Source organism: Delphinapterus leucas, chromosome 7, assembly GCF_059928025.1.
Source record: "Delphinapterus leucas isolate spDelLeu-1000000601 "Yukka" chromosome 7, BTC_Dleu_Yukka2, whole genome shotgun sequence".
Lineage (NCBI taxonomy): Eukaryota > Metazoa > Chordata > Mammalia > Artiodactyla > Monodontidae > Delphinapterus > Delphinapterus leucas.
In genome coordinates this window covers 33660776-33949133 of record NC_143135.1, presented here as the reverse complement: position 1 = coordinate 33949133, position 288358 = coordinate 33660776, and the positions used below count along the sequence as shown (strand labels likewise).

The 288358-nt window shown below is 36.4% G+C and overlaps 3 protein-coding genes across 4 annotated transcripts; 1 reads left to right on the top strand and 2 right to left on the bottom strand.

The window, feature by feature from the left end:
- Positions 1–88230: 88230 nt before the first annotated feature.
- FANCF (FA complementation group F) lies at positions 88231–89954 on the bottom strand. Its single transcript, XM_022583747.3, has one exon. It carries the CDS (start codon positions 89897–89899, stop codon positions 88820–88822), a length of 1080 nt encoding a protein of 359 aa, XP_022439455.1. The 5' UTR covers positions 89900–89954; the 3' UTR covers positions 88231–88819.
- Positions 89955–128318: 38364 nt separating this feature from the next.
- On the top strand, positions 128319–253287 carry GAS2 (growth arrest specific 2). 2 transcript variants are annotated; one of them, XM_022583748.2, is made up of 8 exons: positions 128319–137434; positions 147827–147948; positions 170351–170492; positions 181281–181344; positions 189427–189568; positions 196156–196263; positions 210827–210880; positions 247752–253287. In XM_022583748.2, the coding sequence occupies exons 1-8, from the start codon at positions 137290–137292 to the stop codon at positions 247968–247970; spliced, it is 996 nt and encodes a 331-aa protein (XP_022439456.1). In that variant the 5' UTR covers positions 128319–137289; the 3' UTR covers positions 247971–253287. The 2 variants fall into 2 exon arrangements, with proteins under 2 accessions (XP_022439456.1, XP_089771162.1); XM_089915036.1 differs by lacking the exon at positions 210827–210880 and having other exon boundaries at positions 247752–253286.
- A 7329-nt stretch (positions 253288–260616) lies between these two features.
- On the bottom strand, positions 260617–267419 carry SVIP (small VCP interacting protein). The gene is made up of 4 exons (XM_022583746.3): positions 267225–267419; positions 264480–264530; positions 263829–263942; positions 260617–260852 (listed from the first exon to the last, which is right to left on the bottom strand). Exons 1-4 carry the CDS (start codon positions 267276–267278, stop codon positions 260838–260840), a joined length of 234 nt encoding a protein of 77 aa, XP_022439454.1. The 5' UTR covers positions 267279–267419; the 3' UTR covers positions 260617–260837.
- Between the last annotated feature and the right edge of the window lie 20939 nt (positions 267420–288358).

Genomic DNA, 288358 nt, shown 5'->3' with positions numbered 1-288358 from the left:
GGGAGGGTGGGAGGGAGATGCAAGAGGAAGGGGATATGGGGATATATGTATACGTATAGCTGATTCACTTTCTGATACAGCAGAAACTAACACACCATTGTAAAGCAATTGTACTCCAATAAAGATGTTAAAAAAAATTTTTTTAAACCCAATAATTGGAGTACCTGGTATCTGGCATTGATACTTCGCAAAAAGCCTACAAGTAGAGATTATACCCCAGGAGTATTCTGCAAGGTTTGCTAACCTGTACACAGTATATATACATGGTAGAAATTAAATTCTAACACATGCCTAAACACTTGTGATGGCATTTCAGGTACCTGGAATAGAATTAAGAGTAATAATTCAGGACAGAAGAGACTTCCTGGAATCTGTGGACAGGCACTTTTTAAAAGGCTGAACTTGTACATATGAAATAACCAGGTTTGAGGTGTGAAGAACAAAAACAAAAATAAACAACAAAAACTGAGGAAAGCCTTTGTTTAAGAATGTCTTCTTTCTGGAAGGTGATTTTTTTTTTTATTTCTAAAGTACATTTATTCTTTGTATCTTTAAGGGTTATACTGTCTTCCACCTAAAAAACATCTCAGACTGACAGCATAGTATCAATACAAAATCAGAGGACTGGCTGGGGTCTGGTGAGGAAGCAGGACTGTTCAAACCAGTTTGATGATCCCACAGTTTTCTGATACTCTGTAGCCCCAACAAATGAGTTGCCTGCATGTATTCATTTCTATCTGGTTGCTATGGTAATACAGCTCAGCTCTTTTCTGAATTTCTACCCCTTAGTAAATGTGTTACTTTAAAAAAGGTTGCTTTTGCCAACTTTGTGGGATGTGGTGGCAACTATTTGAGCTGTTAGTACCTAAGCAGGTGTGACAAAGCCACAGCTAGGGAAGACGCGGTAGTCAGATATCCATGAGAGGCGAGAGGGATGCCAAATCCTAGCTACCTGAAGTTGCATCCAACTGAGGTGTCAGAACTGAGGAGACTGAACAGGAGGCAAGACCAAGAAACCAGAGTCTGTGAGAAGAAAGTCCAAACATATTTTAGAGTTCAGTATCCTGTTGAGGAATCCTTTGAATGATTGCAGGTCTATAAATGCACCCTGACTTTTCTTAGAGGCACACTTTTTAAAAAAAAACTTTTTGTTTTGGAATGACTTTAGAATTATAGAGCAGTTGCAAATTCTACAGATGTTGTAATAAAATACCACAAACTCGGTGGCTTAAAACAAAATAAGTTTACAATTCTGAAGGTCAGTAGTCCAAAATGGAGTTACCTGGGTAAAATTAAGATGCTGAAGAGTCTGTGTTCCTTCTGAGAGCTCTAGAGAAGAATCCATTTCCTTGCCTTTTCCAGCTTTTAGAGGCTTCCCATGCATCCGGATGTGTAGGCCTTTTGCATCTTCAAAGCCAGCAATGGCCAATTAAGTCTTTCTCCTATTGCATAACTAACATTGATTCTTCTGCCTGCCTTTTCCTTATTTAAGGACCCTTGTGATTACACCAAGTCCACCTGGATAATCCAGGGTTATCTCCCTGTTATAAGATCAGCTGATTAGCAAACTTAATTCCATTTATTATATAATTTAACATAAACACAGGTTTCAGAGTTTGGAACAGGAACTTTTTGGAAAGTCATTATTTTGCCTACCACATCCGTTACCCATTTCCTCCATTGTTAACTCCTTAACATTACCCTGTCTGGTATATGTGTCAAAACTAAGAAACTTACACTGGTACATTTTTATTAATTAAACTTAGAACTGATTTTGATGTAACTATTTTTTTCATTAATGTCCTTTTCATCTTTCAAGATCCAATCTAGTATACCACATTGTATCTTGTCATATCTCCCCAGTTTCCTCTAGTCTGTGACAATTTCTCAGTCTTTCCTTGCTTTTCTTGACCTTTGCATTTTGAGGAGTACTGAAGAACACAGGTTTCTGACAGTTTGCTTCTACTCTGAGTACATAACATTTCTTTTTTCAGCCCATAAACAAAGACAGAGAGGCAAAATCTTTGCTTAATTTGCCAGAGCATTAGATTCCAGTTTGCAAAGGTTCCAGAGAAAACTGCTATCATTATGATTGGACTCCTTCAAAGCAGTGTCCAATTGTTGGCTCTGGAAGAGAATAGAGGCCTAGTGGCCAAAGCCAAGACTTCATGAATTCTCCTCCATTCATTATAGAAATACACAGGTTTACCGTTAATGACGTAGCATAGTATAATGCAAAGAGAACAGCCATTGAGATGAGAAAGTATAAGATCTTTTTCTTGTTATTGTTGCTGATATTCTCATGATTATTCTTAAAAAGTTTATTGACAAAAAATTGGGAAATGTAAAAAGAAGAAAGATTTAAAACCAAATGCAAACTAGAAATAACCATGTAAATAACTTGCAGTATATTGTTTCTGAAAAAATACTATGATTATATAATAATTAAAATTATGATTACATAATAATTAAGGTTTGAACTTTTTAACTTATTTTCATCTTGAATTTCTAGGTGTACTTAGACATGCTATGAGTTTTTGGAAAGTTTAAATTAGCCTTTAGTTTGTCTTCAACTTCACTGTCATGAAGATAAAGTTAGCTAAAGTTTTGTGAACATATATAGGGATTTCATTAGGGTAAATTCACAGTGGAAAAATTTCTGATAGATTATATTGGATTAACAGCAACTCAAAATCTCAGAGGCTTAAGAGAGTGGTTCATGACAGTGGATCATCAGTGGTTGCTTGGGCTCTTCTCCATGTCATCTTCACTCCAGGCCCAGGCCATCAGAGCAGTCATTATCTTAGGCCCTGCTGGTTACTAAGGCAGTAAGGAGAGAGTAGCAAAGCACGTGGTGGTTTTTCAAGTTTCTTTTTAGCTCGCTAAAATCCATTGGCCAAATCAACTCACATGGCCAAGTCTGACTTCAAGGAGGCAGAAAAATATAATCATCCCATAGAGAGAAATACGTTACCAAATTATCCTTCAGAATAGTTTTACTGGTATACATTTCCACCATACCATATGCAAGTGGTGATTTCCAGATAGCTTTGTTGTTAAAGGAGGAATCCATTTCATAACCATCTATAGAATATCAAGGCAGACTCTGGGAGGGCTCATGCCAAGGAGTACTTCCCAGAACTTCTGCTGCCGGTGTCCTTTTCCTCAGGGTGAGGCACAGCCATCCCCCGCCTCTGCAGGAGACCCTCCAACACTAGCAGAAACCAGAAGCTTTCTCAAGCTTATACTGACTTGACCTTCTGTCTCTCCATGCCTTGGGAAGGGTAGCCCTCCTTAGTGGCTGGCAACATTGAATTTTGGACATTATTTCCAGAAGAGTCATAGTTTGAAGTACCTCAAAATCTTTGAACTCAGAAAGTGAGTGCTGGAACTACTGCTTAAGAATAAAAGAGAATAGAGGGCAGACAGCAGAAGCAAGAAGAACTACAATCCTGCAGCCTGTGGAACAAAAACCACATTCACAGAAAAATAGACAAGATGAAAAGGCAGAGGGCGATGTACCAGATGAAGGAACAAGATGAAACCCCAGAAAAACAACTAAATGAAGTGGAGATAGTTAACCTTCCAGAAAAAGAATGCAGAATAATGCTATGATGATCCAGGACCTCACAAAAAGAATGGAGGCAAAGATCGAGAAGATGCAAGAAATGTTTTAAAAAGACCTAGAAGAATTAAAGAACAAACAAACGGAGATGAACAATACAATAATTGAAATGAAAAATACACGAGAAGGAATCAATAACAGAATAACTGAAGCAGAAAAACGGATAAGTGACCTGGAAGACAGAATGGTGGAATTCACTGCTGCAGAACAGAATAAAGAAAAAAGAATGAAAAGAAATGAAGGCAGCCTAAGAGACCTCTGGGACAACATTAAACACAATATCATTCGCATTATAGGGGTTCCAGAAGGAGAAGAGAGAGAGAAAGCACCAGAGATATTATTTGAAGAGATTATAGACGAAAACTTCCCTCACATGGGAAAGAAAATAGCCACCCAAGTCCAGGAAGGGCAGAGAGTCCCATACAGGATAAACCCAAGGAGAAACACACCAAGACACAGAGTAATCAAATTGGCAAAAATTAAAGAGAAAAATTATTGAAAGCAGAAAGGGAAAAATGAAAAATAACATACAAAGGAACTCCCATAAGTTTAACAGCTGATTTCTCAGCAGAAACTCTAAAAGTCAGAAGGGAGTGGCATGATATAATTGAAGTGATGAAAGGGAAGGACCTACAACCAAGATTACTCTACCCGGCAAGGAACTCATTCAGATTTGATGGAGAAATCAAAAGCTTTACAGACAAGCAAAAGCTAAGAGAATTCAGCACCACCAAACCAGCTCTACAACAAATGCTTAAGGAACTACTCTAAGTGGGAAACACAAGAGAAGAAAAGGACCTACAAAAACAAACCCAAAACAATTAAGAAAATGGTAATAGGAACATACATATCAATGATTACCTTAAACGTGAATGGATTAAATGCTGCAACCAAAACACACAGGCTTGCTGAATGGATACAAAAACAAGACCCATATATATGCTGTCTACAAGAAACCCACTTCAGACCCAGGGACACATACAGACTGAAAGTGAGGGGATGGACAAAGATATTCCAAGCAAATGGAAGTCAAAAGAAAGCTGGAGTAACAATACTCATCAGATAAACTAGGCTTTAAAATAAAGAATGTTACAAGAGACAAGGAAGGACATTACATAATGATCAAGGGATCAATCCAAGAAGAAGATATAACAATTATAAATATATATGTACCCAACATAGGAGCACCTCAATACACAAGGCAACTGCTAACAGCTATAAAAGAGGAAATAGACAGTGACACAATAATAGTGGGGGACTTTAACACCTCACTTACACCAATGGACAGATCATTCAAACAGAAAATTAATAAGGAAACACAAGCTTTAAATGACACAATAGACCAAATAGATTTAATTGTTATTTATAGGACATTCCATCCAAAAAGAGCAGATTACACGTTCTTCTCAAGTGCACACAGAACTTTCTCCAGGATAGATCACATCTTGGGTCACAAATCAAGACTCAGTAAATTTAATAAAATTGAAATCATATCAAGCATCTTTTCTGACCACAATGCTATGAGATTAGAAATGAACTACAGGGAAAAACACATAAAAAACACAAACACATAGCGGCTAAACAATACGTTACTAAATAACCAAGAGATCACTGAAGAAATCAAAGAGGAAATCAGAAAATACCTAGACACAATGACAATGAAAACACAATGATCCAAACCTATGGGATGCAGCAAAATCAGTTCTAAGAGAGACATTTATAGCAATACAATCCTACCTCAAGAAACAGAAAAATCTCAAATAAACAACCTAACCTTACACCTAAAGGAACTAGAGAAAGAAGAACAAACAAAATACAAAGTTAGCAGAAGGAGAGAAATCATAAAGATCAGAGCAGAAATAAATGAAATAGAAACAAAGAAAACAATAGTAAAGATCAATAAAACTAAACTCTGGTTCTTTGAGATGATAAACAAAATTGATAAACCATTAGCCAGACTCATCAAGGAAAAAGAGGGAGAGGACTCAAATCATTAAAATTAGATGAAAAAGGAGAAGTTACAACAGACTCCGCAGAAATAGAAAGAATCCTAAGAGACTACTAAAAGCAACTCAATGCCAATAAAATGGACAACCTGGAAGAAATGGACAAATTCTTAGAAAGGTATAACCGTCCAAGACTGAACCAGGAAGAAATAGAAAATATCAACATAGAAAATATGAACAGACCAATCACAAGTAATGAAATTGAAACTGTGATTAAAAATCTTCCAATAAACCAAAGTCCAGGAACAGATGGCTTCACAGGTGAATTCTATCAAACATTTAGAGAAGAGCTAACACCCATCCTTCTCAAACTCTTCCAAAAAATTGCAGAGGAAGGAACACTCCCAAACTCATTCTATGAGGCCATCACTCTGATACCAAAACCAGACAAAGATACTAAAAAAAAAAAAGAAAATTACAGACCAATACCACTGATGAATATTCAAAAATCCTCAACAAAATACTAGCAAACAGAATCCAACAACACATTCAATGGATCATGCATCATGATCAAGTGGGATTTATCCCAGGGAGGCAAAGATTCTTCAATATATGCAAATCAATCAATGTGATACACCATATTAACAAACTGAAGAAGAAAAACCATATGATCATCTCAATAGATGCAGAAAAGCTTTTGACAGAATTCAACACCGATTTATGATAAAAACTCTCCAGAAAGGGGGCATAGAGGGAACCTAACTCAACATAATAAAGGCCATATACGACAAACCCACAGCAAACATCATTCTCAATGGTGAAAAAATGAAAGCATTTCCTCTAAGATCAGGAACAAGACAAGCATGTCCACTCTCACCACTATTATTCAACATAGTTTTGGAAGTCCTAGCCACAGCAATCAGGGAAGAAAAAGGAATACAAGTTGGAAAAGAAGAAGTAAAACTGTCACTGTTTGCAGATGACATGATACCATACATAGAGAATCCTAAAAATGCCACCAGAAAACTACTAGAGCTAATCAATGAATTTGGTAATGTTGCAGGATACAAAATTAATGCACAGAAATCTCTTGCATTCCTATACACTAATGATGAAAAAACTGAAAGAGAAATTAAGGAAACACTACCATTTACCATTGCAACCAAAAGAATAAAATACCTAGGGATAAACCTACCTATAGAGACAAAAGACCTGTATGCAGAAAACTATAAGACACTGATGAGAGAAATTAAAGATGATACCAACAGATGGAGAGATATACCATGTTCTTGAATTGGAAGAATCAATATTGTGAAAATGACTATACTACCCAAAGCAATCTACAGATTCAATGCAATTCCTATTAAATTACCAATGGCATTTTTTACAGAACTAGAACAAAAAATCTTAAAATTTGTATGGAGACACAAAAGACCCCGAATAGCCAAAGCAGTCTTGAGGGAAAAAAACGGAGCTGGAGGAGTCAGACTCCCTGACTTCAGACTATACTACAAAGCTACAGTAATCAAGACAATATGGTACTGGCACAAAAACAGAAACATAGATCAATGGAACAAGATAGAAAGCCCAGAGATAAACCCACGCATCTATGGTCAACTAATATGACAAAGGAGGCAAGGATATACAATGGAGAAAAAACAATCTCTTCAATAGTAGTGCTAGGAAAACTGGACAGCTACATGTAAAAAATGAAATTAGAACACTCCCTAACACCATACACAAAAACAAACTCAAAATGGATTAGAAATCTAAATGTAAGACTAGACACTATAAAACTCTTAGAGGAAAACATAGGAAGAACACTCTTTGACATAAATCACAGCAAGGTGTTTTTTGATCCACATCCTAGAGGAATGGAAATAACAACAAAAATAAACAAATGGGATCTAATGAAACTTAAAAGCTATTGCACAGCAAAGGAAACCATAAACAGGACGAAAAGACAACCCTCAAAATGGAGAAAATATTCGCAAACGAATCAACGGACAAAGGATTAATCTCCAAAATATATAAACAGCTCATGCAGCTCAATATTAAAGAAACAAACAACCCCATCCAAAAATAGACATTTCTCCAAAGAAGACATACAGATGGCCAAGAAGCACATGAAAAGCCGCTCAACATCACTAATAATTAGAGAAATGCAAATCAAAACTACAATGAGGTATCACCTTACACCAGTTACAATGGGCATCATCAGAAAATCTACAAACAACAAATGCTGGAGAGGGTGTGGAGAAAAGGGAACCCTCTTGCACTGTTGGTGGGAATGTAAATTGATACAGCCACTATGGAGAACAGTATGGAGTTCTTTATAAAACTAAAAATAGAATTACCATATGATTCAACAATCCCACTACTGGGCATATACCCAGAGAAAACCATAATTCAAAAAGACACATGCCCGCCAATGTTCATTGCAGCACTACTTACAATAGCCCGGTCATGGAAGCAACCTAAATGCCCATCGACAGACGAATGGGTAAAGCAGATGTGGTACATAAAAACAATGAAATATTACTCAACCATAAAAAGGAATGAAACTGGGTCATTTGCAGAGACGTGGATGGATCTAGAGACTGTCATACAGAGAGAAGTAAGTCAGAAAGAGAAAAACAAATATCGTATATTAACGCATATATGTGGAACCTAGAAAAATGGTACAGATGAACCGGTTTGCAGGGCAGAAATTGAGACACAGATGTAGGGAACAAACGTATGGACACCAAGGGGGGAAAGCGTTGGGTGGTGGGAATGGTGGTGTGATGAATTGGGAGATTGGGATTGACATGTATACACTGATGTGTATAAAATGGATGACTAATAAGAACCTGCTGTATAAAAAAATAAATAAAATAAAATTCAAAATAAAAATCAAATGTCTAATCCAGTATAATAAAAAAAAATAGGTTCTACAACAACATATACACTAAAGACTAAAGTATAGAAGAATAATCATAACATTGCAGTCAAGAAAATTCTGTTCCCTGAGAGGTTATAATGCTAACTGGAATAAGTCAGACAGAGAACGACAAATACTGTATGATTTCACTTATATGTGGAATCCAAAAAAAGAAAACACATGAACAAACATAACAAAACTGAAACAGACTCAGTCAGAGAGAAGTAGGGTAAGGGGATGTGGGGAAAGGAATTAGGGGGTACAAACTTCCAGTTATAAAATAATAAGTCACAGGAATATAATGTACAGCATAGGGAATATAGTCAATAATACTGTAATAACTTTGTGTGGTGACAGATGACAACTAGACTTACCATGGTGATTATTTTGTAATGTGTAAAAATATTGAATCACAATGTTGTACGCCTGAAACTAATATAGTTCTAAGTCAATTATATTTCACTTTTTAAAAAGGAAAAGAAAATCCTGGTCTATGTATCTGTCGTAATTTATCCAACTGTTAAAGGATTATAATGCCCATTTTGAAGGACTATTATGAGGATTTAATGAAATAAATTATGTAGGATACTTTAAAGATATTGAAAAACATTTATCATTAATGGTAATCAGTAAATATTGAGTGAATTCTATCATCATTGCCATTTGAAAACAATCATTAAATTTGTAAAATCAATGTTCCAAGTTCCAAGTTTTTAAAATTTATCTTTGTCATTTGTGGACCTTGCTTTGACTTGGGGACTATTAAACATGTCTTTATAGCTTGTTTAAAGTAGTATTATTAAGCACTATAGCCAACATTTTTTGAAGAACACAAAAATGATATTAAATGACCATTTATTCAATAAATGTGTCACTTAGTGAAAAGAGAACTATTGAATTCTTCATGCATAATTTGTCCTTAGTGACTTTCCACAGTAGTGCACAGGACACATTATTCATTATAACTTTTATGATTTTTCCTTTCTTTTGCTATTTTAATAAGGGTTGGTGCAGATCACAGATGTCAAAGAGAAGAAAATGGAATCTGTTTGACTTTTCTTAATCACTCATTAATTTACTCATTTATTCAGCTCACATATACCAAGCACTTATTATCTGTGAGGCTCTGCACTAAATTTTCGACATGCATTATCTTATGGAATCCTCCTAATAAATTCATGAAATAGGTATTGTGGCTATTTTAATTTTTACAAAATATAAAAGTGAAATTTAGTGAGTTTAAGTAACTTGCCTAAGACCACAGTAGGGAATTGGCAGACCCAAATCTAAAACTAAGAGCATATGCCTTCAGAAAGCATACTTTGCCATCCCAAGACAAAGACATTTTAGGAAAAAAGAATAAATAGAATTTGTAGAAGCTACGTAAGTAAGGTGTGAGAGAGTTAAATACTACGCAAAGTTTTGACCCTGGATAACCTGGAAAATATGGGTTACTGAACTGAATTCACATTACTCAAGATAAGTGTTTAATTTTGTACATTTCTCAAGATATGATCAAAGCAACCACTGCATTTACACTTAACCTATATTTATGCTAAATACCTGAGTAAAACTTTTTTTAAATCGTTGCTTTTATTAGGTATTTTATACTGTTTTATCTGTTCATATTAATACAGACAAAAGCCCATGGAGACTTTGTACATGGAATTAGTTGTATAAACTCACTGTTAACCCTAATTTACAGATGTACCCTAATACCACAGAGTCAAAGTTCTTGGATGAAAATTTTAAGCAATATAAAAACCGGGGTTGTGTTTTCTTCCCTATTCTCCTTTTGAACTTGTATATTAAGGGCTTGATATTTCTGGATTAAATAGATGCATACCATTCTGCCATGGAGAATAGAAAGATAACTATTTTTCTCTATGAAAATAACATGAAGCTTCATACTAAGGGTTGCCTTAGAAAGCAATGGGTCACACACTCTATATTCAGAAAGAAAGATTCAAGTTTCTAAAACTAAAATTTTTTATGGCAGAAGTCTCCCAATATTTAATTGGCTTACCTTTAACAATTTGATGCACCAGTTCAAATCTCTCAGTTACCAAGAAAGTACATTTCACAATTAATTTACCTCAGAGAGATTGCCAGGAAGAAATGCAATCACTATGGTGATTAGTAACACCTGTTTCAAAAAATTTCCAGTCATATTTAATAAATGGGTAACAACATTAAACCTTGGCTACCCATTTATTTATGTGGAGCCAAATCTGTTTCCTAAGGAAAATTTGGGCCTCACTCCTAGGCATTTTTGAGCAACCTCTGTTTAGAAGCATGTTGGCAAAATAGCCAAATGTGCTAGGTAGGATCCTCAAGTTTCCTCCTTATAGATAAACCTTACCCTGTTCTAGGGTGATTAGAAACATATGAAATTGCTCTTAATCAGAATCCTAGGTTATCTGCACTCCAGGCCCTTACTAGAGAGTATTACCTCAAAGTAACTGCTACCCATCTCTTAGCATGTGTGTGTACATATATATGCATGTGTGTGTATACACACACATATATACATATGTTTGTATGCATATATATATCTATATATGAAGGCTATTTAAAAGTAATTTTTGGAAAGAATGAAGAAGAGAGCGGATATACATGCAAATATACATAACATTGTGAAGTGTGAGTGAACTTCTAATTCAAATATTTGAACTGTTTGAAGCATAAAAGTAAAATGATCAGAAATAAGTTTTTCAGCCCAAAGAGAATGAGTTGTAATGGAAAACCAGAAATGAATTAGGTGGCAACTGTAATGATCCAAATGGAAAGTGAGGCGAACCTCCGCTAGGGGGTGTAAGAGGGAAAGATTGAATGGAAATATTTGCAGAGACAGAATCTCTGAGACGGGTGATTGGCTATGAAAGCAGGAGGGAGGAGACAGTCATGATGACTTGAGCACCTGGGTGGATGTTAGTCAGTTCCTAGGTGGAATACTGGAAGACAACTCAATTTATTGATGAGGGGCCAAAGATACTGAAATCGTGAGTTGATCTTTGAATATCTTGAGTACATTTCCTAAAAAAAAGAGAATGCCTCTGGGTGTGAAAGGATGAGTAGAAACTACACCAGAGGAGGGATGAACAGTAAGTGTTTTATCTCATCTTCTGAGCCGGAGAGGCTGCCTGTGTATATGTGTCTGTGCATGTTTGTGATGCAGGAGAAGACCTGATAATCAACATACTGAACTGAGTTGCAGGTTATATATGGAGGTAAATTGTAAAATTATTTATATTTATATTGTGCTAGAAGTTCCAAAAGTAAAGTTCCAAAAGTAAAAGTAAGTTCCCTAAGTAAATTCTCTCCTCTCTACCCCATACTTCCCTTTCTCACTGCCACCATTCCTGCTTAGGACCTCAGAATCATAAAACTATATTCTTCAGAAGGATCCTTTGAGGTTATTCCTTCCAATCTCTTCTATTTTATGATGAGAAATTGAGACTAAAAGAGTCTAAGTGGCATTTCCAAACCACAGAATTAGACAGATAGGGAGCAAGGATGAGCACCCTAGTCTCATTTCCCCATGCCACCCTCTCAGATATCTGTACAGACCGTTCCTGACTTGATGGTTCCACTTATGATTTTTCCCATGATGATGCAAAAGTGAAATGCTTTCAATAGAAACCATGCTTTGAATTTTATCTTTTTCCAGGCTAGCAATATGCAGTAATACACTCTCGTGATGCTGAGCAGTGGCAGCGAGCCACAGCTCCCGGTCAGCCACAGGGTCACCAGGGCAAACAACTGATACACTTACCACCATTCTGTACCCATTCAACCATTCTGTTTTTCACTTTCAGTACAGTATTTCATCAATTCCATGAGATATTCAACACTTTATTGTAAGATAGGTTTTGTGTTAGATGATTTTTCCTGACTGTAGGCTAATGTAAATGTTCTGAGCACTTTTAAGCTAGGCTAGGCTAAGCTGTGATGTTCAGTATGTAAGGTGTATTAAATGCATTTTGACTTAAAAACATTTTCAGCTTATAATGGGTTTATGGGGACATTACGCCATCATAAGTCGAGGAAGATCTGTATGGTCTTCTCAACTGGTCTGCCATGCCCGAGCTCTCCTTTTTTCAGTCTGTGTTGCCTAAGGCCACTGAAGTTCTGAAGATGTCAATCTCTGTTCAAAAGGCTTCCATCCTTTCTCAGTGCCTGAAAAATAAAAGACCAAGCTCTTTGGTTAGTACCCAAGACCCAAATAGTCTCATCGCTCATTCCTATAATTCAATCAAAAAGAGTAATTTGCCTTTCCCCAAATACACCCAGGGATTGATATTGCCAGTCCCTCATCTTCATCTGGCAAAATCTCACTCAGCTTCCAAAGACTGTTCTAAATACCAACTAGCCCATGAAGAATTTCCTTATCCCCCTAAATTATGTTCCTCTCTGAGCATGTTTCCTCATCAGAGAAAGGGGATATTAATACCAAACACACAGACTTGTGCTAAGGATTAAGTTACATATTCAAAACTCCTGGCTGAGAGGTTGTCATGTAGTTGGCTCTCAACACCTCTTCTTTGAAGTATTCTTTGAACCCTCATAGTTGTACATCTGTTCCTTTATTGCATCCTTGTATTTTCTAAAGTTTTATGTGTGCTTCACTTAATCTTCTGGATACATATTAAATAGTTCAGGGATCATAAAGTACTTAGAGTTGGGACCATGCCTCATTGTTCTTTGTACCCCAGTCCCTATCTCTTTCCCTGGCACTAACTAGGTACTTAATAAATACTTGAAGTATTAACTGAAATTGACTAAATTCCCAGGACAGGCTGCTTTCTCAGCATCTAGTCCTAAACCTCTGAGGAGTTTGGGAGCTGCAAACAAACAATCCCTCACACAGCCCTGGTCACTTTCTATCTGCCCCTAGGCAGCACTGCACCCCTTTCATCACAGCAGCTGTTTAAACCTTCTCAGCTCTCCTTAAACTTCCTGCTTCTCTATCCTCCCCCTCACTTTATACATCACCTATGACACATCGCATGCCCTGTTATTTCACAACGAAAATAGAAACTCTCAGTTTCCTGCAACCTCATCCACCAATTTATTCATATTTCCCTGACAACACTCCCCCACCTCCCATTCATACTTCCATTTTTGCTCTGCCAATGGACTAGTTGTTGCTCCTTCTCTGGAAGGCGAATTTCTTCAACCATGTTCTTGGTTTCGAAACTTACCCACTTCTTCAAGTATATTTCCCTACTGGTTATCTTCCTTCTCTTCTTCTTCTCTGCTGACTGCTTTCAAACACCATTTAAATGTACTTAGCTGTCTCCAACCTTAAAAAAAAAAATCATCCCTTGATGCTAAAAATTTCTTAGATGCCAAAACTTCATCCTGTTTCCCTTCATGAGTCACTTGCATGTATCGCTCCTTTTCTCTCGTGTACCCCACAACCTATCTTTGGAGTCTACTTTTGCCACTATCACTCAAATGAAAATGTTCTGGCTTCTGCCAGAGTTTTCTTGATTGCCAGATCTGATGGTTTCTCTCTCTTTCCATGGCCCACTCATAATTCTCCCATCACTCTGCTACCACGTTCGGGGCTTCCTCTCCCTCAGTCTGTTCCATAGGTGTCATTGTTCCTCAGATCCTTAATTCTCCTTTCCTTTCTCTCCAAGTGATCCTGTTATCTCCCATGATTCCAAGGACTTTCTATAGAATAATGACCTTAATGGCTGTAATTCTAGACCTGATCTCTCTTTCCACCTCCAGACCTGCAACTCCATCCAGACACAGCACCTCAGACTCACAGCAGGCTTACCAGTGGGGTCTGTATCTTCCTCTTTCCTCCTTATGTATTTTCCTCCTCCCTCTCTCAGGGAAAAACACCACTAGCAACCCAGTGGTCAAAATCAGAATCTGTGGGTTCATCAGGGATAATTCCTTTCCTTCACTCTCCTTCTTAGCACACTGAATGACTCACCACATTCTGTCAGTTCGATCTTGTTACTAAATCTCAAACCTGTGCACTTTTCTCCATCTCCATAGCCACAGTTTTATTCCAAGGCTTCGTTCCTTTTTATTATCTCTATCACTTTGTATACCAGCTTGCTAAAGAGGCCATAACAAATACCACAGACTGGATAGCTTAAGCAATGAAAATTTATTTGCTCACAGTTAGAAGTCTGAAATCAAGGTGTTGGCTGGGCCTTGATCTCTCTAAAAGCTCTAGGGGATGACTTTTCCTTACCTCTTCCTAACTTCTGGTGGTTGCCAGCAATCTTGGCATTCCTTGACTTGTAAACAATCACTCCACTCTCTGCCTGTGTAGTCACATGGTGTTTTTCCTTTGCATGGCTTTGTATAAATTTTCTTCATTTTATAAGGACACCAGTCATTGGATTAGAGTGCAAACTACTCCAGTGTGACCTCATTCTATCTTGATTTTATCTGCAAAGACCTTATTACCAAATAAGGTCACAATCACAAGTACCAGGGGTTAGGACTTCAACATATCTTTTGGGGGGACAAAATTCAACCCACAAAAGCTTCTGAACTGACTTAACTGTGTCCCCAGACCAGCTTTACTACCTTCCTCCTGAATTTCCACTTTCTGCCTGAATTTCCAAATAAACATCTCATTTTGTCTTTCTCCAACTTAAAATCTTTCAGTGGATCTACATAATAATTTACTCTCTGGATGAATTACCATGACATGCAAACCTTCTGAAACCATTATTCTGCCTACATTTCTATGTTCATCTTTTGCTATTACCCGTTTTTACCCCTGCTACCCATTATTCTATGTGCATATATATATATATATATATATATATATGCAGATTTTTGTGAACATAACTGTTCAATTCCTTTGGGTAAATAACAAAGGGTATCATATGGTAAGTATCATATGATCATATGGATCATATGGTAAGAGTATGTTTAGTTTTTTTTTTAAAAAAACACCAAACTATCTTAAAAAATGGCTGTACCATTTTACATTCCCACTGGCAATGAGTGAGTGTTCCTGTTGCTTCACATCTTCGCAAGCATTTGATGTGGTTAGTGTTCCGGATTTTGGCCATTTTAATAGATACGTATTGGTATCTCATTGTTGTTTAATTTGTATTTCTCTGATGACGTATGGTGTGAAACATCTTTTCATGTATTTATTGGTCATCTGTATACCATATTTCATAAAGTGTCTGTTAAGGTCTTTGGCCCATTTTTTAATCAGGTGGTTTGTTTCCTTATTGTTGAAATTTAAGAGTTCTTGGTACATTTACGATAACAATCTTTTATCACATGTGTTTTTTGCTAGCATTTTCTCCCAGTCTGTAGCTCATCTTCTCATTCTCTTGACAATGTCTTTCATTGAGCAAAAGTCTTTAATTTTAATGAAGTCCAGCTTATCAACTATTTCTTCCTTGGATTGTGCCTTTGGTGTTGTATCTAAAAAAGCATGAATGATTATATTTTCAAAGTCATCTAAAAATGTTCCCCCAGAATAATTTCAGGTTGAAAAGCTGAGAAAAAGATTTGTGTTGGGAAATTTTAAAACAAAATTTTGCCTGTGCATTTCAGAGACTTAGTCTGTGCATTTCCTGTACTTAGTCTTCTTGTCTTGATACGTTCTTATGCAAGTTTTATAATCATGGAAATTATTAATATTTCAAATCTTGGTTATTTGTAAAGTAAGGAGAAGCAGGGAAATTAAATAATGGCACTAGGCTCTCATTTTCTTTCTGCAGAATACATTCATCTTTAGGAAATATAATTATTCTCCTTTGTATTAGTTCTTTTCTTTACAAAAATTAACGACTATAATACAAAACCTTTTCCTTTGACTTAGATGAGAACAGCATGAGGACTCAAACAGCATTTTGGTTTTCAGTCAGTTGTGTAAAAAGGGAAAAAGATGGCATTTTAATAGGTCAAATCACATTAAAACAAGCTCTAAGGAACTGTCCACATTCTTTGTATAGAAATGCAATTGAACTTAATATATTAATCTTAGACAGACAGCTTCCTAAACTCTTATGAGTATTAATTGTTCAATGCAGGATCTTCTGACTTACTTATGAAGTAAACATTCATATTATTTGTGACGATTGACAAGATTTTTCTTTCCAAATTTTAATATTTCTATTTAAAAAAAATTATTACCACACTGTCTAGAGCAGTGATAGTGGACAAATTTGTTTTGTATGTGAATTTGAAAAGAAAGCTTCTAACTTTTTATTATTAAAAATAATGTTTGCTGAAAATGTATTGAAGATGCCTTTAGTCAGATTAAAAAATTGCCTTATATTACTAGTTTGCTAGGGCAGTCTTTATCATAAAGGAGCACTCAATTTTTATCAAAGGCTTTTCCTTCATTTATTAAGTATGATCATGTTTTATCCTTTAATCAGGTCGTATCCTTTAAATCAAGTCTGTGTATGTGTGTGTTTTCTGTTGTTAACAGTTACTTTAACTCTTTCGTTTTGTCTTTGCTTAGTATATCTTGTACTAAACTTTGAATTTTAGCCTTTTCATGTCCTTAATCTTTAGATGTGTTCCTTGTAGATAGAATATTCAGCAGTAATTTATTAATTGGTTAGGTACTGGTGATTTAATGGAGAATAAGAGAAATAAGTTCCCTGACCTCATGAAATGTACATTGACATGGGAGAAATAAAATAAATATGTACACAAATAGTAACAAAATGGTTATAGACTGTGATTAGTACTATGAGGTACAGAAACAGAGTGCTAGGATAGAGGATAATGGATGCAGACTACTTTAGATCGTTTGGGTAAGGAAGATACCTAAAAGAAGGCAATGCTTAACCTAAGACCTGAAGAATAAGTAAGAGCCAACCCATGCAAGGAGCTAGGAAATCAAACACACCAGAGTGGGAAATGCACACAGGGCTTCCCTGGTGGTGCAGTGGTTGAGAGTCCGCCTGCCGATGCAGGGGACGCGGGTTCGTGCCCCGGTGCAGGAAGATCCCACATGCCGTAGAGCGGCTGGGCCCGTGAGCCATGGCCGCTGAGCCTGCGCGTCCGGAGCCTGTGCTCCGCAACGGGAGAGGCCACAACAGTGAGAGGCCCGCGTATCGCAAAAAAAAAAAAAAAAAAAAAATCAGAAAAGAAATGCACACAGACGTCCTGTGTCAGTATGAACTTAGCATGCTCTGGGATCTGCAGAAGACTCTAACTTGAACACTGTGAGCAAGGGATTGGAGAGTCCAAAGAGAATACTAGAAAGAGAGAAAGCAGAACATTTTTGTCATGATAAAGAATATGTATGTAAATCCAACGGTAAAACATTGAAAGTTTTTACAAAGGGGCACAACATTTTGAACTTAGGTTTATAAGAGTTCATAATGATTTCCATGTAGAAATGGTGGAGAGATGGGGTGAGGAAGCACAGACACCAGATAGGATGCTACTGCAGTGAGTGATGCTGGTGACTTGGATTAAGATGGGGAGAGTGGACAAACCTGGAATACATTTTGGATGTAAAACTAATAGAATCTGCAGGTATTTTGGATATAGGGAGTGAGATACCCGAAAGAGTTGGGCATGCTTCTAATGGTCATGCCTCATAGTGGTAACTTTAACTGAACTGAGAGAGTTACAGAGTTGTAAAGAAGATGGAATATTTGTTTTGGGGTGTATCCATGTGTGACTTCTGGGGAATGGTTGTATAAATAAAGGGATCAATTTTAGACACATTATCATTGAGATGTCTTTGAGACATCCAAATGGAAATGTCAAGTTAGGTATCTATACATGTCTGCAACTTAGAGGAAGTATATGGACTAGAGATACAAATTTGGTGATTGCTATCACATAAAATAGCAGTTAAAAACATGGTTTTGAATCCAGACTGCCTGAGTTCATCTGGCTTTTCAATTTCCTAGCTATGCAGCCTAGGGCAAGTTATTTAACCTATCTGATTTCAGAATTGTCACCTATAAAGCTATGATAACGATGCTAGCAACTATCTTATATAAATTAGTTAATACATGTAAAGAATTTAGAAAAATTTCTACTTATATTAATCCTAAATAAATCTTAGCTGCTATAGCATCATCATCATCGTCATCATCATCAGTAGCTCAATGGGTTAAATTTTGGGGGTAAATTTTCCTTCTTAATTAAAGTATCGTGAAAATAATACTTTACTCAAAGATAACGACTTTCTAATAATGAATTTTAAGGCGAAGACAAACATTAGCAGGAAAATTATTACAGGAGAAATACTTTTGGAAGCACAGTATTTTGTAGCCTTCAATCAGAATGCGAAATCAGTAACCTCTGCCATTTTCTATACGAGATCCACCTTAAAATCTAGCCCATCCAGTGTCAGTATGTACTACGTACTAAGATAATGTTTGTAGGTGGAATACTACCAAAATATAATGATAATAGTTTGGATTTTAAAAATTGTATATTCCCTAAAATGTTCTAGGAATTCGCTGAACACCACTCACAAGTTAAAAAGATCTTTTGGGCTTCCCTGGTGCCGCAGTGGTTGAGAGTCCGCCTGCCGATGCAGGGGACGCGGGTTCGTGCCCCGGTCCGGGAACATCCCACATGCCGCGGAGCGGCTGGGCCCGTGAGCCATGGCCGCTGAGCCTGCGCGTCCGGAGCCTGTGCTCCGCAACGGGAGAGGCCACAGCAGTGAGAGGCCCGCGTACCGAAAAAAAAAAAAAGATCTTTTGCCAAATCTCATGCCACGATTGTGTGTATTTCAAGCTGTTCTATTACATTTGCCAAACAGACTCCCTTTTCCAGTTCCAGTACAAACTTATAATTCAAAATACACACACCAAAAAGAGCGATTCTTTACAATTGTTGGCCACTGAATGAAGTCATAATCCTCGTCCGATTCAAACAACTGGATTTTTTTTCTATCGGCCAGTGGTCCTAGACTGCATGATCTCTCAGAGACATGTAAATGTTTATGTGATAGAATTGTCAGATAGAAAGAAAACATGAGAATCTATAGTTGAACCACAGTCCCTAGGCTCTCCATGCTGGTAATAAATATTGTGGTGCACTCTAGTGGTCGAAGGAGATAGGCTAGAAGATCTGGAGGTGCACTAGGATTAGCAGTCGTCATTGTTATTTTTAAAAATGTACCACCAATCATGGGTTCAAAACATGCCTAAGGGAATGTTTCATGTAAAAGGTGGAACTCACGTAAGAAACTTGCCCCTCTCCACCCGCAAAATACCTGGAAGAAAATAACTGCGTTTCTCTAGTAGTAGAACACCTCAGTTTAAATAGAAATATAATGTGTGTTGCTGAAGGTTTATGATCACTTTATTTTATTTATATTTTATTGGAGTGTAAAAGGGAACCCTCTTGCACTGTTGGTGGGAATGTAAATTGATACAGCCACTATGGAGAACAGTATGGAGGTTCCTTAAAAAAGTAAAAATAGAACTACCATATGACCCAGCAATCCCACTACTGGGCATCTACCCTGAGAAAACCATAGTGCAAAAAGACACATGTACCCCAATGATCATTTTACTTTTAACAGGAGTGGAGTTCATTGTTATCTTCTCATAACACAATAAGAAGTGTTTCTTTTAAAAAAGTATTTTTCAGTTGAAGCTGTCAGAGATAAGAGTATGTACATGTGAATAAAACAAAAATGGACATAAATATAAATTATGTATTTGCACATACATTGATAAATGTTCATTCTAGATGTTTTTGTAGTTATGTCCTACCTTCTCATAATACCCCTGGCTTTTACCCCCTGTAAGAAGTCCTAATTCTCAGGTCTCTGATTATTCATTTCTTGGCTCTCAAAAGCTTCCTTGGGAACCTCTTGTACTTCCTTCCCACTGTTAATCCTTTTCTGATAATTTGTATCTCCATCAATTGTAAATTTCTGGAAGATTCAGCTGTGCCTGATCATCCCTGCCACTGCCAGATCACCCATCACAGTGCCTAGTGTATAATGGGCATCTGGAAATACCTGATGAGTGAGCAAGTTCGTGAACATTCTGATCTGCTGTTTTAGAGACTTACCATAATGATCGATACTATTTATAGGTCTGCACATTCTGAAGTCCCTGGCTCAGTCCCAAAAACTAGATAGGAGGGAGTTTGGACCTATTCAGAACTGTTGTCTCCTTGAAAACCAGGTGCCATGCCAAGAAGAGCTGATTTCACACTTAGTTCCTTCCTTCCTTCCTAGGAAATAGCATGATATTCTCACTTGGGATACCCTAAGAGGGAAGGGAAAATTCACTCAGAAAACTCAGTGTCCATATCATTTTACTACATTAAAAGTGTGTGTGAGTGTGTGTGTGTGATCAAAGCTGAAATGGAGGCAAAACCCATCTATATGTGGTCCAGCGGAAAGACCCCAGGTTTAGGAATCTGGAGAACTGAGATGGATACTCTGTAACCAACTTACCACATGGCCTGAAGCAAGTAATCGATCATCTGTAGGTCCCATGTGTCTTATTTATCAAATAGAACCATCATACACAGACTCAAATGAAACAACAGATAGGAAGTGTTTGGCAGAGATAATAAGGCTCTAAGGGCTGAAGGATTTTTGTTTATTTGTTTTTGTTTTTATTTAAAGGCATCGGGCTTTTCGAAGTATCATGATGCAGCTTTGGGAGAAATATTTGAATTTATCCAGTTACTTACTTAACAAATATTTTATTGAGCATCTATTATGTCCCTGGCATTCTTCTAGAAACAGAAAATAAAGAAAACCATGAGCAAAGCAAACACACATCTACCTTCATGGAACTTGTATTTTAGTGAGAGAGAGCAACAATGAATAGACTAATAATACGTAATGTATGAACATAAATTCAGTGTTGTGAAGAAAAATAAAGCAGGATAGAGAATGATGGAGACTGCAATTTTATTTAAGGTGACCACATATAGAAGGAGCTGTAAGATAGCTGTTACTCTAATGTGGGTGAGAGGTGATGGTGCCTTGAGAAAAAAGGTGCAACAGTACAGATAGAAGGGATAACATTTGGGATAAAATTTTTAGGTTGAGTTACAGTATTTCCTGATGGATTGGATGGGGAGCATGAAAGAAAGGAGTGTCAAGGGTGATTCTAAGGTTTTTGTTCTGAGCCGTTGGATAACAGGTGATATTATTTATTTCTATGGTGAACGCTGGAAAGGGGGCAGTTTGAGGACTGTAAATAATGCATGAAACATACAGCACAGTCGCACTGAATAAAACTGTACTTAAAAGAGCAGTTGCCTTGAAAGCCTTGTTTTGACTGATTTTTACGAGGGAAATCAGCAGCATGATTCAAACACAGGCTCCTGGGCCAAGAGAGGCAGATGGTAGCTGTTCTTCAGGCTCAGATTTTAAAGGAAGAGTTTCCATTTATTTTTTTCTGAATACAGTTTCCAGTATCTTAGTTTATAAATATTTCTCTCAGATTGTGAATCTGGGCTTGTTTTGTCTGTGTATATTCAACTCTCATAGCCCTGGGTAAAGTTACCCATTTGGGAATCAGAGAGCTCACCCTGAGAAACAAATCGAGGCAGCCTTAAAAAAAGATAAAATTGCTCCTCCAAGAAGTAGGAATATTGAAAATGAGATGATTTTGAGAGCCTTGGGTTTTGGATTTATAATAGAATATAAATCTTCTGAAAGAGTTTATTAGTCAATCTTTTAGCCAACAGTTATTTGCTATGGTCATTTGCTATATGACCCTGTTTGTGGTATAAGGAAAAGAGTTGAGGATCTCTAATCATCCAGGGGATTACAGATACTGTGCAAAAGGAATCTAGCTTCGGGCCTGACCCATTGGATATCCAATGAATGGGATGCATTATTATACTATTTATCATGTACCTTTACCTCTTTGGACCATTGTATATACTGCTTTCTCCATCTGGACTATGCTTCCATCCCTTTGTTGCCTTTGTTGCCTTATAAATTCCACCTTGTTCAAGGTGCTACTCTAATGTTACCCCCTCCATGGAACCTTCCTTTTTCCCCCTACTCCTCATTCCCAAGCACTTGGGAATGCACTAACCAGCAATGTTTTCCAAACTTCATTCACTTATCTCTCTCTTGAGTTTTTTTCCTATAGACCCATACACTTATGCCATTATAACTATATAATTTGCATATGTTGACCCACTACTTTTACTTAATTTAACTTCATCTTATTCAATACTTGTAAAATCAAATCAAAAGCCCGAGGTGCTTATTGTTTTATTCAGCACATGAAAAATAAATATATACTATTAATATAAAAACAATGGTTTTTGTTTCAAACACAATCAAAAATCATTTCTCATATCACCGATGGAATGTATATCATGGTTTGAAAACCACTGGATTATGTATTTATTGTGGTGAAATAATGGATTGTTTAAATAGTCCCAATTCTCCACCCTCCCTCTATCCATACCCTTTACTTTGTCAACTTCATAGGGTTCTCCCAGTGTGGAAAGAGTGTAAATCCCTCAGGCTTGGCCATATGACTAGCTTTGGCTAATGGGATGTACAAGTAAAGGATGACAGGCCAGGATTGAGGTGTTTGAGTGAAGTACCTAGGGTGCAAAATTTAAGGCAGTATTCACTCTTAGGGGTGTGTCTCAGGCCCTGGAGGCTTGAAAAAGCTACTGGGCTTCCCTCTTGAATTTCTTCCAAGGCAATGAAAAGAACATACTGCCTGGTCCCAGAAGAAATATGAGAGATATGAGAAGCAGAGCTCCCCAACTATAGGTGCCCAAGTCAAGCTCAGTCTAACGTAGGGCCCCCAGCCAACTAACAAGAGCATGAGCAAGCCAGCCAAGATCAGCCAACCTTAATCCAGCTCCCAACATAACCACTGACCCATTAACTATAATAGTAAATAATTGTGGGTTTTAGTCACTGAGATTTGGGGTGTTTATAATACATAAATTAAAATTTATATGTTTTCAATTCTTCATTTTGAATCCATCAAGGGGGAGGACTATTTTATATCTGTGCACACCTAGTTCCTAGTACTCAGGAGATGCTAGCCAAACGATTATTAAATAATGATTGATACTATTATCATGTATGGGATTTTCAACAAAAGCCATACACATTCCCATGCCAGGGTATTTACATTTGCTGTTCCCTTTCCCTGGAAAACTTTTCTCTCAATATCTATACAGCTCCCTCTCTCACCTCCTTCAGTTTTCACTAAAATACTATTTCATCAGAGACCTTCCTTGTGATAGGCACTTTATCTAACTTGTCACTGCCCAGCACTTGCCATCCCTCTGCCTGTGGTTCTTATCATGGGATATAGGGACCCCTCAAAGGGGTTCTGGACAGGGGATTGTCAACCCTTTGCAAATGTGTACAAAATTGTAAACGTGGTACAAATGTTTATTTTTCTTCAAGAAATTCCATAGCTTTCAAACATTTTTAACAGCATCAGTGAATGAAAATAGGTTAAGAACCACTGTGAGTGAGTTTTGTTTTTGGTCAAAGTACTGTCACCTCCTCACATATTGTTTATTTGTTTATCATCTGTCTTCCTGCAGACTGGAAGATCCATGATCACAGGTTATTATTTTTTTTAATGCCTTTATTGGAGTATAATTGCTTTACAATGGTGTGTTAGTTTCTGCTTTATAACAAAGTGAATCAGTTATACATATACATATATCCCCATACCTCTTCCCTCTTGCGTCTCCCTCCCTCCCACCCTCCCTATCCCACCCCTCCAGGTGGTCACAAAGCACAGAGCTGATCTCCCTGTGCTATGTGGCTGCTTCCCACTAGCTATCTAGTTTACATTTGGTAGTGTATATATGTCCATGCCACTCTCTCACTTTGTCCCAGCTTACCCTTCTCCCTCCCCATATCCTCAAGTCCATTCTCTAGTAGGTCTGCATCTTTATTCCCATCTTGACCCTAGGTTCTTCATGACCTTTTTTTTTTTTAGATTCCATATGTATGTGTTAGCATACGGTATTTGTTTTCCTCTTTCTGACCTACTTCACTCTGTATGACAGACTCTAGGTCCATCCACCTCACTAAAAATAACTCAATTTCGTTTCTTTTTATGGCTGAGTAATATTCCATTGTATATATGTGCCACATCTTCTTTATCCATTCATCTGTTGATGGACACTTAGGTTGCTTCCATGTCCTGGCTATTGTAAATAGAGCTGCAATGAACATTGTGGTACATGACTCTTTTTTTTTTTTTTTTTTTTACATGACTCTTTTTGAATTATGATTTTCTCAGGGTATATGCCCAGTCGTGGGATTGCTGGGTCGTATGGTAGTTCTATTTTTAGTTTTTTAAGGAACCTCCATATTGTTCTCCATAGTGGCTGTATCAATTTACATTCCCACCAACAGTGCAAGAGGGTTCCCTTTTCTCCACACCCTCTCCAGCATTTATCGTTTGTAGATTTTTTGATGGTGGCCATTCTGACCGGTGGATCACAGGTTATTATACCAGTTGGCTTGTTCTTACTTTTTTTTCTTGCGGTACGCGGGCCTCTCACTGTTGTGGCCTCTCGCGTTGCGGAGCACAGGCTCCGGACGCGCAGGCTCAGCGGCCATGGCTCACGGGCCTAGCCGCTCCGCAGCATGTGGGATCTTCCCGGACCAGGGCACGAACCTGTGTTCCCTGCATTGGCAGGCGGACTCTCAACCACTGCGCCACCAGGGAAGCCCTGTTCTTACTTTTAATTTTGGTTATTCAATTCCATAGTTAATCTTTACAAAATTGGATAATCTTTATGATAAACCTGCAGCCCAGTGGAAGTCATTTTACCTGGGAGATGCTTGTAACTTTCCTCTGTCAAAGTAATGAAGCATCTTTCTACAGATTCCACATCCCAAGCAGAAAGAAATCTTACAAAACAAACATCTTTCTTGGTCTTCATAAACAGCCCACTTTTAAAATTGCCTTTTATTCAAAAAAAGCATTATTTTTGTAACTATCAAGAAATGTGCCATGATTCAGACAGACTCCTGTTTGAATGTCAGCTCTCTGTGATTAAAGTATATGGTCTGGAATAAGTGGTTTGATTTAAATCCTGCTTCTGCTAACTGACTAGTGGTAAAACTTTACATACGTACATTAAGGTATTTACTTCCTATTTGTCTCAGTTCCTCTTCTTAAAAGTGAGAATAATAACAGTGTTTACAACACAGAGGTTTTCTGAGTATTACTTGACTAAACAGCTCTAAAGTGATTTGACAGTTCATTACATATAATAAGCTTTCAGCAATGTTCACTCTAATGACTATTACTAGTTGTGTTACTTTCAGTAAGAGTCTTAGCCTCTCTTAGTTTACCACAGAAAGGGATATAATAGTAACTACCATCTCTCAGGGTTGAACAAGATTGATTTTGTGTCTGTTTCCATCTTCCAGAGCTTTTGCTATTACTGTAGTCATGCTAGTGTTCAACCACAGCATTTAAAGTAAAGGAGAAGCTCCTTTAATGATTCATGAGTGCGGTTATTTAACTTCTCTCACATATTGTTTGATACCAGGACTGCCATGAATAGCATGATACCAGTTTTTGGTTTTGGAGACTCCATTAAACACTGTACATCCTTTATGTCACTGAACACTGACAACTTTATGAAGCAGGTATAACCTCATTTTGCAAAAGGGAAAACTGAGACTCAGAGAAGCTATATAATTTTATTAAAAAGTATATTTTGCAAATACTAGTCCAGCTGAGATGTTTCCTTCTCTTATAGTATAGTAAGCTGTCTCCTGAATACCACCTCTAATTCCACTACGCCAGCACAGCAACCATTTTTATACCTCTGTGCTCTTTTGTCATATGCAGATTTTTCTTATAGTTGGCACAAAGGTAATTTCATTTTTCACTATTCACCTAATATTATTTTTTTAATATTATTAATTAAAGCTGTTATTAATTATTATATTTCTTGGCTGACAATTGGTACCACTGACTTTCCCCCATTTTCTGATGTTAATATTGTCTCTAATTTCTTTGTAATAATGGGTAATACCAAAATACCAAAAAAAACATGTTTGTGCATCTAGTATTTTAGTGCCTTTGAAAAATTTCAGTGGAAAAATGATCAAATACAAGATGTCAGCTAAATTATACAAAATGCTTTACGGTCTTGATAGATATCAATGAATTATTTTTTAAATGTGTTATGTCAATTTACTGTGTGACCAATGATGAGTGTACAAATTTTTCCACGGTTCTGTAGCCTTAAATATTTCTACTTTTAATTGTTAAGTTAATGGACGTAAAGAACTTTGCTCTGTTTTTAAATTTTCATTTCTTTACAATGAAAATATAAAATATAATAAACAAATTTGTTTAAGGTTATTTACACAGCCTTGTTTAATATTTACACCTTTGTGAATTATGTTTTGTGCTCTTTATCCATCTATCCATTGTAATCTTGATCTTTACTGATTTGTATTTCTCCAATAAAACTTTTTTTTCTGATTTGAATTTGTGTAAACAATGCTTTAAGCTGTTGTCTCTGCTTTTCAGTTGCAAAATTTAAAAGATTATATTACAGATTAAATTATTTCTACAGGAGATGGAAGTAACTGAAATTATGTTTAGGAGATAATATTTTTCTGACAAAATATTTTACTAGATCAAAAAAGTTGTACACATTTATAGGGCATATACCCTAAATACGCATCACTAAATCCTCTTGTACCATATTTTTTCAAGTTGCCTTGTTTATTAAATTCTCTTAAATTTGTAAATAAAATTAAATACACTGGCACCTAACCATTTTGTGTAAATATCGCCTAAAACAAAATAAAATAATTTAAAAACTATGGATATTTTTAAAGAATTATTCATTTTTTGGATTGAATAAAGAGTACCAAATTATACATTTCATGGTTGGATATAGTTTTTCTAGAAGAGGAATACTATTCTATAAGTTATTATTTGCAATGTTTTAAAAAAAACTTGTGATTTTTCATTTTACCTCAAGCTAGACCCATCTCCCATTGAATCTCTTTATAGATACTATATGACAGCTTCAAAGGTGTCATGGCAGCAACTGACTACCTTATAACTTATAATAATACCAACCCTTTCCTTAAACCTTGGATTTGAATGTTAATTAAGCAATTAGAGAGGCACAGGGGACATTTGCCAGATGATGCCTCCTGGTAGGGTTTAGTCAGCAGACAAAAATGATGAATTCTATTAAAACTGTGTTCAAATTTTTAAAAATCTCAAGCACCTAAAATAAAAACCACAACAACAATCACAAAAGCAACCTGAGCAACAAGAGATTGTTATGTTGAAAGGGGGCTTTTTTCATTTTTATGGGAGTGTTGGCAAGTGCTATTAATAAAAATAAACAAGAACTCTTCATGCAAGCTTTTCCTTTGTGAATCATTTTTGAACTGCTGATTTGAGCAAATCCTTCAGAATGGAACACCATATTAAAACCAAATCCATGAGGTACAGATGGAAAGGCAGGCTCTTAGCATACGTTTGGATTTTATGGATGAATGGTTCATTCTGATGTGCTCTACCTATTAATGAATTTCTCCTTCTTCATATAATCCAGACTAGATGACCCAACTCAAAATCCTCTTTTGCTGCATTTGATCACCTACCCCTTTATCTACTTATCCCTCAAAACCCAACCTCCAAGAGTAACCTGAGGAAAGGCTCTGGTACAATGACATCATCGTGCAGGGCTCCAGATACCCATTTACCAGATTTATGGATAAAATCTTTGGTTCGAAGGGAGAAGGCAGTAAGAGATCTACCTATATAGAACTTTAATATAAACTTGTACTAACACTCAAATTCATGATTTCAGAAATGTAATGACTTCAACCCCCAAGACAATTTTAATACCACCTCCCAGAGATTGAGAATTTTTAAGTGGAAGTTACTGAGGTTCTTCCATTAATCTCAATGTGTTTTAACCTCTTTTTTGGGTAGGGAGGCAGAGTTCAAGTAACAGCCCATTAAGCCAGAATGCTTCCACCATGCTAGACTGTTCGGGGGTGGGGGGGGCTGTAAATCTCCCTTGTAACCTCGCTTCTATTGAACTCCTTGCACTCCAGCTCACCAGAAAAGTTAGTATCTTTCTGAACCAAAAGTTTTTTTAAACAATTTTTATTAGAGTTTAGTTGATTTACAATGTTATGTTAGTTTCAGGCATACAGCAAAGTGAATCAGTTATATATATATATATCCACTCTTTTTTAGATTATTTTCCCATATAAGCCATTACAGAGTATTGAGTAGAGTTCCCTGTGCTATAAAGTAGGCCCTTATTAGTTATCTATTTTATATATAGTGCTGCGTATATGTCAATCCCAATCTCCCAGTTTATCTCTCCCCCCGTTTTCTCCCTTGGTAACTCTAAGTTTGTTTTCTACATCTGTGACTCTGTTTCTGTTTTGTAGGTAAGTTTATTTGTACCATTTTTTTAGATTCCACATATAAGCATTTGAATGTAGATTAAGCTTTGCATTTCCAAAAATCAGAACCATGAAACTCAGTACAGGCAAATCAATATGCCAGGGATGGGGGAGGGTGCTTAAAAACTGCCTATTGTAGTTATAAAATCAACCCCACTGAACTAGAACAGGACATAAGAGAAATAAATAGGGTGAAATAAAAACGTCACAGTGTATCTCTTGTTGTCAGAGTTAAGCACTGTATTGAAATTTTTTTTTTCATTTATATATCTTAAGTAAACCTAAGATCCTGCCAGACTGGGATCCCAAGTGGTGTATTTTTTCTACATTGTACACACAGATGTACAATTGGTCAGTTCAACAAACATTTATAAAATGTTATATCTCAGACACTGTGCTAAACAGAGGGCACATAGAGGTAATAAGACATGTGTTTGCCTGTGGGATGGGTTAATCAATGGTAGGACACGTTAGACCCAATGAGAAAGTGTATGGACTCTTGATGCATCTGAAGTGAGGATAAGGAGAAAGATAAATAATAACAAAAATAATAATATTAGCAGATCATATTCATAGAGTACTTAACTTTGAGCCAGACCTGTCCTAAGAACTTCACATGTATTAAGTCATTTAATCCTCAGAAAAATCCTCTGAGGTTGAATTACTCCCACTTTATATATAAGGAAAGTGAGGTGTGAAGAGATGAAATAACATGCTTAACGTCACACAGCTAATTAGGGGAAAAGCAGAGATTGGAACCCAGCAGCTCAGCTCAAGTTCACTCTTAATCATCATGTTATTCCACTTCTCACCACAAGGGACAGAGGAGAGCAGACAGGCAGTTTTCCACTGTTTTCTCTCCTCTCCCAATTCCCCAAAGCTCAGGTAGAAATCCGTCCACTTTCTTCCAGAGGAACAGTGAACCTGTGAATTCAGTTGCCTTGATCACCAACACTCTCCACCCTCACAGGGCCTTAGTATCAGCTTTATCTTATGAATAATGAGTGAGGAAGAGTTGGAAGCAAGTCCTGAAAACTTCCCTTATTCTCTGACTTCCCCTGGGAAGATGCTAACAATCCCATTTCTCACAGCTACTTTTTGTTGCCGGTTGACTCATATAGTCATCTGATTTCTGCATCCTGTGCATGTCACTGTTTTTTTAAGTTGGCAATCTATCTGAAAACTTTCAAAGAAAAAAAATAAAAGGAATCAGCCACTGTCCATTTTGTGTTTTCTTTCCCTTCCCTGGAATCCTGCCTTCAAAACTCTAATGTTTGGAAAAAGTATTCAGAGAGAATAAAGAACAATGAAAATTCTGAATACATGAACCAAGAAAATGAAGTGTGATTTGGGGAGAATTGAGTGTTATGGCCTGGGAGCATTCCACTGGGATGGCGCCTGAACTTCTAAATCTATGGACCAATCATTCCTTCTTCTTTTCTCCTTTTCCTATGCAGTTTTCCCTGAATACTTGGCTTATAAATCAAACAGCTGCAACAATAGTTATTTTAGACCTCTAGTGTTAGTTGTTAAAAATACCTCCCCCTAAGGATTACTGCAACACTTGAAGCCTCTCTGATTAGTCCTGGGCATTCTGAGTAGGTGAATGACAATTTCTTGTGTTGTACACTTGGATGGAAATTGGAAAGTCAACACCCCAGCCCACACACACCCAGGCTAAAAAAAATCTCTTTGACCTGGAAGACCTAGTTTTCTCTCTGTCTCTCTACTGACACTCTGCAGTGTCTGCTGGTGCCTTCTCTACCCCATTTCCAGGAGCAATCTCTCAATTTCTGAGTCAGTACTGAGGAGATTCAGAGGAAAGTGTGGAGAATGACTAACAATGATTACAACTGAGCATCCACACTGTGTCAAGTAGTGTGTTAGGCATTGCTCATAAGGAAAATATTGTTAGCTCTCTTTTCACAGATGAGAAAAATTAAGCAGGAAACAGACAGTGTCAGAAGTGATTGGACTGAGAATTAAGCCATCACTAGAATGATCATACATCTTAGTTTACCTAGGCTATAGTATTGTCTTGACATTAATCTAAATAATCTCCCACACACACTTTGTTCTCAAATTTAGTTCTATGGTCACAATAATCGTCATCCTTGTTTGAACTGGAATTCTGTGGCCCCAGCAATTCTGCTGGGTTCTTGTGCCCTTGTACCTTTTATTTACCTCCCACTTAGAATTTTAGGTGCTTCCACCCAGGCAGGAAATTTAGTACAAAAATTATGTAGGACTTAGATGCCCCTATGGACATTACCTTGTGTTTTTTCTTGGTCCTGGATTGGGCCAGTTTTTAGAACTGAGTGTTAACTAGGTTGTCTCTCCATAGCTTCTGAGCGTTAGCCTGCCTAGTATTCAAACGTTCTATAGAACTAGGGACCTGCCTTTAAGTAGTTAGAAATCTAGTAGTCCAAGTTAAGATGCTGACCAAACCCTGTGGGGGTGGGGTGACTAAAATTAACTTCCTCTCGCTCTTGAACAATTTGGAGAACATTGCTCATATGCACAAGACAAGACTGTTGCTGATTTTGGTTGCAGTCTGACTTAGTTGGTTCCTATGCTTGGATTTAGAAAATGGGGAGAGGAGTAAAGGTGAAGATATAATAGCACCACTGGAGGAAACCGATTCCCCATGTGTCACCAGGATGATGCAGGGTGTTGTGGCTATCACGATGCTAATGAGATCATGGGTTACATTAAAATCATCCTGATGTCTAAGGGAGGTGACAGACCCATGCTATGCTCTGCTGGCCAAAACAATCCTGGGAAACTCTCTTCCTTTAAAAAGAAAAGCTCTTTGGTTGTTCAAATGATCAACCCCAAGACATATGAGGAATTCTTTCATCCATTCAGCAAATATTTACTGAAAGAGATGTGCTGGTATTGAGGATCCAGAAACTTCTGCCCTGTAGAACATAGAGTCTGCTAGGGGACAAAGACATTTATCTTGTAGTTAGACAGATATAAAATTACTGGCCATGTGAGAGCAATGAAAGACATGTACAGTGTGCTTGTAGTAGAGTATAACTGGGACTCTATGGGCAGTGCACCAGACTGCTTCTCTAAGGAAGTGACAGCTGGGCTGAGCTCTAAAGAGTGAGTTAACAGTTAACTGGGTGAAGGAAGGGTAAACATTCCAGACTTGGCAAAGGGTGTGCACTAAGCTCTTGAAACATGAAAGAGGAGCTCATTAAGGAACTGAAAGAAAAGCTGAGCCAAGGAAGTTGCATATTTAGTCTGACAGAGCAGATTACAGTGGTGGGATGAGAATGGGGTGGAGTTGGGCAGGGTGAGAGTTTTCCAGATAACCTGTCCTATGGAAGGGGGACTAGCCTGTTACAGTTCCACCAGATAAAGGCTGTAGGAAAATATTTTAATTTAAAATAAGAAAGAACTTCTTGAGTCAATACTGCAAAAGCTGTGAGCTTCTGCCTCCCAACCTGTTTAAGTGTAAGCTAGATCACAATTTCTTTAGAACTTCTTAGAGATAATAAAAGGGCGTCAAGCCTGTTGAATATTTAAGTCCATCTCAATAAGGTTTTGTGAATCAATTTCTTTCCATTAAAGATAAACAAACAATAGCAACAAAAAGCAAGCTAGCCCACTGGGGCAAATGTCTGGTGAAAAGATGCCATTAAAAATTCCCCAAGGACAAAGTAAAGTCTTAGAGATTCCTTTCTGATCAGGCAATTGAAAGACTTTCAGAAATCTCATTTCTGGCTGGAGTTGTACAGTCCTGGGAATACAGCATTTACATTTTAGGAAAGTTGTTTTCTTCTTTGCTTGTTTCCTCCCCAAAGGATATAAAAATGTGGAAAACACTGACTCACTCTTGGTGATTGTATGAGACTAGTGTCAGTAGCCTGCTTGCAGCTGAAGTGTGATAAGAAAACAAGAGGACAACCAGGCAGCATCAATTTTTCCCTATAAAATTGTAAACTTTGATTCAACTATTGAATAAAAAATATAGGTGGACATAAAGTGTTTGTAAGGCAACTCTGTTTTGATAAGTCCGTTCTTTTCTCCTAATTCCTTTTCATTTTATATTTTTCAATTATCTGGAATTTCTAGAATTTTCTTTGTGCATGGTATAGGGCATATCTACTCTTGCTAGACTGTTTACTCAGCCATTATTATAACTCAGCCATTATACTCAAGTGTATAAAAGAGTTATTTCTCTTGCAAAAACAAAAAGGAATACAAAGAGGTAATTTTCTCTATTATAGGTAACAAGAGTGGGTTTTTTTATAATAATAAACTAAAGTTGATATGAAATATCTTAATCGGTGGTTATTGAGAATTATAAAGTATCTTCTCTTTTTGTGCATATGTGCTTTAGTTAATCCCATGCAAGAGCCCTGTGTGCCTTTTATAGAATCCCAGAAAAATTCCTTCAAGTCAGATGTCGGGTTTTATAGAAACATAACATTTTCTAATTGCCTCCTAGCCACACATATCTGAAGTACACAAATACACACACACACACATACACACACACACACACACACACACACACACACAGACTAGCCTGAGGACATACCTGGTTTATAATGTCCTTATTCATTGTTGACCCAATCAGCTCAAAATGACTGAGAGATTTATTTTCCCCTGACTCTAACATCATAGAAGACATAGGTTCAAATTCTGTTTAGAGACAAGGAAAAGTGCTGTAGTCCTTTTCCATGCCAACGTTTTTCATCTACATATACACGTTTTTGTTCATCTCTTTTACTGAGAGAACTCCTTTAAAGGTCTCAGATACCTTGGAATTCTCTAGCCCTTCCCAGCAAACATGCCATAGCATCAAAAGCCCTTAAGATGGCCTTCCAGTGACTTGAATCTTTCCTAAAAGTCAGCATTTGCTTTGAGCTCCACATGAAAGTCAAACTTTCATTTAATTAAGCAAATCTATTTAAAAACTGTCTATTATATTTCCAGCTATGAGGTAGGTATTGAAGATATAATGATAAATGCAATTTTGTTGTTTTCAGGTAGCTTACAGTAAGAAGAACCTGGTAAGCACACAAAAAATTAAATGATACCTAATGACAAATGCTAATAGTAGCTAGAACAATGTACATGTCAGAGTTTCTTAATCCTTTTTGGGCCATGGACTCTTTTGAGAACACGATGGTTTGTATTGTTGCTATGAACAAATATTTGCCTGAATGCTTAGCAGCTTAAAACAACAAATATTTATTATCTCACACAATTACTAAAGGTCAAAAATCTGAAAGAGACTTAGCTGGATGGTTCTAGATTAGGGTCTCTGATGAGGTTGCAGTCAAGCTATCTGTTGGGGGCTGCTGTCAGCTGAAAGCTTGACTGGGGCTGGAGGATATGTTTCCAACGTAGCTCACACTGTGTGGCTACTGGAAGGAGGCCTCAGGGAGTTCCCTATAAGCTGTGGCAGAAACACTCAGTTCCCAGCCTCATGAGTCGCTTTGTAGGACTGATCACAACATGGCAGTTGGCTGTCTTCAGAACAATTGATCCTTGGAAAAGACAGAGGAGAAAGTCTTGATGCTGCTTATGACCTAGCACCAAAAGTGACACACAATTACTTATGCAGTATTCTATTGGTCACACAGATCAACCTTGATAAATGGTAGAAGAAGACTACACAAGAGCATGAACACCAGGAGGCAGGGGTCTTTTGGTGCCATCTTTAGAGTCGACTACTACATTCTCCATGGACCTCTTCCCAGAGAAATACACCGTAGACCCACGTCTAAGAAACCCTGTACCAATAGAAGGCCAAATACATAACTGTTCCTGAGGAAGCCAGAGAGTTTTAACAAAAGAGATAAGTTTAATCACAGCCTTGCAGAAAGAGTGATAATTTCATCGGTGAGTAGGGTAGACAGGCAAGCAGACACTCCAGGAAGATAAAACAGGAAAAGCACACACACATGAAAAGAAGTCACCTTGTATTTGCAAAACCACAAGAGGCCCAAAGGGGCTAAAGCCTATGAAGAGTGAGAAATGTAAGTCTATTTCAGATCACGGAAGACTTTAAAAGCAATACTGAGGAGGGTGACTTTTATCCTTCACTGTGGAGAATGTGTGAAGCCATGGAAAAACTGACTGATCTACAAAACCCAATTTATATTTTAGGAAGATTTTTCTGGCCATAACATGGAGATGGAAAGCAGAGCAATCGGTTGGGAAGCTATTACATGTGTATGGAGACAAGACACAACAGTGACATGAGCAGAGAGGCAGGAACGGTGGAAATGGAAAGAGATAATTTCCAAGGGTTTGTTAGGAGGTAAAATGTATAGGAATTGGAAATGAATTGATTTGGGAAATGAGAGAAAATAAGACATGAATGAAGCTCAGGAGCTTTCGACAACTGAAGTGAGAGCTAGAAGAGGCCGTAACTGGGGAGAGGATAAAGCATCAATATGAGTTGAGATGTCTGATACGCATTTTCCAATGCATGTTCAATGGGAAAATACTCATGTGAAAACTTCAAAAAGTAAGTTTCTGTGGATATACTGGCTTAGACAATACTGTGAATCTTATACTGTTGGAGATGACAATGCACATCAATATATTAAAGATCAAAGTTCTTTTATTGTTTTTTTTCCAGTGAAGAGACCCATATATTTGCAAGATAATTTTCCCAAACATATTTGATAATGGAACCTTTCTTTTGCTCAATCTCTATTAACATACTACAAATCGAGCATTCTGGGTAACAATGAACACTTTGTAATAATTTACAGTTGGCCTAATTCAACACTAAATGTCCATTAAGAAATTGCCAGAAATGACATTGCAACGAGGTAGTTAACCATTTTTTTTAGCTTCACATTAATCATAGTCAAGTCTTCAGGAACTAATCTTGATTTGGATTTACAAAAAGAATCAAATTGGTGTTTATTCTTTTAGATATTTCAATATTTGCAGCTCCCTCTATTGAAACCAATACACAATAAAGTTTTTAAAACCATGCCAAAAATCTTTGTACCTTGGAGGACAAAATGTATCTAGCTGAAAAATTTACCCAGCTTTTAGTCTGAGACAATAGTTATCTGTTGCTATAAAGCAAATGTTAGTCCCCAGAGCACTGCCTCTTATTGAGGCTTTGAAATGGAAAAAACATCACGGCCCTGATGACAAGTAGTGTTTCAGCCAATGTTTTCCAAATGAGTACTGCTTATGAGAGCCCGACAACAGGCTGACTCGTAGGTGTTCTCTGGGTTCTGAATCCCCATCTGTAAACTGAGGAGAATTTTTGGTGAAGCCAACTGCAAAGCTGAAAATCCACAATGGTTCCTGAAGCTAAACAGAAGGTGTTTCTTCTCTCATAAATAAATGCAAACACAGAAAATGACCCAAGGGAAAATAATTTGTTTCCAATTTGTAGTGGTTTTAAGGTTCAATTTTCCGTTGATAACTCCAAAGAGCCCAGCATGCTACCTGGAGAAGCAAGAGTACAGTGGTTGAGAGGTACAGCTCTGGAGGAAGGCTTGAACCCGTTGAATTCTAATTCTGCTCTTTATTGTTGTGGAACTGAGCAAGTTTCATAAACTTGTCTTACTTTCTAACCTATAAAATGGAGGGAATAATGTCTAGCTCTAGGGTTTTGGGAAAATTAAAGGGATAACTCATATAAGCCTTCAATTAATATGAGCTATTGTTGTTAATGAAAAGGAGGTTTCCACATATAATCTGGATCACCCTAACACAAAAAAATTACATAGATTTCACAGTGCTAATAAAATAATGACAACACCTTAGACTAGAATAGTGTTTTACTGTGTGTGAGTGCTTCCACATCTCTAAGCCCATTTGATGAGAAAGCACACTTCTCAATAGAGCCATGTTAGCGAAGCTGTGTCCAGCCACCGGTGAGAAAAGAAAAGGCATAGTGAGCCAGGCAAGCTCAGAACCAACAGCCATTAGTGAGAAATAACAGATGGTGTCTCATTTTTTGCTACAGGCAAAGAGCCAAATGACATGACTAAATAGAAAGACAGCCCCATAGGATTGCATTTGGGATCCTACTGAGCACGAAGCCTGAAAGCCAGGGACATTTTTAATAACCTTTCTTTGACAAGCTTAAAGCCATTTAATGTCTAAACCTGTCATACACATCCAGCCAGGAGAATAGGCCTCCCGAGAAAACCCCACAGCACACGGTCTCACCTCCCTGTGAAAAAATAAAAATCTCATGCACACATAAAAAAAATATAGCACATCATACAGCAAGGTCACCAAATTAGAATTTTCCATTTAAATAAAAAAAGGTCATTGCTCCTCTCAATGGCAACCTTCTAGACCTGCTTTCCATTCTGCCTTGAATGAAAAGTTGGGTTTCTGTCCAGTCATGATTTAAATAAAACAACAGAGCACCCATGCCTACTTTAGCTGAAATTTTAGTTAAGTTTAATTAGAAGGAAATGCATTATAAATTATTATGTGCTGAAAGCCTGCACCACAAAAAGAAAGAAAAGAAACTCATGGTTTTTTTAGATATTGGGTTTCACTTTTTCATCAATACGAATGAAACAGTCGTTAATCACTTCTTTTTTAACAGCTTTTGAAGTTAATGAAAAAAATCAGTAATCAACATGATTAAAAATCTTTATTCTGTTTATTGTTATGATATTGAGTAGTGGTACACAAGTGATTCTTCAAAAAAAAAAAAACCACATTCACTGCAGCAAATGTATCTAATAAATTGTATTTGTTTTCTGAGTCAGCTAATAAGAGCATTAGTGTGGACATGAATTTGATTTTCCCTGGAGTCCATGGCTTCATCTTGCCCCAGCTGTTTCACTTTCTTCTCATCACCAAATCACTTATTACAATAACTCTCCATGCCTTACTTTCCTATAGCTTTATAAGAATGCAAGCACATCAGAGATACCTCCATGCTGAGTAGTGGGTTTAAGGTTTACATTTAAATCCCACCTTAAATACTTGTTTGTCAGGAGGAAGGAGGCTGATAGAAAAAAATAATTTTAAAAATATAATTTTGCCATTACTTAACTATATTAGATGAAAACTAATGTGAAAGGAAGATAAAAATGGAGTCGGTATTTTTAGGAGAGCTCTCTGGAAAGGAGCTGCGAGGCCATTGAGGAAGTATGACTTATGCACGTCTCAGCCTGGAGGGAATATGAACTTCAACCACTCCTTGTCTTAACATGGGCTCCAAAATATTTTCCAAATGTTCCAGAATCTCAAGATACATATCAGACCCTTATTTAGAAAAAATCATGACAGCCATCCCTTAAAGACAAATATTCCCTTTCTTGTGTCAGAGTACAGCCTCATGGCTTTTGCCTTTATAAGCCCCTGATTCTTTCTCTTCCCCAGAATACTCTTTTGGTATTACCTGAATCTGTGTCTCCTGTACTGCAGTTTCTAAGACCCCAAATAGAGTATTTGTTCTTTGCAGCCTTGATGCTGGTTATTGTTCAACACCAATTTACAAGGTCTACAAGGGAAATAAAAAATCACCTTAGTAAAAATAGTCATAGTAATTCTACATAGTAGAATTCTATATAGTAGAATAGTACATAGAATTCTACATAGTAATTCTACATAGTAGTTCTACAGATTAATGGAATTAAACTTAAATAAAAGTTACACTCATTGCTACCTCTAGAAAGACCCAGCATAACTGAACATATTTTTCCTTTGAAATCTCTCATGTCAAAAGCATTATTTCATACTTGAAATATATCACTCTTTGTAAATTTAATAACTGTAAATTCCATGAAAGAGGCACTTTTTCTTGATTACCACTGTGTTTCCATGGCACTCATGTATGGTAGGTGTTCTATGAGTATTTGTTGAATATGTAATACATAATTGGCAGCAAAAGATGGGTAGTACTGTATAAGCACAGTGAAACAAGTAAAGCAATATGGAAAACACTTTATCCTGGCCGTACCAGAATAAGTCTTCAGTTAAAAAATGTGGGTCCCGGGCTTCCCTGGTGGCGCAGTGGTTGAGAGTCCGCCTGCCGATGCAGGGGACACAGGCTCATGCCCCGGTCCGGGAAGATCCCGCATGCCTTGGAGCGGCTGGGCCCGTGAGCCATGGCCGCTGAGCCTGCTCGTCCGGAGCCTGTGCTTCCGCTACGGGAGAGGCCACAGCAGTGAGAGGGCCACGTACCGCTAAAAAAAAAAAAAAAAAAATGTGGGTCCCAATGATGGAAAGAAAAAATATTTAAGCTCATTTTCTTATCAGTAAAATATTCTAAAGCCCTGGCCTTTGCCTTCTTTCCTCCCATTCTTCCTTTTCAGATGATGTCTAGGGTGTCTGTCCCACTGCATAACCTGGGATGTCCATGGTTATCTTGATACCCCACCTCATGAATGCCCTCTTTTCTTACTGATGAACCAGATACTTATTCTGCTGCTATCACTCCTTTCTGCTATAAGCATTCCTGGTGGTTTTGTTTACTTTGCTGCTTCTGGTAGAAGCCACATAGTCAATCTTCAGAAAATTAGTAATGAGCGAATGCATATACTGCTTTTGTAGTCAGAAATACAAATGGTATTTTTAAAAAAATACCATTTACACTGTGAATCTTGTAACAATCTTCAGCAATTGTTGAAAACCAAACTGTAATACAGGCTAATATACCAGGCTAATTTTTCTGTAACTAAAAGTAAATATTGCAACATTAACTTAAAACATGCTGTTCTAGTAAGATACAATGACACATCCTATTTTGAGGGTTTGGAGACATGCATGGCCTCTCAATGCTGAAAGCCTGGAGAGTAGTCTCCAAGTCTACTTTCTGTGTCAATTGCTCAGCACTGAGTAAGGATTATTTTATGTAAAATAAGAAAACAATCAATAAACATAAAAATATATGCTTTTTCCTTGTCCCTTTTCTGTTGTTCAAAATCCTAGTTATCCTCTAGGCTACTTTCAATCCTTTATTTCAAAATATGTGCCCCCTAACAGGCCTCATAGTATTTGAATATATTGCTTATTATGGTCTAACCTGAATTACAGTAGTGCTTTCTCTCCCACTAGATTTTAAGTTCCCCGAGGGCAGGCAAGGCCTATGTATTCATCTTTGTATCCCTTGGTTTAGCACAATGCCCCGTCACAGTGACTAACATGGTGGGTTTATTGAGAGTGAAAAAAGAACCATAATCCATTTTCTTTTGTCTAGTCTATGGAGGCATTCAAGGACTAGAATATGTACAGCAATCTTCTCCAGTGTCTGCTTAAATATATCAGGCTTATAGATCAATTTTTCATACTCACCATTTCTGCACTGAATGTAACACATTGTTATGACTGGTAAAACACAATTGGCTTGTATACATATATCAAATCATCACAATGTACACTTTAAATATCTTCCAATTTTATTTGTCAAGTGTACCTCAGTAAAGCTGGAAAAATGTTTTTAAATAAAAGAATACTAGTTTTAAAAAGAAAAAAACTTGATTTTATTTATGAAAGATAGTATTTATGTTCTGACTTTTGCCTGGTGTTCCTCTGGAGAACAGCCCAAATCCATTTTATAAGCTTGGATTAAAGTTGAAGTGATACCTGAATAAAATAATGTAAAAAGTTCATTATAATAAAACCTCATGTAAATGTGTGTTGTTTTATAATAACAAAACTAATTTATGCCTATTCTTCAGCATAAGCCGTTAAACTCCTTTTATTTGATTAAATAAACATTTGAGGCCTCACTCTGCACTGTATCAAGTGCTGAGGATTCCAGAATGAATCAGGGAGAGAAGTGTCTGCCCTCACAGAGTTTATGACTCAGTGGGGTAAACAGAGGGAATGTGGGTTAATTAACAACTATTCATAAAAGAGCAAATAAAATGCTATAATTTTGGAATTACAGAATGCTAAAGAAAATTTGAGTCTTTAATTAAAAAAAAGAATATTTATATTCATTTCTAATGAAAGAGTTCTTATGGAGAATGGCTATCTGCTGTTACATTTAGGTTAACTAAGCTCAACTTTAAATTGTTCTGACATTATAGGCACCTCCCCTTATGTCCCTCAAGATCTTATGTTATAAAGTGGAGAATAAAAACTTGTATTAATGATTAAATAAAATAATAGTATTATAATCATAGTATAAAGTACTTAGCAGAGTTCCTGGAATAGAGTAAATGTTGATCTTATTGGATGTTTATGTGCCAAGCCTTCTCCTAGGTGCATTAATAATGGTATTTTCTTTCTTACATCTACCCAGTTAGGTGGATATTATCATTATCATTCCCATTTTAATGACTAGAACACTAAGGCTCAAAGAATTCAAGTAACTGGTTTAAGATCACCAAGAAACTAGTAGTAGTGCAGCCAAGATCTGAACCTTGGTCAACCTGAATCCCAAGTACATGCCTACCTTTCCTATTACACACTTTGCCCTCACTACCTCCTTAGCACTTAGTACAGCCCAGGTATTCCTATCTTCTCTTTTTTCTGTCTGGAAGTTTCAAGGGGCTGTGGATCTGATCATCATACTTACCATGCTTTCCTCTACAGCATATTTTCCTTCTTGATATCCTCCACCGTTGCTGTATTCTCTCTAGCTTCATTACATTTTTTCCAATGCCCCAGTATACTTTGGTCTCTCTTTTTATTGCTTATAACTTGTAACTCTCCCTCTTTTGATGTTAACTTTGTTACCCCTTTCCTGCTACTTATGTTAGGACACAAAGTTTGGTGATAGCATGCTATAGGATCTCAGAAGAATAGCATAGTGGTTAATAGGAACAATTTTTGGATTCAGATCAGTATAAGTTCAAATCTCAGCTCCAGTGCCATGCACACCTTCCTTAAATTCTCTTGCTTCAGCTTCTTTACTTGCAAAATGAAGATAGTACTGTTACTGTGAGACTTAAATTAGGTAATACTTCTACAGCTTTGGCATATGACTGGTACATAGCTAAGAACTTAATAAATGGTACTCCTGGTAAATATTATTCAGATATTTTTAATGAAATAACATGATAACTTTCTTAATAATAAAAAGTATTAAATAAAAATAACATACAATGTGGATAAAATAATGATAAGATTTGCTGAATATTTAAATCAGACATATGCAACTAATTATAGATCTCTTACACTACGTTTTTTATTTATTTATTTATTTTGCGGTACACGGGCCTCTCACTGTTGTGGCCTCTCCCATTGCGGAGCACAGGCTCTGGACGCGCAGGCTCAGCGGCCATGGCTCACGGGCCCAGCCGCTCCGCGGCATGTGGGATGTTCCTGGACCGGGGCACGAACCCGTGTCCCCTGCATCAGCAGGCGGACTCTCAACCACTGTGCCACCAGGGAAGCCCCTACACTACGTTTTTGTAACTCTGAACTTGGCTTAAATCCACAAACTTTTCTCACATTGGTAGTCAGCAATATTTCACAAGCCATTTTTCAAGGATGTGGGGAGGAGGTTGGAAAATAGGGTAGTTAGCCTCCTACAGCCTCCAATAATCCTCACTTCCTCATATTCACATCCTTATGTATTTCTCTTTCATAAAGAATCAAGGCATGTATGTGTGGTCAGTAGAATACAGTAGTTGTCGTGGTGAGTGACTTGCAAGGCTAAATCATAAAAAGGACAGCTTCTGCCTTGGTCTCTTGGAATTCTTGCTCTGTTGCCATGCAATGAGGGCACTCAAGCAGTCCTGTGGAGATGCCTGCAAGGATAGAAACTGAGGCTTCCTGCCAACAGCCAGCACTGACTTGCCAGGCAATAAATCCACCTTGAAATAATTCACCTTAAGTGAATCTTCCAACAATTAAACCTTCAAATTCTGTAGCCCCAACTGACATCTGACTATAATCTCATAACAGACCCTTAGCCAGAACTTACTGAGGTGCTCCTGAATATACCACCTACAGAAACTTCAAGGTAAATAAATGATTATCATTGCTTTAAGGTACTTAGTGACGTGATGTGTTATTGATAACCAATACAGACGAGGGGAATTGATCCCAGCCATAGTCTCTTACCTCAGTCTTTGTGCTCCTTAGTACTTTCTGCCAGAAGAACCTCCATTTCTTGAAAGATCTTTGACCACTTAGTCAACGATACTTAAGTATCTTAGAATATTTCCAGTTAATACAATATGTTCACCAGGTTTCTGCTGGATCTTGCTGCTAATACTTCTAAGTCACTTTGATTCTTAGCTCAGTTCTTCTTTCTTTTTATACTGATTAGGTGGATTAAATTTTCAGCATCATATTCTATCCATATCCTTTTCACTACCCAGCCTTTCTTGAGTCATATTTGCATGAAACATATATCTCACCAGCCATCATTTTAATCAGAGTGTCTTTTATGAGCACATTAAAGTAGATGAAGGAGGGGGATATATTACGCCAGGGCTTTTGCATGTTTGATTTGTGATTCTTTATCCATCCCTTAAGGTCATAAGATTCTCCAGCATGGGTCAGAAAGAACTCTGTGCTTATTTATTGGTCTCAATTATTTCTTATTTATTAGTTTTAGATCATATCAATAATCCTCTTAGAATGGATCATACATCAATTTTCCACATACTACTTGCATGGTTAGGATGTTCAAAGGCTGAAAGTTCCTGGAAAGACAACTAAGATGCCCTAAGAGTTCTTTAATCACTAAATTTTACCTGATTGATCATAAGTAGTCAGTTTGGTACAGAGAAAAACCACAGGAGACAAATTATCAGAGTCCTGTGTGACTCTGTGCAAGTTGATTAACCTCTCTCAGCTTTAATTTCTCATCAGGAAAATAATGCTTACCATTGTAGGCTTGTAATGATGACAAGATTGAAAGTTAGTCTAGGATACTCCACAAATGAATGGCAGCAACTATTAAAAGAACTCCTACCATGACTCAAAGCAGTGTACATTTCTCCTTAATTGCCCCTCCACAGGCAAAGGTTTTACCTTTTACTCATTTTAGAATGATCGAAGTCTTTTTAGAAAATAAGGTGATTGTTTCAGTTAAACAGTTGGGAATCCCAGGTAAGGCACCTGCAGTGGTCCTAATTTGAGGTCTGTATAAATCAATTAAGAAGGTTACTTACACATTAAAAGACTCCTCAAAGAGTCCATAAAACTATGTAATATGTCCTTCAGCTAAATGCTCTACATTTGTTAAAATCGGAATAGCTTTCTGGTTAAGGGCATATGTTATGGAGTTTGACTTCCTAGCTTCAAATCCCAGCTTGGCCACTTACTTCATGATAAGTTGCTTTACTTTTCTGAAACTCAAGTGTGTGTTTGTGTGTGTGTGTGTGTGTTTGAAATGAAGATAGTAATAGTACCTTCTTCACAGGTTTTTAAGGGGAGTAAATATGATGATACATGTTAATTACTCAGCACATTTCCTGGCACAAAGATAAACTCAACAAGTCTTAACCATTGAAGTCACAAGAGATTTAATGCTGTGAGAGCAACGAGCTCTTATGTCAGCTTAACAATTTACCTGGCTCACTTTTTCACAAGTAAAAAAAGCCTGTTATCCTTTTACCTTTCTCATTAGATGAATACCTTTCCAATAGATCCCCGTACAGCATAGGGTACTGAAATGTTTTATGGTGCAGTTTAGGAAACCATATTGAGTTCCTTTATAGCCCATATTGAAGTGTACCTTAAACCAAAGAAATGTCTATCACTCCATCATACTATTCTTTTGAAAGAAGCTAAAACTAGATAGTTAATTAGATATAGTTCAAGTTTCTTCCCTATTGAAAATCTGTTCTTGTCAAATGTCTTAAAATGATATATGTCTTCACCTTTGATGATATTGTGCTCCGGAAGTTTGTTCCAGATGGCCTCTGAAGTTGACTTGTTGCAATTTATAGATTAGCAGACATATTTCAAAGCATTTCCATCCACAGTTTCTGTGTTAAATGAGTGAGAACTAGGTCAAGTTTCTGGGTGTTTTCTTGACTCAGCCACCATCACTGAGCCAGATTCCACTAAAGAAATCCTAGCACCCTCAATCTGTGCACACAAATTTTCCAAGGGCGAGTTATGCATCCTGTGTGGAATGAGGTTTATAACATTCACAAACCCTCTCCTGTGCAAAACTGTAACTAAACTAGTATCTGCAAACCCATGGCAATTAACAGTTGGCTATGGCTTTCATGAATGAATACATGGTTGTACAATTAGCATTGTTTATCTCCAATTTCATAAGGAGAATTTTGTTAAACCAATGAAGGAATTGAGATAATAGGAGACAAAAGTTTTCATACTTTTCATCCCATAATTTATGACTAGACCACGCACTTGAGACCAGGAGAATGAAATAGGAAGAGATGGGAAGAGAGACACCACTTTAATAAGTCTCTTAAGTGTTTCTGTTTGTAAACGTTTTCTTTTATTCTTTTTATGGCCGCGCCAAGTGGCTTGTGGGATTTTAGCTCCCCGACCAGGGATTGAACCTGGACCATCGGGAGTGAAAACAGAGTCCTAACCACTGGACCGCCAGGGAACTCCCTGTAAAATTTTGTTATCTCAGAAAAATAAAAACAAACAAACAGTAAACATAATCCCACTACATACCAAGCCCACATAACTTACGTTGACATTTTTAAAAATAAAAATAATACATGCACATGACTTAGCATTTCTTAGAGTATATATATATACATATATGTATATATATACATATGTACACTCCTACATATATGTATATATGTGTGTGTGTGTATATATATATATTCTAAGAGCATATATTACATTCTTAAGTGCATGTATTTTACTTTATACACGCAGGGTCAAAACTCAGATGCCTACAGAACGCTGGTAGGTAATACAAGTGAGTGACTCAGGACAGGTATAAGATAAACAAAACAAATTCGTAGGGAGAGGTAGTTGATAGGCCACTAGTTTGTACCAATCAATAAATCTTAAACTGCTAAGGTTAGCTTAAGGTTCATATATTTAGTCCCTCATCCAAAGATCTTATAATGCATCATAATGATTTTGATTATTGACTTTTACAAGGCAGAGTAGTTTAGGAGCAACTTTTTCTGGATTCAAGGAATGATAAAACCAACAGTCATAATAGTTAATATGAGATAGTTCATTCTGTTTCAGTTACTGTGCTAGTAGTTTCTCATTCAATCCTAACAGCACCTTATGAAGTAGATATTATAGTTTTTCTTATTTTACAAATGAGGAAACTCAGAGTTAAACAACTTGCCCAAAATCTGATTTTCAGGACCAGGATTTGAAGCCAGGTTAATCCAGCTACAAAACTAAGCTCTTAAAAACTTTCTATAAGCTCTGAGCTGTCAAAACATAATAGATACCTCTCTCACTTTCCTACTGTGAGCCTGCACAGGCAATATGTAGTTTTTAGATAAGAGTACTCAGATGAACACGTCTGATTCTCATACGTCACACAATATGAGGGGAATAATAGTCTGTTTTATAAATGAATTTTAAAGATGTTTATGAATTATTTAAAATGTTTTAATAATGTGAATGTCTCTGAATAAATGTTAAGAACAATTTTTTCTCCAAAATTTACTACAGATCTTTAAAATAATTTGGTTTTATAAAAAATATCAATACTTTAGATTACAAAGTGACCATATTTTAATTAATCAGATTTTTCTCCTACTCTCTATTTTTCTAAGAAATTAACTATTCCATCTGTCATTTACCCTTTTTCTGAGGTATGAATTTAAAAATTCCTTTCATGGAAGTCTACAGATCCTTTCCTTCTGCATCTAAGTTGCTTTAAATGGCAGTCAATGTTCGGATTGATGACTTTCAGAACTATAAAATTACCACCATCAAATATTAAATGATACTCCCACTCTTGCTAAAGTAACCCTCCATCAAAAATAAAATCCACCTATTGGAAGCATCTGTTCATTTGAAAAGCATAACTATTCTACTAGAAATTTAATAAAAGGACGAGTAACAATAAGGACGAAATCTGGAAATGGACAGTCAGAGAAAGTTATGTACACCCAAGCTCAACAATGGAGAATCAATGCTTGGTAAGATGGAATGTTCATTTTTGGGGCCAGAAACATTGTGCAGGAAAAATAATTACTGTTATGGGAAAAGCAAATCCCTGGGAGAGAATTTTCCAAGGGCTTAAGCCAAGGCCTATAATGTTACTATTATTTTCTATATAAATATATGTTCTGAAAATAGATCGAGGGTGACAATACAAAGACCCGATTCATTAGCAATATCCAATAAATAACAGCTGTGACACAAACCCTCTCAGAGCATCTAATCATGAGGCAAATTTTGCTTGTAACATTGGCTCTCACCAGAATTGTCAAGTTATTAGTTTTGAAATTTATAGACTGGTTTTAGTAGACTCAATATAGCCAAGGGATATAAGTTGGTATTGGAACAACCTTATGGAATTTTCAATTGACACTCAACTGTAGATAATACCGGAAACTGCATATTATAATTCATGTGTATAAGGGTGTATGTATAAAACTTCCACAGAGAAAGTGAGAGCACCTGGCTAAGAATCCATTTATTAATTCTTTCATGGAATATTTATTGAGTGACTACTGTATACCAGACCTTGTTCTAAGGCCCAGAGAGACAAACAAGGAACAAGAGAGACAAGAAATCTGTGCTTGTAGAGATAATATTCTACTGGAAGGCGATATACAATTAAACAATAAATGGGAAGATGTATGAAAAAATATAACAGAATGATGCCATAGGAAGTAACTGGTCTCAATGTATAGGTAGCTTATTTCTGGACGAGCCAATTGCAGTGAAGGCTGTGCTGAGATCTAACTGTCAAAAAAGAGACACAGACGTAGAGAACAAACAAATGGACACCAAACGGGGAAAGAGGAACTGGGATGAATTGGGAGATTGGGATTGACGTATATACACTAATATGTATAAAATAAATAACTAATGAGACCCTTCTGTATAGCACAGGGAACTCCATTTCACTGTACAGTAGAAACTAACACAACATTGTAAAACAACAATATCCCAATTAAAAAAAAAAAAAAAGCCAGATATGCCTGATGCGTCAGATATGCCTGATACATCGTGCTTATTTCCTTTTGATCCACCTCTGGTTTTGTGTTGGCCTTTTAAAAATTGTTTTCAAGTGATCTTTTATGACTATCTAGGTCTGAATCTTAAAACTTCACAATGCATGGATCTCGTCATCCTTTCTAATTCTCCTTCTTAATAGTTAGATGCATCCCTATAGAGAAGCTCCATATCTAACAAGCCACCTCAAAGAATGAAGGTCTCCTCGAATCTTCCAGGCAGTACACGCCTTACAGTGTGACTACCTGATGGTGTGGGTTGGTAAGGTTTTAATTATATCCTTTTGGGAATATGATATTTTTGCCTTAGTATGATACTAAGCTTATAGTGAATATAAAGTTGTAGAAAATATTGTGCAGCTTCTCTAAAAGGTTGAGGAATGACAGATTAACTTGTATGAACAGAAGAGCACTCCAATTTTTCAAACAGTGGAATATTGATGCCATTTTACCCAAGGGGATTGTAAATCCATTGGTTTACTTCCTTAAATAGTCTGCATATGGTGCAAAGAATTCTTAATCAAAGGTAAAATCAAAGACTAATGGGAAAAGTGAGAGCATGAATAATTTTATTAATTAATTCAGCTGAGATATTCACAGCTACCCTATATATTTCAAAATTGTGGAGTAGGGGTGTTAGCCAGTCTAATATTGTGTCTTATGTGAGAAAACAGATTCATGACTCAGATTTGCATCTTAAAATATTACACTGATTTATCCAGCATTGCCAGTCATTAACATAGTTGAAATTCCTGCTCAAATAGTTATTAGATAAATCATTAAACCATGAAAAATTAAAAGATGTTCCCAAATGCCCAGAACTCATCATGGAACATATAATGAATAGAAGATATTTTCATTAATCATTCATACACTTTTCTATAATGACTAAGGAAGTAGTATACTTAGAAATTGAAACATATTTCCTATTCCTTGTTTCTATAATTTTGTCACTGACCTTTTCTGTAGTTTTCATTTTGGTACTTAAACTTTCCAAGTTATTTATTTTTGCCAGGTATCTGAAATCTAACTTAAGAATTTAACATTTTAATTTCCTTTATAGAAAATGAAATAAGAAAACAATAGTTGTATAAATGTCATTTCTTTCTTTTTTTTTTTTTTTTTTTTTTTGCGGTACGCGGGCCTCTCACTGTTGTGGCCTCTCCCGTTGCGGAGCACAGGCTCCGGACGCGCAGGCTCAGCGGCCATGGCTCACGGGCCCAGCCGCTCCACGGCATGTGAGATCTTCCCGGACCGGGGCACGAACTCGTGTCCCCTGCATCTGCAGGCGGACTCTCAACCACTGCGCCACCAGGGAAGCCCTGTTATTTCTTAATTATTAAAACATTCTTGGTTTTGTAGCAAGGTTCTCTAAGACTAGAGTGGGCCATATCCTACTCTCTTGATTGACTTGCTCAACATCTTTTCCAGTCTTTCTATTATAGTGCATTTCTGTACACAGAGTCTGGAAAGGTGAAAATGGAATTTCCCAGACTCATTTGAAGCTAGAGTTCCAGACATGATATTGGTATGGAAGAGGAGAGAATTAAGGAGATTCTTGATTCTTAAGGAGACAATCAAGATCTCAGGCTTTCATTTTACAGGTGCAGATCTGCAGGTAAAACATGGATCTAAAGCCAACCTTTCCTGTAGTTTCCTCCTGATCTCCATATCACTGCTAAGCAATGATTTTCTGGAGGCAATGATGTATTAGAAGTAACAGCTTCCTGAATGGATTGTAGATGAGGTAATATGGTACCAGATCCAGTAGCTGGTATAACGATTTCCTGATTCCCCAGCTTCCTTATTGTGGAAGAGATAGTAGTTCCCATATTAAGTAATTCTTGCAGTTTATTCTGAGAGTCTTTCCTAGGAAACCAAGGCTAGAGCTTGCTCCTCTAGCCCTCCTAGTGATTCTATAAGCACCTAATATGCTGTTTTAAATCTCTTTCTGCTCAGCGACCAAATAAGGGTAAGTTTTCAATTTGGGCTGAGATAAGAAATGAAGGCTCTATTTAAGTCTGTTAGCTTAAATTAAACTCACTTTTTCTAAACTTTTAAAGAATAAAAGCAGAGACTAAATTCTAAACCTGGTAAATGTTTATGACTTTAAAGATAGAAAGAGAAATTTTTCTTTTTACTCAATTATTTTTTTTAATTTTAAGAGGGATCACTTTATAAATTTCATGGTTAAGTTCCTATTCAATATCTTCCATTCAGCCCCTGATTTTGGTGGAGTTAATCAAATGAAAGTACCTCAGACTGAGATGTCAAAAATTCTACTTGAAAAAGGCTCTCATAATCCTGGGAGGGAGCTCTCAGTTGTCCTCCCATGCCAAGAAAAACTCCTGCTCTTCCCAAAATGAGAAAAAAATATATATATTAGAATGCCTGGATTACAGATACTGATTGGGCCTTATTGGCTTACTGGCTACTGACAGAGTTAATTGCACCCATGTGCATGCTATGATGCTGAATAGGTAAACTAAGTCTTATTTCTTCCAAGCAGATTCATCTCACTCTTCGCTCCCCATTTCTTCTCTGTATGCTACAGTACTGTATTTCTTCTGACTCAGAGACAAGCTAGAGGTAAGTTTTCGATTGGGCTAAGACAAAAGATGAAGACTATTTAGATCACAAATCTAAGCTGATTTTCCAATTGAGTTTTATCAGAATGCTACCTTAAGTAATGTCAGGCATTTCACGTATAATAAAAAAGCAATGCCTATTCTGCTATTGTTTCAATGTGGAGCTTCCTGGGGGACTTCTTGGGCCATGGACAAGGAAATAGTCAGTTATTCTTGAGTTCTCAGTAACCATATTATCAAAAACTTCACCTTGAGTTCTAGACTGAGGAGTGGGGAATAGAGTTCTTTTCATTACTCTTTCGGTAATCGAGTAGTTTTATGGACATCTGACAACCTAAGCCTTAAAACGATAAAATGGAAAGAAACAGTCTAGCTGCGTCCAAGATAAATATTCACACTTAGCAAGATAATATTTGCATGAATCCTTGACCTACTTGTGTAAAGATAGTTTTAGAGCTGTCAGGTATTGTGCTCAAACCACAGGGGAGTTTAGTAAAAGCAAGTACAGAAATGAATAGGACTCCATTACTTCTTGAAATAATCGAGTTCTCATTATTTTTAATGCTGTTCTCCCTTTAAAATAGACATCGAGTTTCCATTTCGAGCAGGTACATCAGGGTAAAAACAAGACCTCCTACTGTTTACCTGTGGTACATACCTGATCAGCCAAGTACATTTTATCAACTGTAAACAAATGCTAAAATGCTAGTGTCCTTTAAAACATGAGTAATTTTGGTCTGAGATCCAAGGTCAGATATACCATTCATTGTCTGTTTTACAATATTTTATAGAGAGATAGATAGATGATAAATAGATAGATAGATACATAGATAGATAGGTACATAGATAGGTAGATAGAGGCTAAGTGAGGCTAAAGCCCAAGACTCATGTTGCCCAGTTAGAGTCTTCCTACCCCTTGCAGTGAATGATAGCAAATGCAAGAGATCCAGGATGTGAGGTAGATCTGAGTAAGAAACTGAGATTAATGAAAATCAGGTATAACTTTTCTAAATGGTAGATTTCTCTACTTCTTGTGTGACTGACTCTATGGTTTACAATGGTTTACACAGTGACAGTCTGGCTGAGAACCTTGAAAATTTTCATTGGTTGACTCATCTGAATCCCAACTCAGCTCTAAACACCTTAAAGGCAGGAATCAATTTTAGCACTTCTCCCAAGTGCTTGCTCATAGTCAAATTTCAAGGAGAGTTTGTGGAATGAATGAACTAGCTGTCAGTTTGATTTCCATCTAGGTTGATGACATCAAGAGCTCTAGCCAAGTGCTTCTCAAACAAACGTGAATATAATTACCTGAGAATTTTGTTAAAATTCAGATTCTGATTGAGGAGATCTAGGTGGGGCGCAAGATTCTGCAGTTCTAATAAGCTCCCAAGTGATTTAGATGTTGCTGTTCCTTGGACTACACTTTCAGAATCAAGGGTCTAACTCCTAAGGGGTTTATTTATGTGAGACAATGCTGCATAGTGATTAAAACAATGAATTGGAGTCAGGGAGACGCAAGCTCAAATTCTTCTCCTGTAATTATTAATGGAGTAAATACAGGAAAATTATTAATCTCTCTGTGCCGTAATTTATACATAAAAATTTGATAACAGTGTCAAGATTTTATATGGGTATCGTCTTTAAATAAAATTACATATGAAAGTATTTAGCAGAGTACCTGACATATGGCAAGCACTCAGTAATTGGTAGCTATGCATTCTCTTTATTTTTTCCCCGCCTCTGCCTAAGGTTATACGTTCACAAAACTCTTTGTAGGCTGAGTGAAGTTAGACCTCAAGCCTAATCTTGCCAAATTTGCTTCCCCCCAACCCCCCTGCAGAAACTGCTAGCAAATGCAGGAAACCCAGAGTTGTGAGGTAGGCCTGAGCGAAAAGGCAAGAAACAAAGACCTAAAGATCCCAGATAGAAATGTAGGGGTAATTACTGAAAAAAACCAGTTTTACTGTGAACAAGAAGGAAAAAGGCTAAAGAAGAACGTATAGAGAGCCAATCTGTTTAATGGGGAAAATGAGCACAAAATTTAAAAACTGAATTCAAAATGCTTCTGTTGACATATATACACTACTATGTATAAAATCGATAACTAATAAGAACCTGCTGTATAAAAAATAAATTAAATTAAATTTTAAAAAAAAATGCTTCTGTTTGTCATGTCTTAAGTCAGGTTGCCCGCAAGAAAGACCTTGAGTCAAGGATTCATTGTAAGTGGCTTAGTAAGGAGGTGTTCTCAGGAAGACACATAAGAGGGTGGGAACTGACTGGGGAAAGGGAGAAAGCCAAACAAAAGTGGGCTGGCTCTCAGGCATTCTCACCAAAGGAAACTTCAGGGAATTCCCGGAGTGTAAATTTGCCTCAAAGCTGTCCTGATTTGAGGAGAGAGAGCTGGAGTTTTATTCATTGGTTTCAGGGTACCCCAGAGAAATGGGAGAGACATAAATTTAAATCCCCACACACTTCTAATTCTCCACAAATGCTGGCAAAGCAGGCCTCAGTGCCTGAAAGCAATCTTCCAATAAAGAGCCACAGGTCTGAGAGGCTTAAAGCCAAACCATACAGAAGGAAGGGAAGGGACACAAAAATGATAGATGCCAGACTCTGAGATATTAAATTACAAGGGGAACTTTATTGTTTATACCCTCCCAGGACAACTGCTAATAATGAAAGTATTCATCTCTGTGATTCTTCCAGTGCTTACGGCTTCTTACTGTGAGATGTTAAAAAGAAATGCCAATGGTTCCTGAAAGTCGGGATGATTTTTCAGCATGAGTTTTTATGTTGTTTTACTTTTGTTTCATTTTTTAAAATCATTCCTTACTAGAGGAGTAGTGAAAGTAAACAAGATGAGAGACATGTCAGTAGCACTCACATATAGAAATTGGGGTGAACAGTAGCTGTAGCCAAGTTGCTTAAAACCTAATATTTTAGATCAGAATGGAGAATGTCCAAAATGACATGCAGTAATGAAACAAAGTATTATATCAAAAATATGGTTAATCTATATGACTTTAAAAATTGTTTCCCTCCTTTGTTTGCATTCCCACTTTATGAAATGAATGAACTATCATGGAAAACATAGATCTGAGTTAGTGATCTAATGAATGAATTTAAATAGCTATGGAAATTTAAATTGCATAACTTGACTGGCAGAAACTTAGAGGCTGAGGGTAGAAAGAACTGTCTTAGGGTAAAAATAAACTGAAATGTTCTGTTAATTCAAGCACTCACCTTTAGCCCCATATTTCACATTGCCCACAAACTGAATCTGAAGTGAAAAACTAGACATACTTGAATATGGTTTTTGTACTTGTTACCAAAAATACTGAAATTGAAAGAAAAGGAGAAGTTGCCTTTTCCCAAGGACAAGAAATATAGAATATTTTCCCCTGAAATGTTGATACTTCAGTTGGGTAAGGCAAGCTTTAGATTAACCCTCAAATAGCTGAAGCTTTTAAGAAACCAACAAACATAAGTATGTGTGTCTATGTGTGTATGTACATGTGTATAATGTATATATTTGGTGTATATACATATATATAAAATCATATTTTTAAAATAAAAGAATTAGAAAATGTAACAGAATAGCTAATAAATTCTTGATAAAAGTAATGCAAGGAAACATCTTACCAGATATCAACTCACATTATAAAGATATAAAAATTAAAACAGACTAATTTTAGTAAAAAACATAGTCAAGCAGAATAGAGAGTCTAGGAGCATGTGCATGAGAATTTTAGTATATAAAAAAATTAACATTGCAAATCCATGGGGAAAATATACACTACTTGTTGAGTAGTGGTTGGATAATGAGAGCTCCATTTGTACCCACTAAAGTAAAAAATAAATTACAGTTAGAATAAAGATCAACCTTAGGTTAAATATAAACAAAAATATACATAAGAAACATAAAAACAAAAAACTATAAAATTTTGAAAGTAAAGAAAGATAGCTTTGATAAAGTAGGGGAAGTTTCCATAAGTAAGCAATCAGAGACTGTAAAGAAAAAGCAGAACTGGCTTTTAAATACTTAAAACATCATTACGATGAAAGATGTTATAAGAACAGTTAAAATATTAGTCAGTTTGGAGAGAAAGTATTTGGAACATTTTTAACACATAAAATACTAGCATCTCAAATAAACAAGGAGGTTTAAAATCTGTAAGATAAAAATAGGGTAGAAGATAAGATATTTCACTAAAGAAGAAATACCTATGGGTAATTACCATATAAGAGGTGCTCAATGTCACCGATAATCAGGGAGATACATTTTAAAGTGAGTAGTTAGCATGTAAGATATGAATAATTCATATAAAATTTGATAAGTCAATTTTTGTATTTTTATTTAACTTTTGAATAAGTAATATATTCACATGGGTCAAAATACTATATAATAAAACTTCCCACCCAGTTCCCTGCCAACAGTTTACCTTTTACAGGCAATTAATTTGATGAATCTTCTATGAATTTTTACAAGAATATTTTATGCATTTACAAGCAAATACATAATGCTCAGCACTTTAATTTTCACACAAACACACAGAGAGCTTTCTCATTCTTTTTTATGACTTTATAGTATTCCATTGTATAGATGTGATATAACTGATGGATATATAGGTTGATTATAGTGGTACAATAAAAAATACTGTACATAAGTTGTATCACATAGATGTGACTATATCTGTAGCATAAATTCCTAGGAATAGAATTGCTGGATCAAATGATATCTGTACATTTGTAAATGGGTATAACCTTTTGAGGAAGAATTTTGGAGAGAGCTTTAAAATTTAAAATTGTTATACCTTGGGACCCAGGTGCTATCCTGCAGAAGTACTTTTAATATTACAAAATAATGTCTGCAAAAGGATGCATATTGCAGTATTTTGATAGCAATAAACTGAAAATCTAAATGTCCTTACTATGGGAATGATTTTATATATTTATAAAATATATATAATATAATGATATATTCACATTACAGAATACCATGCAGTGATTAGAAGGAATGAGTAAGGTCCATATAAACAAAGATGGAAATATCTCCAATACATATATAATTAAGTGAAAAAAGCAAGTGACTGGACAATATGTATCACATGATTTATGTTTAAAAAAAAAGACATCTTTCCTGTATGAAAGGGTACACACTAAATTGTTAAATGGGGCTATCCCTGAAAAATGAAGAGAGACTGGGTACAGGTGATGGAGCAATGTGAAGGGAAATTTTATTATTTTTGCTGTTTGTATGGATTTAAATTATTTTTGAAATTAAAAAATAAAAATATTAAGAACACCATCTGAGATGTGAGAGGCAGGGACCTAGGTGAACTCTCTAGAAAAGGTCAGCCTCTGAAATCCTATGCATGGCCACACTCTGAGACCCTAAGTTGGAGATTGCCTATTGCAGCGGATGAAAAGGTGTGTCAACAGGAATGACAGCCAAGGCCAGCACGAGCAGGAACAGAGCCTGCCTTCGGTGGGACATATGGTATCCCCATTGCGAAAGTGCCTTTTCAGCTAAAAGTAATAAATCTCATATTAAACTAAAAAACAAAGAAAGCATAGCCACAATCTTTGAATTTTTAAACGATAAAATGTGATAACTTTGGCAAAATATATAAAATCCATTTTATATAAAAAGGAAAATGTGGAACTAATATAAATAAATCATGTTTTATAAGTTTTTTGCAATTGACTGCTTTTATGGATCTACCACATGAGCCTATACTTACACCTTATAAATGTGAAAAATAACTAAATCAGCAGGAGGGATTTCTTTCCCTCAATAAAAGAACCATATGCCAGGTAAAAAGTAAAATAATCACATCCACAAATGTTGTTTCTGAATCATTGTTCCCGCTCAGTCACAGAACTCTAGCCCAACCATAGCATCCATTTTATGTAATGATATAGAGTGATCTTTACTTATGATGTGAATCAGTGGAACTAAGCTAAGGACTGGGACTTTCTGTCACTGATTTAATCGTCACAGAAATATTAGTGAAAATTTAGACACAGCCCGTGTTAAACACCTGTGTACATGCTCCTACTCTGTCATCCCAGTGGAGTCGTTAATCAGCAAATATGGAGCCCTGAGGTAGTGTCAAAATCCTCAGCTCAGCCCTGCAGGCAGTAGTTACTATCAATCAACGAGAATTATCACCAATCCAGGTGAAAGTCAAAAAATTCAGTTTTCTATTTCAATTTTTCCATTACAATACTTCCTGTAGATCAAGATATTTGGTTCTGTTGTTGATTTTGAGAGTTTAATAGTTTTGTTACTTTTGATAGTTTATGAGAGTAATGAGAGAATCACATTCAATAGAGAAATACTTTCATTGCAATCCTCACATGATTTTTTGTTCTTATACTTACATACTATGAGTTAAATGGAATGTAAAGAACCTAACAATTCACCCAGTATGTTTTTAGTATTCTACGTTAAAAAAAATTTATCTTAACTTTAAGTTAATTAAAAATTTTTTTTGATTTATACTTTCAAAGCCAGAAAGATCAGTCTTTTTCTCACTATTTTGAAACTAGTCATTAGTAAATATTAACCATATAAGATCATCTTCTTTCCAAGGCTCTTGACAGGGAAACATGATTCGCAAATACTTCAGTACAAAAGGAAAAGTTTAACATGAGGTTTCATCCTCTTCTGGCTTTTATCATTTCAGGGCCAGCTTTTAAGTTCTTTTTTATTCTTTTTTGGTTTGCTTTTCTTTTATTTTCAGTACTTACAGATAGGAAAAAATAACTTGATTAATATTTCCATGCATTCTATTTATTATCAATTACAAATATATTAATAAATAGAATCTTAAGAAAAGAAATCAATCAAATAAGTAAAAGCTTACTTGACATAAAACAAACACTTAGCAAATATATAGCTTAGGGTCCTGGTTAAATTTCCACTGTCAAAACAAATTATTTATTAATTTCTGTTAACCTGCTTAGTTTTAAAGCCTCATAGTTACGAATGGATGAAATTGCTTTTTATAACTTTCCGTAACAGGAAACTCTAAACTTTATAATTTTGTATTCCATTGTTGGAATTTAATGTAATTTAAGTGTTAACATAGTTTTTATAAGTAAATGTCTTAAACTATACAATGAAAGTGTTTATCTTATGCATTTGCTAATTTCTTGTTATGTTCAGAGCCCTACATAGTAAGAGTTTTGGTAAGGTATTGACTGACTGAATGAAGAACTAAATGCATGAATGACAAAATGAATAAGGAAGAGTGGGTTCTTTTGACAAATAGGTGTTATGTATTGATGTAGTTATTTAAAGGATGGTTAATTGTAGCATATTATGCACTGATTTATAAAATATATTGTGTGTACTTGTTGGGCTTATTTATAATGGACTCATACTCTGTTTTCATTCTGTGTTACCACACAGATGCTCAACATTTTAAAAACTCTTAACCATTTTACTAGTGAATTATATACTATAATAAAGTTAATTATAAATATATTCCAGGAAGTGCTAACTGTATTCCCTCGATTTAAAGTCACATGTTGGCCATGTTTAATGGGGTGGTAAACTTTTGAATATCTGGCTTCGTGTAGTTCAGGAAATAGAGTAGTTGTAGAACCTGCCTCTAACTTAAACGGTCCTCACAGACTCTTCTCTAGCCACCTCTTTATTCTAGAAACATGAAGATGTAGCCAGAATTACATGAAAACAACATTCACACTCAACATTGAATGATAGTGATGAATGGTCTGCATGGCCAAAAAGCTGTCTCAGCAGTTAAAATATGAAGAGATTTGACAAGTGGCATATAACACTGGAAATTTGGGACCAGAAAGTTTTCTTAAATTCTACACTCTGTATTACTCATATGTACTCAGTAGAAATATGTCATCTCTCACATAATCATTGTTCTTCCCTAGAAAAATAGATGTATTGACCAGAATAATGACTCAAAAGCAAAATGTGTAGAATAGAAAAACAAGTTTTGTTAATTATATCTTTAAAAATTAGAACATATAGCCCAAATAATCTATTAGGTTGAGTATATTTTAATGTGCGCTCAGGTTTCATTTTAAATGTTATTATTTGCATTGCTAAATTGCTTGGTGAGCTTTTCCAGACTGATATGTACATTAGGAGCACAATTAAACCAATGCTGTGGAAATTCACTGCCATTAATTTAAGTAAAAGTGTTATCAAAGGTAAAGCTTAAAAGATAATATATCAAGCTACAAATATATGCTTCAGATGTAATCTAGGATATTTATCATATTAAGATAAACAAAAATGTTAATTAATAAACATATATTCACTAAAGGACTGGAGAATCTGTCATTACTTCTCTTGAAAATGGCCGAGAGAAATGTGATTTGATTCAATTATTATTGAGTTAATATATTTGTTATATTATATACAGTCTGCATAGTAAAATCTATAATACATATTAATAAATTCTAACAAAACTACACACAATATTGCATTATTTTTATTGTTGGAATTTACTCATGACTTCAGTAAAATGCTACTTTATCACAGCTAGAAACCAAAAAGCAAAAAACCTTATATCTCAAAGTTTGAGAACACTTGAGAAAGTTTTTACCACAATTGTTTCATGTGACCACAAAAATATCAGAGCAATCAGAACACAGAAATCATTGCCCAATTAAAAAAGGAATTATATTTAAGAAGATGTTACTTATCAGTTACAAAAGGCAAATGCGTTGAATCATGTAAAGAAAAACGATCAGATTAGGAAATTTGTTTTCAAAATCTACCCTTGTGTCCCTAATAATACTGGTGTTGTGAAATGCTCTAAGCAAAAAATGGTCATATAGTCTTATTTGGGGAAAATACCACATTTTCTTTTTGTGTATCTTTTGCTTCTATATATGCTTGCCTACATATGTGTGTTTGTGTGTTCATTTCAATCTGTCTTCCCCATTAGTCTATAAATTTCATGATGATGGTATTCATGCTTATTATATTCAGCCAAACTGATAAATATTCTCTCCTTGCCCAAGTTTAATCAGGCTCCTCTGAACTCTCTTCTCAACTTGGCCGTGACTTTTAGGTCTTCTTGTTTGTCTCTGCATAGTTCAATTTTAGCAAAGATCCTGTTAAGTCAGTTTAACCAGAATATCCCAGTCTTGATATCTAATCACCCACAATATCTGGTATGGTTCCTCATCTTCCTACCATTGCTCAGGTGATATATGATCACAAGTTCAGAAGCCTACTTCTTGGTTAGCCAGAAACCACCTTACCCCTGATGTTTACTTTTAGTCATTTGTCATCTACCAACCCCCCATCCTGCTTCTTGACTATAAAATCCTCCCTTTTCCTTGTTGTATTCAGAGCTGAGTCCAATCTGTCTCTCCTACTACAAAAAGTCCATTGCAGTGGTCCCTATACCTATCATGACGGTGCTGAATAAAGTCTGCTGACTGTCTTTAGCAAGTGCCATGAATAATTTTTTCTATAGCATAACAAAGAGTAAGCCCTCAGCAACACCTTCTTCTTAAATTTTAATAGAATTAAAATGTTTTTCAGTTGGAAATCAATGATGTGTGTTAGCATATTAATAGTTCTAACTAGTTCTTCATATAGAAAACTATTTAATTTTTAAATTTTTATATTTTGTAAGTCGTTGACCTCCTTCGAAATTGGTATTAGTGGAATTCATTTTGAAGAATTGAAATGCTAAACCAAATGCAGCTTTCCAACTCTGGCAACTAATGTAGTCAATATGAAATATAAAGGTAAAAGTAGAAAAAAATGGCTGTGAGGATAGATATCCAAAACAAATATATTTTTAGGGCAGAACTCATTTTGTAATCTATGTAGGCATTAAGCAAGCTTTGCTGAATATGGTTATAACATTGGAGGGTTTAACTTAGTTTTTAGTTATTTGAATCCCATACACGTATTGCTACTTATAAATGAGTAAAGTACTACCTTAGTACTATTCTTTACTTACATATTTTTCTCATACATATGTTAACCTAAGGTATATCTAAATTCAACATGAGCCACATTAAGTACTGTGCTCTCCTATGATATTAGTAGCATCTATATGATAACTGATAAATAGGTATGATGATAGATTTCTTTTATAAAGTTAACACATCCATAGTTTTGAAGAAAGTTATACTTTTCACTCGACAACGTGTTTTTACGTAGATTCAGTCACAGGCTTAATCTTCTAGACTTCGAGGTAAAGCCATTCCAAATAAATTATATATATATAATTTTATATATATAATGTATATAATATTTTGCCTTCTAATTTTCTACACCTGCATGTGCCTTTTATATATTTTTCTGTTATTGTTATAGCCTAAACTAACAATAGTAATAAAAATATGTATTTGTGCTCCTTAAGGTATAAACTCTAGGAATAAAATTCTTAGTGATAAAGCAAAATATAATTTCAACATTTCATCAAAATATATTCAGTGGATATGTCAGTCAAATCAGTAAATCTTCCAAAGATGAGCCAATCATTTCCCCCCAAAATCAATATGTGTAAGTTAAGTAAAACTCAGTTTAAAAATATTCTCTTGTAACTTTAAAAAGTTTCCACTTGCATGAAAAGTATTATAGATGCGGAAAATATGTATTTTGCATGTTGATAAGCTACTTATTATGCATTGTGAAGGCTCTCGTAAGAAATTACATCTTTGATTTTTATCTTTTTGTGTAACTCTAAGAAATTGGAAGTTAATGGACTACTTAAATAGTTCTTGTGCATAGGAATCTCAGAAGATATGAATTCTTATTTCCCATATTTTATAATGCTAGCACAATAACTCATGTAATACCTATGTGGTCAGGAACAGATCTTTCTGTACACCACTTAAAATTCTATTAGGATGTCCCAGATTGATTTAATCTCTCTTCCTTTATACTTTCATGTATGTCCTTTACTATTCTGCCTTCAAATTACTTATGCTATCTCCCTCATTTGTGTATTTCTGAAAGCAGAGAAATCAATCTCAAAGGCTGTAGTTGCATTGCTAGGTATATGAAATAGGATAGAAATATCTGAATAATGTCCTCAGATCCCTGATATTTTTTACTGGAACTATTCCTTAAACATTGATATATACTGTATAATTTTCAGAAAATATTATATTTGGCTTAAATTTATCTTTTGTGATTATAATGCTTTTGATAATAGTTAACTTCTTTAATTTAGAATTTAGAGATGTATTTTCTTTTCAGCTTAAACTGGAAATATATGATAGCATTAGCATATGTGACAAAAATTAGTACTCCTTTTGCAAACAATTGAAACTATAATCAAATCCTAGCTATTTTAGGTGTTCTTGATTATTACCTATACCATCCATTTGGATTATTCTTGAATATTGCATATATGATTTTAGAATATCAGTAGATGAATAAGATATATATGGTTTAGAGCTGTGCTGTTCAATACAATAGCCACTTAGTCATGTGTGACTATTTAAATTTAACTGAATTATAATTAACTTTAACAAAATTAAAAATTCAGTTCCTCAGGTACACTAGTATATTTCAAGTACTTACTTGGTACATGTGGCTACCATATTGGATAGCACAGATTATTTGGGTTATAATTATCTTTGTCACTATAAAACATTTCATCATCACAAAAGTTCTATTGCTCAGTTCTGGACTAGAGAGTTGAGATAAAATCTGGTATAAGAACAAAAAGATATTTTTCCTGAAGTCACAGTGTTGCATATAAATAATTCAAGTTTTTCTTTTCAATCTCCTTGATATTTCAGTGACAGAGACAGCCATTAGATAATAAATAATGTTTCCAGCACCCTTTTGACAGATGTGACATGGATGTGATTATCTTTCTGTTTCTTTAGGGCACAACATGCCGTGAGTTCACTGTGGGACTATGCCACTAATTCCCAAGATTCCATCACTCTTTTAGACACAAACATTTCACTGTAACTGAAAACCTAATTTTTCAACTTGTTTGATGTGAAGTAATTACATTTCATCATTACTTGCTGCCAAAGAACAAGGAAACTGCATTAGATAAGGCTTACTGATATTGGATGGTTTTATCATGAGAAAAAATATACTCAGTGCTCTTTCCCCTATAATTTAATATGAAGTTGTCCTGCCAAGGCCTGAAAAATCCTTCTGGTTTTATGATTTCTCTTTGCAGATGACCCCTCATTATGGTTATTTCATACCTTTTTTCTTCTTAAGGTCCCACTTCTTTCCCACCATCCTCACTTAGAGTGTATGACTGTGTAAAGTTTACTGGGATCAAAGTCATCTACCTGTGCTTTCACATATAAGTTCTCTATTACCTTTTGCTTCAACACGTTCTTGTCTTCTGTTCTCTCTTCTTGTCTTCTGTCATTCTTGTCTCTGTGCTCTGCCCTCCCTGATGTAGTAATTTTAGATGAAAGAGAGCTTATCTTCTCCAAAATAACTTTTCCATCCACTGCCTTGAATTCTCTCCACTCTTATTCTTTCCCTAACATCTTAAATCTCTAACTCTTTCCTGGTTCCTCTTCATATCAGATAGGATTATATGGTCACAAACAACAGAGATTGTCCCTGGTCAGACTATGAAAAAGAAAACTGATTGGAAGCATATGAATTTCTCACAGACTTACAGAAATAGTTGGAAAAAAACAAGAAAGGGCCAAAAACCAGGGAAGCTCTAAAGATCCAGACGATGAGCTCAAGTCTGTCAGGACACTATGATTAAGGTGAATTGACTCCAGATATTTTTTTCATATTTTGGCCTAGAGAAGAGCAGAGTACCTTAACCAGAGCCCCACTGGATTTTGTACAAAGGGAAAGTGTAATTTTCCTAAAGCAAAAACAGGGTGCTATTACTGGAAGAGATTCTGCATTCTAGAAGGCATAAACTACAAATCTACATTACTCTCCCCATTCAAATATGCACAAAACCATTTTAAATACACACATACACAAATACACATGCTAAAATACTAACGCTTGCCTCCTACAACTTTGGTTCCATGATAATATATATCATTCGCTGAGCATTTATCATATGTAAACACTGTTCTAAATATTTTACATACACTATACCATTTATCCTTACAAGATTCTGTTGGTAGGTACTATTATAATCCTTATTTTTTTCAGATGAAGAAATCAAGTCTGTTCCAGTAGTGTTCCAATCTGTTCTAATCTGTACCTGCCTGATTCCACATACTGGGTTCTTAGCAAATAATCTGTAATATTTCTGTTTTTAATAAGTCAGTCAGTGATCTGTGGTCTGTTCCCTACCTTTTTGTTTCATTGACACATTCTCTTTAGTCTTCTAAAAACTGTCTTATGTTCCTCTCAATCCCTGAGAAACTACTGCTTCTCAGTTTATCAAAAACCTTCTTTTAGTCATATCCAAGGCAGTTTCCGGAAAATTCCTTTCATCCTTCTGTTTCCAGATGACAGCATGGATCATCCTCTTCTTAAAATACTCTTTCCAGTTTTCATGACATCATGCCCTTTTTGTCCTCTCATCTTTCTATACATCAACTCCTAAGACCTTTCTTTTGTATCATAACTCTTATAGACTTTCTCAGCATGCAAGATATAAGAGCTGAAGACCAAAAGCCCAAGGCCAAGGACAGAACTTTTATGCCAACTTTCTTAGAGAGTTAATCCAGTCTTATACCCATCATTTCTCAGCGCTAATTATGTCAAATGCTATATATCTATTTCTAGCTCTTTAAATTCTAATTTCATATTTTCAGCTGTCTGCAGAATATTAACCTCACAAACTTATAGATAAAATATATCTTAGTTGACTGCCTTTTGGAATATATCTATATTAGTATCATTAGGCCACTAAATCATGTCAACTGTTTAAATTATTTCATGAATTTTACCTAGATCATTGAAATTGCCTTTTAAATAATGGAATGATGATTGTTTAATTAATGTTAGTCCTAGATTTTCCCCAGTCACTCTGATCTCCAGGACTGAATATGTCTAAACAGTATACTTGGCTCAGCTTGCTCACCCAGCAAATCCTTACCATTGAGTGGAGCTTAGAAGAGAATTTAACAGTCATAAGACCAGTGTCTGGTATGACGTTTTGAGTCACGAACATCCACCTATATGCCCATAAAAACTCATCATCTTTAATCCCTGGTAAGGAAGGTGGTACCATGCAGCAAGCATAGATGTATAACCTTGACTAAGTTATTTAACCTTCTATTCCTCAGTTTTTTATCCATAAAATGAGGAGGATAATGGTACCTATTTTATGTAGTGCTGTGAAAAAATAAAAAGTGGATAATTAAATAAATAAATAAGTAATCTCAAATAGTGATAAGTGCTATTTTTTTCTTAAGATTTTTAGAAATTTCATGTAACGTCTGAAACATTTATATTAACATATTTCCATACAAAAAACCCAAAGAAAGTTCAGTATTAGTTGTTTTTCTTGTTTGTTTTTTTGTTCTGCAGGTCCTTATTAGTCATCAACTTTATACGCATCAGTGTATACATGTCAATCCCCAATCGCCCAATTCAGTACTCCACCAACTCTACCCCACCTCAGTTTCCCCCGCTTGGTGTCCATACGTTTGTTCTCTACATCTGTGTCTCAACTTCTACCCTGCAAACCGGTTCCTCTGTACCATATTTCTAGGTTCCACATACATGCGTTAATATACGATATTTGTTTTTCTCTTTCTGACTTACTTCACTCTGTATGACAGTCTCTAGATCCATCCACGTCTGAACAAATGACTCAGTTTCGTTCCTTTTTATGGCTGAGTAATATTCCATTGTATATATGTACCACATCTGCTCTATCCATTCCTCTGTCAATGGGCATTTAGGTTGCTTCCATGACCGGGCTATTGTAAATAGTGCTGCAATGAACACTGGGGTGCATGTGTCTTTTTGAATTATGGTTTTCTCTGGCTATATGCCCAGTAATGGGATTGTTGGATCATATGGTAATTCTATTTTTAGTTTTTTAAGGGACCTCCATACTGTTCTACATAGTGGCTGTATCAATTTACATTCCCACCAACAGTGCAATAGGGTTCCCTTTTCTCCACATCCTCTCCAGCATTTGTTGTTTGTAGATTTTCTGTTGATGCCCATTCTAACTGGTGTGAGGTGATACCTCATTGTAGTTTTGATTTGCATTTCTCTAATAATTAGTGATGTTGAGCAGCTTTTCATGTGCTTCTTGGTCATCTGTATGTCTTCTTTAGAGAAATGTCTATTTAGGTCTTCTGCCGATTTTTGGATTGGGTTGTTTGTTTCTTTAATATTGAGCTGCATGAGCTGTTTATATATTTTGGAGATTAATCCTTTGTCCCTTGATTCATTTGCAAATATTTTCTCCCATTCTGAGGGTTCTCTATTCGTCTTGTTTATGGTTTCCTTTGCTGTGCAAAAGCTTTGAAGTTTCACTAGGTCTCATTTGTTTATTTTTGTTTTTATTTCCATTCCTCTAGGAGGTGGATAAAAAAAGATCTTGCTGTGATTTATGTCAAAGAGTATTCTTCCTAAGTTTTCCTCTAAGAGTTTTATTGTGTCCGGTCTTATATTTAGGTCTCAAATCCATTTTGAGTTTAATTTTGTGTATGGTGTTAGGGAGTGTTCTAATTTCATTTTTCACACGTAGCTGTCCAGTTTTCCCAGCACCACTTATTGAAGAGACTGTCTTTTCTCCATTGTGTATCTTTGCCTCCTTTGTCATAGATTAGTTGACCATAGGTGCGTGGGTTTATCTCTGGGCTTTCTTTCTTGTTCCATTGATCAACGTTTCTGTTTTTGTGCCAGTACCATATTGTCTTGATTACTGTAGCTTTGTAGTATAGTCTGAAGTCAGGGAGTCTGATTCCTCCAGCTCTGTTTTTTTCCCTCAAGACCGCTTTGGCTATTCGGGGTCTTTTGTGGCTCCATACAAATTTTAAGATGATTTGTTCCAGTTCTGTAAAATATGACATTGGTAATTTGAAGGGATTGCATTGAATCTGTAGATTGCTTTGCGTAGTATAGTCATTGTCACAATATTGATTCTTCCAATCCAAGAACATGGTATATCTCTCCATCTGTTGGTATCAGCTTTAATTTCTTTCATCAGTATCTTATACTTTTCTGCATACAGGTCTTTTGTCTCCCTAGGTAGGCTTATTCCTAGGTATTTTTTTGTTGTTGTTGCAATAGTAAATGAGAGTGTTTCCATATTTTCTCTTTCAGATTTTTCATCATTAGTGTACAGGAATGCAAGAGATTTCTGTGCATTCATTTTGTATCCTGCAACTTTACCAAATTCATTGATTAGCTCTAGTAGTTTTCTGGTGGCATTTTTAGGGTTCTCTATGTATAGTATCATGTCATCAGCAAACAGTGACACTTTTACTTCTTCTTTTCCAATTTGGATTCTTTTTATTATTTTTTTTTATCTGATTGCTGTGGCTAGGACTTCCAAAACTATGTTGAATAACAGTGGTGAGAGTGGACATCCTTGACTCATTCCTGATCTTAGAGGAAATGCTTTCAGTTTTTCACCATTGAGAATGATGTTTACTGTGGGTTTGTCATATATGGCCTTTATTATGTTGAGGTAGGTTCCCTCTATGCCTAGTTTCTGGAGAGTTTTTATCATAAATCCTTGTTGAATTTTGTCAAAATTTTTACTGCATCTATTGAGATGATAATATGGTCTTTATTTTTCAATTTGTTAATATAGTGTATCACATTGATTGATTTGCATATATTGAAGAATCCTTGCATCCCTGGGATAAATCCCACTTGATCATGGTGTATGATCCTTTTAATGTGTTGTTGGATTCTGTTTCCTAGTATTTTGTTGATCATTTTCGCATCTATATTCATCAATGATATTGGTCTGTAATTTTCATTTTTTGTAGTATCTTTGTCTGGTTTTGGTGTCAGGGTGATGGTGGCCTCATAGAATGAGTTTGGGAGTGTTCCTTCCTCTGCAATTTTTTGGAAGAGTTTGAGAAGGATGGGTGTTAGCTCTTCCCTAAATGTTTGATAGAATTCACCTGTGAAGCCATCTGGCCCTGGAGTTTTGTTTGTTGGAAGATTTTTAATCATAGTTTCAATTTCATTACTTGTGATTTTTCTGTTCATATTTTCTGTTTCTTCCTAGTTCAGTCTTGGAAGGTTATACCTTTCTAAGAATTTGTCCATTTCTTCCAGGTTGTCCATTTTATTGGCATAGAGTTGCTTGTAGTAGTCTCTTAGGATGCTTTTTATTTCTGCAGTGTCTGTTGTCACTTCTCCTTTTTCATTTCTAATTTTATTGATTTGAGTCCTCTCCCTCTTTCTCTTGATGAGACTGGCTAATGGTTTATCATTTTTTTTGTTTGTATTCACAAAGAACCAGCTTTTAGTTTTATTGATCTTTGCTATTGTTTTCTTTGTTTCTATTTCATTTATTTCTGCTCTGATCTTTATGATTTCTTTCCTTGTACGAACTTTCGGTTTTGTTTGTTCTTCTTTCTCTAGTTCCTTTAGGTATAACGTTAGATTGTTTACTTGAGATTTTTCTTTTTTCTTGAGGTAGGCTTGTATAGCTATAAACTTCCCTCTTAGAACTGCTTTTGATGCATCCCATAGGTTTTGGATCGTCGTGTTTTCATTGTCATTTGTCTCTAGGTATTTTTTGATTTCCTGTTTGAGTTCTTCAGTGATCTCTTGGTTACTTAGTAATGTATTGTTTAGCCTCCATGTGTTTGTGTTTTTTGTGTCTTTTTCCCTGTAATTGATTTCTAATCTTATAGCGTTGTGGTCAGAAAAGATTCTTGATATGATTTCAATTTCCTTAAATTTACTGAGGCTTGATTTGTGACCCAAGATGTGATCTATCCTGGACAATGTTCTGTGCGCACTTGAGACAAAAGTGTAATCTGCTGTTTTTGGATGGAATCTCCTATAAATATCAATTAAATCTCTCTGGTCTATTATGTCATTTAAAGCTTCTCTTTCCTTATTTATTTTCATTTTGGATGATCTGTCCATTGGTGTAAGTGAGGTGTTAAAATCCCCCACTTTGTCACTGCCGATTGTGTCACTGCCGATTGTGTCACTGCCGATTTCCTCTTTTATAGCTGTTAACAGTTGCCTTATGTATTGAGGTGCTCCTATGCTGGGTGCATATATATTTATAATTGTTACATCTTTTTCTTGGATTGATCCCTTGATCATTATGTGGTGTCCTTCCTTGTCTCTTGTAACATTCTTTATTTTAAAGTCTATTTTATCTGATATGAGTATTGCTACTCCAGCTTTCTTTTGATTTCCATTTGCATGGAATATCTTTTTCCATCCCCTCACTTTCAGCCTGTATGTGTCCCTAGGTCTGAAGTGGGTCTGTTGTAGACAACATATATATGGGTCTAGTGTTTGTATCCATTCAGCAAGCCTGTGTCTTTTGGTTGGAGCATTTAATCCTTTCGAGTTTAAGGTAATTATCAATATGTATGTTCCTATGACCATTTTCTTAATTGTTTTCAGTTTGCTTTTGTAGGTTCTTTTCTTCTCTTGTGTTTCCCACTTAGAGAAGTTCCTTAGGCATATGTTGTAGAGCTGGTTTTGTGGTGCTGAATTCTCTTAGCTTTTGCTTGTCTGTAAAGCTTTTGATTTCTGCATCGAATCTGAATGAGTTCCTTGCCGGGTAGAGTAATCTTGGTTGTAGGTTCTTCCATTTCATCACTTTAAGTATATCATGCCCCTCCCTTCTGGCTTGTAGAGTTTCTGCTGAGAAACCAGCTGTTAACTTTATGGGAGTCCCCTTGTATATTATTTATTGTTTTTCCCTTGCTGCTTTCAATAATTTTTCTTTGTCTTTAATTTTTGCCAATTTGAATACTATGTGTCTCAGTGTGTTTCTCCTTGGGTTTATCCTGTATGGGACTCTCTGCCCTTCCTGGACTTGGGTGTCTATTTCCTTTCCCATGTGAGGGACGTTTTTGACTATAATGTCTTCAAATATTTTCTTTGGTCCTTTCTCTCTCTCTTCTCCTTCTGGGGCCGCTGTAATGCAAATGTTGTTGTGTTTAATGTTGTCCCAGAGGTCTCTTAGGATGCCTTCATTTCTTTTCATTCTTTTTTCTTTATTCTGTTCCACAGCAGTGAATTCCACCATTCTGTCTTCCAGGTCACTTATCTGTTCTTCTGCCTCAGTCATTCTGCTATTGATTCCTTCTAGTGTAGTTTTCATTTCAGTTATTATATAGTTCATCTCTGTTTGTTTGTTCTGTGATTCTTCTAGGTCTTTGTTAAACATTTCTTGCATCTTCTTGATCTTTGCCTCCATTCTTTTTCCGAGGTCCTGTATCATCTTCACTATCATTATTCTGAATTCTTTTTCTGGAATGTTGCCTATCTCTACTTCATTTAGTTGTTTTTCTGGGGTTTTATCTTGTTCCTTCATCTGGTACATAGCCCTCTGCCTTTTCATCTTGTCTATCTTTCTGTGAATGTGGTTTTTGTTCCACAGGCTGCAGGATTGTAATTCTTCTTGCTTCTCCTGTCTGCCCTCTGTTGGATGAGGCTATCTAAGAAGCTTGGTTGGAGGGACTGGTGGTGGGTAGAGCTTGCTCTGGCAGGCTGATAAATGCTATTATTAAAGTAAAAGAGACATATAGCAGAGTTAATCTAGTGTGCAGAGGGTAGGTCATGGAGGGAGGTCTACTTCATACAATCAGCAGCCCAACCAACAATCACCCAGCTCATATTCCTCCATCTGGCACACAAAAATACTATGAAATATTTTGTCAAGTATCTTGCCCAAATCATAAGTTTTGTCAATGGCAATGCCAATAATATTAGCCTAGTAAACCTCACATAAATGAGATAATCTTTTTTTCATGCCTTGTTCTTAGTGAATCTTTGTTAGCTGCCACTGATTACTTTGTCCTTTTGCAAGTGCTCACCAAAGCATCTGTTCAGTGACTGCTTATGAAATTTAAAGTAGATAGCATAATACTTGTTTTCTGTATTCTTCTACCTGTGCTCAGATTATATAGAAAACCCTGGAAAGTTACTTCTTTAAGTTTTATCTTGCTGTTACGACTCAAAGAAAAACTTATTCTGATATTTGTTAAAATGGTAAGGAACACTTTATTCAAGGCTATTCCAATAGGGATATTGCACTGGGGAGAGAGAGCAGATTCAACTTTGAATACAGCAAAGACAGCTGGGGATTCATAGCCAGTTAGAAGAGTGAGGGGGAAGTGAATGGATAATTACAAAGAGGAGGCATCAAAGACAAGGGGATCTTTGCTAAACTGGCCTTATAAGATTCTTGCTATAGGCAAGCCAAGGACTTAGACATCAAAAGTGGGGGGATGAAGAAATTGATCAGATATCAAGGGTGATCAAATATCAAGGGTGGGGAGATGACTTAGCAGGATTATTTGCTAAGACTGGGATGAACAATCCAAAGACAGGACTGGACAGTAGCCAAGATTGAGCATTGGTTGACAAGAGGGTTCAAAGGAACTTAACTAAAGTTTAGTGGAAGGGAGAGTCTTGGTCAACTTGAAGTCACCCATTTTAGCTGTTACTTTCTCTCTGACATGGTATGGGATCATAATTAAAAACAAGGTAATTCCCAGGTGGTCCAGTTGTTAGGGGGGTATGGGTTTGATCCCTGATCGGGGAACTAAGACCCCAAAAGCCGTGAGGTGAAGCCAAATGAAAAATTAAAAACAAAGAAACCCAAAAAGAATGATGACTGGCTATGAAGTGCATGAATGGCAGTATTGCCAAAGATTTTTTTTTTTTAATTCTCCCTTAGCAATTTCTGGACTCCGTTAAAGCTTAGCTGTATATCTCCTTTGGAACAGCCTGAAGAAATGGTTATGGGGACAAACATTGAAATAATATCCTATCTTCAAAATGTTATGAGTGACCATTTATTGAAAGTTATTCTGCAACTGTTACTGTTTAAATTATTCACTATGTGTAATTATCTCCAAGAAGCTATTGTAAATCAGATATTTTTGTTCACATCAGAGTTTCTGAGTATAATATTTAAGTATAACAAACAGATTTCTATGTATTTAATTTAATGCAAAATAGGACATTTCAGTAATTGTTACACTTTTATTGTTTTCTTCTAACCTTAACACTGTGTATTTTTATGTATTTAACCATAATTTGGACACCAAGAAATGTAAAGATTTACTTGATGACTAATAGAAAATGTTAACCAATATGTAATCTTCAAAGACAAGCCAGTAGTCTACAACTTCCAGTTGCAGAAAGGCCACAGTCATTTCTACTTTCTATCAGTCTTTCCTGACTCAAAAGAATGTTTGAAAGGAACTTGGTTTGGTACTTCCATCTCAAAGTCACAGACAATTCATTTTCAATTATAGATCTAATTATTAAAAAGTATGTCATTCCTTCTAAACTTTAAAAAAGAAAAACAACTTCTAGCAAAATAAATAAATAACTAGTCGTGTATGCGTGTGTGTGTATATATATAAGAAAGTTTGGTTGTCAATTATATATAATTGTTAATAACAACATATGTAGATTTTGTTTTTATCATTCATCCAGTTGTCTGGTTTTTTTTGTTGTTGTTTTTTGTTTTTTGGCTTTTCTTATCTTTGTGCCTTCTGCTGTTATAATATATATTAATAGTCAAGGGAGAAAATGTCTCTGATTGCTGTGCAATTGCTCTCAAAGTAGACATAAATCAGTTCCATAGGGTCTACAGATCCACCTTTTAAAGTAATCAAATCAATGCTGATGAGTATAAAAATTAATGTATCTAGTCACCTTGACAGTGGTTACCAAATCAATTGGATGGTGGCAATATTGACATATCTTTATTTGTTTTATTTTGGGGAGATCCCAAAATAATTTGACAGTCCAAGGACATCAAATACTCTTCTATTAAACCATCTTTATCCTCCACATTTATCTTCTCTCTTATTTCATTAATATTTTTATCTCACATCTCAAACATTTCTCTATGTCAGTAAATTACAATTTTCTTTATTAGAATTTTATTTTCTTATTAATAGTAATCTACTGTTACTTCTATAATAGTAGATTTATTTGGCTCACAAATTATTTCTTCAGTTTTGCATCTCTCTTCATTTCCATCTTTTGTCTTTGAGCTCTGTTTTCTTTGAATTCATCAGCTCATTATGTTTTTCTGTAGCATGAAGAATCACTGGAAGATTTCCCTTTTTCCTTGAGTTTTCTTCAAGAATAATTCTGCCCTTGTTTATTACATGCCTTTCTCTTTTCCTTCCTTCTTTTTTCCTTCTTTCTTTCTTTCTTTCTTCCTTCCTTTCTCTCTCCCCCCTTTCTTTGTTTCTCTCTCTTTTTTTCTCTTTTCCTTTTGTTGTTGTGTCTTTGTATATTGTCCAAACCACATCTTTTCATCTTATTCCTGCTTAATACAGGCATCTCTGTCTAGACTTTCTGCTTGCATTCATTAATGAGTCTTATTAGAATCCATTAATTAGGAATATATATAAGGAAATATAAATTCAAAGACTCTATAAATGTTCTTCTATGAACTCTGGATAATTGGTCCAAGTGTTGTAAATCAGTGTAGCAGAGAAAAAAACTAAGTTTGGAAAGAATGGAGTTATAATACTCTCTCACTTACTAATTTAATGAACTTAGAAAATTGATTTAACCTACTTGAAATTCCATTTCCTTATTTATAAAATTAACAAATAACAATGCTATTTATTTTGCAGGGTTATGGTGGTGATTAAATAAAATAATGTAAGTAAAAAGCCTAACAAAGTATCTGGCAAAGAATAGAAGCTCAGCAAATGTGAATCTCTCTGCCTGAGGGTCCCAGAACTCCCTACTCATTACTAAATGCTTTGTTCATTTAACTAGAAACTGCTATTTCCATAGAAGTATTGTCACTCTTTTAAGAAAGAAGTATTTGGTGAATGTATGAGACACAAGAAGTTATGAAGAATGCTGAGTTTTAATCTCAATTCCAAGAATAACTATACTTTCTTTCCCTTCTCTTCCCCTTGCCATCAAAAATAAAAGTAAATCTATATGGGATTTTTTTTGTTCTTAAAAGATACACTCTAAAACCTCTTTATTTATTTATTTTTAACCTAACTCTATCCTACTATGACATTATAATATTTTGATAGCCAATACTCCTTGTGACCTCATTTACATTATCCACCAGTGAGCAAGAAATGCTTGTTTCCTTGGGGAAAGGGAGGATACAACTTTGAACAATGATATCAAGTAGGATCCAAAACATATTTTTCAAAACTATTATTGTGGGTTTTTGTCTGTTTTTGAATTCTGAGAACCTGCATATTAAGAGTGCATGTCTGGAGGACTCAGACCATAGGATTATACAATGAGCTACATAATGAAGGAAGGTTATGGAATGAACGTAGACAAGTCTTTCCATAGAAAAGAGATTAAAATTATTTTCTGGGATAGGCATAGGAATTTGGAGAGGATTTGGAAGACAGAGTAAAGGAATTTAGATGTAAGTGTGGAAGAGTGTGGAAATTTGCTCCCAACTTTACCTCCCACTCCACACCCACATGCAGTCAAAACAGTAGAAAAATCATGGGAAGCTCTCAATAGATTTGGCTAAATAAAAGCTGAAGGAACTTGTGAACTTTTGCAGCACTTCCCATCTTGAACTCTGGAGACAGAGTTGAGACAGTCATGCAGAGTGCACCCATGGGATCATATATGTATGGAAGGTCCCAAAAGAATAAGGACTTCAGGTTGTTCATCTCTCTGCCCCTTGAGTTTCACTTAGCTTCCACAGGACATTGACCAGATGTGAAAATTATTTGCATGCCTGATAATTGAAAGCCTGTACTTAAACCTAATGAGGTGGCAGGTTCATGAGGGACCACTAGTATCAGCTGGGAAATGGAAAGCCCAAACTGCAGTCTGGATGGAGGATATGACTACTTTTCGTGACATTAGTACTGCCAGAGGCAGCTGAGGTGTGGACGTAGTCATCAAATAGTGACCATGAAGTTATCTAACCACTACCCATGTGGAAAGAACAGAAAAGCTATATCAGTAGAGGAGTGCTCACAGGTAAGAAGCTCTTCTCTGAAGGATGCCAGAATGACATAAAAGGCCCTCCTGAGCTGAGATCACCTACAGAATACAGGGACAGAAGGGAGAATATTTATCCAAAGAAGACTGGGATTTAAATCACATGAAATTTTATTATCTTAAACTGGCAAAATCAAAATTTCTGACATCAGCAGAAATTAGGATTTGAAAGCTAAGTTCAATAGAAAACTAAAACTATAATTCTAAATATATTATGGTGTAATGTGAAATTTTAAAGGCTACACTACCAGGGCATTTATTCAAGAAAAAAAAAGCTTCATAATTTCCATAGAAACTCTTATTTCAAAAGTAAGAAAATAATAGTATCGCACCTCAGAGAGTTGTTATGAAGATTGAATGCATTAGTATATGCAAAAGGAATAATTAAAGAGTATTAGCTATTTTATTATAATTACTGATTATGTCCAGGATTAAGTTGATTTTGACACAGAAATTTGTTTTATACATCCTGGTACTGCCTAGGGCAGCATGAGTTAAAAAACTTTTGGTATCATTTACCCATCTGAGAATCTGATGATATTCTCCATAAAAGTGAACATGTGGACACCAAATTTGGCATATAACTTCAGTATTTCAAAGATAACTCAGGGCCATTCTTTGAGCCTCTAAAGTTTGGCAGACCCTATGCTGAAAGCCCTTGGTCTTAACCTTTGAAATACTCCTTTCTACTATGGCACTAAATCTTCAAGTAGCTAGGTTTTTCTTCTCATTTTTGATTAAAAAAATAAAATAAAATCATCCCATCAAAAATTTTTCTTGGAGAATGAGAAAAGACAATCAGCAGGCACTAACACAGAAACGACACAGATGTTGGAATTATCTGACAAGGATTTTAAAGCAACTGTCATATAAATGATTTAATGAGCAATTACACACTTGAAACAAATGAAAAAGAAAAGCAAAGTTTCAGTAAAGAAATAAAAGACATAAAGAAAAAAAAGGTGAAAATTTTAGAATTGAAAAATATAATAACAGAAATGAAAATTCAGTGGAAAGACAAAATAATAGAATGGAGAGGACAGAGGTAAAAATCAATGAACTCAAAGATAGGACAGTAGAAATTACCCAACATGAACAAAAGAAAATAGACTGGGGAAAAAGTATGACAGAAACTCAGTGACTTGTTGGACTAAAACAAAATATTTAACATGTCATGGGACTCTAAGAAAGAGAGGAGAAGGAGAGAGGGCTGAAAAATATTCTAAGAAGTAATGGCTGAAAATTCTCCAAATTTGGCTGAAGACATAAGTCTATAGATTCAAGAAGCTGATCAGTTCCCAAGAGGGATAAACCCAAAGAAATCTACACCAAGATACATCATAATTAAACTTCTGGAAACTATAGACAGGGAAAAAAATCTTAAACCAGAAAGAGAGAGATGACATTTTGCCTACAGGGTAAAAAAACATTCAAATGACAGATTTGTCATCATAAACCATGAATGCCAGGGGGAAATGGCACATTCTCAAATGCAGAAAGAAAAGATATGTCAGCCCAAATTCTATATGTGGCTAAATTATCCTTCAGGAATGAAATCAAGACATTCTCAGATGAAGGAAAATTAGGAGAATGTGACACCAGTAAACCTATTCTAAAAGAATTACTAAAAGTTCTTGAATATTCATGGTCTTAATTGTTTTACTAAAGAAAGATATAGTTATTATTCTCATCCAAATTCTGCAAATAAGAACACGAAAGCTTAGAGCTATGAAAGAATTTATTCAAGGTTGTCCAGAGATAGTGTTGTATTATAAAAATTAATCATAAAAGAAAGCCATTTAACAAGGTTTTTTATTTATTTCCCACCTTTGTCTCCTCATTTATACTTTAGTTCCCCCATCATAAAAAAAATCATAGTTTTTTTAACTTCTTTAACTGTTAAATGGAATTATAAACGCCTTTTAATTGTAATATTGTAATAGTAAGTGTAATATTCCATTCACAGAACTAGACTATAAAACGGGTATAATACCTTTAACAAATTGCAGAAACCATATTCTTCAAATATCCTGCCTTTGCTAACGTCTATAATGACAAACAGTGAAATCATTTTGAATCTACCGGGACCAATTTACTGGTACAGTGCACAAGGTCCAGTGCTTCTAGCTATAATTAGAAAATGGCGCCTGCTCTCCATTAGTTTTGGTTACTATAGTAATTCCATATGCCTGCTGACTAGTGAACTAGATCGTGTATCTTCTGTAAATTGCTCTTGTTAGTCACTTGTAATTTATTTTATGTTTCCAACAGCAATTTCAAACCAGCAATGTCAGGAACACATGTTTTTGCAATTATTGGAAAAACAAACCAGAGAATGTGTACCTCCAACCTCATCTCACTCTTGGCTATTAATGTTTACATAGACTACTGAATATTTTTGAAGCTCACCAAAGATTGTCAACATGATTTTTTTTAAATACAAGATAAGAAAACATACTCTCTTTTTGCCAAGAATATTTATTACAGAATTTTGAGGTCTCTTTATCTCTAGAAAAAACTATAATTTATAATCTGCATTTTCTTCCTATCTGCATTTTAGTAGTCAATTTATTAGTGATAGATTATTTGAAATCCGATCTTAACATTCATTGTGGATTCAAATTCAGTTAACATTTTTTAAGGTACCTAAAGTGTTTGAGATTAGCAAAGAACATTTATCCATTCTTGTCCATGGTGCTTCTGTATTCAGTGAAAGCTAACAGTATGCTATATTCTTATTCCATTTGGGCACATCGTCAATGCTCATAAATACATGCATAGCCTCAAGCAGAATATCTTACCAAATAAGTATTGATAATGTGTCAAATGCCTGGTATAATAATGATTATTTCAACAGCTATCCCACAGAGCTTTGAACAATTAAGGAGGATAAAATATCCAATATCAATCTAAACATATATCTCTATACCTCACATATTGCTTTCCAGATGTATTTTTTAAGAAATATGAAATTTGGTTCATAACATAAAAATATATACGTTAAATAAATTGGTTTGTATCATTTTAGTGCATTAAATCATAGTCTGACATATTAGTAGCTTACTGAATAAATAAATGAGTAAAATTTTGCAACACAAATATCAAACTGAAAGGATATATATAAAAAGTGAGGAACATTTTTGTAGTGATAAACAAATTTGCCTCTAAAATAAATTTATTTTAAATATTGATGTGTAAAACCCAAATTTCAAATATATGCCTGACATTGAGATTATTATAGACTTCATTCAGAATGTGATAATGCTATTTGTATTATATGTATAAGTATAAAATATAAACTGATTATTCACATTTTATATCCCTATGCTTATACTTCTGAATTACTGCATCTAAAATGTTCCTAAGATTTAAGTCCTGGTCATTCATGATTTAAAAGGATAAAACCACAATAAGACTTTAAAACACTGCAAGCTCTTTTGAACTCAAACCTTTACCCCAATATTAAGAGTAATGAAGCTTCAAGAGACAGTTGTATACACATTAATTATTGTAATTATTCAAGCTACTTTCCCTTAGGGCTACCATATTTCTAAGCCAAAAGTGTATTCTTGGTCCACCATGACAATTAGCATCTGATAAATGATGCTACTGCCACGCTTCTAATGTAGAGATTGATCATTTCCAATTAAGTTCTGAGAGAAATCAATGGTTTCTTCCTAGAGCATTTGCATTAACTAATTTATGTTAATATGAATACCTTATATCCACAATTTGCTAGGGAAGATGGGCCATTCTATTTATAAACTGGTTACTACTTTAGAGCTTCAGTATACTATTTCAGAGCTCAAAAAAATGCATAAAAGAGCTATAACTGGGTAACTTAACCACAGCAACTAAATCTTGACATTGATGAATGTTGATCCAACTCATATGCAGCAAAGAAGTTTTGGAAGATTCTTCCGTTTGATTGATTGTAGTTTGGAAATGTTACCATATATTGGGGAACCCACTCTCATTGTTTGGATTTATATTGTACTTCATGTAGCCACTACTAAAATTATTTATACTTCTTAAAGATATGACCCAAAGGGTGATGCTCTAATCAAATGTTTGCTCCAGTCCTATACATTCATAAATAGGTACCAACTACATAATATATGCCAGTATACTGTGAGGGCCTTGGACGTTCAAGCAAAACAGCTTTGTCCTTACTGAACTTATACTCTAGTAGAAAAGACAGACACACATGAACAACACAACTATATTTAATAGGAAAATGGGTGGTCTGAAGGAAAATAACAGAGTGAAACATATCTAGATAGAGACATTATGGTGAGAGAATGAAATTAAGCTGAGAAATGAAGGACTGGGTGAGAACATTCTTGTCTGAAGGAATAATGTAAGCAAAGTTTCTAAGACAGGAAAAAGATCAGCCTATCTACTCCAAGAACTGAAAGAATTCCTGTACTGCTGGAGTGTACAGAAATTGGCTTAATATAGAAGAGCTTATGACTGAAAACAAACAGAAGGTGAAATATGTGGGTATAGATGCTAGTATAGGTAGATGTAGTAGTAAAAGTCTGTGTAAGTTCTCTGCCATTAACTTTAAATTTCTCAGAGAACATGACTGAGAGTTGACTACTTGAGCTGTTAGGTGGAGTATGGATTGTAAGAGGTGCAAAAAAGCAAGCAGAGAAACCAGCTAATGGCAGAGATGTGATAGATGGGTGAACATACGAATTATCAGCCAAACCAGGGCATTTTAGAGAATGAAAAAGGATACTGTACTTGTATTAATTATGCCAGGACAACAGGCATAACCCAAATCTGTCCTGGGAAAACAAGACTCTATGGTCACCCTATCCTATATTAGGGTAATGAGTACAAATTTAGATAAGGGGAAATGTATTGGTAAATTGGATATGAGGGTTAGGAGAGAGAAAGTATTCAATAATAACTCCCAGGCTTCTGGCTATTTACGGAGAAATATAGGGGGATAAGCAGGCTTTTGGGGGATATGAAGAATTCTGTTTTGCATATATTTTGTTTGATAGGCTTGTGAAACATTTAAGTGAGGATATTCATCCTGAAGCTGTGACGAGAGCTCTGGGTTGCAGATGTAAATTGGGAGGTTGAAAGCATACAGGTAGTATTTAAAACTGTGGAAAAGGGATGAGATCACCTGGGATGAGAGCACACACAAAAGAGAAGGCAGACTATTAAACTCTGAGAAATCCTGGGAAAGATTGATTAGGGGGGAGGAGCCAGAAAATCAGACTGAGAAATGTAAGAGGAAACCAGGATAGAGCAGTGTCACACAAGTTCTGAGAATCGAAGTTCAAGCCTAGTTTCAAAAAGAAGAAAGTGGTCAAAATGTCTAATGTTACTGAGAGGTCAAGTAACTTGAGATCAGAAAGGTGTCCTTCAAATATGGGATCATAGGGATGATTTGTGACCTTGACAAGACTTCTTTCAGGGGAGTATTGAGGGCAAAAGTTAGGTCTGTCTGGGTTAAAGGGAAAATGAGGACTTCCACTTTTGGCAAAGCTGTGACTGTATGTTCAGTAAGACCCAACTGCTATAAACATTTAGATTCTCAATAATATATGCTTCTAATGCTTTGTTGAAATTTTAGGAAATAAAGGAAATTTCCAAGCTATCTTTCACCACCAAACATATATCTCTCCAAAAACAGAGAGGTGTGAGTATTATGCAAATCAGATTTGGAAACTATGCTTTGAGCAAGCCACAAGGTAGGGAAATTGAAGCCAAACCTCTTGCATTAAGCCAGGAATCTTGCAAAAGTGGCCTAGGTTACAGGTGTTCACTATTTCTGACAGGAACTATTGAAAATGCCATCATGGGGAAAGAATACCCTATTTAGATATCTAGGTTTCCATAGATTAAATCAAATAAATGGGAACTCACAATATATGTACAGAAGTATGTAAAGAAACAAATCACCATGAGTGAGAATCACAGAAACAGCAAACAGTTTTAAATCCCCAGGGACTTCAGGTTTTGAAGTTATTACTACAGAATATAAAATAACAATGTAAAAAAATGGAATCACAAAAAATAAACATATAATATGAGATTATAAAAGATGATCAGGCAGGCTTGAGGGGAACAAAAAACAAATAAAACTTTTAGGAAAAAAATATTGTTGAAATTAAAAACCTAATGGATTGCTTAAACACCAGATAAATAAGAGTGAATTAACAAGAATATACCAATACATTTACTAAGGATATAGGCAAAGTTGATGTGACAACTACACCTCAAAACAGTGATTTGGATAAGAGAGTAGGGTAGAGAGAGAAGTATTTCTATCCCATATAATAAGACAAATGAGGCAAGTGGGCTCTGTTCTGCCACCCTGAACATGTGGCCACATCTTTTTGTCTGCAGCAGTTGTTCCAATCTTTCTCAGCGGTGTGATTCAAGGTAGTCTTCAGCACCACAATGACTTTCCAGCTAATTTCAAGTGACAAACAGAGCATTAAGGGAAAATGATTTCCTATGTCAGGAGTGTGAACCCTCAGTTGTGCATATCAATTCCTCTTATTCACAAATGGTCAAAATCTAGTGTTATGGCCACATGTAAATAACTGCAAGAGAGACAGGGAAATTTACTCTCTAGCTGGGTGGCCACTTCTAGCTGAAATTTGGGGCTGAGATATTATTACTAAAATGAAGATAGGTAAATATATCCTAGGAGGTAACAGCAGTTTCCACACCAGCATAGAGTGGTAAGGAGATAAAAACTATGAAAGAGAGGTTGTAGGATATAAGGGTAGTATGAGAGGATCTAATACAGGCCTGATCAGAGTCACAGGAGACATTAGAAAAAGTGGAGGAAAGGAAACATTAGAACAAAACTGGACAGAGAAAAACACAACTCCACAGATAAATGAAATACAACACATAACAAGTAAGAAAAAAAGAGAAATTCACAATTAGATATGTTATAGTGGCTGCAGATACTGAAGCAAGGACTATCTCAAAAGAAACCAGAAAGAGATCACTTATTAAAAGCCATGAGAAGACTGACAACAGCTTTCTGAATATCAACAATGGAAAACAGAAAAGAGTGAATTACTATCTTTAACATGTTAACCTAGAATCCTGTACACAGCAAAATTATCTTCTAAGAACACTGACAAAATAAAAATATTTTTAGATAAAAACTAAGAGACCATTTAGAGACCTTCTTCAGGGGAACTTCTAAAAAAAATAATAAACTGATCCCAGGGGAAATGTCTGAGGAGCAATGGGAAACAAAAATTTTAAACATGTAGGTAAATCAAAACACACTTGTTGGGCTTCCCTGGTGGCGCAGTGGTTGAGAGTCCGCCTGCTGATGCAGGGGACACAGGTTCGCGCCCCAGTCTGGGAAGATCCCACATGCCGCAGAGCAGCTGGGCCCGTGAGCCACGGCCGCTGAGCCTGCGCGTCCGGAGCCTGTGCTCCGCAACGGGAGAGACCACAACAGTGAGAGGCCCGCGTACCGAAAACAACAACAACAACAACAAAAAACACACTTGTCAAAAAAAAAAAACCCCAAAAAACAAAAAAAAACACTTGTCTGTATAAAATATTAATTAAAGTGTTCTAATTTGTTGGAAATTTTCTTGCAAAGAACAAAACTAAAGATGAATAAATTAATAACTTGTGAGTTGGGAGATGCGATCAGGGTTAAAGGTTTCTAAGGCCCACTGTATTGTTAGAAAGGGAAATAAAGATTTCGGACTAATTTTAGATATTTTTAAGTTAAATGTGGTAAAAGTTTCAAGAGGAAAAGCTTAGGTATAGAATATAGCATCTCAATTAGCAGAGGGAGAAATGGAATAGGAAGACAAAAAAAATTCAGGAAATTAAAAAGAACTGAGAAAGAAAATTAAGCAGAAAAGTCAAGACAAATATCAATAGAAAGCACAAAGTAGGGTAGCAGAAAAAAGTCCAGTCATATTAATAATGATAATAATAATAGAAAAAAGATTTTAAAGCAGAAAATGTCATTACAAAATAAAAAGTTCAATTCATTAAGATGATATAACAATTCTGAATTTGCCTGCATATCATGAAATTGCTCAAAATATATAAAACGATAATTGATAAAGTTTCTTGAACCAAGACCATAGTGGGGAATCTTTTTAAATTGAAGTATAGTTGATTCACAATGTATTAGTTTCTGGTGTTCAGCAGTGATTCAGTTATACATATACATATTCTTTTTCATATTCTTTTTCATATTCTTTTCCATTATGGTTTATTACAGGATATGGAATATAGTTCCCTGTGCTATATGATAGGGGACCTTGTTGTTTATACATTCTAGTCTCAAACATACCAATCCAACCCTCCCCACCCCACAACCACAAGTCTCTTCTCTATGTCTATGAGTCTGCTTCTGTTTCATAGATATGCTCGTGTCATATTTTAGATTCCACATATAAGTGATATCATGTGGTATTTGTCTTTCTCCTTCTGACTTACTTCACTTAGTATGATAATCTCTAGGTCCACCCATGTAGTTGCAAATGGCATTATTTCTTTTTTTTATATAGCTGAGTAATATTCCATCTCATCTTCTTTATTCATTCATCTGTTGATGAACATTTAGGTTGTTTCCATGTCTTGGCTATTGTAAATAGTGCTGCTATGAACATAGGGGTGCATACATCTTTTCAAATTGTAGTTTTGTCTGGATATATGCCCAGGACTTGGATTGCTGGATCATATGGCAACTCTGTTTTTAGTTTTTTGAGGAACCTCCATAGTGTTATCCACAGTGGCTGCACCAGTTTACATTCCCACCAGCAGTGTAGGAGGGTTCCCTTTTCTCCACACCATCCCCAGCATTTGTTATTTGTAGCCATTTTAATGTTGGCCATTCTGACCAGTGTGAAGTGGGGCCTCACTGTAGTTTTGATTTGCATTTCTTTAATAATATTGAGTATCTTTTCATGTACCTATTGGCCATCTGTATGTCTTCTTTGGAGAAATGTCTATTTAGGTCTTCTGCCCATTTTTTTTTTTTTTTTTGCGGTACGCGAGCCTCTCAGTGTTGTGGCCTCTCCCGTTGTGGAGTACAGGCTCCGGACACACAGGCTCAGAGGCCATGGTTCACGGGCCTAGCCGCTCCACGGCATGTGGGATCTTCCCGCACTGGGGCACGAACCTGTGTCCCCTGCATCGGCAGGCAGACTCTCAACCGCTGCGCCACCAGGGAAGCCCATTCTGCCCATTTTTTGATTTGGTTTTTTGTTATTGAGTTTTATGAGCTATTTGTATAATTTGGAAATTAAGCCCTTGTCAGTCACATAGTTTGCAAATATTTTCTCACAGTCTGTAGGTTGTCTTTTCATTTTGTTTATGGTTTCCTTCGATGTGCAAAAGCTTGTAAGTTTGATTAGGTCTCATTTGCTAATTTTTTCTTTTGTTTCTATTGCCTTGGGAGACTGACCTAAGAAAACACTGGTATAATTTATGTCAGAGAATGTCTTGCCTATGTTCTATTCTAGGAGTTTTATGGTGTCATGTCTTATATGTAAGTCTTTAAGCCACTTTGAGTTTATTTTTGTGTATGGTGAGAAGGTGTGTTCTACTTTCATTGATTTACATGCAGCTGTCCAACTTTCCCAACATAGTGGGGAATTTCAGCACTGCTCCCTCACTTATTTGATAGGACAAACAGAAAAGGAGTAGTAAATACGCAGAATAATTTTTTTTAAAGTTTACAAAGTTAATTTAAAATATATATGTAGAAATGTGTGTCCCCAAATTAGAGAAAACACATTCTTTTCAAGTACATGCAGCACATTTATAAAAACTGACCACTTATTTGGACAATAAACCAAGTATCAATAAATATCAAAGATTTAGTATCATATAAACTACATTTTCTGACAAAAATAAATTAATTTGGAAAAGAATAACAAAAAGATAATTTTAAGAATATTTATCCATTGAGGAATTTAAAAAACAATTTTAAGTAATCCATAGATTATAGAAGAAATCATTGTGGAAACTAAGCTATAAATACTTAGAACTGAATGATAATGAAAATGTTAAATATCAAAACAAGAGACTTGCAGTGAAAGCAAAATTTAAAGGGCAATTTAAATACTTATATAATAAAAAAAGTTACAAATGAGCTAAATGACTTTGCTTAAGAACTGAGGAAGGAACAGCAGAATAAAAGCAAAGAAGAAAATAGATAAAATAAGAACATAAATTTTTGAAATAGAAAAAGCGATATAATAAACTTAATTCACTGGGAAAAATTATGTAATAGATAACACTTGGGAAGACAAATCAAGAAAAGCTAAGACAAAGAGGAAAAAAAGGAATAAAAATGAAACAGAATTGTAGGTGATAAAAAGGTAGGAAAACACTAGTGATAAAAAAGGTAAGAAACAACTTTGTTCTGATAGCCATAAAGAAATTGAAATTGTAGTTAAGTCATTCAATTAAAAAAAAATCAGGCTCGGATTGTATTACAGAATAATTCTATAAGACTCCCAAGGAATTGTTCATTCCAATTTTATAAAACTCTCACAGACAATAAGAAAAAGAGTAGTCTCTAATTCATTCTATATGGCCAGTAAAATACTGAATTCAAACAAAAGTATATAAGAATAAAAAATTACAGGTCAATCTCACTCATGAACTCAGAATCAAAAATCTAAATAAAATATAAGCTGAATTGAACAGAATATTAAAAATTTAATACATTTGACTGAGCATCTCTGAAAAGCAATGACAAATTATCATTAGAAAAGTTAACATAATAAAAGAAAAAGAGGGAATTCCCTGGTTGTCCAGTGGTTAGGACTTGGCGCTTTCAGTACCATGGGCCTGGATTCTATCCCTGGTCAGGGAACTAAGATCCTGCAAGCCACGTGTGTGGGCAAAAAAAAATAATAAAAAAGAAAAAGAAAAGAAAAAAGACCTCAACATTTTCATCTCATTAAACATAGGAAAAGCATTTAACTAGCATTTATTGAGGACTTACTTTCTAATAAGTACATATTTTCCTTTATTTTTAAAGACTAAACATAAAAATATTTGATAACTTGATAAAATCTAGAGATGTTATATACATTAATTACAGGTATGGAAATAGCAGACATGTGACCAAAAAATGGATAGGAATACACAAAAATGAAAACAGTGCCAATGCGATAGGGTATTCCTTTAATATTGTTACCATATTATTTATCCAATAAAAGTGTATTAAAATATTAAACTCCTCATTTTATTTCAAATTTATTTTAATGGTCAAATCTTAATGATGAGTCTCAGTTCTTATTACACCTTCAGGTATGGTTGCTTTTCATAAATACTAATTCATTGTGTGAATCATATTTTACATTTATTTATATGTTTATCAATTTAAAGAAGAGAAAATAGATGAATCGGCCTGTTTATAATTTCTGACATCATTTTCATATGCATTATCATTTTATCTTTTAATTATGCTAAGCAGTTCAAAAGGGTGGAATTTTTCTGTTTCATAGATAAATGAACTCCGATTCCTACAGTGAAATAACTAGGTAAAAGTTATAGTAGTAGATAATAACCCAAATTTAAACCATATTTGATAAATATAATTTCTCCCATGTGCCAGTCCCTGTTAGAGTATATACATTGATGACACAGACATTTAAAAGTTTTTAATACAGTATTGGTTTTCAAATCAGCAACCTACCTCCCTAGAAAAGATTTGCGGAGTGAATGTAAGTTAGAAAAGATCCATATCCTTTGTGACCTTACCACTCAAGAGTCACATAAATACTGGACAAATCACTACCTGTAGTCACAACTCCTTAAAAAAACTTGAAGTTCACAGCACATTATCCTGTCTTACAGTTATATTAAGAGGTTCTGCTAAGATGATTTAATTGCAAAACTTTGTATACTGTATGACACCATACAAATGCATAGCCTTATTTATGTACTCAAAGCCAAATCTTACACATTTTCCATTAGAATCAGAACCTTAATAAGCAGCCAGCACATGGACAACAGCATTTAGATTTAAAACATTCTAGTATACTCAATAAATATACACTCAGTCCAAGGGAAGTTTTCAGAAAGCATTGAGATATTTGTCCTCAACTAATACTAACAAAAAATAACAGGCACATGCAGTCATTTTATCTGCTGGCTCATAAGAATCTTGAATTTATTTATTCAATTTCCCATTTCTTCCTCTCATTTTTTCTCTCTTCCTATAGATTCAGAGTGATAGTAAGATTTCTATATTCAATAACACCTCTTCAAGTCTTTAACTTTGTTTAAAACAAGATAAAGAATACAGATTAAGAGGAATTCCCTGCTGGTCCAGTGGTTAGGATTCGGGACTTTCCCTGCTGGGCCCAGGTTCGATCCCTCCTCTGGGAATTAAGATCCCGCAAGCCACATGGCATGGTCAAAAAAAAATAAAAAATTTACTGCTGTTAAGAATATAGATTAAGGTTCTAATCCTGGCTTCATTTATTCAAACATTTGGAGTAGCTACCACATGCCAGGCACTGTGCTAGGCTCTGGGGGAAAAAAATAACAGATTGGCTTCTGCTCTCATGTTGCTTATTTTCTGTGTGCCCTTGGGCATTGTAGTTAATCTTCTTTAGCTTGTATCTTGATTTATAACAATACAGTCTTGATGTGAAGATTAAATATGGTTATCTATGCAATGAACATAGCATGGAGCCTAAAATAAGATATGGTGAGTATAAAAATAGATTTAAAATTTTTTTTTACTGAAGTCTATAACAAGGTTTACCATTTTATCTTGAAAAAGAGTGTGCAATGTTGCAGCAGAAATAGGGAAATAAGTTTACAAACTGTCATTCTTTAAAGCTAAAGGTTAGGGTTATGGGACTTAGGTTTATGGGTCAATATTATGACTTGTGTGGGCAGAACTCTTCATTGGGTTATGCTTCCTGAAAAAAGACTTTCAGGTAACTAACAGAAGGAATTGCCTTTCTTCCTGCATTAATGGCAAATTAAATCTAAAAGATGGTCTACGTGGATTAGAGCTAGAAAAAGGAATCAAACCACAGGAAATGCAAACTTGCTTGTGTTAACCCAGGATCATCTGGAAAAGTGTACTTGCTAGCAGAACAGTAGTTTACTCCAGGTTTCACTATAGAATAAAAAATTCTACAAGATTATACAACTCCTTTTGCTCTAATTCCATTTCTGGAATTAGAAGAATCTTGCAACCAACTAACTTGGTTATGGAAAAAAAAATCTTGATGAACAGAAAGTTATATTCCCCCTAATAAAAATGAATAAATCATTCTTAAGTTTGGTGATTGGCAATCACTCTGCTGGTAGTGGAGCATCTGGGTAAACTCACAAAATGAGGTTCCTACACACACTAAACAAATATTCTAAACTGTCCCCATAGGGCAGCCAACAAGGACAAAGTGGGAGAATTTGACTATTTTAGTCTCAACACTTCATTCAACATGAGGCAACTGTAACACCAAGGTTGTGATTTATTAACCTAGTCAATGGCAGAAGCAGCACTAATTCAGAAGTTTGTTTTCTTTTACCATCAAATGCTAAATTAATATCCAAAGGCATATATTTGTATTTACCATGCTGTAAAATTTTTTCTTAAGTCAATGCTCTAAATTACTGTATGATCTTTCAATGCACAGAAATGAGAAACAAAATTTCTGAATAACACAATTTTAATACATGTTGACGCTGGTTAATTGGTTAGAATGTTAGGTTAACAAGGCCAAAGTCCAGGGTTTAAAGTCCAACTAGGCCAGTGGGCTTTCCAAACCATTTCTGACAGCACATGTTGTTGGTTAGAGAAATCACTTCTGGGGATTTAAAAAAAACCCAAGAAAAACCTGCAAAAGTAAGGCATTAATAATATTAAAAAAGGTGTCTTGTCACTTTAAAGCTGCATTTTCTTTGACAAGCACATATCTTTTCAACATTATTAGAAATGCGCCTTCTAGAATGCAAACTATTAACTCCATGGCTTTAGGTAGGATACTTCCAATGTTACCTCCTCTAAACAGAAAATCCATGGCACTACAAGCCAGTTACTTATATATCTGTAATTAAGTTACAATTACACCTATTATATATTAGGACCTACAATAATATTTTGGACACATGAAAGTACAGGACATTTGGCGAGAACACTGGGATTTTAATTTTGTAAACCGTATATTTGCACAGTTACAGAACGTTGCCCATAGAGAATTGGGGCCTGGGCTGAGAACTTGTCTCTGCCCAAACGCAATATCACGCACTACTCCCAAGAGACAGCAACAGGTCTGTCCAGATGCTAAGACCAGGGACTTCGAAATCTCCATCTTGAGCCTTACAGGACTTCAGGGCAGTAAAAACTTCATCTTTCAGAGGTGGAGGGGCCTGACAGAGGCTTTGAAACCTGCTCAACAACTCCTCCCAGGGCACATCCTGGGATTCAGTTCCAATCCAAAGGCCTTTCTGAAGGCTGTAGTGCAGCTGTCGACCCCAGTCTGTTAGCAGGCCCAGATAGACCCGGGAGAGCTCTGGATGGCGCCCCGCCACCAAAGTTAAAAGCCCGGCTGGGAGGCTGCGGCAAAAAGCAACCATGACATCCGATTTCCCCAGAAGCCAGCGAAGCAGCTCTTGACCCTCCTCTCCCGGAGTTTTGGGGCTGCCTAGTTTCAATTCCTCTTCTTGGTGCCGGGGAGACGACGGCGGCAGCAACAGCGCGGCCGCTACCACCTTCAGGAAGTTGTTCTGGGGCGAGCGCTCCCACAGGCTGCTGAGAAGCCTACCAGGGCCCCCTGCCTCGGCCTCCCCCACCTCCTGCAGACGCCTCAGCAGCAGCTCCGCCTGGGTCTTCATCAGTGAGTCCTCCTGAAGGACCGGGTTCTCTCCATAGGCGTTGAAGCGCAGCATGTGAATAGCGGCCCGGCGGCGGGCGAGGCGGGCCAGGCTGCCTTGGAGCGACTCCTCCTCGGCGTCCGGGACGCCAGGGCCGGGAAAGAGCTGCTGCAGCAGGTAGTGAAAGGAGGCATCCCCGAGGGCCGGGTTCGCCAGCAGTCGCAGGGACAGCAGCTGGTCGCAGAGCCCCAAGGCCTGGAAGTTCGCCAACCCCGGGGCTGGAGCAGGCCCAGAGTCGCCCTGCTGCTTCCACTGGTTTTGCAGTCGCCGCTCCAGCGCCTTGCTAATGCAGGCATGGCGGCCAAAGCGCTTGTGGATGTGGCGCAGGTAGCGAGCCCACTGTAGGGCCCTGCGCACGGTCACGGGGTCCCAGGTGCTGACGTGGGTCGTGCGGGAGACAGCCAGAACCTCAGAGAACCGCTCCAGGTGCTGCAAGAGTGGTTCCATGGAGCGCGCTAGGACCTTACTTCCGCCTTCACCTTGGAGCCGGCTACTCTCTGCGTGCTTGATTGGCGTGTTGGTGAAACGATACGCCTCTCTGCAATGCTATTGGGTAAAATCCCTGTCAATCTGACAGCGGCTTTAATCCGGGTACCTGCACTCCGAGAAATGTAAGCCCCGGGAAAGTGCTCTTGGTTTTACTTTTGCCGTAGATATTGAGGAGGCTCGTACGGGAGGGAGAATAAAGGGAGGGCTAGGATTAGAGAATTCCCGGAGCCACGTGGGAGATGCTGTTAGTTACGGAGGTCTCCGTGCTCCCTTTCGCTTTATAAGCATCTCTAGTAGAAGTTTCCTGAGTTTTGCGTGAGTGAATCTGTGTTAAGGTTTATCATAATTGGGGAAAGCCAGACACGGGCTGTTACATATAAGAAAATGTAATTAAATAAAAATTTTGGTTCAATTCAGTTTAGTAGAAAGGTACTGACCTCCAATTAATTAATACCAGACACTATGCTAAAGTCTGGGCCTTGACCTTATCCTTTCATTATTAGAACTTGAATCCTTTAGAACTTGAATCCTGAAACTTAAAGATTAATACTTTATTAAAATAGTAAAGGAACTTAAATTTTATTTCAAAGTTTAATTATTGGTTTTTTGTTTTGTTTTTGTAATTCTCAAGGCAGAATAACTTAATTGACTCTTATTTCACACAAACAACTAATTGAACTAAGTGGCATTTAACAGCATATAACAAAAACAAATGCTTGTCTAAAGATTGTGGGAAGGGGGAGGGGGAAGAAGAATCCACTTCTGGAATGTTATCTGGATTATTCACAAATTTATGTGTTCTACAGATGTTTATCTGCCAACCTGTAGGGGTTTTGTTCAGAAACCTACAACAATTTCTAGTCTACTGAAGTTTACACAATAAGTCATTTGAGCTGAGTTTGTTTCCAGTCTTAAAGACACCAAGCAAAAGTATTCTAATGAGTAGTCGGAACTGGTGTTTTGTTTTGTTTTGCTTTAACAAAAAGGAGAAGAGAAATTTAACAGGAAGAGTCATTTTTCATTTATTAACTTTTTTAAAAAAATGAATAAAGCAGTGGTGTTCATGCTGTTAATTCAGTTTTAGGATCTGATATTTATCATTTAGCCTAAACTCTCAGTTGGTCTGTAGCGGTTACTTGATTTTATCTTTGTGTTGGATACTAGAAACTTTGAGCCAAATGTGCAGTCTACTTTTAGCAAATGCACAGGCTTCACCAATTTATTCTTAAATTGAGCACTTATTATGTCACATAGTGTAAGATACTAGGGATTTATTTGTAAATAAATAGATGTTGTCCTTGTGGAGAAGTTCATTTCCTAGCATTTAAGAGCAAAATTAAACAAATAACCTCAAATGTGATAGGAGGCTATAACGAAGGTGGATCTCCAAGACTTAGGTGATGGGGAAGGCCTCCCTCTGTAAGAAACTGACTTTCTCCTGAAAGCCCAAAGATGAATGTTGAAAAACGTTTTCAAGGTCAAGGGAACAGTTAATTTACAGGTACCTGAGTTGAGAGAGCCCAATCCGTTCAAGGAGGTGAAAAAGTCCAAAAAATCTGCCTTCAGGTCGGGATGGGAGTGAGACCTTATGGCAGGAATTGTGCAGATTAGTTTCAGATCATTCCACTTTTTAAAAATTTTAGCTAAAAAAAAAAAAATTTAGCTAAAATCCCTGCTTGGGCATTATAATATGTAAATTTTTGCATATTTCACATTCGCTTATTTTCATTAAATGAACACAATGTCTGTGAAATTTTCCCCTTTAGAAGAAAGAAAAGCCTAGGGTTTGGAGCTTCTCCTCAATGTTCCATTTAATCAACAAAATTCAATGATCATTTATTAAGCTTCTACTACATGTAAAGTATTAGGGATTGAAAAAATGATTATGACAAGGTCCTTTGCTTCAAGAAACCTACATTCTTGAGGCAGGGATGGAAGGGGCACAAAAACACTGAACTATAATGCAATTCAGATTTTATGTGTTTAAAAAATTCTAAGAATGATGCTATGAGAGACCAGATATAAATTGACAGGAGAGTTCAAGGAAGGCTTTACAAAGGACTGATACTTCAGTTAGGCCTTAAACTATCATGAAATACAGGAAAATGCAAGTGAGAAAAATAACATAAGGATGTTAACCTGTATAGTGTGTGCTACAAATACTAGTACGAATCTCCCATATCTTCATTATGATTCCTAAATTTCTGGGATACAGTAAATTAGGACAGAGACTGAAAGGCCAGATTTCAGGAGATTTCATTAAAATACATCAATCAAACCATGAGAGTTAAGCATCATAAACAACTAAGCATCAGAAAAAGAGACATTCACAAAAAGTTTACCTCATAGGGTTCTGGTGAGGATTAAATGAAATAATAAATGTGAAATGCCATCCTTGGTATTTTGGCTGTCTTTTAATATTCATTCTATTATTACCCCCACCCTCTTTGCATAATAAAGATGCAATTTGGAGTACTGACTCCAGCTCAGCTCAAGGGGTAGGCCAATTTGAGCCAATCATGTTAATCCACCCCTCTCTTAATTCAGTAATTAATTTAGGAACCCAGCCTTAAGCCTATCGATGTATAGCATTTTCTTTTTTTTTTTTTCAGAGACAATATAGAACTTTTATTTTTCTGAAACATTGAGAAGTAGTTGCCAGTGACATAATAAAACATTACCCTGAATACTGTGTTTATTATAAATATGAAAATTTTCCTACATAGCTAAATATAACCATCAATGTCAGGAAATTAACATCAATGTATTATTATAATTTAATCATCAGACCCCGTTCAAACTTATACAGTTGTCTCAATAATGTTTTTGTTTTTATTGAAGTATACTTGATTTACAATATTATATTAGTTTCAGCATAGTGATTCAGCTATTTTTATAGTTTATACTTCATTAACTATTATTACAAGATAATGACTAAAATTCCCTGTGCTATAAAATATATCTTGGATGCTTATTTATTTTATTTTATTTTTTTGTCCTTTATTTTTTTTATTTTTTTTGAATTTTATTTTATTTTTTTATACAGCAGGTTCTTATTAGTTATCCCTTTTATACATATTAGTGTATATATGTCAATCCCAATCTCCCAATTCATCCTACCAACCCCCCGCCCCCCCCGCCGCTGCTTTCCTCCCTTGGTGTCCATAAGTTTGTGCTCTACATCCATGTCTCAACTTCTGCCATAAAAACTGGTTCATCTGTACCATTTTTCTAGGTTTCACATATATGCGTTAATATACAATATTTCTTTTTCTCTTTCTGACTTACTTCACTCTGTATGACAGTCTCTAGATCCATCCACGTCTCTACAAATGACCCAATTTCATTCCTTTTTATGGCTGAGTAATATTCCATTGTATATATGTACCACATCTGCTTTATCCATTTGTCTGTTGATGGACATTTAGGTTGCTTCCATGACCTGGCTATTGTAAATAGTGCTGCAATGAACATTGGGGGGCATGTGTCTTTTTGAATTATGGTTTTCTCTGGGTATATGCCCAGTGGTGGGATTGCTGGGTCATATGGTAGTTCTATTTTTAGTTTTTTAAGGAACTTCCATACTGTTCTCCATAGTGGCTCTATCAATTTACATTCCCACCAACAGTGCAAGAGGGTTCCCTTTTCTCCACACCCTCTCCAATATTTGTTATTTGTAGATTTTCTGATGATGCCCATTCTAAGTGGTGTGAGGTGACACGTCATTGTAGTTTTAATTTGCATTTCTCTAATAATTAGTGACGTTGAGCAGCTTTTCATGTGCTTCTTGGCCATCTGTATGTCTTCTTTGGAGAAATGTCTATTTAGGTCTTCTGCCCATTTTTGGATTGGGTTGTTTGTTTTTTTAATATTGAGATGCACGAGCTGTTTATATATTTTGGAGATTAATCGTTTGTCCGTTGATTCATTTGCAAATATTTTCTCCCATTCTGACGTTGTCTTTTTGTCTTGTTTGTAGCTTCCTTTGCTTTGCAAAACCTTTTAAGTTTCATTAAGCCCCATTTGTTTATCTTTGTTTTTATTTCCATGTCTAGGAGGTGGATCAAAAAAGATCTTGCTGTGATTTATGTCAAAGAGTATTCTTCCTATGTTTTCCTCTAAGAGTTTTATAGTGTCTAGTCTTACATTTAGGTCTCTAATCCATTTTGAATTTATTTTTGTGTATGGTGTTAGGGAATGTTCTAATTTCATTCTTTTACATGGAGGTGTCCAGTTTTCCTAGCGCGACTTATTGAAGAGACTGTCTTTTCTCCATTGTATATCTTCGCCTCCTTTGTCATAGATTAGTTGACCATAGGTGCATTGGTTTATCTGTGGGCTTTCTATCCTGTTCCATTGATCTATATTTCTGTTTTTGTGCCAGTACCATATTGTCTTGATTACTGTAGCTTTGTAGTATAGTCTGAAGTCACGGAGTCCGATTCCTCCAGCTCCGTTTTTTTCCCTCAAGACTGCTTTGGCTATTTGGGGTCTTTTGTGTCTCCATACAAATTTTAAGATTTTTTGTTCTAGTTCTGTACAAATTGCCATTGGTAATTTGATAGGGATTGCATTGAATCTGTAGATTGCTTTGCGTAGTATAGTCATTTTCACAATATTGATTCTTCCAACCCAAGAACATGGTATATCTCTCCATCTGTTGGTATCATCTTTAATTTCTTTCATCAGTATCTTATACTTTTCTGCATACAGGTCTTTTGTCTCCCTAGGTAGGTTTATTCCTAGGTATTTTATTCTTTTGGTTGCAATGGTAGATGGGAGTGTTTCCATAATTTCTCTTTCAGATTTTTCATCATTAGTGTATAGGAATGCAAGAGATTTTTGTGCATTCATTTTGTATCCTGCTACTTTACCAAATCCGTTGATTAGCTCTAGTAGTTTTCTGGTGGCATTTTTAGGATTCTCTATGTATGGTATCATGTCATCTGCAGACAGTGACAGTTTTACTTCTTCTTTTCCAATTTGTATTCTTTTATTCCTTTTTCTTCTCTGATTGCTTTGGCTAGGACTTCCAAAATTATGTTGAATAACAGTGGTGAGAGTGGACATGCTTGTCTTGTTCCTGATCTTAGAGGAAATGCTTTCAGTTTTTCACCATTGAGAATGATGTTTGCTGTGGGTTTGTCATATATGGCCTTTATTATGTTGAGTTAGGTTCCCTCTATGCCCACTTTCTGGAGAGTTTTTACCATAAATGGGTGTTGAATTTTCTAAGAAGCTTTACCTGCACCTATTGAGATGATTGTATGGTTTTTACTCCTTAATTTGTTAATATAGTGTATCACGTTGATTGATTTGCATATATTGAAGAATCCTTGCATCCCTGGGATAAATCCCACTTGATCATGGTGTATGATCCTTTTAATATGTTGTTGGATTCTGTTTGCTAGTATTTTGTTGAGGATTTTTGCATCCATATTCTTCAGTGATATTGGTCTGTAATTTTCTTTTTCTGTAGTACGTTTGTCTGGTTTTGGTATCAGGGTGATGGTGGCCTCATAGAATGAGTTTGGGAGTGCTCCTTCCTCTGCAATTTTTTGGAAGAGTTTGAGAAGGATGGGTGTTAGCTCTTCTCTAAATGTTTGATAGAATTCACCTTTTAAGCCATCTGGTCCTGGGCTTTTGTTTGTTGGAAGATTTTTAATCACAGTTTCAATTTCATTACTTGTAATTGGTCTGTTCATATTTTCTGTTTCTTCCTAGTTCAGTCTTGGAAGGTTATACCTTTCTAAGAATTTGTCCATTTCTTCCAGGTTGTCCATTTTATTGGCATAGAGTTGCTTGTAGTAGTTAGTCTCTTAGGATGCTTTTTATTTCTGCGGTGTCTGTTGTCACTTCTCCTTTTTCATTTCTAATTTTATTGATTTGAGTCCTCTGCCTTTTTTTCTTGATGAGTTTGGCTAATGGTTTATCAGTTTTGTTTGTCTTCTCAAAGAACCAGCTTTTAGTTTTATTGATCTTTGCTATTGTTTTCTTTGTTTCTATTTTATTTATTTCTGCTCTGATCTTTATGATTCCTTTCCTTCTGCTAACTTTGGGTTTTGTTTGTTCTTCTTTCTCTAGTTCCTTTAGGTGTAAGGTTAGGTTGTTTATTTGATATTTTTCTTGTTTCTTGAGGTAGGCTTCTATTGCTATAAACTTCCCTCTTAGAACTGCTTTTGCTGCATCCATAGGTTTTGATCGTCATGTTTTCATTGTCATTTGTCTCTAGGTATTTTTTGATTTCCTGTTTGAGTTCTTCAGTGATCTCTTGGTTATTTAGTAATGTGTTGTTTAGCCTCCATGTGTTTGTGTTTTTTTCCCTGTAATTGATTTCTAATCTCATAGCGTTGTGGTCAGAAAAGATGCTTGATATGATTTCAATTTCCTTAAATTTACTGAGGCTTGATTTGTGACCCAAGATGTGATCTATCCTGGACAATGTTCCATGCACACTTGAGAAGAAAGTGTAATCTGCTGTTTTTGGATGGAATGTCCTATAAATATCAATTCAATCTATCTGGTCTATTGTGTCTATTAAAGCTTCTCTTTGCTTATTTATTTTCATTTTGAATGATCTGTCCATTGGTGTAAGTGAGGTGTTAAAGTCTCCCACTATTATTGTTTCACTGTCGATTTCCTCTTTTATAGCTGTTAGCAGTTGCCTTATGTATTGAGGTGCTCCTTTGTTGGGTGCATATATATTTATAATTGTTACATCTTCTTCCTGGATTGATCCCTTGATCATTATGTAGTGTCCTTACTTGTCTTTTGTAACATTCTTTAAAGTCTATTTTATCTGATATGCGTATTGCTACTCCAGCTTTCTTTTGATTTCCATTTGCATGGAATATCTTTTTCCATCCCCTCACTTTCAGCCTGTATGTGTCCCTAGGTCTGAAGTGGGTCTCTTGACCCACTTCAGACAGCATATATATTGGTCTTGTTTTTGTATCCATTCCGCAAGCCTGTGTCTTTTGGTTGGAGCATTTAATCCATTCACATTTAAGGTAATTATCGATATGTATGTTCCTATGACAATTTTCTTAATTGTTTTGGGTTTGTTTTTGTAGGTCCTTTTCTTCTCTTCTGCTTCCCACTTAGAGAAGTTCCTTTAGCATTTGTTGTAGAGCTGGTTTGGTGGTGCTGAATTCTCTTAGCTTTTGCTTGTCTGTAAAGCTTTTGATTTCTCCATCGAATCTGAATGTGTTCCTTGCTGGGTAGAGTAATCTTGGTTGTAGGTTTTTTCCTTTCATCACTTTAAATATGTCATGCCCCTCCCTTCTGGCTTGTAGAGTTTCTGCTGAGAAATCAGCTGTTAACCTTATGGGAGTTCCCTTGTATGTTATTTGTTGTTTTTCCCTTGCTGCTTTCAATAATTTTTCTTTGTCTTTAATTTTTGCCAATTTGAATACTATGTGTCTCAGCATGTTTCTCCCTGGGTTTATCCTGTATGGGACTCTCTGCACTTCCTGAACTTGGGTGGCTATTTCCTTTTCCATGTGATGGAAGCTTTCGACTGTAATCTCTTCACATATTTTCTCTGGTCCTTTCTCTCTCTCTTCTCCTTCTGGGACCCCTATAATATGAATATTTTTCCGTTTAATGTTTTCCCAGATGTCTCTTAGGCTGTCTTCATTTCTTTTCATTCTTTTTTCTTTATTCTGTTCTGCACCAGTGAATTCCACCATTCTGTCTTCCAGGTCACTTATCCGTTCTTCTGCCTGGGTTATTCTGCTATTGATTGTATTTTTCATTTCAATTATTGCATTGTTCATCTCTGTTTGTTCTGTGATTCTTCTAGGTGTTTGTTAAACATTTCTTGCATCTTCTTGATCTTTGCCTCCATTCTTTTTGCCAGGTCCTGGATCATCTTCACTATTATTATTCTGAATTCTTTTTCTGGAAGGTTCCCTATCTCCACTTCATTTAGTTGTTTTCCTGGGGTGTTATCTTGGTCCTTCATCTGGTACATAGCCCTCTGCTTTTTCATCCAGTCTATCTTTCTGTGAATGTGGTTTTGTACCGCAGGCTGCAGGATTGTTGTTCTTGCTTCTGCTGTCTGCCTTCTGGTGGATGAGGCTCTCTAAGAGGCTTGTACAAGTTTCCTGATGGGAGGGACTGGTGGTGGGTAGAGCTGGCTGTTGCTCTGGTGGGCAGAGGTCAGTAAAACTTTAATCCACTTGTCTGCTGACAGATGTGGCTAGGTTCCTTCCTTGTTGGTTGTTTGGCCTGAGGTGACCCAACACTGGAGCCTACCCAGGCTCTTTGGTGGGACTAATGGCAGACTCTGAGAGAGTTCATGCCAAGAAGTACTTCCAAGAATTTCTGCTGCCAGTCTTTGTCCTCATGGTGAGACACATCCACCCCTGCCTCTGCCGGAGACCCTCCAACACTAGCAAGTAGGTCTGGTTCAATCTCCTATGGGGTCACTGCTCCTTCCCCTGGGTCCCGATGCACACACTACTTTGTGTGTGCCCTCCAAGAGTGGAGAGTCTGTTTCCCCCAGTCCTGTCAACGTCCTGTAGTCAGATCCCACTAGCCTTCAAAGTCTGATTCTCTAGGAATTCCTCCTCCCGTTGGGAAGCCTGACGTGGGGCTCAGAACCAGGTTGGGAAGCCTGACGTGGGGCTCAGAACCTTCACTCCATTGGGTGGACTTCTGTGGTATAAGTGTTCTCCAGTTTGTGAGTCACCCACCCAATAGTTATGGGATTTGATTTTATTGTGATTGCACCCCTCCTACCATCTCACTGTGGCTTCTCCTTTGTCTTTGGTTGTTGGGTATCTTTTTTGGTGAATTCCAGTGTCTTTCTGTTGATGATTGTTCAGCAGTTAGTTGTGATTCCAGTGCTCTCGCAAGAGGGAGTGAGAGCATGTCCTTGTACTCCGCCATCTTGAACCAATCTTCAGCATTTTCTAATGACACATTTGTTCAGAAGTGGCCAGATGAATCAATTCCAATCAGTTAGGCCTAGATGATTACTTTTCAGAGTTGGTAGATCATGCACATTCACCAATATGAAGAGATAGTCATATTAGACAATGTAGTTGTATACAAGCTGGGTATCAAGCATGCTTAAGAGATTGTTTCTTCCTCTTGATGTTGTATATTTATATGAGGCCCAAAGCTACCATAGCCCTCTTCTTCCCTGAGCCAATAGAATCTCATAATCACAAGGAATACACTGTATTAAGACAACTCTCAAACTAACCCTGTTTAAGATTATAACCCTATATATTACCAATTTTTTTTCTTGCAAGTTTCATTTTCTATTGCTTTCAACTAAATGCACCCAAGTAATACCAGCCCTTCAGAACATTGTGTGGTATGTGGTGCATATAAACACACAGTAAACATTGGCTATTGTTGTTAATGTTATATAAGCCTCCGAAGTGTACATCTTCCCATGTCTTCTCCAAATTGTACTTCTCCCTAATATAAAAGAGCAACCACCAACACCCTATGGTCAGAGGTAGAGAAAATTTTAGCAAAGAAACATACAGCTTGATGCTGCAATATTCACTGTTGGTCCTGAGACGTTTTTATTGCAGTCTTTCCCAAGGAGTATTAAGACTTGAAAACTCGAGTTCATTCCATGCTCTAGTTTAGGTCTAATTTTTTAGTTATTTTAAGATATGCATTAAGTCGGAAATTATAGGACACTATGGAACTGGGAGACCAATGAAAACAAAGTATTCTGATGTCCCTTTATTTTACTTTGAACAATATTATATTCACACACTTATTTCAATATTATATTGACACACTTATTTCAGCCCTCTGCTTGTTGAAATAATATTTTTCTATATGAACAAGCAGACCTGAACTCTACATCTTCAGGCAGGGTGGACCTGAAGGGTTTTTGTCTCATTCCAGAATCTTTTTCATGGAAGGAAAGTGCTTTGACTTTTTTACAATCACTCCGAGGGCAAATACTATGGGCAATGATTACACCTGATCCTAACTCTGTTACTTCATTCAAGACTGGAGTAAGAGTAGGTCTCTCTATGTTCTTTAGTAGCAACAATAAATAGCAAGCTGGCACAACTTCTGAAGAGAGATTTCTTATAGGAACTTTGCAAACATATTTGCCATTTTTTTGTGACAATGCAAACTATATTTCTTAGAGGTGACTATAGATCTTATTGGGAGTTCCTTCTACAAAATCAAAATTTCTTTGTTTTACTTATTTCCCTTACGAAGGGGAGAAATCATCAAATGAATTATAATGGACAGAGGATGTTAGACAGGTATAGGGTAATCTGACAATTAAGTTTCCAGGAACAAATGGCCTTGTCCTGCATCCTATGTTATTATAACTAGTCCCTGATCAGATTGTAGGACCTCATACCAAATCTCAAAAATATTAAATTTGTATACCTGATAAGAAAAAAAAAACCCAACAATGTTGATATTTTTACCCTTTGGAATTGTTTTCATAAAGGTAACTGACTATAGCTAAGCAAATGTTTTTTCTGGGTCTTGAGCTTCCCAATCAGTGTACGGTAGTAAAGGTTACAATCGTATGTCTGAAATATTAATCTCCTTTGGCCTTGGGGCATATGAATGAAGTCTGGGAGGCTGGAGTCATTACTGACATAGTGAGAGATCTGATAACCATTCTTCAGTCCTTCTTTGGACATGCTCTGCCACCTGGGCATCTACTCTGTGTCTAGAGTGAGTGCAGAGTGCAGCCCATCAAGAAGATAATGGAGGAGCTCTAGATGTCCACAAGGACAGGGCAAACCCTAGTGAGTTCAGAAGAAGGTGTTGGAGGAAGGGTTAGAGGATGAGATCTCCTTGTGGGCACAGATCTGGATGATGGCTCTAAATCTCTGTTTTCACAAATTTGAGATACTCCTTTCCATTTGCAGTGGATGTGACTTTAAGTGGCCTCAAAGTTAGCAGCAGAAGGACTGCCCTGACCATGCATGTGTACTCTGAAAATTAGAACTTCATTAAAACTTTGGAACACCTGATTTGAATTGTTTTTTGGACTTGAAATTCATTTTCATCATCATAGTGTACGTTTAACATATTGCCTTCATAAGAAAAGAAAAAAGCTTTCCTTTAAATATAATCTCATTCCTTATAAAATTTAAAAGCCTATAAAAATGGTTTTATCTATCTTATCAACAATATTTCTAGTCAATGGTGACTCAAGAATATGAAGAGAACTTTGTTAAGGTCTTGATCAGGAATTGTGACTGACCATTTCAAGCATAAAAAACAATACTAAAAAAAATTACGAAAGCAAGCTTAATATTCCTATTTAAAAAATTCAGTTTTAATTGTTGTTGGGAAGTTTCATATAAATTTAATATGTAGAATCATGTCTATTCATAGTACAAAGAGAGTGCAAAAAAATATTTTTTTCACCAAGACTTTTACCTATAGATCTTCCTCAACTTACGATGGAGTTGTCCTGTTAAACCCATCATAAGCTAAAAATATCTTAAGTTCATCAAAAATGAATTTAATACTCCTAATCTGCCAAACACTATGGCTTAGCCTCACCTACCTTAAATGTGCTCAGAACACTTACATTAGCCTCCAGTTGAGCAAATCATATAACACAAAGCCTATTTTATAGTAAAGCATTGACTATCTCATGACATTTTTTGAACACTGTACTATACTAAAAAAAACCCAGAGTGGTTGTATGGGTACAGAGTGGTTGTCAGCGTATTGGTGGTTGACCCTCGTGATTGCATGGCTGACCGGGAGGTGTCACTCACTACTGCTGCCCAGCGTCATAGGAGAGTATCAGACCACATATCTCTAGCCCATGAAAAGATCAAAATTCAAAGTATGAGTCTACTGAATGCATATCACTTTTGCACCACTGTAAAGTCAAACAATCACAAGTAGAACCATTGTAAATTCGGAATTGTTTGTATGCATCCCAAATCCTCTGATTGACTGACAAGTGCCATAACGTAAAAACAATTGGAAAGCACTGCTCTAACACAGGCACTCTAACACAATTAGCTAAAGAAAAATGGCAAAATAAAGGGCACTGCAATTCAAATTAAGCTTGCCTTAAATTTCTACAAATAGGACAGGAAGAAAATTAGTTGGTTAGTTATTCTCCGCTTGTCCTTCCCATGTCACCCCATGCATTTTCTCCTTTCTTTCCCTATTCTGTGCAGAGGACTGGCTTGATCCTTATTGACTCTGTCAGCCTTATTCCCTTGCCCTCTGACTTGCCACTGAATCGACCAATGAGAGGCATTAGCAATCAGAAAGAGGAGAGGGATGTAGGGTTTTCTTCCTCTGCTCTCTGCTAAGGCATCAGGATTCTGGTTCTTTCATTTTAAAATGCCATGAGGCCTCCCTGAGCCTCTGATACCACCTATTATTCTCTGCAGCCCTTCCTGCTGTTGCTAATCCCTGGGTGCCCTAACATACCTTGTCGATTTCCTTAACCCTGGCCTTGCTTCTGCAAACATCCCTGTTATTTCAAAATCCCTGCTGACTGTGCTGGTTTCCTGCCAAGACCTTAACTGACACAGTCGTCTGAGTTTTCAACCATTCTCATAATTAATATAAGTCTATGAGTCATAATATTATCAATCAGTATGTTTTTAGGGAATGATGACTAGTCTAGTGCAGTGATTCCCAAATACCTGTCATTGCCAGACACTCCTGCCAATCTATGACAAAGTCATCATTATTACAGTGATATATGAAAAATAAATGACATAACAATGTGAAGTGCTTTCATAAACATAGTTAATTTAAGTGAAGGGAAAAAGTATTTTTTTTTTTGTAAAGTAAAGGTGATGTTAAATGTCAATTTTGTGTTTTCTTAATTTGGAAAAATTTTAAAGTTTGCAATTATCTTAGACACCTATTTTAGAAACTATGTGTTTATGGGTACACATATATAGATATATGCATAATCTATAGCTAGATAAAAGATAGATTATAAATCTGTGAGATCTATAATTCTGAAAATCTCCCATCTCATGTGTGGAAAATGGTATGAGTGTTCGTAGACAGACCCAGCTTGTGAAGACCTTGGAATACTTTAGTAAGGAATAGGGTCTGTGTTCAACTGGCTTTCAGATACTATTGACAGTTTTGGAGCACAAGAATGACATGATCATATATGTTATAAAGCAATGTGGAGAATTGGTTGTAGCCAGCTGAGACAAATGGCTAGAGATGGAGGTCCCCTAGAGAAATATTGCAATAGTCCAGGTGCACAAAATGAGTTTCACTAAGGAAGTAGCAGAGGAAACACTAAGAAGTGGTGGGGAGTGAGTGGTGCTCGGACTTGAAAATTCCTTCTGAAGAAGAATCATTAGATCTTAATGGAGAAAAGAATCAAAATTACTGTGCATATTCTCATTGAAGTGATTGAGTGTAGTCTCTTTACCTTTGGAATGGAATGTGGATTGGTATTGATTTTAGCTAATGCCTGTAATTGGAAGAGGGAAAAATATTTCAGAGCAAATCACGGCTCAGTGGAAACTCTTATGCATTTGTTTTTTAATCCCAAATTACTGTTTTTCTTCACACTCTTCAGGATCCCCTGGATTAGCAAATTAGGTAATAGAATATTTTATTAGTAATTAGTAATTAGTGAATACTAATGGTAACTCCAGAAGACATCTTGGTTGCATGAGAATTATTAAAAACATGGATTGAATTATTCAAAGGGAAGAGTTTAAACAAGAATTTCTCCTCTTCCTTAAATAATCTCTAATTCAATTCCCAGAATCTTAACATTTAACTTAATACTTCTTGGATTGCTAATATTCAGAAACTACTTAAATACTTGAATTAATCCCACCGGAAGAAACTCCTCTGACTTGTCGTTTTTATATTTTTTCCACTGCTTGGACACCTATTGAAAAAAAATCTATATATAAGGGACAATTATGAGATTCATATTGACATAAATTGAATATATAATATATAGTTTTGACATTATATATCAATACACAGATTATACATCCTCCTCTGTGTATATTTGCATAAAAGTAAATGGGATGAAATTCCTAAGAAGATACTTGAAGTAAATAATTGAACTAAATTTATTTTTAAGATTTCATTTTTCTTTTACAACTGGTAATTTTTTTCTAATGTCTAAAGCAGAAAGAAAAAATATGAATCACAATCTCTCTTTACCTTTGAATTAGAAGTTTGATTTCTTGGAGGAGAACTCTGTAATAATGTCTGGGTGCCTTTATTTTTATCCCACAGTTATCAGTATATTGCTATATAAGCACCTGCCAGGAAGGCCTATTTTTTTCTAGTTCAGTAATTTTTTGTGTCTGTTGTTCCCATTTTCAAGCCTCCAAAACTTTTATGTGAATTCTTTCACCACATTTTTTTCATTATTTCCCAACCTTCTTTTTTTCTAGATGGCTGAAGTTTCCAGACATATAACCAGAAATGTCCTAAGAGAATTAATATATAAAAAAATAAAGCTAAGGAAATGGAAAGCAAAGAAAAATAGGCATGTGTAATACATGCATATGCACATGTAAACTCATTTTAAACTTTCCTTAAAAAAGTAATAGATGAATTGATTTTCCTAATTAATATTCTCTGAGTAACAAATATAGTGGAAAAATTATCAAGAAACTTTTTTTGTTTTTAATAACTTCCAGACCTAATCTAAGTTCTTAGATTGGGCTAGTCTGTTAATACCATTAATGTCAAGTATTTTCCCCAAAGATTCCTAACATTTCAAAATAAACTGGCTGAAATAAGCCAAATAAGTGATTAAAACAAAATTCATAATATCACAGAACATTTTATGGGTATGTAAAAATTCTTTTGGTAATGTTTTTATCAGTTAGTTACCAAATTTTAAGCAAAAGGAAAGCTTTAAAGGGAATATTCCATCAGGTTTGAGCGAAATACTCCACTTAAGGGTCAAGAGGGGTGTTTAAAGCAAAAGTGCTATAGTTAATATTTCTTTTCCCTTTTTTCTTTTGAGTGGATTAATGAATGTTGTAATTTTCTAACAGTTTGCATATCTCTACTTAAATAGATCCAGTGGGTAAAAACCCCTATTTCTGGTTATCTTAGAATATGGTGTATCTTCACCTTTCCCCTAGTTGGTATAATTTTTGTGTTCATCCGTTTTATTGATGCTGGACATAGAGGAGGGACTGTATACAACCGAGCAACATCTCTGTTATCAGGATGTTGGTAGAACCTGGATCCATTTGAAGACATTTCAGTATCCCATGGACAATTCAGCATGTTAGAAAATGCTAAATGCCAAGAGTTCAGAACAAGATAAAATTACAGAGAGGATTGTAGGGTAGAAAGAGGAAGGTAGTGATAATATTAAAGGCAAGATTAAAAAAAAACATATATATATATATATACACACATGTATATATATGTAGCAGATTAAATTTGACTGTGTAATGGGAAGTATTGAGAAAATGTTCAGATAAATATTTTCCTAAATAATGTTATTGAAATATTATAAAGTTAGGGATGGCAATCAACAATATAATTTAAGCAAATCAAGAATGCCAAACTTTATAGTAAAAAATTTTGTTAGTAAAATTATAATTTTTAAAGGGTAACATTCTTAACTTTTTCTAGTTCAAATAAAGTTTTCTGTTCCTAGTGTTTTGGGTTGTTAAAAACAGTATTCATTCTATTGTATTCATTAGTGAGAAAAAAGTTTGGTGTTTTATCCTCTGCCCAACCAGAATATCAGTTAGTATCTGCAAATCTGCAAAATAAGAAGTGATTAAAGTGGACACCATGTTCTTCTCTAGCTCTCTGATGTGATAATTTTACTTAGTTTATTTACAGATTTTAATTAAAAGGGGGGGGAGCTTAATTTAATTTTAACAGGATGACTGAATACCTCTACAGTGTGCTTTAAGATCAATTGACATTTTATTGCCCGTACTAGTTGCCAGATTTCCCCTATTTTTCTCTACTTTTTTATAGCCTAAAGGACACTAAATCTAGCACTCAACTTCTAGTAGTCCAAGTATTTTCAACTTTAAATCTATGTGTTCTTGAATTTTGTAATCTCATTAGGTAGATGGTTGAGGAACATAAAGTATGAACACTAATCAGATACCCAGATGATAGAACATTGGAAAGACTGTCAGCACAGCATTAAAAGACATAGGCAATCGAAACTGCCAAAGGAAAATTCTATTTTGTGAAAGGTGGGGTATTTGGAAACGGGTCATAAGACATTTGACTAACTTTGCTAAATTGTTTTTGTATGGCATCTCTTTTAGACAATAATCCAGAAATCAAAAACCTACTTTATGCACTACCCATGGTAAGTGGCTTAGTTAAGTAGTATTTGCACACTGCCAAGTTTGCTTTCTAATTCTAAAATTTACCTTCCCCCCCTCTCTCCCTCCCCCCTCCCTTCCTTCCTTCCTTCCTTCCTTTTGTCTATCTTCTTTCCTTTTTTCTTTGTTTTTTATTTTTTTCACTTCTGCTCACTCATTTGTTTCTATATATGGTCAGAATAAGACTCACCAGCTTTGCATAATACAAAGCACTCAGTGAAAGGGAGCTAATATTATTTTGTGTAGTATAGGAGCTCAAAAATAGTCACAAATATATGCAGGCTTTATTTTATGATGTTTCCTTTAAAAATGCACCTTACCTCTAATTTTACTAAACTAGTCTTATTTCTAGCCCAGAACAGTCTTGTTCTTTCCTTTCTCAACTGCTGTGCCTAATGTTTCTTGTACCTGGAATCATTGTCTTCCCTTCTACTTCACATGAAACACATCCTTCTATGCTACAAAATGCAAGTCAAATCCTACCTCTTTTATGAGCCTTTCCTGATAATTCCAGCTGAAAGTAATCTGTTTCACTTCTAGATTCTTTTAACACTTGTGGTTGGATTGTTAATTTGTCATTTACTATTTACTGCATTTCAGTAGAAGTTAGGTTCCTTTTATGATGCAAATGTTTAATGACATGAACCAACTGGATCCATCCCCAAGCTGGGCATATTGCTACCGCAAGGATTGAATTCAGTAGTCTGGGTTCATTGTGCAGGGTCCCTCCTCCACAAAAAGGGCAAGAATACGCAGGCCAATTACATTTCAAGTGGTTTTGTGCATCTTAGCTCCAGCTTAACCATTTTGAATGAGATGACTGTCTCTTTTTTGTTTGTTGGTTTGGTTTTTGTTTGTTTGCTTTATTCGGGTATAGCTGCTTTACAATGTTGTATTAGTTTCTGCTGTACAATGAAGGTTCAGCTGTATGTATACATATATCCCCTACCTCTTAGACCTCCCTCCCCCCACATCCCACCCATCTAGGTCACCATAGAGCACCGAACTGAGCTCCCTGCGCTATACAGCAGGTTCCCACTAGATATCAGTTTTACACATGGTAGTGTATATATGTCAATCCCAATCTCCCAATTCATCCCATCCCCCTTTGCCCCCCCCACCACGTCCACATGTCCCTTCTCTACAACTGCGTCTCTATTCCTGCCCTGCAGATAGGTTCATCTGTACCATTTTTCTAGATTCCACATATATGTGTTAATATATGATATTTGGTTTTCTCTTTCTGACTTACTTCACTCTGTATGACTGACAACTACCATATGACCCAACAGTCCCACTACTGGGCATATACCCTGAGAAAACCATAATTCAGAACAATGTTCATTGTAGCACTATTTACAATATCCAAGACATTGAAGCAACCTAAATGTCCATTGACAGATGAATGGATAAAAAAGATATGGTACATATATACAATGGAATAATACTCAGCCATAAAAAGGAACGAAATTGGGATGACTGCCTCTTAATGGTATTTTTAATGTACACAGTACTTTCTACAGTACCTTACAGGATAGAGGGATGCAAGGTGATGGAGTGGAAAAAATTATGCACTTTCTTTGATGGTGAGACTTCTTTTCATTAGACTCTGAGCTCCTAAAAAGGAGGGGCTAAGTTTTTGTACCTTTGGTTCCTAACATAACCACGAATACATGGTTGGTGTTTAGTAAGTGTTTGTTAAGCTCAGCAAAATTTTGGAATCAAACACACCTGGGCTTAATACTTCTGTTGCTTTTAAGTTTACGTCAGGCAAGTTACTTAAACTTTTGAGTCTATTCCTTCATTCATAAACAGGAGATAATAATATTTGCCATAAAGTTGTTATGAGGACTCAATAAAATCATGTTTGCAAGGCACCTAGAACAGCTGCTATATACAATTGATACTAGAGAGTTCTTCTTTCTCATTCAAATATTATATGTGTATATATATATATATATATATATATATATATATATATATATATGAATTCATAGAGGAATGAAAGGGATATTCTACCTATCAGGACTGGCAAGACAAAAAAAATGAGGCAAGCAAGATGCATTTGGGAAATAGTTTATTTTTCCAACTAATACTTTTTGAACCCATACTATATGCCATATTATGTCTTAGGGATAAAATAATGAATATAATGGAATCTGCATCAGCAAGACCCAGTCTAAGAGAGAAGAAATCTTCAAATAGCCAATAGTCTGAGTTAGGATTAAGATACTAGGTATGGCAGTTCTAAACACGGCCCAGAAATATTTGACAGTCCTCCTATTGAAATGATGGACTTGTGGCCATTTTGACATGACAGAAGGGATGCTGTGTGAATCCTGAGGCTAGATCCTAAAAGGCCATGCATCCTCCGCCTGGTTCTCTTAGACTGCTTGCTCTCAGGACATTGCTCTAACAACACTCCCTTTAGGAATCTGGTCATCATGCTTTGAGAAGGCCAGTTCACAAGGAGAAGCCTTCAGTCATCCAAGCCCAGATATGAAACTGACAAAGCATACAGATTATTCCAGTCCTTAACTGTTTGAGTTTTCCTACCTGGATCCTCAGACATTGTGGGACAGAGATGAGCCATCCCTGCAGTGCTCTGTCTGATATTTTCTATAGAGTTCATTAGCAAAATTACATGGTGGTTGTTTTACATCACTAAATCTGGAGTGGTTTGTTACACAACAATAGTAACTGGAGCATTAGGTGATACCTGGGTGAAGGTGCTTAATTCAAAACCTGGCCAAATACTATGAGGTCATTATCACTTAATGGTCCAATAATATTTTAAACCCCTCTATTTGAAATTATTTAAATAGTTTTCTTTCTAAATAAGTGTAAAATAACCTGTAAGAACTTGTAGGTCCAAGTGATGAGAAATAATTAATAAATAATAGAAAATTTACCTATTTTTTTCTGATAAAGGAGATTCCTTCCTAATGTGAAGTGCATCCCTGAATCTTTATTATGAAACTAAAATATAGACCATAAAGAGTTATGGTTAATGTAGAGCTATATAACTATTTCTGGTGGTTAGAAAATGAAAATTTTCACCAGAGGAAAAAGTGTAGTTGTGTGATGTATACCCCTGAATTAATAACCAAATCTGTTAGAAAATTAATTGACTTGAAACTTGAGTTATGCTATTCAGAGTCTAAACTTCTTAATATGGTATTCAAGACCATCTAAACTCTGATCAGGGCCTCATCCCCACTACTATCCTCTGTCACCTGAATCCCCAGCCTCTCCAGACTGCCTCTCATTCCCTGAAGACTGTACACTTTCACACCTCCATGCCTAGGCTCAACTCCCTTACCTTATATTGGGGTCACCCAAGTGGGTGGGCTCACCCCACAACCTCACCTACCCTGATTCCAGAGACAGGCTGACATTGCTTCTGTTTTCTCTTCTCTACATTGTTAATATCTATAGTTAACACTTACTCTGCATTAAGCTAATTCTGCATTTGTCTCTTTCCTTCACCAATGGAAAATTCTTCAAAGGAAATAGTCGTTCTAATTCATCTTTGTATTCCCATGGTCCCCAGCTTAGGTACTTAATAAAGATTTCCTAATAGTTAAAAAAAATATATATATAGGAAACTCTCTGAGATAAGTTTGTGATACAGCAAGAAGCATTCCAAAAGCATTGGCAGAGTCTCCATCCACTCTTTAATTCCAAAATTGAAAAACAAGACCAAACCAAAAATTACTGTACTTTGTTGAAATCATAAACTCCCCAGACTGTGAAAATCACCAATTTGTTTTGGAAAAAATTAGTGTCTCTATTTGTGAGAACTTCTGTATAATTCCCATACGTAATTTGGTTCCACTTGTAAACTCTGCCTCAGTGAAAAAAATTAATGTATGTTCTGGCAGCCCTCATAAATGTCTCCTCTGCTGGCTCAGCAAAGAAATTAAACCAAACCATAAGATATAAATCATATACTTTCTTGGTACAGAGCCTAGCCTTATTTCTTTACCTTCTATGTCTCTAGCTTATATATTTAAGACTAAGTGTTAAAATTTAATTAGCAAAATTAGTGCAATATTTAAGACTGAGTATATGAGATGTTATAAATTATTTTAAAATTCTGAGGAAAAATATTAAATAAACATTATGTCTGTTGCATATCTTTCCTGTGCTTCTTGTATCATACTTTATTCTTGTTGTTTCATAAAAACGTTCTTATTTACTAAAAAGTAAACATATCTTTATGTATCATTATCTGAATAAACTGCAGATTAAAGTTATTCATGAACAAGGAACTAAAAATGTTCCAAAACAAATTGGAACTTTTTTATTTCATCACACCTATAATTTCCACAAACTGTAAAACCATAGCAGATACTAGTTGCTGATGTCTCTTCTGATTCTTGGCTTAGATTTTTGGGGTCTTGGCTGTTATTTTCTGAAACCTGAAGCTTTTAATCATCTCCTTATGAGTTGCAGCAACACATGTCATTAATGAAGAGAATTGGGTAACCTCCCTTGCTATTATTCTTAATTCAGCGTATGACAGACACCGGCAGCAATTAGGAAGATCTGCCTAAGGCATAGAACGTTGAAAATAATATCTGATGACACAAAGAGGATTGATGTGGAAAAAAAAAAAAGAATTGTGTAAAGGAGAAATTTAATGTAAAAAGAGTGTTCACATATTGGAGGAAAAAAGAACAATGTATAATCCAGGTAAACTATAAAGAGTTACTGGAATTTAAGAAAACTTAAATAAAAAGTATCGAGAAGTAAACTTTACGCTTTGACAAATCTACAACCAAGTGGTAAAGCAGTATTAACAAATGAAAACCACCTCCACACTTTATTCATAAGCCATAAGATGTATGAGCTAGAGAAAATTGCTGATGGTGGAAATAGTCAAAGGTAGTTCAAGTTAAAATGGATATCATGCGAAGGTATTGCTTATTACTCTCCCACTTATGGTGTCTGTTATTATTTTGTGTGTGTGTGTGTTATAGCACTTCCAAGCTTTTACACTCTATACCTGACATTTTCACTTGTACTCTATTAAAGTTTTAATATTTTTTACTCATTTTTTTTTTAGTTTTAACTTTTATAAAGTCTTTTGAGATAACTTACAGAAATTCATGAGCACAGGGAATTATGATCATTGTATTTCTATAGAGAGGAGATAGTGAGAAGGAAGGAACATTTTAAGAGAGAAGGACAAGGGAGCAGAAAAAATCTAGAAATTATACAAGAGGAGAGAATTCTAGGAGTGTGAATGAGATGAAGAAAGGGAAGTAGGATAAAAACAGAGTTCTCCATCCCTTCCTTCCTTCCTGTTTTTATAAAACGTAAGGTTTCTTTTCAGGGCAGGACACATCAAAATACACTGACAGTTGGATAGATGAAAGTCAGAACTCTTTCTTACAGCTCCAAATGAAAGAAGGCTGTCAGGCAGAGCCGCATAAGCACTTTTATCCTGGGACAGGGTAACAGCAAGCTGGAGCTGTAGGGGCAGCCTCTGTATGGCGAACTTCTGGGTTAATTTTTAGTCCCTGTGAACTGGCTAATTTGAAATCTTCTGTGGACCCCCCCAGGGCATTATGGGGTGGAGGGTTCTCCCTGGTTCTGATTCCTGGCCCCATGGAGATTAGGGTAAGTGCACTGTGGTTCAGAGTATGAAACCTCAATAAGGGAAGTGGTCAGGGTGCAGACTTAATTGGTTGCTTCAGAAGGGGAACTGACCAGACTCTACCCAGGACCTGGAAACCAGGTCAAGACAGCATAAAAACAATCAAACGCCACTTTATTATACTTACCTGGACCAGAAAGGGAAATATATATATATATGTGTGTGTGTGTGTGTATACACACACACACAAACGCACAAAGAGAGTGAATTAAACTCTAAATATAAAGAAGGCAAAGAAGAACAGAGAAAATATTAATAGCAGGGAAGGAAAAAACAGTAGGTTATCTCCTGAACCAGAGATTCGTTATGAGCTAATTTTCTTTCTTAACCTTCAGGGTCATGACAACTGTTTCCTTACACTCTTTCTACCCCAGGCATTGGTTGTCAAACGGGGCAGCTCAATTATGTGAGCATCGTATCTTGGCCCATCATCATCCATTACTCCTAATACATTTTATTAGGATTTAAATGAACAATTTAGTAATGAGCTGGGTCTCCCCCAGAGTTCTATAACAACTGGTAGCTAAACAATTAGAAATGACAATATTTCTACTTTTATTCAGCAATTCCCCAGTGTTTAAGGTGAGAGACTTTAAGTAATCCGATGTGTTTGTGGAGAAGAGGAATGGAGACAACTGAATGCTTGTGTGTACACATAAGATTTGCTTTTAAAAGACTCAGTTATTATTATTATTTTTAATCTCTGGCAAAGGTTTTCAAATTTTAACGTGCATAAGAAGCTTTGAGAGTGTTTGTTACTGTTGATGCCAGGGCTCTTTGCCCTGAGGGTCACGTCTGTGCAGAGCTCCATTTTTTTTTTCATTTTCCTTTATTTAAAAAATATTTTTTAACATCTTTATTGGAGTATAATTGCTTTACAATGGTGTGTTAGTTTCTACTGTATAATAAACTGAATCAGCTATACATATACATACATCCCCATATCTCCTCCCTCTTGCACCTCTCTCCCACCCTCCCTATCCCACCCCTCTAGGTGGACACAAAGCACCGTAGACTCAGTTATTTTTGATTCACCCTTTACTGGGCTCCACTGACCACACGAGAGCTTCCCTTGGATACCAAATAGTCACATCAAACTTAACTTATGCAAAACTAGAAACCTAATTTCCACGCCACACAAAACAAGATAAGGCAAAACAAAACAAGACAACTTCTTCCTAAAGTCTTTTCCATTTCAGTAAACTGCAGCATTTCTTACACAGAAAAATCTTAGGCTCGCCTTGTCTGTTTCTCACACTGCCTACCCAGCCATCAGTGATAAAATTTAAATCATAATTTAAAATAAAAATCATAGTGAAATATGTCATGGATGATGTTATAGTGTAGACTAGATTTGATGCTCACGTAAGTCATCTGCCTTATTACAAAATGAATAAACTGGGGGAAAAGAGTGTGAATCAAAGAGAATAACCATTCAAAAGATATCCAGAATCCGATTCCTTTCTCTAATTCCATTGCTATCCCTCTCATCCAAGTCACTCGCACCCCTCATCTGCATTATTACAATAACCATTGAACTGTTTTTCCTGTACGTAATCAATGTCCTCCTGCAGTCCACTGTCTACCCAGGAATCAGAGTGACAGCTTTAAACTCTAAATCTGATCACGTCACCCCTCTGCTCAAACTTGAGAGAAAAGCAAGTTACAAAGGCTTACAAGGCCCTATGGGATCTGAACTCCCCCCTCCCCCGCAATCTCTCTGATTTTATCTCCTACTCCCCCTTTACTCATCTCTGCCATAGGAGCCTTTTTGATTTTCTGGAACATCTGATTTGTGGCATTCCCCTGCCTCAGTGACTTTGCACTAATTGTTGCCCTGTCTGCAATGGTCCTTAGGGATTCTGCAGAGTGCACTTACTTCCTTTGGGTTTCTGCTCAGTTGTCACTTTACTGGCAAGGCCTTCCATGACCACCTATAACATCTGCCATCTCTCAGCCCTTTCTATCACGTTTACCCTTATTTTATTTTTCTGCAGAACCCACTTATTATCACTTGATATATTGTGGATTAATTTCATTGGATTATTTGTTTAATTTCTGTCTCACCTTGGTGAAATATAAGTTCCATGAAGTTAGGGACTTTGACTTGGAAAGAACAAGGCATGCCTCATTTTATTAATTTATTGCTAGCAGAATAAATTGTACTTTAATGGGAAAGAAGTTTCTAGAAAAAAGATTCTTCTGATTTTCTATTCAATATATGTAAAGAGATAAAGATCCTATTCAATATATGTAAAGGAACAGTTAGTGGCTACATTTGTTATACAAGATTAGTTGAACATTTACATTTACTGTGTATTCATAAGCAGATTTTGATGCATAAATGCTATTCTGGTACTAAAAAGCATGTCAGAATCTCAGTCATACTTTATTTCAACTGGAATACAGTGCAAATCCTTCCTACTTTCAATTTTTCTATTTTTAAGCTAATACATGTTTATTTTCATCCTAGCATCTTAATTTGCATGGAACATGATGAAACTTAGATTTGCTCAGAGTCTTTTTTTTTCAGACACACACACTATATTTTATTTTTACAAGAGATAAATAAACTGACACCAAGCATTGTAAATGATGACCACAACAAAAGCAACAATGATTGCAATTACCAAACACGAAACACACTCACACTATGTCATAATATTGACATTCAGTCCAGTAATCCTCCACCGTAACAGCTCCTTTACTTTGCAGTGAAAATTGATTTGTATACTTTTTGCCTCTGGGTCCTTGTGGGATTTTTTTTTTTTCATTCAAACAGAAAGTCACAAAAATTATAATCATCCTCATCAGTTCACTCAGTCCCATGTAATTAATTTTTTTTATCTTGATCTTTTGTTAGCACTTTTATGAATTCATCAGTTTTCCATTAGAGTTCTGAAAATGCTTATTCATTCAGTTCAGCAGTGTAGTCAGTTACCAGAAACCTGTACTTGTCAGAGTCTTCTCCATGAATTCCTTGAAGATGAAACCCTTTTATAGGAACATTTTTGCAAAAGCATCAAAGTACACCCAGAACTGTCTATAAATGACAAAAGACTTAAAAATAACCATGGTTAAAGATTTGATGAAAGTTCATAATAATGCAATTGACAAGAAAATTTAGTTATTTCTGAGATATATATTTTAAAGTAATAACTAAAATTATGACTTATGACATTATACCAGAACATATAAGATTTTTAGAAATTTCATGTAATGTCTGAAACATTTATATTAACATATTTCCATACAAATAACCCAAAGAAAGTTTAGTATTGTTTCTTTTCTTTGTTTTTTTGTACTGCAGGTTCTTATCAGTCATCAATTTTATACACATCAGTGTATACATGTCAATCCCAATCTCCCAATTCATCACACCACCATCCCCACGCCACTGCGGTATTCCCCCCTTGGTGTCTATACGTTTGTTCTCTACATCTGTGTCTCAACCTCTGCCCTGCAAACCGGCTCATCTGTACCACTTTTCTAGGTTCCACATATATACGTTAATATACGATATTTGTTTTTGTCTTTCTGACTTACTTCACTCTGTATGACAGTCTCTAGATCCGTCCATGTCTCTACAAATTACCCAACTTCGTTCCTTTTTATGGCTGAGTAATATTCCACTGTATATATGTATCACAACTTCTTTATCCATTCGTCTGTCAATGGGCATTTAGGTTGCTTCCATGACCTGGCTATTGTAAATAGTGCTGCAATGAACATTGGGGTGCATGTGTCTTTTTGAATTATGGTTTTCTCTGGCTATATGCCCAGTTGTGGGATTGCTGGATCATATGGTAATTCATTTTTAGTTTTTTAAGGAACCTCCATACTGTTCTACATAGTGGCTGTATCAATTTACATTCCCAAAAACAGTGCAAGAGGGTTCCCCTTTCTCCACACCCTCTCCAGCATTTGTTGTTTGTAGATTTTATGATGATGCCCATTCTAACTGGTGTGAGATGATACCTCATTGTAGTTTTGATTTGCATTTCTCTAATAATTAGTGATGTTGAGCGGCTTTTCATGTGCTTCTTGGTCATCTGTATGTCTTCTTTGGAGAAATGTCTACTGCCCATTTTTGGATTGGATTGTTTGTTTTTTTAATATTGAGCTGCATGAGCTGTTTATATATTTTGGAGATTAATCCTTTGTTGATTTGTTGGCAAATATTTTCTCCCATTCTGAGGGTTATCTTTTCATCTTCTTTATGGTTTCCTTTGCTGTGCAAAAGCTTTGATGTTTCATTAGGTCCCATTTGTTTATTTTTGTTTTTATTTCCATTCCTCTAGGAGGTGGATCAAAAAAGATCTTGCTGTGATTTATGTCAAAGAGTATTCTTCCTATATTTTCCTCTAAGAGTTTTATAGTGTCTAGTCTTACATTTAGGTCTCGAATCCAGTTTCAGTTTATTTTTGTGTATGGTGTTAAGGAGTATTCTATTTTCATTCTTTTACATGTAGCTGTCCAGTTTTCCCAGCACCACTTATTGAAGAGACTGTCTTTGCTCCATTGTATATCTTTGCCTCCTTTGTCATAGATTAGTTGACCATAGGTGCATGGGTTTATCTCTGGGCTTTCTATCCTGTTCCATTGATCTATATTTCTGTTTTTGTGCCAGTACCATATTGTCTTGATTACTGTAGCTTTGTAGTATAGTCTGAAGTCAGGGAGTCTGATTCCTCCAGCACCGTTTTTTTCCCCCAAGACTGCTTTGGCTATTTGGGGTCTTTCATGTCTCCATACAAATTTTAAGATGATTTGTTCTAGTTCTGTAAAAAGTGCCATTGGTAATTTGATAGGGATTGCATCGAATCTGTAGATTGCTTTGGGTAGTATAGTCATTTTCACAATACTGATTCTACCAATCCAAGAACATGGTATATCTCTCCATCTGTTGGTATCATCTTTAATTTCTTTCATCAGTATCTTATAGTTTTCTGCATACAGGTCTTTTGTCTCCCTAGGTAGGTTTATTCCTAGGTATTTTACTGTTTTTGTTGCAGTGGTAAATGGGAGTGTTTCCATTATTTCTCTTTCAGATTTTTCCTCATTAGTGTATAGGAATGCAAGAGATTTCTGTGCATTCATTTTGTATCCTGCAACTTTATCAAATTCATTGATTAGCTCTAGTAGTTTTCTGCTGCCATTTTTAGGATTCTCTATGAATAATATCATGTCATCAGCAAACAGTGACACTTTTACTTCTTCTTTTCCGATTTGTATTCCTTTTATTTCTTTTTCTTCTCTGATTGCCATGGCTAGGACTTCCAAAACTATGTTGTATAACAGTGGTGAGAGTGGACATCCTTGTCTCGTTCCTGGTCTTAAAGGAAATGCTTTCAGTTTTTCACCATTGAGAATGATGTTTGCTGTGGGTTTGTCGTATATGGCCTTTATTATGTTGAGGTAGGTTCCCTCTATGCTCACTTTCTGGAGAGTTTTTAACATAAATGAGTGTTCAATTTTGTCAAAAGCTTTTTCTGCATCTATTGATCTGATCATATGGTTTTTATTCTTCAATTTGTTAATATAGTGTATCACATTGATTGATTTGCATATATTGAAGAATCCTTGCATCCCTGGGATAAATCCCACTTGATCGTGGTGTATGAACATTTTAATGTGTTGTTGGATTCTGCTGGCTAGTATTTTGTTGAGGATTTTTGCATCTATATTCATCAGTGATATTGTTCTGTAATTTTCTTTTTTTGTAGTATCTTTGTCTGCTTTTGGTGTCAGGGTGATGGCGGCCTCATAGAGTGAATTTGGGAGTGTTCCTTCCTCTGCAATTTTTTGGAAGAGTTTGAGAAGGATGGGTGTTAGCTCTTCTCTAAATGTTTGATAGAATTCACCTGTGAAGCCATCTGGTCCTGGACTTTTGTTTGTTGGAAGATTTTTAATCACAGTTTCAATTTCATTACTTGTGATTTGTCTGTTCATATTTTCTGTTTCTTCCTAGTTCAGTCTTGGAAGGTTATACCTTTCTAAGAATTTGTCCATTTCTTCCAGGTTGTCCATTTTATTGGCATAGAGTTGCTTGTAGTAGTCTCTAAGGATGGTTTGTATTTCTGCGGTGTCTGTTGTAACTTCTCCTTTTCCATTTATAATTTTATTGATTTGAGTCCTCCCCCCACTTTTTTTTTTTTGTTGAGTCTGGATAATGTTTTATCAATTTTGTTTGTCTTCACAAAGAACCAGCTTTTAGTTTTATTGATCTTTGCTATTGTTTTCTTTGTTTCTATTTCATTTCTCTGCTCTGATCTTTATGATTTCTTTCCTTCTGCTAACTTTGGGTTTTGTTTGTTCTTCTTTCTCTAGTTCCTTAAGGTGTAAGGTTAGAATGTTTACTTGAGATTTTTCTTGTTTCTTGAGGTAAACTTGTATAGCTATAAAATTCCCTCTTAGAACTGCTTTTCCTGCATCCCATAGGTTTTAGATCATCGTGTTTTCATTGTCATTTGTCTCTAGGTATTTTTTGATTTCCTGTTTGATTTCTTCAGTGATGTCTTGGTTATTTAGTATTGTATTGTTTAGCAGCCATGTGTTTGTGTTTTTTACGTTTTTCCCCTGTAATTGATTTCTAATGTCATAGCGTTGTGGTCAGAAAAGATTCTTGATATGATTTCAGTTTTCTTAAATTTACTGAGGCTTGATTTGTGACCCAAGGTGTGATCTATTCTGGACAATGTTCCATGCACACTTGATAAGAAAGTGTAATCTGCTGTTTTTGGATGGAATATCCTATAAATATCAATTAAATCTATCTGGTCTATTGTGTTATTTAAAGCTTCTCTTTCCTTATTTATTTTCATTTTGGATGATCTGTCCATTGGTGTAAGTGAGGTGTTAAAGTCCCCCACTCTAGTTTTGTCACTGTTGATTTCCTCTTTTATAGCTGTTAGCAGTTGCCTTATGTATTGAGGTGCTTCTGTGTTGGGTGCATATATATTTATAATTGTTACACCTTTTTCTTGGATTGATCCCTTGATCATTATGTAGTGTTCTTCCTTGTCTTTTGTAACATTCTTTATTTTAAAGTCTATTTTATCTGATATGAGTATAGCTACTCCTGCTTTCTCTTGATTTCCATTTGCATGGAATATCTTTCCATCCTCTCACTTTCAATCTGCATGTGTCCCTAGGTCTGAAGTGGGTCTCTTGTAGACAGCATATATATGAGTCTTCTTTTTGTATCCATTCAGCAAGCCTGTGTCTTTTGGTTAGAGCATTTAATCCATTCATGTTTAAGGTAATTATCGATATGTATGTTCCTATGACCATTTTCTTAATTGTTTTCGGTTTGTTTTTGTAGGTCCTTTTCTTCTCTTGTGTTTCCCACTTAGAGAAGTTCCTTTAGCATTTGTTGTAGAGGTGATTTAGTGGTGCTGAATTCTCTTAGCTTTTGCTTGTTTGTAAAACTTTTGATTTTCCATCGAATCTGAATGAGATCCTTGCCGAGTAGAATAATCTTGGTTGTAGGTTCTTCCCTTTCATCACTTTAAGTATATCATGCCCCTCCCTTCTGGCTTGTAGAGTTTCTGCTGAGAAATCAGCTGTTAACCTTATGGGAGTTCCCTTGTATGTTATTTGTCATTTTTCCCTTTCTGCTTTCAATAATTTTTCTTTGTCTTTAATTTTTGCCAATTTGATTACTATGTGTATTGGCGTTCTTCTCCTTGGGTTTATCCTGTATGGAACTCTCTGTACTTCCTGGACTTGGGTGGCTATTTCCTTTCCCATGTGAGGGAAGTTTTCAACTATAATCTCTTCAAATATTTTCTCTGGTCCTTTCTCTCTCTCTTCTCCTTCTGGGACCCCTATAATGTGAATGTTGTTGCATTTAATGTTGTCCCAGAGGTCTCTTAGGCTGTCTTCATTTCTTTTCATTCTTTTTTCTTTATTCTGTTCTGCAGCAGTGAATTCCACCATTCTGTCTTCCAGGTCACTTATCCATTCTTCTGCCTCAGTTATTCTGCTATTGATTCCTTCTAGTTTAGTTTTCATTTCAGTTATTGTATTTTTCATCTCTGTTTGTTTGCTGTTTAATTCTTCTAGGTGTTTGTTAAACATTTCTTGCATCTTCTCGATCTTTGCCTCCATTCTTTTTGCGAGGTCCTGGATCATCTTCACTATTATTATTCTGAATTCTTTTTCTGGAAGGTTCCCTATCTCCACTTCATTTAGTTGTTTTTCTGGGGTTTTATCTTGTTCCTTCATCTGGTATATAGCCCTCTGCCCTTTCATGTTGTCTGTCTTTCTGTGAATGTGGTTTTTGTTCCACAGGCTGCAGGATTGTAGTTTTTCTTGCTTCTGTTGTCTCCCCTGTGGTGGATGAGGCTATCTAAAAAGCTTGATGCAAGGGACTGGTGGTGGGTAGAGCTGACTGTTGCTCTGGTGGGCAGAACCCAGTAAAACTTTAATCCACTTGACTGTTGATGGGTGGGGCTGGGTTCCCTCCCTGTTGGTTGTTTGGCCTGAGGCAACCCAACACTGGAGCCTACCTGGGCTCTTTGGTGGGGCTAATGACAGACTCTGGGAGGGCTACACCAAGGAGTACTTCCCAGAACTTCTGCTGCCAGTGTCCTTGTCCCCATGGTGAAACAGAGCCACCCCCCACCTCTGCAGGACACCTTCCAAAACTAGCAGGTAGGTCTGGTTCAGTCTCTGCCGCAGTCACTGCTCCTTCCCCTGGGTCCTGATGTGCACACTACTTTTTGTGTGCCCTCCAAGAGTGGAGTCTCTGTTTCCCCCAATCCTACCTATCGAAGTCCTACAATCAATTCCCACTAGGCTTCAAAGTCTGATTCTCTAGGAATTCCTCCTCCCATTGCCGGACCGCCAGGTTGGGAAGCCTTACGTGAGGCTCAGAACCTTCACGCCAGTGGGTGGACTTCTGTTGTATAAGTGTTCACCAGTCTGTGAGTCCACGAGTTATGGGATTTTATTTTACTGTGATTAGACCCCTCCTACCATCTCATTGTGGCTTTTCCTGTGTCTTTGGATGTGGAGTATCTTTTTTTGGTGAGTTCCAGTGTCTTCCTGTCGATGATTGTCCAGCAGCTAGTTGAGATTCTGGTGTTCTCGCAAGAGGGAGTGAGAGCACGTCCTTCTACTCCACTGTCTTGGTTCCTCCTCTCCACAATGTTGCTGAAAGTCTTAAGGATTACGGAGCGTTTAAATCAGCACCAATGCTTCTTTTCACCTATTTCTCCTGTGATGGTTAATTTTATGTGTCATTTTGACTGGACCTCAGGGTTCCTAGATATTTGGTAAAACATTATTCTGTGTGTCTCTGTGAGAATGTTTTTGGATGAGATTAACATTTAAATTGGTAGACTGAGTAAAGCAGATTGACCTCCCTAATGTGAATGGGCCTCATCCAATCAGTTGAGGACTTATTAGAATAAAAAGGCTGAATCTCCCCAGAGTAAGAGAGAATTTCTCCTACCTGACTGACTTTGAAGTGGAACATTACCCTTTTCCTGCCTTCAGATTCAAACTGAAACCTTGCCTCTTCCTGGTTCTTGAACCTGCTTGCCTTCCGAGTGGAACTACATCATCAGATCTGGGACTCCAGGTTGCCCGCTCACCCTGCAGATCTTGGGACCTGTTGGCATCCATAATCACATGAGCCAATTCTGTATAATAAACATCTTTCAGTCTCTGGGCTATTCAGTCTGCTCAGGCTGCAGGAGCCAATTAGGAAGATGCCTTCCTTGACTCTCATCTGTCCTCTCCTGCAGCTAAAGCCAAAAGAAAAGAGGTAATTTCACGTAGAGTTTGAAACCTTCTCTTGACTTTTCCTGCTCAGAAGCTTTTTCTCAATGTCTTCTGCTGTGTTCTTAGTGTGAGTTCTTTTTCACACTGCTGTAAGGGATTTAACGTAATTCTATGTGATGTGGAACCCTCAGCACCAGGGGCAGCTCATCTGGTTGAGTTAGGGTACCTGACGGAAACAGTCTCCTCTTTTCAAAAATGATTTAACTTTTTTGTCAGAGTATTTTATTATTACATTTAAACATTTTAGCATACATTTATTTAATGTGTAGACCCTCCCCCCTCCTTAAAAGAAGGAAAAAAGAAAGCAAGGATGGAAGGAAGGAAGGAAAGAAGGAAGAGCGGAAGGAGGGAAATGAACACAGACTTTCAAATCAGTCAAACTCAGACATGAATCTGACTCTTAACCTGTGCAGTTTAATAGTTCATTTTTCCTATTAACCTATGATCTGGTCCTGCAACTTCATCTTTATATAAAAATTACACAGGGCTTCCCTGGTGGCACAGTGGTTGAGAGTCCGCCCGCCGATGCAGGGGACATGGGTTCATGCCCCGGACCGGGAAGATCCCACATGCCACGGAGCAGCTGGGCCCGTGAGCCATGGCCGCTGAGCCTGCGCGTCCGGAGCCTGTGCTCCGCAACGGGAGAGGCCACAGCAGTGGGAGGCTCGTGTACCGCAAAAAAAAAAAAAAAAAAAAAATTACACAGAGGTTCAGAATGACTCTCCATGGAGAGTCAATAATTCCAATTAGACTCCTGATCTCTGGGAGCAGACCATTTATTTGTTTGTAACTTAGTTACAATTCCAAATATTTTTAGGTCTTGATTTAAGCTTCACTAAACTGAAGATTTCATAAACTAGGAAAAAAGCCTTGGTATTATGACTTCATTTTATACTTTAATCCACTTGCAACACTGTATTATAACTTGGCATTTTGATATTTTCATGTTTTGATTTTTTTAATCTACATGCAAACAGATTTTATTAACATTTAAATAGGATGACTATTACATAGAAATACATGGTATTTGAAATGCTTTTCATAGGATCAGAATATTTATTTTAAAAAACCATTCTCTATAAAGATAAGGACAAAGTATTAGGCAATAACCAAGATGTCTTTGTAAATCATCAGTAGTGTTTTGTAATTAATTTCCCATTCATAATTTGAAATTTCCTCTTAAATAAAAGGAGTAACAAATCAAAAAAAAATTACACAGAGGAAGTGGAGAATGAATGATTAAATAACGAATGAAAAAAACATGGATATCTAAAAGGGTATAAAATGGAATGTCATAAAGTGGGGAGGAGAAAAAGATTCAGAGAAAGGACACATAAAATTTGCTGATCTTCTGTATTTTTAATGATGAGAATTTCCTTATCCCAGGGGATTATTATAATGAGTAAATAACATGATTTAGGCCGTCAATTAATAATAAAATACCTAACCTTAATTTCACACTTGTATGTCAGACAGTAAACTAAATATTTTACATGTATTATTTTATATAATGCTCAAGACATGCCTATGAGAGGGGCTATTTGTTAACCCCACTTCACAGTTGTGGAAACTTATAGTTAGAAAGGTTAAGTAACTTGCCTATAATTTTCAGCAAGTAAGTGGAGAAGCTAGAACTTGACCCTGGTTTTATCTGTCTCCAAATCTGGACTCTTAGTTATTATTTCAACTGTGGTAACTATTATTAGTAGAATTTAATATGTCTATTCCTTGGCAGCTTTGGTGGGAGTAATGGCTGGTGAAATCTCTTTGCAAATGGCTCTAGAGTCCAAGTGGCTTTGGCGACAGCAGCAGGATGGCAACACTTCCTTCTGCCAAGAGAAGCCCCACCGACCCTGACCCCTTTCTGGTGTCAGAGTATCTCTCCACATCTCTCACTTTGAGTTAGGTGTGCTACCTTTCTTGTCATATTGCCTGGTCTACTATTTGGTACTAGAAAAGCCCTTTGATGAGATAAATTTAAGAGCCATTTCTCTAAATGCTTAATATAAATCAGCAGTGGCAAAGATTCCATGTTTGTGAACTAAGTTATAGTTTCAGTAATGGAAATTTCAGCAAGTTTTCTCATCCTTCAACAAAATACAGATGATCCTCAGCTTACGATGGTTCAAATTATGATTTTTTGACTTTAAGATGGTGCCAAAGTGAAATGCATTCAGTAGAAACCAGACTTCAAATTTTGAATTTTTATCTTTTCCCAGGCTAGTGATATGCAGTACATTACTCTCTCATGATGCCGGGCAGCCACAGCTCCCAGACAGCCATGTGCTCACTACTGTAAGCAACCAATACTTTTACAACCATTCTTTACCCATACAGCCATTCTGTTTTTCACTTTCAGCACAGTATTCAATAAATTTCATGAAATATTAAATACTTTATTATAAAATAGGCTTTGTGTTAGATGATTTTGTCCAACTGTAGGCTAATGTAAGTGTTCTGAGCATGTTTAATGTAGGTTAGGTATATTACATGTATTTTTGACTTATGACATTTTCAACTTACAATGATGTGTTTATCGGGATGTAACCCCACCATAAGCGGAGGAAGATCTGTAATCCTAAATTTATCATTATCAGGATTAAAAATAAATGGATAACTGGACCACGGTCTACCTGCAATAGAGTTCCAAGAAATGTGACAGTAAAATTTCACCTATAATGTAAATTTTTCTATTCACAATGATGCAAAATTAATAGCTGGTGCCATCTTTACAGAGGAATTTCCATTTAGTTCCATTTTGATGGGCATAGTCCTTCCTTCCTGTATCTGTCCCATCACCCAGTGACACCCGATTTTTCCCTTTTAGATATTCAGTGGTTTTATGGTTCATTTATTTACTCATTCAATCATCCAGCACCCTTGGGTTTGGTGCTGTGCTGAGCACTTGATAGGTAACTTGTTCCTGCTTTCCAGGGACTCACAGTTTAGTAGAGGAGATATATGCATATGAAAATAATTGTGATAATATGTCCTAAATGAGATATAAAGGAAATAGAAAAATTCCCAGAGCACTGGACCCAGAGGCACAGCAATATTTTATCAGGGAGATCAAGAGAACCACAAAGAGGATGACGATTAAGCTGGTCCTGGGAGAATGAATCTGATTTCTTCAAAGGGAGAAAGTTAAAGGTGAAGATCATTCAAGTCAGCATGTGCAAAGACATGGAAGTATGAGGTGTACAATGTTTGGGATATTGTGACGGACATCACATCATCTACCTCTGAGAATATATATGCATGTCTGTTTTGTTCTTTATAATGAAACCATCTGTTCATTGATGCCCTACCTCAATTTTGATGGATTAGCTTAGTTTCTAAGTCAGATTTCTTTTTCAAATTGTGGGCTTTGAAATAAATTTAGCAATTCCCCAACAACATTTCTTTTCAACTGAATGGCATAGAAAAGACTAGAATAAAGCCAAACAGAAAAATAACAGAGTGCATTAACTGAGGAAGGTAAGTACTGTTTTGTGAAACATGTTTTGGTTGTGTGTCTGAGTGTGTTTTTATGTGTCTGTTCCATAATGTATTTCTTATTGTGGGTCACAATAAAAAAAGTTTGAAAGCCACTGAAGTAGTAATATTTTCTATTACTTTTCATTGCACTCATAGTATTGGTTATGATTAAACCTTGAGTCCAAGTCAACCTTGATTTTTAATGAAGTGACAAGTGACACAGACTGACCTCATTTATAAGCCTGGCACACAGGCAAGCATCTGTTTTACTGAACTCTAGTTGCATTTAACCAGATGAAATTATTCTAACTTGGGATGAAACCATCATTTATAATGTTATTTTAACATTATTTTTCTATTCCAAGTTCCAAACTATTAAATTAAAGACAATATATAAAAATCTAACCAATTAGCAGTAAGCTTCCTAAGAGATTGGCTTCTTCTATAATGGTCATTTGTTCATTCAACAATTATTTATTGAGTGCCTACTCTATGCTCAATGGTATTTTAGATACTGGAGATGACAGTCGTGTAAAAGAAAGAGAAGGTTATAAAAGTAAAAATATTTTATCTTAAACATTCATATTAAGTTCGAGCTTCTTGCAATTAGGATGGCATGATATTTTAATAAAAGATTTTGAAACAAGCCACACAAATATTTGGAAAAATAAAAAACACGACTCCAACCTACACAAGAAAAATCACATAACAGGATATATTTCATAGGATATTTTAAAACTAGACAAGATAGATGGCATATTTCATAAAATGATTTCAATCTATCCCCTGTATAAAAATTAGAAGACATATGCTCATATATAACACACAGTTTGCAAAAATATGCGTCTTCCCAGTAGGGAACAGATATCTGTGCTACTGTTGTGTTGTACTTTTAAAGTTTAAAGTTCTCTGTTGAGAGTAAAGCAATAGATGTTTTAAAGTTGCATATCAAACTGAGAGTATATCTTGAACTTTTCCCGTGAAATTTCTCCCATTTAATTCATTCTTTGTAGTTTTATACATGAATACTGGTAAAAAGTAATAGCATTGACTTTTTATCCCTAACAGTATTTGTAATTTCCATACTAGGACTTATAAAATCCATTTTGTTTGCCTTATGAGATTTAAAAAAATTTATTTCAGTGTAAGTCAACTGAAGGCCTGTATCATGGGCCAAGATGCTAGCTAGGTAGGGAAATATCAACATATTTTACATCACTGATAAACTATTTCAATAAAACATAAATAAATGTTTTCACTTATTACATTGCTTTATGCATTTCTTCAGCACTATTACATGTCTTCATGCTGCTTTCTGTATCATTTTTCTCACTTGCTTCTAAAGCTATCACTTGCCATCTTTAAGTGCCCTTTCAAAGCTATTTAGGGATATAAGAATGTCTTGGTCACCCTTGGAAATTTATTTTACTTTAATCTAGTGTCTCTTCCCACATTATTTATTTCAAAATTCCTGATAATCTCCATCATCTATTGAAGGTTTGTCCCACTTTTCAGAATAAGTGCGTTTATATTATTTCCATGAGTGGGGGGTGAGGGGTGAGGAGAGGGTAACCTATAAATGAGGAAAAAAATACTTTTATTGCTCATTTTAAACATATATGTATATATTCATATATATACACACATATATATATATACATTTAGAAAAAGGCACAGTTCATATTGAAGACAATGTTGAAGGTTTAGAACACTGAAAAACGTAGTAACCCAGGAATTCTTAATATGAAGTCTTCAAAACTGTGATAACTTAAAAAGGAAAACAATACTATGTTTTCTTTAAATTTGGCTTGACTTTTCCTTTTTATGCCATTATGTTTCAAGAATGTATTTAGACATTTTTCACCCCGTTAGGTGAGGCATTTGCTTCCTTCACCTCACATCAGGGAGGTTATCATTGAGTCAGTTGCACTATGGTTTCCTAAGACAAATATGTTTAGGTTGAGACCAAGGCAAGAAAATTCTTGGATGAAAAGATTTTCTGACAAATTTTTATAAGTGACTGATTGGAATACATAAGTACAAATTTGATTTTCAAAAACACAAAATAAAGATCAAATGGAAATTGTTACAAATGCTGAAAAAAATTTAAATGAAAACACTACTTTGCTGCCTCTTCAGAAATCTTTTGTATTACTTCTCTTTTGTCACCAAAAGAATACTCAGCACAACTCATAGGTGCTAAGGGAGAAAATACATATTTCTCCTAGTATTATCCTTTTGGCTTTTGCTAAAAAGGAAAGAGGATCTGATATAAGGCAGAATTTAAAATTAAAAATACCTGGAAGAAAGGGGCATGAAAGGGAGTAATTTGAATGATTATGTTCTCCCAAAGCTTCTGGAATCCTCCTTATTTTCCCAAACTGGGTTTAACATTGTCCCTTAATCAACAAAAATATTGTCTTTACACTTTGCTTTTTATAATGTCAATATTGAATAATGTGACAAGAATATTTATACAGAAAGAAGAGGAGACTATGGGCTTTTGACAATCTAGGTGTTAAACTTTTTGAACTCTTATACCCTGAAGATATTGAAATTAACATTTATTGGCTGATGATATTTTGATCATGAAGAATTATTAAGGATGTTTGATTTTACTTAAATTTTATAGGTTCAGAAACTAAGAGTTCTTTGTTGGGCCTGTAGTAACACTCAGATCTATCTGGTTAAATTTTGAAAATTTTTATTATCAGAGTGATTGCTCAAATTCATCAGTAACCTGTTCTGTATGTTTTGTTGTTCTCGTTGATGTATATCTAAGCAGTAAGATAGGCCTTTTTATAATGCTGTTTCTCCTTAAAATGAGGAATGGCTCTTTTCCCTTTCTTCCGGGAAGCTTAAGGAGGAATATGGAGCTAACTGCAGTACCCAACTGAACTAAAATAAAAAGCTTGGAGTTCAGCGCCAGCAAACTTTTCCATCTGTTTTCTTCCCTTCTTCATTATTTGTACGGCTACTACAACCAAAGAACTGATGCAGTTTCTAGCTGTTTTAGAGCAAATAACCATTTCCAGATGAAAGCAATAATAAGTACAAAATGCATTTTTTTCAGTTATATCTAAAATTACCCACATCACTTTGCTATTATCCATCCACAGGTAGTTTCTATTTTTGGGGGGGGTGGGCTGGGTGTGTTGGTACATTGCTCACCATCTTACACATGATATCCAAGAGAGGACTAGAATACCTGTGCCACACGATCATTGGATAGAAATGCTTGTGAAACTGATGAACATGGAAACGACAACAACAAAAAAGTATGATCATTTTCACCTACACTCCACGGAAAGTAGTATCCTGAGGCGATTAGGACACTCAACAAGAGGTCACATGTCTGTTAGAGGTGAAGCAGACACTTGAACATCTGTCTGCTTCATGGGGAGACTTTTCGTCTCAGAATACATACCCTAATAAACAACAGTTGGAGAAAATTGTCTATGACATTCAACATAATACTGAGCTGAGGCTGAGAGAAGGAAGGGTGGAACTGTATTTCCTTTTGTAAAGCGAAAACAGCCGTGAAATACAGCCTCTTCTAAAGTCTGATATTTAAAGGGAGTTGTAAGAAACCAAATTGTTCGATTTTAACGAAGAGTGGCCAAAGTTACTGGTAAGCTCATGCCTCCGAGTCTGCAAAATCACTGACCAGGAAAGCAAAACTTTCCCAACACCCAATTTTAATATTGTGCTAAAGCCACTGACTTTGTTAAAACCTCCGAGTTAAATATGATCCCCTCCCCACCCCTCTCCCCCCGCCCTTTAGGTTAGTGTTTGGGGGACCGGGAGGGGGCCGGAGCTTGGCCCCAACCTCGGAATTGCTGCCAAGGGCTTGTAATACAATCTCTCCCCGTTTGAAGGTTAAATCAGTGTCAATTGCGTTTGCTGTCCACCAGAAAAAGTAAGCATTTTACTTCCGCTCGGTCTATGTGGACTGATGAAATGTAGGAAATCTGTTTCTGGCAGGGGGAAAAAGTCGTTTTCCCAAACAGCACCGAGAGGAGCCATCAGAGAAGTATGAAGAGGGGCAGCGCAGCTGGAGCTGCTGCCGCTGCCGCCGGGCTGGTGGGGTGCGGAGAGCGGCTGACGCAGGACCCGCGCCGGGAGGGGGCCGGCCCCGAGACGCTGCAGGAGCCGAGCCGGGAGCCCCGGTGCCCCTGAGAGCCGCCAGCAGCCCAGCTCCGGACGCGGGGGTGAGCAGGCGGGCGGGCCCCGCTCTCCGCCGCCGTTGCCGCGGCGTGAGCGCTCTGCAGCCCGGCTTGCGGAGCCCCGGCCTCTGCTGCACGGCTGGCGGCAGGGGAGGGGGGCCGTCGTTGCCAGTAACGTCGGGCACGCGGCTGGGAAGGGTGGAGAGCCTCGGACAGCCGGACGGGCTGTGGCGCTCGGTGTGTGGTCACTGCAGTGGGTGACTCTCTGACTCCCTGGAAGCGACCATGTGTTCCTCATCCCTATTGTGGAACAGTCCAAATGACCGCCGCAACGAAGAAACCCGCTGGGGCGGCTCAGCCAACCGGGGACAGGAGTGAGGATTTCTCCTTAGCACAACGATTGTAAAGACACACATATGCATTTCGTGCAGAAGGGTCTCTGTCTGCATGCTCAGCGTTGTCCCTTATTGAGGAGAGGAAAGCGGAGGGGGGATGGTCTTAATGGATTGATCCTTATTGCTTTACTTGAGTCAAGGAGGCCGGGAAGGGGGGAAAGAGCACGACACGCGTGATTTGGGGTGATGCTGTCTTCCCCTGATGCGTTTGACAGAGTCGAGCTTTTGCTACGTGAATAAACAAACGCTAGGCTAGCCTATGAATCAACCCCCTTTGGGGCGATTTTTTTTGCCTGGTATTGTTCTTCTCATCCAAAGAGCAAGGTTTTGGAATCTGAAATTATTTGGGGAGCATAGGAGCCAACTTGGCTTTGGAGGCATTAACGATTCTGGCAAGATTAAATTCTATCAGCCTAATAAATTGCCATTAGCCTAGTCCAGACATCCGAAGTTTCTACTGTCATGAATAGAGGGGAAGCAAAAGCAGGGGTTAACAGATTCTGTTTTCTACCTTTCAGTACAATTGGGGTGTGTGTGGGGGGCGGGGGGATTGTCCACTTTCCTCCAGTTAACCTTTTTGGAAATCAAAACCTTTCCTCTCTCCCACCTTCTTCATCTTCATCCTCTTACAGTGAAGAGTTTGCAAAACTTTACTGTCTCTCTTGTAAACTCCTCCCTCTCCCCAAGCACCCTCTCCTACAAAGCTAGATCAACTATGGGAGATCTTATGCCCAGGAAATAAGATCTGCATGTGCACAGGAACACCCATTAGGCCTCCTAGTGTTAAATAAAGGCTCAGACAGGTCGGAGGTGCCAGCCAGGCAGAGGAAATCCACCTTTTCTCCTCACCTATCCCCTGAGATTCATAGAGACAAGGCTGAGGAGGCCTCTGCTCACTGGTTTTCTTCCCCAACATCTTAGCAGTGTGGACGCTGATTAACTCCAGCTGGATCTGGTTTGCCCAGCCTGTCTTTGAAATTGATCAATGAGTTCCTTCTCGAGGAATGCTCCCCCCTAACTGTGGAGGAGGAGGTGGTGACTGTGGCAGTCCTCTCCAGCATGGGCATCTTGGTTCTCAGTGCCTAAGACAAGGTAAGGGACAGATATCTGAGGCATGGGACAGGCAGCCTTTGCAATGCACCTTGCAGCTTTAGTACACGGCTCCCTGAGTGGGCTCTGAAAGGGAAAGGTAGCTTGTATTTCAGCCTGTGTGCTACTGAGCTTGGGGCTTAGTTCTTCATTTTAGTGTTACACACCATACTTTTGTGATGTGGACTGTGCTTTGCTGGGAAATAAACTCACAAGGCAAAAGTTATTTCATCTGGTGCAAAAGGTACTGTGATTGCCACTGAGTGTCCTAGTATCTTGGTAAGAAATTTTAGTTAAACTTGCAGGTATGGAAGAATGTCAGGTCTTATATTAATCCTAAGTATGTTATGCATAATTTTAGAATTTTGCTTCAAGCCTGCAAGCCTGCTTTATATTTATAGACTTCGGGAGCCTTTGGAAGGCCAAAGTTACCTTGGTTGAAACCAAATAATGAGGCTCTAACAGTTTGTTTGCAGAGGGAGTTGTTAAAACCGGAGCTGGTGTTAAGGTAATTTTGGTATCTTTGTGGTTTTGATATGGTGGCACAGAGATCCCGCTGTTTCTTTTAATTTCTCCTGGACGACTATCAAGATTTTCTACTCAGTGTTTTCTGACTAGAGAAAAGAATTGGAGTAAAGGTAGAAAATCTCTCTTGGCAAAAAGAGTAAGATGCTTGTGTAATTTTTCTGTCCTAAATGTTTTCAGAGTCAAAGCAACTGAGTTTTTGCTAATGCTCTCCCCTTACATCAGAGTACATATATATTCAACAGAATGTAGAACTCTGCTAGCTCTCAACTACACTATAGTTACGTAAAACAGAAATCTTTTTATTGCAAACAACACACACATGGACACACACACAACAACATCTTCTTATGAATTAAGATTTACTTAATCAACTTAGGTTAAATTTTGATGTAAGTCCTCAAACATCCTAATCGATTAATGACTTTCAGGTGATTTTTCTATTCAAATTAAGTTTGAAATTAATCTGGTAGGGGTCCAGAAACCTGAGCTAAATTGTTTGGAAGAATACTTTAGTATAATTAAAAAAAAAAAAACTTAAAAATCTCTAATGCCAAGAAAATATAAGAAATTAGTTTCCACTCAGTCTTAATATTTTGGTCATGATTTGAGAAGGAATTATTATTGTAGGTATACCATCATTTGGTTCAAGACAAATCATCATGGGGCTGCAAGATAAGAAAAAGATTCCTGGAAGAGAGTTAGCATTCCTTGAGTTTGGGCACCAGAAGGGCTGAGTAGGGTACTTTTAATGACTAACTAGACTTGTTACTTTGGCCAAAATGTCTTAGGCTTCCAGTCCCTTATTAATAACCAGAAATTTGGCTGGTAAATCTTCTAAGGTCCATTTGAGTTTAAAGATTTTATTATATAATTAGAAAAACTAGTAACGAGTGTCATTTTGCCTTTACACTTGGTGCTTTTTAATTTCGGACAAGTTGCTCCCCTTAGCCAGAAGTGGAGGTCCATTTACAAGATCTAGAATTACCTTTCTGATTACATTTTGGACTTTTATTTTCTGTTCAGATTCTTAGGTTAAGATTTTACATTCATGACATTGGTTGAGAATATATAGCTTTGTAGATATATTATTGGTCAGCCAAAGTGAATCACATAGGCGTAAAGAACTCAAAATGGTGAAAGAGCCATCTAGAGCTATCCTTGGTTGTTAATTCTTTGAGTCTAGTTTGAAAGATAGCATTTTCTCCTTCCAGATTATGGAAGGGTGTTTGGCTTAAGGTGTTTTTATTTTTTTTAATTGTAAAAGACAGTGTTATTGGCCTATAAACTTTGTTTTCTTAGTTTCACACCCATAGCACACAAAACTGACTAGACAGAGGGGAGGTCGATGCTCTAAATCAGAACAAAGGTGGCCTTTAGTGAAGGGACCCTTGACTGTGGGTTCATTAGCACTCTGTTTTAAATGGCCACAGTTAGGTGACTTTGTGGGGGGGAAGGGTGTGGTGACATCCTTTCACATTTATTTTGAGAGGCATGGCATTCCCCTTTCTTAATAGCTTATGAGTCTTTGATGCCAAAATGAAGTATAGTATGTTACCAAAATTTGTTTTTAAAAACATGTAAACTACCCATCTTGGAGTTCAGCATTTCACTCATCATCCTGGGAGTTTCACCCCTCTCAATATGAAGAAAACTTGGGATTTTCCATTATTTATGGTTTTATTTCATCAATTCTTTATCTGTTTTCATTTCTCCCCCTGGCCTTTGCCATTCCTTAGTTATCTAGAGTTCTACAAAATATTCCTATTTTTGTTAAAGAATTTCTTTTCTTTTTAAAATAAGTCAGTGGAAGCTTTATTTTTGCATATTTCCTATGGTGATGATTTCAATTTAGCTAGTGTTTGTTGAATATAAAATATATGCCAAATACTGACACAAATATTTCATCTTCACACGTATATGTGAGGTGTTAACCTCCATTATACATACTGGAGAACTCAAGTACAAAGAGAAAAAGTCATATAACTAGGATAGAACAGCTACTAAATGGCCAGGTAGTAGAGCCAGTATTTGACCCCAGGACTCCTGATTCCAGCTCTAATATTCTATTAATCACGCTTCTTAGCAGAATTTCATATCAGACAGTAGTGATATAATGTTTATCATTTTATTCTTATTTTTCTGTCTTTCCAATTTATTTTCCATGCAATATTGGGATACTTTTTTTATCATATGGCAACAAAGACTAGATAGAGGTAAACCAGAAACCATCTTGGTCATAATCGAAGCACACCTCTAGGTGGTGAAAAAGAATACTTTTTCCTCAGAGTCAAAACTATGTCTTCAACTGGGATTCTGGAACAACAGACTAAACAGAATCTTTAAAACATGTGATATTGTACTTATGGAGTCATTAATTTTTTCTTCTTCCCCTGGGCTGGTTCAAGTCTCATCATATTCATAATGGTTATTCCAGAATCACTTCTATGGAAAGAAAGAAAAAAACACACGCACACACATTCTTTGAAGAATTCTGTATTAAGTTTCTGCATGTTTTTCCCTTTAAGTTTTATTTTTCTGAATTCCAAATCCTGAGGGTTGAGTTATCCATTTTTAGATAGACCCATAAAGCTTGGAGAAGCCATAGTCTGAAGAAGGCATACAAGCATTTGAATCCTTACTCCTTTTTTCAAAGCGATTGGCTTTGCTTAGTAATTACTGAAGTTACTTATCAAGCTTTTTAAATATTTAGGTTGTATGAATTTTAATAGTAACATCTTTCAGTATTTAGATATGTTATACAAAAAAAGAAGTTTCTCTTTCTCCAAAACCTATTTTTTTTCTTCAAGTCAGTGTATCATTTCATTTCCTGTCTTAAAAGCTACCCCTTGGTATCTCTGGTGGTTTTCGAAAATGTTTGAATGAATTCAAAAGATCAAAAATGACCTTTGTCTTGTAATTTGTTCTTTGTGATCTAATTCAACTCATTCAGATGGATTAAACATTTGTTGAAAATTATAAAAGGTTTATAATCCTGTAGTGATCTTTTTATCTGGGTAATATAAATTTATTTGACCTTTGTTCACCACAATTTAATCATTTCATTTGGAAACTGCTTCAACATGGGGTAATTCACACTCCAAATTTTGATCCGGCTAGCTGGGTCCATTTTCATCTTTTCTATTCATATCTCAGCTTTATTTAAATCCAAGACCACCATGTAATGACTTTCAGCTAAACCATAGAGCCATGCCAAGTTTGGTGGTGATTTAAAATGTGAAAAAAGGATCAGAAGAATTTGGATCAAAATCCTAATTTTTTTCAAAAGGGACTTAAACAGAAGAGTCCCTATCTATGACAGTGACTTAGGTGTCTACATATTTGGCATATGTTTCATTGTTTAACTTCTATCAGATGCTAATTACCCACTAAGCCTTTCTCCTACCTTTGCCTTCTGGGAAAATATAACTCTGTTCTTTCGTTTTTTTCACTTTACATATAATTTTGATTATATACAAAGCAGCGTAACAAACATTGCTTAGTTATTCTTATCGTTTTAACTTAATGATCATCTGTAGATATTAGAAGATAGTTTAAATTACATTTCTGGCAAAATACAGGACAGACTACATGAGAAATAAATGTGCCACTGTCAAGGAAAATAAAAACTTCACTGTTTAGAAGCATTGAGGGGACAGATTGTGTCCCTCTGGCTCACTGAAACTGTTACATGCCATTAGGCTTACTGTAAACTATCCCTTGATGAATTCTTTGCTGGACAATGAGCTTACGAATCTGAGGTGTCTTCTTGCTTTTACAAAGCAAAATAGGACTCTGATGCTTAAATGGAAGTTGCAGAGAACATAATAGGATGTAGGTAAAGTTACTGAACTACCACATCTCACTTTCAGGAAAGTAGCGGGAGATATTGTGTCTTGAGAAGAAAGGCATTTTAGAGGTAACCCTTTTAAGATTTCAATTAGTTATTTAAATGTATGAATCATGTGCTTAAATGTATTATTACTTAAATGTTTGTTTCTGAGGCTAGCTAGCCTGTAGGAATCCTAACCAACTACTGGGAAATGTTTTGTTTTCCTGGGGTTGGACCTATTTTTTAAAGAACTGGGGCAAAAAATGTTTTAGCCTTCTGGTTTAGTCACAGGGTTTGGAGAATCTTTAGGACTTTATATGAATAATGTCATGATTAACTGCAAAAGAAAATAGACAATTGTGATCTTCTGGTCCCTGTAATGACAATTTAGTAGCATATGACAAGGTATATTAAAATGTTTCACATTTTCACTAGTTATTACTTTAGATGACTAGATATACAGAGATTTATGGAAGGTGTTTTCAAAGAAAACTTACAGTAATTTTTTTCTGCAAAAATTACTTCAAAGCATAATTTCTCTGGAAATTAAATTGTCTGTGCTTTTAAATTATATATTTATGACACTTTTTAGGTGTTTAACCATGCTCCCAGCAGTCTTTTCTAATGCTACAGCAAGATGTTTGTGAGACTGTCGCATTTTACAGTTTTCTGAACACCAATGTCTTATTTTGTTTAAAAGCTGTCTTTAAAAGACAAAAATTAACCTAGGCTAAGAGAATTAGAGTTTGAGATTAATTGGAAAAGAATGCTATGTAACGTTTCAAATGATAAAACTGACAAGGGTATAAACAACTTATACTGGTGAACTTAAAATACCATTAGTAATAAATATAGCTGAAAACCCCATTATATCATATAAATCTTACTTTTTGTCATTTGCAAACATTTTCATTTTCATTTCATTCAGTCATAATGCATTTGGTTATTTTATAGTCACTATTTGCATACAGAATGGAGTTCTACACATAAACTTATGAGTTTATTACCTTCCTGCTCCAATATTACATCTGTAGTCTTAGGTCCTATAAATAATGCATACAATAGTACTACATTTAAGGCCAAGTATATATTCATACATCTTTTCTGCAACCCACGTAGAAGACTGTGTTACTCATAGGTTAGTGAAATCATCCCTTACTGTGTAGATATAAGATATGTAATGTAATTACTTCTTTGCTAAACATGAATACAAACAAACCCTAGTATGCAAAACACACTAAGTGAGAAGGTACAAAGTATGACAAAAGAAAACCTGTGACAATATTTATTAGAATTACGGTGTAATTCCTGGGTTATAACGTGGGTTCCTGATGACACTATTTTGTAAAATGTGTCATTCTGAAAGCAGTAATGGTCTTAGAATAAAGACCCAAGTTCAAGCCTGACTGCCGTGATCTAGCTATATGATCTTGGTTGAGTCACCCTTCCTCTTTGGTTTTGTTTTCATTAACTGTAAAATAAGAGAAGTGTAGTAGGGACTCTAAAAGGATGCACTCCCCCATGTCCCACCCAATCCTCTAAAGTATAAGTGCATGATTACTTGGCCATCTGCAAAGAACCAAGGGCTGTGCTTAATCTCATAGGTAATAGTTTTAAGAGTAGTGGTCATATGTTTATAAGAAATTTTGCAAATACTGTTATTGCTAGTATTCAGTCCTAAAATTCAGTGGAAATCGATGGCTTCAAAAATTAACCCAAACAATGGGAGTTTACAATTTGGATACCAAAATTTTAATCAACCACTTTTTATTGTTTTTGAATAAGTAGAATTTCTTTCCTTAGAAACTGTCGTTTTTCCAAATATGATGTTTTACACAAGCAGAGAGCTTACTGTTTGATTTTTCTGTTTGACCTTTGACAGCTGCTGCTTCCTACCAAGTAGTTGGTCAAAAGTGACAGGGCCAGTACAAGTAAAGCAAACAGTGTTTCATGGGGGTTTAATAATTAATAACCTGACTTGTCATCCGAACTTCCACAGATCCTATTCCTTACTGTGTCATTGGCAGTGAGATTTTAACAAGAGAAGTCTGTATAAAAAGCAATTGCTCTTTTGTTTCCAAAACAGGTATTACAAGTGGATAAATAATGTGCACTGCTCTGAGCCCAAAGGTACGCAGTGGACCTGGCCTCTCTGATATGCATCAGTATAGCCAGTGGCTGGCCAGCAGACATGAAGCTAATTTGCTACCGATGAAAGAAGATCTGGCCTTGTGGTTAACCAATCTGTTAGGTAAGGTTATAAGATCTCATTTTGTCATCAAAGATAACAGGTTTATTCTCCCTGCTCATGTAGTGTCCTTCTCCTAAGCATATGACACCACTTTAGAGAGAAAGACTTTCATTATTTGCATTTTGCATCTGGGAGACCTGAAGCATATAGAGAATTTAAATGAATTTCCCAGTGTCTCTCACATTAACTGTGCTTCGTAATTCCAATATCATGCATTGTAACTGTGTGGTCAAATTGCGTATTTCATCTATACCCTTGCTGATCTGATTTATTTTTACTTTTCTTTCATGCAACTGACCAGTTTGGCCTATTCTTTTGACACTGCACACGGGCCACAGTCTGTGAGATCTGGCTTCTAAAGCTAGATTTCGTTGCCCTACTTTTATAGCACACCTTCTAAATCTGCTGAATACCCAGACTCTGGAACAATAACATCTATCCTTTGTCCAAATGAGCTGACTGGAGTCATCCAACCTTGAACTAAAATTTTTCTTTTCATTACACTTTTGTTTTTAAGTATTCTTCCAAAAGGACGATCTTAGAGAAAAATGCTACCTCATGCTAAGGCTGCCTCTTTTTTTGTTTCCGTTGTGCTGGCATATTCAGAGTATACAATTTCAGCCATATGCAAAGTGGAATCATACATTCAAAGGATCATCATATAAAGCAATGCTTTTTCACTAGTAATTTTTCACAGAGAACAAAATTGTTTTAAGACCTGAAAAAAGGATCCTTGTAGAGTCCATAAGATTTGAATATTGAGTAAACATAGAATTTGCATGGTGCTTTATCATTTACAGAAAGGATTTCACCAATATTATTTTATTATTGAAAGGATTCCTTCAAGGTAAGTGTTGTTATCGTCACTTTCTAGCTGCTGAAACTGAAGAGTTTAGTGAAGAGCATAGTGCATCTGTAATTTTAGCAAGGTTTGACAAGGTTTTAGCACATTTGAGCAAGATTTTTCTTTTTGCTCACCATGGCTCTGGATTTTTACATTGCTTTTGCATTTTTTAAGCCTTTATCCTAGAGTTAGATCTTTCCTTTTTCCTTACTGTGTGCACATGCTTTTGACAATTCTATGTAGTCTAACCAGGGCTACCGCATATGGAAATGCAGGTGGTGCCCTTTGCAAGGGAGCCCAGTTAAAGGGTAAGAGAAGAAATGCAGAAGGCATCCTTCACATCCATCACTCCCCAGAAAGACCCTTCACTGTGCTATGGAGTGATATCCACCAGAAGGAAGGGCTACCTTTCATTTATACAAGGGAAGAGCATTTTTATTTATCTCCATTATATAGAGGATGTCAATTTAGCCTAAACAGATGGGTTTCCTCCCTCTTTTGTGTGTTCACTAATTATTGTTATATTAGTATTTTATTAACTTTGAGCTGTTTTCAGATATGGGCTGTCACAGCATGGCAGTATAGAAGTTAAGGCACAGACTTGGAATGAACTGCCTGTGTTTGAACACCAGATGTGCCACTTAACTGGCAATATGATCTTGGGCAAGTTATTTAATCTCTCTGTTCTTTAGTTTCCTCATCTATGAAGTGGTAATGACAGTAGGGTTGCTGTGAGATTAAATAATTAAAATATGTATACTACTTAGTGCCTGAAATATCATAACTCTATATGTGGTGGTGTTATTCCATTTATATAGTTCAGTGATATGATTAATTTGATTTGGTGGGTAAGTTCATTCATTTATTCAACAAATATTTGAGTGTACATCAGCATAATAATTATTTGAATAAAATGGACTCTGGAATCAGAATGCTTGAATTCAAATCTCAGTTCCATCACTTACTAGCTCTGTGATACTGGGCAATTTTCTGAATGCACTGTGCCTGGGTTTCGTCATCTGTGAAATACATATAATACTAGTACCAACCTCATGGGATTGTTGGAGCGTCAAGTGAGATCGTCAGCTTTAGAACAAGGTCTGGCACATAGTAATCAACTAGCTATAGTAAATATACTAGCTATTGTGTTTACTGTGTTTCAGCACAGTCTGCTAAGTGCTAGAGGGTAGAGTGGTGACTAAGAATAGACAGAGTGCCTGTTCTTATAGAGCTTGGAGTAGATTGAACAAGAAATTAGTATAAATAAGTGACTGAATAAATAATTCATTAATTGGACTTGGTATAAACACTAAAAGATATAGGTTGCAATAAAAATGTAAAAACAAGGAGGTGGGAATGGGGCAAATGATCAGAGGGCTTGGGGAAATCATTTTTAAGGGGTCTTATATTTAAAACTGAGATCTGAAGAATAATTAATAGCTAGCCAGACAAAGTGTGGGGAAAAAAGCCTGTGTGGAAAGAATGGCATGTGCGGGATAGGAAGGAGTTTGGCGCCTTAGAAGAACTGAACAAAGGCTAGTGTCAACAGTGTAGATCAAGAGGGGGAGACTTTCATGAGATTTGTTGGGGCTAGAGCGTATACTGCTTTGAATACCATGTCGAGGAGCTTATAATTTATTGCATGCTCAACGAGGAGTCCCTGATATGTTCCAGGCAGGGGGAAATCATGATTATGAGTATAGCCTGATTACACAGGTGTGTTCCAAGGTCCCATGACTTGTCATCAAAAGCATTTTATTTGGTGAATGTGATCATTTACAAAGTAGCTTGAGCAGTGTGAGCAGCCCCAAGACAGCCTCAAAGAATAGAGAGTCAGTGTATGTGTAATGGAAATATCCTTGGACTAAAAGTCAGGAGACCTGGCTCCTAACTGGTGTCAGGAGACCTGGCTTCTGATTCTGGCTCTCTCACTTGGTAAACTTGCCCAAAGTCACTCAGCTATCTTTTCTGGGCTCAGTGTCCTCAACCATAAAATGAAGGGGTTGGAGTAGATGATCTCTAATGTCCATTCCAGTTCCAAAAGTCTAAGTTTCCAAGAAATCCATCTCTTGAGACCCAGTTTGAAATCATCAATATGTATAAACAAGGAGAAAACAGTTTACGTAAATGAATAATCTTTCTTTTAAAGAATAAAAAGGCTAATGTTCTTAATGCCAGTTATTGGTAACACAGAAGCAACTGATGGCTTGTGAAATTTTCTCAGAAAAGAAATCTTAAAAGAATCTCAAAAAAAAAAAGAATCTTAAAATATAGTAAAGTGCCACTTTCTGTTAACTTGAATTCATAAAAGTAGGTAGATGATAGATTTCAAGTAAATATCCTCATGGTAACTTGGAAAGTAGACCAATAGCTTGAGGTTATTTAAAGTGGTAAAACATTCAGAGGTAAGAAAATATGTTATGTACTAGAATGGTGATAATAAGGAAGAGAGAAAAAATGTATGGCTATGTGACAAGATATTTTTACTACACATAATAGATACATTTAGTATTCACGTATTTTAGAAATGGAGTCATTAAAGTAAATTTTAAAATTCTTACTGGTCATTTTGTTGCCTCAGAAATATTTGCAAATTTATATTATACAGCTCTATTTCAATTCTCCATTTTTATCTACTTGAAGGTTAGAGATATCTTGAAGGTAGTTTCAAAGTTGATCTGGTCTCTAGATAAAGTATCTGAATTTTTTGGTGAGGTGGAAATTCACATACTAAATTAAAGCTTCTAACTAGACTTTGCCATTGTAGTGTGGACCTTACTTGTGGAAAGATTTCCTATTTCCTTCTAGCAATACTTGACTAAAATGTAACTTTTTTTCCTTTTTTGCCTTTCAAAAAAAGTAGTAATGATATTCTAAATTCAGGTATTTCTGATCCTACATATAAAATGTCAATTGAAAGGTGGAATTTTTTAAAGAATGCTCACTTTGCATTCAGGTTTTTTGGTGGATAAAAATTATTTGATAGAGAAGAAAATTATTTCATTGGTTCATAGACCAATATTCACATTCTTGCCAAATATGAAGGCATAATACTGTAATTTTCAAGTATTATATACTTACTTAATCAGTAACAATAATAGCGCTTTAGATTCCTCAGCATAAAATTAAAGCAGCAATAGCAAATTTGCAATAGCAAATTTTTAGACTAACTAAAATTTATATATTAGAATATAAAAAACTATTTTATAAGTTAACTAGTTGAGTTAAATAAATTGTCATGATGGTTGGGATTTGTTTATGTGGTAGCATACCAGTCTGATTCATGAGAAAATCATCCTGTGATATTTACTGACTACTTACATATCTTTGTAGTCCAAGTATGTTTTCTATTGATAATAGTTGTCACTATGGAGTTTTATGACCAACACTCAGAAAAGACAGCAAAAGAAACCTGAATCAAGAGAATCTTGCCTCTAAAACATTTCTCTGGCCATTGTCCCCTGCTATACATTAAATATACACATTTAATTTTTATTTTAGGCTTTCTGTTTTGTTATTTTTGTTCATGAACTAGCTATTGCTCATTTGTTAATTAACTATGTCCTTAGGACATATTTGAACATCAAATGATTATACAAATAAGTCTTGGAGAAAAACTTGTTACTTTGAATAAACAGCATGTAATTAAATTAACAGTCCCAGATTATAGCAACTACCCATCATTCGGATAGATGAGGTGCATTCTACAGATTTCATGATTGTTCAAAGACTATTGAAGACTGTTGTTGGTTTAATTTTGAAATGAATACACTAACATAGATGTTCTCAGATTGTTTATTTATTTTGTTTCTTTAATCATTTGAAAATGACTTTTATCTTCAATTAGTATTTGTTTAATAACACTACATGAATCACATGGGAGTATAATTTTGAGAAAAGATTGTAGTTGTTAAGCATCACAGAAATTGATATTGCTCTTAAGGATTTTAGATCGTTAAGATGTAGGCATATGTGTTTGGATATATGCAGGGAATTTGAATAAATCAAAAAATGTATTACAAATCAAGTTAAGCTAAATTGATTTTACTAATATTTAGAAATGCATTATGACAGTTGATGTTATGATGATTGTCCCTTTCTCTGACTTTCCTACATGCACATAAGGGAAAATTCAGTTGTTATATGCGTAGTATGATCAATAGGTAATGTTTTCCTTATTTCAGTTATTTCTGAAAAAACCTATTTTTAGCATTAGAAAGTTAAGCACCTACTTACTGGAGTTGCTGCTGTCTAATGAGTTTGGAACAGCTCTCTTTTCTTTTTTCTTAAAGTCCTTTTACTGGATACTTGTCCTGCAGACTTCTCATATTCTTGATGTAGTCAATAAAAATTTCTTAGGAAAGGTGGTGTCTTATGCTAGTTCAAAAGTTTAAAGAATCAAGTCTATGTTCACAAATTGACACCTTTCAGAGCAGTTACACCCTAATGTTTTTTACCCAACTTTTCCAACAGAACCGACTTTGTCTTTTGTTGATACAAATACAGGGTAGACTCTGAATCAGTGTGGAGCAGGTGCTGATCTAGGGTTTCTGGATATAATCAATCATTTCCTATCTCACAACATTTATATTTCAGTCTTAAAACACTGACTAATTTGAGTTAAGATAGCAGATGAGTTGCTTCGAGTTCTCTAATTGGAGAAATAGACTGTGATTGAGAGGTACAGTGGAGATTGGAGTAGAGTTTGATCATATCTAGATCACCCTTATAGATAAAATATACTAGTTTTCTTATGCAATGAATCAGGCTACATAACAGAGCATGCCTGAATGCTATTCTCGGTCATTCTCCAATCATCAGCAAGGTGGCTTGCTATTCATTTCTCAGCACCACTGTCTTCAGCCCTACACTGTTTTGTTTTTTTCTGAAGGAGTTTCTAGAGAGAAAAAATCTGTAGATTTTCTAAAAAGAAAAAGACAACTGCATTCGAGAGAATGCATTGTTATAGAAAATAGTCATTTGTGTATCCAGCAAATATTGATTTAACTAACTAAGAGTGGTGGCTAAAAACATAGACTCTAAACCTAGACTTCTTGGGTTAAAGAGTCAGATTCACTGTGTGAGCTTAAGCAAGTTATTTAACCTAAATACATCAATTTCATCATCTGTAAAATGGATATAATAGAAGCACTCACTTCGCAGTTTTGTAAAAATATTAAAAACATGAATACATGTGAAGTGCTTGGCATATAGTAAGAACTCAAATGTTAAATATCATTATTAGATATTATATATTATTAGGAAACTGAGTGTAGGACTGCTAACTTACTAGGAGGAAAACATTCTTTCCTAGCAAAATAGAAGATAAAAGGGATAATCTTTATGGAAATTATGGCAAGCCTACATTTCTGGGAGGAATACACTTGTATGTACAAGTATGTGTGTTGATTTTAGTTACCTGACAAAATATTTCAGGTACACGATTATTTCATATCATTGTGTCCTCATATTTTAAGAGGAAATGACAAATCACAATATTTAACCAAACCACCTGATCTCTGTCTACTGGCAAATCATGACTGAATTGATGATGTGAAGATCTAAGTTCACAATTATGAACCCAGTAAGTAAAGATATTCTTTCTAGACTTGGCTATTTTGGGTTGACCTTCAAGTCAATAATAAAGACAACCCAGTATGTGTCGGCATTCCAAGGTGATTTAATTGTGTCTGTTCATTGCCCCTTCTTTCACTAAATATACCAAAAACGTGGAAAGATGGGATTGGGGAAGAAATGATTCTATGCTACTAGAATCCTACTGTTTCTAGCATTTATAGTCTAATGTCTCAAACCAGCTACACAATTTATATTAAAGAAGATCTGGTTCTGTCTGACAGAGATTGAACTGTGTATAGCTTTTACTTGAGAAACTGTAATTAGTAATTCATAGCCTATTCTGATGGATTCGTCATGATTAAATTCAGCCAACTTTATATTCAGTTTTTTATATACTTTTGGTAATATTAATAGAATAAAGAGTATGATAATATATCACCCCATATAAGGATTATAACTGATTTCTTAAAATTATACAGTACATTTAAAATGTATATTTTATGATTCTTAATCATTGGATGGAAAATGTTACATATGAAGGTTTAAAAAAAATTCTCTGTCTTGCATTTTTCCTTCATTTGAGTCAGTACATTTCAACCATAAAGTATGTAATAGTGTCTGCTTTAGCCAAAAAAAAAAAAAATCCTACCTTTTGGAGCTATAAAATATACAGAATTGAAAGCTGAGACCTAATACGTTTTTCATTAGGTACAGATGTTCAATGTTAAATTCCTCAAGTATTCATGAAAAGGAGGATAACAAAAAATTGTTCAGGTATAATGCAGAAAAAGTAAAAATCATTCCTTTTGGTAAATTGCTAATGACTTTCTAATGAAAGCCATTTTTCTTTTTATAATTTACAAGTTCTTGTAAATTTATTGTAATCATCTCATCACTTGACATTATGAATAGAATCTTTAAATTTTCAAGTAGCTTAATGAAATAATACCTAAAGACCTCTTCCAAATGTAGAAAATCTTATAAGTAATTTATAAAGGAATCATTCAACAGTTTAGGTAAAGTTTACCTTCTTTACCTTGAAATGTAATTGATAATTTAAAAAATATTTCTAATATTTAATTTTATGCTTGTTTGTAAATAACTTTCTTATTATCATTAGAAAATGCAAGCCAATATGGTGAATGCATAATACAAATTCTGTTGTGCTGGCTTTTTTGTATCTTGAGACTATTACTTTCATTCCTTAATTGAGTTGAGCTGCATACAATTTTGAAATACTAATAGCTCTGTATAGGCTACCTCTGTGGTGAGTACTTAGAGCTACTGATGTTTTGCCACCTGCAGAAGTCATTATCCTAACTGAGGGCTAAAATGTGAACTATCCAGTAGGGAAAAAAAGAACATAAAAAAAGTAATTCTTTTTCCTCCTTCACCTGCCCTTCCCCCCAAACTGTAAAAAAATCATTTCAAACAGATGTTTCTTAAAAAACAAATATATTAGATATTAGAGTTTAACTTTAAGCCAGTAGTATATCTGTTGTTCCAGTTGGTTTACATTTATCTTAAGTGTTCATGGAATTGAGCTGCATGCATTTTTCTTAAGATAAGAGGTAATCCTATGACTCTCAGTATAAAATTTTAAAATACCTCCTTTTTTTCTTTTTGCTTTAACAACTACTTTTCACGGAAATAATACCCAACATTTTCTCAAAGCTTTCCAAGAGTTTGTTTCTTCATTTGTCAATCCACGTACTCACTAAACATGTTTTACTAGGTACCTTCTATGTAAGTAACATTATGCTTACCTCTGTAGTAACACACACACAAAACAATATACCTCAAGAGGTTTCTAATGTACTGGTGATGACAGGAACTTTGTACAAAGCATGTTATTAGCCACAGAAGAAGTTTGATGAGTGCCAGAGTGAGTGATACTCCTGAGTATGACCATATAAGAAGGAGATTGATGTACACTGGGAGAATCTCTTTCTGGATTTCTGATTAAAGGGAAAGTAGAATGTGGCCAGGCAGATAGAAGATAGGGGGCTGTTATAGGAAGGGGGCATGCCTGGACCAAGGCATGGGAGTGGAAACGGGAAGATCTGCCCATGGAACTAGGAAGGCAGGGTGCAGACCAAGGAGCAGGGTGTAAGCAAGGTAGAATAGAAAGGTGGATTAGTGGCATATGAGAGGACTTTGGATATTGGGTTAAAGCGGGTTTGTTTCATCTTTTACGTAGAGGAGAAGATTAGGGACTATGCAGTAAAGTTGAAGATTGGCTCAGTGAGGGTGGTGTTTAGCAATATTAATTTTAGCAGTGATTATGGTATGTTCTGGAGGCAGACGTTGAGGATACGAGGACTAACCATTGTTCTTGCTGCTAGAGTTTAGGTATCAGACCATGAATTTTTTTTTTTTTTTTTTTTTTTTTTGCGGTATGCGGGCCTCTCACTGTTGTGGCCTCTCCCGTTGCGGAGCACAGGCTCCGGACGCGCAGGCTCAGCGGCCATGGCTCATGGGTCCAGCCGCTCCGCGGCATGTGGGATCTTCGTGGACCAGGGCACGAACCCGTGTCCCCTGCATCGGCAGGCGGACTCTCAACCACTGCGCCACCAGGGAAGCCCCCATGAATTTTTTAAATTAAGATTATGGTTCTAGAAACAGAAGGAAGCATGAATCTACAGGACTTGTGACTAATAAGTTATAGGAAATTAAGACAGGGAAATAAAATATTCTGAAACTTAGAGAAGTACAACACCAGGAAAAGGAGAGAGCTTAGGGAAAGGAGTTTTGAGGAACATACAAAAAAGAAATTAATGATTTTATAGAGCCTGGGGGGGTGGGGAATGGAGCCACAGGGAGTGATAGTTAAAGGGTACAGTTTCTTTGGGGAGTGATAAAAACGTACTAACATTGATTGTGGTGGTAATTGCACAACCCTGTGAATATACTAAAAGTCATTGAATTATGCACTTGAAAGAGGTGAATTGTAAGGGGTGTGAATTATATCCCAATAAAGCTGTTACAAAGTAAAAGAAAAAAAAGAAGAAAGAAAATATACTTTGGGAGCATATAAGAAAGAAGAAAAATAACTTTTAACCAATAAAATGGCAGGGATGGACAACTGTGAATCATGTTCATAAGAGCAGTAATTGAAGCTGTGAGTGGTTGTGAGGAGACAAAAAAAAAAGCAGAGAGATCTGAACCTAATAATTCCACAGTTCAAGCACTGCATCAGGAAGGGGAAGAGTGGTTAGAGGGGCAGTGTTTTCTTATAGAGAGTTTCTTACTTGCATTAATTTTACCTGTATTATCTTCATCAGGAAAACAAACTCAATGGAATTTAGAGATGTGTTTTTTTGTTTTTTGTTTTTTAATTTTATTTATTTATTTTTGGCTGTGTTGGGTCTTCCCTTCTGTGCGAGGGCTTTCTCTAGTTGCGGCGAGCGGGGGCCACTCTTCATCGCGGTGTGCGGGCCTCTCACTGTCGCAGCCTCTCTTGTTGCGGAGCACAGGCTCCAGACGCGCAGGCTCAGTAGTTGTGGCTCACGGGCCTAGTTGCTCCGCGGCGTGTGGGATCTTCCCAGACCAGGGCTCGAACCCGTGTCCCCTACATTGGCAGGCAGATTCTCAACCACTGCGCCACCAGGGAAGCCCATAGAGATGTGGTTTTATGCATTGGCCACACTCTTAAAATTGCCAGTGGTGGTTGATTTTTGATATACTATGGCTCTATTTTATATTAAAGGGGAGCTATGGAGTTCTTGTGATGAAAGACGTATACACAACACAAAATACCAGTTTTGCTTTATGCTCTTGCCTTACAGGCCAAAGTAACTGAAAAACGTAAAATTCCAAAGAAACCATTCTTTCCAGTGATTTCCTATCTCAGATATGTAACTCAGCTAGAGTTGGAATTTTGGTGATAAAAACTGCATATGTTGGCATGAATGTCACATTTGGGTTGGGGAATGATTGTGTTTTTATAATGCTTCTTTTTGTTATTTCAGGGAAGGAGATTACGGCAGAAACTTTTATGGAGAAATTGGATAATGGTGCCTTGCTCTGTCAACTTGTAGAAACTGTGCAGGAGAAATTCAAAGAGAGCATGGATGCTAACAAGCCCGCCAAGGTAAAAGATCCCAAGGCAAAATCAGTCACTGTCAGATGGTGGATTACATTTGTAGTAGCTTATGAATTGAGTTTGAGGATTTTGTTGTGAATGGATGCATTAAGTCCTCTATTAACAATGAAACACAGAGGGTGCTTTTTAATTAGGTAATGTGTTGTTTGCACTCTAATTACATAAATTACATAATCCTTTCAATAAGTCTAATTAAATAGAAGGTTATGGAGGTTGATGGTATTAATACAAAACAAATGCTGTATATAAACTGGTTGAATCTGATATATTGATTAAAATTTTAACAGAGAAATAACTTATGTCATCACGCAACGAACAAAATCTGGCCAAGAAAGATTTACTGAATAGGTCTTTGTTTCCAGATAGATTAAGACTGAATACTGGAACAAAATATCTGGAGTGTGTAATATTTTGCTCTTTTTAAGTAAGTAGTATTAAGTATTAAGTACGTAAGTACTAAGTAACTTTGAACAAATTATTTTCTTTCTGACTGCTCATATTTCCCTTCTGCACATTGTTCTAATATTTTTCCTGGTTATTATAAACACATAATAAAAGTGTGGTGTTTGATATTTTTTGAAAGGAACAAGGTAGATGACAGTTTTCTTAATTTTATTTTTTTTTACTTTCCTTAATTTTAGACAGAAGAAAAAGAGGTAAGAAAAAATGAGGTTAAAATATTGTTGAAGTCAGCTTAAAAGGAAAAGGAAAAGCTGTTAAGCTTTCTGCAACTCTGGCAAAAAAAAAGTAAAACTTATTATTTATGTCAAATTTCTTTATGATTACTGAACTAAAATCTAAACAAAAGATAAAGCTCCCTGAAACAATGGGTTTCTTTTTATAGCGCTGTAGTTAGTTTGGGGATAATATTTTATATTGCTCTGTAAAGTATTACATAACATACAAAGCCTCTTCATTTTTTTTTCCATCTTAAAAGCAGGACAGGAATAATGACGCAGACATAGAGAATGGACTTGAGGACACGGGGAGGGGGAAGGGTAAACTGGGACAAAGTGAGAGAGTGGCATGGACATATATACACTACCAAATGTAAAATAGATAGCCAGTGGGAAGCAGGCGCATAGCACAGGGAGATCAGCTCGGTGCTTTGTGACCACCTAAAGGGGTGGGATAGGGAGGGTGGAAGGGAGACACAAGAGGGAGGGGATATGGGGATATATGTATGCATATAGCTGATTCACTTTGTTATAAAGCAGAAACTAACACACCATTGTAAAGCAATTATACTCCAATAGAGATGTTTAAAAAATTTTTTTTAATTTAAAAAAATAAAAGAAGCTCTGTGAAAATGTTAATTAACTCATTGGCTCCCAAACCTTGCTGTGCAGAGGAATCACCTGAAGATCTTTAAAAACTATGAGGCCTGGCTCCTTTACCTGAACATTCTGATTTAATCCCTATGGAGAAGGACCTGGGGATTGGGATGTCTAAAAAGCTCTGCAGGTGAATCTGATGTGTAGCAAAGTTTGGGAACCATTGAGTTCATTTTTTTTTTCCTGCATTTAGATGCAGACTAAATGATTTATGAACGATCACGCAGCTAGTAAGTGATAGAGCAAGAACTTGACGTAGACGTCCTCTTTCCAAGTCTAATGCTCTCTCACTTTGGTTCACTATGCGTAGCTTAGACACGAAGAGATCGCTTATGAAAATGCAGACAATGTTAGGACTGTTAGGAAACTGATTTTTCTTCTGCTGTGTCCTCCATTGTAATGTAACTGGCTTTTACTTCAGTTCACTAATGAGAAAACATAATGCATAGTAGGAGGACAATTTGCATAGAAAATTCACTCTAAAATAATTAACAGAGGGAAAAAAAGGGTTGTGCCCAGATTTTTGAAAGCATTATCTTAATAATGCTTGTATAGGTCCTGCAACCTCTGTTTGTATTATCTATTGTTGAGGAAAGAGAGCTCATTGCCTCCACATTAAGATCTTGAATCCTTCCTAGTAACAAAGAATAAACAACTCTACTAAGGCACAGTTTTCTGATTTTGTTTATTTTGTCAACTTTTGCTTTTTAAAACAGAAGTTAAGATCCCTGAAGAGAATTATAAGACTGTCAAGTGTAAGACAGCCCACAAAGCACTAGTCTATTGCATAAAGGCTTTGATGTTGAACACATTTTGCTTGGGTTCTAGTTTTATTATCTATTGAGTGGATGTGTCTGAGCCTTAGTTTTCTTATCTTTAAAATAGGATTAATAATTATGCATCTATGCCTGCCAAAGAGCATTACACAAAAAAGACTATTGGTAAATATTACCTCTCATGCATTTGAGTTAAGAGATCCTGATGAGAATTTTAGATTAACTAGAGGAAACGAGAAGAAAAAAATAAGTACCTTGTAAAAGTTTATAGTTAATGTGATAGCTACTATATGCAAATATATGTATTGATACATTTGCCCCAAATCTCCATAGTAATATGTAATATTGAGGATAGGTATGAGTCAGGAGTTTGCTAGCTGTTTCCTTTGAAACATTTATTTCAAATTATATTAGTTTTATAATAAAACTGTAAAACATAAAAAGAAACAAAAGAAATTTTCCTTTCATTTATTGACCCTAAGCCATTTGTTTAATGGAATAAAAAACTCAAGTAATATTTTGACTATGATAAATGTTTTAGTATAAAAATTCAACCATCATTATTAAACAAGTGTAGGTTTTAAAAAACCCACTATGACCTAACTTTCAATGCTCAAAAAATCAAATTTACTCTGAGTTAGAAGTTGACACAATTACTCTTGACTAAATTGCCTTCTGTGTCCTTGGCAAAATTCATATATTTCACAACTTACTTCCAGTGCAGCTTAAATCAAAATAGCATGTGCTTAACTTTATGAAAAATGCAAAGAGAGCTAGTTTTTCTTTTTGCATTTTATGAGAAATTTTTCAAAAGATGAAAAGCCAAATGGCTAATATCTTCATGGCTATTATTGTTCATAAATATAATTTTCTCAAGAGTCATGGTCTTCAGTCCACCTTTGTCTATAAACAGAAATAGCTGTTATATGATATTCGACAATATTTTGTTATTATTAAATCTAAATTTAAACCAGAATAGATTTTCTAAGACCCACGTAGTTGAGTTTACATTGACTGTTTCCTTTAGGAAAAAAAGGAGACTTTCAAATTGGAGGTTACAATATTAAGGTCACAATATTGTTTGCTTATGTGTGTATGTAAGTAATTATTTTCCACCTGGGCGTTTTGAAATTTAGGGACAATAGTGGTGAAGATAGATGAGTTGGCCAATTACTTTGCTGAATTAGTGAAACTGTTATGTTTAGAAAGATGTTAAAACAATATTACTTAAAAAAAAAATCAACGGCAAACTTGATCTCATCTAAAGTCACGTTATAGGAAGTCCTTTGTAATTCTTTTCCAGCTGCTTAAATCTCATATTCTTGTTCTCATAGCAATATTTTTACTTTTCCTGATTGATAGTTAATTTGGGGATTTTACAGCTGTGTAAATACTTTAGAGCGAGTAAGTTATGTCTGGTATGTGTGAAGTATGTCTGTGTTAAGAGTGATTTAAACACTATTAATATTTGCAAGTAAATTTAATAAATATGTTAGACAGTTTACATATTTAATATTTTATTTATAAATGCATGACTCATAGCCTATTCTGACTTGATAAAATACCCTGAATGAAAATAAATTATATCCTATGATTCTTTCTTTCCAAGCATCAATGGATCAATTTTAAAAATAGCCTCTCTATGTTTTTAGCTTTAAGTAGTTAATCTTAGCCTGTGCACTTTCTCATTTTGCATGGAAGCAATGCAGAGATTTCACAGAGTTATGCCAGAGTTGGGTTACAAGTATTTGAGACCAGGGTACAGCAATTTAATGTGTAGTTTGATTTTGATTACTTTATATGTACCATAATACAATCAATTTATTATAAATATAAATGTTAATATTCCCAGAGCTGAGGAACTTTAAAGGCAAAAATCTAAACTATTAATCTTTCCAATATCCTATTGGGATGAGAAAACCAAAACAAGTGATAAGTTCAAGGTTAGGTTTTATGCCTTTTGACCCTTAGTTACTCGGCGTCTCCAATCAAGACAAAATAATTGTTACATTGTTGTATGAACTTTCATATCCTGGTCTAGAGAGTTCACTTGCTATTGTATAATTACTCTGTTCTTTTTCCCAATCATGACTTGCTGATTTGTGTACACGATTTTCTGAACCACTGGGGCATCAACATGGTGCAAAATACTCAAAGGATTCAACCTCTTTTTTTCTCCTAACATTCCTGTTTGTCTCATTTATCTTAAGAGTCTCTGCCCCAGACATCAGAGTTTCCCTGGGTTCAGAGTTTCCTTTGACTTCAAAGAGCTCTGGGTGGTTAGATCAGGTTTGAAGTACATGAAGGGAAAAGAAAAAAAAAAAAGGAAGTTCTGTTACTTAGTAGAATGCTACATTATGCTCTAAGGAAGGAACTGAACATTCACCATCTAAATGTAGAATCCAGCCCTTGTTTGTGGGAAAGAACATCCTAGTCAGATAGAAGGCCCATAGTATGTTTGCCCATCAAGAAAACCTAGTTCTCTGAGCTGTGAGATAGCAATACCTCAGGATGTTGTGCCATCCAGGAATTAAATAAGACATAAAGATCAGAGTTTTTCCCCTCAAAAATCAATAGCACATTTTGTTGAGAGAACATCTTACCAAGATTAAATTCAGAGAAATCCAGAAATTTGTGTGTACTGCTGGTGTCTCTGACAGAACAAGTATGGTAGAAGTGGTAAAAGGTTTTTCTTGAAAAGAAAATCTCAGCTGTGATTAATCTACAGGTGTTTGTATCTAGCTGTGCAACTAAAATAATCGTATATTCCTTAAGAAATCCATGATTTTGAAATGCAAATGTATTGCCAAGATTAAACCAACAGAGTGAATCATGATGAGAGGGAGGGAATATAGGTGGAATGATATGGAAATAAATGATTTTTTTGATGGGTTATTTCTCGGCCTGGGATTGAGGAGAGATGAAAAAAATAGGAAAGTTAGTGATAAAGTCCAATTCCTAGGAATTAAAAGAAATAAATATAAATATCTTCAAGTTTTAAATATATTAAAATAAATTATTCCCCATTATAAAATTAAATTCTCTTGTCCCGACTTCTCTAGCTCAGAGACAATGAAATGTCTTGGTTAATGTTTTTATCATTGGCAGTTTCTTTTGTTCTATACCATATTACAGGGATATACCTAAATGGGGCTTAAACGCTATAGCAATAAATGTTATAGAATAATAACATTTATAGAATAACATACATAAAATGTAGAATGATATAAAAAGCTTCTTGACTTTTTTTTCACCCTTTGTCAGCTAGTCATAGGGGACTTGATATGGACTCTATGTGCAGGCTGAGAAAAAAAAGTAGTGTGAAAAGTGAGCAGGATAGGAAGTGAATGATGTGCTTGTGGAATTTACCTGGATCTTCAGGACTGATTGAACTAATTCCATATGTTACACTTCTACTCCATGATAGAGCGTCGCTGGGCACAACTAAAAATATGGTCAAGTTAATTATCTGGAGCTAAGTTCATTATAAACTGTTCAAGTTTCATGGTCATTAGTATCCCGAGACAGGGATTCAACCTCCATCAAACAACCATAGCAAGCTAGGAACACTTACAAGATATCCTTTACAAAAAAGGCAATGTTCCTACATGGCCTCCACTACAGGCCCCAGAAACTTTACTTAGTTGGCAAAGCCCCCTTCCTGGATTCTCATAGAGTTTATCTTATACCCACTAGAATGCGTGTATTTTATGAACTCATCTAGTTTGCCTACTATTCCTGTTCTTCAATATCAAATCAGCAAAATATCATGATATAGTAGAAGAGTTTGGTATTTTGTGAGATGTTGAAATCCCCATAGTCCCTGTAGGCTATGTCACAGAGCTGGAGCTTGAGATGCAGGATAGTAAGTGTTCTGTTATTTTTGTCAAGTGTATGTAAACTGCTTCTGGATTTTTCTATTTATTAGGATTAAGAAAATTGCATCTTCCATATCAGTAGATGCATGCCAAGTACCAGGATATTTGTTTATATACTTCAATGAAAAGACCACATCTGGAACAACTATGATTGAAACTGTTACTTCATTATAATTTCCCCACAGTTCTTTGCATCCCACCTGTCTTATATATGGCCTTGAATCGAATGGAGATATGATGGAAATTACTTTCTTTGCAATGTTCGAGTCATTGATAGTAGTGTGAATCTCTGATTTTTTCAAAATTGTGATATTTTATTTGGTCCTTCTGTCAAATATGAATTTATTCCCTGTATCAGGTAATAAAAATTCTGACAGTTGCTGAGAATATCCATGCCAAATACACATTCTGGAAGGCACAATAGTCATAGTGTAATGTGGACTTAGGTCATATATCCATCTATCACCTGATCCCCACAAGGCATTTCCCTTTCCCTAATGCATAGTAAACAGTTGAGGTCTCTTTTATAAGAAGGAAGCTTTACAGTAAAGACTTGAGATCAGCACTCCTTTCATTCACTGGGCTCAGGGTCTACAAATTGGCTCTCATCTGTCAGAACACCTGTACCCTATTGTTATATTTAGTTGTTTTCTTGTCTTATTCTTTCTTTATTCCTTTACTAGACTCTAAGATCCTTGAGGACATGGTTTGTGTTCTATTCACATATAAGTCCATCATAATAGCTGGCATATAGGTGCTCAGTTGACATGTTTTGGATGAATAAATAAATGAATGAGTGAATAAATGGACCAATGCAGACATTTACTTGTAGATCCAGATGTTGTTATGAAACGATTTATAATCCTGAAGACTTTTATTCTTATCGACTTGAAAATTCCTCCCTCTGCTGGTTTTGCTTAGCTCAGAAGTCTTTGATGTGCAAAATCATATGGAACAATGTTGACTTTTTAAGTAATGGAGAAAACAGATTAGAGAATTTTAGGGTGGTGCAGGGGAAGAACAAGGATCTGAGGACATTAAAAGTACTGACAAGAGACTGGCTGAAGCAATAGACCGTGGGGGTCTAAACTAGTTAGTAAATGAATGCTGGAGGAGGTCAGTCATTTAGGTAATTGTAGATGTTATTAGATAGTCACATGATACATTTATTATTTGAGTTCAGAGCATTATCTAAAGGTAAAAAAAATGATGATAGAAATGATCATATTAATATCCAAATGTTTTATTTAGTTTCGGGATTACTTTTCAAGGCCTGTTTGTAATGTTTGCCACAGTTCCTGTAAAATAAGGATGAGATGAGTGATAACCAGTAGTTTTATGAATTTGCTCACCATTGAGAATTAGGAAGAAGAATAATTGTAGGGCCTTTCATGGAATAGATTCTCAAGAGATAGTTCTGACCTGAAATGAGGTATTGTTACAGCAATTAAGGGTTGTGTTTTTCAATTACTGAAGGAGCCGTAAAGATGGAATCACCATGTTTCTTTCTTTTCTTTTTTTACATCTTTTTCCCAGTAACTGCCTCTTTTGCCCAATAAAATAGCTGGTGAGTGAAATGAGAATAGAAGAACTATTGTTTCTTCTCAGCCCCTAATTAGTCATCTACCAAAACATTATTTAACGACCAAGGTAAAAGTACAGTTTCTGTAAAACTGCAGGAGGGAATCAGAAAATTCCAGTGTTTAGGAACATGAGCAATAAATACTGCTATTAGCTTTCCAAAAAACGTGTTATTTTATTCACCAGTGGATAGCTCAAAAAGAAAATTTAAAAAGTCATTAAAGGGTAACAAGTTCATCATTTTATCAATCTTTAAGAATGTAGAATATTATGAACTACAAATATTTCATAATAATTGAGTCCTACTTGTACATGTCATTTTGACATTTGTTAGATGATTGATGAGTATATGCTAGGAGCAGGAGGTGATGTTATTTTCTCTGTATGTTCATGTGCCTACCTGTTGGTGGTGAGAATGGGTGTGACAAAGACACAGTCTACTTAAGGAGTTTACTCTCTATCAGGGAGAATATATGTAGGTGGTAGTACATAGATGTTCAGATCAAGCATACAAAATGATTTGGAAGAAAGGAATTTTAAGCAGTCACAGATTAAAAAAGAGAAAGGCAATATTTTATTATGTGGCTAAATTTAGAATAGAACTTAAAACATGTAGTAATATATACTGAAAAGTTTTCATACACATCGTTTTAAAAACATTATTTTGAGTATGTCTCATCTAATTCCTAGATCAAAAGGTATACAAATTAAAAATAATAATACCTGCTTTGTAAAATAATGGCTGTACACACACTAGAATGCCCAGTGTGCACTTATATGGGCCTATTGCAATGGTTTTTAAGTGGATTTCAGTACATTCATTTGACCATGTCTAGTACCCATACATTATTACATTGTTTAATCTTACTTTTTATTACTACAAAGTCAGAATCTAAATTATTCTCATTTGATTGTTCTCAATGAATCATAGAAGAATTGTCATTCTTCCTCTTATTGTATAATTCTTTTGGTGGGTGGTGAAGAAAGCCAGTGTCTAGAAAGGCAGGCTGAGGTTCTTTGGGAAAATTACTAAAAACAGTGTAAAGTTTGTTCAATTATCTGTAGATGGAATTAGAAGTTCAACTACATTTTGGCTTTACATACTTATAATTATTTGGACAAGTGTATAGATCGTTGTATAGCCAAATGGAAAATAACCATGTGCAAAGCATAGAATTAACCTTTGTGACAAGCACTCATGTTTGAGTCAGGTTTTTACATAAAAGAAGCAAATGACAAGAATCAGAATTATTTCAGAATTTCCCTCAAATTGCAAGAGAGTAAAATAAATTTTATTATTATTATGTTTACCTTCTTTCTTACTTGTTGTAGACCAGTAGCTGCTGACCTTTTTAACATGAGCAAAAGCAAGTCATTTTTTTCCCCAAGTTCTAATGTTCTTTTCACATGGGAGTTTGTTTCTGATGAGCTCTTTGTGCTAACAGATGTGAGAGAGGGTATTTCTAGCCCTATTCTAATGCTCTGCTGAGAATCCCCAAAATCCAGAGTGAGGGGGAAGAAGGAGAAAGGCCAGGTGGCAGCATTTAATCTAGAAATTTGAAAAGTTTCAGAGCCTACAAGTTTATGTGGACCTGCTGATAAAGGACTCTCCTTCAAAAGTGTTTTTGAAAACTGTTTCAAAAGTTCAAAGTGTAAGCTATTGTTTAGTAGTGTAAATGTTGGCTGCATTAAAGACATATGAAGGCTTCCCTGGTGGCGCAGTGGTTGAGAGTCTGCCTGCAGATGCAGGGGACACGGGTTCGTGCCCCAGTCCGGGAAGATCCCACGTGCCGCGGAGCGGCTGGGCCCGTGAGCCATGGCCGCTGAGCCTGCGCGTCTGGAGCCTGTGCTCCGCAATGAGAGAGGCCACAACAGTGAGAGGCCCGTGTACCGCAAAAAAACAAAACGAAACAAAAAAGACATATGAAACATAAGACTAAAAATAAAACACGTTGAATTGAAATTCCAGAAAACGTGAAAAAAATTAAAACAAATTTTGGATTAGAAGAAGGAGGCTCACACACACACACACACACACATTTTTCATCTACATGATTTCATAGCACCAGCAGAACATTGCCCCCTGAGCATAAAAGCAAACCTGATCAAATTTTTCGATGATGACATCATCTCTTCCCCTTACACGCTTACATACTGCATTTAACTGCATGCAGGCACATGGGCAAGACAAGATTGTAAAAGGAGTATAACTGGGGAAGTGTTTTCATGATATTTGATAGCACTAATTGTGGTCACTGCTGTTTCGAAGCTCTGTGGATATAGAATATTATGTCAAGAAAAGTCACTCTCACCACATGGAAAATAGAAAATTAATCATTTTAAAATGAGCTGTTACTAAATGCTTTGGAGAAATTCTGGTCATTTAAACAAATCAATAATGATTATGCATGCCATTTCTTAATGAAGAACATTCACAGATTTTATAACAAGAGCCTTTTTTAAGGGACTGAAAATCAGGGGAAAAGAGTTTCTTTTTAATTTAAACATGTCTAGGTATTGCTTGGTGATTTAAAATATAAGTGCTCACCATATTGATGTGTGTGTGGTCCAAAGTATGTGGTACTGGTATATTACAGGCTAATGGCATAATGTTTTTTAGATGAGGTAATTGAGTTTACAGTATATAGAGCTTTTCAACTGTATCTTAAGCTTTTAGGGGCTGACTACATGAATACCTTCTATTGTTTCACTTAGCAGTTTGAAAATGCATTACATATCATGCATGAAGCTGTCTAGTATGTATTTGATGTTTATATTACTTTGCTAGTCATGTCTAATTTCACGCCAGTATAGGCTGCTTGTCTAAAGAATGCCTTGCTAACATCACTGCTCCATATAAGAAATAATGTAGCAATTCATATGTACATTTACATATGTATAAATATACATGTATCAATTATATTATAAATTATTATAATTTATATTGTTATAATATAATTATATTTATTTATTTATTATGTTAATAATTTAATAAGGGCAACAACACCACATTTTATTCTATTTGTCATATTTGCTATATTTAAGCATTGTTTAAAGATTGAAACGTAAATGTCTGATCTTTTTTCTCAGACTAAATGAATACCATGTGATATGATAATAAAGCAACCATTTACTAAGTACTTACTCTAGGTCAGTAAGTAAGTTTTTTACATGGATTAAATCATCAGATAATTTAAAACTTAAGTCATATCATGTCAACTCCTAGCTCAAAATTCTTCAATGGCACCTTGACTCACTTGCAGGAAAAGTCTGAAATCTTTCTAAGTCTATAAGCACTATGTGCTCTGTTCCCCAGCTATCTATCTGATATAATTTCCTATGACTTTCCCCTCACCCCACTTTGCTGCAGCCATACTAGCTTCTTTGCTGTTCTTTGAACCCAACAAGCAGGTTCCACCCACCACAGGGCCTTTGCACTTGCTTTTCTAGCTTCTTAGGGTAGTCCTTCCTCACATGCATGTATGACTTGTTCCTCACTCCCTTCACACCTCTGTTCAGATGTCATCCCTTGGCTGAGGCCATTCCTAACCACCCTATATAAAGTATCATTTAAAGATGCTGTTCTAGATTTTTCAACAAATAGATATTTACTGAGTGATAACTGTGTTCAAGATGCTGATAACTAAAAAGAAGAAGATTAAAGCATTACTGTCACCTCTCAAAGGGCTTACAGTCTAGTTAAGAAAATAAAATATGAACATATAAAAATACAGATATCAATGGTAAGTGCTCAATAAATGATATATACCAATGGTTCTCAAACTTTTATCACCATAACATATATTACATTGATGACATTTTATCAATTATTCAATAAATATTTATTGGACACCTGAAATATGCAGGACAAGGTAACTTGTGGAGTAGCAGGGAAGGGAGAATAACTTTAAGCTAATAATGAAGTCAATAGTGAATTACAGCTGTGTTATGACTAAGTATGGGAAAGTCTAAGTACATGAGTAAGTAAGAGGAAGACCTAACTTAGTCTTGTAGAAAGATTTTTCTATAATTCTGAGGTAGGAATGGGCATTAGCCAGGTAGAGAGGGAACACTGAGTGTTTTAAATACAGAAAATAGCACATATGAAAACCCTTAAATGTGGAGGTGCAGGATGACTTTGAGGAACTAAAGGAAAATGAGTGTCTGGATACTAGAATGTAATACTAGAGCATCAAGAGGTGAGACCAGCGCTGAGTTTTGTTGGATGTTGTCATTTATTTATTTTTTTTTTTTGCGGTACGCGGGCCTCCCACTGCTGTGGCCTCTCCCATTGCGGAGCACAGGCTCCGGACGCTCAGGCTCAGCGGCCATGGCCCACGGGCCCAGCCGCTCCGCGGCATGTGGGATCTTCCCAGACCGGGGCACGAACCCGTGTCCCCTGCATCAGACAGACTCTCAACCACTGTGCCACCAGGGAAGCCCTGCTGTCATCTATTTTAAGAACAATATTATACCATTGAACAGGAACATGATCAAGTCTTTTGGAAAGATAACATTAGCAGTGTGGAGAATGGATTAGGAAAGGTGAAAATGGAACTGAGGACCCACTTAGGAAGCTATTGTCCAGGTCAGGTGAGAAATTATGACAATTTAGCCTAGGATGGTAGCAGTAATACTAGAAACAAGTAAGTGGTTTTGGGATATACACTTGGCAGTCTTGGCAGGATTTGGTGATGAATTAGATAGAATGGTTAGGGAGATTGGCCCAGGATTTTGTACATGAAGAAATGGGTAGGTGATCGTGCTTTATTTTACAGCTGAAAAGGCAGGGGAAGAGTCAGACTGAGGAAAATCATGGGTTCCTACATACTGTGCAATATACCCCCATGGGTGCCCAAGGGTTATGGGTGCTGTGGGCTCCCTGTCACACCAATCCTTTCATTTCTGCTCAAGAAAAAATATAAGCAAATGAATAAGGGGCCGGGGGGGGCTGCCTTAATTGCCATAAGTCCTTAAAACGTTTTCAGTTTTAAACTGTTAGATCAGTAGTTTTTTGTTTTTTTTTTTAACTCACAAACATCTGGAGACTTAACTCTTAAGCAATTGAAACACATCATTGTACATGGACATCTACTGATATAGACAGTAGATTCTATAGGGGCTCAGAAAAAAAGTCAGTTTGTCGGAGTGCTTAGAGAAGTTTCCATGGAAGCACTAGAATTTGAATTGCCCAGACCTGGTGCAAATAGATGAACACGGAGAAAAAGCAAATACAATGTAAATTCGTGGTTAATGAACCAAATATTGAAGTTGGAAACATGTAAGGATATTCTAGGGATGGTGAATAGACCAACTTGATTGATGTGAAGAGTATATGGGGAGAACTTTTTGTAGATGGACAGATTAAGTTGATAGCTGCAAGGCTTACGCGTTTGAATCCTTGTTTGGTAGACAGTGAGCTGGAGACTGAAACCGTTAAATTTAGAAACATTAATATGATGATGATGTGCAGATTGTGTTAGAAAGATCTGAGGTTAAAGATAGGAAGAATATTTTGTGAAGTTTCTGCATTTGTTCATACATGAGATATTAAAGGATTTAAAGTAAGAGTGTCAATACTACGTTGAAAGGGGCAGGACATTTCAATACATATTTATTAGAAAATAACAGTGAGCTGGTTTGGTGACTTATTGGCCAAAGTAGGAAGAGGTGAGGAAAGAATAAAAGCTGTACTATGCTTTTTGAAGTTTGAAAAACTACGATTATGAGGGGACAGAACTAAAAGAAGGAAGTTCTGTTTGTGGGAGAAATATAAGAACTTGATAGTTATCCCAGATGGCAAGGTATGAAAATGGAAATGAGGAATATTTTTGAGACTGCCAATGTGTTTCAGTGATCATTAAAATCCCCAACAGGTCATTGAAGCTGCAGGCTGAATTTTATATCATTTTTTTAAAACTTCTCTTTGTTTCAGTTTTCTAACAAACATATATTTATTCCTCATGAGCAAACAAAAGCTGGGTCTCACCCTGTAGCACAAGGGTCTCTTCTGAGCATCCTTAGTCATCAGGGAGCAGACGTGTAGGGGCAGGAAGCTACACTATAATCACTGGGCAGGGGAGGGAGGGAAAGCCTTTATTTTGTGTAACTCAGACATTGGAGAAATGGCTGCCGCTATCACAAGCTATGCATTTTATTCAATGTTTCCAGTGAGATTCATGTCTTGCTTGGAAAATGGATGTGTGTCTGCTTGTCATGAAAACTTACCAGCAGAAATCCTTATTCCTTTGCTACAGATGTACCACAAATTGTCAAGTCTTTTCAGTTTAGGAGTTTCTTTAAATGTATAGTATTTTAGAAAAAAATCAATAAACAGTTGATCTTGTGAGAAAACAAAACAAAACAGAAAACCTTACTACATGTCAGGCATTATTTCAGGAACTTTTCATATAAACTCATACATCCCTCACAGCAACCCTATGATGTAGACACTAGTATTATTTCACAGGTGAAGTTGATTTACGTGCCTGAAGTCACATAACTAGTAAATCAAGGTCCAGGATTCAAACACAGGCAGTCTAGCTCCAAAGTTTGTGCTTGTAACCACTCCATTCTGCTGCTCCTCTCTGGACATAATATATGCCTTAGCTACACTCAGACTTGTATTTATCCAACAAATATTCCGTAAATACTGTTCAGTAGGTGCTGGGGATAAAATGGTGAACAAAACCAGACCCTGTTCCATTCCTCATGGAACTAAACCATCCTGAGGGAGATGGTTGCTAATCAGTTAATCTCACACAGGAACATGGCAGCAGGAGCCCTTGAACATTGTGGATTTTAAGCAATTATAAAGAAGTGTTGAGGGGTGGTGTTTTGGGGTAAGTGATCTGTCATCTGGGATTGGGAGGTATTTGGGCAAACAGGTATGGGAAGGGCAGAGAGGACAGTTCTCTGTAAGGGCTGTGCAGTGGGAGGGAGCATCGGGAGAATGCAGGGGTGGGAACAGAAGCTCGTGTGGCTACAGAAGATAGTGAAGGACCATGGTGCTAGGTCGGTAGGTAGGAACCAGGCTAATACAACCTGTGGAAGCCATATTATAAGGAGCTTTGTCTTTATCCTGAAAGCACTGGGAAGCTAAATTTGCCTTTCGGAAAGTCCACTGTGATTAGAGTATGGAGCACGAAGATGAATGCACAGCATGATGAACAAAATTAGAGGATGGATAAAAACAAATTGGAATTAAATCACCATATAAATATAAAGCATGTCTTTTATTTTTTCCTATGTATTTGTGAGCTTATTATAGTAAGTACAGATGTGATGATGTAACTATTTTTCAACTCTCATCAGGGTATTTCCTGTAAATAGACTGTAAGTAGACATGTACTTGAAAAAAAAGTAACATTAATTGGAGATAAACTATGGTCTAGGATTGGTATTAGGCACTTTCCCAAACATTTAATTCTCGTAAAAAGTTACAAATGATGGACCTGAGGTTCCAAAAGGTTAAATAAATAGCCATTTTTTGTCACGGCCTTACTGCTAGTGATTTGCAGTTTCAAGGCTTAAGCCTTTTCTCTGAATTACTAAAAGTTTAACATCCCTGTGTTTCAAACTACTGAGCATCTATGGAGCTATCATTAGTCAATTGATGCGCATTTACAAGGTGCCTCAAATCTGCAGTCCCATGGAGTTACAAAAAAAAAAGTCTGCTCAAAAAGTGTTTAGAAATCAGTTAGCCACTAAAATAAATTGAGTTTCCTGGAATCCATCCATAAGGCAATCTTTGGACCTTTGAAAATGCTTTTCTTTATTGGATATTATACAGATGGGTACTAAAAGTAGTTTTAACTAAAATATTAGAATCAGTGACCCTGTGAACTCAAAATTTGCTGCCAGTAATCATAAGTTATTACACCTTAGAATGTATAAAATGTTGTTGGAAAGGAAAATTTCAAGATACATTTTAAAAGAATTTTCCTGACTATTTCCTTAAGGTAATTTCTTGATTTGTAGAAAGGTCACAGAAAACTGACATACATTCTCAAAAACATTTTTTTAATTATCATCATTTGTTTGAGTTCCTATAATTAATTACTAATTAACAATTACTATTAATTTTGTTAAGACTCTGAGGGACTGTCACACCTGGTATCCAACACTTGCTTCCTCTAAGAAATCTTTCATATTCACAGAATGTTTCTCTTCCTTCCATTCAAACCTCACTCTTTAAAGTCTGACTACTATAGCTGTGATTTAGAGGTGTTCCAATTAAAAAAGAAGTGACAGAAGAAAACAGAAGGTTTTTACTTCTGTAGAATTATCTAAAAAATTTTTATTTCTTTACACCTTCTACAACAAATGACCTAGTTATTTTTCCAAAGTGTGCATGTAATTTAAACTACTTCTTAGTTTAAAATGTTATTTTTGTTTTTTATTATTCCCCATATGAACACTGAGATTGTAAACTGGCAACCACATAGAGCTGCCTATAGATCCAATTGTTCAAACTCAGGGGACTTTCACATTAAAATATCCAGATTTCCAAATTCTTCTGAGAAACTGGAAGATCCAACAACACTGAAACTGCATTTCTTTATGGAAACATTGAGTTAGAACTAAATAAATATGGCTGCCCCTCCTGGACATGGCATGAGCTCTTTAGTTTTCCACAATTGCCACCATTTCTTATAGTCCCCTAGTGCTAGCCACTTTGTTCTGTTATTTAATCTGCCTGACTTCTTCTGGGCCTTTGAGTTTGTAACTCCTGGTTGACATTACAATATTAGTAATTCTTTTTATTTATTTATTTATTTTTTGCGGTACGTGGGCCTCTCACTGTTGTGGCCTCTCCCGTTGCGGAGCACAGGCTCCGGACGCACAGGCTCAGCGGCCATGGCTCACGGGCCCAGCCGCTCCGTGGCATGTGGGATCCTCCCAGACCGGGGCACGAACCCGTGTCCCCTGCATCGGCAGGCAGACTCCCAACCACTGCGCCACCAGGGAAGCCCATTGCCTGCCATTTGAAAGTACATTCTATATACCCTTTGGAAAAGGAAAGATATTAGTTCCTGGCAATTTCCATTTCTTCTTTTATATATCTCTTCTGTTTCATAGCTGAAATGTCTACTTGATGTAATCAAGGGGAGTATTTTATCTCAAACTTTTGTGAAGAATGGATTAAACTACTAGTAAAGTAAAAAAAATAAACTACTAGCATTAAATTTTCAGTTCACTGCCTATGGAGAACTAAAGATGCCATTCTCTCCATTTTTTCTAGGTTTAATAGGTGAAAGAAAATACGTATTTCTTTATTGTAATGTTACCTGGCTAAAACCTTGGGAAATAACTCAAATGCTGAAATATATTAAATTCCAGGCAATGGTGAGCTTTCATGGAGCAGTTAGAAGTGTACGGGTGTAAGAGACTGAATGATTTGATTTCAACTATGTGTGAGCTCAGTATTTTTCATCTTGGAAAATGGAGATACTATTATCTACCTAATTCATGGCATTATTTTTTGATAATTAAAGAGGATAATCTATCTGAAAGCATATGTTTTGTGTGCCTAGAGCACGGTAAGCACTCACAATGTTAATTCATTCCTTCCCCATCTACCATAAGATTCAGAAAACAAGAAGTCAGGACTGCTTATGTGTGAAGCACTGTATTTGACACTGCGGCAGTATAATGATAAATAATATCCTGGTTCTCTAGGTGTAGATTATTTTAAGTAATATAAATAGAATTAGTCACTACTGCCCTTCTGAAGCTGTAACACCCACAACACCATAACTAGGACATACACATGCTGTACTCTGTAGCACATAAGTAAACTCTTTCTAAATGACCAACATAGTTATGCATCTCAGTAACTATATCCAGGGGATCTATTGGATTTGAGGGGACTTGAAAGACATGGAGACACTATTAGTTAGAGACAAAGTAGTCAAGGGGTTAAGTATTGGACTCTCTAAACCCCCAAATAATGGCTTTACTTTCCCTGTTATGAATGCCCTGTCTAATATGATAGCCACAAGCCACATGTGGCTATTCAAGTGTAAACTGATTAAAAAGAAATAAAGTTTAAATATTAGTCTCCAGTCACACTCACCACAGTTCAAATGCTCAATAGCCACATGCCACTAGTGGTTACTATAATGGGTAGCACAGATATGGAACATTTCTATTATCACAGAAAGTTCTATTGGAAAGCTATTTTAAAAGTGACGTTTAAGTTTAGGGCAAAGATAGAAATAAATTGTTTGCCAATCTTTTTCTGAATTCTTGTACCTGTAACAGAAAAAAAATGAAATGTTTTCAAGAAAATATGAGAGAAGGAAATCATAGGCAATTCAATATAGTTTTACTTGCATTGATGGCAGTGATAATAACTTTATTGAACACTTACTTCTATACTTGAATTATATTATTTAATTTGCACTCACACATAGTCGATGAGATGCATTTTCTTTTTCTATGTGCGTTGAATAGAAGCTGAGACTGAGGCACAGAAACATTAAGTATGAGACTGAGGCACAGAAACATTAAGTAATCTGTCCGAAGTACCATAGCAAGAAGGTGACATAGCTGAGTTTGAACTCAGGTAATTGAATTCCAAACCCTAGCAGGTGATTAACCTAAGAGGTAATGGATTGAATTAAAAGATTTTAGAAGTAAATTTAAAATCTTTCTTTTCATTTCAACATAATTTGGTTGTTGCTTTGAGGGAATGGGGAGGACACTCAGATTTCAAACCGTCCATTCTGTTGTATGTTCATCATTCAATTCATAAGTATTAGTATAGAGGCTGAGAATATATAACTTAGGTTAATCCCGCTGAGAGATAAAAGGATAAACATTAGACTATCAATATTAGAAAAATTAACATGAAATCTAAAAAGAAATAATACAAATGAACTTGTTTGCAAGGCAGAAATAGACCCACAGACATAGAAAACAAACCTGTGATTACCAGGGGGGAAGAGGGGAGAGGGATGAATTGGGAATTTGCGATTAGCATATACACACTGCTATACATAGAGCAGATAACCAACCTGCTGGATAGCATAGGGAGATATACTCAGCATTTTGTAATAACCTATAAGGGAAAAGAATCTGAAAAAGAATATGTGTGTGTGTGTGTGTGTGTGTGTGTGTGTGAGATAACTGAATCACTTGAAACTAACAACATTGTAAATCAACTACATTTCAATTTAAAAAAAAGAAAGAAAAATTAACATGTATCCTACTTGTACATGATTCTAATGTTTTATTGGTAGTCATTTCTCCTTTTGCTAACACAAAATATTGAAACCTATACCATGGAGGCTGGAGGACGGTAGCATGACTTTTTCTAGTGAGTAAGCGAGCCTAAATTTCTACCCGATCTCAGCTCAGCTTGGCAACTATTCTCAACTCATTCCATATTCAGTAACTTTCAAAAAATGTTCAAAGGTTTTATTATATTTTTCAGTTATACTTTTCTTAATTTATGGGAAGCATTTTATGTGTACTATAAATTTAGTGAATTTTGAAGGCCCTGGAAACATGTCCCTTGGAGATGTAAAATCTCTAAGGCAGAGTGTTTGCTCCTGCCCTCACATTGATTATGATCTAGTGTGAGGGGTCAAATCTAACCATTCATTCGTGTATTCATCAATCAGGTTCTGAGGACATAATATATAGCAACATTGTCTGGAAAAACTCATCTGAGTAAATAATTAGAGATGGTATTTAAATGCCATAGGAGTTCTTTGGAGAGTTAAGCAGTAAAGGGAAAACTAATATGGAAGATGAGCTATATGTGGAGGTTCTCTTTTGAATCCCTAGTTCTTCACATCTGAAGTATTCCTCTCCTTATCTGTGGTCAATTTTTTAGCTATTCAAGTAGAGACTGTCATAATCACTCAAGACAGCTCTCTATTCTAAACCTCTTCTTCAAGATTTTTGTGGCAAGGTGAAAGCTGATTTTATTCAATACATCAATTTGCTTTTATTTTATTTACTAATATTAAAGAAGAGATTCAGAGCTGTCATTTTTCCTAGGATTTTCATGAGAACCTAGAGAAATTAATATTTTTTTAAAATAACAGAGCTTGGAGAGATATACAGTAATTGCTTAGGTTTTTGGAACTTTATGAATATTTTTGTGTAAAATATGTCAAAAAATATTTATAAGTTCCAAAGGCATTGAGTACTGATATTATCGAATCATTTGTTCTTTAATTCAAGTGAAATATGACATCTGCTCTAAGACTCTTATGTATAAATGGCACAGCAACCTTGGGAAGACTGTTGACCCTTTGATTTTCGGTTGGTATGCAGCCAGGAATAATATTGGATTCTACAAGCTATGAGCTATGTCCCTTGGTGGATTAAGTGTCAAGTCAATCTAGCTTCTCTGGTGCAATCTGGATATTGTATTCCTTTTTGCCATGAAACCCATGCACCTCATGTCCTTTGGCATGCCCTTATATATGTCAAGTATTTTATAGTTCCTAGGTTATAGTTCCTGTGTGCAAGTGTGCAGACTCATTCATCAGTTTGAAGTGGTTTCAGAAGGTTTTTTTCCCCCACCCAGGGATAGAGGTGGTAGATTTTAAAATGGCTTAGTGTTTGACTCTGTTTATGTTCTTTTCCTATTTGCATCATAAAGAAGCTTTACAGTCACCTCTTGAAGACTTTTTTTCAGCAGATCTTTTTGTTATGTTTTGGCTGACATGATTTACCTTATTTGATTATTTAATTGGAAAATATTGATAAAATGTAAAAGTCACTCAAAATCCTACTACATATTTTGGAATTATGTAAATTAAGATATAAATGATTCTCTATGCATCAATCACCTTCTTCAAAGGTAATTACTATCAATCTGATGGATGTCCTCCTTGAATTCTTCCTAAATGAATGTTATATAAATAAATACAATATTCATATTTATAATACAACATATTTATATGCAATTTAACTTTATATATGACCATCTATACTGTGTATGTGCATATACATGCACCAGTATGTATGTGCATACACACACATCATAAAATGAAATTGTAGTGTACATATGTGTTTGCAAATTATTGGTTTCTGCTTAAGAGTATATACTGCACATTTTTATGGTCCAACACATATATATTTATCTTATTCTTTTTAAATTATTGCACAGAGTTCCACTGTATTTGTATACTTTATATTATTCAACCAGCCCTTTCTTGACTATCCTATGTCTGTTTTTTTCCTATTCAATCAGTGTTGCAACAAATATACCTGTCCATATATTTTAAAGTAATAATACTATTATATTTGCCAGATATATTTTTAGGAGTAAATTGCTAGATTTAGGGATATATGATTTTTAATTTTAATAAATATTGACTAATTGATGTTCATGAATATTTTATAAAGGGGACATTAAACTATGCTATTTCTTATTGTTTTTTACAATTCATATAGGAAAGCATTTTTTTGAAAACCACTACTTAACCAAATTGGTAAAGGGGTATTGTTATATGTATATATAAATATATGTGCATTCGCGCAAAAATTTTTTTATGTCTAAGCCTAAAACAAATTCAGTCAGCAACAAAGAGATGGATCTTTGCTACTGGACAGACACAGTCTTTGAGTGGTGTAGTAACTGCATATTTTAGTTATGTAGCCATAAAATTCCTGGACAGAAAAAGCCCTAGTAATAGCTTGATGATAGTAGGCTTCACCAGTACACCAAGACCACTATTTCATTTTTTTATAACCATCTTTGTAAATGACCTCAACAATCCACAACATTTTGTTTATATTTTCTTGTTCACAGAGAATAGAGGAAATAACCTGTGAATTGAAATCACAAAATTCTTCTCCCTTGATCTTTTTGCTCTCAGAGGCAAAGCTCTGTTTAGCCCAGATCATCCAAACACTTGGCTCAATCTTTCACATCACATAGAATCACACTCTGTGACTTCATGGAATGCCGTGAAAACTGGTTATATTCTATTAAAGGAAAAAACCTCACACAACTCTTTATAACATTTGGTATGGTAAGGGAGATTTCCAGGGCTAAAATTTTATGAGGCTGATAATAGAAAAGTCTATCCGGGTTCACACACTCCCTTTTCTTAAGCATGTTCTTATCCTGGAAGAGAAATGATGCAGAATGTAAACATGTTTCAAGGTCAGATAGCAGAAATCCAGCCAGAATTATTTTTATATTACATAAAAGAGCAATAATCTATGGTTTAAAAGGAAATAGTCTGGAAGAATGATGGTAAAATGTTATTGTTAAAAGATAAAAAATTTTAATATTTCCTTTTCTTATATTGGTGATAGAGAATTATGGATGTTAGACAATTCTGCTGCTTTCTTTTGACTTTATAATTCTATTGTAATTTTTATTGTGTGTGTGTATGTATACACATAAAAATGCAGGTGTGTGTATTACATTTTATCTATATTCGTATACTGCATTTGTGTTTCATTCTTCTTTCACAAGTGAGAAATTCATTTATACATACTTTATGAGAAATACTGACAGAATACTTAGATGAAAGAGAAGGCCAAAAAAAAAAAATAGTAGAAGAGAAAGAAAAGAGGCAATCTGAGCCAGGGAAGGGACTTATGTATGTTTACTTCTAGATACTAAAAAGGCAAGTATATGTTTACAGGCACAGATTTTCCTAGTCTCTTAATTAAGAACTAAGTTTCATTTGAGTTTCATGTCCTTTCCTATAGTTCTTTACAAACCTATTTATTGACATAAGATTGTACCAAAGTGTTTTGTTGAAAACATAAATGTACACTTAACGTGTCACTGTGATGACTGCCAGATATTCCACCAGAGTGAGATTTCTTTGTTTTTCAGAAGCTGCCCTTAAAGAAGATTCCATGCAAGGCCAGTGCACCCTCAGGATCCTTTTTTGCCAGAGACAATACAGCAAACTTCTTATCCTGGTGCCGAGATTTAGGGGTAGATGAAACATGTCTGTTTGAATCGGAAGGTTTGGGTATGTACATTTCCTTCAGAATTTTAGCTGATATAATATTAAAATTATTGTTTGTCTGTATAACTCTCAAGTCTAACTTTTTTTGTGTGATGTCATTTCACGCTTTGTTAACTTAAAAAAAAATTGTAGTTTGTTGTAAACTTGCAGTTTTTTTGTAAACTTGAGTCTTCGAAGGTAGAAAAATTCACCCTCTTAATCTTGGTCACCTTGTGCATAAAATAACAGGAATGTTAAGTAGCAGAATCCTTTCCTGGTTAAAAATAAGTACATACAATGCAAAATTGGGTGATATTTGGAAAATGTAGGGTTAAGTTTTACCACCAGGCTCTTACCTGGACTAGAAGGGTAGCTATATATGTTCCAGCCCTCCATCAAGAGCATTTTCATCTTTTCACCTCTACAAAAGTATGAAAACACCATCTCTCATAAGTTCTATCTTTCTTGAAACTGATTTTTTTAGTTAGTTAAGTTTATTTTTAGTTAATGAAACTTATTTTTTAGCTAGTTAAAAATTAGGCAAACAAGCAAGAGGTTAGGATAATTGAAGACGATGGAATAAGAGACAGATACGTTAGTGCCTAGGCCTACCCAGATAATTGTGGGGTTTTTGTTTTGTTTTATGATTGAATTTTGGCAAATCCACTTCCATACCATAGTTTTGTATTTCCTTGGGAGAAAACATACATTGGATCATTCAGTGTTTTGACATTACTTGATACCCTTAAATGTTCAAACCTTCGATATAAGATCTACCCCAGTAGAACTCTACTATGGAAAATATTGGAATTAAAGTCCAATTCTAGTAAAGTGGAACTAAGTGAAGAAAGGAGACATTTAGGGGGAAAAATGCTTTGGTTCTTTTACCTGAGGCTTTAAAAAATCAATTCACAAAATCACATAATACAAATATTAACATCACAGTAAGCTGAGCATCCTTCAGAGAGAACAAGTATACAAACTGCCTTCTGAGCAATGAGAATACACTTTGCTCTGAGACCTCACAAAACAGCATTCCCCTGCTGAACCTAGGAAATTGATGGTAGAGCAGCTAAAGTCTTACTCATTTTATGTGCTTAAGGAAACTTGTATTTGTACTAAGAGGAGTTGATGTGATATAGAAATACTGTCATCAAATTTCTGAGAGGTCTCCCAACAGAGAAGAAAATAACATGAACTTAGACTAGGAGAACATTTTATACCTGAAAGAAAAATTTAACCAGAAAAATTGCACAGAAGCATACTGTATACAACAGTGTGCTCTATGAATGCTCATTGTATATGTGAGCTTTGAGTGTTCTTACCATTTCCTCACGTCAAAGTAAAAAGAAGTTGGTGGAAGATATGTATGGATATAATTCTTTTTCAGTGCAGTGGTAATTTTACAAATAGATTTAAACTTTCATGTTTATAGGTTTATGCACGTGGATGAGTTGTGAAAAAAACCCTTGAAAGATCTAGTAAATGTCTGTGTGTGTGTCTACACACACACACACACACACACACACACACATTTTTATATATATAAATTTTAAAAACTCAAATCTTAGTCACAAGAAGCACACTCTTTGTGTGTGGACAAATAACATCATGATTTAAAATTCTGGAGTGCCCCTGCATTGCTGAAGAACTGCCACATGGGGAAACTGCTTTATTTTTTGTTAATTTGTTTACTACACAGGTTTCCATTAAAAAAAGCATTTTTTCAGTGACTACTGTAGGCCAAGTGGATTACTAGGAGCTCTGAATGTAAATATGGTCTTGTCTCAATTTTCTTACTATTCATGAGTTCTTTTGTTAATTGAACTAACCAAACTTTCAGTTGGACTCCAAGAAGCTTGGATGGCTTTTTAAAACGCCATTCAGGTAATAAATAATACATTTTATTTTGAAACAATAAAGCATAAAGCAGCTCATGTAACAATGGTCCTGGTATATAAATACATACTCTGTAGCATATAAAATTATGTCATGAAGAATTTTTAGATGGTCGAGTTCTTCACCCTGTTTGAAAAAAGCTGACTTTATAAACAAGAAATTTTTATATAAAAATTAAATACATGATAATTTATATGTCATAACTGTTGAGTAGTTTGTTAAAATATCTTTGATTCTGGTTACCTTCTACAGTATAACTTCACTTATACCTTGCAATTAAAATGTATTTATATAGCCAAGAAGGTTTAATAAGACCAAATTTTCAAGGCTATAAATTTTTAAAATAATTTTGAATCCTCTCAGTACCAAACTAAATCAAATAGTTAGGCTTTCTAGTTTGCTACTCAATGAAAAGATAAATTTGAAATTTCTGCTGCTCAGAATAGGGCATGAGGTGATGTACAATAGGCCCTGTGGAGATGGAAGAAGGGAGCCAATACTATAGCATTGACTTCAGGATTATTCAGAGAAAGGAAACAGCTGTACCCATAGATGTTAATGATAATCAGGAGGAAGCCCAATGAGAAATTGCATTTCCCCAGGTGGAACCCATTCTCCTTGGATTTTTCTTATTATTCGCTTGTGAGTGAGGAAGTGATTGAGCCGCTGCACTTGCAGAATTGACTTTCTTGCAACAATAGTACTGCGTACTCTGCTTGTTGTCTTTTCACACTTCACTTTTGAAAGGGAATTTAGGGCAAGGGTGTTTTCTTTTTTCCCTACCTCAAGATTTCATTTCAGTAGCACACAAGATGAAGAGCATCCTTTGTGTCCTAGTGTTTTGAACACCAAATAAAAGGACAAGATGCCCTGATGAAGGGGAAAAATCTGTTTGAATGAATGATAAAGTAGATCATTGTACTGAATGTGTATCAAGAGGCTTCTGTCTTTAGCTCTTCAAAGGTCTTCGCCTGCATAAAGCATTCTTATCTTTGTGGCAACTGATACGTTACCCTCTGTTGCAGTGCTTTTTTTGTACGATTATTTGCGGGAGGATCTTAATTCATGACTCACTCTGTCTGTTCTCTTTCCACAACAGCTAATGACAAGAAATCTCAGTGGGTGGGGAAGGGATGCCAGGGATGAACTAGGGAGTATAGACAGCATCTTATTCCATATGCTTCTCTCGTGCTTGTCGTTTTGATTCTTGGCAGATAACTTTCTATGCCACATGACGCGATCACATACAGGGTGTAACCTTCCATTTATCTTCTAAGACATTCTTGAGAGAGAATTTTTCCTCTGTCAAACGTCAGTTCTTGGATTATAAGTTTACTAATATCTCAGAATAGTGTTTCAGAAGTGAGACAATAGAAAAATGGATAAATATCATGAACAGCTTATTCATAAAAGACTTATAAAAGCCCAAAACAGAGATAAAAATGTTTGACACCTTAGTAATAAGGCAAATGCAAATAAAAACTATGAAAAATTAGTGAGGATTAACAATTTTATATTTAGTGCTGAGTATAGAGGAAAGTGGGATCTTCTATACATTGCTGAAAAAAAAACTGGAAGTTGGCATGCCTTCTTTGGAGGGCAGTTTGACATTATGTAAGATCTAAGAAGTGCTCATATCTTTTTATCAAGTTGTTCTACTTCTAAAAGTTTATTTGAAGGAAGTAAGTACAGATAAGCAATAGACTGTCCATTGAAACATTTTTTATAAGAGTAAATAAGGGGATGAACTGAATCTATTTGGTGGTACCTTAAACTGTAGTCATTCATAGATACCAAGCAAAAATAATATTCATAATATTTTTGAGACTATTTAAGAATATGGGAAAATTATGATATAGTATGAACATGAGGTCTCAGCATTTACATTAGTAAATATCAAAAAAAAATACTATATTCAGAATCTGAAAGTAAGATAAATAGTAATTGTGTTGTAAGTAATATCATTTTCTTCTTCAGTTCTCTATTAACACACTTTAGACCATAAACAGGTGTGGCATGTAATCTGAAACATGAACAATTTTATTTATATTAAGATAATTTGAACCAAGTTGCGTAGAGATTTATTGACATCAGTATATTATACATCAGTATATTTTATACATCAATGTATTATAAGGGCTGTTTTATATTAGGACCAAATATCTATGACTTTTTCTCAATTTAAATAAATTTTAAGTTATGAGCCCTAAAATTGATGCTCCTATATGATTTTTTTCTAGGATATTTTAAGTAGAAACTATTTCCTTAAATTAGTGATACTCTTGCATGGAGGATTTATTATTTGTAATTTACTTTAGCCCACTGATTTAGAAATTGTTAAGTTAGCTTAATTTTTTCCTCAGAGCTTTGTTTATTTTGCTTTACTTATGTACATTCCGGTGGGCTGGAAGATGGAAAAAGATAAAAGGATGGGGGAGGGAATATTTGAAAACTGCACATTTTTTTGCTTGCTGTAATTGTGTCAATATTATTATGTTATTGGATGATTATAGGATTTGGAGGCCAGTGACTATTCTTCATCTATTTCTCTGAGAAAGAATCTACTCAGCAAGAAAAGGGTTTGCTATCTGCTGTGCTAGCATGCAAATGTGTGTGATTTGTTTTTTATTTTTTGTATTTGTGTTTGCTGTGTGGCACTGTCTTCTTTTGATGCATGACTCTGAAGAGTAGTTTTATACAATTCTTTGTTCTATTGAACACTGGTCAAGCACTGACCTACCTACAGTATTGGTCTGATGTTGCACAAAAGTGAAAAGGATTGTGTGTGGATTTTTAAACATTAACATTTTCTGTTTTATACATATTGCATCAGAAAAAGAATCTATGCCTGCCTTCCAGTGTTTGATAAATCATCCCTTGGTGTTGTTGTTGTCTGTATTGAGGACTATAAGAGTATTTCTGTAGAAAAAAAGTTATATTACTTTTATTAATATTAATGTAGAATAACAACTTCAGGATACCAAATTAGCTCTGGGTCATTTATATTCACATTATTTCTTCCCCAGGAACAATTTATTTTAGACTTTGGATTTTTTGACACCTGTTCTTATAAAGTACTTTATTAGCATCTTGGTTTTTTTTTGTTTTTTTTTTGCGGTACGTGGGCCTCACCGTTGTGGCCTCTCCCGCCGCGGAGCACGGGCTCCGGACGCGCAGGCCCAGCGGCCATGGCTCACGCCTTGAGAGAACAAAATGTCTCCCAGTTTCAAGGATTTGATGGAGTCAGGGTTGAATTAGGAAAGGGGACAGCCTTTTAGCTTTCCCAGAATCAAATTTTCACTGTGCAATATTAAATAACAATAGTTATATGCTCAATAAGGGTAGCCTAGCAGTGCACATGTGCTATCGTATCTACTTTCCCAACACCACCATTTTATAATGAAAATGCTAGGTTAGGACCAAGAGAATTAAATAACTTGCCCAATATTAACAACTTCTCAGTGACCCAGCTAGGATTTGAATTCAGCTTCATTAACCTTCAAAGATCATATCCCTGTGTTACAGAAAGTTATGCTTCGTATGAGTTAATTTTAGAAGTTCATATGATGATTTCAAGTAAAAGGAAAAGTAAAATATAAATAAAAACCAAATTAGAAGAGACTCTTGACTCCTATTGCTGCTCTGAGTGATAGTGACTTAATCCATTAATTTCACATAAGGTCTGGGTGCTAGAGACAGGAAGGGCACTCCTTGCTGTGGGACATTTTTTGACTTAGTGGCAAAGGCAATTAACTACATTTTATTCTATACATCTTCCATCACTGATGAGATTATGAATGAATTCTCTTTGTTTATGTGAATTATATGGCTGCTGTATCCTGTTTTAAATGCGAACAGTGATTCTGAGAAATTTGGATACACACACACTCAGCATTCTTGAGTTTGTGAGGTTTATTCTTGTTTGCCTTTTCTTCTCTTTAGCTTCCCTCAGATCAGTTTTAACGCACCTAAATTTCTTTGCTATTCCTAATTGCTCCCTACCTTTAAACTCAAGGATTTCTGCGTGTGACTTTCTGGGAGTGACATGATGTAGACAGCCATCCCTTTACTTTCTTGGGAGGCATCTTTTGTACCTTATAGATCCTGGTAGGTGATAAATGCCCATAATACCCATTAAGGGCTAATCCAATTCACAAATTATTTTTTCCTCCATTCATCATCGTCATCATCATCACCGTTATCTTAAACATTTCTAGAACATGTTCCATATATCAAATCACATTTTAATATTTTAACCAAAATAGATGTAGAATTATAATTGACGCTTATTGTAATAATCATAACATTGATTAATATAATGATTCTCAAACTTTAATGTGCATATTCATCACCTGGAAACCTTGCTTAAATGTAAATTTTGCTCAATACGTCTGGGGTGGGACCCAATAATTTGCATTTTTATCAAGCTCCCAGCTGATACCAATGCTACTGGTCTGTGGACCATCACTTAAGTAGCAAAGGAGTAAAACCAGTTCTTCTGACATCTAGTTTAATGTCTTCTACTATGTCACTCTTTCTGAGTATGAGAATCTGTTCTCTGCTCTGGGGAGGTGGGAAGCTATTAAATTTTGATATTGTCACAATTTAATATTCAGTCAAAAATAAAAGTTTTGCAAATATTTTCTTAAATATAAATCTAAAATATAGTTTCCTTTAAAACCAAAATGAATATTATTGCCTCTAATGTATATAAACCAAATAGATAATGAAATTTTCTTATTTTCATTTTTTGTCCATCTGTTGAAACTTAATATATATAGGAAAACTATACATTCATGGTCTAATGCATTTTATCCTTGCAGATTCTGTGACATTAAAACTCTACCCCTTGCCTTAGCAGAAGGTCTCGTTTTCTATTCCTGGAGCTAGCAGCATTCCATTTGACATTTGATGCCCATGAGATTTTAACAGAATCTAGGTTATAAGATTGCCACATATTTTGAACAGGGATCTGTGTTGCTTTTCCCAGAGGTGTTCTGCCTTATACTTTTCTTCAAAACAGTTTTGATTATTTAAAAAGAAGCCTCCAATGATAAGACCTTTTGCATAATAATCACCAGTGACTAGACAGCTTTTTGTTTTAAAGATAATTTGTTCAGAGGAAAGAAAGCCATAGTGATCCCCCCTTCTAACCATAACTCAAAGCAAAAGACCATATTAATATTGTAATGATAGAGTGAAAAAATGTTTCCTACCATAAACCTCAATATAAGTATAAATTTCCTTATATTTTTGAAAAGACAAATCAGTAAAATGTCTTTAAAATGAGTAGTACATACAACTCAACATAAAGGCTTTAGTTCAAATGCAATATACTAAAAATTGTCTTTCTAATCATCCTGACAAAAACATGCATTCATATATACAATATATAATCAACTTAGGTAACTTATCGAAAATGGGTTCATCTAAATTATTTTATTCCCAGAGATGCAGAAAAATTGACAGTAAGATGTTTAGTGTTTGATAAAATGACATGTTCTAACGTAATTGTTACTTAAGTTTTATGCTTAGCACAAACCCATAATAATGATAGGCTCTCTCCTTTATATCTGTCTATATATGCTGGCCAAATTGACCTACTTAACCTTAAATTTGATTAAATTTAGAATTAACTATTTCTGATATAATATAAATGACAAAATATTCAAAATACACTCATTATAATAACCGCTTTAAATTATACACATCTATCATAGTAGTTTTTTTAATTCTGAAGTTTCTTCCACTGCTTAGTTTGGTGGCTTACACGTGACAGGTGCACAGACAAAAAAATGCTTATAGGAAAAAAAAAGAGTGTATTAACTAAGCTAAATGAAGATAATCTTTAAGCAAATAATTTACAACAAAAATAATAATAAAGAAAGAAAACTAACCTTGGGAATTCTTTTCTATGTGCCAAACATTGGCTAGGAATAACACGAATAATATTGTGTTAAATCCGCACAAAAATATTGCAAGATACACACCATTATTTTCCCTCAGAAAACTGAGATTTTATAATCTCCCAAAATAACAAACTAGTAAATTTTAGAGCTCACACTCAGACCCAGATCTTTGTGGCTCAAATCCCATGGTCACTATTCTCTTTCGATCTGTTAACTTTAGTTTAGAACTTTCTTGAGTGCAAAAACCAAACACAGTCATATCTTTGGTATAGTGTAGATACTACTTAAAGACACTTGAATTTAATTTTATAGAATAAGGTAAGAGTGTTTGCTTTTACAATTAAATAAACTTTGACATAATTCAAATTCTTGCCTTTTCTAAATATGCTAGGTAAGATTTTAGCCTTTATTCAGTTTGTTTATTGTCACAACCATTATCATCACGACATAATTGTCATCATCCTTGATAATTTGAGACATAGTGTTTACTGAGTAATTACTCTGTTCTGTTCTTGTCATTGTGCTGTTATGCCTCTCTGCAGATTTAACTCATTCATTGCTTACAAGTCATCAAACATGATATTTTTGGCCATTATGGATCAGGCATGATATGCCCAATATTCAAAATGCCATTAACAAGTGAGACAGTATTATAGGTGTGTTTTGAAGCAACAAAGCAATTGCTTTATTAAAGATAACACTTCCAAGAAAACTGGGAAGTAAAACATCATCTTTCTATTATCATTTTCCTAAGGAATGATGCTGAGTGAGATGTTTATTTGTCTTAAATTTTATAAGCTGGTTCTGTTAAGGATATAAAAAGGAGAATCATGCAGTTACTTTTCAGTTTGCCAAATTGATTTTCTAATGAGTCCATGGTAGATTTGATATTTTAGTGTTGGCATGCAAAGGCTGTTTTAAATTGATAGCTGAATACAAAATAGCAATGCATCCTACATATCACATGGTCTTTCTTACATTACCCACATTACTGTTTTTCTTCAGAATGAATTTTATTTTCCATTGAATGTCTCTATTGGTATTTACTTCCAATTCTTACATACTCTCAAATTAAGTACAATACGTTGATTAAAGAATCATGATAGTTGAGTCAGGTGTTGCTTTTTAGAGTTGGTGTTGACTGCATCTTGGCACAGTTTGGTCAGTTCACTAATAATTTTCATATTTTAACACTGTTTCCATCACAAAATGCATGAGATTGTATCCAAGTCTCCTTGAGCTTTAGCTACTTGCTTCACACAGCTTTCACTGAAGATGAGGGTATTAGCAGGGCCTTAAACATCTTCTTCACTTCAGCTTTCATGTATTCCTTTTTCCTGTTTGTTATTTTGTACCATGGACAGGATAAAAAAAGTCCAAATCAGAAGAAACTGATTATCTAGACAAGAAGATTGATTTTCACTTGTTTGCTTTTGTTTTATGATTTTTGTTATTGTTCTTTGTTTGAATTTGATGCCTATGTGATATTACAGTCCGTACATTTCATTGCACTGAAGTCGATTTAATATATCAAAAGTTGTATCATTTAGCCAGAGTCAGCTAATGGTGCACTTGAAATTGGAGGTAGTAAATATCTTTGCTTTAAGGCCCTTTAGTTAAAAGTAATTTTAGACTTCCCCAACCTGGATTTTATGACAATTCACTAAGCGTTAGCTGAAACTCAAATTTATATTACCAAGAATGGAAAGATTCTGTAATTCAGATTTCCCATAATCAATTATATTTTAATGAACATTGCTGATGATATTAGAACTTATTTTAAAAGCTTTAAAGATGACATTTTATAGCAAGATAATAAATTTTTGTTTGTTTAAAGCCAAGTGAAATCATATACTTTTATAATCTAAGTAAATGTATTTTTCTATTCACCACACACTCCCAACAAATTCCATTCTGGCGTCAGTGGCAAATATTGCCATTGCCATAACCTGTGGAGAGAAGGAATTAGATATTTAAGTGGGGGGAATAGAATAAAGCTGGGAAATTAAATTACTATAAAATTCTATGTTTAAGAATTGAAGCAATATTGCTATTTTTCTTAATGTTTATCAATAAGCTAGTATTTTCTTTTATCAGGATATTGTGTCTATGTAAAGACCATTCTCAATTCAATCTTTTCCCCCCAATATCTGTTGTTAGGTGCTGTATATAATAACATTTTAAAAATTCTCTAATCTTAGTTTAAAAAGAAAAAAGTATAAGCAGTACATACTCCTCTGGTAGGCTCAACAAATGCAAGTATGATTTGTCAACATAACTGAACGTGTCCAGAGCAATTGATAAAGCAGCTTTATTAAGTAATCATATTATATTAGAAAAGAAATATCAATGCAAAGAACCATCTTCTAATTTGCTCATTTTATGGGCAAAACTGGCTGATGGCATATATTTGTACATATTTACAAAATTCAGTCAGTTGAAAGTGTTTCTTTCTAAAGTATCATTTAATCAAATTTCATTAGGAGAAGACATCAAGTTTCAGAGGGCTCACTTGACATTATTGTTTGGAGGATAACAAAGGACCGTGATGTGTAATTTTTAATCCTTATTCATTGCATTATTTCTGCTAAAATCACTGGTGAAGATAGAGTTAGGATTTTTAAAAGACCAGACTTTGCTTCATAGTCTTATGTTTGCTGTCTGTTTTTAAGTAATCCATCAACTATTTATATCATAATTATAGCTACATGTGTTTCCAATATTGACTTACAAATATTAACTAACTGAAGAAAATATTTTCAGGGTGGGATTCCTGAGACTCATGGCTTTTGGGGAGGAAGTTGGGCAAAGAGTTTTGAAAACTGCTTTAGGACTTTAGTAAAGCTAACTGTACTGTGGGATAGGATGGTTTCTATGAATATCAGAATGAAGACTAGCTCATTTACTGGGACCATGAGCGATGAGGGAGTCCATCCTGCTCCCCATTGAGCTGCTTTACTGTCCTTTCTATTGTAAAGGTGTCCACCTTTGTCTTGTCTTTCAGTCCTCCACAAGCAACCCAGAGAAGTGTGTCTCTGTTTGCTGGAGCTTGGCCGGATTGCAGCCAGGTAGGTCATACTACTGCTGCTACTTAAGACTTGACCATCTCAGCATCCAAGCAGCTGAGAAGCTTGCTGCCTTTTCATCGCTGATGTTTAACCTAGGTGTTGAGAAGCAACTCCTTCAAATATGATCAGTATGAACATCTTGAGAGCAATTGTTCAAACTAAAAAAGTGGACCACCAATATTCTTAACATCGTGGCCTTATCGTCAAAGTCACTATGTTTAAGCATTTTCTAAATATCCTTTAATTGAATACATTTTCCTTGCAACTCTTTCTTGGGAGGCTGGGGAGGATCTTGTACATGAAATTGTATGTGACAATTATGCTTTCCTTAGTGGAAAGTCTATTCCCATTACTCTCTCTCTTTCTCAGCTCCTTCACCCCTCTCTTCCCGTTTACTTTTTAATAATTTTCAGCCTCTTCTTTTGTTCCTTTTTCCTCATTTTCCCCATTTAACATCTCATCCCTCAACTCTTTTGGTTTCTACTCCTGAGTGGATGGATAGTTTTAAAATTATTCTCCATAATTTGATTGGAAAAAGATAGAATATTATCCTTCATATGTAGAGATATCTTTGGAATCTTTTTTTTCTAGAAAAGAAAAACAAGAAGTAATTTTAGAAATCATAACTGTAGCTAAATAAGCAGGAGAAGGGACTTTATTAGCTCAGCTGACTTGATTTGGTTTCATGTCTTCTCCTTATTACATTACAAATCCTCAAACAAGGCTTCTGACAGTTTTATAAAGCCCAAAGAATTACAAATGAAGATATAAATGTTTCAATAGATCTTGATGCAAAATAAAACTTCAGAATTAATTAGAATTCATTTCTCATCCAGATCTGATTATACTTCTAGCATTGAGATCAGATGAACCAATAAGACAAAGTAAGAGTTTGCTCTGGGTGTTAATTCTCAAAGGGAGAGCTATAAAGAAAAGAAAAGACAAGGTGAGCACATCAGCAAATTACAGCAATTGGTAGAAAACTTGCTGCCAATGAATAGCCCTTTTTTTGAGCCAGTGGAAAATTCACTGTAGTCAGAAGTAACCCCAAGTTCTTTAAAACATCATAGTCAACATAATCTTAACAAATTGTTCATCAGGTATGGATTTTACTTTATCATAATAATTGGATGAGAGAGATTGTTTTAATTTTTAAAAATTTGAATTAAATAAGAATGAGGCTCCACTCAATAAGGAGTGAAAAAAATCAATTTGAGACATTTAGGGATGTCCCTACTTTCTCCCACACCTTTCCCAGCTATATTGTGTGACAGCCTCTGGAGAGGGTCCCCTTGTCTTCTGACCACTCAGGTCTCTACTACTCAGGCATAGTTCATAGTATCTGACTGTTTCTTAGGACCCCATTCCCCTTCAATGCTGTCACTTTCTTGGGTTCTGAGAGGGAGCGAGACAAAGGTACCTATTGCTTTTAGGACTCCGCTAAGCCACTCCTCTACCATGCTTAAGCCTTCTGGCCTGCAGGACAAACAGCTATGAGTCAAAGGACTCAGCCTTGAGTCCTTGGGCTCAGCAGATATCCCCTAAGAAAGGTGATATTAAAAATACAGGAGGGAGGAATACACACAAAGTAAAATCTCAGTAAATGAGCTGCTGCCCCTGAAATGCTAGAGTAAAAGAAAGATTGTCTAAAGTTCCTGGGTAATAGGAGATTAGGCAGAAAACTTTTTGTTTACTTGGTTATTTTAATTATATCATTAGAATATTCTGAAATGCCAGATTCTATTTTGGTGCTTTGATAACCTAAATATGTGGATCAAACAGGCATCATGATTCTGAAAGTTGTGATAGAGGTAAAAAGGAGTGGCGCTATCTACAGAATTAGCTGGGAGTTGTCATTTTCCTCTTGCTTGGTGTACATTATTTACCTATTTTTTGGATTTATTTTATTTTTTGTAATTATACTCTTTATTATCTGAACACTTAGGAATCTTGCTGAACTAAACATTTTAACTATGACAAGTCATCAAAGAAGAAGGCATGCTATCCAATGACAAAATTCCCTTAGGAATCACCTTTCCTCCAGCTACTGAGTCTGTCATGAATTGCCCCTTGCCATCGTATATAAAACAAATTAATATCTTGGTTAATGAAAGGGAATCATAATGGCCTGGTCAATTTGAAGGTGAAGCATTATATGAAGTGCTTTGTGTGTGTTTTTCCCCAAATATTTTAAAATTGAGATTCTGGGTTGCTCCATTTCTTTTTTTTTCTTTTTTTTTTTGCGGTACGCGGGCCTCTCACTGTTGTGGCCTCTCCCGTTGCGGAGCACAGGCTCCGGACGCGCAGGCTCAGCGGCCATGGCTCATGGGTCCAGCCGCTCTGCGGCATGTGGGATCTTCGTGGACCAGGGCACGAACCCGTGTCCCCTGCGTCGGCAGGCGGACTCTCAATCACTGCACCACCAGGGAAGTCCGATTTTTTTTTTTTTAAGCCACTTTATTGAGATACGGTTGACATACAAAAAACGCTGTACATATTTAATGCAAACCACTTGATGAGTTTGGATATAAGTATACATTTATGAAACCATCACCACAATCTATGCCATAAATATATCTATCACCTCCAAAAGTTTCCGCTGCCTTCTTTATTATTATTATTATCATCATCATCATTATTATTATTATTAATAAGAATGGGTGGCTACATTTCTGACCTTACTTTATGACCATGTGATAAAAGCAGAGATTATTCACATTACAAAAGAAAATTACAAATTTCACAAAGCAGTGATCTAAGGATTAAGACAATACATTACAATATTCAATTTGTAAATTTTGCCTTTTATCTTCTTCACCTACTTAAGTGATGTGAAGTATTGCACACTTACCATGAAAAAGAAAAAAATATGCTAACAGATTATTCAGGTCATCACTTTTGTGTGCAGCATAAGGTTAAACAGCTGAATGCCAAATGGATAGATTGAACATTTAAGTATAAATGTCTATTTAAGTTTCTCTCTGTACACATTTGAAGATTTTATCAAAATTTTAATGGAAGTTCAATTGTGCTTTAAAAACAGTAACCCAATAAACCCAAACATCACTACCTTAGCCCTGTGTTGAAGCATAATCGTTGAAGGAAAAAAGGGAAATTCATCATTCCATCTTATTTTACTCCTAATTTTTTCTTTAGATATATTAAACCTTTATCTAGATCATTGTATGTGTGCTTCCTCCTCCCTGTACTCCTCTATGGAGTTGAATTAAGACAGAGTTATTGAATTATTGAATTAAGACAACATTAGACAAAACGAGAAGTGGTATTTGGAGAGCTCTCAAGAATCACATTAATTTGTACACACAACAGATGAGGTTTGACCATAAGAAAATCCTAATACAACCTTGCGAGTTTTGTGTTTTTTCCACTGATAGATGATGTTTCTTTACACTTGATTCTAAACATTTATTTCTCAAATTTACATAGATGTCATCTTAAAAGCATCAACATCACTTTAGAAATGATTCACTAAATATTTCTGATTCCCTGCTGTATTCTCTTGCCTGGGAACACTCCGTGAAGCTCCTTTGAGAGCTGTGGGGTGGGAGAATGAAACTACTTATTTTTGTTCTCATGGGTGAAACTTCCTTTTATTTTCAACTAAACAGAGCTGTCATCACTGGAGAGTGAAATCCCTCTGTTAATATTTCAGAAACCATGTCAGTTTCTGTGTGTAAAATATGCACGTTTACCTTCTGCGAAATAAAACATTCAGCAAAAACTGGTCAATAAAAAGATCTTTTTAATGAGGGTGCTTTGATATTCATTGTTTAAAAAAGGTTACTATGAATTCAACCTTTTTTAAGACGGCAGAATTAAGATTAGCTTTATGATAAAACTAAAAAAAACCTTTTGATATTTTGGTTTGGGGCTGTGATGAATAGTCAACATCAGAGGGAAGCTTTTTATATTTTTACTTTTGAGTGTTTTCTTCATTTTCAACAAAATTTATGACCATTCAAAAGAAATATACTTTGTGAATATTTTTGTTAGTCTCCTATTTTAATCCACGCCTTAATGAAATGTTACTTAAAAGAAAATATTCTTATACAAGGCTTCTTAATTAACTCATCCTATTTAAAGAGCTTGACTCTGACTGCTAAGAATAAAATTTGTTTTCATATGATTGAAATTTCCATCCAAATTTAAATCTATCTTTGAATAACTTTAAAACAGAATTAAAAATGGGGCAAAAACCATCTTGCAAGAATCTATAAACTATCTGTTGTATGCCTTAAGAAGGGGGAGTTTCTAAACTTTATCCCTCCAACTCTAGTAAAATAGGCTCCAGATGTCTTTTCTTTGAAAATTATAGTCTAGTAAATAGTTTGAGTAAATTTTCTAGTTCAGGGCTTAGTTTAGGGGCTCAATTATTTCATCTAGACCAATCTCAAAAGCTATATCCTGTGCCAGAAAAATGAAAAGTCCATTTCTAAGATCTCATCATAAAGTTATTAACCATAAGACCATTTCCCTAGCACTATGCATTTTTGAAATGAGACCAAAAATTTATAATATGATATTGCCCTTTCAGTATCCCCCCTACTTTCACATCACTGGGGTATACAGATGCAAAGATTTGGTTTTAGTGGATTCAACCTTCTTGCTATCTTTAGTTTACCCTTATTCAGTTTGAAAGCAACAGTTGCCCCTTCTCCCGCAAAGCTTTGAAATCTTGTAGTTGGACAAGAATAGAAAACACTATAAATTTTTGAAAACCTTATAAACAAAATCAAAATGTAGAGTGGTATAGAGTTAATCATGGAAACCAGAATGAAGCAGCCTTTTGGAGAGCAGAAAAAAGACCTACTGGTGACTAAGCTGGCTTCAGGTGCAGGCCCCCAACCCAAGGGGAATTTCATGATTTACAGACTGTTGACACCTCCAGACAGACAGGAAGCCAATGAATCATATTGAAGTGTGTATTTCAGGACTGGCTGACTGTACCTTAAGCAGCTTGAAGTATTCAAAAGCCAATATAAGCAGAAATTTGGGGCTTAGTGTTGACTTTCTATGTTCAGTGGCATAGCTAATTTTCAGCATTCCCAGATAAAGAAAAATCTCCAGGGCAAAGTTTTCCATGTATGACTTTGTTACCAACGTCATTCAAATTTTGTTTTGTATTCAACATGGAGTGGAGCTTGTTGTTACTTTAATAACATATTTCTTATTATTTCACTTTGTTAAAAAAAAAAAAAAAGAAAAAGAAAAAATTGTGCAACCCAACCAGCCTGCTCCTGAAAGGTGGCATGAATCCACCTACAATTACAAATGAAATCATATTTTCCAGTTGACCCAATTTATACTTTCAAATATGATGTTTTCATTTATGATTGACTTTTAATTGGCTGTGAATTCTAGCATGTTAAATTCCTCTAGCTTCACTGCCCAGTTTATATTATTATCTTGAGAACATTAAATGTAGCAAAATGTTATACCTTGTTGGAACTAAGAATTCACATAAGTCTAGAGGGATTAAAAAGGGTTGCCTGTTGAAGTTCATCCAGCGAGTTAGCAGCAAAAATGAATTTATAACTTGTTCTGCTATGCTCCAGCACCAACATATTCCTGCCATCCTACAATTCTAGGAAAATTAATTTAAAGAAAGCCTATGGTTAGTTTTTTTGTAAAGGATACCAACAATAGTAATAATATAACAATAGTAATAACACTACATCTTAATTTTGAGGCTGTTACATAATTTCATTGGGTGGTATATTTTAAAAAGTTAAAACTTTGGCAAAAGGACCTCAATGCTGCAGTTTCCTGGTTGTGCAAGCTCTGATACATCAGTTATCAACAGCCGTCTCAGAGATGGTGCCATGTGTCAGACACTGTACTGGGAGTGTAATGGATACTGTTTTAATTCCTTCTAACTGTATTAAAACACAGGAATTAGAACTTGCATTTTACAGTGAACTAAAACTGAGGCTCAGAAATAATGTACGTCAAGATGCCCAAAAGTTCCAGACAAATGGAAGACGTTCAGTAACAGTTGCTCTTTTAACTTTCTTCTTCCTCCCTCCTCCCCTCCCTCCTTCTCTCTCTCTCCTGCTACATCAGACCTCTAGGACAGGCCACTTTCATCTGTGTTTTCCTGAGAGAAAACAGACTCTTAGAGGTTAAGTGATTTGCTAAATTTAAAGAGTAGGTTAATGGCATAGTTAGCTCAAGTCTGCCTCAGGGAAGAATGATACCCAAATCTTCAAGTGAATATTACTGGTACTTGTCAACAGTAATGAGATGCTGGGTTGAGTTAAGTGTAATTAATGAGTGCTAGAAAGTTAAAAATGTATTTTAGTTTTGAATAGGGTTTAAAGTTTTCTAGAAGAACATTCTTGGGGGGTAAAACACTTATTTACATTTAATGTCGATATGTTTTATTAAAGTGATATGCATTTAAAGGTCCAAAACAATGAAATCTAATTCATCTTTGGAGCCTGAACTCATTGTTATATGAGAATATGGAAATTTTTTGCATTCAAAAAATGTAGCTATTAAGTATCTATTGTGTGCCATGATCTACACTGGCTGCTAGGTATGCTGTGAATCAGACAGTCTCTACTGTTATGGAATCTGCGGTCTATTGCATGTTTCTACAAATGTCCTGTTAACTGGCTAATCTGTATAAAAGGTTTGAAATGTGATAAATAGTGCCTAAAGTCTTTTAGCTAATGATTTATGTAACTAAAAATTACTCTGTTCACTAGAGGCAGTTAGCAAAACAGCAATTATTATTTGAGTTGTGCCAGCTTACACTGTTTTGTACTGAATTCTGATATAAGTTTTCCAGCTCTCAAAGGCCACCTGACGTGTGTGATGATGTCACTTAAAATAACAAGCCATTAGAACAGGATGCCGATAACCTAAGCTTTTACATTTAATGATGTTTTAATATACTATTCACTCACTCTAAGGTATTAGACATATTGCCAACATATTTATTCTCTCTATAAAGGTTATTTACTTTGTAGGTAGTCCACAGCCTATTTTGAAAAAATTTCCAAGTGACTTTTTCCTCTTCTTTCTAACACGTGATCACCTGATTAAAATGTCAGAGAAAACCTGAAGTAAGAAAACATAGATTTGCATCTTTATTCTGTTCCTAGCTCGTTCTATATTTCCTCTGGATCTGTTTTATTTATTCTGTAAAAATGAAAGGGTATAACTACATGAACCCAAAGATCCTTCCCAATTCTCAAATTCTGGAATTATCTTTGGCCTCCTTCACTTAGGTACAATTGATATGCATCTAGGAAACCAAACCAAATTTAAACTTAGCCTAAGAAAAATATGGGAGATTAGAATGCTGTTAACAACTACATCTCTGTCTTTGAACCGCTGTGGCATTTACAATTTACAACACATAATTTTTAACATATTGTTATTCTAAATTATTTTTTGTTTCTTTATTCATTTTCTTTCTCAGTAATACTGTACATGCTTTCATTATGTTGGTCTTAAAAGCATGACCAATGTACTGTATTACCCATTCTACCTTGTTCTGGGTCCATAAAGATATACTCGTAAGAGTGAATTTCTTCTCTGTTAATTCATTTAAGGACATTTATTTGGGGAAATTGCTGTTTTCAATTTGACTCTGACTCCCTGATTTTATTTCCATTTTTAACAAGCTTATATTCAAAATAGGAGTTCAATTGTAGCACTAATATCATTAAAGCTAGTAAATCTGAAAGCTGAAGACTAAATTAATATGGTAATTCATGTTATTGACTCATTAATATATTATATGGAGTATTTTAATTTATTTTTAGTATGTTATGCATCTATTCATTTATATGTTCATATATAGATATAAACATATATGCATATGTATATGTAACTATAAATATATATGTATGTATGTATGGGGGTGTGTGTGTTTTTCCCTGCTTAAAAGGATGCCAATTTAAGAACATACTATTTCAATGCCAGAGAAAAGTTAATGTTGTTTTGAAAAGTTAGCAGATTGGTCCTATGGTATAATTGGATGCAACATAAGGCTAAGTGTATCATTATTACAACTTATGCATGTGTATTGATCTGGTGTCTTTTAAAAAGGTATGGTGTGGAGCCTCCTGGTTTGATAAAGTTGGAAAAAGAAATTGAACAAGAAGAAACACTCTCTGCCCCTTCTCCTTCACCTTCGCCTTCATCAAAGTCTTCTGGAAAAAAGAGTACGGGAAACTTACTGGATGATGCAGTAAGTAAAATTGGTCAAGTTTCTTATCAACACTTGGTCTTTTTTGAACTTCAAAACTCATTCTGTACAATCTTCGATCAGTCTAACCTTTACCTATTCCAATGTTATTGAAATTTATTTTAAAATCCTACGAGGGGGGCTTCCCTGGTGGCGCAGTGATTGAGAGTCCGTCTGCCGATGCAGGGGACACAGGTTCGTGCCCCAGTCCGGGAAGATCCCACATGCCGCAGAGCGGCTGGGCCCGTGAGCCATGGCCGCGGAGCCTGAGCGTCTGGAGCCTGTGCTCTGCAACGGGAGAGACCACAACAGTGAGAGGCCCGCGTACTGCAAAAAAAAAAAAAAATCCTATGAGGAAGTTTATAGTCCTGCAATTCATTTTGAGATTCAAAACTGAGCCACTTATTTAAAATAAAGCGTCACTTAATTCTGCTGAGTAGTATCTAAAATTTTAGGATAATAAGTCATCCTCCTGAAAATTGTCTTTGAAAACACTTAAGCCTTGATACTATTGGTTCCTGTTTCCTTATTCACTGATAAGAAGCCTGAGGCATGGGACTTGAGGATCTTTAAAGAAGGAAAAGCAAAATACCATGGAGAAGATAACTGCCCTTTACTGACTGCCTGCTATGGGCCGGGTTCTGCCAGTATTCTTCAAGTGCTCTTGTTATCTTTAGGGCAGGTTTCTTATTGAGGAACCTGAGACTTGAAGTTGAAATACCTGCTGAGAGGAAGAGAGGAGCTTAGATTCCAACCTAATTTTGTCTAACTCTCTGAGGTCACCAACCCTCAGAGTTCTTGAGACACCATCTTTGTCAGATTAGGAAATATTTTCATTATACCCTCATAATTACAGAAAACAGATTCTGGGTGTAACGGTAAACAGGATGAAATAAAATTCTCCGGCTACTTCTGTTGTGTCTTAAGTAGTGTGTCATGTGTGTGCATTTACTTCCCAGCACATATGTTTTGAGCGTAAATGTCAAAAACCTATGGGTTTTATAAAAAATGGAAACCTCGGGGATGTCAGACTGAAGTATGTCTCACATACACAAGGAGAGTTCTTAGAGACTAGCACCAACCATAATGCCAGTTATAAGGAATAGGCAGGATTGAAAAGGACAGCTCGCCTGTAGCTGAGAGTTTCCCTCCCAAGGGTCTGAGCTGAAAAGAGCAGGGGAAATGGCTGATTGGTGCTGTAGGATGCAGAAAGAAAGATTCCCCCATCTTTTCTTTCTTCCATGTGACACTATAACCTATATTGCAGATTTAAATGAGCAGAAATATAACAATTTGTCTGACCGATTGAGAACTCCTATTTCTGCTAAGGGTAGCACACATAAACTTAGCCCATCAAGGTATCTTATCCAATACCAGTTTAATTTAGTTTTCCTTTGTTCAATCCACTCAGAAATGAAAGGATAGGCAGGGCATTTTAATAATACACCTAAAAGGACGTTAAAATCACAGGAATGTTTTTAATGATCAGCCACATGTCTTGAATCCTGCTGTTTCATTTTTATTTTGTAAGGTAATTGAATAACATTGTACTAATAGTAGATAATGGCACATTATTTATATATTGATGAGAACAATTTTTTCTTCTCTCTCAATTATACTTTTTTGATTAGACTTACTTTAGAGTAAGATCTTCCTTTTAGTCTTTCTCTCATAAAAGTGTTTTTCTGGGGTTACTATGCTTGATCTTAGGCCTTTTCCTCTCAGCACTTACCTCCATTCACTTCCTTTAATGCATTAGAGTCAGAGGTCTGACCCTTAACCTCCTAATGAATGAATTACTGAATCAAATGAATTTCTTAGTCCTCAAATTATTAGACCACTTTCTGGTGTTTGACACTGTTGAGCACTCTGTTCTTGAAATTCTTCTCCATGAACTTTATTGCTACCAGAATGATCAACCTAAACGCAACTCAGAATTGATTAAAATTGTATAAGGGCTCTATAATATCCAGGGTAAAGCCCAGACTCAGGTATGTGTCACATAAGCCCTCCATGTTCTGGCCCATTTTGTCTTTCCCAGACTTTTTTGCCCTATGGATTCATTCTTGCATTCTGATGTATCTGTTGTAAACCTATACTCTAATCCCAAACTCCCAAGGATTTTTTATACCCTGTGTTTTTCCTCACTTGGCTTCCTCACACTGCTCATCTTTGAAATCTACTTTTAGACACCTTTTCATCTTCTAAAATTCAGGTTGTGTGGCCTTCTATAGAAAGCTTTTCTTGGCATCTCTCATCCCAGGTAAAATTGACAAATTTGTCCTTGGTACCTCAAGTTCTTTTATATATTTAATGAAGTGTTTACCTTATTGGGCATAAATACCTATTCTTCTCTAGGTATGGTCCTTGCTCTCAAAGACAAGGACCATATTTTATTCAGCTAGATCTAGTACCATGCTTATTGGATAAATTATTAATGTGGGTAATCAAAGTTTAAAAAAGACTCTCCCTTTTTCTATTTATCTGGAATGGCCATGTGCTCTGGAAATATGTGCACTTCTCAGCTCTGCTGTAGCTTTGCAGAGTGAGGAGATGTTGCCCCTTGAAACCATTTCCATGAGCCTGGGAAAAGTAGTTAGAATGGTTCCCTTTCTTCACCAGCTTGTCTCACATGTGGCCATTCCTCATCCTTGAGAAGGGGAGAAGAAGGACAGGAGGGAGAAGGTGGTGAAACAACTATGAAAGGGATTTTGGAAAAGTTTTACCTATACTCCAGTTCAGAAGAGGTAGATGAGATAGGGACTCTCTTCAAAATGGCAAGACTGTCGCTCTGTGGTTGTTCTTCCCTACTCCAAGTTCTGTTCTCTTAGCTGGAAACAATGAAGGGGGTTTCAGAGAAGCTTTAAAGTTTGTCAGGGTTTGGGAACATAACCATCTGTATAGTGAAGGGGTTTTCATTGAATGTAGGAAATGTTCTAAGCATATATTTCTATACTGTTGCCAGCTAGAATACTATGTTCACAGTCTTCAAACTAGCATTTCTCATGCTAGTTTGAATGTTTAATCAAACACTCACACCACCAGATGACCCGTGGAAAAAGAATTCCATGCTTAGGTTAGTTTGAGAAATACAGCTTACTATAGTCCCTACCTAGAGTTTGGCAATGCATTCTGGCATATCAAAGGCACTAGTGAGTTACATAATAAGATCTTGTTTAACCTGGAATTTTCCATGCTTATTTGGCCACAGAAGCCTCTTACAGTCTTCTTCATTCCACATTGGGGAAATTGCATTGAAATATTTGCATTCTGTTTAAGTGATAGTTTTTCATTGAGTGCTTTATTTCAGGGACAGTGGAACAGAGAGAAAAAACATATGAACCTCACTAATGGCTTAAATCAGAGCTTCATATGTCAGATATAAAAAGGAAATAGTTCCTATGGCAACTGCTTCACTGCATATGAGGCATATATAGCCATTGGGGAGTTGAAGTTCATATACTCCAACATGTTCTTTAGAATAGGGATATAAAATATTGCTTGCAAAGTTCCTGTGTTTAGTTAATACTATTGGCTATTTCTACTCTGGCAAAGTTATTATTTACATCAAAAAAAAAAGAGAAAAAAAAGAAGGAGAATAAAGAAGGGGAGTAAAAAAAAAAAGGAGAAAAGAGTAAAGAAAAAAGAAAGAGACGCAGACCTGTGCTAAGATGTCATATTCCAGTGAACAGTTTCAATGACTGCCAGTTTTGAAACTTTCAATGTGTCCTCACATTTCTTTGTTTGCTACTTAGGAGAAATGTGGAAAATTGAAAAACAAAATAGGTGACCTTTTATGTGGATAATACATCCCAACTTCTTTAATCAAGCCAGACATCGTAAGAGAAACACAGTGGAGTCCATTCGGATTAATTTATTCCCCTGATGTCCTGATAGAGTGATTCGGCTGTGATAAAATGATGGGGTCAGGTTTAGTGCCCTCGTGTTGAGCCTGTTCCCACACAATGAGTTGAATACAGTTCTAAGAAGCCATTCTTACTTTCTTCCTCTTCTCCATCAACTTCCTCAGTCTGGGGATGAGAGATAGTATAATTCTGAGTAATCAGGCTCCTCTTGAAATCCCATTTCAACAAAAGCTGGCTGGGTTCCTGGCCAAAACCAGAACACCTGCCAGACTGACTTACCCCAAGGTAATGTAAGAAGCAAGATGTCATCAGTCACTGTTTACTTAACTCCCCACAGCCTGGCCTTGTCTCTTCCTTCTGCTTCCAGCTCTCACACAGCCACACAAAAGCCCTTGATCTTAAAAAGCAAGTATATTTTCAAAGCTTAGGAAGGCATTAGAGAAGGACAGGCCACTTGAGAAAGTGTTTCTTGTATTTTATTTCATTTGGTACCAGTAGTTTCTGTATTTTGTCTAAAAACACTTCAAGATGGAAATACTTTCCATCCATACTTGTGATTGTCATTTCTTAGCAGAGGAACCACTTGAACACCAATTTACTGTCTGCTCAGTTACTGCATCGTGGTAAAGCTGTGCCAGGCATGACTCTCCTAAAGTCTGGGCCATGTGCTTTTATGTTGCTGACTGTTGGATTTTTTTTCAGGGTGGCCAAAGTCCTTCTCCCTCCCTCCCTCCCTCCCTCCCTCCCTCCTTTCCTTCTTTTCTCATGGAATTATTGTGGTGCTAAGGAAAACTGTACTGCTTCTAGCAATAGTATGCAATAAACACAATTTATATATATGTATATATATATATGTACACACATTTATATTTTTTTAGCATTTATTTATTTTTTTAGCATCTTTATTGGAGTATAATTGCTTTACAATGGTATGGTAGTTTCTGCTGTATAACAAAGTGAATCAGCTATACATATACATATATCCCCATATCTCCTCACATTTATATTTTTAAAACATGTCTATAAATACATATTGAAGGAGATACACATAGAGGAACACTTACAACACTTAAGACAGCACACATTCATTGGTCCTGTGACCTCACCCCCACCCCAGAATGTGGGTCTGCATTATAGAAGGGAATCCCTAGGGGTAGGATTCTATTAATACTGGGGGAGTGGGTGGATATATCTATGGCCCAAGTATCATATGGTATGAGAAATTCAGAACTCAAAGACATGGACCTAATCACTCACATAACGATGTTAGACAGTTCCCTCACTGTTTGAATGAAAGCCATCTCTAAGATTCTTTGAATCCAGGCTTAATCTGTCACACTAATTTCCTCCTGCGTCCTTTTTAGGTCCCTGTGCTTATTTATCCATTTATTATTTATTTATTTATCCAAACTTATCTCAATATAAGTTTTGCTTCAGGATTCCCCCACTCTTTCTAGCTTTCCCCTCTAGTGTCTTATGCTTCCATACTTTCTGGAACCTTGCTTATTCTAGGGAAACCGAGATGCTTAAGTCCTTTACTCCAACCGGCAAGTGAGTTCCTGCGTGACTCTTCCCACAGTTTTTCTTAGTGGAAGACTGATTGAAGTCAGACCTTGAATTATTTGATGAAATGATTGAATTGCTTTGATAACAAAACTCTAGGAATCGTATCTTTGTGGAAGCAAGAATTTGGGTGAGGGGTGTCCAAGCCAATCCCTTCAGAATTTAAATTTGTTCTGCCTAGCTTCTCAAATGTAGGCTGTACGTTATTTAGATCTGTCTTCTATGGAAACTTTGACTAAAAACACAACCTATTATTCTTTGGGGTTTTGGGTTGGTTGGTTAGTTGAAGAGAGGACAGTTATGAGACACAGCATGGCAGGTTCCCAACCAAGGAAAACATAAATAAATAAACCTTATTCCTAAAATCAAGGACTATACATTGTCTTTAATAGTCACAACTGTCTATAAGCATTATGCACTTATCATTTAGTGTATGTGTTTTGTAAAGAGTACAGAGATAGATAAAATAGGGAAAATCTGATATTCGGACATGGATTCTATAAAATACATACAAATTGTAAGATGCTGCTACAGAAATAGGTTTTGGCAGGTGGGAATTACTGAGGAGTGAATTGCTGGATTAGTCTGGATGAATTAGAGATGACTCCTTAAAGAAAGTCTCAGGATTCAAAATAAGGTTAAATAGTCTCATTTTTAAATAATAATAATTTTAAAATTCTCATTTATTTTGAAAATGAGTAAAATTAATATTAAGGTTATGATGAGGAAACATATAGACTATGTCTATATGTTTCCTCATCATAATAGACTATGTTAACGTGCCTTGTATTCTAGTTCTCAATATATTTATCTTGACAATCCAATGTACATGATCTTTTTAATCCTCTAAACGTGAGAGCCCAGTTCGTCATCCCTACACTGCCAGTTGATTTGCTTGTGATTATCCTCCAGCATCATTATCATTGTTGTCATCCAGCTTATGCCTTAGTGCAGCTATTGACCTTCACAAAGTGCCTTCAGGGCCTGACCTTTACATAGTTAAGATTTAATGTGATATGTCTATGCTCACATCGTGTCCATAGTCTGATATAGAACAAATTTAAAAGCATTAATGGTTCAGGGGCCTTTGAACCCATGGAACAAATTAATCTAAAGGCAACCTGATTAAGGAGAATGAACTTGCCTGCTCTTCTATTTCAGGTGAAACGGATTTCTGAAGATCCTCCTTGCAAATGCCCGAGCAAGTTCTGTGTGGAGAGGCTCTCGCAAGGAAGATACCGAGTGGGAGAGAAGATCCTCTTCATTAGGGTAAAGTTTTGCTTTTCACTTGACAGCTTGTCCTTTCAGAGCATATACAGGACTTAAGTTGCAGGTTACAGGGAAAATATGACCAGTAACTCAGCAGGAACTTCCCTTATGGTGCTTACGATTGGATTTGAAGACATGAGGTATGAAAATTTTTTATTATCATACATAATTATCACTGAGAGCTAAATAAATAGAACTTTATCTTTTTGTATGTATACACAAACGTATACCCCAAACAGGTCATAGAAATCAAATAGAATGAGGAAAAGAAGAGAAAACAAATTCCTTTTTTGTCTATGCATTTAGCTTCAAAGGAAGAAAATCCACCTCGATGGGTAATAAAAACAGTATTCTGCCCTGGTTTTCCATATCTCAAGTTTGGGAAATGATTAACCTATAGGTCCTGATAACTTTCAAATTATTTGAACATGACTTTTCAGAAAGTTTGGGTTGTAAACCAGAGCGAGGACAGTCAAAACTCGTGACAACGGCATGGTTCAATGATGACTGTCATTTTTTTACTGGTTTTCTGGGTTAGAATAAAGAAACATGGGCCTGTGCCAATGAATGATTTGGTGGCCTCTGTCCATTTTACAATCATCCTAATGAAAAATCTGACTAGATGTCATGAACAATTCTTGACTGTAATTATTGGCTCAATAAAGTAGCATTTCAGGCTGTGATCTGTTTTGTTAATAATCAAGAGAAGTTAATCTCTCAAATTACATTTGCTGCTTTTCCTGAGACCAAGAACTCTTCTTTTCAAAAATAAGAAAGCGAAAAATAAAGCACTGATATACTCCTAGAAATCTGCAATTAATAAGTATGAGTCCTTCTATCTTATTTTTAGTCATTTCCTAAAGAATAGAGGTTATGATTCTGAGAAGCTATATTGTCTTGTCATTTGAATAAGTTAAAATATTTTCCTTTTTATTTTATTTTGTAGAGCTGAATAATTTGGATGTGTACGTCTAATACAATCAATGAACATTCTTAACATACTCAAATCAGTGATGACCCAGTAGAAATTTTTTCCAGTGTAAAGTTTTCTTTTTAATGACGACTTTTGACTGAAAGTTATTTGTACGACAATTTTTTAAGGCTCTACAAGATGTAATTTAAAGAAAAGTTTAATTATAATTAGCCTTCAAAAATAATGTCAATCATTTTGTATTTTAATCTAACATTAGGTCAGTGTTTATTGATCTAACAAAAATGTTCAGGTAATAATTGCTATTTTGCTTTGGAAAGGCAATGAAAGGGATATAATGATATGTTATTATTAGGGGCTTGAGAACCAGTTTAGGAGATTGGCCTCCCTAGAGTAGACAATTGGCCCAGTCATCACTTATTGTTCTTTGTTACAAGGATAACATGTTTATTTTAGCCAACCAGCCTGCTTTTGCTTTAACACATTAGTAAATGGTGATTTAGTAGTACCTCCACAGATGTGTTTAAATTTTACTAAGTTGGCCTTTCTCAACTGAAGCTCAGGCTTCTTGAGACTATTAAGTCCTGAAGCTTAGAATCAAAACATAGTGTTTTATTTATTTAAACAATTATTCTTTTTTATAATGAAAGTGTTGACAAAACACATGATTAATAAATTAGATGTTTTTCCCTCTAATGTAACCTAATATCTTTAGGCAAAAATATATATATTACATACATTTATTTGTATCTGGTCTTCCATATTTAGTCAACTCTCAAAGAATTTGATGTCTATATTTGTGAATAACATAAGTGTATCATATTTAACATTTAAAATATTTTTTGATGTTCCATTTTTCTTTTCAGTAAATCGTTTCCTTTTGGTGAAACCTATGCATGTATTGTTTGTAAAGGAATTGAGACTCACTTTACTGAAGAAAATTGCATCAAGTGATAGCATTTGAATTTAATATCAGTTACCACAGTAGAACATAATGTGCAGTTTCATGCTTCTATAGTTCCAGGAGAGCCTGCAGTAAGAGAACTGACTGTAATGTGGTTATTCACTGATTGGCCCAGCAAGTTATAGCATCATGTTGCTGTGATAGATGTTTTAAAATAGTGTTTTAGTGAATTTTAGTCATTCACTTTTTCTCATTTTGCTCCATCCACTATAATTTGTACGTTTTTTTTTTCTTTTTTTGGTGGAAACTTCCCCACTTGGTGGAGAGACCATACCTTTATTTTACATTTGTGTAACCAAAGGGCCCATTCAGTCATTTCCCCCAACAAAGGGCTAAAGATCTCAGAGGAGCATGACCTTGCCTGTGGAATAACAACACTTTCTTTTATTGTTCTCCTTTGGTTCTTTTTTTAAACCCTCCTACCTTCTTGTAACCTCATCAGTTTTTTTTGGTTTTTTTTTTAACCTCATCAGTTTTGAGTGAAGCAACCATTCTAATTACCTCTTCTCCAAAGCCACAGCCTTAGTTCAGGCCCCATGAGCTTTTCTTTTTTATTTTATTTATTTTATTTTTTTATGTACTTAGTGCCACTGAACTGTACAGTTACATATGGTTAAACTAGTATGTTTTATATTATGTGACTTTTACCACAATAAAAATTTTTTTTTTTTAATTTGTACTGTTTTTTACAGATTTCATTTTAAAATTGACCCTTTTGTTTTGTTTTGTTTTGTTTTATGTTTTGGGTTTTTTTTTTCTGTACGCGGGCCTCTCACTGCTGTGGCCTCTCCCGTTGCAGAGCACAGGCTCCGGACGCACAGGCCCAGCGGCCATGGCTCACGGGCCCAGCCACTCCGCGGCACGTGGGACCCTCCCAGACCGGGGCACAAACCTGTGTCCCCTGCATCGGCAGCCGGACTCTCAACCACTGCGCCACCAGGGAAGCCCTGACCCATTTTTTTTAAATCTTAATTTTTTAAAAAGAAAGAATCTATTACTGCCTAAATTGCAAAAGAAACTACTTGTCAAAAAAGGAAAATATCCATTAATATATTTTCATTTCAATTCTTATCTTTTGGCTTGTCAGGGGTCCGTTTCTACCCTGATGGAGTAAAGGGATTCTACCAAAACTTTTCTTGTATCTGGTTATCCCTAGAGACTTTTTACCTCTCATTCCCTGGAGTTCAGGAATTGAAATTTCACAGGCAGGCCATATGCACTTTTCAACACATATTTTTCCCTATTTCTTCCTCTGCACTGAATGGATGAACTAGAAATGTCTCATTGATGTGTGCGCACTTTGGCCAGTACTTTTGGATTTGTGGCAGGGGCTATATTTAATTGATTGTCGTTCTGCACTAACACATTATAAGGAGTTGGCAGTTATTAGTCAAAAAAAACTCAGAGGTATTGATTTTCAAATGATAGTTAGATGGTTGTTGCCGCTAATATCTTAACTTTAAGTTTCTTTGAACACCCGAATTAAGTAGAGAGTGCCTTTGGTCAAATTCTCAGACACACTAGGGGAATGATTGCCTCATGGTATCTGCGTTGCTGTTCTGGGTTTCTTAAGTTTGCATTTTTAACATTGGCGTATTTTAAACTTTGTCCTCTTTGCTAAGGCTTCCAAATATAGTCATATTTACGACATAGTACATAGTAAGTGGATACATTTATGCATATTATTTCATAACATGAAATATGTATGGCATCTTAGCATCTGTCTCCTAGTTTTCTGTCCGTCCTGAGAGCAGCCATGTCTTCCTGTGGTCATAATGAACCTATCCATGCAAAAAAACCAATTTAGGTTCATTTCAAGCTATTAAGAATGTTGACTTACTTTTAGTTAAAGAGAACACACTAGTTTGCATTTTACCAAGGTTTATATATATATATAAATGGGATTCTACAGTATACACTCTATTTTCTGGCTTTTTTTCACTCAGCATAATTATTTTAAGATTCATCAATGTTGTTGCCTGTGTTAATAATTTATTGTTATTGCTAAGTAGCATTCCATTATATGGATACACTAACGTGCGTCCATTCATTCACTTATATCAATAAGACATTTGGGTTGTTTCCAGTTAGAGATTATTACAAATAGAGCTGCTATGAGCATTTATGTATAAATCTTTGTATGGACATATGCTTTAATTTCTGTTGGGTAAATACCTAGGAATGCAAAGCCTGATTTGTATGGCAGGTTTATTTTTAACATTATAATAAATTGCTTACTGTTTAAAAAAAAATAAAATAAAGAGAGCACAATCACCAAAAAACACTGACATAGAAAACACTATCCCTTAGAAAGTCATAAATACATGATTCTATTAATAAGTCTCTATCTAACACAATTACTCCTGATTTACTCTTCTTAACGTGAGCCAGAGTTAACAATTTTATGTCTAACCAAATTCCAAAGTTTGTTGACAACACCCAATGACTTGACTTATGTATGGTTTTATGGTTATCATACATATGAACACATTTTCTCATTATGCATTCGAATCAACACAACAACAACACAAAAGAATGAAAAAATTAAGAACGTGTGCAGATTACAGAGAAAGAGTGCGGAAGACATTTCTGCAGATGATATCTTTGCTAAGCATATGTTTTATCTGTGGGTTTCTAGAAACCAATGTATGAATAGATACTTTGCATACATGGCTATCTAATGTTACTTATGTAGATGCATCTATATTCTCATGTAGACGTGTTTGTTTATATGCACAGGTCTCCATTTAAAGGTGAAGGAGTAATCTCAATATAAAGAATATATATAATATATTATATATAATATAAAGAATCCTTTAGTACAAGGGGAAACCTCCAAGGTTTCTGACAGTGGCTTTTAGGCAAATATGCTAATAATCCCCTGCTAAAGTGGGAATTCTCTTGTTTCTAGTTTATCAAACACAATTTCTCATAGCCAGATTTTTGCCCTGCACCTTGCAATGAACAACACTTCTTTTGAACTATCTGGTGGACAAAGCTAAATGCAGCTAATTTCTAACTGTGTGGTACAGATACAGATTTACTCTCTTCCAAGGTTTAAATATAACAGCTATTTTTCACTGACTTTTGAGTGATGATAAAACCTCCTTGCTGATGTCTGTAGTAACAGAGATTTAGATATTACTATTTAGCCATGCTGTGTATCTTTGAAATGTAGATAGATGAATCTCAGCCTAATGTTATGATTTTGAGGAGGAGAGAAGTAAGAATTTTCCTTTGTTCTTTTGTTCATTCAGTTAGTTGGTATCTACCCGGGCTTCAAGTATTGAGAAGTCACTTGACAATATAAAGCTGAATAAGCTTGTAGGAAGGTTTTCAGAAATATGTGTTAGATGCCATGAAAATGTCTATACTATTTGATTTGTCAGCCCCAGTGCAACAATGATAATATTCCATGTAAATAATCTAACAGTAATTTTTAAAAGTGGTTCCCAGAAAAACCTGGGAACTTGTTAGAAATGCAGATTCCTGGGCCTCACCCCAGACCTATTGAATCAGAAGCTCTGAGGGTGGGGTCCAGACACCTGTGCTTTAACAAGCCTTCTAGCTGATTCTGATGCATACTAAAGTTTGAAACCACTAATCTAAAAGAAAGAACTAACTATATGAAGGAAGAGATTTGTTGTATCAATATAACAGCCCAATTGGAAATCACTTGCAGGTTTGATCATGGAAGAATATAACCATTCAGGTACTAGGAATGATCGTTTTGAAGACTTCTCTGTATCATTGTGAGAAAAAAACTGAAGATAAAGTGTTAAGTGGAAAAAAACCCAGGCTTTGAAATTGTGTTTACATATAAAAATACCCGTGTAGAAATGATGTATAATTATGATTAAGACTTGAAGTGAACAGGAATAATTGAAAATGGTTTTTAATTTTCAGAGGTCATTAAATTATGAGTGATTATTTTTTTCTGTTTTGCATTTATCTCTGATGCTGAAAAATAAGAACTCTTTAAAAGAAGAGAAGTCAGCAACCTGATACAGTTGCAAATGTGAGAATAAATAAAAGGATTTCTAAAAGGTGTCAGATTAATCAGCTGACTGGTCATTTTTCTGGTCCTTTGGCTAAGCTTCCGATCTTCTGGACAAGGGTAAGGAAGTTCATTGGAGACATGGCGTTGTCTAGACCAGGGAGGGCTTTGCATTTTGTTGTGAACTTGTACCATATTTTTCCTGGGATGAACCTCTTACCTTTCCTTATTGTTCTGTACTATTTTATTTCTCCATTTTGAAAATTCACTCAAGTTGTTTTCCGTTAGCACTAGGAAATGTGTAAACATCTTAATAATGTCCCTTCTCTTTGCAGACCCCATGAGTAAGCCATATGCTTAGTTTTCTCTCTGCTAGTCATTAAGGCTTTAATCATTTGATATCTCTTTCCTTTAAGGCTCAATTTTTAGTGACATGCAATTAATCTAATATTACACAATAAACTGATCTGTGATAATGCATGAAATGGATGTAAATGGCTCTAATGAGTAGAACATCCATGGGGGTAAGATATTTACACTTAACACAGTTGCTCTAGTGTTCTGATAGTAGAAGCATGAGAGCAAGCCAGTGGGCTCACATGTTGTGAAGTAGCTGACTTTTTTGGTGCTACTTGCTTTGGGCACTAATATGATGAATAATTTTTTACTTAATTACAATTTACCACTACCCTAATATTAGCATTGTTCAAAGCGTGTTCCAAGGAATTATAGTTCCAGAAGATGTTCAAAAATATAATTCATAAAGAAGAAGGGTCATAGTAATGGGTTTAAACAGGCTTCTTTAATAACTCTTATTATTGATAATTGACTCAGCCTCTGTCTGAGCAGGTGTGATATATCTCACTTTAACCTCTCATTGCAGTGTGGGAAGCACTGTTGCCGTTCCCATTTTATAGCTGAGAAACATAGAGGTTAAGTAACTTCCCAGGTTATAAGGGAATAAGTGATGAAAGTGAGGTTCAAAAGCCTGACTCCTGAATTTACACTCTTTACCACTAAGCAATACTGATTTATTTATCTGGGATTTCTTGGAGGGTTGAATATACTAATGTGATCTATTAATCACTAGAATGAGATGTATTATGTAGCATTTTCCAAATGTATCTGACTGTAGAAATGGTCCCTCTGCCACCTCTTTTTTTCTTTTCCCCCAGAGCATTATCCTGGGCTAGGGGGTCATGAAAACATAATTTGGGAAAGACATTATCAATCAAATCAATTAAAAAATAATTTGTAACATAGAATTATATGGAAATGAAAGTTTTCTACATTTTCCAGAACTAAAATCCATGTATATCAAAGTACTTCTAAGAAATACTGAATTTATACTCAGTTTCACCTATAAGTTCCATTTGGAAATTATGATTCAAGGAAATGACTGGAAAACTTTAAAGGAAAGGCAGCTAAAATTTTAAAAGTATCATTTGTGCCAGGCATTGTAGCAGGTGCTTTATATACATTGTCTCACTGAATCCTCTACCACTCAGCTGGGAAAATGTTTTTATCCTTTTGTTACAGGTAAAAAGACAAAGACTTAGGTTAAGGTCTCAAGTAAATAGTATGATACACAAAATCTAGGTCCTGTCTCCCAAACCCATAACACACTCCATTCCAAGTAGCTTCCCTATGGAATGTCCATTAGATGCAGATTTTTATTCACAAGGTTAGTTAGTCCTCTAAAAAGGACTTGCAACTTTTTACAGTATGTTTAAGGCTCAGCTGTATAGTAGTGTATTCCTTATATCATTTTTACTTTACATATATTCAGAATACAAAGGGCATTACAATTGCATAATCAGTAGTGCTATGTAATGTAAGGAAAGGAATATAATTTGTTTGCTTGACTGTATTGTGATAGTAATAAAATTATAACAATATTTATTAGGTGTTTACATGTATGTCAGACACTTCAAAATGGCTTATATGGCCTATATAAGAAAATAAGATATATTCTTTTCTGTCTTGGTACCTTTTAAGAAGAAGTCAAAAGATTATTTTTTATATTGCCAGTATAGTCTTCTTGAGTCTTCTTACTAATTGTTGATATTTTTAAGTGGATTAATATTATTTCAAGGCATTTTAATAGCAGATTTTCATAGTTGGGTAAAACCATATCAGGTTTCATGCTAACACTCTAAAGGGTCTGGGTATTCTTTTTTCCTTCACATTTTAAGAAATCTGACTACTTAAGAAGCCTAAAGAAAAGGCAATGAATAATTTAATTGGAAGTCAGCAAAAGGCTTTGAAATGTTATAGAGTCATTATACTAGTTCTGAATTAAATCATCGCAGATCAATGGAAAAGTCACACACATTGCTGTTGATTCTTTGTAATTACTTCTTTACCATAAAAATTCTTCTGGGTTATATCTGTGTGGTAGAAATCAACTCACTGTAACAAGCCAAGCAAGAGAGGCACCAGAGCTCTGTTGCTATAGCAACCCAACCTGGCAATGTCTTCTAGGATTTGCTCTAAGGGAAGGTCCAATGATAGCGAGTAATATTACTTCCTTTTCTGCTCTTATGACACATATTGATTTACTGTGAATAAAAAGTAGCATGGTTCAAATTGCATACCTTTCCTGGTAATGAAAAATGGGCTTTTGTGTAAAAATGCAAAGGAGTTTTAAACTAGTAGCAGGGAGTAAAACTTTCATTTATCTTAGTGGAAACATTGCACAAACAGCCATTACTCAGCAGTTGAATGTTGAAAATTCACTTTTTTTGAATAACAAGGATATAAATATTTCATCTAATTTAGCAATTTATGGGAGCAGTGATTATGATTTCAAAACTATCTAATGGCTTATATTAATTTCTAGGAAAAGATATGGCTATGTTTGCCTCTGCTATATGTAAAATCTCAAAACATTTATAAGTGTTCTAATCCATGATGAGAGAAACATGGCTGTTACTAGCACATGAATATTTCCAGACTTAGTACCTTTCTTTGCCCAACTGCCTCAAAACTGAACACTAATTCAGGAAAAGCAAGCATATTCAAAATTTTAAATATATTCAAACGCTTTAAATTCAGATTTCTTTTTAATAATATCTTTGCTCTATTAAAGACACTCATTTCTTTGTAATTTATTCATGTTCAATAAGGCTGGTCTAATAGGATATAATTTACACTTCGGTAACACATCTCTCAAAGGACTTTGCAAATGTTAATGTCTTCTTAACCTCTTCTTTCGGAGAAAGGCATATATCTTGGATGAATGCAAAATAAACAAAGTGATCAACCACCACTGTAAAAAAAAATCAGCTGATGGGATGTTGCCTTTCTGAGATTCCTTGAGAATGAAAACTTTTAAACATAGAAAAATTTACACTAGACTTTGTCTAAGATTACACCCAACACTACATTTGACACCAAATTTGAAAGCAAGAAAAAATGCAATTTGATATCTCTTACAAGAATGGAAAGAGTAGTGTATCTGGGCCATTTTCCATATTCCTATTTAAGTTAGGGAATTCACTTATTCTCTCCCCGTTGAATTGTTAGGAAGTACATCAAGTGTGAAGAGCAATAAATAAATGAGAGCTCAAAACCAAAAATCCTTTTTCCCTGAGAATTTACCATTATTAGCCACTTAGCAATGTGTAGATTTTTTAAATTTTGTGTCTTCCTTTTACCTGAACTGTTAAGCATTTTTATTCATCTCCAACTGAATTAGCAAGGTTTAGCATGCCTTTAAGTTGTACAATACATGTTTGACTCCATTCCACCTTGAATCATTTTCTTTTGCCAGTACACTGCATCCGGAATAAATGGACAATTTTTTTCACTAGCCACAAATCAAAATTATTTAAACTTACAGAAGCATTGAAAAATTAAATGGCTTCATTGAGGAAATGCACAGGTCCTATGATCTGCATTCCCAATTTCTGCATTGCTATACCCTTCCTGACATTAAGATAAATTTGTTGCATGTATATACATCTTTTTTTTTTTTTTTGCGGCATGCGGGCCTCCCACTGCTGTGGCCTCTCCCACGTTGGAACACAGGCTCCGGAAGCGCAGACTCAGTGGCCATGGCTCACGGGCCCAGCCGCTCGGCAGCATGTGGGATTCTCCCGGACCGGGGAACGAACGCACGAACCCTTGTCCCCTGCATCGGCAGGCGGAGTCCCAACCACTGCGCCATCAGGGAAGCCCACATATATATACATCTTATATAGTGGTATATGTATGTGTGTGTATGTACACATGCGTGTGTGTGTAGTGAAAAAGCACAATTTAGGGAGTTAAATAAGTCCAATGATTTGGCATTTTTTATTTTAAAAGAGATCTCAAGTTGATTTTTCTGTGCCAGAGATTTGAATTCCTTATCAAGAAGTTTGTGAGAAAAATTAATCTTTTATTTTGTCTACATTTCTTTACATATACGATTTAACACTCATGGATTGTTTTCTGTGTGTCAGGTGCTTTTCTAAGTACTTTCCTTGGATTCTTTTATTTAGCCCTCACAACTCTTTGAGATAGGTGCAATTATTATCTCCATTTTAACAATAAGGAAACCAGTATTAGGAAGTTAATTACTTGCCAAATGTCACGCAGCTGTAGGAGTCAAAACCTTTCTTTGAATTCAATATATCTGATTTCAGAGCCCATGATCTTAACTATATGCTATTCATTCTATTTCAGACTATCTAGTCATTTGGCATGTGGTGTTGTGAGTATTGCTATTCAGCGTTTCAACATCCACTAAAGATTGACCTGTACTTAATGTGCAGCTCCTAATTTGCTTATTCCTTTGCGGATGTGGTTTGGTAAAACATGGAATTTAATAGCCAGTCCCTGTTAGAGAGACAGAAGTGAGTACCCAGGAAACAGTCTTATAAAACAATAGCAAACCACCCCCCCCCAAACAATTCAGAAAAACCAGGATAGCTTTCACATTGTTCAACATAGTTATTGATTTTTTTTTCATATATTGACCATACTTGAAAAGTCTTCCCAAAGCAACAATTTATTTGATGAATGAACAAACTAAGGAATATTCTCAATTTACTGCAATTATATATTTCCATTTCCAGTTTGCTTTTATGTTATTAAGATTAAATCCCCTTAATTTGATTATATATGAAAGGATTTTCTGAACATACTGTGGTGGAGTAGGGAGGTGAAATTGCCTTTTGTACCTTTTAATATTTTTATTAAAGGGACTAAATTAGACTTATGATGAAGTATGAACTGAAAATTTTGGGCATGACAATTAATGCTTTTGAAGCAAGTTTCCTAAAAATAAGTTTTGAGTAATTTTTAAATAACATTTTTTCCTTATCGTGTTACTTGATGGAGGCTAGAGTATTTCTTACTTTTATATGGTTTGTAAAGTACACTTACTTATACATTATGTCATTTTTTTATCACTACTCTTTAAAAAAATCTGTGTGATTGTTAATCTACATATCTTATTGATGAGGAAACTGCAGATAATAGAGATTTAAGAACTTTCCCAAGGTAATCCAGCTAGTAAGTGGTTGATCCAGGATTAAATCATATTATAATTTTTATATACTAAATTCCATATATTTAAAATGTCACACAATAAAATTTCCCTTTGAAGTTTTAATTTTTATAAATTTTAGCATAAATGAAAACCCTTTGTTGTTCCTTGTTTTTGATTTAAGAATCATTTGCCTTGTGTTACATAATAATATGAAATTGTAAAGTTTATAAGATCTTTCTTTCTTCCTTTTGTAGTCTTCCCAACAAGAACATTTCTTGGTTTACATGTTCTATGCTGGTATAAATGTGAATGATTTTTTAATGATTGAAATCTGAATGATTTTTTGCAAAAGGGAAAGAAATGGAACAATTATACACAAAGGGTATTGTGTTCTTGAATTATTGATGAGTCTTCTAGCAGCCAGAGAACAAACCTGTGAAATGTCTGTCATTATAAATTGTATGTAATCCTTCCAAGGGCTCAAGTTGCATAAACAGGATTCAGCCAGATTCATTAAGAAACATACTTTGCAACTGTGGCCATCTTGAGTTTGTACTGAATGTAGTCAAGCATGGTAGCAATTTTGTCATTACAACAATGACTATAATAAATTAGAGCTCATTTATTTAGTGGTATCTTTTTCATAAAATCAGTGAGTTAAATTTCTGCAGACTTGGTCATGTTAGACCTTGCTTTGTCTTTCTCTTCTAATACTTGACATTTTGAATTACAGTTCCTCAGTAAAAACATGGAATCTTGGTTCTGGACCCAGCAGGTGCCTTCACCACCTAACTGCCAAGACTTTTATTTCAGGAATCTTACTGACTCACGTCAACTTTTCATTCACTGGAATGGTGTGTTCCGCTCTTATTAGTATTAACATTTTCATCTGAAGCTTGGTTGTATGTTGTTTAGGATATATCCTGCCATTTCCTGCCATCTTGTTAGAAGCATACTAAGATCTTGAGGAAATCTTTGTGTAGATTTTGGGAGGAGCAAGGTATAAGAATTTGGGTTTAATATTGGCCTTAGGATATATACTCAATAGGATATATACTCAATTTGCTTTACTATAATGAAAATCCTGATGTTACCAAAAAAAATGTTAAATCACAGTGACTTATTTAGAGATATTTGCCCTGTTTCTCTAAAAAGAACATCAGCAAGAAATCACTCTTCTCCTAGCTGCAGCTTTCTCTTATATTCATTTCCTTTTACATACTAGCTTCTCTTGCCAACTTCTAATTCTCCTGCACTATACTCACAACTTGTTCTTCCAGAGCTCTTGGCTATTATGGAGAAATGCCTTCTCTCTAGTCCAGAGGTTTTATAACCTAACTTGTAATACAGCTACATTTTAGGGCACTATAAACTCCATGGAAAAATTATAATTATTTGAGCTATCACCATGTAAAGGGCTTTCTCATTCTCTCTCTTTTTTTTTAAACTAACTCTATAATTTTTTGGGGTTCATTTTCACAGAAACTGACACCTTAGTTAACAGTCTTTGACTTTTACTCTAAACATGGTCACTTGTATTTTTCTTGAAATCCAGCCTCATAGAACATGTGGGGCGGAGATGATTGGATAGTCTCTCTGAGGCCTCATTTGAAGGCAGGTAAAGGGAAGACCTGGGATTTCAAATTCACTTCTAACTTTGGCATTAGGCATAACGTCTCCAAGGATCCCATTCCCTAACTGCGACACCCAGACAAATAGTAACACATTAATTTGTCATCATCCACCAGTGTGTTAGCCATGATAATGTCACCCGGTCTAGGACTCTTTAGATAATCATGGTCTTTAGAAGTCCTGGGCTAACAGAAAAATTATGGAAAGTCATATGGCACACAGAACCTTAGGAGTTTTATTAGCCTGTCTACCTAAGGCTAAGGTAGGCTTCAGCCTTGCACAGAGAGGAACTTTGGACCAAAATGTATATGTCAAAAAATCCCTCTCCCATGGTGATGTTTACAAAATGTCTTTCTACCTTCTTCTAAGTTCCCTAACAATCTACAACCAACATGACAAGGAGCCAAAGTGTTCTCAGAGGCCAAGAGCGGAGTGTGTCTCATATCCAACCTTGGAAAGCTCATCTATCTCCTGTATTTACTCAACGTCTTATAACAAAGAGAAATCCTCCAATGAGCACTGAAAGAATTCCAAAGAAGCCTGGGTTTTTAAACTGACATCCTGGCACCAAGGATTGAGTAAGGTCTTTCTTCATGTACAGCATCCATAGAACTGGTGGATAACACAATTATATATATCAGCTAGAGGAAAGGTAAAGATGAAATATTCTAAGGATAAAATGGAAGATAGCCTTGAATAATAAGTTACAGACATAATACTATCTAATCATGGGAAGGGAAATGAATGTTTCCCAAGGATAACTTTACTTTGGAACCCTGACGCTTAAGCTGAGAATCTGGGACCTGTCCTTCAATTCTGACTGAAGGACTTTCAACCAATGACCTTTCAGATAAACTAGGCATCTCGCTGTGAGTATGTGACCATTGTGAGATTAGAACACTGCATAAATACTTTTTAATTACAACAGAAGGAAATGGTAGTGTACCCACGTGTCACAATTTTCTGAGTGGAAATACAATGGTAAGGCCTTGAATAAAAGCAATAGGCCAAGTAAGTGGGGAAGTAAGATCAAGATGGCAGGATATTCCCCTAAAACAGGAAGTTTCGTACAGAAAATAAACACTTCATTTACTTAACAATTTTCTCTACAGTTTCATGAAACATTCTCTAGAGCCTGGTATATTTCACTTGTGGAATCGAGACACAGACTTGATGTTTATTTTTGGGGAAAAATTATTTCCTTACATGTATCTCTTATTGTTATAGTAAGAACTCAGAAAGGAACAAGAGACCAAAGGACCCCAGAAAATGGATAGTTCTAAACATTTATGTTTTAAAATGTGAATGACTAACACAGTCTACAATTCTCAGACTATGTATGCTTTAGTTATCACTTAATGTAGATAATTAGGCAATAAAATTTCCCTTGACTATAGGATATGAAGAAATATAGGAATAGTCATTATAACTTGAAAGTAAAGGTTTTCTTGAATCTCATCACAAAAGATCACAGTTTGCATTTTCAGGTAACGTTCGTGTTCCTTTCTGCAGTGGAGACGGAGAACATTTTATGAACTTCATATCTTCTTGTTTCAGTAGGGTCTTCATGGTTGTGACTATGTCTCCACAGCCAAAGCAAAGCAGACGTTTAAGGTAATTACTTAGATAATTTAAGTAATGATTTAGTAATTTAAAAACTTAGGGGAAAACCTCTCCACTTTGCTTTCACTGTGGAGCCTTGGCCTCCCATCAAATGAGGGAAGTTGGGCATCCAAAAGTGAATCTTTTTCCAGTTTTTTATTCTTTTTTTTTTGGTGAGGTATTAAAATGCTGCTTCTCCTTTGGTGTTCCTGTAGCAGTTTGTAAAAATGGCAATCTGGAGCTTATTGAGGATAAGTGGCAGGCAGTAACCTAGTAATTTTTGTGTTTTCTTACTGTAATTCCCATACTCCAGTGTGTTCCTTCATTGAGCTTATTATTTAAATTATTTGAAAGTATAAACCTGAATTTAGCTTCTGTATGCAATATCATTTTAGCCTTTGCTTTAAAACATTTAAAATAATACACTGTGGAATAAAAATGAAACACCATATAATTTCAGAATATTTAATTCTGAAATTATAATTTCATTCTACTCCCATAGCACAAATTGCCCTGTGTGGTTTAACACATGGAACCCCACGGACCTTTGCCAAATTTCTGCTCCTGACACCATATCTAACCTCCAGATATATCAGTAGTACTTTAAATTAACACGTGTGATTTATTACTTCAGTATAAGAAAAGTTACAGGGGATAGGAATGGGATGGGACTCGAATTTGAGGCCCTGAGGTTTCCAGTGTAGACAGAAACATTAGCTCATTTTTAGTTTTTAAGTATTAATAATTATGATCTAGAAAGAATAGCTTACTTGAGTAAGTCTTGTCTATTTCACATAAACAAATAACTGTTAGAAAAGATCCATTTTGTCAATTCTTCTTTAAACAGGATGAATATATCTTGAAACTACTTTATGAGAACTAGTTTAGATTTCAGAAGAAGTGTTGTTGAATGCATCTACTTATCCGTAATTTATTTCTGCACTCATTCACCAAATGCACGAGTATGAGGCATGTGCAAAGAACTTTTAGAAATTTCAAGGATATAGTTCCTCTGTAAGCTGTGTTTCCTTATAAAGATCATGCTTAATTATATAAATAATTGGTCACACACTACTGATAATTCTGACAATGAAGTATAACTTAACCGGTTATCCACATTAGTAATTGACAAGCAGGAGAAGGAGATGAGTTCCTTTAGAAGCACTTCTAAAATCTCCTCACTGAACCTGAAAATGTTATAGGACAACAGAGCACATGACTGTTTTGGGTGGCAGAAAAACACCACACAGAACTTTCTTTGGACCTGTTGAAAGTCGTTGCATAATGACCTGTGAAGCAACTTACTGCTAAATGAATGTGAAACCTAAATCCGTTGCTCTGATCTGACTACGACAGCCTTGACCCCCATCAATCACCAAAATTGACTGAACCACTCTTCCTAGCTGGGTGTGAAGTTTCCCTTTTGACTTTTCAGATGTCACTTGGTTAAAGAGGAAGATGTTGCCTGACAGGTTTTCTTTGTTCAAAGAACATGAATGTCTGTGTTCTTTTCACGACTTAAAATTGCCACACCTCTCTTTGCTTTTCTCTTTTTTAAAAAATTTTTCATACATGTCTTTTAAAAGGGCATGGGTATTGAACTAGAAAGTCAGGAATATAGTTATCTGATAACCCTCATCACAGTGCTTCACATTTTAGGGTGGATCTCTGTATTTGAAGTTGGTATGATTTCAGTAGGCATCGTGGATTTTATAGGGGAGGTTTGCAATGGAACTGGCAGGCTAGTTCTTTTGCAGGCAGTTAACATCTCCTTTGGGAAGGCTAAAAACGGTGCAGAATTCTCTTCTCTCCTTTTCTTTACCTTCCCTTTTTCCCCTAAGAAGATGAGTAGAGGAAGAGAGCATACTTTGCTAAGTTTTGGGGGTGGGATCCCCATTCTGGTCTCTTGGTTTTCTTTCAAATACAGACATAGAATGACAACAGGGACATTGTCTTAATTGAAGTGAAATGCACTAAAATCAGACTTGCTTCCTGGAGGCATTTCTCAGAGACCCTATGATGCCCAAAGCAAGAGTTTGGAGCTGAGCTTTATCATTTGGTGGGTACAGCCCCTCTTGGGAGTTACCTCTCCTTTCACCCGTGAACGCAGGAGGTTCTGGAAGAACAGTAAGAGCTTCCTAGGCTGTGACGAGCACAGTTGAGAAAGCTTTGCTGTACATTGGACCTGCAGGCTGAAATACCAGAGGCCAGCTGAGGCCAAGCCCCTAGTCCTTCCTCCTCCTCGGGGCTGCAGTCTGCTGCTTGTTGTCTCACTTTGCTCTCACACTATTCCCTGCAGGAATCTCAGCCCTGTGGCCCCTCCAACTTTTGCCAGGGAGGCTTGCCAAGCTATCTTCATTCCCGAGTCTCATCACCCAGTTCTGTTCCCAGTTTTCAGTTCTCCCTGCCTCGTTCAAACCCCTTTCCACAGGTGGGACTTATGCTCTAGTCATCTTTGCTCCTTATACCCAATGCCACACCTCAACCTTAGTTTCTGAAATCTACACCAGCTTCAGATCTGGCCAGGTCTGTATAGGCCTAGAGTTGGGTGCCTGCTTTGGGATTTGTTTGGTTCTCTCTGAAGCAAGATTACCTCTTCTGCCTACTGTTGTTGGCACTTCTGAGATCAATTTTCTTCACTCCCAAGATACCACTTTTTGACCCTCTACCCACAGCAGGTTATAAGAAAGGTGGCAAGCATCATTTTAACCACTTAGATTACAGCAATGTCCACATAACCAGAGGCTAGTGAGGGAGCTGTTGATGTACTTAAAATGCCTCCACGCAGTGTTTGCTGCCCAGACGTGTCCAGTTAAAAACATTAACACTCCATTTTTATTTTACATGCAACTTCATATTGTTATCTGCAAGCCTACTTACTCTGTTACAAGTACGTCTCCAGAATAACAGGTGTTTTCTCATATTACTATAGGCACTGGAGCTTTTTATTACAAGTGGCTTGCCTTCATCCGTGTTCTGTCTTTGATTTCCTTAAAGTGAAAGGCTTTCAAAACAAGTCTTATGTCCTTGATTAGAATACATTTAGTGTGTCATTTTAAACAGAGCACTTTTTCCATATTTTAATAGAACAATCTCTGTGGTTTTGTTTTTTTTTAAATAGCAAAGCATTTAAAGATTTATCCAAGAGATGCATAGTTAAATTGCTTGGGAGAGCTGGGAGAGTACTTAAAGCTGTCCTTAGTACATTGATTTGAAGAATTTAGATCATGTTGGGGGAGACATCACAGTTAAGTTAGAGCTCTACCTTTCATTAGTCTTTTCAGGTAAAACATTTTTGGGGGTTAGATTTGGGGGTGGAATTCCAAATAAAGTGTAACCTATCATGGGGTTTTTCTATTAATATGGACTTCAGGAATCAGGAAGAGCTATCAGGAGAAAGAATAATCTGAAATGAGACTAAAATAATAAGTCTAGGTTAGCCAAAAAATAGTAGAAAGGAGAGTGTTTCAATCAGAATCAGAAAAGAAACAGCATGCACAAAGGCTCAGAAGCACCAGAGAAAAAGGGATAGGGAAAAAGATAGAAAGGGAGGAATGGGGGCCAGAGATAGAATGAGACATTATCAAAACTCTTAGAAGTGCAGCCTTCAGAGCAGAGGACAAGGGAGGGAGGGGGTGGAGAGAGGCTTGTAGCAAAGGGGAGACAGGCAGGCAGACGCACAGAGCTAACTCATGAACCATGAGTTCATGAGTATTATGTATTATGTACATAATATTGTATTATGAGAGCTTTAGCTCCTGAAGGCAGTGTGGAGATAAGAATTTTTTGAAGGGGAGAGATGTGAGTAGACTACATTTTAAATTGCTAAGGCTATAGAGTGGAGAATGGATTGAAATGATGTAAAATTGGAGGAATGCCGTCCACCCATATTGCCTTGAGGAGTGTATGGGTCATGATAGGGGCAGCTCAACCTGGAAACCTATCTGATAAAACTTCCAGATATAATACATATTATGATCTACTGGGCAAGGCTCTCTATCTTGGTGTATAGGTTATTTAATGTTGAGACACTGTTACGTTCATCTTTGTCCCTTAAATAGAATATCGAAAAATCGACATGTTGGTGTTGACTTGTTCTGACACATCTGCCTGGCATAGAGGAATTGGCTGGGTTTCAATAGGTCAGACTTTCCACTTGTTAATAAGGAGTTTCTTTGGTGAGAATGTTGCATAGAATAAAATTGTAAGTTACTCCTAGAAACTAGAAGAGAATGATGGGAAGTGGTGTTTTTATATTTTACAACTGTTGTGTGTGTGTGTGTGTTTTTCTTAAAACCTCTGGGTAATATCAATTGACAAGAGTCAAATAAATTAATTAAAAGGCACAGGCTGGTGCTCCTATCAACAAGTTTTTAGAAATGTGTTACCCTAAACTCTTATTCTCCAAATGTTACCCAGATTCTCAGCCCCAGGCCTGCCTGGTGATTTGGTACATGTTTTGTTTAGCATAGCAGGGCTATAAAAAATACAGTGCTCTGCTCCCAGTAAGCCCAGCAGTGAGGCCAAGACATTTTCTATAAAACTGTTTCTTGGGCCAAGAATCCTCCCCAGAGTATTCTTTGGCCATTTACAAATTTCTTTACATGAGTTCATTACATATATACCCAGAAAGCAGTGATTCCAGATGTGCAGCTGAGTTCAGAGCTTTGGGTCCATGTTAACACAATTTACACTCCTCCTGTTAAGTCCCCAAGAGTGGTCAGCAACAGGAATGAAGCATCTATTATGTCCCAGGTACAAATGTCATGGTCAAAGCAGTAAACAAAAAAGTCTCTTTTCAAGTTCTGAGAGTAAGGAGACAGACAAGAGATTCATAGGCCAAGGGTAAGATAGGAAAAAGCCAGATATAAATATTTTAGGCTTTGTGGGCCATACGGTTTCAGTCACAACTACTCAACCCTGTTGTGTTAGCACAAGTGCAGCCTTAGGCAATATGTAATGAGTAAGCATGACTGTGTTCCAATAAAGTTTTATTTATAAAAGTAGAATGAGGGTCATATTTGTTTTATGGGCTATATTTTGGCGGCCCCTGACATAGGTCAATAAATAAATTAGCTGTTCTCATGTACTAGTAAGAAATGGACCAGAATAGGGTAATGTGGAAGAGATATATGGGGTGTAGCTGCTTTGGCTACAGTGGATGCAAGACCTCTTTGTGATTGCGTTAAATCAATGTCCAAGCGATTAAAGAGCAAGTTGTCAATATCATCTACTTTTCTTTCTCTTAAAAACATACGTGAAGGTAGTAAAGTTAAATTGCAGATTACATATTTATAGGAGGTAGAGACCGTATAGAGCAGGTTGACATGTACATGGACTCAAAAATAACTGCACTGTTGTTGAAGAGAGTTTCAGGTATCTTCTTGTAATGCCCCAGCCTTCATTAATTCATACTTCCTTCGAATTTCCATGACATTTATTAACTGACGATACTCACATAGTATTGAGAAGAAGTGATATTGGTCAGTATGTCTTTTGTATATGCTGCCTTTTGTGTGTGCTGCCCAGAAGTGTATGGACCCTGTTTTATACTAGTTTCTATCCTAATATAGAATAGGATAGAAATAGGTATCTATCCTATAGGTAGATAGCTATAGGTACCTATCCTATAGTGTGTTTTGGTACCCTTACATTGTTGGCACACCATAACTGTGGGTTATCATTTCATGAGGATCAGAAAAGTTAAAAAAAAGAATGCAGCTAGAATTCCAGCAAGAAATGGCTCAGATTGACAATTTGCTTTCATAATGTATCAATGATGGTAAAATACTCACGGAAGAAAAAGGAGAGGTATACTTTGAATCTCAAGTGCGTCTCTGATAAGATCTGTAGGGTCAGTTGTTTTACGTGTAGTAGTTGTTAAATCCTAAGCCATAAAACAAATCAGAGAGTGTACGTTTATCAGTAATACAATGTGACATTTGGCTCACTTGGTTAAAGCATGTGGAGTAATCTGTTAGACAAGAGGTATTACTTCTTGTGTGTAAGGAGATGAATAGGAATCATGGCCTCATATCTCAAAGACCCAGTTGGAAAGGGACCCGAGGTTTAATCATACAAGTAAAATAAAATAAGACAAAATAAAAGCTGCCATAAGACAGAGCATGATTTCAACCACAGATTCAGTAATTCACTGGACAAAAATTTGCTGCATACCTACAATGAGCTGGGCACTGTTCTAGGTACTGATGAATTTAGAGACAGGTGGATCCATGTACATTGCAGTTATCTGGAAAACTTTCCAAGAGAAGGTGGAAATTCTCCAGTGTCTTGAGAAATAAATGTAATTTGAACGTGGCGAGACATTTTTTGGAGAATAATAGGGTAAGTGTGGTTGAAGAATAGGAAGAACTCAAGAGATGTTTGAATAGTGAGTGGGCCAGTTTAGCTGGAGATCATGTAGAGAGTTTAAGGAGAGGATAATGTGAGAAAGGTAGGTTGGGGGCAGCTGTGAAGGGCTTTGAATGTAAGCCAAAACTTTACATTTTAACCTGATGGCAACAGACAACAACTGGAGATGCTGATCAATAGCATGATAAAATTGAAGTTTAAGGCAATTAATCTGGGAGAGACATATATAGACTTATAGACAGGAGCAGGAGGAAACTAAAGGCAATGTAACTAATTAGGGGGCTATTCCAATTGTTCATAGGATATGACTATTAATTAAAATGGTGGCAGAGAGAGTAGAAAGAAAAAGGATGGACAATGTAAATAGTAGTTTGAAAGTAGATTTGATTGGATATTAATAGAATAGAGGGAAAAGGCAAAGAAGAGACTAGAATTTTGAAAATGAAGATTTTCTTAAGATACATTATTTTTTCCCAAAAAATTTAAGAGAAGAAACATTGATAGCTGAAAAGAGTCCCTGAGGTCAAGTGATTCTGCCATCAACTTGCTATATAACCTTGATCAAGTTATTTCAAATCTTTGTGAGTTATCTGTAATGAGAATTATGATAATATTCATTTTAAAGGACTGACCATTGTTTCACTCATTCACCAGATACTCTACAAAGTTTTTTCTACCTCCTGAAAATAGAGTAGTGAGTAAGGCAAGGTCACTGCCTTTAAGGAGTAACTTTCTAGAAGAGACAGATCCATTTTAAGTAAGCACATATAACAAAGCAATTTGGAGGTTGGTAAATGTTAGAAGGAAACATGTGATGTAACATAAAGCAGGAGGGGTTATTTTAGGAAAAGCTCTAAGGGATGGCCTCTCCTAGGAGGTGATATCGGAAGTGAGACTTAGATGTTGAGAAGGAGCCAAGCTTGAGAAATTCAGGGAAAACAGTTTAGAGGTGACAGGAGGAACAAGAGCAAAGCTTGGCTTATTTGAGAAGCAGGTAGCAAATTTTTTACCTTACATTTGAACAATTCTGGGAAAATGGGGCCACTCTAGGAGCGCTATCTACAATGGTAGTGGTTGGCTGTTAGTCTGTGGGTGGACATTACAGCAGATTTAAAAGGGATACCTGCCCTCTAGTGTGCTCCATGGATCATTTTAATCCTTGTAATAGGCTTTCCCCAACTCTTCTCAGTACCATGGAGAAAAGGATGTATGCACACATTGGTTCAGTGAAATGCATTAATATTTTCTTACGTAGGAAACAAAAAATTCTGAGAGGCCAGCTTCTGTCAAAGAAGAGAGTTCCATTTGTTTATTTATTTTTGCAAATGAGAAGGACTGGAAACAGAGGGAAACAAACAGTGTTCTGTTGAGGGATGACTTGCATGTTTCAGTTTGGTCTGTTCATTCTTTTATAAACTAGGGCAAAACAATGACCCCATTAAGTGTTATCTTTGCTTACTTCAGTGTTTTTCCTTTTGGGGAAAAAAATCAAACACTAGAATCAGGAAATACTTTGATTGGTGTGGGTTTAAATTCTATCATATCCTCACCCACAAGAAAATTCTGAAAAACAGGCCCTAGAATTTTGTTCTTTATGAACTGTAGTCATTTTTTTTCATTGTTCGGTCCATTCTCATAGTTTAGAAGGTGACAGAGAGACAAAAAGGAATAGAGTGAGAGGTTTTCGACCTTGACTCCCTCTACACTTAATCTGGTGTCTCCCTTGTTCTGCTCTAACTATATTGACTTCTCCTCTTTCAACACACTATGTTGTTTCCTGCTCAAAGGCCTTTGGAAATACTGTTCCTTTTCCTGGAATGCACCTCCACTCACTGCCCATTGCCTAACATCTCATTTTTAAGTTGTCACTCCTAATGTTTCATCCTCCAACAAACCTTCCTTCCGCACATTGGGCCCCTGATAGATTAGGTTTCTCTGCTAAGAGGTACTGATCCTAAGCACCCTATAACTTCTTCTTCTTTCACTATTAAGGATCTTAGGGGTGTGACTTGTGTTGGAGTTGCTCACTGATTCTCTCAGTACAACATACTCTCCAGTACTTGGTCTTGCATATGAAAGTTGCCTAATAAATATTTGTCAAATTTATTGCACTAAAATAAACAAATATTAAGGCATAACGCAGGATTTTTGAAAGTTGAGGGACTCTGGAAACAAAGCTGTGGAAAAGTAACATCATAAGTTGGCTGTGAGTGACAGAAACAAGAAAAACATCAGTGACTTAAAGAATATAGATGTTTATTTCTCCATCATGAAAGTCCAGCACTGGTTTCATGACTCTGCTGCTCAAAGTTCTCAGAGACTCGGTTGCTCCAGCTCAACACTCTACCATCACTAGTGGTGGGTCTCAGACACATGGTCCAGGGTGGCTCTGTGTCCCAGGCAGAAACATGGAGGGAAGGATGAAGAAGGGACACTTAAGGAGAGTTCCTGATTCACTTGATTGTTCTGCTTACATCTCATTGGCTATAACTTAGATATGTGGCCATATCTACCTGCATGGGAGACTAGGAAAGTAGCCTTTATTCTAGTCAGCTGTGTGCCCAACTAAGATTTCTACTGCTCTGGAGGAAAGTACGAGGGTCTAGGGATCCACCATGTCTTTCCCAGGAGGTCAGGGTACACATCACAGAGATCAGGCATATCTGAGTGACCACTTAGCAGATCATCCTGTGCCCTTGGATTTAAGGCTTTGATTCTATAATTTGTAACAAAAATTAAAGGCATAAGAGTTACTTATTACTGTTACTAAAATGATCTGTTCTTTTGAATAGTGGTTTTTGTTTTTGCTTTGTTATTTTGGGGGAATCCATACAGGAGACTAACGATGAGGATGGTTGTAATAAGGAGTAGCATGCTTTTCTCATGAAATGTATTGACTTGTAAGCAGTCTGATTCTAATTTAAAGTCAAAATTAAATTCAATCAGCCATAGAAGTCTTTAACTTTCAATAAGTATGGTAAAGGAGAGTAAGTGTGATTTAGAAATAAAGGAAAAAATAGTCACAGCATCTTATATTTATTTAATGCTTGACTATTTACCAAGCACTTTGAATTAAGGGCACATGACCTTATAACAAATAGCCCTCAAGGCTAGTGAGATTTATAGATGAGAACCTGAGAAATTAACAGATCGGAGTCGGACAATTTATAAGTGATGGAGTCGAGATGGAACCATGTGCATGTGATATTAAGTTCAAGTTCTTCTTCCTGTCCCCCAAAGCATGTCAAAACCTGGTGAGTGAACATGTGGAAGTATGGATAAGAAAAGATGCATCTCCTAAATGCCCTGTTGGTAAAGCCTGCAATAGAAGAGGAGAACATTACAATATTTATATGGGTAGCTGATATTCTTCAATCCTAGTTCTTAAAGAAGTTTCCTATGGAACCTTCAATGGCCAGGGCTTTTAACTACTTAATTACTGTAGCAAGCAGTGCACGGTGGCAGGGCATACTGTCCTTTGACAAACAAGGGACAGCACACATACACACTAAAGACATGCTGTGGTCTACACTCTGGTTTCACTAAGCAACCAAGAGCCGATTTCTTTGTATTCTGACTTATTCTCTGAGCTAGGGAGGTCTCGCACAAGGCCTTTCAGAGCTAGACTTTATGGAGAGCCATATGAAATGAAATTCAAGGGTATTATGGCTGTTCTCACAGGATAGCTATTTCCCGACACGTGTCTCCGCCTCTGCTGTTGTAGCAGGTCATGTCTGAGTGCAGCTGCCACTGGCCTGATTCAGAGTTTTTCACTCACACCTTTAATTAAAATTTCTAGCAATCCCCATCTATCATTTCTCTTTTGTAATTTTTCTCCCTCAGAGGGAAAAGCTCTTGCGGATTTATAGTGCTTTTGTTGCTACAGGAAGAGATTTGTAACCCTTTAGCAACTCATAGATTTTCATGGGTAACCTTAATGGAAATCAAATCACAATGCTGGTCTGTGCTTTTAGCCAAAAATGTGTGAGTAAACTCCTTGAGGTTTATAATTTAATTCAGTGTAATACAAAGCCCAAAAGTGTAAAATCAGCAGGAATTATTTTTAATATTTTGTAACAAAGTAGTTCTCAACTTGAGATATCTAGACTCCCTCTGTCTGGTACTTACAGAAATGGGGCTTCATAGGCTAATTTTAGTATCTCAGAAAGCAAAATGGAACTTGTACCTTCATCAAAGGCAAGGGTGCATGAGCTCACCAAAACATTAGGCTTTAGGTCAAATCAGTATAATAATCGTTTCTTTATACTAATCAATGGATGTTCTACATAGCATTTTTGTTTGTTTTTGATTAGTTTAAATGGGGACTAAGTTATTTCTTAATGAGTAATTTTTGCAGACAAATTCTCTCAGCATGATATGTAAAAAGAATGCAGATTTTAGAATAAAATATAAGATGGAGACCTGATACTGTTTGGTCACTTTGAGTGAATCATGCAACTACTGTGAGAATGAATTTTCTCAACTATGCAAAGGGGATTAATGATATCTATGACAGAGTCATTGTGAGAGCTAGAGAGGAAAGCTAGCACAGCAACGGGCACATAATAGGATGGTTATCATCACCATCATCGTCATCCTCAAAGTTATCTCATTCCATCAACACATGGAGGTTTAAAAGAAAATTAAAGTAAATCACTTCCTTAGTTGAGAACCTATTGGGTAGCACTGTTTGAAGACCCAACAAAGATAAGACTCAGCTGATGTGGGCAAAGCCAGCTTGAGCAAGTCATGCTGTTGTTAAAGGGCTCCTGGTCACCATCTGTGAAAAGGAAAGTATTGGATGCTGATCTGTAAGGTAGTTTGTAGCTTAGGTAGTTTATACTCCTCACCCCCCAACCAAGACTTCCCCTCCCCAGCTCTGCCTTATGTGGACAGTGATTTCTTGCAGGTCACTGCTCGTCAATGAGCCTAAGTTTCCTTTTCTACAAAATGGATATAGAAACGTGTGGCTTCTGGATTTGTTGCATATTAAGAACCTGGCATATAGTAGAAATTGCTTGAACTGTAAGTGGCAGCTGATCGCTCTAAGGAGTCCACTCAGCCCTTCTCACAACCAAGGTTTCCTAAGCTCTTCACCTTCCTGGCCATCCTGTCTGGGTGCACTTGAAGCGGACTCTATCCTTCCCCCACTATGCCTGGGAATCAGACCCAGTCCTGCACACATGTTCTCAGAAGGGGTCTAGGTCCTCTGCCTACCTTCGATCTCCACTCTCCTGTAAGGGCATTTAACCTTCATTTCTGAGACAGCTCTCTTGACACTATTTCTCAACTGGTTGTTGCCTCTAACTGTGAGGTCTGAGATCATGGGTTAGAGTCATTGGCAGACCATATTCCATCGTCTGGCCTGGCCACAGAAGGCTCCAGTAAACCTGAGACAGGCAAAAGCCTGTGGTTAAATTGCAAGGACGTCCTTCCTCTTGGAGAACAAAAAGGGCGGGGGGAATAGAAAAAACTCTAAAATTCTTCTGTCACACTCTAAATGCTTCATCTTCAGAATTCTGAATGACAAGGACAGCTTGTTTGGCCCGCGAGAGTCGTGGCTGTTTTATCATCTAAACCCAACCTAGTCTGTGTATCACAGACTCACACTGCACAACATCCTTGCTGATGGAAAAAAAAAGCCAAACAACCCACACACTCGGAAAGTACATCCTTGCAGGCTGGGTGGACAAAGAAGGTCAGTGGCATAAGGCATCTAGTGCCCTCCCACCCCCTCTTTTTCTATTAATCCTGGGTGGGTGGGTAGTCTGTCCTCTCTCACACACTCACTTAGTCTCTCTGATTCACTCTGACATAGTATTCTCATTGGAAACTGTTCTTCCTTGCTCCTGACACGTTCCTACTGTATCAGAGCTGCCAGGTGGCAGCGGCTTAATATTTAAGAACAATATTACATACAGAGCAGAACAGTATTCGTGCTGATTAAAGAACTTTGCTGGTGTCTTGGGAACAAGGGAATGCCCCAGTCACCTCCACAGCTGTGCCTTGACACTTTGTATGGATTACAAGGTTCTTTGGGATCTCTGCTAAGTGTGTCTCCACCTTTACTTTTTGTTACTACATTGCAACACTTGGAGTTTTTGCTCTGAGCTCTCAGCCATTCAAAGTACTGGATATTATGCCACCTTCACTGGAAGGGTTGTTAACTTCCTGAGCACCACTCTTCAGAATGATGTGCCTATTGGAATATAAATGACAAAACAAAGCAACAAACAATTGACATAGACGGTTTTACTTTTATGTGGGAATTGGCATGATAATTCTGGAAGATATCAACATGTTAGCACATCCAGGAATTGCTTTCATGCTGATACTGACTGTGAGTTATATGTAGTGATTTGAATGGATTCTGAACACAACGAGGACAACACATAGGAGTCAGGCTTCTTGAAAAAGTCCTGTAGAATGACTTAGTTTTTTCATGGGGAGGTTTGGTTAAAATCCAACGGAAACCAACAACAAAAAAACCCCCACCCTCTCGTCTTCCCAAAGGCAAGCCACTTTTCTTGTGCCACCTCAGAATAGTTTAAAATGTTCCTAATTATATCTCATAGTTATGTTAAAACAATCACAAAGCTTTTCAGACCTTCCTTCATTTCTACATTCAGATCTACGTTTACCTCAGTTGAGTTTAAAAAAATGTGAAAAGGAGAACTTTATCTGAGCTGTCAACATCGATTTGTATTTTTTAAGCAATTGGGTAGATAGAAGTACTGGTAGAGATAACTAAGTAGCCTTGTGGTGGGTTTTTGAAGATTAACTAATAAGACCAGCAAGGGATCTCATCAATTAATAAGTCACTGTCAGTCCGTTTATCCACTTACCCACACAGCAAAAGGTTGTCACTTGTTCATTATGTGCAAGGATCTGTGTTCAATAATAGTAATTTAGAGTTAGTATTAATGATAAATCACATCTCGAGATGTATCTTGGACATTCTGCTGAAGTTCTAGAAGATAATCAGTGATGTAGGACAGAAATGATTCTAATTGTATCTACCACGAACTTCTATGAATGTTGTTGGCCTTGCATGGAAACGCTGTTTATGGAAATAGACAAGAATAGGTTCCTGCCTCTGTCACTGAAGTCACAAAATTGACCACAAATGGAATAGAACACAATTGAGTGGGACATTAGCAGTGTTGGTGGGCTGCAAACTTGTGTCTCCTTCAGTGGCAAACATCACCTTCATAACCTTCTCCACAGCTATTTGTCATTTTCAGTTTTGTCTTTGAGGACTTACCAAAAAGTGAGAAAATGCTTCTCAAACTACTCAAAATTTGACTCTCATAGTCACTACCCTATGGATTCTCAGTAATAGTTGTGTATTAGAATCACCTGGAGACCTTTAAGAAAAATACCCTTCATGAGAAATTCTGATTTAATTAGTCCAGGGTGAGCCTGGTCATCTGCATTTTAACATGCATCCTAGTAATTTCCTTCATTTTCCCATATGAATTATTTTTCTTTAATGCCATGAAATGGGCACAAGCTGTTATTACAACTGATACATTTGTAGCACTTAACTTTGGTGAGGAAGAATAGAAATTAAGACAAGATCCCTGATCTCAAAATGCTCGCAGACTTTGGGCTCTCTGAAATGTGTAACATGAATCCCACTTCTGTAGTTCATTATGCTGTGTTACCCTGGCCAAGTTGTTTGATCTCTCTGATCCTTGGAAATTAAACTACAAAAGGAAAAAACTAATACTTTCCCCATAAGATTGTTAAAATTATTAAGTGAGATAAAATGCTCAACAGAGAGTGACAGATATTATTGGATTCTGTTCACCAGCATTATTATTATAAATGGCATATGTATAATTTATATAATTACATACAATATATGCCATTTATGTTCATATAATATGCATAATTGTATGTCTACATACCCACATACACACTACATATTTGTCACAGAGAAACAAATATTTGAGAATAAAAGATTTATTTAGAAAACAAAAGCAGCTTAATAATTTTAAGTCCAATAAAAAAAATACAAGGCAATGGTAAGAAATGTTGGGGAAAAGCATGTTTACTTCTTTTGTTCCAAGAGAATTTAAGCAATGCAGCACTAAATTTTTCTTCAGGGATGAACCCACGCTCTTATGTGCTGCTTCCCCCTAGTGCCTAGATTCAACAACTGCAATTTTGCTACGCGTTCCTTTCTTTGACAGGTTTTTCAAGGTTGTAAAACAGCTTGGTACCTTGTTAATTATTTTGAAACAGATGTTAAATAACGTTGAGATGTGTCTGTGGGAATTTATTTGTTCCCCTTCCCTTTTTAAGTATGTAATAGCTGATAGCTTCAGGCCCAAGCAGAATGGGTTACTGGCTCCTTGCTGGTCATGTGGTTTGTCTGCCTTTAAGGCAAGACAAGGTGTATCTACAAAGTGTCAAGGTGTATCTACAAAGTGAAATGGTGTACATTTCCTCCTCAGCTCTGCATTTTAGCAAGGCACTGCTGACCTACAAGAAAAAGGAATGTCCCCACCACTTTTCCTCTATTATCACTCTTATTATTCCTATAGGAAAGTGTTATTTTGTGAGAGTCTTGCATGTTATTTAATCTGATGAGAATTTTTTTTTTTTACAGGAGTGGTTTAAATATGATTTTAATCTAACTTCATATGAACAGTCATATGATAATAGAACAAGATTTCTCAACTTTGGCACAATTGACATAGTGAACCAGACAGTTCCTTTTTTTTTTTTAGTGACATATTCTGATTGATTTTATTTATTTTTATTTTTGGCTGCATTGGGTCTTCGTTGCTGTGCGTGGGCTTTCTCTAGTTGGGGCGAGTGGGGGCTACTCTTCATTGCGGTGTGCGGGCTTCTTATTGCGGTGGCTTCTCTTGTTGCAGAGCACAGGCTCTAGGTGCGCAGGCTCAGTAGTTGTGGCTCTCAGGCTCAGTAGTTGTGGCTCGCGGGCTCTAGAGTGCAGGCTCAGTAGTTGTGGTGCACTGGCTTAGTTGCTCCGCGGCATGTGGGATCTTCCTGGACCAGGGCTTGAACCTATGTCCCCTGCACTGGCAGATGGATTCTTAACCACTGCGCGACCAGAGAAGCCCCCAGACAGTTTCTTGTCGTGGGGGGCTGTCCTGTGCATTGTAGGAGGTTTGGAAGCATCTGTGACCTCTGCCCACTAGATGCCAGGGCAACTCCCCCTTCTAGCTGTGAAAACCAAATACTTCTCCAGAAATTGCCTAATGTCTCCTGGGTTGAGAAACACAAATGTGACAGCATGTTATGGTAATTACATATGAACAGGTGATTTTTATACTTTTTAGTTAAGTCTAGGGTTTGTGCTAGTTGGAAACAGATTGTATGATGCCTGGTGCATTGTCAGAGAATTCAGTCAATCTATTCATTGATTTATTCACTCACTCACTCATATATTCAAGAAAGGCAGTATCATATATTAATAAGTGGTCTGAGTTTGAATCCAGCTCTGCCACTTACTAAATTTTGTGATTAAACAACTTGACATCTCTAGGTTCCATTTTCTTCAACTCTAAACTGGAGCGAGTAGTTATATCTACTTCATAAAATTAGTATGAAAATAAATGAGATGTTGTCTTTAAAGTCCTTAACACAGCATCTACTAATTAGTAATTGCTCAATAATTGTTGATTATTGTTTCACACATATTTTTAGTAAATGCTCTGTGCCAGGGATGATGCCAGTCACTAGAGAGATAATGCTGGTTAACCTATTTTTCCAAAATAGATTAACGTTGTGGTGGAGAACGAAATTAAATAAAGATTTACATAATTATTTTGATTGCTATTGTGACAGATGAAGGAGAAGAACATGGCCCTATTAGGTGTCATTTTACTGGGGACGATACTAACATGACAGAGATGCTTTTAGAGAATCAACTGCTAGTCAATAATCAATCAGCTGAAGTAGAGAAAAATCCTACTTCCTGGAGCCGTATCATGGCCCCTAGACTAAAAAACCTATACCACCTTATACACTCTGAAATTAATTAGCAGAAAAGATATATGTTTTACCTCTGAAATATGTTTTACCTATGTTTGTAACTCAGTTTTATGCTGAGTTATAAAATAAGAGTTCAGAGTGAAGGTTTATTATAACACATTAATTATGACAAATTGTTCTTCTAACTTGGCATGATATACAAGCATGGACCTCAGAACCTGTCCTGGAAGTTGCTCTAAAGGGATGAAATGTTTGGCAAGGCAGTTTGCCTTCTGTGTCTAACTTTTCTCTGCGTCAAATAGGGAATATATACCCTCCCCATTTCATCTACCTTACATCATGTCATGATTCCCACCTGGGAATCCAGGGTGCATTCTGGGAAGAAGATAACATCAATCCTGGGGGGTGAGGGAATGAGGTAATTGGGACACTATGAAAAATATTCTATCAGGCACAGCCCGCTGGCCCAGGCCACCATCTTTAGCCCGGACTGCTGCAACAGTCTCCAAGCTGGCCTACTACATCTACTCCATCCTCCTTTCTATGTAGTCATCACAGTGCCACTAGAGAGTGCTTGTAAAAATGCAAACACATTATTTCCCCCTTCAGAGTCTGTAGAAGGCTTTTCGCTGAAGTTGGAGACCAGAAGCCTTAAATGGCTCTACAGGGCTCCTGCCTGGTTCTTCAGGCTGGTATGATGACACTATTCCCTTTGTTTTCTGCAATGTCATCGCCACATACACTCTATAGCATCTTCAGTGAGTCGAGTGCCCCACATCGGGGACCAACTTGATTCCTATGTCTGGAATGTTCTCTGTCTACTACTACCCATAACTTCCTTTGACAGATTAACATATACACCTTTTTTACGGTTCAGCACAAAAGGTTCATCTTCCAGGCAGCCTTCTTAGACTTCCCAACACTGTTACTTTTCCTTTGGATGTATTTGGATTGCACTTGATTCCATGTAACAAAAGAAATGCATTGATGGTGCCTTAAACTTCATAGACAGTGAAGTTCAGAGATCACCGCTGCTGCTTCTTCACCAACACGGTATCCCACTAAGGACATGGGCTTTTTACATCTTCTGCTCTGCTGCCCTGAGTGTACTGGCTTCCATGTTCATGTTTCTTCTCTGTGGTTGTAAGATGGCTGGGGACACTGGTTCTGAGTTTAAGACAGGAGGAAGGTGGAAGAAGTGGTACTGGTAATGACTTCCTTCTGGAGATCTTCTCATCCCTTGTTGGCCAGTAGAGTTATATAGTCACCCCCACTGCAAGGAAAGCTGAGAAAGTGGGTGTTTTGATTTCTCAGTCTCTAGCAAAGAAGCAAAAAGAAAGAAGGAGATTGAGAATGGCTGCTGAGTCCGTTATCCTAAATTGACTTTCAAAACATGATTTTCGATCCCTTAGCCCCCTGGAATGATCCTTGATGGCACTCATATTTATGTTTATTGGTTCAATGTCTGTTTCCTCAGTAGACTCTAAGCTTCATGAAGGCAAGGATGTATTGGATTTATTCTATATGCTTTCTGTAATGGTTAATATATTATCTGCCACCTAGTAGTTGCTTAATAAATATCTTTTGAAAGAAAGAATAAAGAGTGCAAAGGACCTAGTTGGCAATGTGGAAGATAAAATGTTGAGTGAGACTCGGTGCTCACAGTAAGCATTTTACAAGAGATAAGGAAAATAAACAAGTCATTATAATTAAAAAAAAAATTTCAAGAGGGCAATTCAAAGGAGGGACAAATGGTATCTGATTTGGAGATAGGAAAGTATGAAAGCCATGAAAGCATCCAGATAAGAAGTAGATTTGGGATGACTTTCTATATGTCATCAGGGAGAACGTATCCTATTCAAAGAAAATGACAGTATTCAGGAAACAGTGAGTGATATAGTTTGGCTAATGTCTACGTAAGGTAGGTATATATGGGGAAGAAAGCTGAAGAGTTGAGTTCAGGCCATATTTTAAGAACGTGGAATATACGTGTCAAAGATTTCTCAGTACACAGTAAGTTCAGTCCCATAGCAGTGTGTACGGTGGCCCTGAGAAGAAGGGCAGAGAAACTGAAAGCAATTATTGTTTGTTCAAGAAAGAGAACAAGAATCTGATAATGGTTGATAGAAGTAAGAAAGTATGGAACTGATTTGAGAGATATCAGAAATTAAAGCCTATTGAGCTTGGCAATGTCTTAACTTCTTAGTGTGGGCTGGCTTATCAGCTATCTGTCTTGTTTTGAGTCTGTACTGCTCGTCCCCTGTCCAAAGCCATGTTCTCTGAGACATTCCCCAAAGCTTCCTTTACTCCTCACTGAGGTTTCTTCTAGCTCATTCCCAAGAATAAACCCTTTCAAATCCTGAAATCCCGTGACCTCCTGGTGTCCTAACCCCAGTCTAGAAGGGATTTCAAGATTAGGAGTTGAAACATAATGCTCATAATTTTATGTTGTCTCTTATAAATCAAAATAAAGGTCCAAGGATGGAAGAGATAACTTATGAAGTTACTCGAAGGTGGGAAAGCACCAGCAAGATCAGTCGAGTTGTCCCTTTCTCTTCACCTCAATCAAGTCTCAGTCATTTCACCTCTTTCCTAAATACTGTAAAAACCTCTTATCCAATCTCTCTTGCTTCAAGCTTTGCCTTTTCTATGGATCTGCTGGAGATCTTTGAGCAATAGGAATCTTGTAATGTCAATCCCTTGCTTTAAACCCGTGAGTGGCCCTCCCTGTCCCATGTGTACAGAATTCAAGGTCATCTTATTCTTTTTTTTAATTTAATTTTATTAATTTATTATACAGCAGGTTCTTATTAGTTATGTATTTTATAGATATTAGTGTATACCAGTCAATCCCAATCTCCCAGTTCACCCCACCACCACCACCACCACCACCACCCACCACTTCCCCCCTTGGTGCCCATACGTTTGTTCTCTACATCTGTGTCTCTATTTCTGCCCAGCAAACCAGTTCATCTGTACCATTTTTCTAGGTTCCACATATATGCATTAATATACGATATTTGTTTTTCTCTTTCTAACTTACTTCACTCTGTATGACAGTCTCTAGGTCCATCCACGTCTCTACAAATGACCCAATTTCGTTCCTTTTTAGGGCTGAGTAATATTCTATTGTGTATATGCACCACATCTTCTTTATCCATTCGTCTGTCAATGGGCATGTAGGTTGCTTCCATGAGGGTCATCTTATTCTTGATCACTCTTTACCTCACTAGCTGCATCTCCTAACAGTCTCTCCTCATCCCTCTCACATTTTAGCCATGGTAGCAGTGAACGACTCGGCGTTATTTTCAGATTGTGTCGCTTTATATTTCTGTCCCTCTGCATGTGCTCTTCCCCCAACCCGGGATGCCCTTCTAGCCCTTCTTTATCCAGTGAAATCCTACTTCTCTTTGAGACTCAGATCATTTCCTCCAAGAAATATTCTCAAGAACTCTTGCCCCTCAAGACTAAGGTGAAGGTATCTCTAAGATTCTTTCATAACATCCTTTGCAAACCTTTATCAGCATAAGTTTGACAAAGCTATGTGGGAGATAATTTAAATTATGTTAGAATAAAAGGATCAAATAGGCTCAAAATGGAAAGAAAAAATAGATAAGTCAGGCAGGATTAAATACCCTCCTGAAGACCTCTTAGGATATGGGAGAGACAGGGAAGAAAGGGTGGTAGACTTGAGAGTTAAGAATGAATAGATGGTGAATGTGCTGAGACTGGTTAATGGAGTTTTATGAAATTGCACAAAGAGCTTGTAAAGGTATAGAGGGCAGGGAGAGCTCTCTAAATGGAAAACTAGGCAAAGCGCGGAGAGGAGGGCATTAGGTGAAGATGTCACACTTCAAAGACCACTGCCAGGCTGATGTAGATGGAAAGTACATCTCAGCTTGTAGGCCTCAGTGCTGAAGTCTTCAAGATCTCAGACAGTCATGCTTTTAATAACTACTTAATGGGCAAAATATGGAGTATCCATTTCTGAAGGCCACTGATGTGACTTTAACATTAATTACAAAATTTTTGGTTTTGATCTTGCAACATAAGCTGGTTAGATGCTAGGGGGCATGAATCACAAAGTGACAGAAAAGAACTCTGAGTGGCCTTAAAAGTTATTAGAACAAACAAAAGAGGACATTTAAGACTGAAGAAGGAAAGAGCAGAATCAGAGCGACTTACATCATTGGGGGCTTTCCCTCTTGTAGACCTACACTGCAGATAAGGGGATGGCCTCAAGCTGTCTACAGTGGTGACATTTTTATTAGCAAGCTAGGGACAGAGTCTGTATCTGAGGCCCTTATATTAACACACATATTACCAGAGGCTTAGCTGAATTGGAGACAAAGCACTAGGAAGTACAGACTAGATTTGTCACTGAGGAGTGGGCATTGTTGCTCCTTCAACATCATAATTTGACTTGGAATAAAAGGACACAGGAAAGTGTTTATCAGAAAAACCACGATTTCTCATTGACATGAAGAGGTATAGCTGTGCAGGTAGGTTCCTGAAATATGTGAGGACACTTGTGTAAACAGAAACATGTCATCATGTGCAGTGGGTTGTTGAGGAGAGAAAATGAAGTGGAACCCACATGACTGAGGAATGGTTCTGTGGATTTTGTGATGAGAAAATTCACATTATTTAAGACAGATGGACTAAACCAGAAAGAAAGTCTTCCATTGCTCCAGCCAGGCCCTAGTTAGACAAACAACATCCCTCCAACAATAGTTGAAGGAAGAAAAGACATGGTAATGGGGATGGATGTATATATATTTATATCAGCTGGGATACATTTATAAAAATTATTGCTCTAACTTTTATTGCTATAACATACCTGTACACACACCTCTCACACACACACATGCATGCATGTATGAAAGACTTTAAAAAATCATGAGTAGGTTGTTTCCATCTCCGGGCTATTGTAAATAGAGCTGCAATGAACATTTTGGTACATGACTCTTTTTGAATTTTGCCCATCATCGGATGAATGGATAAAGAAGATGTGGCACATATATACAATGGAATATTACTCAGCCTTAAAAAGAAACGAAATTGAGCTATTTGTAATGAGATGGATAGACCTAGAGTCTGTCATACAGAGTGAAGTAAGTCAGAAAGAAAAAGACAAATACCGTATGCTAACACATATATATGGAATTTAAGAAAAAAAAATGTCATGAAGAACCTAGGGGTAAGACAGGAATAAAGACGCAGACCTACTGGAGAACGGACTTGAGGATATGGGGAGGGGGAAGGGTGAGCTTTGACAGGGCGAGAGAGAGTCATGGACATATACACACTAGCAAACGTAGTAAGGTAGATAGCTAGGGGGAAGCAGCCGCATGGCACAGGCATATTAGCTCGGTGCTTTGTGACAGCCTGGAGGGGTGGGATAGGGAGAGTGGGAGGGAGGGAGACGCAAGAGGGAAGACATATGGGAACATATGTATATGTATAACTGATTCACTTTGTTATAAAGCAGAAACTAACACAGCATTGTAAAGCAATTATACCCCAATAAAGATGTTAAAATAAATAAATTAATTAATTAACTAAATACAAAAAAAATCATGAGTAAAATTACAGAAATGAGAGAATAGAAATATAAAATTATGGAAACATGAAAAGATAGACTGCTGAAAACTTTCATGGAAACTTGGACAGACAAAGAGATACCTGAATTCTTGGAGGCAAAAGTGAATTTAAGAGCAAAGAAAATCAATATGCGAGCTTTGGAAGTTCTTGTCTGAAAATGGTGAATTTGAGCAGTTCCAGGTGATCGTTTCCTAGGGTATTAGTTAGGTGTGGCTTTTATCAAGAGAGTGTGTGTCATCCTCCCTATGGGAACCTCTGGGTGGCCCCATGGAACAGTAGACTCATTTATAAGTGAACATATGACCAGTCCCTGAAGCAAGGGTGGGTAGACACAGTCAGTGATGAATTGTTTAATTGTTCTGCACTTGGTCTTTAGGAAGACTGAATAATTTGAAAGTGAGCTCCAAACTTCACCTCCTCATATTGGAAAATGAAGGCTGGAAATAGAGTATTCAATAAAGAAAGATTTTTGAGTTCAGAATAGTACAATCTATTTAAAAGATGTAGCAAAGAGTAACTGTGTGGAAGATAAAGATTTTTTTAAAAGCCATATGCAAAAGTAATATTTTTACGTATATATTGGTAAGTGAGATTGGTGTATATTCTTCTTCTATGCTCTTGAACTGTTTTAATAGCATGAAAAACTGAAAGGAAAAGCAATACTTTTGTGCCTCAGAGAAGGTTTTTGGAGACAATGAGGTTTACAAGGAAAGCAGTGACTGGCATTTAATTAGCATGGAGGGAGAAATAGGAAGAACCAGGAAGCATGATCTTGGAAGGAAAGTTTCTGGAAAAGAAATGCTAAGGCTTTAATTGTAGACTTATAATTGTTCAAGAGTCAGAAAGAACAGGGGAGGATAAAACAAACTATAAGGAAACAATGCAAGTAGCAAAACTTTGCCCTTCTAAGTTCATGTAGCCATCTTATCTGAGGAAATTGTGATGTTTTTGTTTAATGTTGGGAGAAATCCAAATATGTATAATATGAAAATAACTTTTAAAGTAACATTAGGGGATCAAACGAAATGGTGGTATAAAGGATTTTGTAAACCAAAAAGTCTTAATAAAATGTTAGTAAACATTTGAGATTAGGTAGCCAGGTTGGAACTCAGGTCTGAATACTCTTCCATTATCTACTACTCCTGAAGTATGTCAAAGGGGAAAAAATATTCATCATTAAATGTGTAGTGATTTCAGGTAAAATCGCATCCTTATATAGTGAAGTGTATGAGAGCCTGCCAGTGAGTTTGCAAAAGAAGAATAAAGTTTTTATAGCAATAATATAATTTTGTGGATAATAAAATATGTTTTCTATGTTGATGTTTTAGAAATTCTATTTTTCCCCTTTTAGTTTTGTTTCCTTAAGTAGCAGAACTGAGGGTTTTTAATTAAATTTTAATTTTTGTAAATATATATATATATATAGATAGATAGTTAATAAAGTGGTGCTGTAAGATTTATGTTCAAAAACAGCAAACCTGCTCCATCCCTTTCTACCCTTTTCCATTCTTCTTCTCGCAGATTTTCCCTAGGGGCAGCTAGTTTCACCTCTGGAAGCTGTTTCTTCTTTCATTTGTCTCCAAATTTCTAAGTTATGTAATCATGCTGTTCTTCCTTAGTTTCTAAACTTTAGACGTTTTCTATGGTCTGCTTATAAACCCAAGGTAGCAAGAGCAGGAAGATGACAATTTAGCAATCTGAGGCTTCCGCCTAACCCCCCAACACACATACACTTTCCTTCCTCCTATTTGCCAAGCATCATCGGTGGTACCACAATGTTGGTCAAATCAGTACTGTAGTCAGTATTTACTTTATAATGGTCACGTAAATATTGTAGTGTGCCATGATTTTTATTTTTTGTAACCATTTTTATTTTCCTTGAAGTCAATAATGTCTTGTTTTTGGTCCTAAGTATGACTAAAAACCCCTATCAGATCCCCTGAAAGAACTGTGAAGCCCATCACGATGATCATGTCACAGGCAGAAGCACCAGTTCATCTGTTGGTTTCATTTCTGGCCTCTCCACATGTGTCCTCCTCCCCCAGATTGGCCTCACAGTGTCATCTGAGACTTTTTTTTTTAAACTTGCTTTGATGTTTTTTAAACTTGTTTTGATGGTGGATTCCCTATTTCCTGGATCACATGTCTTCTGGGGATTACTCCCTTGTTTTCTTAGAGCGCACCTGAGAAAATGTAATCATTCATTCACCCAACATATATTTATTCAACATATACTCTGAAACATGCCGTGTTCTGGGAGTTGAGGATATATCAGAGAACAAAACAGATGATCCCTGGCCCCCTTGAGGACCTTATATTCCTGTGAGTGTGCGTGTGTGTGTGTAGGGTCGTCAGATTAAATACAGGATGCTCAATTACAGTTGAATTTCAGATAAACAACAGATACCTTTTAGAATGAGTTTGTTCTAAATATTGCAGGGGACATACTTATACTGAGAGAGTGTTTGTTGCTTATTTGTAATTCAGACTGAACTGGGTGCCCTGTATTTTTATATGATAAATCTGGCAGCCCTAGTTGGGACGGATTCTACTGTCTAAACCATAAATATAATAAATATGTAAATTATAGAGCTTGCTAGAAGTGATAAGTGTCCTGTTGGAGTGGGAAAGGAAAAGTAGAGCAGAGTAAGGTAGGCTGGGAGTGCCGGGAGCAGAGACTGCAGTTTTAAGAGTCGTTAAGGTCAGCTTACTGAGGAGATGAGAGATTAGCAGGGGCATGAAAGAGGTGCAGAGTTAGCTCTCCAGTTGTCTAGGGGAAATGTTTTCTAGACAGAAGGAACACCAAGTCAAGAATGCGCCTGGAGTAGCCCTGGAGTGTCTGAGAAATAGCAAGGAGGCCAATGTGGCTGCATCAGAGCATATGAAGGGCCCCGTGGTAGCGCATAAAGTCAGAGAAGTAACAGGAGTTCAGGTCACGGAGGAACTTGGAGGCTGTTGGAAGGACTCTGTAGTGTGTTCCCGGTGAAATGGGGAGCCAGGCAGTGTTTCGAGTGGAGCTGTGACCCAAGGTAACTTCTGTTTGAACAAGATCCCTCTAGTTTCTCTGTTGAGAGTGTACCAAGGGGCAGAACAGGAGCAGGAAAAACAGTTGGGAGGTTATTGTGGTAAATCCAGGTGAGACGAAGGAACCTTGGGATGAGGGAGATAGCAGTGGAGATGGTGAGAACGGATTGGATTCGGATTTGGGATGAAGTTTTCCTCTAACACTTTACTGTGAAAATTTTTCAAAGAGAAGTCAATACCCATAGAGCTACCATCTGGTTCTACAATGAACACTTTGCTGGACTTGCTTTATCATGTATCTGTCCATCTTTCCATCCTGTTCCTGAGCCCTAGTCTGGAGCATCTCTGATTCAATTTCTACAAAGAGAAACCTTCAGTCTCCTGCTGTGATGATGTGGTCATTGGTACCATGGAGATAGTCACAGGCATAGCAACTCTGGAGTGGGGTGCAGTAAAAATCTGGGGGCTAACTGATCCTTATACTGATTTTCAGCCATTTCTTTTTTTTCAGCTATATTTCTCTCCTTACCTGATGGAAGTACCTGACGACTTTAAAACCTGAGTTTCCTATAGTTTCAAGGCCTGATCTGACTTGCTTCGCTTTGTCAGCTGTCATTTCAAGTTTTTAGTTTCAGCTCTCTCTACCTTCAGTCAGTTATGACTCATTTATCTTTTTTCCATCTTCTAAAACTGTGTTTGACCTTTTTTGTCTACTGTTATATCCTCTTAATTTCTCCTTGCCCTGGTAGCTTTATAACATCTTTATTCCTTGCCTTTCATTTGAACGGGGCTTTGAGAAAAAGGACACTCAGGTTTTCAAATATTTTGTCAATATAAAAGTTCTGAATATATTTAGTAATACTTGGTTTTCCACTTTAATGGGTCTACCAATATACTAAAGATACATTAAAAACAGGGGCAAAGCAGTAATTTTTCCAGTGTCTGGATTCCAGACACTGTTGTTACTTTTCAGGACCTGAATTGCCACCTTTGGCAATGTTAACCTTTGGCTCTCCCAGTACTGATTCCAGTCTGTTGGGTTTTGTTATCAGTACGTAGAAGAGAATGGAGTTCAGATTGAGTCAGACAAACATGGCCCTGTTTGATTAGTGGAAGGGTTGGGCTTTCATTGCCTCTTGGAGCTCAGCTCCCCTTCCTGAATAGATGTTGCATCTTTGGGGTAGATGAATTCTAGTTTCAGTTGGGTATATACCAGCTACAAATCCTTCCTCTAGACAACTGTTCCCTTTCCGGCACCCTCATTTTCCAGCTTGTTGCTTTCACTATGCTGAGTATTCTATTAAATATTTATCGTAACTTTGCCTTCCCTGTCTGAAATGGTGCCATGGACTGGTAATTAGATTGCGGCTAAGGCTTCTTAATTTCCTTTGGTGCAGAACTGGGAAAATGGAGACCTTACATAACGAGGAGAAGAGAACTGACAGACAGTTGGCAGTAAGGGCTCCTGCACATATTTCAAGGCAGATGCAAAGGGAACTTTTTACCAGTCAATGGTTACATTCATCTGCTAGCTGCTCGTCTCATGTTTGCTTCCAGAAAGAAGCTACTGAGAGTCATTTGTCTACATTGAGCCTGGGAATTAAATTTTTACCCCTCCAGAGGGAAACAACAAAAGCAGGCCAGGAATATTTTTCTGGCCAGCCTCAATAGCCAGAAGGTTTCTGATTCAAGGCCCTGCTCATGCTGGAGGATTGGCTCTCATCATTAGGACACTGCAACAGTTCACCCTTCAAATGAGGGTTCGAGGATTACATTCCCCCTGCTGTAATTTATTACTGAAGACAACAAATCACAAAACTGGGAATCAGGAGACTAGGCCTGTGTTCTTGCTGTGTGTCCATGAGCTACCCACCTAACCTCTTTTTCCTCATTTGTGCAATGGGAACAAATATTAACCTGCCAAACCACTGAGCAGGTGTGATAACAAAATGAAATGATTTAAGTGAAAGTATTTTGCAGGCTGTCAAGAGATTTCTGCTCTACAGTTTCCTTTCAGAGTATGGGGCCCAGGGCAAAGCACTCTGGGTATACCTAATTTTCAGTATTTTTGTATGGGTTAAACAATCAGGTTCAAATTTAAACAAATCCTTCCAAGCATGTATTAAGTTCCTTTATGTTCTGGGTCTGGGTACATTGAGAGCTGGGCGATATGATCATAAATGGAGACATCATAAATTGACAGCACCTATTCCTAAAGGAAAGAGGTTTGTCCATGGGAAGAGTCTAGGTAAGAACTCAGACAACCATGACTCCTGGTGAAGCCCCTTTAGAATGTATAGTTAAGGAGTACTGAGTATTGCCTTCGAGGTCAGAGAAACTCAAGTTCAAATCTAAACTTTGTCACTTCCTATCTAAGTGACTTTGCGCAATTTACTTCACCTTTCTGAGCTATCATTTTGTCATTTGTAAATGTCGATAATAATGCAAGCCACTTAGAGTTGCTACAAGAAGTAACTGAAATAAAATCCATAAGAAGCTTATCATCATTATCACAATAACAGTATTATTCTTTTAATAATAATTATGATAATGGCAGGTTGCTATTGAGTATCATGCCCCAGGCAACGTGGCTAAATGCTTGCACATATTAATATCTTTATCCAAAAAACTCTATAATCATTTTACAGATGAGAAACTGAAGCACAGACAGATTCAATAAATGTCTTAGGGTTGTACAGCTAGTTAGTGTTAACCATACCTAGGCAGTCTGGTAAAGGCAAAACAGATGGTAGCTTCTGCTCTGGTGACTGTAGTTCAAATCTCTGAAGCGTTATTTAGGAAAAGGGCGTAATAAACAAAAGGATAGTTAGGTAGATAAAAATGAGACAATAAACATGAAAAACTCTTTGTAAACAATAATTCCAGAAGCTTGTTTATTTGGGTAGTATTTAACCGTTTATAATTTCAAGTAGCTAGAGATGTTGAGATGAATCCCCAACCTTTGACAAAAAGGAGCCTTCCTATGTCACCTGTGGTTAACAGAGCCTCCGCTGCCCTATTCACAGGCGACCTCAACAGGTATCTTGAAAATGCAGGTTTCAGCCTTTCAACTAGGGATGGAACACCTGCCCTCTTACTCCTCCAGGTGTCAGGGTACCTTAGGCAGAGAGCTGAATTCCCAGTTGCCCAATTTTCAGCGTATGCCATTTCAATATAACATTAGATGATGACAGAGTCTGTTGTCCTATAAATTAATTTAACACTCTTTCTCTGGATGACTGCATTCTAAAAACAATATTTTCACTCGAGTTATGAGGGCTTGTAAAAGCATACCGAGAGCAGGGTTGGAAACATATGATGTCCCAGGAAGCCAAACTGATCTAAATTTAGGTGGGTTGTCTCCTCTCCTCAGTCCGTGTCAGAGATGGTTGCCTCTTAGAAGGATGGCTCAGGTGGAGAGCAGTTCACAGGTTGGGCAGAAATATGAGCCACTGTGGTCAGTTAAGTGGGGAAGGGCTTAATGAGAGTGGCCCCAAACACTTGAGCATTGAAAGAGAAAGAGGAGGGGCTGAAATTTTTATCAAGTGATGTGTTACTATAGTGAACTGTATTTTTTAAAAATACACATTCCTGGTGTTATGAGAATTTGTGAAGGCAGATAACGAAGAGAATAATATACTTACTTTTGGATTCATTCAGGACGCTTTCTTCTTCTCTCCTTCTTTCCCCTTCTCCTTTCTCTCTCTTCTGTCCATTGCTCTATTGATTCTCAATACAATCTCCCCCTTTTAAATACGATCCCTGTTAAAGCTTCCTTCTCTGACCCAAAATCTGTCTCTCTCAAAGGAATTCTTTAAACAATGTTTGATGTGGATTATCATTCACATCCTGGTTTTTTTTTTTTTTAGACTCTTCCTTCTAAAGACAAAGCATTTCATCTTTTCTTTTTTCTTATCTTTCCATATGTGATGTTTTACATAGCACATATGGTAATAGTTGCCAGGTACCCTTTAGAGAGGTCAGAAAGATGGACAAGAAGTAAGGCAACAAAGTATTGTAGGTGCTTTGCTTGAGGTCTGTGCAGGAAAATCTCAAGGTCCAAAGAAGGTAATCTAAATGTCAGAGAGTGCAAAAATATTCCATAAAGGCAGTGATGCCTGGGTGGAGCATTAGTAGGTGTTAACATTGTTCATTCATCCATTTAACGAGCATTTATTGAGTGCCTATTATGTACTTTTCACTGCCCTAGGCCCTCAGGGCATAAAATTTAGCAAGGAATAACCTTGTCTGGCACTCAACAAATATTTGTTGAATGGCCAATGGAAGAGACTCACCTTAATTCACCTGGTGAATGTGGAACAATTCTCTGCATGTAGAAAGGGATGAAACTTTCAGGGGATTCTAAGGAGTTCAGAATATTTGTTGGCTAAATAATTTGGAAGGTGGTCATGGGTACAGAAAGGTAGGGCCACAGTATAGCGCATAGTTGTGCAGTGTGCAACCTGCACAACAGTATGTGATCATTAAGGCATAATGAGAAAGAAGGTGGGAAAGGAACTGGACTGTGAAGTGCTTGGTGTCTCAGGGTGGTTGTTCTCATGGGGGCAGGAGAGGGACAGAGGTAGGGGAAGGGATATCAGAAACACTGGCAAATTGTTTCCTCAAATTATGTGTTCTTCTGCCCATCCTAGAGATGCAGATCCTGCCCCATCCCTACACACACAAGCACACATACCCATGCATGCTCGCACGCTCACACCCTTGCTTTCCCAGAATCTTTGCCACGGGCTTTTGTTCTGATGAGAAAGAGTCATATTCCTCAGATGGACTGGAACTAAAAATGGCTGAGGAACACTGCAGACAATGGAGAACCACTCACAGGTCCATTGCAAGGCAGTAGCCTGATCAGATTTTCCTTTTTCAAAGATCACTCTGGCACTGGAGTGGAGGGTGGATTAGTGAAGTGTGAGAGATGATGAGGGCATCCTGCTGGAAAGCTTTCACATCCTCTGGGTCTAATGACATTTGTATTCAGAGCACTTGAGTGACACTCCTGCTTCCCTGCATTTTCAAGTTCACGGGCAAAAGACTCAAATCAGAATAAAAGAGATGTGTCAGTGTTTTGCTGAGAAGGTGGCGACACCTGAAGCATTTCACAGGAATTATGATTTAGGACAGATGTGAACATGCAAGCAGATCTATGCTGGGGAATTAATAAAATAAAGCTATCAAATATGGACCTAAAGCATTTAACTTTAAATTCTGCATACCTAAAAGACATTTCCTGTTAGTTAGTTATTTTTGTTGGTGGTATTTTGCTTGTTTTTTGTTTGTATAATATAAATTTATACAACCTGGTCACCTTAAAAACCAAATACATTACCAGTAAATCCATCATATTTCCTGGCTCTCTTATGTGACCATTTTTTTCATTTAGTAAAACATATGATTTTCTGTGATCCATACATAAATATCAGCTCTGCCTTGTCAACAAAAAGTGAGTCGACGTAATTCTGATTAATGTGCCCAAGAAGAAGAAAAATACATACTTTTTCTTGCTTTAAGTTCTTAACAACTGCACATAATGTGGTTGCAGTCTGTCTCTCCAATAATTAGAAAGGAAAAAAAATCTTCTTCCTGAAGTCCTGTTATCACACATCATAAGAGCCAGACCACTAGACCCCCTGATACCACAGTGATCTCAGAATTTGTAGGAAGCTATTGATTAATCATTTCTACAACTTTTTGGATTTTCCATTATGTTGTAAGTTGATATAAGAGAATTACCTTATTTCCTTTCAACCCATTTTTTTCTTTAAATTAAGTATCTGGATGAGTTACAGAATTTGTTGTTTATGGGATAGTTTGTTACCTTACTATGTTAGGAAAATAAGATTGAAAGGTGGTACTAGAAGGTGGGCTTTAGGTAAACATAGTGTAACCTGACAAGATGTGCACTGAATCCAGTAAATCAAAAGACTTATCTGACATGTTATAAACCACTACTGGGTCAATATATTAAGTGATTCATCCACCTTTCAAGATTGGATTCATTTTTAGAATAATAATTTTTGGAAGAGTATAGCTGTTCAATTGTAAGGCCATGTACTAGATTGGGCGTAAAGGAGGTGTGATTTCTAGCCTGGCTCTGGGAACCCCCTGTGTGACCCTGTGTCTGCCAGTTTGTACATCTGTGAAATGACAGCATTGCCAATGACCTCAATTTTTTTATCCTGCTTAATTCAAGAAGGCATATTTGTAGATTATCTGGCACATAGTAGGTGCTCTAATATTATGACTCTGTGTCAACTAAGAAAAAAGTTTCCCTTTTGCTGGCACATGAGAAGAGACCTACTAAGAAAACAACACGTAGTTAAATATCATAATAGGACAAAGGCAGAAATCAAAATGCCCTTGGTAAGAATGGGAGTTCTTTTTCCCATTATTAGAAGAAATTATTAAAAAACAAAAACATAACTTTGAGACCTACTGATTCTTTTCCCTGGGCAAAGTATGTATGTCACTCATAGACATCAAAAAAAAAAAAGTGTTTACAATAACCCAGATCTGCTTATGAAACTTCATTAAGGCCTTTGGGAGAAATGTTGAGACAAGATTTTTGTTATTTTGTTCTTTTCCCCTTCAGCATTGAGAAATGTTGCTAAATTTGTAAAGAATCTTTTTCCCTTTGTTAGAATCAGGGGCATGGTGAGGAATGAGGTCAACTGTAGAAAATAGCAATGTTAGAATAAGCCTAATATGCAAAAACTACTGCTTTGCAATGTGCAGTGTTGGGGAATATTTGTAGCAACTCTAACGTATTTTTCTTTACTCAAGAGAAGTGCATCTAGCACAAGGAGTTCAGCTTGATGCTTTGTGATGACCTAGACAGGTGGGATAGGGAGGGTGGGAGGGAGGCTCAAGACGGAAGGGAGATGGGGATATATGTATGCATATAGCTGATTCACTTTGCAGTGCAGCAGAAACTAACACAGTATTGTAAAGCAATTATACTCCAATAAAGATATTTAAAAAAGAGAAAAATGCAACAAACAACATAGAAAACTACACTGAATACTCAATTCACATGTATATTAGCCCTATTAGCCAAAACAAGTTATCTTTTGGAATGGAGAACACAAAATTGTTCAACATTGTGAAGCATTAGAAATAAAGGAGCTGTAAAATGCACACTGAACAGAGAATCAAAGCCCAGCTCTCCTTATGCCAACAGATACCTATAAATATATTTTATTGTATTACCTGTACTTGACACATATTTATTTCTGAAATAATTAGGGCCACTTAGAGGATAACCTTCTTAAATTAAATGCAATATTTATTTAAAGTTTATTAGGACATAAAACTATAAATCATTTTATGTGAGCATTTAATCTGCTTAAGCAACTTATAACTATTTCTGACATTGATAATTCCTTGCCTGTGCTAAATTATCACTTGTAAGTAACTAAGCAGGTATGAAAATCCAAATCTAGGAGCTTTACAGAATAAGTGGATATGGTATAATAGACAAAAACAAAAGGATTCTTGTCCCAGTTCTGCCACTGATTTGTTGTGTGATCTTGCACAAGTTGTTTAAGAGCATCAGTTCTTCTAAGAGCATCAGTTTTACTATCTATAAAATGGGAGTAATACTGATACTGATATCTTACATTAGGCAAAGTAAGTAGTATGGAAAGATACATGAAAAGGAGTACTATATGGTTACACTTACTGACACTGTTCTGAGATCACATATGTGAGAGTCCAAACATGGGAGGTACATCATCACTCTTTTCAGAGAGCTCCATATTATTAAAAGGGGCATACAGATAAATTAATAGTTACAATTCGGTAGAATGAGCAAAGCAGTGAAATCATGTGTAAACTAAACAGCACATGTCAAGGAAGGATTTCCTTATCAATGAGGGGTATGACCCTGGAAGATTTTTTCAGGTGGAGGTGATGTTTGAATTGGGGAAATGTTTATGGTCCTGGTGAGCAGGGAGGGAAGAACAGAAAGGACGTTCCACATTTAGGGGCAATGTGCAAAAAGCATGAAAGAAAGAGTATGTTATCTGGGAATATAGAACTACAAGTATTCATGGGTCCCAGGGCTCAGGGAAGGGATGAGGCTGGCAGGAGTGGTCACGGAGAGTAACATATGCAAATAAAGTGACTCACCCTACAGGAGAGAGGGAGGTAGTGAGAGTATTTAGGCAGGACAGGATCACACTTGCACTTATGGAATTCCATTTGGTGGCAGTTTACTAAATGGATTGGACACAGCAAGCCTGGAGGCAGTGAGCCCTCTACAATAGACCAGGGAAAGATGAATTCCTGAACTAAGTAGTGGCAATGGTAGCAAAAATCCTGAGAAACATTTAGTGGGAAATGAATGTTTTTGGTATCTGACTAGGTACAGAGGTTGCTCATGTCACCAACCCTATGATGAAAGACCTGTGGGGCCCTAGTGGAAGGAAGAGGGCAGGTTGCCTTTGCATTTGGAAGCTCCAGGAAGAAACAAGGGCTAGAGTTATAGTTTGGGGACACAAAAGTAGATGGCAGTGAAAACCATGAGGTTGCAAATAGAGAGTGGTTAGACTGAGAAAAGCAGTAGAGAAAGGACAGATAACTTCAGAATCCTCTGGAAAAGCAAAACTTAAAAATAAGTAGAAGAAATACAACTTGTGAAGGAAGCAGAGAGAGAACCCTCAGGTAGGTATCAGGACATCTAGGAAAGAGAGTCTTGTCATGGAGAGTAAAAGAGTAGGGAGTTTCAAGGACGGAGTGTCAATACTATCAGATACCTTATTGAATGATCAAAGAAGACAAGGATTAGGGACAGTCCACTGGATTTGATAATTCTAGAAGTCATCTGGTTTTCTTTCTCATGCAGTCAGTTAAGCAGAAGCAATGCCTACTGTTGGTTGGACAGTAAATAGGAAATTAGAAGTGAAAACATTGAGTGTAAACTTAACTGTCAGGAAGCTCAGGTGTAAGGAGAAGGTATGAGAGCAAAGTAGACTGGGATGAAAGAAGAAGAGTTTTCTTTGCACAAGAGTGGGAGGGGCTTAGATACGAGAGAGAGGAAGCCATGCCTGACAAAGATGAAGTCATGGTAGACTGATGAGGATGAAATGGGTAGTGTACTTGAGAATAACAGAGAGGAATAAGACATGGGACTGGCCAAAACAAAAAATAAAAGGCTCAATTAATTGCACTTGGTCTAATGTCACTAATCTCTGAGGTGGAAGGAGTTCTTCCCGAAGAGCTCAGCAACTCAGCCCTGATTTAGGAAGAAGATTATACACTTAATCCAAGGTTGGAGTTTGACACGGTAAATGCTGTGAAGGGAAGGAAGGGTTGAGAGCAATTTAGTTTATAGCAGGTTGATTTGCTTTTAGGTTAAACAATAGGGATTTTGTTTATGGACATGAGGTTGGCATTCGTTTCTTTTTTTTTCTTGAGACTGAGCATGTTCTAAGAAAAGGCATGGCATTTAAATCTCTACAATCAGGTTATAGGAATACCTGTAGCTCTGATATCTTAATCCCATACTTGAAACTTGTCCAGTTTGACCATTGGCTTTCTTTGGGAAATTATACGTTGCTGATTAGCTATAGGAAGATTCTGGAAGACGAGATGAGCAGAAATTTAATTCCTATGTTACTCACATTCAGAATGACTCTGTCTCATGTTGAATCCACTTTGCATTGTCCTATGGATTCATTAAAGAATCCGCAAGCAGAGTTTTTACCTTCATGATCACATACTCCAGGCTGAAAAGCATTTCTGTCACTGTTTCCCAGAGTTCACTAATTGTTTAAAGGCTCTTCTGGCTGGCGGTTCTTTCTGGTTGAAACAGCCTGCTTACAGTCAAGTGAACTTGGGCATTCTGCCAGGGACATTCATACCAAGGACGTTTAGAGGCAATTCTTAAATGTAATTTACAGGGCTAGGAGGTACCAGAACTTCAACAATAGGCAAAAGCAGTGCTCTTGGAACAATGGGAGAAAGGGTCAAAGTGCTATTTTAACCCTGGCCTTTGCAGTTTTTGTCCCAGTAACTCCCAAGTTTTGAAAACAGGAAGTAGAGGCACACCCAGGAACTTGTGGCAATGAAAATAGGCCGGTAAAATTATAAAAGCCTTGGTGGATCTTATAAGGAGGAACCGTTGTGGGAAGAGTACTAGACTGGGAGTCAGGAAATCACATTAAAGATCTGGGCCTCAGTATCTCCATCCTAAACAACAGGAACATGGGACCACTGGCGGACCTGGGGAGGCAGAATGGTTATAAGCTAAATCCTGACTCCTCTTATATGCTTTATATTTCATGGGTTCCCACGGAGATTTTATTTAATGAGTAGATGCTGGTGCCAAAATAAGTTTGAAGCCTTCTTGTTAGAAAATGTTTCCCCAGATTCCCCTTTCTATTCTAAAATTCTAATATTCTAAGTGAGAATAACCAGTATAGTTACACTTAATTCTCATGAGTCTAATAGTTTTAATTATTGTTATTCAGCACATTTTTATTACTTTCCATGATATTTGATTTTGAAAACTGCCTTATGTCAACCCCATGTTTCAGGATTTCTTACCTTGAGCCTATGGATGGATTTTGGGGAGTCTGTGAAAGCCCTAAATATATATGCAATATTTTGTGGGTACAGGCATACAGAAAGAGAATCCAAAACTTTCATCAGAATCTCAACAGCTAAGGGCAAAGTCTTCCCCCACTGGATAGGAGTCAAAAGAATCCAGATCTGAAGGTAACACAAAGTGAGAGAAATTCAGAGAGATTTCATAGGCTCTACCATGAAAAGTACTTACCAAACCCCTCCCAAACCTATATTCCCCTCCCAAGATTACATTGCCACTCTGTGTTCATCGTATTTCGGGCAAGGGAGAGGTCTTTGGTGAAGGTGAGACATGCCTCCTTATTCTTACATTTTGTGATATTTGAAAGAAGCCAAGATCAAATCTTTGGCTCCCTGTGCCAATCCTCCACAACTCAGACATGTTTTTACTAGGTAGAAAGAACCACATATTCTTCACCTTTTCAATCTGTAGCCTTGTTAACCCTGGAGCTCTAGATGGTTCATGGCCCTGAAGGTAAGGGTTTTGTTTTTGTTTTGTTTCTAAAGAAGTATTCTATCGTAATTAAGAAGAATGAGAGTAAAGACAACATAAATGTTTGGCCATTCCATAATATCTTTCCTTGAAAGCCTCAGACAGTGACTAGGGAAGATTTCAGTTTTTCTGAGTGCATTTTCAATTCTATTTTGCATTGAGTATTTGTGTGATTATTAACTTTATATTCCAAAAATAGATAAACAACAAGGATTTACTGTATAGCACAGGGACTACACTCAGTATCTTGTAATAAACTATAATGGGATAGAATTGAAAAGAAAAGAAGATATATACATATATATGTATAAACGAATCACTTTGCTGTACACCTGAAACTAACAATATTGTAAATCAACTATACTTCAATTAAAAAAAGCTATATTCCATAGCAGGCATTTCCATGGTCTTTTAAGTCCTGGTTCAGAGGGGAATAACCCAGTGGGGAGAACAGAGCTCTGATCTGAGGCAGCAAGCAGGAAATTGGGCAATGATGAGGCTGTGATGCAACATCAGGTGTCAGTGTCAGCAAGGAGCCTCTAGACTCGCTGAACCAAGCAAGGGATTGTACCTACACCCTGATTCCCACAGCAGGGCAAAGCAGGATCCTGGGGATATGTACCATGCATGATCCACTTGCATGGGAAAAACAAAGCTTCTCTCATAAACTGTATGCTAACTCAGACACTGTGCAAGAAGTGGAAGGACAATAGGGGCTTGAAAAACAAAACAGAAAACAATAACGCTAGAGCTGGAAGCTGATTTGAGATACTGCAAGAATTCTCAGAATTTAACTCTTTTGCTCTCTTTTCATTCCAGATGCTGCACAACAAGCATGTCATGGTCCGTGTGGGAGGAGGTTGGGAAACTTTTGCAGGGTATTTGTTGAAACACGACCCCTGCCGGATGCTGCAGATCTCCCGTGTGGATGGCAAGACATCCCCCATCCAGAGCAAATCTCCAACCCTCAAGGACATGAATCCAGATAATTACCTGGTGGTCTCTGCCAATTATAAGGGAAAGAAGGAAATTAAATGAAACTAGTTGGTCACTACAAGGGGACTCTCATAATGGCCTGTATCCACATCTCCAGTAGTCAGTTTAGTTCACATGCTCTGAAAATTACTTTGGAAAAAGACATAACAGATAGAAAGACGTCATCATGTTGAAACATGCTCAAAGAGTAGCACTATTTATTTTGAATGCTTCTGTAGAAAATGACCTATTAAAAGAAATTATCAACTCAGATTTAAATTAGACAAATTGTAGGCAAATCATTGTTTCTCAATATGTGAACATGGTATTTAGAACACAATACTAGCAATACAATTCTAGCTAAAGATAAAAATTATTAGAAGAAAATAGGATTTACAGTTAAGTCAACAGAAAGTGCCTGCCTAATGTGTACAGAATAACAACACCCCAGACATTTTTTATAATTGCAGGATTTTTAAGCTGATTTTTTAAAAATGACAATTAGTGTGATGATGTGCTACTAAAAATATCCAACAGCACTATAAATTAAAGTACAGTGTATCTACGACAGTAATACATTACTGGAAAGGCCACTTCAGAAAAGTTTACATTCACTTGGAAGAATGCCTTAAAGTTTATCCCTTATCTCTGAACAAACACCTGGGGCACTTTTGGAAGTTTTCACTGCACCCCTTAGAGAATGGCTTATGAGTTGTTTACACATTCCTAGCCACGTGGCTGTGTTGAGACTGAGTGTAATTCACACACATAAGCTGACATACGTTTATATTTTGAAAGAGTAAATTGTACAGTCAAATGTCCATTGACTTCATGTTATTTCAAAGCATTTTCTTATTATATCTTTAGTTAATCCAACTTTGCTGTGCTGTCTAGTAAAGTAATTTCACTGTAGCTAATAATGTTACAGACTTATGTATACCCTTGTATACCTAGGACAGGGCTGTTTTGTACCCATAAACAGCAAAATATTGTCCTCACTGATTGAAGAATTAAAAAGATGTTAAAAAATTTTACCTGTCTCTATATCAATGCTTCATTCTGAAATAAAGATCATATTCAAATGGAAACGTCCCCTGGGAGTTAAAGGAAGAGTCAAATTATGGTTACCTAGCACTTCTTCACTTTGGATAGCTGAGTGGTGCTGGTGTTTGTTTTCCTTAGCAGAGAGTCTAGGTTTTATCATAAACAGTACTTTAAGGGCTGCCTTGAAATAAAAAGTATAGGTGAAATTAATTTGTCATTTCCTCATTTTTCAACAAAGACAAAATCCACCTTTCTTGCTCCACAAAGTCAGGGAGGAAGTATTTCAGTTTGTCACATGAATGATTTAATCAAAGCAGACACAACCTTTTTTTTTTGCTTTTGGTATTTATTGAATTTTATTTATTTTTTTTATACAGCAGGTTCTTATTAGTCATCAATTTTATACACCTCAGTGTATACATGTCAATCCCAACCTCCCAATTCATCACACCCCCACCACCACCACCATCCCCCGCCGCTTTCCCCCCTTGGTGTCCATACGTTTGTTTTCTACATCCGTGTCTCAGTTTCTGCCCTGCAAACCGGTTCATCTGTACCATTTTTCTAGGTTCCACATATATGTGTTAATATACGATATTTGTTTTGATGACTTCCTGCACTCTGTATGACAGTCTCTAGGTTCATCCACGTCTCTACAAATGACCCAATATCTTTCCTTTCTATGGCTGAGTAATGTTCCATTGTATATATGCACCACATCTTCTTTATCCATTCGTCTGTCGATGGGCACTTAGGTTGCCTCCATGGCCTAGCTATTGTAAACAGCCCTGCAATGAACATTGGAGTGCATGTGTCTTTCTGAATTATGGTTTTCTCAGGGTATATGCCCAGTAGTGGGATTGCTGGATCATATGGTAATTCTATTTTTAGTTTTTTAAGGAACCTCCATACTGTTCTCCATAGTGGCTGTATCAATTTACATTCCCACCAACAGTGCAAGAGGGTTCCCTTTTCTCCACACCCTCTCCAGCATTTGTTGTTTGTAGATTTTCTGATGATGCCCATTCTAACTGGTGTGAGGTGATACCTCATTGTAGTTTTGATTTGCATTTCTCTAATAATTAGTGATGTTGAGCTGATTTTCATGTGTCTCTTGGTCATCTGTATGTCTTCTTTGGAGAAATGTCTGTTCAGGTCTTCTGCCCATTTTTTGATTAGGTTGTTTGTTTTTTTAATATTGAGCTGCATCAGCTGTTTATACATTTAGGAGATTAATCCTTTGTCCGTTGATTTGTTTGCAAATAATTTCTCCCATTCTGTTGGTTGTCTTTTCGTCTTGTTTATAGTTTCCTTTGCTGTGCAAAAGCTTTTAAGTTTCATTAGGTCCCATTTGTTTATTTTTGTTTTTATTTCCATTACCCTAGGAGGTGGGTCAAAAAAGATCTTGCTGTGATTTATGTCAAGGAGTGTTCTTCCTATGTTTTCCTCTAAGAGTTTAATAGTATCCAGTCTTACATTTAGGTGTTTAATCCATTTTGAGTTTATTTTTGTGTATGGTGTTAAGGAGTGTTCAAATTTCATTCTTTTACATGTAGCTGTCCAGTTTTCCATCACCACTTATTGAAGAGACTGTCTTTTCTCCATTGTATGTCCTTGCCTCCTTTGTCATAGATTAGTTGACCAAAGGTGCATAGGTTTATCTCTGGGCTTTCTATCCTGTTCCATTGACCTATATTTCTGTTTTTATGCTGCTACCATATTGTCATGATGACTTATCTTTGTAGTATAGTCTAAAGTCAGGGAGTCTGATTCTTCCAGCTCTGTTTTTTACCCTCAAGGTTGCTTTGGCTCTTCAGAGTCTTTTGTGTCTCCATAGAAATTTTAAGATTCTTTGTTCTAGTTCTGTGAAAAATACCATTGGTAGTTTGATAGGGATTACATTGAATCTGTAGATTGCTTTGGGTAGTATAGTCATTTTCACAATATTGATTCTTCCAATCCAAGAACATGGTATATCTCTCCATCTGTTTGTATCATCTTTGATTTCTTTCATCAATATCTTATAGTTTTCTGAGTACAGGTCTTTTACCTCCTTAGGTAGGTTTATTCCTAGGTATTTTATTCTTTTTGTTGCAATGGTGAATGGGATTGTTTCCTTAATTTCTCTTTCTGATTGTTTGATGTTAGTGTATAGGAATGCAAGAAATTTCTGTGCATTAATTTTGTATCCTGCTACTTTACCAAATTCATTGATTAGCTCTAGTAGTTTCCTGGTGTCATCTTTAGGATTCTCCTTGTATAGTATCATGTCACCTGCAAACAGTGACAGTTTTACTTCTTCTTTTCCAATTTGTATTCCTTTTATTTCTTTTTCTTCTTTGATTGCCATGACTAGGACTTCCAAAACTATGTTGAAAAATAGTGGCGAGAGTGGACATCCTGTGTTGTTCCTTATCTTAAAGGAAATGCCTTCATTTTTTCACCATTGAGAATGATGTTTGCTGTGGGTTTGTCATATATGGCTTTTAGTATGTTGAGGTAGGTTCTCTCTATGCCCACTTTCTGGAGAGTTTTTATCATAAGTGGGTGTTGAATTTTGTCAAAAGCATTTTCTGCATCTATCGAGATGATCGTACGGTTTTTATTCTTCAATTTGTTAATATGGTGTATCACATTGATTGATTTGCATATATTGAAGAATCCTTGCATCCCTGGAATAAATCCCACTTGATCATGGTGTATGATCCTTTTAATGTGTTGTTAGATTCTGTTTGCTAGTATTTTGTTGAGGATTTTTGCATCTTTGTTCATCAGTGATATTGGTCTGTAATTTTCTTTCTTTTTTGTAGTATCTTTGTCTGGTTTTGGTATCAGGGTGATGGTGGCCTCATAGAATGGTATGGGAGTGTTCTTTCCTCTGCAATTTTTTAGAAGCATTTGAGAAGGATGTGTGTTAGCTCTTTTCTAAATGTTTGATAGAATTCACCTGTGAAGCCATCTGGTCCTGGACTTTGTTGGAAGATTTTTAGGTCACAGTTTCAGTTTCATTACTTGTAATTGGTCAGTTCATATTTTTTATTTCTTCCTGGTTCAGTGTTGGAAGGTTATACCTTTCTAAAAATGTGTCCATTTCTTCCAGGTTGTCCATTTTATTGGCATAGAGTTGCTTGTAGTAGTCTCTTAGGATGCTTTGTATTTCTGCGGAGTCTGTTGTAACTTCTTTTTCGTTTCTAATTTTATTGATTTGAATCCTCTCCCTATTTTTCTTGATGAGTCTGGCTAAAGGTTTATCAATTTTGTATATCTTCCCAAAGAACCAGCTTTTAGTTTTATTGACCTTTGCTATTGTTTTCTTTGTTTCTATTTCATTTATTTCTGATCTGATCTTTATGATTTCTTTCTTTCTACTAACTTTGGGTTTTGTTTGTTCTTCTTTCTCTTGTTCCTTTAGGTGTGAGGTTAGATTATTTATTTGAGATTTTTCTTGTTTCTTGAGGTAGGGTTGTATTGCTATAAACTTCCCTCTTAGAACTGCTTTTGCTGCATCCCATAGGTTTTGGATCATTGTGTTTTTGTTGTCATTTGTCTCTAGGTATTTTTTGATTTCTTCAGTGATATCTTGGTTATTTACTAATATATTGTTTAGCCTCCATGTGTCTGTTTTTCATGGTTTTTTTCCCCTGTAGTTTATTTCTAATCTCATAGCGTTCTGGTCAGAAAAGATGCTTGATATGATTTCAATTTTCTTAAATTTACCAAGGCTTGATTTGTGACCCAAGATGTGATCTATCCTGGAGAACGTTCCATGTGCACTTGACAAGAAAGTGTAATCTGCTGTTTTCAGTTGGAATGTCCTGTAAATATCAATTGAATCTATCTGGTCTATTGTGTCATTTAAACCTTGTGTTTCCTTATTAATTTTCTGTTTGGATGATCTGTCGTTTGGTGTAAGTGACATGTTAATGTCCCCCACTATTATTGAGTTATTGTCAATTTCCTCTTTTATAGCTGTTAGCCTTTGCCTTATGTGTTGTGGTGCTCCTATGTTGGGTGCATATATATTTAGAATTGTTATATCTTCTTCTTGGATTGATCCCTTGATCATTATGTAGTGTCCTTCCTTGTCTCTTGTAACATTCTTTTTTTTTTTTTTGCCTTACACGGGCCTCTCACTGTCGTGGCCTCTCCTGTTGCAGTGCACAGGCTCCGGACTTGCAGACTCAGTGGCCATGGCTCACGGGCCCAGCCGCTCTGCAGCATGTGGGATCACACCATTCTTTTATTTTAAAGTCTATTTTATCTGATATGAGTATTGCTACTCCAGCTTTCTTTTGATTTCCATTTGCATGGAATATCTTTTTCCATCCCCTCACTTTCAGTCTGTATGTGTCCCTAGGTCTGAAGAGGGTCTGTTGTAGACAGCATATATATGGGTCTTGTTTTTGTATCCATTCAGCAAGCCTGTGTCTTTTGGTTGGAGCATTTAATCCATTCATATTTAAGGTAATTATTGATATGTATGTTCCTATGACCATTTTCTTAATTGTTTTGGGTTTGTTTTTGTAGGTCCTTTTCTTCTCTTGTGTTTCCCACTTATAGAAGTTCCTTTAGCATTTGTTGTAGAGCTGGTTTTGTGGTGCTGAATTCTCTTAGCTTTTGTCTGTAAAGCTTTTGATTTCTCTGTCAAATTTGAATGAGATCCTTGCCTGTAGAGCAATCTTTGTTGTAGGTTCTGCCCTTTCATCACTTTAAATATACTGTGCCACTCCCTTCTGGCTTGTAGAGTTTCTGCTGAGAAATCAGTTGTTAACCTTACGGGAGTTCCCTTTTATGTTATTTGTCATTTATCCCTGTTGCTTTTGATAATTTTTCTTTGTCTTTAATTTTTGTCAACTTGATTACTATGTGTCTTGGCATATTTCTCCTTGGGTTTATCCTGTATGGGACTCTCTGTGCTTCCTGAATTTGGGTGGCTATTTCCTTTCCCATGTTAGGGAACTTTTTGACTATTATCCCTTCAAATATTTTCTCATGTCCTTTCTCCCTCCCTTCTCCTTCTGGGACCCCTATAATGCGAATGTTAGTGCTTTTAACATTGTCCCAGTGGTCTCTTAGGGTGTCTTCATTTATTTTCATTCTTTTTTCTTTATTCTGTTCTGTGGCAGTGAATTCCACCCTTCTCTCTTCCTAGTCACTTATCTGTTCTTCTGCCTCAGTTATTCTGCTATTGATTCCTTCTTGTGTATTTTTCATTTCAGTTATTGTATTGTTTATCTCTGTTTATTTGTTCTTTAATTCTTCTAGGTGTTTATTCTTTAATTCTTCTAGGTCTTTGTTAAACATTTCTTGCATCTTCTCCATCTTTGCCTCCATTCATTTTCCGAGGTCTTGGATCATATTCACTATCATTATTCTGAATTCTTTCCCTGGAAGGTTTCCTATCTCCACTTCATGGAGTTGTTTTTCTGGGGTTTTATTTTGTTCCTTCATCTGATACATAGTCCTCTGCCTTTTCATTTTATCTATCTTTCTGTGAATGTGTTTTTTGTTCCACAGGCTGCAGGATTGTAATTCTTCTTGCTTCTGCTGTCTGCCCTCTGGTGGATAAGGCTATCTAAGAGGCTTGTGCAAGTTTCCTGATGGGAGGGACTGGTGGTGGGTAGAGCTGGGTATTGCTCTGGTGGGCAGAGCTCAGTAAAACTTTAATCTTTTTGCCTCCTGATGGGTGGGGCTGAGTTCCCTCCCTGTTTGGTGTTTGGCCTGAGGCAACCCAGCACTGAAGGCTACGGGCTCTTTGGTGGGGCTAATGTCGGACTCTGGGAGGGCTCATGCCGAGGAGTACTTCCCAGAACTTCTGCTGCCAGTGTCTTTGTCCCCACAGTGAGCCACAACTGCCCCCACCTCTGCAGGAGACCCTCCAACACTAGCAGGTACGTCTGGTTCAGTCTCCTATGGGGTCACTATTCCTTTCCCCGGGTGCTGATGTGCACACTACTTTGTGTGTGCCCTCCAAGAGTGGAGTCTCTGTTTCCCCCAGTCCTGCCAAAATCCTGCAATCAAATCCTGCTAGCCTTCAAAGTCTGATTCTATGGGAATTCCTCCTACCATTGCCAGACCCCCAGGTTGGGAAGCCTGACGTTGTGCTCAGAACTTTCACTCCAGTGGGTGGGCTTCTGTGGTATAATTGTTCTCCAGTTTGTGAGTCACCCACCCAGCGGTTATGGGATTTGATTTTATTGTGATTGCGCCCCTCCTACCATCTCATTGCGGCTTCTCCTTTGTCTTTGGATGTGGGATATCTTTTTTGGTGAGTTCCAGTGTCTTCCTGTCAATGATTGTTCAGCAGTTAGTTGTGATTCCGGTGCTCTCACAAGGGAGTGAGTGCATGTCCTTCTACTCCATAATCTTGAACCAATCTCAGACATAACCTTTTAAAAACAACAGGCCTGGTATAATTTGGTGGTGCTGGAAGTCATGATAATCATTATGGAAAAAAACTAAAGTTTTGTAGAAAATAAAATCATCTTGGAATAGTGATTATTGTTATATCTTTTTATTTATTAACTAATTTTATTTTTGGCTGCATTGGGTCTTTGTTGCTGTGCGCAGGCTTTCTCTAGTTGTGGCGAGCGGGGACTACTCTTCTTGTGGTGCACGGGCTTCTCGCTGCAGTGGCTTCTCTTCTTGTGGAGCACGGGCTCTAGGCACGCAGGCTTCAGTAGTTGTGGCATGTGGGCTCAGTAGTTGTGGCTCGCGGGCTCTAGAGCACACGCACAGTAGTTGTGGCGCACGGGCTTAGTTGCTCCTCAGCATGTGGGATCTTCCTGGACCACGGCTCAAACCCATGTCCCCTGCATTGGCAGGCGGATTCTTAACCACTGTGCCACCAGGGAAGCCCTATTGTTATATCTTTTAAAATACAAGTGATTTGATTTTTTAAAAAGATGTATTTATTTATTTAATTTGTTTTTGGCTGCTTTGGGTCTTAGTTGCAGCTCATGGGATCTTTGTTGAGGCACGTGGGATCTTCATTGTGGTGCGTGGGCTTGTCTCTAGTGGTGGCCTGTGGATTTCCTCTAGTTGTGGTGCACAGGCTCCAGGGTGCGTGGGCTCTGTAGTTGAGGCACATGAGCTTAGTAGTTGTGGCATGCAGTTGCCATGTGGGATCTCAGTTCCCTGACCAGGGATCGAACCCCATCCCGCATTGCAGTGTGGATTCTTTACCACTGTACCCCCAGGAAAGTCCCGAGTGATTTGACTTTTATGTTCCTCAACTAATATTAACACTGAATTTCTCTGTATAGTAATCAGCAGTATTTCCATCAAAACTTTTACTGTGCTTAAATTTTTCTCCTAAACATTTATGTCTTTAATAATTAAAGTTAATTTAATTAATTTAATTACTATTTTAGTTTTCTATTCCTGATGTAACAACTTACCAGAAACTTAGTAGCTTAAACAACACAAATTTATTATGTTATAGTTTTGTAGGTCAGAAGTTTGAGATGATCTCAATGGGGTAAAATCAATATATCAGCAGGGCTATGTTCCCTTCTGAGGAGTCTAGGAGAGAATCCGTTCCTTTGCCTTTTCCACCTTCTAGAGGCTGTCTGATCTCCTTGGTACATGTCCTCCCTTCCTCTATCTTCAAAGCCAGCAATAGAGTACTGCAGTGATGCTGCTTCTTTGTTTACATTTCTTTGACCACAGGTTGGAAAGGTTCTTTGCTTTTAAAGATCCATAGGGTTAGATTGGGTCCACCTGGATAATCCAGTATAATCTCCCCATTTTAATGTCATTAACTGAATCACATTTGCAAAATACCTTTTGCTGTGTTATATAACATATTCCCAGATTCCAGGGATTAGGATGGGACCACGTTTTGGGGAGGGTGGCGTTATTCTTTCTGCCTACACATCTTACGATGGTCTTTTTAAAATTTATTTATTTATTTATTACCTTTGGCTGTGTTGGGTCTTAGTTGCTGCGCATGGGCTTTCTCCAGTTGCAGCGAGCGGGGGCTACTCCCCGTTGCGGTGCACGGGCTTCTCACTGTGGTGGCCTCTCCCGTTGTGGTGCATGGGCCTACTTGCTCCACATCATGTCATGTGGGATCTTCCTGGACCAGGGCTCAAACCCATGTCCCCTGCATTCGCAGGCGGATTCTTAACCACTGCGCCACCAGGGAAGCCCTATGATGGCCTTTTTAAATGGAGCTAAGAACATGGTCACAATTGACATTGGGGTCTAGCTGCTAGCTGAATAGCACTGAAAAAGAATATGGAAAAGTGAGACTATATTCAGAAGGAAAGGACTAAGTGTAGATGGCTCTTACTCATTGACTTAGTGAAAATCACTAGGTTCTTTTTTCAAACTTGTTTTGGCTATCATAGATCTTGCATTTCCCATATAAATTTTAGATTGTTTTGTCAATTTCTCTGCAAGAGTTTGCTAGGATGTTTAATTTATTGATCAATTTGAGAATGCCATCTTGACAACACTGTGTCCACCAATCCATGAACATGAATGTCTCACCATTCATATATTTAAAAAAAAATTTTTTTTCTCAGCAGTTTTGTGGTTTTTACTTCAGATCTTTTACCTTTTTCTTTTTTCCTAAGTATTTTATCCTATGTGATGATACTGTATGATTGATATTGTTTTAATTTTCAGATTGTTCATTACTTGCATATAAAGACAGAAATGATTTTTTCCATATAATGATTTGGTATTCTGCAACCTTGCTAATCACCTTAGTTTCAAAGTCTGCTATGTATGCAGATGGATGGTTTCAGTGGCTTTTGAGAAAGAGAAAACTACCACATCTCAATCAACTTAAAGTACATACAGTAATCATGGGCATTTGACATGCTTGCTTGGAGATGTTAAAGGAATACCTTAAATACCTTAAATATCAACCCAGATAGGTATACATATCTACCTACCTCTTACTGATCTGTTTATGCAGATATTATTCAAATCTAAAACTGACAAGGGTTACCTTTTCTTCTAAGGGCAGAGCATAATTCTTATCAGCGAAAATAAACAAGTTGAAATGTTGGAGCAGAAAAAGAAAATTCATAGCTTATGCCAATTCTTCTGAGGTACCAAGGATGATAGTTAGAACCTTTACTATAGTATTTCTCTAATAAAAATCCAGACTAATAATAGCATTTCTTTTTTTTTTTTTTTTTTTTTTTTTTGCGGTACGCGGGCCTCTCACCGCTGTGGCCTCTCCCGCTGCGGAGCACAGGCGCCAGACGTGCAGGCTCAGCGGCCATGGCTCACGGGCCCAGCCGCTCCGCGGCATGTGGGATCCTCCCAGACCAGGGCACGAACGCATGTCCCCTGCATCGGCAGGCGGACTCTCAACCACTGCGCCACCAAGGAAGCCCAATAGCATTTCTTTTTGGAAAAGAAACACGCTTACCTATAAATTATTTAAGATGTAGTAAAGATAAATTTTTGTTAAACAGATGGCCAAAGCCAATTTCTTATATAGGAAAATGTATATTTGTACCCTGTAAGGCAGTACAGCATTTATAACAAAACTATTAATTACATTCCAATCAGTGGAACAAAAGTATCACATACAGATGTTTTAAAAAACATGCAGCACGTCAGCAAAGGGGCTGTGTGGTAATATACAACTCTTTGTTACCATAGTAATAGTTTAATGACTAGAATGAAGACGTAGTGATTTAAGCATTTTATATCTCAACATGATAGTTACATATAAGCATTTTACTGTTTGGTTTTATTTTAGTAATTTGGTTGGGGAGTTTGGGTGACATATCAATCATTATAATGCTTTCCTATTTAAATTATGAATTATGGGAAACTGGCTCTAGGCTAAGTTTTCATCAGGAACTGATTCATAACTTTGAGGAAGATTCCTGGAATATGTGTATGTGTGTATACATTTTTTTTTTAAGTAGTCACTTATTGGTTTCCTATTATGCATCCAGTCTCCCCTTTTTCCTTCCCCTTCCTAACACTATTCCTAACATTGAGTATCACCCCTTAGCCCATGCAACCCATGTGGTTTTGAGGAAACACGATCACACCCATGGAGGCAGGCCATGATTGGCGGGAATGGCATATCCCACTGTTCCTAGAAAGCAATTCATCAGCACAGCATTCTTGGTTCAACAGTAAATAAGCATGGTATTTGGATATAAACTGCTATTAGAAATAGAGCATTATCCCCTAGATGTAAACCTTTTGTTTACACTAACCCAAGCTGTAATTCTCTAAGCTGTAATACAGATAAAATTGTTCTTTCCATACTAAAACAGAAGCAAGGACGTGCACAGTTCTAGGATAGTATGCTCTGGTTCTATATCCATTCATCTATTAATGTTCCTTTTCTTTTCTGCCTTGGAAAAATTAATCATGTTGAAAAAGTCAAAAATTATATTTCTAAAATATAATGCAATGGCTTCACTATCCTTTATGAACAAACATACCACTAATTCTCTAAAACTTAAAATTGAACCTGTCTATAACTACATATCTTACCTGGATAGTCACAGATATTTCATTCTGTAATAGAAGGAAGTGATTTTTCCAATGAGGAGTCAAGAGATCTATATTCTAGTTCAAACTCTTTAAAATTAACATATATAACATACTGCAACATAACACAAGATTTGTGGGAAGGAAGAGCGAGACAGTGATTCAGTTTCCTTTCTGTAAATCAAATGAGCTGGTCTATTTAATTTACAGTCCCTATTGTACTTGATATTTGAAAATTCTAATTTAGGGCTCAGACTGTGGCCTTGTCATCCAAAAGAGCAACCAAATTAAAAGACACAGCAATTCTTCTATTTTAGCTTATTATATATTAAAAAACTCAAAACACCAAATATGTTATAATACATGTTACAAATGAACAAAAATCTACACAGTTTATGGCAATGTATCATATAGAATTACCTTGCAATATTTTTATGTTTAAAGTAGACCTTTTTAAATACAGTACTTACATATTTCTCTTTCATATATTCATACTTGCCTTGGTAATTTGACATCTATATAAATCTTATGATCATTCTTTAATAAATACAAAAGAATAAAAACACCTATGAAATTTGGACAAACACATTACCACTATACTTTGTTATATTTAACCCATCCAGATTCTTAGTTTAACTCATTCAATTACTGCAAAGATCTTTATAGAGCTGAATCTGATACTGTATAATAGTACATCACTGCCCTCTGATGGTACCACTAATATATAATTTTAAACTCAGCAAGCAAAAAAACCCAAAAAGTATTATAATGTAAAACACAGTATGTTAATTTTATAAGCTACAGAAGTAGAAAATAAATTAGGGGAAATTCAATGTTTTCTACAAATATTAATTTCTTAGTAAGTTATAAAAATTTACAGTGTTCCTTCATATAAGCCCTTCAAATGATTTTTCAAGATTTTCCCTGATGATCAGTTTAAAGGCACTAAGTCCATAAGTTTAAGCAAAAGTCTTCACCTATAATGAAATAAAGAGATATAAGGTTAATCGGCAAACTATAAATAGCTAGGTCATTTTATAAAGGAGGGAAAATACAAGTGCAAACTTTAATATCTGAGATGTATGCAGAATTTTTCCATGCAATATATAAATATATATTCACTATTTAGGCCCATGTTTTAACTACTAAAAAACGGCAAATCACCCACTGTCTGCAGAAGAGCAAATGTAGAGAAAATAAACATTTAATGAAAGGTCTGGCCATTTTCTAAGTCTAACAATCAAAAGCATTTTCAATATTCAATTTTGAAAAAGCACTGCATTTAAGAGCACTAAAATTATGAAGTCTGAATCTTCATTTATTCAAAGAGAAGAAATTAAATTGAGGATGTCCGCTTGATTGCAGATATTAATTATTGGCAGTAGACTCTTCCACTCATGTTATGCTTTATGAAACTGTCCACTAGAAAAGATAAAAATATAGAGAAAAGTAAATTTTGTTTAAAGTTATGTTACTATATTCTAGTGAACAAACAGATAAGAGAGAAATATAGGCTATACAAATGTAAAATGATCTTTGTGAGTAGCAGTGATTAGTAAAATTTTACATTATAGTATGAAATAAGATACATGATGGTATAAAAATATAAAGAAATAAAACAAAATATCTGGGCAGATAAATGAGTGGTAGCTAGATTCCCAAATACCTGATAATCAGTAAAAGAAAAACAAAACATCACAAAACAAGAACAACAATGAAACTACAAAATAAAAATAAAGAAATTCTTGTTTGAGGCAGGGGAGCGAAGAAACGGTATAAATTATTAAATAATGGTCTGGCAAAGTCTTTTCCTTGCTTAACTTGAGAAACTATTCCATTTGGTGTTCTGTTTAATCAAGTTTATTAAATCTGCAATAGTAAGTTCTGAAAAAGCCATTGGGATATTACCAGAGATATTTACCAGTCTCTAAAGTAGTGTTTTCCAAGTACATTCAAGGAATTTTTTTTAACATATTTTTAAAAAATCTTTACTTAAAGTTTGAAAATTAAGGATTAATCCAAGTAAACTTGCTTTTCTTTATTTTAGAACTTCTTACAGACTTAAATAGTGTGCCTTTTTTAATCTCTAAGAAAGGAATTCAATATATAACACAATATTCAGGATTTTTAAACATTTTTACCATGGGATTCTATTTTCCACAAAATATCTCTTAGGACTAGTGTTACAAACACTAGAGCAGTGATTCTCAATCTGGTTTGACATCAGACTCCTTGGGGAGCTTAAAAATCCTGATGGCTAAGTCCCACTCTCAGAGATTCTGATTGATATAAGGTCAGACCCAAGGTTCAGTCTTTTTTGAAAGCTCCTCATGAGCCACTGCTCTAGACATCTGCCACCACTCCTCTACTAGTATATCCTGAACTGATGCTAGTTTGTGTCCTGATGCTATCATCACACTGACTTCGTAAAATAAGTTCTGCCTTTCCAGAACACAGTGAGCATGGCCAATGCCAAGTGTCCCAGGAAGAGGCAGCTAGTCAGGAGATGAATATGTGGAGGGCATGAACACAGAAGGACATGTTTTCCTCACACTATGAAGTCGGGTTAGGAAGAATCTAGCTATACCACAGAACACTCAAGGCCAGCCTGTAGAACAGGCCTGACAGCAGCCCCTAAAAGAGCCTAGGCCAAAGGGTTTGAGCATTAAAGTTACTCTTTAAAGTTACTCCAAAAATTTATTTTGAACTTCACTTCATGCTCTCAATGAGCAATGCATGTGGTCAAAGAAAAAAGGTACTAAATTTAACACTGAGATGTTTTTCATTTTGAGCACTTCTGAGGGGACCAGAAGAAATATAGGGCCTAATTTATTTTTAATCTATAGGCTTCAGGGCACAGAAGCTTTGGGTTTAATTAAGAAAGCCCCTTTCTCCCTTAAGAGTTCAAAAGCTGATGTTAAATTTGTTAGGTTACAACATGTTAAATAAGTACCTTCTGACTATACATAAAGTATCCCTTTTGTAACATTATATGTGACTTCAAGTCATTCAGAACTTCTATTTCTTCTACTATGAAATAGTTGATCTCAGCATCATTTTCAGTTCCATAATTTAATTTTCACAAATTCTTTGTCTTTGAGAACTCTATATGAAGTAAACCTGGTGACACAGATCTTTATCTCAACAGAATATTGAAAGTAAGCATCTATACTTCTGATAAATATCTGACCTTGTATCTTCCAACTGTTTTACTTTACATTTATTCTATTCTATTATGGGGGTATATTAATAAATAAATAAATAAATAAACACAATGGTCAGTTATTTACCTTAATATCAAAACCAATTATTTTATATATTGTTAAAAGTTAACTATAAAAAATTATTTTCTTTTAATTTCATTTATTAAATGAGATTAGATGAAGTAACATATAACAATAAAATGCACACAGATAAATCTTATTGCTATGTGATATTCCTGAGTCAGAATCATGTCTGCTCAGGATGCTCCTGAACTGCCTGCCCCACAACTTGGGTGGTACGTACATATATGTATTTATACAGATAGTTTTGAGAGCAAAAACCAAACCAAATGGAGAAGACAGAGAATCAGCTAAACAAGTGCTCATAAATCACTGACAAATTAAATATAAATGAAACTCAGGACATTGTCCTTTTCACAAATACCCTTGAGAAATGTATTTCCTTTAAAAATGGAACAAAGAAGAAAATCTTAATATCTGAACCATTCGCCTCCTGAGCTTTAACATGTAAAAGAAAACCTTTATAATCCTGCTAGACTGTAAAGATCCCCAAGTTCAGGGACGCTGTTTAACTTGTCCATCATTATATTTCTAGTGTCAAGAGCTACAACTGCTGCTATTGGGATGGGCATGTGTCAGACTCACCTGTGTACACCCTATTGTCCAAATTAACATTAACGTAACTATGATAATGAGTGACAATGGGAAGCTCAAAATCTCAAATCATTTAGTGAAAAAAACTCAGAGTTTGAAGTAGTTTACAGTATAATCCAATTTTCTAAGATTGAAGTATATGAGATTAGAAATGATGTCTGTCAAAATGACACTGAATTTGGGTGATTTTTACTTTCTTCTTTGTGTCCTTCCATTTTGCCTAAGTTTTCTACACATTTAAGATTGCCATTAATCATATAAGTATGAAGTATTATGATATAGGGTTGAGATAAACAGGAAAAGTCTATTTTCATTTTGGGAAAAAGAAAGCAAATCTATTCCAATGAATGTTGGAATGTCCAAATAAGCTGACACTTCTTCCAATCTATATTGTTCATGCTTTTAAATTAATTCACAATTTTCTGACAATCCATTTCCCGAGGAAATTATTGAACGGATTGCTACTGGAGTTTTGAAAAATTCCAGGTAAATCAAACCTTAAGTAAATTTTAATACTTACCCTAAGGCCACCTTCTGGTGGGGGTCCAGATGCAGCCATTTCTTTTTCTATTTTTTCCTTTTTCTTTCTCTTTTCTTCCACAGACTGAACGTTCAGAATGCCCCGAGATGCAGCCTTCAGGAAAATTATTAAGGAGTGTAGAAAAAGAACAAAAATTAATTTCCTGTTACCAAAAGGTGTTGTTTGTTTTCTGCCTTTTAGGTTTTTCTTTGGAGGTGGGGGGTAGGGGATGGGGTTGGTCTATTTTTGGTAACAAAGAATTAGACTATTTCTACAACAGCTTTACGTACAACATATGATTTCTTCATTGGGTATTTTGCAACCATACACATTTCCCCCCTAAAGTTACTTCACATCTGTCAGTGTTTTATAAGGCACAGTCATTTCATCTCAAGGAAGAATGTTATTAAGATTCTTCCTTGGCATCTCCCATAACAGAAGACGTGTATAGAAATTTTCATACATTAAATGACATAAATGCATTAAACCAATTTATAGAAACAGAAATCATTTTGAAAATGTTTTCCTTTAATTTAAATTTCTAAGATATCAGATACCATTTTCATTAGAGAATACTACTAGTAATAGACATCTATAGAGAACAAAACGCAAATTTAATTATCTAAGGTAGAATTTTATTTTTACTCTCACCTCCTTCTGTCTTCTTTCTGCAGCCTCTGCAAGCTTTGCTCTTTTTTCTTCCTAGGAAAAATGTGTAAGAAATATGGTTTAAAATAAAACCAAACATTATTCTTGATATTTTATACTTTTATCTTATAGGTAATATAACAGTTTACAAAAATAGTACTGGCCCCAAATGTCCTATTAAGAATGCCATTATTTATAACATTTATAAAATACTCAACTTTCTGAATTTCATTCTCCCAATCAATAAACGTTCAAGGACTTCCCTGGTGGCACATGGTTAAGAATCTGCCTGCCAATGCAGGGGACATGGGTTCAAGCCCTGGTCCAGGAAGATCACACACGCCGCGGAGCAACAAAGCCCGTGCGCCACAACTACTGAGCCTGTGCTCTAGAGCCCGCGTGCCACAACTACTGAACCTGCATGCCACAGCTACTGAAGCCCGCATGCCTAGAGCCGGTGCTCTGCAACGAGAAGCCACCGCAATGAGAAGCCCGCATACCTCAACGAAGAGTAGCCCCTGCTCGCCGCAACTAGAGAAAGCCCGCGCACAGCAACGAAGACCCAACACAGCCAAAAATAAATAAATTTATAAAAATTAAAAAAAAATTTAAAACCCTCCAAATAAGCACATGATGAGACATACACCTACATCTATATCATATATATATTATATATCTCATTCACACATACACATACACACACAGAGTGGCCTATAAAATAATCTATTTGCTTTTTCAAAAAAAAAGAGCTTACAAGCTAGTCAGGGCAATAATAAAACAAATGACATTTAATAATACAAGCAGGGAAATACACGGTTTGGTACTGCCAATTAAAAAGGAGTTTGGGGCTTCCCCGGTGGCGCAGTGGTTGGGAGTCCGCCTGCCGACGCAGGGGACACGGGTTCATGCCCCGGTCTGGGAGGATCCCACATGCCGCGGAGCGGCTGGGCCCGTGAGCCATGGCCGCTGAGCCTGCGCGTCCGGAGCCTGTGCTCCGCAACGGGAGAGGCCACAACAGTGAGAGGCCCGCGTACCGGAAAAAAAAAAAAAAAAAGGAGTTTGAAGCAGGCTGGTATGTTCGGAAGAAGTTCATGAATGAAGTGAGTGAATCTTATTGAGTAGGACAGGAAGGACTAGAGGAAATTTATGAGATGTACTGTTCCATGATGGGAAACCGTGAATATTATTTTTCTCTATCTGTATTATTCATAATAATAAGTTATAAATTATGTAAATATTTATATTTTTACATAAGTAAGTAGCATTCTCTTGGGAGCTGTGTTAATAATTCCCGCATTTTCCATACCACAATACATTCATTCATTCATTTCATCCACTGGATAAATACTTATTGAGCAACTATCATGCCTCAGGAACTTTTCTAGATGCTGAAGATACAGCAGTGAAATAATACAGATAAATGTTTCCACCCACATGGAATTTACATTCCAATGAGGACAGTCACATATAATCAAATAAATATACATCTGTCAGACTGACGTAAGTGCTTTAGGGAAATATAAAGAAAAGTATGGTCTATAAGAAATGGAAGGATGGGTGGATGGTAGCGTGGAGGATCTACTTTATGTAGGGTGGTGAAGAAAAGCCTCAAAGATAAAGTGACATTCAAGCAGTAAGCAATGTGGTTATCTGGGGCGGGGGAGGGGAGGAAGGGCTTAACAAATGCTGGCAGATTGGTATTTTATCAATAGCTAGATAAACAAAATTAAGAACATTTAAAAGCAACAGTAGCAAGAAAGACAAGGTGAACTTTCTCATATCAACTTCCAGGTCATTTTTAGTATTTATGATCAAATAGCTGAAGAGTTAATGTACTTCCCTAAACAACTCATTTCCTTCAACGAATTTTTAGCCAGATACAAGAGAGGAATTTAGGTGTTCCGTTATCAACTTCCTGTAAGGATTATTAAGGTAAAACTGCTGTTAAAAATTAGAAAGCTACAAAAAGTATAAATGTATTATACCACAAACCACCTAGTTAAATCTGAAATTATCCAGATAAATAATGAATACTTTCTAGTACAAGTATGTCCCAAATATTGCATGGAACAAACCTACGTATCTTTTAAATATATTGTTTATCTGAAACTTCAAAGTTAACTGGGCGCCCTATATTTTTATTTGCTAAACGTGGCAACTTTACAAACTGTACACTCGGTACTACATAAAATACTTCAAAAAAAAAACCTTAAAAGTGATAAAGACTAAAGGTAAGTCATTAATACAATATCCAATAAAGCGCAGAAATATACGAGACTTTACTGATCACCTTCTTTAAACAGCTGGTACAAACAGGAAGATGCACATCTCCTACAAGATTAAACACTTCAGTTCCGGGAGAAAGAAGGATTTCTTTTCGCACCCTAACTCCATCTACCGCATCGCCAGGAATGGCCGCCACATCGCACCGTCCACGTGCGCCTGCGTCCTACGAACTGCCAATTCTGCCACCCAGCTGAAGGTAAAGAGACGCTGGAGACGCCTTTAGAAAGACACCGACGCGGCGGCAGCAGCCCAGGTCCGGCAGGCAGGACCTCAAGGTCCCTCGGAGCACAGCCACCATCTCCGCCACCAAGGTCCCCGTCGACGGGCTCCACGGCCCGTGCCGCCGCTTCCAACGGCCAGTCCTGGGGCCGCAGCTCGGGGCCTCCGGCGCGCCCCTCCGGGAACAGGTGCTCGCGGCGCGGGCGGGCGGACGCGGGGACGCTGGGAGGCGGTCTTACTTACCAGGTCCGGCGAAGGAGGCGCGGCCTCCGTGGGACAGGGAAAACACAGCCCCATGGGGATCGCAGCTGGGGGATTCTCCTTCTGGGTCCGCCCCAGACCAGGCCGTGCGAACTGCGCGATCAGACCCGAGTCCCAGTTATGCGGTGCTCGCTCCGCCCTCAGCGGGCGGCTTGGTGACTGGGAGGCTCGGCTCCGCCCCGCTCCTCTGCCGCAGCTCCCCACCACCGCCCCGCGGCTCCACCCCCGCCCCACCATTCCTCTGGGGCTCGGCTCCGCCCCCCTGATGCCAGCCTCCACCCTGGTCGTGCCTGGACCCCACCCCTGAAGCTAGCCTCCGCCCCACTGAGGAGCCGCCCCACCCACACTTCCAGAGGCTCTGCTAGGACGGGGCCTTGATCCCAGGAAACACCTGCGGAGGGCGACATGCAGAGGAGAGGTGGAAAAGCTTGGCTATGGCCTCAAAGCTAGCCCAGTTGGCTAGCCCTGTATAAATGAGTGACAAGACTCTGGATAGTTTATGCTACCTCTTTTGTGAGAAGGGACTCTGACCTCCAAGAAATTAAAGCCAAGATTTCAAGTTGATGTCAGCCCGCTTTTTGTAAGTGCCACTCAGTACTACTTCAGTTAAGAGGGCAGAACGTGAAATCCATCACTGTGTTTTAGAATTGAGCCTCATGAATGCACCTTTAGTTGAGTTTCCTATTAGTTTCTGGTGCTTTGGATTCATTTATCCATTCAAGAGTAATAATAATGTTTTGATATATTCAGAAATATTTACATTGAATGCTTCTCAAATTTTAATAGGCATAAGAATCACCTGGGCATCTACTTAAATGAATTAACATATGAGTTAACAAATTTCACAGCCAAAATGGATGTATCATTGGAAAATTGATGCAAGCGTGCAGGGTTCTTCATCTTAATCTTCTGTTAACAGTTTTATGAAGCCACAAAGTTTTCCTTTAGAATTCTTTAATTTCTTACCCAGTTCAGTGCTATGGTCTAAAAATTATCAGAAGCCTGCACCTGTCAAAAAAATCCTTTCTATGACTCCTCTTGAAGATGAAGCATTTTTTGCAAGAGCATGGGAGTGAAATAGTGACCATATGTAAATGACAAAGGACTTAAAAAGACATGATTGGAGATCTGATTACAGTGCAATTGACAAAAAAACTTGGTTACTGCTGTGACATACAACAATTCAAGATAATTACTAACATTATGGCTGTTAACATTTTACTAAGACATAACCAGATTTTTAGGAGCTCCATATAATTTCCAGTATATCTATATTAATAACATTTACCCATACAATATAAAATAAGGTTTATCAGCACTCATTTGATAATGCTTCCCATGTAATTTAACATACCAAATAAGCCTAATTTGTTTAATATTTCTCTTTCTCAGATGCTTCAGGTATCCTCTCTGAAGCATCCTAGAGTTAGCTAGAAGTCAAAATAACTTCGATTAGAATTTGATATTTGGGAAGTTTTTCAAAAGTATCAAAAAGGTTTCAAAATACTTGGTCACATAGGATTGTATGTCACAGTGGAACAATACTTAATTACTTAACCAGTGACAATAAAAGATTTCAAAAGTAAATGTCAAAAGTTGTAACAGATTACTGCTTAAAGGTAAAGAAACTTTGCAGTCAGTTATCCAAAGCAAATCAATATTTTAAGAAAACTTTGTCTTCTTAATAGAGAGAAAGCCAAACTCAGGTTTTGTACCACTTTACCTTTCATAATAAAATTAATTTACTCAATTAAATTGATTCTAATCTTTATCACTCCTGACCACACATAGAATGCCTTTCTAAAGATTCATTTTTTTTCCCCTCACAATCTCCTACAACTTTCTATATCCACATTAATTTGTCCCTTATTTTCTTTCCCATTTAGGAATAACCAGCTTTAGGACAAAATTACTTTCTTTTCCCTTAACAAAACGCATTTCCATTCTTTATACCTTCTTTTTCCCATACAAAGATGTTTTCCTTATTAATTTTTACTAGTTTTAATTACATATTTTAATTATTATAATTCTTAACCTTAAAAAACTTAGTTTCTAGCGAAAACTAAGGAGTAAGCAATTTATGAACTTGTACATTAGCATTTTGTAGATAGGCAAACTTGTGAATACTATTTGTAGTTTCTAAAAACAGGTGATTCCTTAAAGAAAATGTCTCAGTGTGACACCAAACATATTTATTTATTTTGAATTTTATTTTATTTATTTGTTTATGCATCAGGTTCTTATTAGTTATGTATTTTATACACATCAGTGTATACATGTCAATCCCAATCTCCCAGTTCATCCCACCACCACCCCCACCACCCCCGCGCCACTTTCCCCCCTTGGTGTCCATACATTTGTTCTCTACATCTGTGTCTCTATTTCTGCCCTGCAAACTGGTTCATCTGTACCATTTTTCTAGGTTCCACATATATGCGTTAGTATACGATATTACATATTTATTAATAGTCCTAAATATCTTTAGTTTCTCTGTAAAAGGAAACCTATGTTCAGTAATTAATATTTCAGTATCTTATTTGGAAATGATCTGGATATTCAATGAATTGCCATCATTGAACTTAATTTAGCAGTTTCAAGTTACAAAAAAAAAAATCTGGAGGACCTATTTTCGATAGATATACTTAAAACATAATTATTCCTAAAGAGTTCGCTTAAAACTCTTATTTAATTTACTTAAAAGTTTCATCATATCAAGTTATTTTTCTTGCTGACAAATTTTGTAATGGGGATAAGATCTTATCTGATTTCTAGTAAACCTAGGTACAATAAAAATATTATACTTAATGTTGATGACCCTAAAGAAATGTCTGTATTAATTAAACCAACAAACTGAAACTTATTTTCATTCATTTAAATTAAATCTATTTCATTTAATCTATTAATTCTAGATCATGTGATCCTAAAATTCATTTGGGTTACTTTCTTTTATATTTCTGAGTATTTATATAAGCACTTAATTTCCTTTAAGCCAATTAAATAGAGTCCTTTTACAAATTAATATTGGCAATACCACACCTCTACAACACACATATATAAATATATACACACAGACACATAGTTTCCACTATGTGGACAGAGAATATAGGCAATATGTTATAGTAACTTTAAATGGAGTATAATCTTTAAAAATATTGAATCACTACATTGCACACCTGAAACTAATATTGTTAATCAACTATACTTCAATAAAAAACAAAACAGAACAAAACAAAACTCTCTCCTAGGACTGTTTAAAGATTTTAAATATTTTGTTTAAACACAAGTCATTATAAATATACAGCAGAGGAAATTTATTTCCCCCTATTATTAAATCATAATTCTAAATCTCTAAATAAGTTGTAAATCCAATTGTAAAAATTTAAACATGAATACATCATTTTCAAAGGCTTATGCATATTATTATTTGTTGAAAAGAAGCAAATCTCAAATTACCACAGAAAAGAAAGTGGTAGTAAGATGGTATTTAATAAAATTCTAGACCCTGTAGCTTGGATGTTAAATGGCTGCACTGTTTATTTTGCGGAAATGGCAGAGCATTGTCTTTATTTTTCAAACGAAGTCAAATCACAAAATGCCACTTGATGTTAGAAATCTGCATATTTTGTTCTGGCATGATTTCTTCCATACAGACTTCAGCTTTATGTCCACTAGAAGAGATTAAAATACACAAAGAAAAATAAATTCAATCAAAATATACATAAGGAAAAGTTTATACAAACTGTAAGTCCTCTGGGAAAAGTCTCAGAGAGAGAAGCCTTTCTTATACAAAAAGAATTGTATAAAGAGCTAGAAATGCTATTCTAAATTAAAACAAGGTCACATTCAGATAGAAGCCAGATATGAGAAGCACTATTATCAAATAAATCATATTTGGGAATAAATATGACATAAACTTTTTTTTCTATGAGTCAAGCAACAAATGCTACAAGTAAAAAGAATTTGCAGAAACCAAAACTAACAATCAGGAGAAAGGGTAAAGGCATTTCTGAACATAATGGATTTGACAGAGATGTTAAGCATAAGGATTTTTCTTCCCAAGTCTTATGGTATGTGATTGACTGGGAAGGTATGTTATACTCATCTATTGAGTGTTTGAAGTCTTGAAATGACCCAAAATGAAGTGAACAAGAGGGACAAATAAGTGAAAATGGAAAGATTATGTATATCACTATTAGGAAGAACTGAACCTTAAAATAATACTTCAGGATAATTTTAATATGCATGAATATTATAATTATATAATTAGGAGAAAACTTTTGTTATAGAGATTTTAAACAGACAAAATGAAAACAAAATCTACTTTTTCAAACTTTTCACAACACAACTGAGTGCTCTAGCCTCATCCTGCATCTTCTGTTCTACTGGGCACAATCCATGTTAATAAAGGACTTGTACGTATGGACTCAGACCTTTATTTTCATCCCAAACCATTTAAGATGTACAAAGTAGTGTTATTCTGTGTGGTCTGGTTTTGGTGCTAATCTTACATTCATTACTACTTTGCAACAAGATTAGTAGAGAAATTGAGAGTAAGCATTTATGTTCGTTTATAATAATTTGATATTGCCATAACATTTTGATTGCATGTTACAGAATGATCAGTCCACAATGGTTTGGAAATTAAACCAAACAAAATTTATCTTAGCCCACATTTGAGAAGCAGGGAGAGCCTGAGCTTAAATAGGAGGTATTATATATTTTGGTCAATATATAGAAGAAACACTAGGATAATGTATACTTTGGACCTTTGAGCCCCTGACGTTCTTTTTTTCGGGAAAAACATGTATTTTTTCCTTTACAGAATATCAGAACTTTCACGACTGCCTAGTACTGCCAAAAGAAAATATCTGGATGTTCTGAAGATAACTCCATAATTTTTGTATTAACGACAATGAATACTAAGTACCAGATTGAGCTCAGGCTTTTCAAGGATCATGCATTTTATTTTTTATATTTGTATTTATTTGTGAGACATTTCAGTTGTCTCTGAAAGCTCAAGTGAGTTGGTGGGATAATTGGTAAAGAACATTTTGTAGATATTTCTATAAGACACATCTGGTAGCTCAAGAAAGAAAAAGGAGCTTTTTAATGGAATGCCCTAAATGGTGTGGTATTAAGGGCAAGGCACAAAAGGAGATCAATGGCACAAGATATCAGCACTGGAAAAGGGATAGAAAGATTAACCAAACTAGGGCTTCCCTGGTGGCGCAGTGGTTGAGAGTCCGCCTGCCGATGCAGGGAACACGGGTTCGTGCCCCGGTCCGGGAGATCCCACATGCCGCGGAGCGGCTGGGTCCGTGAGCCATGGTCGCTGAGCCTGCGCGTCCAGAGCCTGTGCTCCGCAACGGGAGAGGCCACAGCAGTGAGAGGCCCGCGTACCGCAAAAAAAAGAAAAAAAAAAAACCCACAAAGCACAGATTGGGAGAAAATATTTGCAAAACACATAAAGAACTGGTATCCAAAATATACAAATGACTCAAAACTCAACAACAACAAAAAATTAAAAAGTGGGCAAAAGGTCTGAACAGACACCTTTCCAAAAAAGTTATACAGATGCAGATAAACATATGAAAAGATTGTCAAGAGTACATATCATCAGGGAATTGCAAATTAAAACGATGAGATATCACTACACAACTGTCTAAATGGCTACAATCTCCAAACACTGATAACAAATGTTGCCAAGGATGAGAAGCCACAGAGAACTCTCATTCATTGCTGGTGGGAATGCAAAATGATACTGCTACTTTGGAAGACAGTTTTGCCAGTTTTTTTCCAAAGCTAAACATAGTTTTACCATATGAGCCAGCAATTGTGCTCCTAGGTACTTCCCCAAATGAGTTGAAAGCTTATGTCCACACAAAAACCTGCCCATGAAGGTTTATGGCAGCTTTATCGATGATTGCCAAAAACTGGAAGCAACCAAGATGTTTTTCAATAGGTGAAAGAATCCATACAATGGATTAAAAAAATGTTATCAAGTCATGAAAAGATATGAAGGAACCTTCAGTGCGTATTACTAAGTGAAAGAAGCCAGTCTGAAAGACTACATACTGTATGATTCCAACCATATGACATTCTGGGAAAAGCAAAACTATAGAGATAGCAAAAAGATCAGTGATTGCCAGGGGCTTGAGAGGGGTGAGGGAAGAGGGAAGGGATGAATGTATAGAGCACACGAGATATTTAGGGCAGTAAACAATCTCCTGTATAATATTGTAATAGTATATAAAATGTGTATGTGTATATATATATATATATATACACATATATATGTTTGTGCGGGGGAGTGTCTATCAGCTTTATTGAAGTATAGTTGACCTGCAATAAACTGCACATATTTATTTGAAGTGTACACTTTTAAATGTTCTGACACGTGTACACCCATGAAACCATCACCACAAACAAGATAATACATACATACATATAAAGAGGCTATTTTCCTGATCAAAAAGAACTGATTCAGCAGGTGTATACTTTTCGCCCTTTGTCCTGTATCTTTTTCTTTTGGAACGTGGACACAATCTCTACCTATGTAGACGCTTTTATGAGACAATGAGAATAAAAATCATGTGAAAAGTGTGAAGGATCAAAAAGACAGAAGGAACCTGAGACTTCTTCGATGATTTTTGAAACCACCCTATCAACCCTAGACTGCCTAGGTCAGGAGTTCTCCTTTGGAAGAAAAAATACTCCTATTTGGTTAAACCATTGCAGTTGAGTTTCTCTTATAAGGAGATGAAGTTAGAAATTCCTAACTGACATAGCTATCCATTAGCTGCACTTATAAAATATTTTCTTTCAAAAAGAAAACCAACAGAAAAAAAATCTTAATGATCAGAAATATAACTTTTCCCAAATCTTTCTGTAATCTTTCTATAATGAAATATAATCCTGATCCTGGAAGTTGCCTGAATAAGGCCAGGGGTCACTACTAAGGTGGAAGAGGAATGGGTGAGGAAATTTGGGGATTTTCACCCTGAAGAAAAGTCTGCATATGAAGGGAGGTAACAGCTTTCTTCAAATATCTGAAGGACTTTCCATTGGATTTATGACTGGCTATTAGACGTGTAATTGGTACCACATGTAAAAGGCTCATGGAGGCAATATAACCATGTTATGTGGAAGAACTTTTAAATCCTTGTCAAAAGTATGCAAGGATGTAATATAAGCTATGGTAGAGTTTTCTGATGTTGCCAAGGGTTCAAGCCTAGGCTGAAAACCTATTTGGCAGGAGATTTTGTGATTTATTGTCCAAATAATACAACCCAGAAGATTTAAGTGAATAACTTTAGGGAGTCAGATAATATACGCAAAGGAAAAACTGGAATCCAGAGCACTGAGCTTTCAAAGACCACACTCTTCCCATTAAACCACATCATCTCCAGGAGACAACTACAAAAGAGATTTAAATAACAGATGAGAATTTGATTAGAGGAGTTTTAAGGTATCTTCCCAGACTGCAGTTACTGATTTCTCAAAGGAAAAGAAAGAAACAAAATTTAGAGTGTTCCATAAATGAAAAATTGAGGATGCCTCTTGCATTTAAGGATCTGTTCATTTTAGTGGAGTCTCTACGCTTACTAGGAGTCCTGGTTCTGGAACAGGGGCAGGCCTTGAAAAACGTTTACTAAATTTCCTCTTCTGTTTCCTTAGGTTTTGCATACGCTCAATACGTTTATCTGTGGACTTTGGGAAAATTAAAAGGAAAGAAGACATTTACAATGTTAACAGCATAGCATGCTGACAACATTTTTGGTTTGTGTCCATAAAAAAAGATAAACACAATCAGTGCATACAGCTTACATAGCTACATAGAAATAGGAAAAAAACTTTTTGCAAATGTGTGATTTATAGATGAAGAAAACATCTTGGTGCCTCAGTATTCTTGTTTTTGTGGTCTTAGTTGGGGCACGTGGGATCTTCGTTGCGGCGTGCGGGATCATTCCTTGTGGCACGTGAGCTTCTCTCTAGTAGTGGTGCGAGGCTTTTATCTCTTCTCTAAGTTGTGGCGTGCGGATTTTCTCTTCTCTAGTTGTGGCGCATGGGCTCCAGGACAAGTGGGCTCTGTAGTTTGCGGCATGCAGGCTCTCTAGTTGAGATGCTTGGGCTCAGTGTCGTGGCGTGCGCGGGTTTAGTTGCCCTATGGCATGTGGGATCTTAGTTCCCCAACCGAGGATCGAACCCGCGTCCCTTGCATTGCAGAACAGATTCCTTACCACTGGACCACCAGGGAAGTCCCACCTCAGTAGAGTTTTCAAATGAAACTATTTACTCTTTATTTCCACTTCATTAACTGTGCACAATAGTGCACAATATGGACAAGAGAAAACAATGTTAAGAAGGAAGAATAGGACTTCTTTGGTGGTGCGGTGGTTGGGAGTCCGCCTGCCAATGCAGGGGACACGGGTTCGAGCCCTGGTCCAGGAAGATCCCACATGCCGCGGAGCAGCTAAGCCAGTGCGCCACAACTACTGAGCTCTGCGCTCTAGAGCCCGCGAGCCACAACTACTGAAGCCCGAGCGCCTAGAGCCTGTGCTCCGCAACAAGAGGAGCCACCGCGTGAGAAGCCCGCACACTGCAACAAAAAGTAGCCCCCACTCGCCACAACTAGAGAAAGCCCGCACACAGCGACAAAGACCCAACGTAGCTAAAAATAAATAAATAAATTTATTTTTTTAAAAAAATAAGGAAGAATAAATCATACAATGAACTTTGTGTGATCTTATGTTTATAAAGTTCAAAACCAAGAAAAACAATATCCTTTTAGAAGCACGTAGGTGATAAACTATTAAAGAAAGAGATTAGCTTGATAAAAATAAAATTCAAGGTAGTGGTTACCTCTGGGAGAGACACAGGGAGGTCGAGTAAGGAAGCGGCTCCTAGATGAGTTCAAGGATACTCATGTTTTCTTAAATTGGAGGTATATTTTGTTACCCTGCTGTAAAATTATGTATGCTACATATATCCTTGTGTATGTATCACGTTACATTAAAAAAAGGAGAATATTAAACCATTTAGGTTATCTTAGTTAAGACTCATTCTGATAGTAGTCACAAGATCCTAGAGTCTCAAGAAAGATAACACAGAAGTGTCTAGCTGATAGAACTTTTGTCCTATTAGGGACGATCACACATAAAGGGACAAGATAAAGTCACACTTTTGAATTAACCATAATTATTTATTTAAACATTACCTGCCTTTCAGTGACGTCTGAAGGATAATGCCATTTTGAGCCTTCCTACATAACATGTAAAATTAAAAAATAAAATAAAACTCATGAGCAAACAGAAAAATCAGCTATTATAATAGGAACCCTATGCTACTGTTTTCTATTTATGTAATAGATGCCTATTATCTCAACTGCAAGAGGCAGGATCAGAATAAGAGCATCAAAGTAAACATTGGGGTGGAAGATGAGATAGTATTTTGAGAAAAAAGAACCTGCTATGAACCACATTACCGGGACTACTGAGATTTATTCTGGAAGGAAAGGGTGTACAAGAAATCCAAAAATTCATGTTTCTGTTGGTACTGAATATTGTCATGCTGGGTCTGGCCCCCAGCAGGTGCGAGGTGGGGCTTTTCCTCCTCCCGGTGGGTCCTGCAGCCCAGAAATTAGTCTGCCTCCTTCACCCGGGATTTCCCAACCCGAAAGCACCAACCCCCGCGTAAAGGCCAGCAGCGCGAGCGGCCGAGGCGGCCTCCCACGGGGGAGGCCGGCGCCAGGGTGGCAGAGGGCCCGGGGGGACTCACGGGGTTGACTTGGACAGCGTCGTCCTCCCTGCAGCACAGGCACATTCTGCAGAGCCTCGCAGCGCAGCGGCGCCCACTGCTGAACCCCCGCCAAGTCCTCGCGGGTACGCCACCTACGGCCCGCGAGCCCCACCCGGTCCCGTCACAATTCTCTTTATCCTGGCCGGGAGGGCCCCGCCCTTTCCCTTAGCTGTCTTCCAATCCCAGTGCCGGGAAGGTGGAGTTCCTAGCCTCAGAAGAGCATCTGTGGAACTAGGGCTCAAACACCCACATAACACCAATTTTCTATCTTCCGGTCCGGAACTCTCTACTCTCTCTCCAGGGAGTTCCCTTCCCTTCTAACACATCTAGCTTAGATTCCACGGTCCCTCACATTAGCCTATCCTCAGGGTTCTGAATTCCAACACCTCATTGTTCTTCCGTCACAGTTTCCAGTTGGATCCATCCAACTACTTGTCTTCAGGTCCATAACCGGGCTGAAGGGGGGGAAATCTTGAAGATGGCTACAATACATATTCATGATCTCCAGCTTAAACTGGGTCCTCATCGCTGCTTAACCACTTTCATGTTGCACTACCTCTTTCATTTTAGTACTCCTCAGCATTTCCTTCAAACTTTCTTCCCTCTATTAAAATCTGAATCCACCATCTCCCCATCACTTTTAGCAGAAGTAGGACAGTTCTTGCTTCACACACTAATAATGGCTAACACTTCTGTAAGGCCAACTGGCCCGAGGCAGGGGAACACAATCAGATTCACAGGTTGCATCAGACCGAAATTCTCCGGACCACCCAGTTCCAGAAACTGCCCTGGAGACATTCCGGACCACCCAGTTCCAGGAACTGACCTGGAGACATTCCGGACCACCCAGTTCCAGGAACTGACCTGAGGACTTTGAACCCAGCCCAGCCTTCCTGCTTTTCGAGGGGCGGGACTAACGGTCCCCCAGGATACCCGAAAAGACCACCAAATAAGGAATACCCTGCGCCCTCCGAGATTCACCACACCCCTTTCCCTTCTTCCCCTATAAAATCTTGCCCAACCGTCGCCGGGGTGCGACTTCTCTGGCCCCTTTCTCTCGGACCAGTGAACCTCGCCCGGGAGCGCTCCATAATAAAGCTCACTTGAAGCTTTCCTCTGTTTCGCGGTGCCGTTTGTTAAGATCCGACCTTACAACTTCTATAGAGTTTATGCTTAGCATATTAACTCATTAACTTCTTATAGCATCCCAACAGGGTAAATGTGTGATGATTACGGGCTGGAAAATAAGGGACTAGTATGTTAAATAACTTGCCCAAGGTTGTACAACTGGAGAGTGAGCTGGGATTTAAATCCACAGTCTGCCTCCAGAGCCTGTGCTCTTAATACTGTGCTATGCCACCAACTGCTTTTAAAAGCGATAAAACTAATTCTGGGCATGCAGAAAGAATTTAGTAACTGGGAATAACTGCTGCTGCGGTCCATTGCTACTGCCAGGTGAAGTGTCATGGCTAGAGTGACACTGAGAGCAAGAGAACAGGTCTGAGTCCAATCCTTCTCCCCTCCACCTGCCTTCCAATCTCCCTTCAGCACCCACTATTGGCTAAATCTACAAGGACTCCAGCTAGCTAAATTTCCAGCTCTTTTATTTCTAAAGAGAAATAAAATACGCTGAGTCCCAGCCCTGGCTTCACAAAGTAGAATATGGAAGAGTGAGTTTAGAGCTGAAAGACAAAAGGTCAACAAGTGGCACAGCAACCATCGTGCCCTAAATCCCTTTGCAGTCCTTCAACTATACATCTTTGAGAATGGTTTCAAACCTCCCCACTACCCATATTGATAACCTGTATCACACTACAGTCAGCCAATGTCCTGCACCAGACACAAATCTCAAAATGTGATATGGCCAAGAGTAAGGGGCAAGGGTATTAACTTTCTGATTCTGGACAGTATATTTGCATAAAAATTGCCTTTGCAGAAAAAAATGCACTTTAACTGTAAAATAAATTATGAAAACTCCTAAATACTAAATGTAAGCAGAATCAATATTCCTACTTATTCATGTTTGATTGGTATAGAGCTGCAATTCTCAAAGTAAACTCCAGAAAATACCACCATCCCAAAATGTTTTACATGAAATTTTACATGAAAAACAAAATAAGTAAACAAGCCACACTTCCCTCCTACCTAAAAATGGGTACTGAGTTCAAATAAGTTTTGGACATTATGGGTTAAACAAAGTTAAATAAGTATCTTTACTGTAGAACTACTCAAACCCTATTAATATGCTAAAGTGATTATGAATTTCCAAAAGGGTATATATTATACTTTTGTCTAACTTATTGCTTGTGGGACCCTTTTTCAGTGTCCCATCTGTAATCTCTCTCATTTACACGTGGAGGATTCTAGATTAAAGACTGAATCCTTTTACTGAATAACTAAATATTATTTTATATTACTTTAAGCATGACCTTGCAATGTCATAAACTACATCAATAATTTTTTTTTTTAAATTATTTATTTATTTATTTTATTTATTTTTGGCTGGGTTGGGTCTTCGTTGCTGCACGCGCGCTTTCTGTAGTTGCGGCGAGTGGGGGCTACTCTTCGTTGCGGTGCGTGGGCTTCTCATTGCAGTGGCTTCTCTCGTTGCGGAGCACAGGCCCTTGGCACGCGGGCTTCAGTAGTTGTGGCGCACGGGCTTAGTTGCTCCGTGGCATGTGGTATCTTCCCGGACCAGTGTTCGAACCCGTGTCCCCTGTATTGGCAGGAGGATTCTTAACCACTATGCCACCAGGGAAACCCCATCAATGACTCTTAATATCAATATTTAAATCAGATTTTTCCCACATGCAATTGTTTTTCTCATTTTCTGTCTAAGCAAAATTTGCTGATCTTTGTTTTATATCTTAAGTGGCCGTTTCATAATGCAAGTAAGATTAGCTTGTTAGAGTGTTTCTGCACTGCAGCTGGTATTTTTATTATCTTTGTGTATTTGAAAAATATATACTGATGAAATCAGTTGAAGTAACATTGCACTAATAAATGCTATGTCTATATCTTGTAAAACAGGATAAGATTTATCAAATAGAATATCTACACAATTTTCCTTAGTTTAAATATTAAGTATTTTCTTTCATTTTTTGCAAATGAAATCATTTTAGGTTTGTGTCTCTTCAGCTTTCTTTTCTATCATCCCTAGTATTTCAAAACTTGGTTATTTAGCAACTGAATTTATAAAAACATTTAGATATTTCATTCACATTTTTAAAAGCTTGTCATGTTTGACATTTCCATAATTAGATTTTATTTTGTAAGATTATACAAATATAGTGCAAGTTCTTAAAAAACTAAACTGTAAGCTTTTCCACATAAATGAAACAACTTATGCAGAAATACAAATGGAATGTCAACATTGATCTGTCTTGTGCCATTATTTACAGATTTTCTGTTTTGTTAGTTTGTTTTCTGGGTTTCCAACAGGCCATGGAACCTATTTGGGGGCATTAAGGAACTTTACTTATTTACTTTGACTTCTATATAACTATTTTTCAATTTGAAACTATTTTCCACAGTACATAGGAGAATTTTGACAAATTCATATATTTAGAATTTTCCTATGATTTTATTTTTAAAAATAGCTTTGAGGGAGTAAAACTTTTTTAGATCCTAAGATTCTCTAAACACTGGAAATTTTTCTTACAGTTAAAGTCTGTTCCCTTTCCGGGATAAAATGCTATTTGTCTACTTAGTAAATAAGATGTTGACAGATTCATCACTCTTTCTTTTTAGCCATTTTTTCATTCTACAAATATCTATATCCAGTGAATAACTTCTGTTCCAGTCTCTGTGGCTTGTGCTAGAGTTTTAGTACTGAATAAGCCAGATTCCTATATGAATGGGTACTGTGTAAAATAATACCAGTGTAGGGCTGACTCCATGGGTGTACAGTCTGTGTAATCACACTTAGAAAGATTGATGCTCTGCTCTTGCTGTCTTAAAATTCTTAATTTTTAAGCAAGTGGCTCTGCATTTTCATTTGGCACTAGGACCTGCAAATTGTGCAGGTTGTCTTGATCCTACCCCACAACGTTTGTGAGAAACATCGTTCTATCTATCATCTATCTATCTATATCTATCATTATATCTCTGGGACACAGTAGCATTTTGTATCATTTTTTATTATTATTTTATGTAGGGAGTTTATAGCAGATTTTTCCTTTTCTGTACCCATGCAGTTAAATTGTGAAATCCAGGTTAGAGACTTTTAATATGTCTATATTAAGTTACATCTTTTTAAATTCAACCTATCATTTCATCCTGTCAAGAGCCCTTTTTGTTCTCTATAGCAGAGCACCTCCATGTCATCTGCTGACCAGATCAGCTTGTTATCATCATCCAAATTTGTGATGAAAATCTTGCACAGAACAGGATTGAGAAGAACGCTCTGTGTCTCAGCACAGAAAGATGCACAGAAGTTTCATCCATAAGTATTTACCAGTACCTTTTGGCAGAATTGTTTATTCAGTTATAAATTCACTCAACTTTGATATCAGCTAGATCTGATTATATCCATCTTGTCCACATTAATATCATGAAATACTTTTTCAAATATATTATTGGAATCTGGATGTGCTTTAAGCTACTAGTCCACATTGAAGCTTGTTCAGTAAACTTCTCCCTAACTTAGAAATTGACTTAGATAAAATTCTAGAGTTAATAGTGCATAAAGAAAGCAATAAAGGAGTTAAACTAGGGAGGAAAAAAAAACAGCATATTTGTTGGACTGTTTTATATTTATTTCGTGGGTTAGTGTATTAGTTTTCTATGGCTGCTGTAACAAATTACCACAAACTTGGTGGCTTACAGCAATAGAAGTTTATTCTTTTACAGTTCTGGAGCCAGAAGTCTGAAATCAAGGTGTCAGCAAGGCTTTACTCTCTCAGGGGGCTCTCAGGTAGAATCTGTTCCTTGGCTTTTCCAGCTTCTGGTGTCTGCCTGCATTCATTGACTTGAAGCTACATCATCCCAATCTTTGTCTTCATCTTCACACATCTTTCTCTTCTAACAACCTTCAGAGAGGTTGTTAGACAACCTCTCTGCCTTTTATAAAGGTGCTTGTGATGGTATTTAGGGCCCATCTAGATAACCCAGGATAATCTCATCTCAAAATCCTTAATTTAATCACAGCTGCAAAGACCTCTTTTCCAAATAAGGCATCATTCATTAGGTTCCAAGGATTAAGACATGGGCATATCTTTGAGAACAGTTATTAACCTACCACAGATAATTTTGCCTTTTAATTTTGAATTACATATAGGAAGGGCATTGTACATTTTCATCCTTAGGGCTACTATATATCTTAACCTGGCCCTGGGTAGGGGTTAGTTTCACCTGCTTCTCATGAGAACCTGCTTGTTCTTTCCACCACCTAGGGCTGTAGCTCCTCACCTTTGTGTTGTAGAGCTAGGGCCACACTTAACCTGTCTCTAGGTTACTGGGCCATTGCAAGGAAAGCAGGTACTCAGCTGCTGCAGTTAGAATGCTAGAAGTAACAAGTGACATCTTTTGCCATTATTAACTGTGAGAAATTATTTTTGACAATTTATTTATGGCACTTTTAATCACATATCTCTATTAGTATGACATAGGTCATATGTCACTGTTTCTGGTCCCTGAATTCCTTCTGGACCAGCAGATAAGTCCGGTCTCTGATTGAGACTGGGCACAGGAATGAGCTGGCAGAGTTAGTGAGCTGCTAGCTGGTGATGGTGCCGAATGAATCTTGGGCCTGGCAGAGACTGCTACCAGAAAAAACAAGGCAGAACAAGCACTTATAGGAGAGGAGATAAGGGGCTTGGACTAGAGAAATTCCACAAGGCACGGGAAATCAGAGGCCGGCATAGACCGTCTCCTAATTTACCTTTGTATTAATGGGTAGGTAATGAGTGAACAGAGGAGAGATAAGAGACGCGTCAGAATCCACATGACATGCCCTATAGGCAGGGAGGGACCATATAGGGAGTCACCTTCACATTAGCCTGGGTGATAAGAAAGCTATGGGTGCAATCTGGCAATTTTAAAAGGTGAGGTTAAACAAAGAGAGATGGAATTGAGAATTGAGCTTAGAAAAGGTGAAGTAAATCAACTGGAAGACCCCAAACCAGTGGGGGTCTCCAGCTTCTAGAGCTTTGGGGAGCTGATATGCCATGAACCCTGCTTCCACCCAGTTAAACTTTCTCCTAAGTTGTTTTGCACTTGATCTGCAGTTCAGCCTCTTTACCCTTTTGCTGGTTCTCTGCATCTCTCATGCCTGCCCCAGTGTAAGGTCAGAAAAAATGAGTTACCTTATGTCAGAACGCCTATGAAGTCTCTATTTCAGAACTCTTTCTCAACAACTTTATTTTGAAAAACAGTTTCTCAGGAAAATGCATTAGTTGGAAATTGGCCTTAATGGATCTCAGCTTTGAGTACTTATTGAGGTCACCTAGATGAATCAGTAAAAACACAAAGAAATTTAGTAGTTATGTCTTGAAGTAGAACTTCATATTTGGAAGTACTGAAAGTCTTGTAAACAAGGCTTTTAAGAAATCACTTTAAAAACTAACTAAATAAATGGCTATGCTTTGGAGATTTCTAATACACATATAAAGGACAAATGAAACTAATAAACAACTGTTCTAATTTATGTGAAAGAGTACCTAGGCTTTGGATAAATTTCCAGTAACATGTAATAGCATCAAACTAAAATTTTAAAAGTGCTGTATTCTGAGGCACTGAGATGGAAGTGAAAATGAAAGTTGTTGAAAACTGCTCAAAAAAAGGCGCTTGTGACAATTAAGACAGTGATGTTGAAAATGCATGTGAAGAGGTTGAATAAAACTGTTTAATGAAATGCGGGTATGGAAATAAGCAATATTTCTAAACTAATATATTTTTATATAATGTGGTATTATACATGGATGTATAAGAAAATAAGTAATACAAGTAGACATTTAGCTATTACAGTTACCTCTCTAAACGTTTAAGAGCTCAAGTTGACCCCCCCAAAAAAAAACCTTGGGGATATTTGCCCTCCTAAATGGTCTTTTTCTTAATTGGAATGTTTGGAATGTTTTAACTTTTAATCAATTGTATATTACAAATTCAAAATGTTTAGAAAGGACTGCAAACACAATTCCTTACCCTGAAGAACCCGGTCTTACTATTAAATCATCAGACGCACAAGCATGCATGCACACACGCACACTTCGAAGGCTGGTGCTGTTAAAGGGTAAACTGAGGCATATTGAAATTTTTATGAATTTATTTAAGCAAGAATTGATTCGAATGGGGCAGCACCAAACCAGAAGTGTTTGGGAACCCTGGCTGACAGGAGCCAGGGGCTAGACTTATACAGAGAAAGTGCAGAAGCAAAGAAAGGTTATTTGTCTATAGTTTAAAGCCTAATTGGCTGTTTGAGAGTGGTTGTAATTAGCCTCTTGATTTCTTAACATTGAGGTATTTACAAACTTAGATTTTCGGTTGCTTACATAGGCTACAGTGGCATTAGAGCCTCATCCATCTAATGGCCTCCTTGTTTGATTAATTTAACAGTGCAAAACATTCTCTCAAGTCTCTGCGTTTCATTACATACAGTCAGCCTAGAGAAACATGTAGGGACCTGCTCTTCTCAGCTTCGCATTTATTTTCTAATTTATGGCCGTCTAGGTTATAGGATCCTTTGTTCTTGCTTCATCCTAAAAAGCAGATCTTCACACATAAGAGTATTCTGGATCTTCAGAGCATCAACAACACGAAAAATACTTACGCTGATGTGATCAACTTTCACAGCAAAACTTAAATGATTCTCTCCCCATCAGGGGTGACGTTCACAAACTGAGGGGAAAACTTCTGTTGCTGTCTCCCAGGCTACAGCTCTCAGTAAGATACGGAACAAAACTCAACTCACAGCCCTTATGTTGTGCGTTTATATTTCGATTGACGTATTTATTGGAAAAAAGCACAATGCAATTTAATTTTAGAACAAAATTAATTAACACTTAAGTTTTACAGATGGAGGGAGCTCCTCTTAAGTACTTAAAAGTCTTAAAATCTCAAATTGTGGGGAAGGTGGGATGGGAAAGATGAAAATGCTAAAACTGTCATCCCATGTAAGAGCAGACAGTTGTATTCATATTCATGGGGATTACAAATCTCTTCCTTCCTGTATTCTTTAGTTTTGACTATCATATAGTTTTCTACACCAAATTGATATTTTGAGAACACAAATAAAAACACATAGTATAGAAGTGGAGATTGAAAATTTATCCAAATAGCACAGAGATCTATTTGTTAAGTAAGAAAAAGAATTAAGACATAATTATTTTAAGACTTCTGATCCCATCTTATCTTAAATCTTTATTTAATTAGTCTACCAAAACTGCATTGGGTATTTAACATCGTAGAAGTAAATATGAATTGTTCTTCTGATTCTTTTTTTTTTTTTTTGGCTGCATTGGGTCTTCATTGCTGTGCGCAGGCTTTCTCTAGTTGTGGTGAGGGGGGCTGCTCTTCTTTGTGGTGCGCGGGCTTCTCATTGCGGTGGCTTCTTTTGTTGCATGCAGGCTTCAGTAGTTGTGGCAAGTAGGCTCAATAGTTGTGGCACATGGGTTTTGTTGCTCCACAGCATGTGGTATCTTCCTGGACCAGGGCTCGAACCAGTGTCCCCTGCATTGGCAGGTGGATTCCTAACCACTGCGCCACCAGGGAAGTCCCTCTTCTGATTCTTTATACAAGCATAGGAACATTAAGAGTTGGATCAGTATTTCACAGAAGACATTTTCCAGATACCAGGAACTGAAAAACCAGTGTGGGAAATATCTCACTTTACCCTTACAGATATGATGACTTCGCTTTTTTACAAAAGACAAAAAAATTAAAAGTAATGTTGTTTCTTAAAAAGTATTGTCTTTCAAGCATATATTATATGACAAATATAAATGTCAGTGGATCATTATATTGATACTTAACTGACTGTCATAACATTAAGTTACAGTGTTGATTAAATAATAAAACCCTTGGAAAGTTCCTCTTTCCTACCTTTATGTAGAACTGACACAATGAAAAGGATGAAACTTTATTGAACCGATGCCATTTTTAAGGAGCACCATGCTGGTCACATGGACTGATTTGCTCAACAATATGGCAGGTTTGGATACCATGACTTTGACATTTATATAGCACTTTTACATAAGTTTCTAAATCTTTCATTTATAAATCATTTATTTCATATGGTGTTCATTTCATTTGAACTCCATAAACCTTGGGAGGAAAGTAAAGTGCAAATAATTCCCTTTATTTTAAAATTAAATTTTAAAAACAGGTGAAGCTCAGAGAACTTAGGAGAACTAACCAAAGGGATTTCATTTAACATTTATTAAGTCAATATGTATTTTTTGAAAACTGTATTAGTTAGTATTCCTTTAGTTGCAAGAAGAGAAAAACTTATGAAAGTAACAAACTGAAAGATTTTATTATTTTGGTTTACCTGACTGGGAAATACCGGAGGAAATCTGGTTCAGTCAAATAATTATTCATCTCCATTAGCTTTGTTTTCCTCTATAGGTTGGCCTTACTTTGTCTTGCTGTGGATAGATTTTTCTGCAGATAAAAGGGACCTCTTCTACCCCCATCCTGCTGCGATTTGACCCACTATCTAATAGAGAGTCCTCACTGTTAGCTTTTGGGGAGGAGTCTAATGAGTATATAGGACCAGTTAAGAGAACTTTTAAAATACACCATTAAACAGCTCAGGTTAAATCACATTAAATATGATTAGTACTAATAAATCAATGGAGCATCTTTTCTTTAACTCAGAAGTTTCAGCATTCTCATTTTTAGGTTGAATCTAATCAACACTTTAGAACAGTGACAAATTATTATTCCTTTCTTTGGACTTTTCTGTCCAAGTATAAGTGAGTGAAATCTGAATGTCATGGTTGGTTTTAGAGATACCCACGCAGAAAGAAGCCCAGGATGACAAATAGAAAGTGTGTCATCCAGCCTGTGGAAAACTAATAAAGGCAATAAAGTGAACTCGGCTAAGAACTGTAAAGTTCTGAGAAGGAAATGTATTAGTGGAGATTAGAAAATCTTTTTATTAGGCTTTAAAAATCGGATTTATATACAATCCACATTTACTCAAACCCCATTAAGTAGCAATGAAAACAGGCAGGATAGAAAAAGTAGAGGCTTCACTGTAAAAAATATCTTGGCTCAAATTTTCTTTGCTCTGTTTTAGTATGAGCTACCTTAGGTGCAGCTAAACCACATCTCTGTTTTCCAGTCAGTAAGACAGAGCTAATCTATTTCTTAGAGTTGTAAGATTTAAGAAATACTGTAAAACATGCTCAAGTATTATTTTATGCTTCTTTAAAACTATTTGGGGATAATTTCTCATATGGCTGAAGTTTGCACAGGGACAGCAAAAGAAGAGCAAGGGAATGAGTTACTAAAGGGACATATAGCCTCTTTCTCCATAAGAATCAATAGAATGCATAATAATTCTTTATAACATTAAAGTATTATGTTGAGTAACTTAGAATAATTCTTAGAATCAGGAGGTCTAGCTACTTTGCAAGTATTATTTTTTTCTAGAGTGGTTAAAAGTCATACCCATGAAATGTAAGCAACTGATTTCCCAGCACAACTCTTCAGAATGTGTTCATTTTTAGAAAAATATCCAGCAGGTGGCACCACAATCATAATATTTACACAGTAACAAGTTTGTAGTGAGGGAGAAAAACAAAAATTATTATGTAGCCAGAAGATGGTGCTAGGTGACCAATCTTCAAAAACCAACGTCTGCGTTTGAAATAGGCAACTTCAACTTTAGTGAATTCCAGGATTTATAATCAGGATGCTGTTGACACCATTGTTTGAAATTCTTCAATTTTAAACTTCAAATTTATTATTTATACAATAAAAGATCCCTGACCAGCTCAAGAAAGCAAGAAATACTTTTCTACTCTACTTTTATAACTCACAGTGGTTGCAAAGAGAAAAGACTATATATATATTTTTTTATTTTACTGTTTCTCTAGTTTCATATGCTCAAGATTATACTTTTTTTAAAAATATAAGGACTTATTGTCCACCTCGAAATTCCTTATTCTTCTCCTTCTATTCTTCCACTAAGATTCTCTTAGGAAGATGAAAGCTGAATTGGAAGATCTAGAACCTGCAGATATGCTTTCTGACATGTCCAAATCAGAAAAAAAAGTTTTGAAACATTTCTTCTGTATATACCTTGTGGACTTTTCTAAAATACTGTTTAACATCTTTGTATATTCTGTTATTAATGTTCAAGTCTTTAATCA

What these genes read in the sequence shown, in the direction of transcription:
- FANCF (XM_022583747.3), bottom strand. Translation starts at nt 89,899, where the DNA reads ATGGAACCACTCTTGCAGCACCTGGAGCGGTTCTCTGAGGTTCTGGCT.
- GAS2 (XM_022583748.2), top strand. Translation starts at nt 137,290, where the DNA reads ATGTGCACTGCTCTGAGCCCAAAGGTACGCAGTGGACCTGGCCTCTCT. An exon ending in CTTGGCCGGATTGCAGCCAG is followed by an intron (nt 181,345 to 189,426) that starts GTAGGTCATACT and finishes TCTTTTAAAAAG; the next exon opens with GTATGGTGTGGAGCCTCCTG. An exon ending in AGAAGATCCTCTTCATTAGG is followed by an intron (nt 196,264 to 210,826) that starts GTAAAGTTTTGC and finishes TTGTTTCAGTAG; the next exon opens with GGTCTTCATGGTTGTGACTA.
- SVIP (XM_022583746.3), bottom strand. Translation starts at nt 267,278, where the DNA reads ATGGGGCTGTGTTTTCCCTGTCCCACGGAGGCCGCGCCTCCTTCGCCG. An exon ending in CGCCTCCTTCGCCGGACCTG is followed by an intron (nt 264,531 to 267,224) that starts GTAAGTAAGACC and finishes CATTTTTCCTAG; the next exon opens with GAAGAAAAAAGAGCAAAGCT. An exon ending in CAGAAAGAAGACAGAAGGAG is followed by an intron (nt 263,943 to 264,479) that starts GTGAGAGTAAAA and finishes ATTTTCCTGAAG; the next exon opens with GCTGCATCTCGGGGCATTCT.